General features: G+C 41.3%; 6 protein-coding genes and 1 long non-coding RNA gene across 15 annotated transcripts; 2 read left to right on the top strand and 5 right to left on the bottom strand.

Moving 5' to 3' along the window:
- Nucleotides 1–11037: 11037 nt before the first annotated feature.
- Nucleotides 11038–15319, bottom strand: ZBTB38 (zinc finger and BTB domain containing 38). Its single transcript, XM_053390145.1, has one exon. It carries the CDS (start codon nucleotides 15172–15174, stop codon nucleotides 11533–11535), a length of 3642 nt encoding a protein of 1213 aa, XP_053246120.1. The 5' UTR covers nucleotides 15175–15319; the 3' UTR covers nucleotides 11038–11532.
- Nucleotides 15320–20691: 5372 nt separating this feature from the next.
- Nucleotides 20692–34294, bottom strand: LOC128414604 (uncharacterized). Its single transcript, XR_008330690.1, has 3 exons — nucleotides 31528–34294; nucleotides 25960–26015; nucleotides 20692–20775 (listed from the first exon to the last, which is right to left on the bottom strand). It is a non-coding gene; the product is annotated as an uncharacterized LOC128414604 (long non-coding RNA).
- A 16156-nt stretch (nucleotides 34295–50450) lies between these two features.
- Nucleotides 50451–55007, bottom strand: LOC128414603 (uncharacterized). Of its 2 annotated transcripts, XM_053390144.1 has the most exons (3): nucleotides 54272–55007; nucleotides 53702–54002; nucleotides 50451–52590 (listed from the first exon to the last, which is right to left on the bottom strand). In XM_053390144.1, the coding sequence occupies exon 3, from the start codon at nucleotides 52565–52567 to the stop codon at nucleotides 51578–51580; it is 990 nt and encodes a 329-aa protein (XP_053246119.1). In that variant the 5' UTR covers nucleotides 52568–52590; nucleotides 53702–54002; nucleotides 54272–55007; the 3' UTR covers nucleotides 50451–51577. The 2 variants fall into 2 exon arrangements, with proteins under 2 accessions (XP_053246119.1, XP_053246118.1); XM_053390143.1 differs by having other exon boundaries at nucleotides 53702–55007.
- Nucleotides 55008–57790: 2783 nt separating this feature from the next.
- Nucleotides 57791–84590, bottom strand: LOC128414602 (uncharacterized). The gene is made up of 2 exons (XM_053390142.1): nucleotides 83766–84590; nucleotides 57791–58078 (listed from the first exon to the last, which is right to left on the bottom strand). The coding sequence occupies exon 1, from the start codon at nucleotides 84537–84539 to the stop codon at nucleotides 83790–83792; it is 750 nt and encodes a 249-aa protein (XP_053246117.1). The 5' UTR covers nucleotides 84540–84590; the 3' UTR covers nucleotides 57791–58078; nucleotides 83766–83789.
- SLC16A14 (solute carrier family 16 member 14) lies at nucleotides 67987–81935 on the top strand. Of its 4 annotated transcripts, none has more exons than XM_053390140.1 (6): nucleotides 67987–68621; nucleotides 69364–69500; nucleotides 73468–73744; nucleotides 74107–74250; nucleotides 78114–79100; nucleotides 79958–81935. In XM_053390140.1, the coding sequence occupies exons 3-6, from the start codon at nucleotides 73483–73485 to the stop codon at nucleotides 80107–80109; spliced, it is 1545 nt and encodes a 514-aa protein (XP_053246115.1). In that variant the 5' UTR covers nucleotides 67987–68621; nucleotides 69364–69500; nucleotides 73468–73482; the 3' UTR covers nucleotides 80110–81935. The 4 variants fall into 4 exon arrangements, with proteins under 4 accessions (XP_053246115.1, XP_053246114.1, XP_053246116.1 ...); XM_053390139.1 differs by having other exon boundaries at nucleotides 69360–69500; XM_053390141.1 differs by lacking the exon at nucleotides 69364–69500 and having other exon boundaries at nucleotides 67987–68600.
- Nucleotides 84591–85566: 976 nt separating the features above from the next.
- Nucleotides 85567–120335, bottom strand: FBXO36 (F-box protein 36). 2 transcript variants are annotated; one of them, XM_053390135.1, is made up of 5 exons: nucleotides 119951–120335; nucleotides 118238–118318; nucleotides 103715–103823; nucleotides 89161–89333; nucleotides 85567–87623 (listed from the first exon to the last, which is right to left on the bottom strand). In XM_053390135.1, exons 1-5 carry the CDS (start codon nucleotides 120044–120046, stop codon nucleotides 87432–87434), a joined length of 651 nt encoding a protein of 216 aa, XP_053246110.1. In that variant the 5' UTR covers nucleotides 120047–120335; the 3' UTR covers nucleotides 85567–87431. The 2 variants fall into 2 exon arrangements, with proteins under 2 accessions (XP_053246110.1, XP_053246111.1); XM_053390136.1 differs by lacking the exon at nucleotides 118238–118318.
- Nucleotides 120336–120588: 253 nt separating this feature from the next.
- On the top strand, nucleotides 120589–190254 carry TRIP12 (thyroid hormone receptor interactor 12). 4 transcript variants are annotated; one of them, XM_053390134.1, is made up of 42 exons: nucleotides 120589–120714; nucleotides 143857–144003; nucleotides 146350–146475; nucleotides 147061–147869; nucleotides 152369–152474; nucleotides 153133–153269; nucleotides 154828–154911; nucleotides 155949–156044; nucleotides 158640–158788; nucleotides 159307–159342; nucleotides 159667–159762; nucleotides 161155–161247; nucleotides 161404–161565; nucleotides 161906–161974; nucleotides 162061–162226; nucleotides 163782–163899; nucleotides 164037–164193; nucleotides 164794–164866; nucleotides 166167–166395; nucleotides 167053–167171; nucleotides 167506–167713; nucleotides 167990–168090; nucleotides 169001–169175; nucleotides 170358–170499; nucleotides 172299–172490; nucleotides 172971–173122; nucleotides 174918–175075; nucleotides 176394–176467; nucleotides 176548–176747; nucleotides 178089–178216; nucleotides 178376–178527; nucleotides 179193–179335; nucleotides 180064–180220; nucleotides 181683–181781; nucleotides 182903–183017; nucleotides 183388–183542; nucleotides 183989–184153; nucleotides 185376–185540; nucleotides 186202–186315; nucleotides 187268–187362; nucleotides 187534–187637; nucleotides 188763–190254. In XM_053390134.1, exons 2-42 carry the CDS (start codon nucleotides 143906–143908, stop codon nucleotides 188957–188959), a joined length of 6114 nt encoding a protein of 2037 aa, XP_053246109.1. In that variant the 5' UTR covers nucleotides 120589–120714; nucleotides 143857–143905; the 3' UTR covers nucleotides 188960–190254. The 4 variants fall into 4 exon arrangements, with proteins under 4 accessions (XP_053246109.1, XP_053246108.1, XP_053246107.1 ...); XM_053390133.1 differs by having other exon boundaries at nucleotides 174903–175075; XM_053390132.1 differs by having other exon boundaries at nucleotides 164713–164866.
- The last annotated feature ends 13197 nt before the right edge of the window (nucleotides 190255–203451 follow it).

Genomic DNA, 203451 nt, shown 5'->3' with positions numbered 1-203451 from the left:
GGAAGGCTTGATCGAAGCAAGCATTATGTAGTTTATGTAATTTGGACTATATACAATTTTTAATTGGATAATGTTTGATTACAAATCAGGTTACAGGCAGTATATATAATTTTAATGGAAATCAGGCTCATGCAGAGGAAGTTTTAACAAAACAGTTTTAAGAAGTTTTAGAAAACAGCATAGAACAAGGGACACAACTCCTTTCCAGGGAAGGTAGTTGGCAGGTCAAAGTCGAAGTGAATATTCAGAAAGGGAGAGCTGGGCAAAGCTGCTCTCATACTAAATTTATAAATTATTGTATTATTCCTTGCTGTATCTTTACAAAAGCTCTACATCTCTTTCATATGAATATATATGCTTTGTGTGGGTTGAGGCTGCTTTGGTTAAATAATTATTTTTTAAAATATTAATAATTAAATTTATATTCTGCCCTTCCTCCCACAGGAGCCCAGGGTGACAAAAACAGAAATGCTAAAACAAGTAAAACATCTCAGAACAATTCCTTTTTTTAAAAAAAGATATTTATTGAGTTTTTCCACCTTTATACATTAAAAAAGAAAAAAAAGAAAAAAGAAAAAAGTTAAAAACACATAAAGTTTACAATCCTTATTTTCAATAACATATTTCCCTGACTTCCCCACACCTCCCCTTCTTATATTCCAATTCAAATTGTTAATTCAACAAGTTCTTGTCCCCAATTTTTGACCTTTTTATATTTAATTCATTTTAGAAAAACCAATTTTAACTTATAAACATCAGTATTTATACATCAGTGCTCATTCTTAAAACTTTTTTCTAAAGTCGACCTAAATTCCCTTCCACGAATTCCCCAATTTTCATACTAATAACAAAACAGAATAAAAAAAACAGGTTATAATTATACACCCTTTGGATTCCCAAACCCCACCCCACCCTTTCCCGGTTTCAATCCCCAACAAATGTTCATCAGTCTTAATCTACTTTCAGCCTGGAGACCTCACGTCCGAGGCTCTTAATTCTCTCTCAATTCCTCTCTGCCGGTTTTTTGGGTAGTCCTTAATATTAAACACCAGATCTCGGAGAAGCTCTGTCCCAATAGGGTCCATATTTCTTCCAGCCAGACCTCCATACTTAAAAGTGGAGCCCGAATCTTGTTTCTTACTCCTTTTAAGTCCAAATGTCCCAAAAGCTCCAACTTCCACCTTAATCAAATTTGTAATCCATAGGTCTTCAGATCTCCACATAAGGAGATCTCGCCATTCTTCAATCTTCAATTCAAAACAGATTTTCATCATCCAGTACTTATTTTCCTTTGTAGCCATCATGTCAGGCCTCTGGCTCTCCTTTGTCATCTGCAACATTACATCTCCTCCTTCCTTTTCCTCAGAAACAACATATATCTCTTTCTCCACACTCTCAAATCTTTCAAGTTTCTCTTCTTGTCCAGCTGCATGAACTTCATGAGTCAAGTCCTTATCAAATTCAATGAATTTGTTTACTGTTAAGTCCAGAGTTGCAACATTTGTAGCCAAAACATCAATTTGGCCTTGTAACTTTCCCAAGAGAAGAAACACTCTGTCCAATTTAGCTTGAATTTTTCCTCCTTCAGCCATTCTTGTAATGTCCCAAAATCCCCTCTAGAGGGATTTTGGTTACTTTATCTTCCTTCCAGTTCAAATCCAAAAATCAAGTTAGTTTGTATCAGTTCTTCCTTGTTTTCAACAAAATATAACCAAATTGTAGCAAATATATCCAGCAGAGATAGCAGAAACAAAGTTCTCTTTTTCCTTCTTGACAGCTAATTTGACAGCTGTCAAACTCTTCTATATCTCCTCAACAGGCTCTCTCGCGGATCACTCCCGGGTCCGGGGGGGTGGCACTTCAGCTCTCAAAATTAGCTCTTATCCTCCAGTGAAATTACTTATACTGCCAAATCGTGAAATTAATGTCTTTTACCCAATAAAGAAGAAGAAATTCTCTCGACCTTAGTTAGCTAGTCCTTGCTTTAGATTATTTATAAGACGGGGAGACGGACTTCCTGTTTGCGCCTTCCCCGATTGTGCCTAATTCAAAATTTTTTTTTCTTTACAAATCCAATTTCCGTATTACTCACGGGTTGTTGCTTTTAGAGTCCAATTGTTCACAAGAAGTCAGCGCTCTCCGACCATGGCATGCGGCTTCACTCCGCAGGAGAAGCAGTCGACTCTCAGCACCGCGCCGCTCACCCCGTCCCCCGTTCCGAAGCCTTTAAAAAGGCTCCTTCGCGGGTCGGGGGGGCGCAAATGGTGCCCGCCGAGTCACCAGGTTCACAGGCTTCAGTGCCTGTGATTTCTGAGGGCCCCCGCGTCGCCGCAGCGGCAAGACCCGGATCCTGCGGAGCCGATTCCCTCCGGAGCTCGGAGGGAATCCGCCATTAGCCGATGGCGCTAACCCGGAAGTCCTCAGAACAATTCCAATGCTGATGCAGACTGACCTTCCCAAAGAGGTTTGCCAGTTACCAACATTGCTATTGTTTATTTTTGAAACATTTTCTTTAATTTCCCAGGTATTTCAACTGATCCAATAAGAGCAAATCAGTTTTAATCTGCTCATTTGATCTGTGTGGATAGTGTCATTATATCATTTAGTTACTAGGTGGCACTGTAATTAATTGTGTCTGGGTGGAGGCAGACGTTTCCTGTGTCTGTCTCTCTTAAGCAAGAAGAGAACTATCAAGTTCTAGCTTCCAGATTGGTGTGGCCTATGAGCTTCATGGGACGTGGGTGGTGCTGTGGTCTAAACCACTGAACCTAGGGCTTGCCGATCGGAAGGTTGGCGGTTCACATCCCTGCGACAGGGTGAGCTCCTGTTGCTCGGTCCCAGCTCCTGCCAACCTAGCAGTTCGAAAGCACATCAAAGTGCAAGTAGATAAATAGGTACCACTCTGGCAGGAAGGTAAACGGTGTTTCTGTGTGCTGCTCTGGTTTCGGTGTTCAGTTGCACCAGAAGCAGCTTAGTCATGCTGGCCACATGTCCTGGAAAAACTGTCTGCAGACAAACGTTGGCTCCCTCAGCCAGTAAAGCGAGATGAGCATTGCAACTCCAGAGTCGTTTGCGAATGGACTTAACTGTCAGGGGTCCTTTACCTTCACCTTTTTATGAGCTTCATAGGATGTTATCATTCTTTTATGTTTATTGAATAGATTTTATGTTGTGCCATGCCCTGGAGTCTAATATAATGAAGCGTAGTATATAAACACAATAAATACATAACAAATAGATTTAATATCAAAAATAATGAAACTTAAAATGGTCTTTAACTATGGTTAAATCGCTCACTTATTATTTATCCCTCTTAAACATCAGCTTGCAGCTGGTCCTGAATCTTTCAGGTTCACATCCATCCTTAGTTTCTCTGTGATCTATACCGACCAGCCTGATTCAGTTTCTTTTCTTTAAAGTGGTGCCATGCTGCTGCCCTCTAGGCAGCAGTGTTGCTGCTTAGTGCATAGGGCAACAACAAGGCCAGAACTTCATGGTTGCACCAGTGGGAACTTTGGATTGACTCTGCCATTGTGCCATGCTGCAACCATTCTTGCCACCCCACTATGCATGCATTGCCCTAGTAAGCAGCTGCAGATCTGCCTCCTTCTCCCCCAATCTCTCATGCCCGCTCCCATCTCTGGTAACAGAAGAAAAAAGGCCATAATTTGTGATATGTAGAAAGGTGAAGCATCATTTGAGTGAATAGGCTGAGGACCATCCATTTATGCCATTTAAATTCAGCACAAGATGATCTTACTGCATTAGTACAACTGCCACTAAATGGTCTCTGCAACCATTTTTCTTACTGAGCAATTTTTAGTTGTATTTTATTAATTAGCCAACTGTCAGAAGATCAGAAACAGCTGCTATCCTATGACACCATGTACTGCTCCTCCTCTGCAGTATCTGTCCCGTTCTTCAAAATGTCAGATGTCTTTAAAAATAAGTTTATAGCTTTCACGAGAACAGAGGGAATCCGATTGCCACATTTGTACTCAATGGAACGGTTTCTTTTAAAAATCATTGTTCCTGTGCAGAGATAAGCAGGAAGACTTGTCACACATTTACAAATCATGTACATATGTTTAAGGTAGGGATGCTTAATAGTTGTCTTTGGTTATTTTGTACTACCATATAGATCATATGTAGCTTTCCTGCAGTTTTTGCACTAATTTGAATTTTGCATTATAGTTCTTGGCTAAAGAAAAGAACACCAACATCTGTATTGAAAATTGTTTAGGATAAAATATGTACAAAATCCAGTATTTCCATATTCTATGGAAAAAAGATATTGAATTGTTGTGTGGGTTTTTAAAATATGCAGATTGATGCAGATACAGAGTAGAACAAACTTATGAATGAACACATGAAAAACTGACACAGATCAGAAATAAATTTGTTTGTCCATCCCTAGTTTAAGGTAAAAAGGGTAAAGGGACTCCTGACCGTTAGGTCCAGTCGTGGATGACTCTGGGGTTGCGGCTCTCATCTCGCTTTACTGGCCAAGGGAGCCGGCGTACAGTTTCCAGGTCATGTGGCCAGCATGGCTAAGCCACTTCTGGCGAACCAGACCAGCGCACAGAAACGCCGTTTACCTTCCCGCTGGAGCAGTGCCTATTTATCTACTTGCACTTTTTTTTGTGTGCTTTCGAACTGCTAGGTTGGCAGGAGCAGGGAACCAAGCAATGGGAGCTCACCCCATCACGGGGATTTAAACCACAGACTTTCTGATCAGCAAGCCCTAGGCTCAGTGGTTTAGACGACAGCACCACCCGCAACCCTAGTTTAAGGTACACTAATATTATTTAAGGCTGTTAGAACACATAGACTGCCTATATTAATCCTCAGGTCTAAATGAAGATTGGTGAAATATTCTTAATGTCAACTGGCAGTTATTTTTCCTCCTTTTTTATTTTGCAGGGGAAGGGAGGATAGATGAGTGCTTCCCGATCACGGAAATGTTCACCTCCTAGCTGCAATCTTTAGTCCACTTACCTGGGAGTAAACCCCATAGAACTTCTTTGTCTTATTAGATATGGCTTAGATTGCCCTGCAAAGCATTCTTAAAACTGCTACATGCTTAAATAGTGGCCAAAGGTCAAAATAGACTTAAACAACTTTAGCCTCCTCTGGCATGCACTCTCAGATTTTGGTGAGAAATATGCTGTGTCTTTTCAGTGTTTTACTTTGCCCCAGACCTCCTTCCCCAAAGTTCCTGCAGAGGCGTATGATGTCTAACGCACCATTGCGTTGATTTTGTGAAGTCAGTTTCAATTACTGATTCTGAGAATGAGGACAATGTAGTTTTAGGTGTGCAGCCTACAACACATTCTCTCAATCCATGCCTGCCCCAGTTGGCTTTGAAGGAGATGGTGGAGAGCTGGAACCTTTCTGCTCTCACCAGCATCCTTATGGGACTCAATAGCACCACCTGCTGCTAGAAAACAATAACACATCCAACACAGCCACAAAATGGCTTTGTGGGTTTTTGGTGACGTGAGGTCAAACACAGGCTGCAAGTTACCGTATTTTTCGCTCTATAACACGCACCCGACCATAACACGCACGTAGTTTTTAGAGGAGGAAAATCCGTAGGCATGCCACCCGTAGGCATTCCCTCCATAACACGCACAGACATTTCCCCTTACTTTCTAGGAGGAAAAAAGTGAGTGTTATGGTGCAAAAAATACGGTACCTTCTCCTGCCTTAGGAAATGAGTACTATAGGGCTGCACTATAGGTACCAACTCCCTGGGGCCCTGGGTGCCCCAGCACCCACAATATTCCCTATGAAGGGTTGGGCACCCATAAATTTTGGTGTCAGGGCCATTCACGTTGCATGGCACCCACAGCCTCAGGCATCCATGGTCACCGGGCCAAGCTGGCACTCCTGTGCTGCACCCTTAAATACTTTTGTGTTCTCTGCTGTTGAAGTCAACATTGTTTTTAACATTTCCACCAATCTTTCCTGAGCTAAACAATGTTTGCCTGTTTTGGTTTGTGAATGTGCATGCAACTGGCAAAAGCCCTTTCCCCTGAAGGTAATAATTGCTAAAACTAATATCTAAGTTCTTTGGAGCACTATTCAAACCATGCTTTCAGACCTCAATTGGGTATACTCTTTGCCAGGAGCCATCTATACTCCCTCCACTGCAGGATTGATTTGGAACTGAAGCCCTTATCATACACATCTTTTCTGGCCTTGGGCGGGGTCTGACAGGCCTCATAAGGGCTGCGGTTGCAGCTGCTGCCTAGCAAGGACTGGGGTATTTGGGGGGAAGTTTGGTTGGGAGTTTTTGCTGTTGTTACTGATATTACCAATATTAACTCTTTGTATCTTTATTTTTATGTGGAAATTGTTCAGTTTGGTTATGTAGTTTTTAATGTGTTTTATTTATTTTTATGACTATTTTGCTATATTTGCAATTATGTAAATCTTTTCATATTGTAAGCCGCCTTGAGCCTTGTTTTAACTGTGGAAAGGCGGCATACAAATAAAATGATGATGATAAGTTTATTTAAACAGAATTCATCTTCCCTTAACCTATGTCCATCTAATTATCTACCCTTTCTTTATTCCAGGAATTGGGAACCCCCAGATGGCTGGAGTAGATGGAAGTTGGAGTTCAACATCTGGAGGACCACAGGTTCCTCATCTCTCGTTTATTTGTTCAGTAAGGCAAGCCTTGGCTGTAACCTTATTTCTGGCATTTGTGATGAGAGCATTTGATGGGCAATGCTGCTGGCCCCCAGGTCAGCAATCAGCCATGTTTAGGGGTCCCAGGAGTTCACCGTTGGTCTCTATTTATATGGCAGGAAAGTGATGCCACTCTCAATGTCTCCATTTTGATGCAAACTGCCTAGTACAGAGACTAATAGACATTAGATTTCAAACATTATGCCCACTATGTGTGATAAAGGTAAAGGTAAAGGGACCCCTGACCATTAGGTCCAGTCTTGACTGACTCTGGGGTTGCGGCACTCATCTCACTTTACTGGCCAAGGGAGCCGGCGTACAGCTTCCAGGTCATGTGGCCAGCATGACTAAGCCGCTTCTGGCGATCCAGAGCAGCACATGGAAATGCCGTTTACCTTCCTGCCGGAGCAGTACCTATTTATCTACTTGCACTTTGACATGCTTTCGAACTGCTAGGTGGGCAGGAGCAGGGACCGAGCAACAGGAGCTCACCCCGTCATGGGGATTCGAACTGCCAACCTTCTGATTGGCAAGTCCTAGGCTCTGTGGTTTAACCCACAGCGCCACCCACGTCCCTCTACTATGTGTGACGCTCCCATGCAAAACCTGGTAGTGTCTTCCAAGGTAAGGTTCATACCCATTATTGTAGCAGGGTTGGATGGATGTAGGTGTGACTCTCTTAAACCCAATTAGTAGGGGTTAATCTAAACCCCTAATTTTTAACAGTGACACATTTCAGCTGAGATATACTGGCTCTAGCACAGGGGTAGAGGCACAGGAAATGTGTGTGTTTTTAACTTCCTTTCCCTCAGTATGAACAGCCACAAAAGCTTTCTCATAACCCTTCTTGATGTACCTCAGCTGCTGACATTGATCTTGTTCTGTGTGTGACTGCCTTATGTAATAATCAGAGGGCTCTGCCAAAGGTGAGCTCCACACCATATATTAAAAACACTTTTATTTCACTTTAAGCCAGGCATAGGCAAACTTGGCCCTCAATATGTTTTGGGACAACTCCCATCATCCCTGGCTAACAGGACCAGTGGTCAGGGATGATGGGAATTGTAGTCCCAAAAAACATTTGGAGGGCCGAGTTTGCCTATGCCTGCTTTAAGCAGTCATTGCTTCCCCCAAGAATCCTGGGAACAAGAGTTTATTTATCCCAGAGCTACAGTTTCCAGCACCCCTTTGCTGTTCACACTGCTGGAGAGGAATTTAAAGACCCCTTTGCCAAGATCTGCACTTGGGGGGAAATGACTAATATGTATTTGGAATTCAGTGGGATCAGAAGCTATGCTGGAGGAGACCAGACAGAATGTTCCTGGAGGCTGGATTTGGCTGTCTACCTGGCTATCCACACTCCAAACCCTAAACCTACTCTAAACATTTCCCATTAAAACCACCTTATGTTCCACCCACCCATATTTGTCAAGTTTTCACCAGACATCCTACACTCACTCTGACGCTCTGCCTCAGATACAGTAGCACTGTCCTTACACAGCTATGCAAATGATTAAATGAGTCTTCTTATGCATATTCAGTAGTCACTATTTGGTTAGCATTAATTCCCCCCCCCCCAAATATTTGGAATTAAAAGATGGTTTTATCACACCAAAAGGTGTGTGAAGTTTTCATATTAAATTAGCATATACAAATTAATAAGGGATAAGGCACTTTCAAATTACTTTCTCCATAATAAATCACTAGCTTGATTCCAGTTCCCTCAGATTGACCAGTTTGAGGATAACTGGCTAAGTATGTTATACAAAGAAGGTTAAAATAATTATGGGGGGAGGGGGAGAGAAGACACACACACAATAAATACCGGTTATTTTAATGAAAGAAACCTATTATCATCAGCATCAATCTTGCAAAAAATAAACTGGATTCTTTTCATAGTTCTGAACACCAGATTTTAATAGTTTTTTAAACAAAAATACAGAGACCATTATGTAGCAAACCACTGTCCTTAACAATATGTAACATCATTCCTACCTTGTTTTAATTCTAGTTTGTCAGTAATACTTTACTCATTATTTTTACATGATTCCAGTAATTATAAACACAACGCTGCCATCTTAAAACTGCTTTTCTATAAATTGTAGAGAACATACAGAATTACAAAGTTATTGTGTTTTATCAAAATATACAAAGCCCTCAAACATAACAGAAGCTATTATTTCCCATATTAATTGCACAATTATAGAAAATTAGAAAATTATCACTATGTATAAATATTACACATTATTGGCTTTGGTTTAGAATCATTCGCATACATGTCATTTGAGAAAATGTCATAATTTACTTATTTGAAATACCTCATGAAAATTATATTTCCTAATTGCAACCGTCTCAAACCAAAGCAGCTGTAGAACAACCCAGGGCACAATTAACTTCCTTCAATACTGGTTTCAGTTGTGTGAAATAGTTACTTCCTGTGTATTGTCCCCTAAAACAAGCAGGTAAGTGTATTAGTAGCTCTCTATGCTAGGTGGAGCTGAGAATCTAAATACTAATATACAAGGTCAGTGTCAGGTGTGGTACAATGGATATTCTTTAGAACATTCCTGTTCTATGAAATGTAGACTATAAGGTTGTATCACTAAGCAGCTTGTGCGATTGCACAAGGAGTTTTCCTTGTGCAATGGAACCACCTCTTATATCCTCCAACACCCCCCCCCCTAAATCTGTTCTAGGTTTCCCTCCAACCCTCCAGAGGCAGCATGGGGCACATATAGCTGTGGGGAACCCCTTAGCACTAGTGTTAATGCTTAAAGGTAAAGGACCCTGTAGTTGCATACAGCCCTGTGGGCTTCTACTGTCTGAGAATCTGAAATGTATTTATTCCCCTTTTTGTATCCCTGCAGGACAATCCTAAAGCTGGCCAGAAGCCAGTGGAGGGGCTGTTGGAAGCTGAGCAAGTGCCACTCTGCTTTCAGATTTGCCTGTTAGCAGGTGGTACTTATGCTCCTAAAGGCCACCCATATGCCTAGGGAAAATGCTACGGGTATGGATGACCTGTCAGCAGTGTATGTGGGGGGGGGGAGTGTAGGGGAAAACAGAATGTTTCAGGGGTGTGTCAAGGGTACCTCCAGCTGTTTTGGGACTACAATTCCCATCATCCCTGACCACTGGTCCTGTTAGCTAGGGATGATGGGACTTGTAATCCCAAAACAGCTGGAGGGCCCAGTTTGGCCATGCCTTCCCTAGCCTGTGGAACCTGAGACATGTGTTTTCAAGGCCCATCCTATTCCTGCGATTGCAATCTGTTTTAACTTTTTAATTTTAAATTGTTGTAACCTGCTGGTGAAGGATGGGTAATAAATTTGATGATGATATGTTTGCAGAGGCTGTGGAGGCCCTAAGCCCCCTCATTTCCCTGGCATGTCCTTGAAAAGGACCCAAAACTACACCAGCTCTGGTGCTGACATAGCAATTTCCCTCCATTAGCATCAATGGGGAGGAATAGCAATTTAAAATGGAATAATAAAAAGAGAGAATAAACATTGCTCGCCCCAGCATGGTCACAGCTAGCTGGCTGGGCTTCAGATGTAGCTCTACCACAGAATCTCTTCACCACCATAGGATTGTTCTCTTAAAGGTCTGTCATTCTTTTTCCTGACATAATATATTTCATAAAATTATTGTCTTCCTGAATATTTCTCTTGAGACCTCGGCTCCTTTTTATTTATTTCCCTATCAACCCTATTATTAATTTGTAGCCCTAGAGGCCTTACCAGTGATTGTGAGGAAAACACAACCCATCTCCCCCAAACAAGATATTTCTACTATTCTTAAGACAGCCTCCCTTCCCCTTCATATTATCTAATATGCAGTGCCATCAAGCCTGATCAAATTAAATAAAAGTGCATAACTAATGGAAAAACATTTTCTTAATAGGATGCATGTTAATTGTCTGCTGAAGAATCTTCCCAGACTTGTTCCCTCTGTTTCTAAAGTTCTGAGGCAAATACTGATCCTTTAGTAGCCTATTTGGCCCCAACCATGCCAAGATGGAGGTATCAGCATGGATAGGGGAGCTCCAATGCTTGCAGAAGTACAAAACAAAGCAGAATCAGAGGGGGAAACCAAAACAGCCAGTTGAGGAATTGAGTGCACCCAGTGGCCATGGAATGTTAAATGACAATTATGACACACAAAAACTGGGTGGTAGCAGAAATGGAATATGGTATCTTAGAGGAGGACATCTGATTGAACTCTAAGCAGGGAAACATTTTGTTGCAGGGCTTTTGCCAGGTCATTGGGGAAGAAAGGAATAGCTGTATATAGGAGATGTGCATGGATTTTCACATGAAAGTTATGGACTGACTGCTGGTCAGGGATGAGAGTGGGAGGGAGGGAAGAGGGTTCAGCCCTATGGACTGTCTGCTTTCTCTAGCTGTGTGATCAAGCTATCCACCTGATAGCACTAATATATAACAAGCCTGTGACACACTTGCAGTACACTCTTAATAACATAGTGATTTATTAGAATCCATCCTCACATATATAAGAATGAATGAATGGTTCAGACTCTTAATAAACTAGTCATAATCCACCTCAATGGGAAATCATTTAAAATATACTAACATGTTTAAATTAGGCATATTTTTTCTTCTATGAGACATAAGTGTCTACTTCTATAAAATTCTCATTTTAGCTTTTTCTGGCACATTTTTTCATGTAATATATTAAATATATTTAAATGCAATACCTCAAGTTTTAGAACTTCCATAAGTCTAGACTATTATTATTGTCTATTAATTAATTAAGTACTTGTACTTCTGGTCTCTCTTCTTTCTGTTTTCTTTGCCTGTTGTGTGTTTTTCTTACTCAAAGTCCAACATCTGATGCATCATTCTGAATGCTAGTTGCCTCATGCCCATCTGCATCAATTGCATTTTGACTTAGTAAAGGTTTAGCTGTTTCCTGCCCATCTGAGTCAATGAAGTGTTGACTTGCAAATGGCTTAGTGCTTTCATGAAATGGATAATCTTTTCTATCCTCTTGCTTGGAGCTTTTGAACAGATGTTTCTTCTGGTGCATTCCAAGGGCTGCAGCTGTCTTGCAAACTTTTGGGCACTGAAAACAGGCATATCCCTTCCCGCTATGCTCACGTTTATGCTTTTGCTCATGATTCTTTTTGGTAGAAAGGTACAAGAAGCTCTGGAAGCAAAACTGACAGTGGTAGCGCTTTTCACCTGTGTGGATTCGCTCATGTATTTTGAGTGTTTCATTTAGAGTGAATGCCTTGTTGCAGTACTGACAGACAAACTCCTTGACCTTTGAGTGGGTGTGTTCATGCTTCTGCAAGTTTCCTGCTACTGAAAACCTCTTCCCACAGGTTTTGCAAGGGTAGGGCTTCTCTCCTGTATGACATCGCATATGCATCCTTAGAGCAGATGGGCTCTGGAACCCCTTTTGGCATACCTCACAAATATAGGACCCAGAAGTAGTTCTCTCCCAGTGTAAATGCTCCTTTGCTCCTTCAGGAGAAGAGCTCTCTCTTTTACAGAGTTCACAGGGAAGACTCGGCATTCCGCCATCATCTTCCTGATTAGGGACCTTTTCTTCAGGAATGTTCCTAAGTGCATAACTTGTGACGCATGGCTTTTCACTTTCTCTGAAGGAATTTCTGCTTTTGTACTTCTCTCTCCATTTTGCCTTTCTCATTTTCCTTAGTTGTTTAGATTTCTTTTTTGGTTTGTAATTGTAATATGGGCGCCACGGTTTATCATTGGAGTCATGGTCGCTTACATCATCACACATTTCATTGAGTTCAATGTAGTCTGGTCGACAAACTCGAGGCGTACTTCTCTCTCTCTTTTCTCGTTCTGCAGCCTGAGTAGCATGATCTTCTCTGGATTCATATTTAGGTCTCCTTCCTTTTTTGTAAAACAATTTTGACCCTAAAATTTGTCTTTTCACAATGGCTTCATTCCCAATTTTAACTGTTATTTGACACAGAGGAGCCACATTGCTATCGGCAGATGTCCCTGGCAATGCAGGTTTTGCAATGTAGGTTTCAGTCTTACTCGAAGGTTCAAAGATACCAGTGGGTCTGTCCGAGATTTCTGTATTTGTCATATATTTTAATTCCTCTGATGTCTCTTCTTTGTCATACACTGCTACTTTTTTCTTTTCCTTATTGCTTCTTGTCCTACCATTGCTTTTGAGATCATCTGACCCATGTATGTGGTCATTGCTTGCCCCTTGGCTGGCCGTAATATCAGGGGTTGCTATAATGCTGCTTCCTATTGCATTGACAGAGTTACTGTGCATTATTACAGATGAAACTCTACCCTGGTGCACTATTACAGGGGATGCTGAATTACTGTAGTTAATAACAGAGGTTGGATTTTCATTGGCATTGCTACTACTAAACGTTTGAAGAGAGGGATCATATTCCTGAGGACCAGAGTTAAGTTCTGTGAAATGCAATGGCCTTTCTGTAGTATATGTATTATTTTTAAGGTCTGATTCTGATGTACCACATTCCCAGGAAGAACTATTTGGAGGGTTCATGGGTGCTGCCCTTGCATCACTACATGAAGATGTTTCCAAGGAGACACTTGTGTTTGAAAAATTCAATTCAGAAGTGACAGTATTCTGAACAATGCAGGTACTAGAAGGTATTTCATTAACTTGCACATTTGCTTGCACGCTTTCATATGGTGAGTTTCCGTAACTTTTATACGGCGCTCTTTTGCATTTCATAGGCAAAAGCCTATAAAGTTTGTAAGGATAGACACTTGGCTTCAAGCCGCCATTAGCCGTTTTCTTATTAACTCCAAGCCGATGGTCAATTGCATGGAAAGATTTCTGGTGGTTTTTGAGTATGTAATACGTCATAAAGGTCTCAAGGCAGAAGATACACTGATATCGCCTTTCTCCTGTGTGCCAGATTTCGTGTCTGGTACGGTATTCTGCCAATGCAAATACTTTGTTGCAGTAATGGCAAGGGTAAGTTCTTCTCCACGAATGGACATTTGAATGTCTTCGGAGGCTAGACAAGGTGACATAGGTCCGTTTGCAGACATTGCAAGTATAAAGTATTTGTCCATCAACGACGTTAACAAAGTGGTCCGTTTCTGGCATTGCGGAGTTTGTGACAGCATAATCGGGAAGATTATTTTCTGTCATTGCAGGCTCTAGGTTCACAAATGAGGTGCCAGTTTTTCCATTAGAAGTTGCAAAATTATCTAAACAACTCTGTTCATTTTCACTTGGAGCACACAAGCTGCCCAATTCCCTGCATACTTGCTCATGTGTCTCTAGTCCGGCAGCACTTTCAAATTGTTTGCTGCAGTACCTGCAGACTAAAGGTTCTGGGGGCTGTGTGTGAAGTTGAAGATGAGTGCAGAACTGAGTCCCATTATTAAGTGGTTTGGTGCAACAGTTATAGACATGTGGAATGACTGTGACTACTGATCCAGAAATGTGATCCGATTTATTTTCATCTTCCTTCGAAGTGAGGACGGTATTTGGGTGGGATTTATCGAAAGAAATTGTGTGATCATTTACTGCTTTGTGGTGACCGTCCGCACTGGCTCCTTTGTGGTTTGATCCCTTTGCTGCAGGTACTTCACTGTCATGGGAGTTATAAGTAGCCTTTGGCATACTATATGTTTGAATTACGGATTCAGCCAGAGGCATTGACTGGACAGCTTCAGGTTCTTCTTCACCCATTTTACAAGCGGCACTATTTTCATTGTTATAAAAGGAATTTCGTTGAAAAGAATCAAAACCTGTAGTAACAGCATAGGAATGTTCCGCCAATGTGCTGGCTGGCTCCACATCTTTGCAAGCCCCATTCCTATCCTGACCAGTGCTGGGTGCTTTATTTGCTTCTGGAATTTTTTTAAAACTTGCTCTCAGATCAAGAGGAGAAAACAAATTATTACTATTTTCTGTCTCAAAAATTGAGTATGCATTTGTGATTCTTGGTCCATTTGTGAGAGCTGAATCGTCTTGTCTTTTTTCTTCTTTTACTTCGCCCTTTTCACTATTGCAAAATGAGTATGGGCAAGGAGAATTTGAAGGCCCTTTTTCCATAAGATCTTCTAGAAAGGATATTCCCAGTTTTTTCCCTGCAGCTGCAAGGTCTAGGACAGTCTCCTGCTTTTTAACAACTACAGTGGAACTGTAGATATAATTGAGTATTTCTGTGAACACTTCAGCCTTGAGGTCGTTTAGCTCTAGTACATGTCCAGAAATACATGCTGCACGACTCAAAAATATATTTTTGAAATAAAGGCTTGAAGCAGCCAAGACGTTGCTGTGGGCTTTAAATTTGGTGTCTTCCACAATTATAGTAACATCACATAAAACACCCCGATTGCGTTGTTCATTTAGGATGAAAAGGACTGTGTCACTGTGGAAGTTGTCTTTGAGATCCTTTAAGTGGGACATGATGGTCAGCTGTATAAAATAAAGAGAGACACAAAAGTTAACTGGATCAAAAAGCAGTATCATGTGCTGTTCAGCGACATCTCAATGCTTTATCTGACAACATTGCTCTTTCAAAAGACTATTGCACTATTCAATCTATAAGGTTAATAAAATCATTTTCTCTAATAAAGAACTTGGTGGTTCTATATGCTAACCAGCAGGTCAGTGAAAATGTAGACAGAACAAGAGTTTCTGCATACTCGCATGACTCCTCAGTTTTGCAGGAAAAAATATTTTTATTTTTTATTATTTAAAGACACTTCTATGGGGAGGATTGGAGAGGAAATGCTTCTTCCATTCTTAATTTACTACCCCTCCAATATCTCTCCAAAGGGGCAGGCAGAGTCCCTAATAGCTTAAAGTAGTCTTTGACAACCCGATGGAGCAATCTAAAAATGAAAGTGAAGGCAAATAAATTTAAAAGGGGAATAAATGGATTTTAAGCTCCCCCTAATGGATACTGTACACAGTATTTTCTTAATTTTTTTATATCATTATTACAGGTGTGCCCCCCCCTTTACGTGCACACACAACCATGTATACACACAGCACCAGTAAATAAGTAATTCAAACTGGAAATGGCGGGGGAGAGCTGGAGAGTCCCTGTGGCTCATGAGGAGTACCTCCCTAGAGCCCGAAGAGGATGTAAATGAGGGTGAAGGAACCCCTAAGAGACCAGAGGTGTAGCGGGGCTTTGTTTATGCTGCTAAGCCTCTCCACCTAACAGCCACCGCCGCCTTTCAATGCATCCTCCGGTCTCCGGCTAGTCCCAGAGCTTCAGTTCTAGTAGTGGATAATTTTGGGTGCAGTATTTTTTGGTACGGATTGAAGAGAGAACAGTAGAAAGGGTATCAAGGGTGCTTAGAAGGTGCTCCTCACTTCACGTGATTTCACTTACGTGCACAGGGGCTTGGAACGTAGCCCCCGCGTAAGTGGGGGGGACACCTGTAGTAATTTCATTTATGAATCACTTTATGTGAAGCCTCTCAAAGCAATTTCAGCAATGCAATAAAACATATATAAACAGTTGCATATATAAAAACCATTACAGATATGAAAACGGTTAAAACAATTTACGTATATAAAAATTTCAGATCCAGTACAGATATTGACTGCGGGGCAAGCAGAACGTCTGCTTCGAAGGCTTTCCCCCTCTTGTGTTGTAGTAGTACTGTACAGTTTTCTCTTCCGACTTGTGAAGGTTGTGCTCAGCACATCATTGCCAACTTGTTCAGTTTAAATATTTTGATAATCTCAGGGTTATGGGTTTGAGCCCCATGTTGGACAAAGGATTCCTGCATTGCAGGGGATTGGACTAGATTACCCTCATGGTTGCTTCCAACTGTACAATTCTGTGATTCCATGATCACTGTACAATGACAACACCGGGCAGAATGGAAGGAGGCACAGAAGAGGCAAAGTGCATTGGGGAGGCAAGCACATGAAAAAGTACCTTTCCTTCCAGTAATCACAGGGGTCCAGCTGTGGTCAGGAGGTGGGGGTAATATATCTACCAGAGAGGAGGGAGGGTTTCCTTCTTATTCTCCCTTTGACATCAACTAGGTCACTAAGGATGACTCTCAGCGCAAACCTAGGCACATTTACTCTGAAATAAGTCTTACTGAATTAAATGAGACACACTCCCAGCTAAATGTGTATGAACGTACCCTAAACTATTCAGGTTTCTTCCCAGGTAAGTGGGTATAGAATTACAGTTTACCATCCTTTGCAGCAAAGAGCAAATATCTTGTTCCCCCACTGCAAACATTCCCTCTGAATGCACCCCTTCACTCCCGTAACCTCTTCTAGAAAGACATATTTCATATGCAACAAAGGGAGTAAATACAGATAAACTGAGTTTTCTTCCACAGTGATTTGATGGTCCATTTTCATTATGGTTAATAATAATAATAATTTATTATTTGTATCCTCTCTATCTGGCTGGCTTGAATCTTGTGCACCAAATTCTTTAAAAAAACCCCACCATGGTTCCAAGTTTTTATGGATACAAAGCTTATCTTAACCATCTCTGTCAGAGACTGAGAAGCCAAATTATCACAAGACAGTGTAATAAGCTTTAAACAGGCCTGATCTCTAATTGCCCTGTTCCAATTAAAGGCCTAGAAGTCCTGGTGAGGAAACTGAAACAGCTGAGCAATCAAAATCCATAGGATTGTTAGAGCCTGTGAAAACAAAAACTGCACTAAATGAGACGGTTTCAATTAACCCAGAGACAGAGAGGGAAACACTTGTGTATTAGGACTTGCAGTAGAGGAGCATTCAGACTGAATGTTTGCAATTGAAAGACAGGTTATTTGCTTTTGCTGCAAAAGATGGCACACTGAGGCTACAATCCTTTACCCACTTACCTGAGAGTAAAACTGTTGAACTCAATTGGGCTTACTTTTGAATATTCATGCATAGGCCTGCACTGTGAAAGACTTAAATTCTATTTTGTGTAGGCAAAAGCAGTCAGGGAGTGGTAATGGAAGATGTAAGTTAAGAACTTTTATGCCCAATCCTGGAAAACAAGACAAGTATTAAATGGCAATTTCGAAAGGAAAGAAGCTGTGTATATACTTAGATAAAAAAGACAATTGGAGTTTAAATATAAGGGTTAAATTTTTGGCACTACCTATAAAGTATTGTTACATGTTGTTTATAAAACTATATTAAGATGCTAGCTTTAAAATATAAAACTCTTTTGAAATGCATTTGGGAAAGATCAGCAGTAAAATCAGTGGCACCCCCCCAAGACACATATAGCTTAAGAGGAACTGTGAAATACAGTCTTATCCGAACTGCAAATAGACAAATTTCATAGCATTTTGAAAGTACAGTTTACAAGGTGCATAACTCAATCATTTATGTCATCTTTATTGGATAATTAATTTAGGGCCATATTCTGAAATTTGAAGAAAAAAACATCATCCACACATATAAAACCAACTGGACTACTTTTTGTAGAAAACTGTATCTGCGCCATTACGTTGGCCATTCAAAATAATAAATCAAAACTCAGTGGATGTATCCCGATATATGCCGACGCTAAAGTTGTTCCTCCTCTTTCATATCCATAGATCTCAAATATTAACACAGAAAAGGAAATGTTAGTTCACAGTAATCAGAAAGTTACTGACCTGAAATTTGCATTAGTTAACATAGCTCTGGTTGGTCCCATATATGGAAACTTACATAATTATGGAGCTGGATGTACAAGAAAAGATCTAGAACATAAAAAGTACTGACAAGACTCCTGCTTCAGGCAAGCAGCCACAACCCTACAGATAACACTGTATTAGCAACTGTTCTTCCTGTAGACAAGGTCTGAGATTACGTCAGCTTTGCTCATGTGATACGGAATTAGAAGCACAAGCTTCTGACGTCTAAAGTAGATTTCACAACTGAAGCTATTGATAGGGGTTATTTTTCAAGTCCAGAAATACATGTTGTCAACTTTTCCTCCGGATGTTCATATTGACAAAACATTACTGGGCTGATCTCCTGCCCACTCACTCCTGTGGACGATCCAGCACAGCCATCATGCTTTTCAAAGGAAATATGGCATAACATGTTGGGAACCCAATTGAGTTAGGAGGAGGAGTTTGGAGCAATGATGTAGTGGAGCAGGGATGGACAGGGATGAAGTAATGCTATTTATTTCACAGCTGAGATTATGGGGTCATCTCCTGGGGTGCTATTTACGAGTCCTCTGCATGACAACTAAATAAGGATTTTCCCAGAGAGAAACCCAACTAAAAAATATGAAGCCCTCCATATTTTTATGCTACTTTTAAAACCACTCTGTACACCGGTTATGAGCCATAGACACTGTAGTAATAACTGAACTGAAAGCAGTAATCATTTTTGTTGTAGCTACTGTTGACACAAGAACCAGTCAATCAGCTGTACGTTCAACATTTCAGAAAAATAGCTTTCCCCTCCTTCAGATCTGGAGAAGGTTGTAACGTACTTCTGACCAAAATGTGTTGAGCATACTTCCATTGCAGCCTAACCCCTAGAAGGATGTATGTTTTGAATTCTCCTCAATTCCATGAAACTCTATATGAAATCCCACCCCACCCCCCACTCGCCAATTATTCAGCATATCTTCTGTTTGTCTGTGTCTCATAACATATTCTCTGTCTCCTGCATACATAACCACAAGATGGAGCTAGGTACAAAGAAGAATTGCAGCAAACTAGTGGAAAGAAAAATTCCTGACGTAATTTCAATAATGTGAATGAGCTATTCATAAATAAGCTGTTAGCTTTTAGCGGCTTATGATTAATAAACAACACTTTTTATTTTACCCTTAGCATCAGCATCTTTTATTTACTGAATTTTTTGTGCAACTAGAAATTATCTTCACATTTCTTTAACATGGTGTCAAGCAATAATTTAGACCCAAGGCTGTGTGTCTGTTTCAATACAGCTATTTCCCAAAATTATCCTCAAATCATTATCAATATCCCATTCTGCGTCTAATATGGCTAAAATAATCTTTTTGTTTTTGTTTTAATTGGAAAAAAATAGTCCTAGACTGAAAGAAGTCATGGTCGCCATGTTTGTTGTGGGCATGTGGGCTGACAGAATAGTAGCAAATCAAAGTGTAGGGATTAGCATATTGCACACGTCATGACAACAATCATGGGGCTGTGTGTCAGTAACCATATAATATCTGTTGTTCTGCAATTGGCTGAGACATCGTTGTTATCTCTTTAAATGTGAAACAGCTTTAGAAATTGTGGGAGGCAATGGTATATCACATCTCACTTCTTCTGCAATAGGGCGCAAGGATTGAGCACCAGTCTAGTCCCTTAAAAGAGGCTAGCTTTTGATCTGTTTATATTTCTCTAATAGTACAGCCCTGACAAGAACCCAAACCACAATTAACACCACTGGGTATTTAATGTGCATACAAAAGAACACAGCCAAGCTTAGAATAACACAAGGTCTTGGAAAAGTAGGGTTTTGTCTTATAATTTGAAATGTATTTGTTTGCTGCCTGCATGCGTTTGCTTAGAAAGGTATTTGCTGCTATTTGGGGCATGATCCAGTTAAACACTTTGAAGTCCCTTGTTTTCAAGCACATGCTTAATCTCTTCTGCTGAAATCCATGTGATTCAAAAGAGCTTTTGACTGGATCATGTCCTATGTTAGTTTTCTTGCACTTAAAAAAAGGATATTGGCTAAGCATTTACAGGCTTAATTATTATTATAATGCACACAGAGAATTTACACACACACACACACACAGAGAGAGAGAGAGAGAGAGAGAGAGAGAGAGAGAGAGAGAGATGAACTATGACCTGGGAGACCAGGGTTCAAATCTCCGCTCAGCTATGAAGCCGACTGGGTGACCTTGGGCCAGTCACTGCCTCTCAGCCGAACCTACCTCACAGGATAAATCCTCACAGGATTTAAGGATAAAATGGGGAGGAGAACCATGTGCAACACCTTGAGCTCCTTGGGAGAAAAGGCGGTATATAATTAATTAATTAATTAATTAATTAAATAATAAACATCTATACATACCTATACACACACACACAAAATGTAATTTGCATGCCTGCAAATGATGCTGCAAAGAAAATGAAGCGCTCCCAAAGACAGAGATAATATCTGTAAAAGAAATACGTACATTACGAAATGCGATATAATTGAAAAGGTGCTACAATTAAAATGTCAGTGATGCATACTGAGTTTGCAAATGACAGGCACAAAATCAAGGGCACACGTGCCACTATTTCCTGAAACACTCTACAAATGATACCTATTTTGAACTGCTGTCCTGCCTTTGTGCCTGAATGGTCAGCATTCATCAGCTGAAGCTGCCGAGGCCTGCAGTCGCTGTTGGCACATGCTCAGAACTTGATTACTTTAATCACTTACTAGGATTCGGCCAGGGAGACCCAGGTTCAAATATTTTCTCAGGCATTAAGCTAAACTAGGTGTCTGTGGATCAGTCACTACGCCTCAGCCTAACCTCATTTCCGATACCCTCAGATGTGCAGGGAATGGTGGCCCAGGAGAGTGCTTTTTCGGTGGCAGCCCCTAAATTGTGGTTTCAAAAGAATACAGGTCTACTTCTCTGCTGAGTCATTTCCCTTTCTACTTCTGTCTTCTTGCAGCAGCTCTTCTTGCAAAGGACCAGAGCTGCAATTGCAAGCTTTGCACTACATCAAAGCTCTTTCCCCTCTCAACTGAGCAGGCAATCAGGGCTAGGTCCCTGGGACTTGTTCTGCTGCTGCCTGCGCTACAGTTGTCAAGAGACACTGTAAGCATGCACATGCACAAAATAAGAACTTTGAAAAAAGAATCCTAAATTGTGTTTCTCTCTGTTAATTATAGAGAAAAAGTCATATTTAGTGGCCCAAAGACTTCTTGAGTTGATGGAGGCTTGCACATCATAAAGTTGGTTTGTAGTTCGAAATATACTAGTACATCTCTTACAAAAACTCAGAACAATTAAGGGAATTAAGGAGCTAAAAATAAATAAATCTAAATGTTGACTGATTCCGTATACCTTCGGCAGTCTTACAGTTATGCGTTAACTGTAGTACAGTGGTACCCCAGGTTAAGTACTTAATTCGTTCCGGAGGTCCGTTCTTAACCTGAAACTGTTCTTAACCTGAAGCACCACTTTAGCTAATGGGGCCTCCTGCTGCTGCCACGCCGCCAGAGCACAATTTCTGTTCTTATCCTGAAGCAAAGTTCTTAACCTGAAGCACTATTTCTGGGTTAGTGGAGTGTGTAACCTGAAGCGTATGTAACCTGCAGCGTATGTAACCCGAGGTACCACTGTATACGGTATGGCATACTTCCTAAAGCAAGAGTGAGAAATGTGGGTCAAATGGTTTTGGGGACTCTCACCAAGCCATACATCCCCCTGAACCACACACACTCCACCCAGGACACACCCCTCACCCGTCCTCCTTTGCACCCTCCTTGCCTCTGGCCCCACCCACCACTGGCATGTGACCTCCAGGAGATTCCCCCAAAGGGAATGTGACTCTTGGGCTGAATCCTCCATCACACCTGAGGACCTCAAGCTAGCTTAGGGAGTGCCGGAAAGACCATGTGGCACACATAGCTCTGTCATCCAACAGATGGGATTGCTTGAGAGCTGCCACCCTCCGCAACACTCCATCAGCTGTTGCCTGAGGCAGTCACCTGACTCTAGCTAATAGGAGGGCCGGCTCTGTTAGTGGTAGAGCACATGCAGAAGGTCCTATGTTCAGCATCCACTTAAAGGATCAGGCAGAAGTAGACCTGTGCCGTGCAGCTTCATGTGAGAATAACCAAGAGCAACCGAAGCTTCACACCACAAATGCGCATCAAATGCATAAAAATCAAACTTATTCAAGGCAATGAAGGAGTGGCTGACTGCATGGGTATTCTTTTGAGATTAATTCTGATTTTTCTGATTGCTGGGGTCACGCAACAGGCCATGAGCACAGTGGGCCAGCGCAAGACATTCTTGCTGGACAAGTAGGTGCCTCCCTCCATTCCACATATAGATGTGGACCAGACTGCCAGTTACTTCAAAACTGGTGACAGGACAGCCTCTTCCACTGCAACTGGGGGCAGTTTAGGGGGCACGGACAGGCTGCACACACAGATCTGTCTTCCAATACTTCATTGCTGCTTGCTAACTGCTCCACTAGGCAGTTGGCAAATGCTGCAGTGCAGCAGCAGTGGCGCCAACATGTACAATGTGAGCAGAGCAACACATTCACACGTGCAATGGCTGCTGGGTGTGTGGAGCTTGTACTGGTAGCCTCACAGTCTGCTTGCTCAGTCTGGGCTTTTTTCAAGTCACTGGAAGAAGGTGATACAGCCAGATAGCTGAAGAAGCCAGAACAAGCAAGCAGAATCACCACCAGCTCATGGGAATTAGGGTGGCTGCTGCCATATCGCCCAGCCCAGTATCTACCACCTGAGGCAGCCGCCTCCCTTTGCCTAATGGTAGGGTTGACCGTGTGAGCTTCCCAAAGCATCTTGCAGGCCATGGCTGGAGGCAAAAAGCTGGTATTGATGGGCTCTTGTTTGTTACAGCTATGTAAATTTCAATGTTCTTTTCCTTCTGAGTCTGCTGATTATAGTAAGAAAATTGCTTGGAAAATTACACAAAAATGTGATAGTTCCCCTAATCAATGGTTTTTATGTTTAACACTGAGCAAGGGAATTTCTTACTTATTTATTTCTTAATTTCTTAAATTTACACACTGCCCTTCATCTGAAGAGCACAGAGTGGTTTGCAGCAAGTAAAGGTTAAGCAGGCTCAAATATAAACAAGATTTTCTGTGTCCGTCCATCCCGCCCACCCTCCTGCATTCGCATTATGGAGAAGGAAGTTAAAACAGCTGCATGTAGCCATGTGCAAGGCAAACAAATTAATCCACATGGTTTAAGTCTGTGGTTCCACGGTTGAAAACACCATTTGCTGTTTCTGCTGAAGAGGTTTCAATATTATATCCATCTTTGCAGTGTGATTTTTCCAGCTGACAGTAACTACTGTTATGAGGTTGTGAACCAGAACTGAAGGTCCCCATTCTCTTTTGCTGTACATTTTCTTGTGTTTAGCTGTTGCCTCAGCTGGTAAGCTTCACACAAAAGCACCAAGTAAGAGCCACAACCCAACACTAGTCACACTAGACCAGGGGTCAGCAAACTTTTTCAGCAGGGGGCTGGTCCACTGTCCCACAGACCTTGTGGGGGGCTGGAATATATATATTTGGGGGGGAGAGAACAAATTCCTATGCCCCACAAATAACCCAGAGGTGCATTTTAAATAAAAGCACACATTCTTCTCACCAGGCAGGCCCACCCCACAAATAACCCAGAGATGCATTTTAAATACAGTGGTACCTCGGGTTACATACGCTTCAGGTTACAGACTCCGCTAACCCAGAAATAGTACCTCGGGTTAAGAACTTTGCTTCAGCATGAGAACAGAAATCGTGCTCCAGCAGTGCGGCAGCAGCAGGAAGCCCCATTAGCTAAAATGGTGCTTCAGGTTAAGAACAGTTTCAGGTTAAGAACGGACCTCCGGAACGAATTAAGTACTTAACCCGAGGTACCACTGTAAAAGGACACATTCTACTTGTGTAAAAACACTCTGATTCCCGGACTGTACATGGGCCGGATTTAGAAGTCTATTGGGCCGGATCCGGCCCCCAGGCCTTAGTTTGCCTACCCATGCACTAGACCATGTTTTATTGTGACGGAAACAAGCTCACAGTGTGGGCAAAGCTGCTGTGCCAGCTTCCAGGAAGGTCGGTCACTGTTGCTTATGGGGAGAAGTTGGCATGGAACAATCCAGCATAGCTGAAAGTGGTTTGGGAAAACAACCTGCAGGCCAAACTGGGATCCATGCCAGGCTTAATTGAGTCTGTGGGCTGCAGGCTCTCCACCCCTGCTGTATCATATCAAGATATAAACAGGTGTGAGGTAGCAGCACCCTGATGTCCACTGATATCCCTAAGGTATATAGCAAAGCATCCTGACAAAGCTTCGTAAGTGGTAGCAATGTGTTCAGGGATGTGAACGACAAGAGATTTGGGAATTCAACTCTTTCCATGATCGGGGCCTTGAGCGAGCTTCTGCAGATCTGTTTTCTTCAATAACTGCAGTACCAATCCTTTGAGAATGGAAAATTCTCTCCCAGGTACTCTCTTCCTAAGCGCAGCTCTGAGCAATTTCCCCTCCCCTAACCATGGATTAATTATTACGAGCCCATGCTATAGGAGTGCGCATGCACCAGCGCACCTCTGCAGCTTTGTTCGTTTCCCCTTTATTGCTATGTGGTTGTCAGGAAATGGGTGACGGCACACATTAATCCTGGATAAAAGCTTGAGTAGCCGCTTAGGGCCACTGCCTATACAAAATTCATTTATTTCTTATTTTTTAATTAAAATTCTATACCGCTCTTTGTCCAAAGATCACAGGGCAGTTTACAATATAAAAGCACAAAAAAATCATGCCACAGTAACAAACAAAACAGTTAGGTAGCCGTGTTGGTCTGACGCAGTCGAAATAAATAAATAATAATAGGCCAGTAGACCAACTAAGTTTGTTCTGGGTATAAGCTTTTGTGTATCTGAAGAAGTGTGCATGCACACGAAAACTAATACCTAGAACAAACTTAGCTGGTCTCTAAGGTGCTACTGGCCTATTTTTATTTTTTATTTAAACAAAACAGTAATAATAATAATAATTTATTATTTGTACCCCGCACATCTGACTAACACACCATAGATAGTTTAATTAGCCAAAGTTGTGGGAGAAGAGGAATATTTTTGCCAGGTGCCTAAAGATACATAAAGAAGGTGCCAGTCAAGTCTCCCTGGGATTTGTCACCAATCTATAGCTGCTCCACCATACCCTCAATGATATATCTTGCTATAGGGTCATGATAATATAGCAATCATAGATTAATCTAAGAATGGTGCTGTTTTACTACAGCAACATGGTTAGTTGCTCACTTTATTTACACACTGGGCCAAGCTGTCTAGTAAAACAGTGTTTTCTATACAGAAATTATAGACTTAAAGGCTATTTTCTAAAACATACATTTCCCCCACATCTTTTGAATGTTGTTTTTATGTTGCTGCTTTAAATCAACTTCATCAAAAAAATAAATTGCTGTAGTAATCAAGTAGAAAAGTATACTCCAACAAGGATTTGTTTCAGACCAATACATATGCCCATTTCCTATCACTGTCTAGTTGTAGGCGGATCATAGCTGAGTTGTCAAAGTCAAGTGGATATAAATTGGTCATGTGGCAACGTTATCTCACTTACCAACAACTGTATCCGAAACAGCCGGCAACCATAGGGCTGGAGCCTGAAGAAGAAATCTAGGCGAAAAAAGGATGGAGTTGCCCAAATCAGAACTTGAATCAGGATGACACATTAACAGCACAATCCTATGCATGTTTTCCCATAAGTAAGCCCCACTATGCTCAGTACTCCTTACTCCCAGGAAAGTGGGTACAGGATTGCAGCCTAACTGCCCAGACTGCCCAAGGTTTATAGGTCAATGTCAGCAACCTAAATTTCATACAAAAATAAAATAAAATACTGGAAGTCAATACAGATCCAGACTCGGGCATAATAGAAAAGGAGAGCTTCTTGCTAAGAGAACAAGCTGCAGCAGTCCTCATGATTACATGCTCCATAATACATTTCTATTATGATTTGCGGCACTTACGATAGCGGCAGTTTTATTTTCAATGTCTTTCCTAGTGATTCCTAGTATGGAATTTTCCTGTAGCAAGTAAATTTCCTGTAGCAAGTTAATTGCTGGGGGCGCAAAAACCTTGTGTGTCATTGCCATCTGCTGTGGCACTCAGTCAGGAGGAGAAGGGTTAAGAAGGCACGGGTGGATGCAAAAGAGGCAATAGGGTGCGATCCTATGAGGCATGTGCTTCCATGCATCTTCAACATGTTGCCTGGGCCTCTCTGGAGAAGCACAGGATTAAAATCTAACTAAAAATAGCAGTTGCCTGCATTTGTTTAGAGGGATTTGGTTTTTCTCGCATACAAATTTATGCAGATTAATCAATCAATGGAGGATATGATGGGCGGGGAAGGGCTTGCTGATGGTTCCCAGGTTTCAGGAAGGGTAGTGAGAGCCAGACTAACCACCCACCCCCATTTAAAACCATATGGTCTGCATCTGTGACAAAATAATTTTTGGAAATGGCAAGTAATTCCAGCATGAACGTTTGCTTAACTTGCTAAAGAAAGGAAGAAGAAATGTACCACCAAAAAGGGGGCGTGTAAAAAAAATATGTGTATGGTTATTTAGATACATGGGTGGTCGTGTGCCCTACTTTGCAGAGGACAGTCCTCTATTTGAAGAGCTGCCAGGGGACAGTGGTCTAGCTGAAGGATAGGACCCTTATCTTAAAGGCTGGCAAATCTAAATCCTGTTTATGAAACAATAAGAAGGGATAGCAGAAACCTAGAAGTTATCCACCAGCAGTTAGGACCTGGACAGCAGACACAGGCCATCTAGTTTCCCCCATTGTGGAGATATGCATTTCTGTTTCTTATTTAGAGCTCTCCAAGTGGTGCACAAATATGTTAAAATTCACAAACAAATAAAACACATACACAAATATCCATAAAATGCATCATCATTAAAACAGAGATAGAAACCAAGCAAAAATCAATTTTAAATTATTCTTTCTAAATTTCTATCTATGCAGATAAATGTACACACACCCATTTTAAAATGCCCCCCCCCTTAAGGTGATACATTTCTTCTTACTTTTTTAGCAATGCAATAAATAGACAACCTAATTTGATCTTGAATATATGCATCCACTGTGGTCTTGTTTTCATGAGAGCAGAAGAGACAGGAACATGCAAAACATTTTAGAGACAGAATTATACGTGAACAGGATTTTCCAGACCTGCAGAGAACAGCTATAGAACCCAGGCAAACATGCTCTTCAAATTTACATTGTTTATATCCTTTCTTACACACTTTCTGCCTCTGTAGTTTTCGACTTGGAACCAACCGTTAGCAAACGTCCTTTTCCCAACCTTCCAGAAAGTAGACACGTCATTCATTTTCCTGCCCTCTGCCTCTTCCGTTGCCCAAACATGAGTTCCTTCCCCGTCGTTTCATATGCATGGCTCCCTGTGCTTTACTCTTTCCTACAGAGTATCACAGGTTCATGTTTTCCCACTGAGCTCAAAATGATTCTATGATCCACTCCCATCCAGATTTCGCTTCCCCTCAGCAATTTATTCAATCCAAAACAAGGCATGTATGGCAGGAGCTGAACCAGACAAAACTGTGTCCTTTTCCTGAAACCTGACTTAGGGTTGATATTACTATCTTTAAAAGCATTTAACCAAACATTGGAGAGCATATATTAGAGATCTGAATGGCTTTTGAAGTGCATTGAGGGTGGAGATACTGAAAAAGCACCTGCAGGAAACACCTTTACAAATACATGAGAATGTATTGGAACATTTTATTGACATGCCAGGCACCAAAGCCTACAGGGAATTTAGCAGGAGCCAAAGCAATCCTGAATGTACTGCTATGGTGATTCAGAAACGCTGTGGATTTTTAAGGAGGTGAGGGATATGGGATACAAAATACAGATTGCACAATATACTAAACATCATGATCACCACCAGCCCATCCCACTTCATTTCAAAAGCCATTTGGAAGAACACGTATTTGCATTGTTTATGTTCTGAGAACTATGAAGCACTTGCTGGATTGCAAGTAACCCACTATAGCTATATGGGTGAAATGATCTAACATCAGGCAAGAGCATGTCTCCTTAATCTCCTCCCCATTGCAGCAGCACCACCCCAACTTGCTCCAGAGGGTCCCCAACCCTCCTGAGCATTTGGGGGGCAGGGGCGGGATATGGGGAGCTGCCAGGAAGAAGACAGAAAAGTAAAGTTCTGCAAGTCCATTCCACTCATAGATGGACCCAGTTGGCTGTCTCCCATAGATAGATATGGGAAGTTCAAGGACTGCAAGCTGAACTAATGACTTCATGCAAGACATCTCTCTCAACCTCAGCCTTCCCACTACCCACCTGAAATCTGTACTGCTGGAAAACAATGCTGGGCATGGACTACTAAGATAATACCTGTGACACCCAAGTGCTATATGAATTCTTAGTACCTTACTGATTATAGAAGAAAGGGAGATAGCTGTAAGCACACATACACACACGTTCTTTGTGGAAACTGATGGGGGTCTGTCTGATGTTTCGTACAGATGGTGGTTCAGTCTCCCACAGTCATCTCAATTTATTTCAGCGGCCATTTGGAAGGGCACTGCTTTTCTGTTTAGCCATTTGAGGTTGATCCCTAAAGACCACTGTGTAAACAGCCAGTCCACAATTGCTGTAATACATTTCCATGGCCATTTGGAAATCCAGTGTACTCCCCATGGCCATTTAGAGGAAAACAATGCATTCCTATAGCCCATGCAGCGTTGTTCATTTTTGTGTGCCAAAATGGCTGAAACGGAGGAAAGGATAGCTGGTAAGTCTTTTGGGTACGTGTTGGTATGTTCCAAATCTCATAGCAAAAGATAGCATTTTCCTCACTGTAACAGCCAGTCAGCATTCATGCTAAATATTCAAACGAGGGAGCACTTTTATCATTAAACAAAACACAAGGCACCACCACTACCATGCAAATAACCCAACTCTTTTGGCATAGGAATTGCTGGCCAAAAACTTCTGATTATTTTCCTCAAAAAGGCAGTGTGAATTTAGCCTTCATAAAATGAGTGAGTGAGTGAGTCAGGGTGAGTGAGAACGAGAGAGAAAATACTCCTTTGATGCAAGAGAGGAATCAAAACCCACCATCCTGAAACATATTAGACTGAAGCAAGAGGGAATTCCAAGAGCAATACTTTGTAAACCATCATTCACATCCTCTCCTGTGCAAAAGCTTAAAATAAATGGACATATAATAATATGCTTGGCAGTAAATTACTTTTTAAAAGTCCATGCATGAAATAAATTATGTTAATGCAAGCATTAAAGAACTGGTGTGTAAAAGTTATCCCCAAAAATAAGTAATCAAAATTAATCACTTACAGATAATGAAATCATGAACCCCTGTACTGAAAAATACCGTTCAAATGAATTTGTTTTAGAAGCAACTTAATCAAAACAGAATGGGAAAATCTAGCTTTAGGAAATTTATCAAATATCGTTATTTTGGATTTAATGTTGTTCTATTATGTCGTTCTAAAACAGCTGTTATCAGCCATCCTCTAGAATAGATGTATTATATTTTTCTTTAGTGAATTGGTAATCTTCAGAAAGAAGAGAAAATTAACATTGTACCTTTAAGATTGCTTTGCAATTTGCAGTAATGTAAACGTCCAATAGAATTATACTTTTAGTATTTCTTTTAACCCAGTGAATCTGTTGTTGTTGATCGCGATCGATACATCAGCTTTAGTAGTATCGAAGTCAAGGACATGAAAAGAAAATGGCTACCATGCAGAAAAATAGCTTTGCAGTGAGATATGCTTCAGTTAGAAGGGAAGAATCCATGTTTTCAAGAAGCTATATTAAATGTGTAGCAACGATTAACAATACCTTTTATCCTAGGTTTGGTTTTTACAGCTCCTATTATACGTGAGCTGCTTTTCATGAAATATTATAAATTTGAACTTGCATTAGTGTTACAGAAAATCACATATTAAATTATCCCCTCTCCCCTCTCCTTCTTTGTCATCTCACAACGTTGGTTAAACTGATTGATTCTTTTAGGTTCTGTCTACTAAAAAGTCTCTAATTACTGCTGAATGTAACGATGGAGAAAAGAGATTTAAACATAATTACAATTTTCAGCTGCTTGCAATTTCAGCCATGTTCGTTCAATACTGAGATGAAATTAACTATTTTAAGAAGACATACATGTCCTGCGTGTGTCTCACTAAGATGTAGTACTTCATACTGTGTGGTTGTTTTTGTGAGAAAGACGGTTGCATTGCTTGAAACAGTCAATTCAAGATGAGAGAAAGGTTACTGTTACATGCAAACCTCCTATCATTTAATGCATTATAGCTACCCAGAAATGCAGTATGAGATCATAATTTGCATTGTGGAATTAAACAATAATAACTGTCTTTGCATCTCTGCTACCGCATCCTTTAACAGGATTTGGTTGCCAAGGAAACTGGTTTTGGCCCAATGTTAACATGAAATACCTATGTCCCAAAATATATCCAGTGTCACACCATGATGATTTAAAAATTAACTCACAGGTTAGCATATCTATACATGGCTGGTTTTAATTTGTTAACCCTTTGAAATAAGCCAGACTCAACAATTAATATTGAGTTCCAGATGAAAAGGACATCTTTAGGTGTTTCTCTCTTTTGACATAGCCAGCATCTTAAAAGAAAATAAAGACTATAATGAAATACGTCCTTACTTTATTTCCGCAATATTTATAAGATAAACGATAAGACAAATGTTTATAGCAAACGTTGACAGACCGCTTCCTAAGGCAAAATTAAAATATTTTTAAAAAAATTTCACAGCTCTGTCCACAACTTACAGTTTTGTATCTTAGCAAACAGCTTAATCATGTTCATAACCGGGATCAAAATCCTTTGGACGATGAGCTTTTAAAAACCGCCTTTGCTGCATAAGCGGTGCCACGCCCTGATTATCTAGTAGACGGGGTATTTCTAATTTCAAAATAGATGTATACTTTTAAATAGGGAAACCCATGCAAAGTCACAACATTTAGAACTAGATCCTTTGGGGGGGGATAAACTGGTTTAATAGATCTCTGTTCTATTTCATTTCCTTGCATCATGGAACGAGAATAGGTAAAAGCATGCAAATCTCCACCTACCTGTGTATATGTCTTAATGAAGTCTTAGCACGCCATTGCACCCAGCCATTTGTATACAAAGTGAGGGAGAGACGCTGAAATCTTAGACGTCTCAAAAAAATAAAATAAATAGCTCTTTTCAAAAAGCAGCTTGCTTGAATGGACTGTGATCAAGATAGCTGAACTTATCAATGGGAAGGACAGAAGTGTGTGCGTCTGTCAGGGAGGGAGGAGATGCCCTCATCCAAGGTGGTGGGTGTTTTTTTTTTAATAAGCTGCAGCAAAGGGCTTCCTGCTCACCCCCCCTTTCCCTTTTGAGGGTTCAAAGCTGACCACTGCAAAGGCCACTTGTCACATTTGTTGAAAATCAGCCCAGTGCTATCCCTGTTGAAAAGGAAAAACTCAGCAGCCAAAGCCCACTGCACAACACACGCAGACTGCGTAAGAGTTAAAAATAGATTGGACGTGCCTGCATAATAAATATGTCACTTCCAAGGGCTTTAAATTTGATATTGCCATTAATTAACAATACAACATCTATTATTTAAATAGCAGTAAAGGCAAGAGGAATAAGACTGACCCCACCTGGAAGCAGAGTTCGCTAAAAAAAAAAATAAATCCAATTTTTTAAAAAATAAAATAGAGCTAATGCTGGTTTAGAATGCGACGATAAACTAACAGCCCACTGCACTGAAAATGAAATTGAATGCTAAAGGTGGCTGTTTAAATAGCTATGCCCATCAGGAAGCCCAAGTCTTCACTACGACATGATATGGCACACAGACCATTTACATACTCCCATTAGAAATACTAGGCATGGCATAATGAATTCTGTATCCACAGCATGCAGACAGCACAAGCAACATTAATCCTGCCTGCCATTTTAGGCTCGCAGCAGCAGCATGATGCACACACTACAGCAGCACAGATCTGGTTAAACGGGAGGCAAGGAACCGCTCACCTTAAATGCAGTATCTGATTAATGTTGTTTAAGTGATATTGCAAATCGGCTGCTGAATCTTAGAGCAACTGGGTGGGAGGGAACAAAGAAAAAAATGTCATCAATTGATGATGCAAGACGAATCGTTACTCTGCACTGCTCAGTCAAGCTCCATGTTCTTCAATGATACAATCTCAAGTATTTCAGATTCTGTAGCAAAAAAAACACCCAAAACCTGTCTGCAGAGTGGCTGTCTCCATCTACCGAGAAAAGCAGAAGATTCCTTTCACTCGCTGGAGGGAGGGATGGAAAGAATATCTGCAGAAATATCTTATTGACGGAAGAAGATTTCATATAGTACGTATTAGGTCCTAGATATGTATCCCTATTGCTGTCTTTTTCTTAACCCGTGTAATTTGCTTTTTGTTGTTGTTAAGCACGTAATTGCCAAGCATGTAACAGACGAAATCATCATTGCTTAAACTCTCATTCTGCACCGGATTATCGAAAAGCTGAGCGTATTGACAAAATCGCAAGCGCGCAGAGGGTCTGGCTGCAGAATCAGCTGTCTGCTTCTGTGTTGCTGCCTGCTTAACCACAAGCAAGGTTAGAGCTAAATATATCTGCAAGGCATAAACGGAAGCTATTTTGCTGTACAGATTACGTTACAAAATGCTCCATCCTTAAGAGCTCATAAGATGAGTGCCTATTAGAAAATGTTTTGCTGCTACCCTGCATCGCTCTACACATCAGGCAGTGAAAGACTATGGAGACTGCTCTTAAATCTAGTGACCTAAATAATGCTAAGATGGCTTAAGTAATATACATACATACTCAGCACCAAAGGAAGGAAATGAAACAAGGAGTGTCTCATCAGAATGCAAGTACAGTACCAATTCTAAATAAAATGCAGTGCCCTGTATATGCACATCTTATGCTAAGATGGAGAGGATGGGATGCTTATTCCTTTCATTTTTTGTTATTGTCAGGATAGGTTTTTTGTTTTTATCCTCAGAGGCTTTCCTTAGCTACGGCATCTGTGACATCTTGATTCCTGGCATCATGGAGGTTAACACAGGCACATCTTAACGGTCCAATTTTTAATTCTGCAAATCCAAATAAGCTTTTAAAGCAACAACATTGAATTAAATTAAAAACACTATACTTCAACACCTCTAAACAGGCACTGATGCTTTTGGTCTTGGTTCTTGAGTTTTGTTGTTAAGATCAATAACACGTTTCACTGCATGAATAAGACTGGTATTATTCTAGACCGAGTCTGTGAGAATTAGTGGGGTTTTTTTTAATGAAATGAAATAGAAAATTTTGAAACAAGGGAAGCTTAAACTGCATTAAATATGTAAGATGGAAGGAGAGAAAGAATAAAAAAGGTGGATTGGTTCACTTTTTTTCTTTTTCGGTGCCTAGAATGTGAGAGGGTCTTCTGCTTCGTATTCAATGCCAGCATCTCCCCAAGGGGGAAAATTAGGGAGGGATAGAACAGCTGGCTACGGCCAGTGCTGCAGTCCCTTAAGGCTGAAGTGTTAGTTAAAAGGAAAAACAAACATCTGAAACGTACCTGCCTGGCTATATAAGGACAAGATCCTTTCTTTCTACAACATGCCACTTTTCTTTTAAGCAGGTCTTAACTACATCCTCTCCCTCTCTTCTGTGTGACACACAAAATTGAGAGCTGCTGAAATCTGGAAAAAACAGTTGAATATATTTCTGACCTTATTGGGAAATTCTCCTTGAATGTTATAGATCTGTTTAATGCTACATTAGCTCCTGATGCATCCATACTATTTATGGGAGATTAATTCAATAGGCACACATGGTTTGGGTACATATTTCTGTAACCCCAAAAGAAATGCTTAACAATAAATGCAGCCGCATCCTCAACACATTTATTCATGAGCTAGTCACAAGAGGTCATTGCTTGCAATCTATATTGTCAATTACGAACAATTGCCACTTAAATAACTGAAGACTGCCATGCAAATAAATATTTCATACAATTCCAGTCAAAATGGTCCCACCTTCTCAGAACATCATTCCCATTGTTTATGGCTCTTTTATAAAAGGAATAAATTTCTCTGCCTTTTTAATCCCCCTTAAGACTTTTTTTCCAGATTTTGTACATTATGTCGCTGGGTTTATTGCTTGAGATTCAAAAGACCTAAAAGCTGGCATTTGAAAAATGTGCTTCTCAAATGTATGACATCAGTCAAGCAGCGGCAGAAGCAACCCAGAGACAACAGAGGCCAGGCTCACGAACACACGTGACACAAACAGGCTATTACAAACTGTGTTCTTTCCCCCTTCACAGGCTTATTGCAGTATATTCAGCTAACATTTCAAAACTAGGGACTATATGCAAGGGCAGATTTTGCATCTAGAGAAGAAAAATAATGGCTGGCATATGGCTATGCTAATGTACGGTTTTACGCTATTGTCTGCTAGTAGCAGCAGCAGAATTCACATATTCACAGACTATGTATAATTACAATACCGGTTTTCATTTAAAGGACTCTTTCCCTGCTTTTTTATTTTAATGAAAAGCCCTCTTGTACTATTGTGTGTAACGCCAAGGACAATTCAGTCAGTCTCTAGGTGATCAAGGCCCGTATGAAACATCTGATGTTGTTCTGTATCAGACCCGTGCAAGAATTCTTAAGTGCGAGAATTCATCATAACAATCCTCATATCCATACCCCCATACTAAGATCATTAAAAAAAAAATTAAAACCCAGTTATTAATGGGGATGAATTAGTGAAGAGGGAGGGAGGGAAAGCATTGTGTAGTGTTTAGAGTTTTGGACTGGGGCTGGGGAGCTCTGGGTTCAAATCTGCATTTAGCCATGAAGCCCACTGAATGACTTTGGGCTGATTGTTATTTCTCAGTCTAATCGATGCACACATTTTTTTCTGAGGAGCGGAGGGGGGTGGAGAGCACTATGGGAAGGAGGCTGGATAGGAGGAAGGAAAAGAGAAACCCTGGAGGGACAGAGAGATTTGCAGGGAGCCAAGCACCCGTACTTACCTAGGGGATAGATAACTAGGCGCAATGGCTGTAGTTCTCAAGGTGCACGCTGTAGCCGTGACTCTTTTCCAACCAACTCAGGCAGGCAGGGGGGGATGAAAGAATCCTGGAAAAGACATATGCAAAGGCCAGATTGGTAAGGCATAAGTCTTATAGCAAAGGGCTATTGTTGGTTGATTCTGGAAGCCAAGAAGGGGATCATGCCCCTAGTTTACACTTCTGTTGATTCATTACATACCGAGTACTATTTTCATTAGTGCTGTAAACCAAAGGGAAATAAAACATGTACTGTTTTACGGGTCCATCCTGTGTCGTTTGTGGTCATTGCTGGGAATATGGATGCTATGGGATCTGAGGTGCTCCTCCCCCCATCCCAGAACCCATGACATTATGCATTATCAAATCTGCCTCCTAATCAAATATTTCAGTTCATCTTTTCTTTTTGCTATACAGCACATAAAATTAACATGGTGGTATTATTATTTTTAAAAGTTTATTTACACAAAACAATATTATTTTTATTTCATAAAGATTATATGCCACTTGATTTTAAATAAAGCAGTTTACAGAAAGAATATGTCAAGCATGCTAAAACAGCAAAGAAGATGCCTTTCTTTGTCTGGTCCTGGTTTGAGGTTGACAGGGGAAAGATGACATCAGCAGAAGCATTTCTTGGTAATGGTAGATCACATTCAGCTAGGAAGGGCCACATCCCACAAGGCAAAGCCTGTCAGGACCCTAGACAGAACACTCTGGTGAGGACCACCTAAACTGAGAGCTCTTGCAGGTGCCTTTCCAAAGCTGGCTGGTTTGGTCCTGCCGTTGGTGGTGACGAGGTGGCTGTGTTTTTAAAGCAGGGTTTCTCAAACTTGGGTCCGTGGATGTTGTTGGACTACAACTCCCACCACCCCTGAACACTGGTCTTGCTAGCTAGGGATGATGGGAGCTGTAGTCCAACAACAGCTGGGGAACCAAAGCTGTCAACGTTTCCCTTTTTTTAAAGGAAATTCCCTTATTCCGAATTGATTCCTCACAAGAAAAGGGAAAAGCTGACAGCTATGCTGGGGACCCAAGTTTGAGGAACTGAACTTCCGATTCTGCAGAAGTTGGCTCCTACTGTGTGGGGGTGATGGGGAATGCAATAGAAACCTGGTGAGTTTGGAAAGCCAACTTATCTTCTGACCAAGAAGGTCCTGCAGTGTGGAATGTCAACTCTCTGAGGGGCACCTTCTCCTGATCATCGTCATCCTCAAAGTTCAAGGGAGGACTGAGGTCAGAGAACACGGCACTGCCAAAACCAGCCCCTGCCCTAGAAGTGAGCTGTCATTGGCACCAACACACCAGGCTCCACTTCCACGCCCCTACATAGGCCACAAACCAGATCTTTCCCCAATTGTAGGAACCGCCTGTCCTACTTTTGACCCATTTGTCTCATGAAAGGATATTAAACTTCTAAGTTTTGTTGCACACCTTACGCAACCTTACCGGAAGATGAAGGACACTACCAAAGAGATGTTTACCACGTGCAGGCTCACTGATTTCCTCAGAGCAACACCAGATTTGCAATGCTTTACAGAGGAAAACACCAGTAGCCACTTATATCTCAGTACTGGCAATGAAGTGAATGAGACTGTGGATAAAGAGAGCTGATGGAACATCTTCAAAATTCATGGGTGCTTCCAGACGTTCTGTTTATGCTAGATGACGTTGCGTCAAAGCAAGTGTTACCCAGCCCTTACCATTGCATATTTCCATCACTTTCCATCTCTTGAAAAGCCCAGTCTTTGGGGGAAGAGAGCATGTTGTGCAACGCCTCCCAGTCAACTATCATTGAACAAACTTAAACTTTCTGATTTTTGAGGCGCAAAAGGACTGTAGGGGAGACTGACAAAATCACACACCCTCTTCCACTGGTAGAATTTTGTGACCAGAACTTCACATTGGTAAAATTCCTGCTGGTAGAAGCTTATTTGGGATTTAAGCCATTAGCCTTATTCAGCTTTTTTCTTGGCTCCATTGTTGAACAGTTAAGGAGGAGATAGGCCATGCAGAATACCCTATTCCAACACTGCAAACTCTTCCCTCGACATCTGTGCACACAACACAAATATCTGAAGCATGTGGGCCTTCACACATTTAGTTACACACATGATGGCATCCCCTAGAATCATAGAATAGTAGAGTTGGAAGGGATCAGTAGGATCATCAAGTCCAATCCCCGGCAATGCAGGATTTTTTTTGCCCAACGTGGCTCTCGAACCCACAACCCTGAGATTAAGAGTTTCATGCTCTACCAACTGAGCCATCCCTCAGGAATTAAATATAACCTGATTGTTCAGGGGTGAGATTCCAGGGAAGCCTCCATATGTACGTGAGCACAAAAGCCCATCACTACAGATGTTCATGCTGTATGAGCGAATGTCAGGTAAGGATTGGGCAACACTAGGGGTGAGAATTCTCAGCGTAGCCCACCTTCTTGTTGCTATATTGTTCAATGCAGGAATGAAGAAGACCCATACATAGCTAACATATTTTAGGAAGATGCATCCTTGGGCAAAATGAGTACAGCACCTTCTTCTCACGCTGCCACTTTCCGCAAGGGTGAAAACAATGTTTAGTTTGGGCCTAACCATCACACCCCCAGTTGCTTGCACCCTAGGCAGAAAGGTGAGGTGGTAGCTTTCCGCTTTTTTCCTCCTCCTCCTCTTTTGCTTTGCCTTTTCAAAGCAATCTAATAAAATATTATAATCCAGCCTGATTTCTCCTAGGTATTAACATACTCATTAAAATAAACCTCACGCTTCTTGGGAGGTTCTGCCACACAGAATATGCTGCTGTGAGTAGAGCAGATGTACTGAAACTCATGCGGCAGGCCTGGAGGTTGACAGCTACAGAAAAGACATTCGACGCACCTGTCAAGATACGTGGGTTTTCAGAACACAAGTCGCAGACGGAAGGTCCCAGCAGCATCTTGTTCAAAACGATACTTGGCAGCTTAAATTACCTTTTAAAAGACAGAACTGAAATTCACACGTGAAGATTTCCAATTCTCTGACACATAGATACTTTCGTATACCGTAGGTCTTCCAGCAACATTACCAACATAACACCGCCAAGAACAAATCCATCTCTTGGGCTAGCAGAAGTAGTTTGCACTTTGAAATCTGTTTTAGCTGTTGATCAGTGCAATAGCTGTTCCTTTTTAAGGCTCCTTGCATGCTCAATTAATGTGTGTACAGGTGTGTGCATGTGTGGCCGGGGGGGGGGGGGAGAGACCAGGCCTCCCTCCAGCCTATGCACATTCATAAGAAAGTCTACAGAGGAAAGTTCCACGTATGGAGAGGGGGGCTTCTTCAAGGGTTCATTTGAACTTGTGTGGGTTGTGGCAGAACCTGATGCTGTGCTGCACTCACATGTTCAATGAATGCATGAACAATGCCTGCAAGGATCAAGTGCCGAATGGTCTGGAGACAATTGCACCATGAGAGACAAAAGTCGGAGGACAGATTTCAGCCCAACACTAGTCCAAACAGCAGCAAATTAAAACCCCAAGAAGCACAGCTTATCAGAAACGAAACATTGCAGCCCAGCAACAAATCCTAAGGTCGGTCCAGGCCCACCCTCACAGACCCAGAAGGAATGAGCCAAAAAGACAGATGGGGGGGGGCTTTGCAGCACTCACAACTAAATCGTCCCCACATAATTTACATCACTTCTCCCGTATCTCATTCATACAATGCCTGCTCGCTATTTCTTCTGAATGTGTATCCTGTACAATAGTACACATACACCCTGTATAATCAACCTTTCTTAAAAAGCCTAGTATTTACTATGAGCTTGAGCAAACCGTTTCGGCACAGCTCTTCCCACGCTGACCTGTCCCTGCAGAAGCAAGAGCAGCAGGCAAGGCGACTGTGGGCGTCATTCTGAGGCCTAAGGCCCAGCTGTTCTGCATCCGGTGCACAAACTCTGCTCACAACCTCCTCTCATCGCTGCTGTACAGTGTTTCTGAGCCTCCTGGTGTTCAAACAGGGGACTTGCAGTTTCTACAGCAAGCATGTAAAAAGCCCAGATGAGCTGGAGGGCCAGATTCTTAAGAAATAGTTGCTCTGGAATCTCGCCCATATTTTTTTCCCAATTCCGCCTTCATTTTATGAATGTTGTTCCTTTTAGGAACATCAGCTGGCTACATAACACACACCGCTCACTGCAAGTGTTTCACTTCCTCAGATAAACCTCACGCATGGAAAACACACACTGGGAGCAGAGGGGAAACACTAGGACTTGCTGCAAGATTGCTTTGGCACGTGAAGTAGTATGAATGACAAGCTGGGGCCATTTCAGCTGTGGATTTACATATGAGTAAGTATGCGAGCTTCTCCTTCTCTCTACTTCTCTACTTCTCTCTACTTCTTGAGAAGTAGAGACATCACCTTGCCAACAAAGATTCGTATAGTTAAAGCTATGGTTTTCCCAGTAGTGATGTATGGAAGTGAGAGCTGGACCATAAAGAAGGCTGATCGCCGAAGAATTGATGCTTTTGAATTATGGTGCTGGAGGAGACTCTTGAGAGTCCCATGGACTGCAAGAAGATCAAACCTCTCCATTCTGAAGGAAATCAGCCCTGAGTGCTCACTGGAAGGACAGATTGTGAAGCTGAGGCTCCAGTACTTTGGCCACCTCATGAGAAGAGAAGACTCCCTGGAGAAGACCCTGATGTTGGGAAAGATGGGGGGCACAAGGAGAAGGGGGCGACAGAGGACGAGATGGTTGGATAGTGTTTTCGAGGTTACCAGCATGAGTTTGACCAAACTGCGGGAGGCAGTGGAGGACAGAGGTGCCTGGTGTTCTCTGGTCCATGGGGTCACGAAGAGTCGGACACGACTAAACGACTAAACAACAACAACAAGTATGCCAGCTTACCCCTCATGCCTCCTTGGCCCTCAAAATTATAGAACAGTGTGGATTGCTGTGGGCTGTGTCCAGGGGCCATGGAAGCCTGAGGGCCTTATGCTTGAGATCCCAGAAGTACAGGAGCCTTGAAACTGCCTAATGGTACCAGCTGATAGGGCATCCCACCACTGTGTTGCCACAGCAGTGGTGGACTTTGGCTCTCAAACCTCAGTGCCAACCTGGTTGATGCTAAAATTCAGCGCTCCCCCCCCCCGCCTCTCATGCTCCATTCCACAGTGTTCTAAGGCCTCAAATATAAAATAAATGTTCATAAATGTACAAGGCAAACACATACATAACTATATAAACATGTCTGAAATATTACAGGAGAGCAATCCTGAAGCCATTTTGACTCTCCCAGTGACCCCAGATAATCCTCTGCAGTAAGGGGGTGGGGGTGGGGAAAGCCCTCCCATTGTCTTTTTGCTTACAAATCCCGTCTTAAAGGGCGTATTTGTGTGTATGAATAGAGTGAGCCTGTGACCTGGATTCAGAAAGTGATTTACCATCACAAAAGAATAGCCAAGCTGCCCAGGCAAAGCAATCAGTGACCATTATGAGGTATCCTGGCAGACAGGATTTCTGCTGTAGACTGCCTCCTGTGATGTATTTCTGCTGTAGACCGCCTCCTTTTGTGATGTATGATGTCTTGTGGGGTGGGCCACAGGGTGGGCAATTTCAAAAGTCTATGTAAGGGCTTGCACACTATCGTTCTGGCTTCTCTCCTCCCTCCTGCGTGTGGGGAGTGGGGACCCTCCCAAATAAAGATCAGGCTTGCTAGCTGCTTTGCTTCTCGATATACCCTGGTTGGCCTCTGCTATTTTCTCCTCCCAATAGGGAATCCACTTAAGGACTCTATACAGGCTCTTAGATACCCCATAAGGGAAAAGAAGCAGGATTTTCTTATAACAACAGCATTGTTTGGGCGGTCCCTGCAGCGTGGCACCCGGTGCGACCATACTGGTCACACCACCCTAAAAACACCTCTGCCAACAGTTCATCAAGACACTATAGTCACTTCTCATTCTGTAATGAACATTATTTCAATAAGCATCTGACCGGGTTGCAGATCTAGGAAAAGGGTGTGGAACTTGTGTGGCCCTCCTAATGTTGTGGGACTCCCATCAAGCCCCAGCCAGCAGGGCCAATGGCCAGGGAAGATAGGAATTGTTACCCAACAGCCAGTAGTGGTCAGTGGGGCAGAGCAGCCAAGCATCACCACCAGTAACCAACAGTATCCAAAGCTGCGGATGCCTCTGGGCGGGCGGCGGCGCTGGCGTGGCTTCGGATTCGCCACAGGAAGCTCCTTCAGCCAATCCGAAGCCGTGGACGCCTCTGGGCGACTCCCCTTCCTTCCTGCTAAGCGGCCACGTATGGCCAAGAGCCGAGCGGGAGGAGGTGGCGGGAAAGTGCCTCCGTTGCCCAGGCCAGTGCTATGGGCTCTGAGCCCCCGCGGACCCCTGGTTGAGGCAGAGGACGATGACTACGCTGCCAAAGATGGCAGCAAGCCCCTAATGAGCGCATTTATTTCTTTATGGGAAAAAACCTATTTACTGCCCATTAATACAATATAACAGCGGAGTATAGAATAAAATGTAAGGCATCGTAAAAAAACAGATCAAAAATATTGAAATGACTGGCTGATAAAATTGTAAACAGTTACATGGCTTGTCTGCATAAAAAGGTTTTCAAGATACACCTGAAAGTAAAAAGCAAGGATGCCTGTTCTGAACCGCAGGCCCAAATGAGGGCTTGTGGGAGTGGTTGGGTGCAGGAAAACGAAAGGCTATCAAGAACACCCAGAGTGATCAGTTCTACTGCTTTATAAAATAAAGGTGCAGACTTAACAGCAAAGCAGCCTGCCTGGTCTCCCAGCCTTTGCAGAAGCGGGATGGACACCACAGCACAGAGAAGGCTTGTCTGCGCCCAAGCAAACATTCATATATTCTTTATATGCAAAACAGTATATGTCACTTTGGCCAGGACTTCCCATCACTTCACTTGACCAGATGAGGGCATAGGTGGCAAATATCCAAATCTTACAGATAGTTCCCCTTTCTGGGCTTAGAGCCCAGCACCCCAAGCCCACAGATAAGGATGACATCAAAGCAAGCCAATTAGCTTATATCAAAGCATGTGAATATAAACATATATCAACTATCAGTTAACAACTATTAATTAATGGTGGGGTTATCTTTTAATTAACTATCAATTAATTAACTATCAATTAATGGTGGGTTATCTTCACTACCAAGATGGTGTTTGCAGAGCTTCTGGTTCAATACAATGCCTACCAAATTCCTGCTGGAAGAGTGCTCCGTAGCACAGGACCAAAGCACATCCATTCAAAGCACATTACTTGCCTCAAAGCGTCCTGGGAAGTACAATTTGTCAAGGATGCTGGGAATTGTAGTACTAAGAAACTTTTGGGGTGCAAGTGTGTGCTTTCATTGCAGGGTGTGTATCTGTCCTTCTAGCAGAGGCCAGTTGGGCCTCTGTAACATGGGGAACTGCTAACAGCACCTGTCCAGATGATCTCGCTTTGAATATACATGTGGCGAACCTCACGCCCAGAGGCCAAACGCAGCCCTCCAGTGTCTTTATCTGTTTGGAATATGCCAATGAACCGTGAATGGCTCTTGCTGAAGATGTAGATGTGAAAGCATATGAAACCTTATTTCTTCATGGGTGGAATGTAGCTGACTGTAGAAAGAGAAGCGTTACAGCCATTGCTCCAGCCACTTTTGGCTGTGGCCCCTCCCACCACAGGCATGTGGTCACCAGAAGGTTCCCCACAAGAGAATGTGCCCTTCAGGCTGAAAAAAGTTCCCCACCCCTGTTTTAATGCATGAGGGAAAGGTAGTTCCAGACAGCCGAAAGACCACCTCACCAGAAAGACTGTCTCACCTCTTCTATAGCCAGTCCATCAGTGTGCCCTGCAGGTGAGGGCCTCCTGCAGATAACATCTTCTCAGGAGGTCAGTTCTGCACCATATAGGAATTGGGCCTTTATTGTCATGGCATCTGTTATGTACTAAGCTTAGATCCTAGAACAATAGGCAAGTAGGATCCTAGAATGAAACAACTGATTGGCTTGCAGGAAAAGATCAATCAGGCTCCAGGAGGGAAGCAGAATCAGCCAATCAGACGGGACTCACTGTGTAAATAATGTATATAATAGCCTGAGTTTTGGGGGGCAACTCATTCACTGTTTTACAAGCTGCAATAAAGAGCATGAAATCACTACAGGACTCCCGAGTATATTTCAGCATCTAACCCTTTGGAACCCCCTTCTCTTAAATATTACACAAACCCCCATCTCTGTTTTCCTTTGGCACCTGCTGACGACCTTCCTCTTCTAACAAGCCTTTTTCAGTAGAGCTATTTCATAGATTTATTGTTTGTTTTTTGATAGCCTGGGTTCCTTTGGAAGGAAAGGTGGGGTATAAAATTAAGAAAGAAGAAACCTAGGGAACAGGGGGTTAGCCTTCAGACTAGGTACATCCTAACGTGGAAGAGTTTGCAGGTGTATAATGCATTGTTTTGCTTTGAATTGTATTTCATTAGTTTTTGAAATACAAAGAGAAGTCAGAAAAGGCATCCTATTAATGTATTAGCGGGTCTACCTAATGCCCATCTCACCCTTTATCTCTAACCCACCATGTTTACAAATGACCATTTAGCTCCTCCTAAGGGAAGAATGTGGGCAGGGCAGGGAGAGAGAGAAAATGATCAGAAGAAAGAAAGAAATAGGAAGATGAGTGAATAGGAGGGAGGCTGGTTGTCAGGGCCATTTGAGGTATTTGAGCCGCTCTATCCCTGTTTGTACACAACAAAGCACTGACGTCACACCAGCTTGCGGGTGTTTGGTTGTACCACACCTATTCAGCTTTCGTACCCTTTAATTAAAATTTCCCTGTACTTGTCCTCCTTTATTTAAAAGCTCCATATTAGGAGGGTTCTCATAATGATATCAACACTAACCTGTTCAGAATTGCTCACAGTCTAGTCAATAGGATGGCAACAAATTGCTTCAGGCAAACCTACTGTGTTTCCCAGATACAACACCCACAAACCTTCTCTTTAGAGGTTCCTCTGGGCGCTGTTCTCTGTGCATGTGCAATCACCCAATTCTCTTATTCCTTTCCCGCCGCCCTGGCCAACCCCATTTGTACAGGGATACTGTACTGTTTTATGCTTAGGGCTATTATAATTTGAATTTGCACTTTTCAAACTTCTGCTTCGCTTCCTTACTATTTGAGTTTGCCAGGTGGATTTCACTAGTGAAATATGTCAGCTGTTGTTGTGCGTCAGCAGCCTGTATTACAGAAAGAAAACCTGCTCAGCAAATATTCTTCAGCCTCAAGCATTTTTGGCCAGTTTCCAGGATCCCTGCACTGTTCAAACATGGTGCTAGCCCTGAAACCACAAAAATTTGCAACAGGATTTTACTGAGAAGTGAACTCCTTTTGCACTACAGTATATACGCGATTTTCAGGCATTTCTTGACGATCAGAATCTCAAAGCCATACACTCTTTCCTGCCTCACACCTATTTTATACGTCCTTGAACATACCGAAGCATTCTGTCAATCTTCTGGTCTCTGGCCAATCAGCTCTCAGTACCACCCAGTCAATCCTAATCCAAAAGCATAGCTGTGGCAAAGGGCTCCCTCCCATGTCCCTCTGAGCAGAAAAAACATGTACTGGAACTGATAGGGCTGCCCAAAAATCAGCCCTAGTAGCAGAGATCTTCCTCCATCACTTGTTAGGAGGCCTACAGCTGCTGTAGCAGATATGGGAGTAGACTGAGGTGCTTCGAAAACAGCCCTGTGTGGCAGCTATGGGAATAGTTTGTTGCCTCTTTAAGAAGTCTCAGAGCAAATGTTGCATTCACCATAAACTGGTTGCAACCAGTTGGTGGATCTTGGTGACCGGGAAGAAAAGAAGCAGCTCCTAAATTTGTAGGCTTGTGTTCTGAAGAGTTCTGCCTTTCTGAAATATAATTTTGTTTGGAATCAGAAGGCCAGTACAGTGGCACCTCGGGTTAAGTACTTAATTTGTTCCAGAGGTCCGTTCTTAACCTGAAACTGTTCTTAACCTGAAGCACCACTTTAGCTAATGGGGCCTCCTACTGCTGCTGCACCGCTGGAGCACAATTTCTGTTCTCATCCTGAAGCAAAGTTCTTAACCCGAGGTACTATTTCTGGGTTAGCAGAGTCTGTAACCTGAAGCGTATGTAACCTGAAGCATATGTAACCCGAGGTACCACTGTATAAAACAAAACAACACAGTTAGCTTATATCAGAACCATACATTGGTTCCGAGGGTGCTCAGATCCATTTGTTGTAGCCTGTCTGAGTTCTGTTGCTGAGAATCAGGAGCTAGGAGTCTCTGAGGAACCTTTGCCTGAGAGCAGAATCCACATGTGAAGTCCGACAGTCCAGAGGTCAGGGAATCCAGATGATTACAGAGCTAAGGGTCTAGTCCAGATGATGTAGAGTCAAGGGTCCAGCAGGAAATAGCAAAGTGGGGCCAAGAACAACAGACACTTCCAGCATCTGACTGCTGCTGAGAGCTCTGTTTAAGAAGGCCAGAATCAGCTGGTTCTCATCAGTGCCTTCTCCTCTTGTGAAGGCTAATCTGCTGCAGGTGGGGTCACTCTGCCTTATCACTCTTCAGGCTGCTGTTCAGCAGGCGAAGCTGACTTCTGGCCCATGACACCAATACCCTGAAGGCCAGAGAGGCAACTCTGGAGTGTTTCCTCCTGTGAGGAGCTTATTGTTTATTTGGTCTGTGACAGAGAGAGGCAGAGAAAGGGAGAGCAAGCAACAGAGAGTCTCTTTCTATAATAAACATCTTATTTTTTTACTGAATTATTTTGTGTTTCTTTTTTCTTTTTTTTAAATTGGGCAATTTGGAGGAGTAGAGGATGGTTTTTGTATGTGTTGCAACAAATTCTGTATTAACCGTTTACCTACATTCACTCATTAAAAGCTGCAGTAGCCACTAAATGAGGCCGAGCAGGTAAGGTAGATACTACACTTCATGAGTCATGTGTAATTACATTAAAGGTGTGTGGATCTTAGCAGAGGATATATACTTAACGCACAGGTATGGAGGATAATGCTGTCACTATTCTTTCGACCTTGTTCTTTTGTGGGTTTGTCAGTGAAATTCTAAAATGAGAAGCTTGTTCGGAGAAGATGACCTGGTCACTGAGATCTTCTGGGATTTATTTATTTTATTCATTATTATTATGCTACAAGGCGCATCTTATTTTCTTAAAGCGCATATCACATTTTGGTCCAATGTCATACCCTCCAACATTTATCTGATGAAAATAGAGACGTTCTGTTCCATAATGATAATTTTACTATTTATACCCCACACATCTTACTGGGTTGCCCCAGTCACTCTGGGCAGCTTCCAACATATATAAAAACATAATAAAACATTAAACATTGACAAAACTTCCCTATACAGGATTGCCTTCAGACGGCTCAGAGGTCAGATAACTCCATACCCTCCAATGAAAATAGGGACATCCTAAGGAAAAGTGGGACATTCCAGGATCAAATCAGAAACCGAGAAGACTTCTCTAAATCAGAGACATCCTGGGAAAATAGGGACACTTGGAGGGTCTGCAATGTGCATAAAACAAGTTGTGAAATTTATCAAATGCCTTGTCAGTTGCAAGGGGCTCTTCAGCACACCACCTGATGTAGAAATAATCCCGAGTGCAGGAAAACTGGAAAACGCTGCTGTGTCTGAATATCATGACATCTCTTGGATGTAATTCTAGGATCAAGTTTTCATAGCCTTGTCCTTCCTTACTACAATCAAGGAGTGGCTTTACAGTGGTACCTCAGGTTAAGTACTTAATTCGTTCCGGAGGTCCGTACTTAACCTGAAACTGTTCTTAACCTGAAGCACCACTTTAGCTAATGGGGGCTCCCACTGCTGCCGCGCCGCCGGAGCACGATTTCTGTTCTCATCCTGAAGCAAAGTTCTTAACCTGAAGCACTATTTCTGGGTTAGCGGAGTCTGTAACCTGAAGCGTATGTAACCTGAGGTACCACTGTACTTTGCTTCCTTTTTGCAGAGAGTCATAATAAACTTTTCCAGACAACAGTTCCGTCTCTCTGGTTTATGCATCCTGCTTTTATTTCTAAACCGCTATCAGAACAATGGCTAAACGCTTCATGTTTATTACAGCTGCTGTTGCTCGCTGACAAATGTGTCGGATGTAAAGCATAATTTCACTCTAATCTGCGCCGGTCTTCATTACTTTCCCTCGTCAATCTAATTTCCACCTGTTCCCATGCTATCTCTTTCTTTCTTCTCTGCTCCAGTTGCAATTACAGCTAACATAATTCTCTGAGGTGGCGCCTGATAGATACCAAAGGTCCTGCAAAGCTCTGCTGAGTCATCCTAGTGTCAGAGGCTGAGGCCTAGGAAATGAACACGTAAGCGATTTCCCCCCCCCAAGTGACACATTAAACATAATGGTTGGTGTCACTCAGGGCAGACTGTTGCTTTTTTCCTTAGCCATAATTACAGAAAGGCCCTGCGCAGGAGATACAAAAATGTTGGGGGTCGAGGAGGCTCAGTTGTGAAGGAGTGAGAAATGTCCCTATTTTCATCTGAGGAACATTGGAGGTTATGCTATTGCTCAGTGGTAGAGAGCAAGCTTTGCATACAGGAAGTCAAAAGTTTCAATTCCTGGTATCTCCAGGTAGGGAGAAAGTCTCCTGTACAAAACCCAGGTGCAGTCAGTGCAGTGAGGAGTTGCTGTCCTGCCCCTAGTATCACTGCAGCCTACATGGGTGGTGGTTTGGGGTAGGGTAGTGGCAAGGGCCGATCAGAAGGTCGGCGGTTTGAATCCCTGCAACGGGGTGAGCTCCCGTTGCTGGGTCCCTGCTCCTGCCAACCTAGCAGTTCGAAAGCACATCAAAGTGCAAGTAGATAAATAGGTACCGCTCCGGTGGGAAGGTAAATGGCATTTCCGTGCGCTGCTCTGGTTCGCCAGAAGCGGCTTAGTCATGCTGGCCACATGACCCGGAAGCTGTACGCCGGCTCCCTCGGCCAATAAAGCGAGATGAGCGCTTCAGCCCCAGAGTCAGCCACGACTGGACCTAATGGTCAGGGGTCCCTTTACCTTTAACTTTAGTGGCAAGGGCAATCAGCAGCGGTGGATTGGCCTCACTAATGCACCTATGTAGCCCAGCCCTCAATGCTCCCCCGTCCTGCCCCATCCCAAGCATCGGCCCACCACACTGCAGAAACCCTGGAGAGCACCTGCCAGTCACTGTAGACAAGAGCAAAGTAGGTGGACAGTCTGACCCCGTATGGGGCTGCTTTATATATTCACATTTACATAAGAAACGTGACATGTTCCTAGCCAAACTTCGCTTTTACGCATACAGTGGTACCTCAGGTTACATACGCTTCAGGTTACAGACGCTTCAGGTTACAGACTATGCTAACCCAGAAATATTACCTCGGGTTAAGAGCTTTGCTTCAGGATGAGAACAGAAATCGTGCAGCGGCGGTGCAGCGGCAGTAGGAGGCCCCATTAGCTAAAGTGGTGCTTCAGGTTAAGAACAGTTTCAGGTTAAGAACAGACCTCCAGAATGAATTAAGTTCTTAACCCGAGGTAAAAGGTAAAGGTAAAGGGACCCCTGACCATTAGGTCCAGTCGTGGCCGACTCTGGGGTTGTGGCGCTCATCTCGCTTTATTGGCCGAGGGAGCTGGCGTACAGCTTCCGGGTCATGTGGCCAGCATGACTAAGCCGCTTCTGGCGAACCAGAGCAGTGCACGGAAACACCATTTACCTTCCCGCCGGAGCGGTATCTATTTATCTACTTGCACTTTGACGTGCTTTCGAACTGCTAGGTTGGCAGGAGCAGGGACCGAGCAACGGGAGCTCACCCAGTCACAGGGATTCGAACCGCTGACCTTCTGATCGGCAAGTCCTAGGCTCTGTGGTTTAACCCACAGTGCCACCTGCGTCCCTAACCGGAGGTACCACTGTATTATTGAAATCGCATGAAATGGTACGGTTCGTGGACCAAGCACCCATCACAAGAGGAATGTGCAGGGTTTTTTAAAATTATTGCTCCAAGTTTATTGACTTGGAATGTTTCAACCATGTAAAAAGCGCAGTTTCTTTGATATGAGGTCATGAAGTTTATCAAGAATGGAGGTCTGCTAAGCCCAGGCTTCCTCAACCTCGGCCCTCCAGATGTTTTTGGCTTACAACTCCCATGATCTCTAGCTAGCAGGACCAGTAGTCAGGGATGCAGGGAATTGTAGTCTCAAAACATCTGGAGGGCCGAGGTTGAGGAAGCCTGTGCTAGCCTAACAACAGACTTTGCATTGTCATATTTTTATGCGAGGGAAATGGTGTCACATAGAGACAATGATACCTGGGTAACTGTGTCAGAATCAGTTGTCCCAAGCTGGAAAACTAATGGCCCCACTAGATTATTTTTTTTTAAGAACAACTTTTATATACGCTCCCTTTTTCAAGGAGGTCAAAGTAGCAGTTTAACCTCAGGAGAGCACCATTAGGTTGTTTGGCTGTGGGCTAAATAAGAAACAGACTATATTATCATTGTTACCATTATTGTTATTTTATTTATTTCCTGTCTCATATTTCTCAAGGCAATTTACAAATATACAACAAAAACAACAAAAAGTAGTTTAAAAACTACTAAATATAGACTTTGAAACAGTACAAAATTATCTAAGACAGAGATTTTTTCGTGTAGCTGGAAAAGCTTGTTGAAAAAACAGGTGTTAAATTGTTTCTGGAAAGTAAATGAGGGACAGCCACACTGAAAGACTGCTCTGAGTTACTGTGGAGTGGGCTTCTGATGTCTTTGGCCCTTGAAGGAGAAACCCTCTTGCAGAATGCAAAATGACCTTGCAAAATGTAAAAACCAGTTGCACAAACTTTATGGTATCAAAACCCATGATTAAAATACACAGTGAAACAGTGCTATTAAAATATAAATATCTATAATTAAAACACACAATAGAACAATCTGATTAAAACATTGCTGCCATTAATACAGGAGACTGAGGTGAAGAAAACAGGAACTGCCTGTGCAAACAGGTGAGTCTTCAAAAGCGAGCAGAATGCCAGTAAAGAAGGGACCTGTTGCATTTCAGCATTGAGTGCATTTCACAACACCAGTGCTACCAGTGAAAAAACTTATTTCTGCATTATCACAAGTCAGTGATCATCAGGCTGGGGCAAAACTAGCTGCATTCCATTTTCAATCAGGCCCTAAAACATTTTTAAGAATGTTTCACACATCTGAATCATACTAGCACCAAAGCAAGCCTCTGAATAACTCTCATAGTTTATCATGGTTAATAAATATATATGAAATATCAAATCAATGCACAGAGCATATGTAGAAAATCTGTCAAAAGGTGGCGGAAGCTGTAGTATGTGCTGGCTGCATCCTTCGGAAGCTCCCTAGCTGCAAGAAATCTGACTTGATGTTTTTGAAATTTGTTCCTATGCCATTGGCTGAACTGCTGAAATTTTCATGAACATGCTGATTTTCAAACCTGTTAGTGCTCAGGTGGGGTTACAGGCTGCCAAGGGAAAGAGATACAAAGCAGCATTAATACTACCCTGGTGGGCAACTATTGGGATTATGATGAGGAAGTGTCTTCTACTGCATCCTCTCCTTCCACAAACCTCAGAGTGTGTGTTATGGTTTTTGAACGTTCTTTTGGAAGCCGAACGTCCGATGGGGCTTCTGTGGCTTCCAATTGGCTGCAGGAGCTTCCTGCAGCCAATCAAGAAGCCATGCTTTGGTTTCCGAACATTTGGGAAGTCAAATGGACTTCCAAGGTACGACTGTACTAGAGATTCCAGAGTGTACCATTTCTAGTAGCCTGTCTGGCAGAGCCTTGCCCTCTCTTTTTCCATGGTTTCCTTTACTTCTTGTGCTGTGTCTTTTCCACAAGTTACCCTTTAAACTTTAAAGCAAAAATATAGCACTCAAGGCTTCTAGCTTTGGGGCTGAAAATCTGGTTTTAAAAATAATGGGTTGGTATATGCAGTTGTGTGAGTTGAATTATTCCTTGATGTGTGATATGGTTTAATGAAGGCTAATGCTGACTTGAAAGTGCTTTTGCACTACACTGAGAAATGGTCCACCCATTTGCTGAACCTTCTACCATCTGAAGTTGGGGTGGGTAATTGTTGTACTTTACCAAGTAGTTACTGTATTGATTTCTTTCTCGTCTGACACATATCTTGTCCAGAAGTTCTTTGTTCCGCAGCCCATAAACCACAGGGCTGAAGCTTTGTGCAAGTATGAAAACAACAAAAGCTCCAAATTTTATCAGAACATGTTCTGATCCTTTTCCGATGGCTGTAAAGATTAAGGATGGAAGAATATGGAAGCTCATTTGTACACCATGAATAATGACTGTTTTTCTGGCCTTCTTATTTGAACAGTTAAAATGACCGCTGAACTTTCCTTCTCTCCACAGGAGAAAATAAGCAGTTACCATGACGGCTGCAAGAAGCAAAATGAAAATACTTCCGGTTATTTTGGCAAAATCACTACCCAGGATAGTTGGGCAAGAGAGCTCTGCTTCATATATGTACCTCGGATCTCCTTCTGTACGTTCCACAATGATCAAGCATGCAGATTTGAGGATTGTTCCGACCCAAACACAAGCTATAGCTTTGCGTTTCACCAAGTGTACAAAGGCCAGGTATCTCAAAGGCCAGCAAACTGCTAAGCAAGTGTTAATTGCCATCAAAGCCAGCGTTACCAGCACTGCTTCTGCAACTGCTGTTTGTACTCCAAAGGTGATCCAGATCCAGAATTGTTGCACTTTAAATGTTTGTATCGCGTTGGACACCATGCCAGAGCAACAGAATAAAGAGCAACAGAGAAGATGATGGCATAGGAGGAAGTATCTCACTTCCTTCACCATTTTAGAGTTCTGTCTCACAGTCTTGATTATTAATATATTCAATGCAGTTATGAATATGAAGTTAGCCAAATAAAGGCTTCCCTTTACAACCACTAGCGTTTGTATTAAATCTGATTTGTTTGCTTGAGTTTCAGTCATGGACACATTCATAATAGCCAAGTGTAGTTCTTGCCCTGGAAATAAACAAGCGATACATTTATAACAGTATTATAACAATATATTTCCAGCTATTTAATCTGATGGGGAAACCCAGCCAGATGGACGGGGTAGAAATAATATATTATTATTATTTACATGAACAGGATTATAATCTAAATGCACTGGAGTTTTGAGCCACTGTGGTGTCATTGGTTACATTGCTGGAGTAGAATCTAGAAGACCAGTGTTCAAAACCTAACTCAGCACTAGGGATGGAGAAATTTTATTCAGGATGCATTTGAAGCTGACTTTTTCCAGTCCATACTTTCTGAAGGAACTAATCCTTTGAAATTTGCACCTATCCGAATTTTGCAGTGCCATTCGCCAACCAAACGCTGTTTACAAAATGGCATATATTAGGGGAAGTTTGCCTAAAAATGAAGGTATTGGGGGGGGGGGGACAGCTTGCAAAAACTGTATATAGCCAAAACTGTATATTAAAAATGTGTTTATGAGGAGAAATTTGCCCTAAAATGTGATGAACTTTTAAGAGGATTTTAAACGAAAAATATCTCTGAGCCACGAAGCTCATCACTTGACTTCCTTATTTAATTTTTCAGAAAGGGTCAATGTCCATACTTTCTGTTTCCACTGAACAACTGAATCTTTTAAACTGATATTTATTGAGCATTTGTTCCGATTGGTTTGCGGGGAGGTTATACGACAATGAACGTTCATCCTGATTGGCTTGCCCATCTCCAGCAAATCACCCAGAGATCCTGCATTCTCTTCTTTCCATCCCTGGTTTATTAACAATAGTCAGTGTGAGAAATGGAGAGGTGTCTGGCAATACTCTCTACTACCCTGATGAATAGCATGTAATCTGAAACTAGGAGGTGGGTATACTAACTTCCCCAAATAGCACATCTTTTTCTCTTCTACTAGAAAGTGTTGAGAATAGCACAATTAAATTAAAACAACAGCAACAACAACCAGTAGTGTATGAGTGTTCATCATGCTAAATTAAACTGAGTGAAAGCGATGTCATGACAAGAGATTAGAAAACAGTTCTATACCATAGCAAATTTATAAATCCCAAGAGTTGGAATACATCACTTATTCAACTTCATACATCCCATATCTTACCTTTTCATGTTCTCCCTCTCCCAAGAGTAGATTCTAAATTTGAAGATTATGACTTCTCAAGCTATAGTACCACATCCATCTAAGCATGATGACATCTTCAGAATGCAGACTCTTCATGGACCTTGATGTTTAATCCTAGTTTAGATGTTTAGCCGATCTTTAAAACCGTGCTTTTAATAGTACGCCGATTGCAATAGTTTACACTGATCTGGAAATGCACTGAAAATTTAGACGTACCTTTCTTTGCTCTGTGCTAGCTCACACTGCTTCTTTTTGTTCCACCGCATCTTACTGAAATGCCCTAGCAGAAAAAGAAGAAGGAAAACTAACTCTGAGATTATTAATTGTGAAACTAGAGGGAGGAAATAAAACCAAAAACCCCAAAGAAAACCTTCTCATATCTTCCACCAGATATTTTGCATTTGCTGAGCAAGACCAGTCTCTAAATTTCTATTTATTGCCTGGATCAATGCCTACATCATCTACCTCAACCCAAAATGCACCAAATTCATGGAATATTAATTGAATGCAAGTTGATGATGCGTTCATAAAATAAAACATGAGACTTACTTTAGTTTCTGAGCTATGTGGACATAAGAGGCTGCCTTATACTGAGCCAGGCCACTGATTTTTTCCAGCTGCTGGTGCATTGCATCTCTCCAGGGTTCCTGTGAGGGATTTTCCCAAGCCCTTCCTCAAGTTGCTGGAGGCTGAACCCATGATTTTCTACATATTTTCCACCACTGGCTCATGGTCTTTCCCTACCTGTGAATTTAGATGGGTTTATGTTCTTGATCCTCAGAAAAGAAAGGTAAAGGTAAAGGGACCCCTGACCATTAGGTCCAGTCGTGACCAACTCTGGGGTTGCGGAACTCATCTCGCTTTATTGGCCGAGGGAGCCGGCGTACAGCTTCCGGGTCATGTGGCCAGCATGACAAAGCCGCTTCTGGCAAACCAGAGCAGCGCACATAAACGCTGTTTACCTTCCCGCCAGAGTGGTACCTATTTATCTACTTGCACTTTTTGGTGTGCTTTCGAACTGCTAGGTTGGCAGGAGCTGGGACCGAGCAACGGGAGCTCACCCCGTCACGGGGATTCGAACTGCCAACCTTCTGATTGGCAAGTCCTAGGCTCTGTGGTTTAACCCACAGCGCCACCAGCGTCCCTGTCAGAAAAGAAGGCACTACCAAAAGCATGCATATTTCACAATCAGGGCCGGCTCATCCATTAGGCAAGGTTAGGCGGCGACCTCAGACAGCAGGATCCACAGGGGCAGCAGATCCCAATGTAAACCTTTATTGCCCTCTTGTTCCCTGGTGTGGAGGGAGGCTAAAGTCATTCAGAAATACCCCCAAGCTGTGAACCCCTTTGTACTTCTGGATCCTTTGTTGTTGCTTGAGGCTCAGGCAGCCTTGGAGGCATGGAGTGAGTGCCTTCCATCAGCTTCTGTCATCTCTGCTCTGGTCACCTCGGTCATATTATTGTAACATGCTAATCTAACCTCTGAAGACCAAAATCTGCCTCTGAAGACAGTTTGGAAACTTCAGGTGGTGCAGAATTCAGTGGCCAGGTTGCTAACCGGGGCAAGACAGTTTGAGCATATAACACCGATCTTGGCCCAACTACACTGGCTGCCAATTAAGTTTCCAGGCCCAATTGAATGTGCCGCTTTTGACCTATAAGGCCTTAAATGGCTCAGGGCTGCAATACCTCAAGGACCACCTCCTCTTCCTATATGAAACGACCTTGACTTTGCAATCACCATCTGAGGTCCTTCTAGATGTGCCTCCCCCACAAGAGGTCCACAGGGTGACAACATAAGAATGGGACTTTTCTGTGGTGACTCCCTGCTTATGGAATGCTCTCCCCATATCTTCCATATCTTTAAGCATCAGGCAGAAACATTCCCTTTCTCCTAGGCTAATTAAATCTTCTACGGCCTTTTAAACCAGAGAGGTTGGAACTATTGTTTTTGTTTGTTATTATGGTACGTATTTTTGTGTTTCTATACTGTATTGTAAACCACCCTGTGATCTTTGGGTGAAGGGCAATTAATAATAATAATAATAATAATAATAATAATAATAATAATAATAAATCCACATCTGAAATGTGTTCCATATTCAGTTATCCAGTTTCTTCTCTCCCCCCCTTTTATAACAGTGCCCCTATGATTTTACCAGCAGAATTAAAGGAAAACAAGGCAGAAGTTCAACAGGAGACACTTTCTTTCTGTTTGCATTTTCGTTATTGGGCATCTGCTAGGAGGTGAGGAGAGAGAATTCTTACCCTATTGAATTTCTACCCATCACAAAAAGCTTTTAAAGGCTCAGGCTCACCGAAGAAGACAGCCCTTATTCACATTATAGTTTTGGCCTGCAGTATATACTTCCAGCTTCTTTACATTTAACCTACTCTTGGTCTGAAGGAGTTAAAGAAATTACTCCTTCACGGTTCAAAGCAATTTTCATGAATTCTGCAGCAACCTGCTGTTCCCGTTGATAAGGAGTAAGATTTGCAATTAGTAGCTTTCCACCTATCAATGTCAAAGGCTGGAGGGCACTGAAGAGCATTGCCTCAGCACCGTGCAATTAGTTTCTCCCAACATCTGTCAAGCTCTTGCCTGGTCAAAAGAGAAGCAAGCTTTTGTTGTAGGAACAGCCACTAGTAATACGAGAGGTAGTGATGAATAAGAAGTTCCATTATTTTTCTCATTATGGCAGAAAGATGCAACAGCTTATGCTAAGGATTCCCCATCCCCAACAATTCTATGAATGTTAATTGGTAAATGGAATTTGCACCCTAGCTGAGCCCTCCTCTTTCAAGGAAAAACCTACCAACATGTTTTGACAGCATATGTCCTGATTTTTTGTCATCCACTAGGGGGCAGCAGAGGGCAACTTGTTGCTAGGCAAATTACAGCACTAACCAGGCTGAAGTGGTTTTAAAAGGTGGTTAACGTGCCCACGCGGGTGGCGCTGTGGGTAAAAGCCTCAGCGCCTAGGGCTTGCCGATCGAAAGGTCGGTGGTTCAAATCCCCGCGGCGGGGTGCGCTCCCGTCGTCTGGTCCCAGCGCCTGCCAACCTAGCAGTTCGAAAGCACCCTCGGGTGCAAGTAGATAAATAGGGACCGCTTACCAGCGGGAAGGTAAACGGCGTTCCGTGTGCTGCGCTGGCTCGCCAGATGCAGCTTGTCACGCTGGCCACGTGACCCGGAAGTGTCTCCGGACAGCGCTGGCCCCCGGCCTCTTGAGTGAGATGGGCGCACAACCCCAGAGTCTGTCAAGACTGGCCCGTACGGGCAGGGGTACCTTTACCTTAACATGCCCACCTTTTTTTAAAAAAAAGAAGTTCATTTGTTATGCACTTTATTTTTGTTGCAAAGAGCATCTGCTTAGATTCAAGACAAAAGATAGCTGTGGTCACCAGACCTGATTCACACACGCCACAGGCTGCAGGTGGCAATCTCCTTTTTGAATACTTAATAATAATAATAATAATAATAATAATAATAATAATATATTTATATTCCGCCCTGCCCAGCCAAAGCTGGGCTCAGAGTGGCTAACAACAGTAAAATAATACAGCATTATGTTACAAAACTCCCCGAAAGTAGAAAAGCAGCACAACAGGCACGGAGGTGGGTATCAGAATCTTTCTCCCTGGTGTGCTACTTTTCTGTTTGCAGGGAGGCCTTTAAAAAACCCCACAACCAACCACAAGAACAACACACTGTGGAGCAGGAGTCAGCAACCTTTTTCAGCCGTGGGCTGGTGCACCGTCCCTCAGACCATGTGGTGGGCAGGACTATATTTTTTTTTGGGGGGGGGGAATGAACAAATTCCTATGCCCCACAAATAACCCAGAGATGCATTTTAAATAAAAGCACACATTCTGCTCATGTAAAAACACGCTGATTCCAGGACCATCTGCGGGCCGGATTGAGGTGATTGGGTTGCATCTGGCCCCTGGGCCTTTGGTTGCCTACCCCTGCTGTGGAGCATTCAAAATGGCACACCTCAGCTGCAGTCCAAAATAGCACACCTCATACCTGTTGCATGCATATAGATGAGGCTTCAGCTACAGGGCTGGGGTTGTGCTTCTATGAGATGTAAGGGGAAGGCAAGTGAGGGGACTGCATAAATGTCCCTGCCACCCACACCACCCTGGGGATAAAGCAGGTCTAAGGCAGGAAGCCTGGCTGTATGGGCATAGCTTCCCTGAACAATCTTGAACCCTGACTTTGCAGGTTGGGAGTCCTTGGATGCTGAGCCAGGATCCCCACTTCCGAGGTCCTGCTCCACCTTTCGTATGATCGGATGGAGGGCAAATGACTGGAGGTCAGTGGGATGCAACTACTGATTACTCCGCTTGAAAGCTTAATATAGTGGAAGCCAAGACCTCCTCCACTGAATGTACATTTCCTGTTTCCTATCGGGCACTTAAACTTGGCAACAGCAGGCCCCAACTTGCAAGACAGCAGTTCTGCTAGTCAGACTGCCGGGTGTTCCTGGAGACAAAAACATATGCAGAGCCAGCTCTCCCACAAAGGCAGGCTAGACAGCAGAAATTAAAGCGCCCCTGCCTGCAGTGCTGGAAGCAGCACGTAAACCTATATTGTTTCTGGAATGGCTGGCCTGCCCTGTCAATTGAGAACATGTCCCAGAACCTTAATAAGCACCAGACCAAGACAAATCACTGACTGAGGCAAAGGGCAAGATTGTGGGTCGCTGGTAGTGCGCTGCCTTGGACTGCAAGCCCTCAATGCAGTGCAAAGTCCACTTTATGACAATACTGAACATAAGGAATTTCTGGTGTCTTGAGCCTGCCTGTCCTAGCCCTTAACCTTTGCCTTAGAGGGAGAAAGCATCAGCTTAAAGCCTGTGGCCTAACTTGGCTTTTTCTGCCAGCATTACTGTCTGCAAAGAATCAGGCGATGACTACAATCCTCTGCAAGCTTAATTTGGATTCAGTCACGGTGGGATTTACTTTCAAGTAATAAGTAGGGTCATCTGCTTCTGCGTGTTTAGAATTGAGAGCTGAGTTTGTCCTGGAATCTTATCTTAACCTTCTATTTCCAACCATGATTGCTGTGATTTATTTTACAAACTTCTCTGTTGAAAGATTATTCTCTCAAGTAAGTACGCACAGGATCAGAGTTTTAGATCTTTTTCTTCTTCTTTTCTATTGATGATATTGAGGTCAATTTCGGTCCAGTTGCTCTTTTTCCTGTGGATTTGCAAAAATATCAACTCGCATCAACTTCAGTACATTAAAAGAGGTCGCAATGTCTGACTCTGAGCACTTCCTGAAGAACGGTATGCTTCTGGCAAAGATGACAACTGTTACTGGTCCTTTTTAAAATTAACAGAACTGGTGTGTGCGCAATACAGCAGTAAATTGGATGCGGAAAAACACACGCCGCCGCCGCCACCAGGGATTTGAAAAATAAAAGCTGAATCTTGCGTTAATTTGACATTACAAAAATCAAATCTGAATAACACAAATTCAGACAACTATAGAGAAGAAATATGGGATTAGTTTGTATTAAAGGGGGGAAAACTACACTGTAAATTTTGAGATCTATTGCAAAATGGAGTCCCCTACAAAATGCCACCAAAACTGGAATCTATGGGCATTTACACTGCCTCAGTTCAGGATTCGCTGTTATACAAACTGATATGTTTCTCCTGGAGACAGGTGTGAGTAACTGATGGATTTTATAAAAACTGGGGAATCGGTCGTTATTTGCTTCTTTGTCTCAGCAGCCTTTAGGTATCGTCCTATTATCTGCAGGCCACTTTGTAAAGTCTAACCTAAGTTGTAGCACCCTGCTTGTGGTTAACGCTTAGCTGGAATGAAATATTCAACGCAGCAATAGAGAAATTAAAATAATAATTTATTTGTCAGACAAATAAATGATAGGCACAGCGGCATATGGTTACCAAAGCTCTGCCTATGCTCCAGCCCTGATGGCCAGCACTTATATTTCCTCAGCCCAGCCCCCTTGCTCCTCCTTTGGCTGCCTCTGTCCAATCAGCCTGGTTGAAATTCCTATTGGCTGTTTGCTAGAACCAATCATAAAAGATACATCCATTTCCTATTACCTTTTATGGGAGACAAAGAGCTATATTTCCTTCTATCCATAAATGGCAGACAAGTAGCCATATATCTTACATTTGCCTCGACAAGGCACCTTAATTAACATTTCACCTTTTGCCCTATTCACTGCAAAACAGATGGCTAAAACAGATGGTGCATGGTTTTTTAATTTCATTTTAAAGAGATCTTGGGTTCACCTTCTCACACACCATCTATGAAATAAGAATCTAACATAAGAATCTAACATTTCTTCCTTTCTAAATCCTTTGCATAATTACATTAAGCCAACAAATCTCATACATAACATAGATAGCTTTTTAGAAGAAAAGGCCTTTGCAAAGTAAAAAAGGAACTCAGTAAAAACAGCTTCAAAAGAAGCCTCTTCAGTTTACACCCCCCTTTCCCAGCCAGCTTGCTTTTCCCATTAACTCTTCCCAAAATTTATTGCCCTTTAACTCTCTCAGTATACCTTAAACCTTAGGAAAATATGGCTAGAGTCTGATGGGAGGCACATGGTATTATTTTCTGTTAAACAATAAATCTTACTATTTACCAACTCTTAATTAGTGTTTTTGCAGCTTGATTGTATTCTGTAATATGTAGGGTCAGTGTAACATTTGCTCCCAGCCTGTAATTTCCTTTTACTACTTTGAGAAACTTGTCTCCTGCTACTGCTATAAATCAGGGGGGCCCTTGTTCAGGAGAGCAGGAAGATAAACAACTGCCAAAGTACTTAGCCAGCTGGTTTCTGCCTGGCATGAAACATACAAACATTTGCAAATATATCTTTAAGCTCATTTTAAAATACAGACCTTGATCAGATGCCTCAAAGTGAGTCTGCAATCTCCTTCTCCACTCTAAAATGTACAAATGACACTATTGGAAGGAACAGAAGCAACCGCTGATTGCAAACTCTAAAGAGTTGACAGAGCACTTTAGCTCCTGATCAGATTGGAAAGCAAAGCTGCAGGGCTGATGGACCACTTCCTGTAGGTTACCAAGCTGGGTGTGGTCTGTGGTCACCCCTGCTCTAAAGTGGGTTCAGCATGACTTATCACATAGCTGACTTATCACATAGATAGAACTACAGAAAGAAATGGAAGATTAAAAACAGACATATGAACAATATATATATATATATTTAAAAGCCCTGAAAGAAGGCCCTAGACAGCTCTTAGGAATGGCTTTGGTTGCTCTAAGGAACAGCTATGGTTTAAGATCAGTTCAGCCAACAAATGCATGGATAAATTATGTGATTGCCCATGAATAAAGATTAGACACGAGCTGAATGAAAACTATAATTTCCCACCGCATGATTGCAGAGAAAAGTCCTAAACTGTCACATTTATCAGGCTTCAAAAATTTGAATTATTCTAACAGAAAGGACAATGAAAATAGAAATAATATACTTTTATATTTGGATGTATACTGGTACCTGGGCAAAGATGCAACTGACAATTAAAAACCTAACTAAAACATGTCCATTTGCATACAAAATACCTTTAAATGAAAAAATATCTTATGACTTCTTACTTGGCATATGTGAAAACCTTTAACATTACTGGAATAAACAAGCAATTACACACATAACTTAGCAAATTGGAGAAGCAATACACCATGCACTGGGCGTGTGATCTGCACATGTCATTGAATTTAAAACTCTTTCAATATTTTTCTTGTAATATTTTTTTTCTAGTTAAAGGCCCCTCATAATCTGAGACCTTAAACTATAGCTTACTTAGCTTGTGTGCAAATCTAGCACTGTGAAGATTCTTGTGGCACTATAAAGATGAACAAGCTTATGACATAGCTTTCATGTTAGTCTACTTAACCAGATGCATTATTTTTTTCCCTGTTTCTTTTCTGAAAGACAAGACAGCACAATCCTATGCATAACTACTCAGAAGTAGGCTGGGCCCTACTGGGTTTATTTTGCATTGATAATGTTCTTGTTTCCTAGTGAAAATAGACCTTACACAACCTTTTCTTTTTTTTTTTAAGAAACCCACGCCAAGATTAAAATGTTTTAAGTTTCTAAGAAAACTATTTACACCTTGCTCAAACATGCAGAAGCGACTGTTTCAGGCATAACCTGTACTGTCTCTTCAGTTTCCTCAATATTTCCTAGAAATATTTAGGCAGGAGTTCATAACTGCTGGAGCAATAAGTGGCCTTTTCTACTTACCATCTGCACTTCATCCGACTACCTGCACTGGTAGAAGGACACTCTCCGTAGGGAGAAGGCAGCTCTGCTTTCCACCTGCACTGGATCTTCCCTTTCTCCATTTCTTTATCAGAAAGATTAATCCCTGGACAAACGGAGTCTCTTTACTGCCCCCATTCTTAACAGCTGGCCTGTTCTGCCTCTCTCAAGTAGTACAACTGATGCTCTGGGAGACCAGGGAAATTAAGAAGCGACAGTAGTACTGCCCCCTCTGGGATTCTGTATTCATGCTAATCAAGAATAAAGGAAAATGCTGCCTTTCCTGTTGACTTCCTTTCAATCTTTTAAAATAGAAAAGGCTACAAAAGATAAAATGCATTGATATGTACAATTAACACGTTCACACATTTACCCAATGTCTGCTGGAACAGTGATGCCATTGAGTGCAAATGCCATCCATGGCTGCATCACGGTCTTCTCTGTGCTCCTCCTCCAAGTCTTTCCAGCCTTCTTCTCCAGTCCCTGTTGCCTCTTGAATATTATCTGCTTGGTTTGCAGTAGGGATCGGGTAGGGTTGCCATATTTCAAAAAGTAAAAACCAGGACCAAAAACCAAAAAAGGTGATTTTCCTATTGACTTGCCTAAAATCCAGGATTAAGTGCCGCCTTTCGGAAATCTCTCCCCCCACCCACCGTCAATTTCACCTTTGAAATCCCGGTAATGTCCGGGAAAATCTGGACATATGGCAGGCCTAGAATTGGGCACAAATCTGCTTCAGATCACATATAAGATGTTGTTGTTTAGTCGTTTAGTCGTGTCCGACTCTTCGTGACCCCATGGACCAGAGCACGCCAGGCACTCCTGTCTTCCACTGCCTCCTGCAGTTTGGTCAAACTCATGCTGGTAGCTTCGAGAACACTGTCCAACCATCTCGTCCTCTGTCGTCCCCTTCTCCTTGTGCCCTCCATCTTTCCAGGGAGTCTTCTCTTCTCATGAGGTGGCCAAAGTATTGCAGCCTCAGCTTCAGGATCTGTCCTTCTAGTGAGCACTCAGGGCTGATTTCCTTCAGAATGGATAGGTTTGATCTTCTTGCAGTCCATGGGACTCTCAAGAGTCTCCTCCAGCACCATAATTCAAAAGCATCAATTCTTCGGCAATCAGCCTTTTTTATGGTCCAGCTCTCACTTCCATACATCACTACTGGGAAAACCATAGCTTTAACTATACGGACCTTTGTTGGCAAGGTGATGTCTCTGCTTTTTAAGATGAGCCTGCCTAATTCACACTTTCTGAAACAATATGTGAAATGAACAACAATCTGCCTTACTAAATCCACACCTCTCTGAATTTTGCTGTGCACGGCTCCAGCCAAGTAATGTCTGTAAAAATGCACATTAAGGTAAAGGGTGCATAAGAATGCACATATTAGTGATAATCGCTTACAAAATACATTATAGTGTTGCACACCACCGTAGTCTCTGAGTGGTGCGAGATTCTAGGTGTTCCAGGCATTCACCCATGATTTGTGTTTCCTTTGGGGATTGAGGCATAGTAGTGATATCTTTGTGATATATGTTTTAATTAAACATAAATACAACCCAAGCCTACGATGGAGGGGTTCACAGCATTAACATTCCAAGAGGGTCCTGTTTCTCCCATAGACACAGCCTTGGATTCAAATAGACATCAAACATCACACTGTGCCTTTCTGGCTTTCCAGGCTGCAGCTTTACCTCTAGGTCACATTGCACATACTTTCAGTTCTAAACTTTGGCTTTTCTCAGTATCTGCAAGTTGGGGGGGGGGGGTATGGGCCTCACCCATTTGCTGTCTCACACAGAGCCTTCTCTCACTTGCTTTCTTAATGGCTCATCACCTTTCCTTTGTTCTCTTAATGGCCCATCACCTAGGTGATTTCCTGAACACAGGAAGCTAGCCTGGCTTGATCAGCTTTTAACATTTACTGGGACTAGGGTGTCTGGCACCCAGTTTAACACCCCAAGCCTTGTTTAAATTCTAACACTTACTAGATCCAGGAATTTATAGTGGCCTGGCACCCACAAGACCATAGCAACATTAAGGAAAACTGCTTTCTGAAAAAAACATGTTAAGGGAAATCTACGCAAAAATATGTACATTAAGATAAATTTGTACTAAAACGAGAACTTAAAATAATAATAATCTGGAGACTGATGTGGAAATCTGGAGAGCTGAGTTTAAGATTAGAAGAATGAGAAACTGAGAGAAGCCGCAATCAACAGATTCACATGCCTCTAGTTTGTGGGTGTCATATTGTCTTCCATTTAAACCAGGGGTCACCAATGCAAAGCCTGTGAGCACCATTGTGTCTTGGCTGAAATGGCGTTGTGGGCTGAATGGGGAGACCTGGCAAGCCTAATTATCCCTATGGGCTGTAGGTTTCCCACTGCTGCTACATATTTCTATTTAATTTTAACAGCTCTTGTAAACTGCTTAGAGGTTTTGTTACAATCCAGTGGTATATGCCTTTCGATAGATAGATCGATGAGGGACCCCACATACCAACAAATGCCACATTTATTTGAAAGCAGAATCTTCCATTTTGGTGGTGGGCAAGAAGAAGCAGTCAAGGGATTTCCTAAAATCAAGGCCTGTCCCATAGTTTTTCCTTTGGGCCAAGTAATAACTGAATGGAGCATTGGCAAGTCACACTCTTTCAACTACCCACCTAAAATTAGAACAATAGTGAGTTACCTCACAGGGTTGCTGTAATATGCTTCCCATTTTAAGGCCATTTTATGCCCTTCCTTGAAGGAGGTGTGAGACTCTGGCATGGTCTTAAGAGCCCTCTCCAGCCTCCTTGCAAAAGCTGGAAGAGCTTGCCCAGCTTTGGGAAGGAGACAGGAGGACTCTAGGACCCTGACAGAGCACCTTCCCACCTCCTTTCCGAAGCTTTGGCTGCGCACACTGCCCCAAATCCGCCTCTGATGAGTAGTAGCTTTGAGAGTAAGTGAATCAAACAGGAAACACTGGATTTTGTAGCCCTCTATGCAGAAGATAGGTCACAACTACAACACTGTCATGTGTACAGAACTCCAAAGTTCTCAAAATATTCTGTTTTTGCAGCAACATTTCACTAAAGATTAGCTCCGTTACTACCTTGGTATACAGTGTTTTGAGATATCTAACAGCAGAATAAAAACCACATCCTGCATCCAGGAGAGGCAGAACGGGTTTAGGTGAAACAAGCACAGCTCTAACAGGCTTTGTCGGTGGTATTCACTGAAGTGTTTTCGTTTTGTTGAATGATAATGGTTAAATAACCACAAAACTCATTCTCCCAGTGCCAATCTGCGCACGAGGAAAAGATCGACAATAGAAGTTCCAAGGTTTGTACAAGTACAATTTAAAAACAAGCAAACACTCCAGTGAACACTGAAAATGATTAGTGGCCACAGAATGCGGAATGTGTGTTGAGAGAAAAACAGAAGTGGATGAAATGGAGTATGCCATAAAAGGGCACAGCTGGCTTGTCAGGCAATGCTTTGTTAAAAGTCCCACTTGTTCTCTCTAATATTAAACTGGCATGTGTGGGTGAGGTAAAACCCTAAACACATCCAATGAAGATGTAGTTGGTTTTTCAAAAAACAACAACAACCAGCTGGTATCTGAATTTATTATAAATTCTTTTTATACTTGGAATTGCCTTGTAAAACCATGTGAAGATACTTCATGGGAAGTGATTCATATGTCCTGCTGAAAGAGATCCTTATCTTTTTACTGTCTCATGTTCCAGTGAAAAATGAAAGGTACCAAACTGACCACAGAAGGCAGGAAACACTCAGTTTTGTGCTTCCTTTGGTTTTGGTGTTCCATGATATTCATCCTCATGTTCTACCTTGTATTTCCTTGCTTTTGACGTTCAAATAACCTAACCATATTCCTTCATTTGACATTTACAGGGGATCCTTTTGTCATCGTTGTCACTGGACCCTTTCTGAGGACAGGAATTTGATTCTCCTTAATGCTATAATTTGGAAAATTCACATATTGCTGGGTACTTTTCTTCCGTAGCTCTGGGTCCTCTTTGGGGTGACAAGATGAGTGGGGAGAGGACATGGTCTCCTTTGACCAGATAGAAAAATTTGGATGGTACAGGAAATTATCTCAAGACAATAGTCTGAATCTGTACTGGAACTTTTTTTAAAAAAAACTGTTCTTATATTTGGAATTGTTTTTTAATGTTTGTGTTGTATCTAAATGTGGAATTTTTAATTGTTTTATATAATGAACTGTTTTTAAAAATATTTTACAGTTTTCTTGCTTTATGGTTTACACTGCTTTGTTTTATGATTGCATACTTTATTGTGTGCAACCTGCTTTGGGACCTTATGGTAAAGGGCAGGAAAGAAATATATTAAACAAATACAATAAATGTAACTTTTCAATTTACTAATTTCAGTGTGTTTTTAACACACACACACTGGGAGGAGTTCTCATACACCAGTGTTTCTCAAACTTGGGTCTCCAGCTTTTTGGACTACAACTACCACCATCCCTAGCTAGCAAGACACGTGGTCAGGGATGATGGGAACTGTAGTCCGAAAAACAGCTGGAGACCCAGGTTTGGGAAAGCTGTTATACACAACACAATTGAAAGAACACCTGCAGTGTCTGAAGCTTAGCACCATTGAGAGTCTATTTTAAATAGGGGAAGGAGCTAATCAGAATCTGGAGAGTGGGAGGTGTTTTTTGGGGGTTGTTTTTTTAAAAGCCTTTTACTCAAGCAGCACAATCCTACAAAAAATAAAATAAAAATAAAAATAAAAACACTCTCCTCCCTCGAACAGCTGCTATAGAAGTGGAAAAATTAAAACACATTCATACACTTAAAACACACCACACCACACCACTATAAAACCACACACAAAATATTAACACACACACACATAATCACAGAATCACAGAGGGGAGACTTTCATCCTCATCTTGACATATTGGGCGGGGGGGGGTTAACTCACCCTTCCATATACATGCCACACTGGATCCATGGGGATCAGCTGGGGAGCAGGGAAGTGCTGCTTTTCTTCCTGTTTGTGTTATGCTAGGTAAAGGGATCCCTGACTGTTAGGTCCAGTCGTGGACGACTCTGGGGTTGCGGTGCTCATCTCGCTTTACTGGCTGAGGGAGCCAGTGTTTGTCCGCAGACAGCTTCCGAGTCATGTGGCCAGCATGACTAAGCCGCTTCTGGTGAAACCAGAGCAGCGCACGGAAACGCCATTTACCTTCCCGCCGGAGTGGTACCTATTTATCTACTTGCACTTTGACGTGCTTTCGACCAGCTAGGTTGGCAGGAGCTGGGACCAAGCAACGGGAGCTCACCCTATCGGCTCAGTGGTTTAGACCACAGCGCCACCCACTGGGTAGGGAAAGTTAAATATCACCCCCTCTTGCACTAGGATGGGGGTGAAAATTGGTCCATCCCGGCTTCTTGGTGGGGAGATTGTCAGGGTCTGGCTCATGGAACTGGTGGGCCACATTAGGCCCAGAGCCGCCGAGGTTTCCTCATGCTTGATCTAGTCCATGAAAGGGTGTGCCACAACAGATCTGTTAACAGGCTAACCTATGCATGGGCATTCAGCAGTTAAGTCCCAATGAGCTCCAAGGGGCTTACTCCCAGGTAAGCATGCATACTAGTGCGGCCTTACTCCTTCAGAAGGTGGTGGACTCTCCTTCCTTGGAGCTTTTAAAACAGAGGTTGGATGGCCATCTGCTGTGGTCACTTTAGATTCCTGCATTGTAGGGGGTTGGACTAGATGACCCTTGAGGTCCCACCCACCACTACTATGATTCTATGATACAAGACAAAACTCGGCAGCGTTTCACGATTTCAAGGCTGTCCTCATCTGAAAACTAAGAAACTAGTCCCTGGCGTGTTACTACTTAGAAAAGACGCCAGGGGTCTGAGCTGCTACGTGGGGGTGGGGAAAGGCCAGGGTAAGTGGTGAGAAGATTTCTGGAACGGGAAGCCAAAAGCCTTTCGGAAACAGGAGTGTAAATCTCTTAATCTTCCCTGGGGCTGTTTTTGGTCCTCAGGATTTCCACACGCGGGAGAGGCCTGTCTACGAACAACAACATCAATGCACCGCTCGCTCCTTCTGCCGCGCTCTTCTCCCCGATGGCTCGCTGGGCTGGAAGGGGGCTTTTCCTGCCCTAAGCCGGGCTGCGCAGCAGTTGCCCCTAGCCAAACTTCACCCAGCGATCGCCAGAGGCCCCGGCAGCCCGCCAGGTGCTTCCAAATCTCCCTTGCGCAAAACCAGAATCAGCCGGTGCCTCGCACACATGGGCAGAGCGCGCCGACTTGCAAGCGGCCAGAGATGGGCCGGCGGTGCAGGGAGTTGGTGGAGGAAGATCACGCCGAGGCGAAGTGCCCTGGGGACGAAAGGGCAACGCTCGGGGGTCGAGGCCGGCGGGGGAATTAAGCCCCCACCCACTCCCGACCTCGCTTCCCTGCGTCCCTCCCCCGACACGGGCGAGGAGAGCTCCGGGCGGGCGCCTTGCTGAAGATGCCACTCCAGACTGCAGCAGTCCCGGGGACTCCGCCGCGGGAAGCAGCAGCAGCAGCGGATCCGCCGCGCTCGAGAGGCGCCCGGGAGTAAGCGCGGCTCCCTCCGGGGTGAGTGGGTGGGTGTGCCAGCCAGGCCTGCCCTCGAGGCTGGGCACCGGAGCCTGGGCGGCCTCGGGCAAGCGGGGAGGCATGCATGGCGCGCCAGGCAGGCGGGCAGGCTCCGCACGCAGCGGCCGCGAAGCTTTGTCTGCTCCCGGCAGGAAGGTTTCCCGCTGCTCCCGCAGCCGCTGTGAGGTAACTCGCGGTCAGTCGCCTTGTGGCCCCGCCGCCGCGCGCGGTTCCGCCGCCGCTGTCCTTCCCTGCTCCGCGCAGGGCTCCTTATTTCGCGCTTTTTACGCGGCCCGCTCCCCACAACTCCGGCCAGGCTTCTGCTCGCGGGGAGCCACTGAGGAAGGCGCCAGAGGCGAGAGCCGCCACCTGAACGAGCCATTGACTACCATGAAGCCACTGACTACCCCCTCGCCTTACGCTTGGTTAAATACTGTCCCCCCCAAACGTGTTCTTATTGTGCCTGAGGCGGAAACCAGGGGAGGGTTTTCTCATCTCTTTTTTATCATTTAGCACTGCCTGTCTCCGCCTGGGTGCGGAACTTTTTTTTCTGTCGAGGGCCACAATCCTTGTGTTCGGGGTCGGAGGCGCATGTTTTTTGGAGGGCAGCGGAGAAGTTAGCGCTGTGGGCGTGGCTAGGGCAAAAAATGGGATTGCCTTTCAATCCCACCATTTCCCCTTGTGTCTGTGACACCCCATTTCTCTCCCTCCCTCTCCCTCCATGCCTGGTTCCGCCAGATAGCCTTAACTTGGAAAGAGCTTTCGAAATTAGCGGGGGCTGCATGCCGTGGAAGTGTACAACCTGATCATTAACTCTGCAGTCCTAAACCTGGCTACTCAGATGTAAGATCCATCGAGTTGCGTGGGACTTTCTCCCAGGTAAGCAGGTGTAGGTGCCTTAAGGCACCATGCAGGACACAGCCTGCCATTTCACATGCTGCAGCCTGTGGTTTATTTTGAGATATTAAGCATGATAATCTGTTACGAGACTGGCTGTTGCCAAGTAAATGAACACAAGAGTACCTCTTGCAGACAAGAGACTTCAGTGGTGCGTAGCCTTGGAGTGAAGAGGCGCTTGCCAAGTATTTATTTTGAAATTTTATATGCCTCTTTTCAGGGCTAAGTGCTCTGGAGAAGATTTATATAAGCCATAACATCAACGACAACTGCAGTATAAAACTACAATTTTAAAAGTAACTTGGCATAAGTAACCTTATTTCTACCTCTGAATGTTGGAGGACATGCAGTACTTTTTCATTTAAGGCAGCTAACAGGCGGCAATACTGATACAGGCCAGTATCCACATTTACACAAAACATCCCTGAGGGTTCAATGTGGTTTTTTACTTAATAAATGTGTTTAGCATATACACATATACCTGGGAGTCAGTCCACTTGAACTCAATTAGTAGACATGCATAGGATTGCATGACTGGAGAGCAAAACCCCTTGAATTCGGTGGGATTTTCTTCTGAGTAGACGTGCTTGGGCAAGGCAAAAATAAATGGGTTGAGAACCAAGCAGGACTTTTGCAGGTGGGATGGAGAGAGAATCCTGCCTGTTCCTAAATAATTTCCCTTTATAAAGCAAAAACTTACGTCCAAGAAAGCATGCTTAGGGTCACAGTCCAGTCTTCATTCACGATGACCGGTCACCAGATTTTATAAAACGAAGTTTGATCATAGTAGTTTAAATGAAACAAACCCCATGGCGATCATGTATGTGATACATTGGATTTAGTAGGAAGGTGCTCAGCAGGACCATTTTACACATGATCTATGACCCCCATATTAGCTGTGCCCATGTGAGAAGCAGAGGGAAAGAAGTAGAGGGAAGAGGCACATTTCAGCATTCTCCTGAGGATAATGCTTTGATATCGGCTTATTCTTATGCGGAAGGCAATTTTGTAGGAATTACTATAACACACATGGGGAAGATGGTAGGAGTGGGGCTTCTGCTGCGCCTACCCATGCATAAACATACTGTACAGCAAAGCAGGTCTGCAAAATATTAACAGCCTATGAGCGGATTGCTTATTTCTGTCCATACCAGAAATGCCTTTGGCACAGGAAATTAGTTATGTTTTAAGAGATAGGAAAAATCACGGAACACAATGCCCCTGAGTTCTGAGTTACACACGTACCAATATTCAGCGGCCCAGAGTTGATGGAAACACTTCTACTATTTTTTGCTACTGATATGGCAGTAACCAGGAACTACCACATAAATTATGTCTTTGTTACTTAAGTCTCATATATATATGTGTGGGTGTGTGGGTGTGTGGAGAGAGAGAGAGAAGAAGCCCTAGCCATTTTGCTTTGTTGTGCTGTTTAAAAAGTGTATTGGTCAAATACTGCAATTATGCTTTAATTGTTGCTCCTTTTTCTTTTTTTAAGAAAGTATCTCAGGACGTGTCTTATGTTTTCAAAAACAGAAATCAAAATTTTCGTGTTTTTATGTAAGGGTTGCGACTGCAGACTTTTATAAATGGGCAGGCTTGCAAACACATTAGAAGTGATTTTCTCAGATTTGATATTTGGCCTAAACCATCAAGACAGAATACTGGATGGAAGATCATCTGGGAGAGCCAGTGTGGTGTAGTGGTTAAGAGCGGTAGTCTCGTAATCTGGGGAACCGGGTTCGCGTCTCCGCTCCTCCACATGCAGCTGCTGGGTGACCTTGGGTCAGTCACACTTCTCTGAAGTCTCTCAGCCCCACTCACCTCACGGAGTGTTTGTTGTGGGGGAGGAAGGGAAAGGAGAATGTTAGCCGCTTTGAGACTCCTTAAAGGGAGTGAAAGGCGGGATATCAAATCCAAACTCTTCTTCTTCTGGGAGGGGAGGGTGGGGAGCTGGAATAATTAATATCATTCATGTGACAAACACGAGGACAGTAGTGGCCTGTAGAGCTCTGGCCAGTTTGCCTCTCTGACACAGCTCTCTTGTGCAGCCTTAGGAAAATCCTTTAAACTGCTTCTTCTTCTTTTCAAAGCACCATGTATTGAATATATGCAACTTAATATAGCTTTCAAAGGGCCCAGATTTACAGACATTCTGAGCATTTTATGCTCCATGGGTATCTAGCCAAATCAAGAACTGCTGTTTATTTGCTGGTTAAATACATTTTTATTTCACCCAGGAGCTCAGGATGCCACACGTGCCCTCCTCCTTTTATCCCCACAACAATCCTGTGAATCAGATTAGGATGCAACATAGTGATTGACCAAGATGACCCAGTGAATGAACCTCATATCTAAGCAGGGACATAACAAATTTTTAAATGGCAGTAGGAGACCTTCCTATGCAGTAAGTCTGAGAGTAGGTCTAACTCTGGGTGGTCCTACACGTGGCCCAAGGGCCCCATGCGGTCCTCAAGTTCTTTTTTGGTGGCTTCTGCAACCAAGCATGTGGCCCGCAGATTCTGTGTCAAAATGCTTTTGCCACCCACTTGATATGAAAAGTTGGCCTGCCCTGGTCTAGCTGAACTGTGGGACTTATCAACAAACATGCATTAAATCACACTGTTAGCGAGTTGGGCCCTAAAATGTAAATAATCTAAACAGAGTTGCAGCTAATAAAACATTGGGCTTATCATCACTTTACTTCAATCTCCCCATCTGCGAAACTGGCACATTCCTGTTGTGATTTTAGTAAGGAATAAACTACACGTTATGTGTAGTTGTGTTATTCCTTTATACAACGAAGCTGCAGGTGCTTCAATTTGAAGTGAAACACCAATAAGGAAGGAAGAAGTGTGTGTGGAGGGGGATAGAACCGCCCTTTTACCTCGTGCTGTTTTTCTACTGAAAATTGCAAGCCTCTGAACTGTGAATAATAATAATAATAATAATAATAATAATAATAATAATAATAATTTATTGTTTATACCCCGCCCATCTGGCTGAGTTTCCCCAGCCACTCTGGGCAGCTCCCAATCTTAACCCCACTAGGAAAAAGGTATTTTGGACAAAATTTGTGGGAGGAAATAATGTCTTTCCCAGAGCAAAGATGACCTAACAGGGTTATTAGGAAGACAGTATCAGTTATGGAAAGAACTTTTTACACTAGAAGAACAAATGCTAATGTATTCAGGAATCCCAGTTATTATGTCAGTGTAGCATTTCGGACTTGCTGGCCTTGTTTGATTAAGAGCAAACAGCAGTCACTGATGTTTGGCGTTGCTGCTCTAAGGATGGTCTGCGGCTTTTCTGGCAGCCAGCTTGTTGCATGACACTTAGTTGTGTGGAGTAATCTGTGAGTGAATGGAAGAGACAAGGCTGGGTCAAGGCTGCTCTGAGTCAGCAGTGAGGTGAGGGCCAGTGTCCTATCCTAGTTCTGGGCAGCTGATGGCGTGTGCAGAGTTTTGACAAACAACCTTTCCTTTTTCTGAGTGTGTTTGCAGTGCAGATATCCAAAGATAAAAATACATTTCGGGTAACAGTGTGAAAACATTTTGCGGCCAAAATATCTGTCCCTACAAGGGCACGGTTAAGTATTTCAAATCCTACAGCTGTGGCTGGGTGTTGAAAATCTGCTTCCGATTCATGTCACTTTGGCTGCCTACAGGTGATTGGAGAGGAGCTGAAATTTCTCAGAGTACATTTTCCCGATATTTTTCTTTTTCTCATCCTCCCTCTAGGAAAAATGGAGGCCATTTTTTTCGTGGGTGGCGGTGGCGGCGGCGGCTGCCATTTCCACCCTCATGAAGTCCCGGGGTGTTGTGGAGGATGCAAAATGGCGGCCGAGCTGTCAACAAACCAGTTTTATTTGAGTTGATGAATAAAGCACCAAAGAAACTAAAATAAAAGACAACCCTGAGCCTGTGAAAACATTTTCTGTTTGTTTCAGGATACTTAGTGGAAAATGTACACCAGTCGCGAAGATGTTGGCTATGATTTTGAAGAGGATTCCAAAGACAGGGAGAAGAAGCTTGTGGCAAATCCAGATGTTGATGGTGGATGGGCTTGGATGATTGTCCTTTCTTCTTTCCTGGTGCACATTCTCATCATGGGATCACAAATGGCCCTTGGTGTTCTCAACATGGAATGGCTTGACGAATTCAGCCAAAGTCGAGGCCTGACAGCGTGGGTCAGCTCCCTTAGTATGGGTATAACCTTGATTGTAGGTAGGTTCATAAGCCACTCTAGAAGAAATGAATATGCCCAAGATCAGTTCCTGCAGAGATAGATACATTTATGGATCAAAATATTTAGCAACAGTCCCTTATAAAATATGATACTGTTTGCCTGTTTCCATTTTTCTGTAATCTCTGCTTGTCATGAGTCATATTGTCTCAGTTTCATATATTGATTAGAAATAAGTGCCTAGATCTTTGAGAACCGATGTTTAGCACTTAACAGTTTTGAACAGGTGGCCTAATATTTACTGATCTTATTGCTGGTAATCAGTGGTTTCAGTGTGGTTATCCTCGTGAAGAGAATAAACAAAGCTTTAGGAAAACAATCCATTCTTCGTGTTTTGGCACAGGTCCTTTTATTGGTTTGTTCATTAACACCTGCGGTTGCCGGAAGACAGCAATAGCTGGAGGGATCTTGACTGCTGTAGGATGGATACTGAGTTCCTATGCCTCAAATGTATATTACCTCTTTATAACGTTTGGGGTTACAGCTGGTAAGCATGCTTTAGTTTTGGAATATGCATTCAGATTTTCATTGTAGTAACTGATCTGTAAGAACACAGAATGCTAAAATAAGCAAGCCTGAGTTTGCAAAGAGGCAGTCACCCTGACCTACAGTTCCTTCTGAGCACAGTAACTCTACCACAAACATGTTCCTTAGCCTGTAAGAGTTTCTTCATGCATGTCAATGGAGGAGGGTTGGTTTGTGCACACAAAACAGTGCACATGAGAAGATACATCACATGTTGGAGGTCAAAAGTGACACGTATGCAGCATCTACATAAGCACTTTAGATCACCTGCATAGATACCTTAATTCAGGTGATGCATGGTAATTCAGATTAGCTGGAAAGCCACAACCAACCTAAATATTGAATGTCTGTATTTTGTTTCACAGCAAATCATACACCCCTGTCACACTTCTTGGGCAGATTCCCAAGTTGCACTTGTTGCTGCTGATGTGAAATAGCAAGTTTCACATGTTTGTTTGTTTGTGTGCCTCCCACATAAAACATTTCCAGGGTTTGCAAAATATTTAAGAGCAGAAGATGCAATTACAATAACATATAACAATAAAACATGCAGTTTACCCATAGCTCTTGGACATGCTTTAAGATTCCAACGTTCCCCTTTGTCCTTCCAAACTAAAAGTACAATGGTAATTTGAAGGTGTGATGCAAGCATGTTGCCCCCCTCCATTGTCCTTTTTTCAACAATGCAGGCAAGGCAGCACTAAGATTAATAGTTAAATAAGACCAGTATAACTTAATGGCTGCATTTGCATGCCACAATAAGCTATAAACCATCTGTTATTGTGCACCAGCAAATCACTCCCACTTCTATCCTCTCTACTACTTCCAGCTAGTGCGCAGAGGGGAAAAACGACAATCCCTAGCTGAGCATTGTGTCTGAAACAGGGATCATGATTTGTTTCACCCCAACCACAAAGATCAACCAAGATTTCTTCTTGGCTTACCAATTGTGGTTTGCTTGAATGCTGGTTTGGACATAATACTAAGCCGGGGATCATGGTTTCTTTTCTTTGCACACTAAGAGCATGATTTGCTCACGCACAGTAAGTCATGGATCATGGTTTGCCATGATGTGCAAATGTGTTGAGCATTTGACAAAATCCCTTTGCTGGAAACATACACCAGTTATTTCGCGTACAGAATGCCATAGGAAGAATACAGCACTGTGGAACATAAAACGCTTGGTGTTCCTTTCAGAAGCATTGGAGTGAATGTACTCAGCTTAGTGCATCGCTCTAAAGCAGGGGTTCCCAAACTGGTCTGCAGGCTACCACTGGTCCGCAAGCTTTACTGGTGGTCCATGGCACGTCTGGGAAGAATGGTAGAAGCAGTGGCTGTGAATGGCAGGCACAATTATTATTATTATTATTATTATTACTTACTAAATTTCAACCAAAGATCCTATTTGCTGCTCCATCGCTCTAAGATCCCAGCAATCTGCCCACAGGGTGAGTGGGATGGACCAGGATAGAAGGTGACTAGTGATGTGATAAGATAAGATACAGCACCTAGCACAGCATGTTACAGTTGCTTACAACAGGCAGAAAAATCATTAAGTGTCAAGACCCTTGGCAATTTCCAAGTGGTCCATGGAGGGAAAAGTTTGGGAGTCCCTGGTCTAAAGGAACTAGATAGATATTGGGGTCACCTAAAGTATTGTGTCATTTCAGGACAACTTCTTCCTCTTTCACATTGCTGATCCTTGTGAGCAATATTCACTGGGGTTGATTTGGCACACTGCATCTTAATCATATTTTATTTGCTCTTTCTCAGAGTGGATTTATGGTTTTGATATTGATAATCTTTAAATAACCTTTCCTCTGAAGGTGGCATGACAGTCTGGTTAAACAGACTGGCCCGGGCCAATTCAAAAGTTTCATAGAATCATAGAATGTTAGAGTTGGAAGGAACCCCAAGTGATAAACTCACTTGGCATATAAAACTTGGCAGGAACTCATACAAAGTTGCTTAAAGCAATATATTTGAGTGTGTGCCATAGGTAGAGAGCTTATGATCTTGATGAGGCTTATTACCAAGTAAGCTACCAGACATGGAATACTGTGTACTGTTCTGGCTGCCACAACAAAAAAAGAGAGGATATTTTAGAGCTGAAGAACCAAATTGATCAGCAGGTTGGAAGAACTGCCCTACAAGGAAAGGTTTGGATTTGGGGTTTTTTATTTCAGAAGGGAAATGAACAATATGATACATGGTAGAGGTTTATAATTATCACGTGCGGCATTTGACAAAGCTTTACATTAAATTAATTTAGATAGGCCTTGAACTGGCCTATGCTCATTGTGTTAAGACAGATAAAACTGTAGATGTTTGCTATCCCTTTATGGAAGTGGGCAGGCAGCCTTCTGCACTCAGCTGTCTTACTATGAGTGTGAGAGTATAAATAGAAGGGCAAAAAAGGGGACAGTAAACTTTGTTGTTTATAGATGAGAAAATTGATTTTGAGCTTGAAACACCACAAGGCTGTTAATCACCACAAGAGATATCTGAAGTGGAAAAATCCAAAAGACACCCCCTGCAGTATGAAAATACAATGATAAGAGAAAACAAAACATTATGACCCCATTTAATGGCATACGGAAGCTGAGTTGGACTTCTCTTATGTCTCCTGGTAGGGTTATCCTGTTCAGTAGAATAAATATTAGTCTTCTCTCTTTCTAAGGCCATAGCAGACCCCATTAGAATAAGAGGAGAAATTCCACATTCATTCTCAGCCTGGAATGAGGGGCCGGTGGCAGGTGGAGAAGAAACCTTAGGAATAAACTTCTTGTAAACTGACAACATAAGCACATTAGGTGCTTAGAGACAGCAAAAACATATTCAGGCAGAAAGTATATGGTCCATTAGTCTGCAAATATTTTCTTCTTTTCACAGATGATGCCACAGTGTTGACATAAGAGCAGATTGTCTATTCTGGGACACCCACTTAAACCAATTAACTTGCTAGGAATTGTTTGAGCATCAGTGAAAGCAGAACTCAGAGCAGTTTCAGCTGTTATCTCAGAAAAGGAACAATTTTAAATATAGTAAATAAACCTTTAAAGTATATGGCTGTGGTGGTTGTGGAATGGAAGCCACAAACTCAATCCCTAGTTATTAGTCCTGCATGTGAGGTAGCTTCTACCTTTAAGGGAAACCATGTGTCTAATAAATCTGTGGCTTTTACCTGAAACACTGATGATAGATCCCATTCCAGCATGCATAATACTATTTCTGGAATCAGGCTTTGGTGTTAGTTGAAGAGTCATTCTGGCTTTGGAGGTTGATACGACTTGAGTTTGAGATTATGTATGGTCTTTCTAGTGATGGAGATAATTCGTTTATTAAGCCCAGGTGACTATATTTAGGTCTGATCTTACAGGTGTCGGGAATTCATGGCTTATACTACTACAGTATCAGCTCTGGGATACACAGCTACGCCTCAGTAGGCTGATTTAAACTTTGATTTGTGGTGCTCAGAATCATCTGAGTGTGATCTGTTATTCCCAGTCTTTATCACGACACATTTCTACAACACATAAAAGCTTTACAAAATACTGCCAAAGCATACTCCCATGTCTGATAGCAGCATACAGTCACGCCTTGTCATCATTTCTCAGCATTTGAAACCATACTGGAAGCTGCTTAGCTTTGCAAATGTGCTAGCAGTTTTAGTGCTGCCCCACTAGTATGCTTGTGGAAGCCTATCCTTAATCCTTAGGTGAAGCCATACTGGATAATAACGTTTGGGCCTTGTGTCAATTTGCCTGCATGTGTTATGACTGCAGTGAAAGTTCTCCAGCCGATTCAGGAATCTCTCTTTTTCAGGTGTTGGGAGTGGGATGGTATACCTGCCTGCTGTGGTCATGGTAGGCGAATACTTTGAGAAGAGAAGAGCACTTGCCCAGGGACTCAGCACAACTGGGACGGGGTTCGGTGCTTTCCTGATGACAGTTCTGCTGAAATACCTTTGCATGGAGTTTGGCTGGAGGAATGCAATGTTCATCCAGGGAGCGGTCTGTCTGAACCTGTGTGTTTGTGGAGCGCTCATGAGACCAGTTTATTACAAAGAGGAAGCCGCTGAAAAAAGCGGAGAGGGAAACGTCAGCAAGAGCCATGCAAAAGCTCTCTCTTGCTCTGCAGAAACACTGGCATCCAATGGCATCTTACAGGAAGAGGCAAAAGAAGGGCAAGGTAAGAAGGAAAAGTCTGACATTTTTTCAGACTTGGAAAACAAAGATGTAACCAGACACTGGAAGAATATCTATGCTCTTTGCGTGCTGAAGAGGGTGAGTCAGCTGACTCTTACAATCCAGAAAGGCTTTCGGACCTGGTATTCTAGTTACTTTGGCGCTGCATCCCTCTTCACCAACAGAAAGTTTGCAGCCTTTGTGTTTTGGGCCTTATTTGCATACAGCACTTTTGTTATCCCTTTTATCCATCTTCCGGAAATAGTGAAGCAATATGGCCTATCTGCACAGAACGATGTATTCCCTTTGACCTCAATTATTGCCATTGTCCACATTCTTGGCAAGGTCATCCTTGGCATCATTTCTGATTCACCCTGCGTCAGTGCTTGGAATGTCTTCATGGCAGCCAACTTCACTCTTGTCTTCTGCATTTTCGTTTTACCACTAATGCACACATATGCTGGGCTCGCTGTGGTCTGTGCCCTAATAGGATTTTCCAGTGGGTATTTTTCACTCATGCCTGTTGTTACTGAAGATTTAGTTGGGATTAAGCACCTCGCAAATGCCTATGGAATCATCATTTGTGCTAATGGGATTTCAGCACTCCTGGGACCACCTTTTGCAGGTAAATGCAAAGTTTTGTTTGTCCAACTTTACATTCCATGCGTGCTTTATAGCCCCTAGAGTTCATAGTGAGAGCCAGGGTGATGTAGTAGTTAAGAGTGTTGGACTAGGACCTGGGAGACACGAGTTAAGATCCTCACATGGCCATGAAGCTTGCTGGGTGGTCTTTGGCCAGTCACTGCCTCTCAGCCTAACCTACTTTACAGGGTTGTTGTGGGCATTAAATGAGGGGGGACCATGTGTGCTGCCTTGAGTCCCTTGGAGGAAAAGGTGGGATATAAACACAATAAATAAAATAGTGAATCATTGCACGTACAATTACCATTCATTCTCACCCACTCCACGCCCTTCATGGGCCACATTCCGTGTCAACAAATATACCTTGGTACATTCTTGATTTTAAAGAAAGGAGCTCCTAGTGTGGTAGAAGTTGTTTGACAAGATAACACAATGCTCACAGGGCAAGTTTGAAGATGGAAGTTCACCAACATCTGCTTTCTCACAGATGTCTAATCTTATTGGCTACCAGCCACTACCTCTGACCCTTTGTTGGCTGACTCTACCAGACCCTCTGGCTTATAGCATACTTCTTTTCTTGGGGGAGTTTTGTGCAGATGCAGACTAGAGTAAATCAGATACCAGTTAGTGTAAGGCAGAGCAACCGCAAAGCCATACAATGCATTGCAGAATGGTTTCTATGAAAGTTAAGATGGATGAAAGACAAATGGAGGTGGGGAAAGAGACTGAGCATAGTATGATACCAAAAACTATGCTATGATTAGAATAAATAATGTTCTCTATTCTTCACTGATTTATTGATCATAGCCTATAGATAACTGCCTTGCTCTTGTTTTCCAGGCTGGATTTACGACCTGACACAAAAATATGACTTTTCTTTCTACATATGTGGCTTGCTTTACATGGTGGGAATCCTCACTTTGCTCATACAGCCTTGTATTGGAAAGATAAAGCCATCACCGGCAAAAAACAGAGAAGGTGGAAAAGTATAGCACAATGTACTGAGAGCTTTTTTAAACAGAACGTCATTTCATCATTTGTTTTTCCGGAAATGGTACCAAACAGAACATCTAATGGGACCAACTGGACTGAAAGTCACCGTCTTTGGACAGTAAATAAAGTTCACACTGCCACTATCAACGGACTAGTGGAAACAAGACTACAGCTGGTAGTTTTATTGGCACCTTTTCAAAAGCTGAACATCCTACTGACATAATGGTGCAGCTTTGATCAGTAGCTGAAAATAAGTTCTCTCTTTTGTTATTCACAGAGGTTTGACACAAGCACAATTCAGCAGACTGGAATGCAGTTACTCCTTATTTACCGGTACACTAACAGGAAAAAGAGGGGGAAAATAATTAGCCCCATTAGGAATCACACATATGAGAATCATTTCTATTGGTTATTCCAACTGTTGATAAATTAGTTGTTGAACATCAGCCAGACGCCAACCTGCAACATGTTACTACACAAATTAATGCGAGTTTCTGGGGAACCTTTGGCCCTCTGGATGCTATTAGACTCCACTGCCCATGAACCTCAGCCAGCTTGGCCAGTGGTCAGGGATGATGGGAGTTGTAGTTCAGCAACATTTGAAGGGCAGTATGTTCCCAACTCTTGTTTTAAGGACTCAAGATAATGAAAATGGTGTGTTTATTATTATTATGAGATAAATGATTTGTGTCTGCAGACCACGGAGCAATTTATTCTATTTGCGCTAGCTTAAATAACCTTGAGATAGCAACATGGGAAAGAAGGAACAATGGCAACAAAAGCCCAAAGCTTTAAGTGGTTTACTAGTGGGGAGCTACATCATGGTTCTTAGAATTAAAGGATCAGTAGCGAGGCTACTGCTGCTGATTTCTTGTTTACATATTTAGCCAAAAGGTGCCAGTCGGAGTGACCTGACAGTGTCTGTGGATCCGAGGTCAACTGTAGCAGTTACTAATAGTCCTAGCTGCGGAGGTACAGTGGTGCCTTTTCCTCTGCAGAGTTCAATTCCAGTTTTTCTTGCAGCAGTATTATCAGGATAACAGAATAGGTGGGAAATAATGATTGTTTATTTAATTTCACAAAGAGTTGATAGGGGCAGGTCAGAATTGCCTTCCGTGGCTTTGGTTAAATTAGCCCAGCCAGAGCATGCCATGCCTCATATGTCAGATCTTTTTCCCCCCATGTAATTGCTATGTCACATGCCTCTGCTAAACAAGCAAGGCTGGAACATACAGCCTGCTGATGTTAAGGGGCACCAATCATGGCCTCTGCAAATGCAACACTAAGGATTCTGGCACTCTTCACCATCTCATTCTCCTTCCCTAAGATTAAATAGCTTCTTGTGTAGTGACCCCCTGCCATACAGCAAGCTGCCCCTGCTTGTGCATGGGAAACAGCTTCTGAAGCTCTGCAACCAAGGGACAAAGCTAGTTCCCAAAATTACTGCAAAGGAGTTAAAGTCTACCATTGTCCTAGCTCTTGGAAGTCCAGTGTATGATTTCCCCCCTTGCTGCATTATGCCTCAAAAGCAGGATCGGATTGTAATAACAAAATAATTTAGATGTGGAAGTGTTTCTGTCTAATTGTAAAATACAGTAAGGACTATGTTGCACATCAAAATGCAAACATGCAAAAAAAAATTCTAGACACAGCAGCTTTAGTTCAGGGTATTTTTTGGGGGGCGGGGTGGAGAAGTGGATGATTAATTCTTTTCAGGCTGACTGCTTTTAGAGCTGGAACTTCTTTCCCTAAGATACTTTTCTAGGTTTCCAGATGGTGTTTATCTTGCAGTACATGACTTTAGAATTGCAGGGACCTTCTGAAGAGGCTTAGAAAACATTTAGCCTTTGGTGTACTGCCTTCCACTACTGTGGAGAACCGTCTTATCTCCCTGTGATTTTTGCCAAAGACAATCTCGTATGTCAGCTAGAAAGAATCTTTAGTGTTCACTTTACTACCTCCCAAAACGTTGCAGTTTAACATTCCCTCAGAGGGTTTTAGTCTGGAAAAAAAAAAGTTTCCAAATGCATACAGAAATCCCTGGCTGCCTTATTGTTTGTGTAATTTACTGTACTGTTTTTAATTTTATTGTGTAACCTCAAGGAGCCACTTTCTCAGGGTGAAATTTATCAAGGGTATATATTTTGTCTGAGAAGGAACTCCTTAGAATATAACACAGAATGTTCCATTATATATACAGAGAACAAAATATATACATTGTAAACCTGAATACGGCTTTTCCAAACTGTGTTTGTATGGGTTTTTGTTTTTGGTAGGGAGCACAACAAAACCTTTAAGTGCATTACATTTTTAAAAATTATGAGAACATGGTGGGGCAGTATAGAATTGGCTGGTTCACACATTTACCCAGTTAGTGATCCCCTCCATGTGGCAGCAGAGGAAGTGCTTTTATCTAAAGCAGTGTTTCCCCAACTTTTTGAACTCAAGTCACTTCTCCAGAATTTACTCTACCCTCTGCTGTTGACAACCCTGCACCAGTCTCTTGGGCTGTTCCATATGTAAACAATAGAGATCCTTGTACACGTGTATACCTTTCCCTATATAGGGATCTTGCTACTGAAAACCTGGCATTAGAAGAGGAACAGAACATCTGTTTTCCTCATAAAGTCATGCACCGCAAAACATCAGAAGAAAGCAGCGTTCTGAACTCTTCATTCCAAATTGCACCCAGACGATGATGCACCAGTCATCTTCTGCCAGGGGGCATTTAATGCACCCATTTCTTCAGAATTCAGCCCCTCTTTGGAACATTGCCTCCCTGCTTTACCAAGCCTTTCATGAGCCAAAGGAAGTCTGTGCTACATTCTTGAGAATCCCGACCTAAGGTGACGTATAGCATGGGCACTACACATGGAGATGGAATTTGCACTATTCTTCCCTTTCAAAATGAGGAAAGGGAACACAAACCACAGAGCAATCATAATGGGGGGGTTGGAGGAACTGAGCAGCTAATTCTCCATTGGCTTTTGGATCCAGCCTTTTAGGGTAGGGGAGTGGATCTGGCACCATAATGCCCTACTTTTGGAGCTTTCTGCTGGCTACTGCTGATGGTAGCTTACTGCCTACTGGGCTGGAGGTGGGTATTCCACTGCAGCATAGCTTACTGCCTACTGGGCTGGAGGTGGGTATTCCACTGCAGCAGAGCCACCTCCATTAGGGACATTCTCCACTGGTGGGAGACTGGTGCATCCTAACCCGAGCCATCAATGTTGGGGGATTTAGGATTGCCCCATCAGGATACAGGTATATGGGTCTCCTAAAGAACATGTTCTTTTGGATGTGGTGAAGAGGGATGATTTCTGGCACAAAAGGCTATTTCTGGCCAGGGACGTATGTGAAGCAGCCTAATGTTTGGTGCTTTGCAATCATTTATCTTTCAACTATTTTATTAAGGGTGCTTATTTTTGTGTGTAAATTAAATTCTTGTTTAAATATGTAAGTGCAACGCTGGAATCTTAAGAAAATGTAGTACTGTAAAAGGAAAATGTATAATGATAAGATGTACTTCAATGACAGCTTTTGCTTTGTTGTTGGAATGCTACTGGTAATTTTATGGAGACTTCTCACAAATTTAATTATATGAAATGCGGATGTTTATTGCTTTGAACTGTAATTCATTTTTCTATTTATTCACATTATTGTTAGTTGTTGTTGTTGTTTAGTCGTTTAGTCGTGTCCGACTCTTCGTGACCCCATGGACCAGAGCACGCCAGGCACCTCTGTCCTCCACTACCTCCCGCAGTTTGGTCAGACTCATGTTTGTGGCTTCGAGAACACTATCCAACCATCTCATCCTCTGTCGCCCCCTTCTCCTTGTGCCCTCCATCTTTCCCAGCATCAGTGTCTTCTCCAGGGAGTCTTCTCTTCTCATGAGGTGGCCAAAGTACTGGAGCCTCAGCTTCACGATCTGTCCTTCCAGTGAGCACTCAGGGCTGATTTCATTAAGAACGGATGCGTTTGATCTTCTTGCAGTCCATGGGACTCTCAAGAGTCTTCTCCAGCACCATAATTCAAAAGCATCAATTCTTCGGCGATCAGCCTTCTTTATGGTCCAGCTCTCACTTCCATACATCACTACTGGGAAAACCATGGCTTTAACTATACGGACCTTTGTTGGCAAGGTGACGTCTCTACTTCTCAAGATGCTGTCTAGGCCTGTCATTGCCCTTCTCCCAAGAAGCAGGCGTCTTTTAATTTCGTGGCTGCTGTCACCATCTGCAGTGATCATGGAGCCCAAGAAAGTAAAATCTCTCACTGCCTCCATTTCTTCCCCTTCTATTTGCCAGGAGGTGATGGGACCAGTGGCCATGATCTTCGTTTTTTTGATGTTGAGCCTCAGACCATATTTTGCGCTCTCCTCTTTCACCCTCATTAAAAGGTTCTTTAATTCCTCCTCACTTTCTGCCATCAAGGTTGTGTCATCTGCATATCTGAGGTTGTTGATATTTCTTCCGGCAATCTTAATTCCAGTTTGGGATTCATCCAGCCCAGCCTTTCGCATGATGTATTCTGCGTATAAATTAAATAAGCAGGGAGACAAAATACAGCCTTGTCGTACGCCTTTCCCAATTTTGAACCAATCAGTTGTTCCATATCCAGTTCTAACTGTAGCTTCTTGTCCCACATAGAGATTTCTCAGGAGACAGATGAGGTGATCAGGCACTCCCATTTCTTTAAGAACTTGCCATAGTTTGCTGTGGTCGACACAGTCAAAGGCTTTTGCATAGTCGATGAAGCAGAAGTAGATGTCTTTCTGGAACTCTCTAGCTTTCTCCATAATCCAGCGCATGTTTGCAATTTGGTCTCTGGTTCCTCTGCCTCTTCTAAATCCAGCTTGCACTTCTGGGAGTTCTCGATCCACATACTGTTTGAGCCTTCCTTGTAGAATTTTAAGCATAACCTTGCTTATTGTTAGTAGCATTTTACTATACTTACTAAAATGTATCCTCTGTGTCATATACATTTATATGACACATTTATATGATAATGAAATTTTTTAGTAACTTGCAGCACAATCCTCAACCCCACAGCGCTGCAAAAGAAGAGTTTGGATTTGATATCCCGCTTTATCACTACCCTAAGGAGTCTCAAAGCGGCTAACAATCTCCTTTCCCTTCCTCCCCCACAACAAGCACTCTGTGAGGTGAGTGGGGCTGAGAGACTTCAGAGAAGTGTGACTAGCCCAAGGTCATCCAGCTGTATGTGGAGGAACAGAGACACGAACCCGGTTCACCAGATCATAATCTGTCCACTGCTCTTAACCACTACAGCACACTGGCTCCCTATCATGCAGTCGCACCCTACTAGGGACAACTATAGAGATAATCCAGTTTGCATTAGAAACAAGAATGGATAACTGGTTCAACTTTAGATCAGAAGTGTGATTAAGGACTGAAGAAGGATCACGATGGTCTGTAACTCTAGCCTTTTTTAAAAAAACCCTCTTTGACACCAACAGCTGAATATTAGTAAATCTCAGACATGTCTAAAATGGAAGTCAGTTGCATCATTCATTAGCCACTGGTTGGAGCAGTCACAGCAGTTGCTAGCAAGGCTTGTCCCTTGTTTTCAGAGGGAAAAGGTGCTGGAAGTGTTGTGACTGGCCAGACTGGCTGCAGTAGTTTCAGTGGTACCAGCACAACTAGGCGATAGGGCGGGGGCCTGGGCTCTTAAGTGAATGGCATATGCCAGAGCTTGGCTTCCTGCGCTGTCACTAGGGGAGAGTTGCACCCTTTAGGCTTCAATCCCAAAAGTTTATGCATACATACTTATGATAATACTTGAATTACATAAGAACCCTTCAGTTTACGTCAAGCAATAATGAAAATCTGTGGTGTAACATTAGCAGAGTCCAAATTAAAATACAGTTCAGAAAAAAATAATCAGTAGTTTCAGAACACTAAGCACAGGAAAACGTTTTCACATTATTTATACATTTATTTAAAAGTATTGTTCATTCAAGACACAATTTGGACTGTAAGTGTTCTATAATAATACTTAATAGTTTCACAGTATTTTAAAATGTACTGTAAAAAACCCTTACTGATCATTTAAGACAAGATTTAGACTCTAATACTTTTCAACTTTCTAAAATCAAGGAAATCAAGTCATTAAGCATACCCTAAGCAAATTATGTTTAAGGACATAAGCAAACCTGAACATTATTGAAAGAAAGTTAATTATTTCTCTGCTAAACTGAAGGTGAAATACTTGTAAGGCCTAAATTTTGAGTGGCACATTTTATAAAATATGGCAAAACAGAAAATGTACTATATATCATTTTGAACTGTATCATAAACACTGGAGCAGAAGGCAGATCTCAGATGAAGAAAGTCACCAAACCATATTAATCTTGTTTTCAGTTGAATATTAGGATAGTCTTAAAAGTATTACAACTCCAAGTAACAACATTGCATGTCCTTTGTAAACATTAGTGTTAGTTTGAAAGCTGTAGCCATGGTTGGAGCAAATAATACTTTTCTGGACTTGCAAGTGGATATTCCTGTTTTAGGATGGAAATTGGGGGAGCAGTGTCATTGTTCCAGACCATGCAGTTCTTTATGCTTTTGTTAAAAAGTGGGTTTAACATTTGGCTATTAAAAATATAATAGCCTTCAGAAATATTTACACAGTATTTAACCTTTTTTTTAAAAAAAGGTCATTGTAGTTAATCAGGTCCCTCAAACTATGTATAGATATTTCATATCTTACAAAATGAAAGGGAATTGTTTCTTTGTGAATTAAGTTGCAGCTACAGGAAACATCAGTTGCTTTCAGCAGCTTCTCCTGGTAGCTGCCATTTTATTTCCCCAGAATACCCTGGATGTTGTGTCATTTCAATGCATTTTTAAAGGAAAATTGCACCCAGGCCGGGGGGGGGGGGCGGCGCCTTATCGTTTTTGTGGCAGCTAATACTACCCTTACCACCATCAAATTCCCTGGGTTAACACTATGCCTAGGTCTTTCTGGAAAAATAAATTGCAGGCTACAAAGAAGTGGCCTCCATGACCAGCCCCTAAGAAAAAGCAAAATAAAGACAATGCAAAAACAGGGGAGTGATGAAAACAAATGTGCTGTAAATGAACGAACCTCACGAAGTTTTTTACCCAATGAAAACAAATGAAATAATGAAACAAAAAAGTTGTTCTTGCACACCTTCATAATGAGTGTTCATCAAGGCAGGACCCACATTAATTTTATACCTGCAGCTCAATTTCTTTTTTCCAGAAAACAAAGCAAGACATTTATGGAACAAATGCACACATCAGAGTTGTTACCGCCAGCTAGGAAAAGCACTCCTTTAATCTGACAGGCTATCTGATGATTCAGTTTTCATCTGTCTTCTTCTTCTTAGTTGGAGCTGCAGTTGAATCTTGTTAGTGAAGAAGAACTGCTTCCAGCCCACCTCGTGTGCCAGGGATCTCATTTCTGAGGTAATTCTGCCCGATAAATTTTGTACAATCATTTCCCATAGTTTATCAGAGTTGCATAACTATTTGCAAAAGAAACAAAAAGGTATTAGCCTTAAACATTAGCCAAGTGTCATTTTAAAAAATACAGTTATTTGAAGGATAACAAATATTTGAATTACTGCTGGCTGTTTGATTTACAGTAATGATGGGAGCTTTTCCAAAGAAATGAATGCCTGGATATTGCATTACCTTAACTTTCTATAGTGTTGTTAATTACAGTATATAGTATTTCCTACTTTGGATTGAACCATCTACAGATTCTTTCAAGCTAGAAATGCATTTTAAAACACATAATTATTGCATGGGAATATTCTGCTACTTTACTCAATGCATTTTTTCTTTTCTTTTCTTTGCTGTGCTGCCACCACAGATGGATTGAATCACCTTTGTCTATGCTTCAGTGCTAGCATTTGCCACTTCCTGACTTCAGAGTAGGCATATACAAAGTAAATCTCACTTTTTCATTTAACCAAATTATGGATTTGAATTGCACTTTGTAAATGAAATATGACATATTAAAATAATCTACAGAAAGAACTACTCTGCCATCATGTCCCGCACCACAAATCTGCTGTAATGCTTTCAGATTGCAGAATGGAATGTAGAATCCCAGATACTTGGGGCTGCCCAATATTTTCTTATTTAAACATGCATACATGAGGTAATTAATCTGCTGAAAGATTATATGGCTGCCAAACGATACAAGAAAACTATGCCCTTGCTTGAATTTCTCTTTTGCATTAGGCATTAGCTCCCTCTGGTGGTGTTTTGTTTAAGTCAGTCATGTGCAAGCATTTAAAACCAGAGAGCAGTCGTTTTCATGAAATTGTCACGTGCTGTGAAAAATAACTGAGGGAGGCAATAAATTTCTGATTATGTATTACATCTCATCAAGCAGAATAACAAAATCTTATGACAGCTAGAGATACAATGAAGTTTGTCTTCAAGAGATGGATGTTTAAGGCACAGAGGTCTAATGCAGGAAGGGTGCAGGAACGGGTGTCTAGAAAAGGGTCAAGCATAAATATTAAGATAAAGTCGAAATAAATTAAAAAAAAATAAAAAATTGTCCAGTAGCACCTTAGAGACCAACTAAGTTTGTTCTGGGTATAAGCTTTTGTGTGCATGTATCTGAAGAAGTGTGCATGCACACAAAAGCTTATACCCAGAACAAACTTAGTTGGTTTCTAAGATTCTACTGGACATTTTTTTAACTTTTTAATTCATTTTGACTGAGTCAGACCAACATGGCTACCTAACTGTATTAAGATAAAGAATACTGTATAGCAATGCACTTTCCTGGATGAACTCAGTTTAATAAAGCTGACCACATCATGAGTTAGCTTTTTCACCCTAGGAGCCCAGAGAATCTATATCCCCAGTCCCTGAAAATGTTTCTTTGCATGCTCATGCAATAACTAGCACTCCTTGGTACTTTTTGGTAATTCATCATGACTGGACAATCATTAGACAGACACTAACTGAAGGCACTCATCTTTGTTGAAGCTAAACTGCAATTGAACACATTTCAAATATTGCTTTTTCTTCTTTTTTTACCGTTTCAAATCTGTGAGATACTTGAGAAAGTCTGGCAATATCTTCAAGATCCAAATAGGACATGATGTACAAAAGCAATGGATCAGGAAGTCGCACTAGGAAATCGTAATTCCCCCGGCACATGTTGAAGATATGATCCAGAGTATCTCCTCCAAACACGATGGCTATTTGAACTGTGTTAAAAAACAAAAACCAAGATTTATACTATGTTCCAAAGGATCAGCCATTCTTCTAAATGTAATGCTAAATATAATATGTTTTACCATGCTAGAAACCATAAAGGTTAGGAAGTATGTATTAAACCGCACATCATAAAACCCACCAATTTTCAGTATGGAAAGAATACATTTGAAGTTGTTAGTTCCAACCTTGAAAAACTGAATTAAACTACTATCTGAGATTAATAGTAAACACCAAATGGGAATGTTTCAGTGTGGTGCAACCCTTCAAATCATCGTTGCATGGTAGGCTACTGGAATGATTTGAGCTGCTGAACTTACATGAGAATTAAAATACACATATTAGTGTATTTTATTCACTTAAATCTCACAGTTCAAGTTTGCTAATAAGTGAAGCTGCACAACTCAACCTGGCATCAATTTTATAGTTGAAAAGAATGGATAAGACAGTTTAATATCCATTAACCACACATTCTGGTCTTCCTCCTTAGACTGGAAATATGCTTCCTGTAAATTCCGAGAGTGAAAGACTGTATTTCAGGGCAAGTGCATTGAAATCCTGACTGGCTGTATTACAGAACAGATTATTGCAAGTGGTTACCAGATGAGTATGCAATTGCATTCATATTCAACACCAGTTTTGGGTAACTAGATGACACTGTAAACCTATAATGTATAAGAATTATTACTGTAATATGTAATAAAACAATTAAAATACTACTTGGCATTTTTATTCCACTGCATAGTCTCCAAGTGCTTCACAAACATTATCTCACATAGACAATCTATGTTCATCTTTGTACGTGAAAGGCAAGTTTTCCATTGTGTCCTGGAATGTAATAAACTGGAACCAAATTATACTTGCTACTGTGTACCGCTACAATTGTGCAAAAATGATAGCTTGCTTGCTTTTTTGATACAGCGATATTTCCCCTCAATAATAGATGGCAACAAGGACAAAGAGATGGAAGGGCTCTGAATTTCATTTGTTGGCACTAACTAATAAATGAAATCTTTAGTTGCTGATCTCTGTTCTCAAGTCATAGTCACCAGTGCAATTACTGGCAACAAATTCAGGACTCTCAAAAGAAAGCTGTCACAGGACAGCTACCTGCATAGACAACTGTAAAAAACAGGTAGACAAATACTACAAACAGCTATTAGCCATGAAACATCACGCTCAGTTAATCAGATTTTTCGATAATCATGATAAAAATATATAAACCCTAAGTATTACCATATAGTGGGCTTTGCAGGGGTATCTGGTTGTCTTTGTCAAGAGCTAGTGATCAATTAGATCAAAGGTAAGAGACCCTTTTTTGGCTGAGAGCCACCTATCTTTGGGTAATCTATTGGGAGCAGCATGCTGGCAAGAACTGGGGGCAGAGCCAGTGGTAGGCGGAATCAAAGTCCATATTGGGCAGGACTAAAATAAAAAATGGGTGCGGCGTCCCTCTGTCTCTCTTACCCACCCACCTTTTCCTGTTTTGTACTGTCTTTGCCAGCGCGGGGGCGGGGGCATTATTATTATACGATATAATACACAGAAACAGGGAATCGTTTGTAGACTGAAGGCCAATTTTCTCATTCCCAACACTGTTACACAGATACCATAAACCACGGTAAAGGTGAAGAAGGAAGCTGCTGCCCCAATGAAGTCTCCTTTGTTGTGTGGCAGCACCTGCAAAGTGGCAGCAGCAGGTTGTGGTGAGATCTCATGAGATCTTGCAGAGAACTCACAGAATGTGTGAGATCTCGCCGGAAGCTGCCACTGCTGCCGCTGGCACTTCTCTGCTGCTGGCAGAGGCAGCAGGGTGGGCCTTTGAGGGTGCATCCTCTTGGCATTCCACCACCCAAGGTGGCTGCCTCAGCCTCCCTCATGGATGGGCCAACCCATGCACACAAATTCACATGTACACACTTGTTGTTGTTTAGTCCTGTCCAACTCTTCGTGACCCCATGGACCAGAGCATGCCAGGCCCTCCTGTCCTCCACTGCCTCCCGCAGTTTGGTCAAACTCATGCTGGTAGCTTTGAGAACACTGTCCAACCATCTCGTCCTCTGTCGTCCCCTTCTCCTTGTGCCCTCAAGCTTTCCCAACATCAGGGTCTTTTCCAGGGAGTCTTCTCTTCTCATGAGGTGGCCAAAGTATTGCAGCCTCAGCTTCAGGATCTGTCCTTCCAGATCCTGGACTCTGGGCTGATTTCCTTCAGAATGGATAGGTTTGATCTTCTTGCAGTCCATAGGACTCTCAAGAGTCTCCTCCAGCACCACAATTCAAAAGCATCAATTCTTCGCCGATCAGACTTCTTTATGGTCCAGCTCTCACTTCCATACATCACTACTGGGAAAACCATAGCTTTAGCTATACAGGCCTTTGTTGGCAAGGTGATGTCTCTGCTTTTTAAGATGCTGTCTAGTACACACACAGCAATTATTTTTTGAAAAAAGCCTTCTATGGAGCCAAAAGCCTCCTATTGGACGGAAAAGCCCATGGGTTGAATCCAGCTAAGATAATATCCATTCAGATATCCAGCCCAGTTTGTGATTCAAGGATACAGTGCACCTCACAGAGTTTAATCCACCAGTAGCATATCTTTCTTATGCATAGGATTGTACTCTATGGTACAAAATTTGTTCATATGATCAATTTTTCCAAGATTATCTTTATTATAAATAGTTTAATCATCTGGTTGCTATCTTAAAGCTGCCATCATAAGATACCTGGATGAACAGCAATTTGTCAGGCTGAAGGTTCCCTTCTTCTGATGGAAGGACTCCTTCTGCTGAGGAGGAAGGATGCACCCCTTTTAAAATATATTTTGCACTAACTTACTGAAAACACACCAGTATATCAAATTAAAACCACAAACAAAACACACAGCTGCCTAAATGTTACTAGAATGCTGACGTGTAGAGAATCACAAATTTCCCAAGGCTTGTAGGCAGATTATCAAATGCAAAATCAAATTAAATAGCATGACAATGCCCTGAAACCAGGCATAAATTGGCAAGTGCATGACTGCTGCTGAACTTGGTTGCTTCTCTCTGTGTGATGTTTAAATGCTATTATGAGCATTTAAAAACCATTATCAGTTCCTGATTATTTAAAATGGTTTGTATCATAAGCTTTCTACTAACAGCTGGAAGTACCTACGTAGGATAATGACTGGCTTAATGTTTTACTGACAAAATTAATTTATTTTATTTTATCTTTCCTTGAGGAACAAACATTTTACAACAGCGCATTTGGGAACGTCTTCTTGCATTATAAGACACATAAAAACTATATCATGTATACCAACTACTGAGAAGCAAGTCAAATGTTAATTAATAACTTTAAAAACTAGAGATAAAATTAGCTAAATGGTTATGGAATGTTGTATATTCAGTACTTTGTGTCATAGAGTTGGAATAAAATCTTCATCTATCAACAGCTCATGTAAATACTATCTCCAGCTCCATTTATTAACCCTGTCATAACCTTGTTCACAAATCCATAAATTCCCTTCTCGGTTTCCACAGATATTTAGACATAAAGCTTCCTAAGCTGGGAGAGATTCAAAAGAAATAGAAAAAAGCAGGGCTGGTTAATTTTTTATTCAGAACCCTAATTCATGGCCGTGGCCTTCTGTCAACTGTACAACATGGACAAGGAGGTAATTCTATGGCAGGATCTGATGGGATGCAGTGAATTTCTGGCTGAGCTGGGAGCTTCCCACCACAGTTGGGTTCAGCCAAAAATATGCCAGTATAACTTGCCCATCCTGGATCAGCTGGGGCTCAGCCATCTGAGCCAAGGCCAGTGTAAATCCCCAAGAAGGGGTGGGGGCTTAAGCTGGATCCTAACTGTCAGCTCAGTCATGTGACTTGACAAAAAGGGTAGTTTAAGTCAAACTCTATACTGTAATCTTATTTTCCTTCTGACGGGCTACAGCTGGCTCACCTGGCCGTAGTCTTGCTCCTGAAAGGAGTTTGGTTCCGGTGTAAACTTACACCAGATTGATTTATGCCTGCTTCTTGAGCATACAATTGCTCCCTAAGGCACTGCTTGCAAGGAACGGTATTTTCTGAAGAGGCCTCCTGTCAGACTGGCTGCAGAAAAGCCTTCGGACCTCACTACTCCCTGTTGCCTTGTGCCTTCTGCTCTTTCCAGTCTAGTCTATTTCCTGGACTACTACTCCTGGTGGCTATACAGTGGTACCTCAGATTAAGTACTTAATTATTTCCGGAGGTCCGTTCTTAACCTGAAACTGTTCTTAACCTGAAGCATGACTTTAGCTAATGGGGCCTCCTGCTGCTGCTGCACGATTTCTGTTCTCATCCTGAAGCAAAGTTCTTAACCCAAGGTACTATTTCTGGGTTAGCGGAGTCTGTAACCGGAAGTGTATGTAACCTTAAGTGTATGTAACCCGAGGTACCATTGTATATCCATATCCCAATCCATTTTCTGAACCCATCATACATGTCTCAGTTCTGCTGGAGAAATCTTTTGGCAGTTGACTCCAGATAGATCCCCACAGAAGCCTCTCTGTCAAGCTGTGTGGAATGATCATGCTGACTATGATCATTTCTCCCTAAACTTTGTCTGGACTGAATTTCTGTTAGATTTTCTGCCTGTAGTTCATTACTGCAAGGAGGCAACACAGAAAAAAACATGTCTAATTATTTGCGGTTTCAAGATATATATTTTCAAGCTAAGGCCTGATTTGTCACAGGATAGTTGTGCTACAGATTCCTGAAACCAAACCAAGTCCCTGCTCTCTTCTGCTGCCTTCCAGAACCCAAATTCCTGCCTTGCTGTACAGGATGAGGCCACCTGCGTCATTGCTGCCTTTGGAACCTGCCCTAGCCTACACTTCCTACTTCTGGCTGGTGACCTGTGCCTGTCTTGGACTGCTCTACTGCCCTTAGCTTCCTCAGTTGGCAACCAATACTTCCACAGAGCCTGAAAGCTGATGGCTTTGGGAGTGGGGTCTTACCCCATTAGGCTCTAAAATACTCCTTCCCCACCAGTGAGTTTCTGTTGCCTGCTCATGACTTAATACACATCAAGCAAGACTACCCTAAAGCACAGGACACGGGGGAGTGGATTATGAGGCTGCCTTACACTGAACCAGACTGTCTTCAACACAGCACTGTCTATTCCAATCAGCAGCAGAAAGCCAAGGGCTCACATAAGAAGCCTGTTTTAGCCCTGCTACCTGATCCTTTCAGCTGAAGATGCCAGGATTTAAACCGGGAATCTTTTGCATGCAAAGCACACTCTCTAGTGCTCTAAGTGCTACCCGAAGAATTATTCTGTATGGCACAAATGCCCCAAAGGTTGGTCCATAATGATCTATTTATCCCAATTACTTGAATAGCTGTCAGATATTTAGTTATCTAAAACATTTATATGTTCGCCTTAACCAATGACTGCAACACAGTTTACAAAAATGAAAAGCAAATGGCAGGAATAAAGCGCAATTAATAGCGAAACAATTTAAAGTTAATAAAAATGTTTTAAAATGACTGAAATAATAATTGTTTTCCTGGTACTGAAAGAATATACAAGTTGATGCCAGGTATATCTCCCCAGGGAGGGAAGTCTGTAACTACCCTCTCCCTTGTAGATATAAGCCTCGCTTCTGTTGGAGGCGGTATTCGTAGGTCACTGTCTGATGACCTTAGTGTAAAAACAGGTGAAGTTCTATGTGCAGACTCACCACACATATGGTAGAACTATTCCAAAATTATTCATTACAGTGGAAGGGTAAATCTGATATGATTTTGAATATAATGCTGGATTGCAACACACAGTTAACTCCCTTAGTAGCGACTACTGGTTTTATCAGTAATTTTAACACTGAGGGTTAAAAATATAAAATTAAAAACAACACTAAACTCACTTTCCTAAACCAAAAGTATAGTGCTAACTTGAACACACATAACGTTCAAATGCAGTATACAAACTGGTCTGGTTCCTAAGTAACACTAAGCCATCATTTGCTGAACAAGTCGGGATTTGGCTCATATATGTTCAAACGACAACTTGTCTTGTGTGGTTTTTAGTTTGCTGCCCCACCCTCCTTTGCATATGAAAGAACAGGCTTGTAGCATGTTACTGGATCTATCTCTCTCACTAGAGGTCTGGGTGACATCAGTTGCTAGGATTGCTTTTTACCAGCTTCAGCTGGTAAGGTAATCAATGGCTGTTTCTGGATGGGGATAGCTTGATCACTGCCATCCACACACTTGTAACAACCGGATTGGATGACTGCAAAGTGCTCTATGTGAGCTTAATCTGGAAGCTACTAGTGCAGAATGTAGCAGCTCATCTGCTCACTGGGATAGAATATTGCCATCATGGTATGCTACTATTGACAGAATTGTACTGGCTGCCCATTCAAGGTTTTGGTATTGGATTGCAAACCCTATTTGGCTTGGGACCAGGAGACCATTTTGGCTGTGAGTCCTGGAAGACCTGCTCCTTGCCTTGCAAGCCTTTTTTCACCTGGTCAGAGAGGGTGGGGCCCTCACTGACTCCAGCTACAAAAGATGAGGCTGTTGAAGAGAGCAGATACCATCTTGGCTGTCTCTTAGTGCAGGCCAAGGTTATTGAGCCTGAGCTTCCACAACCGCCATCCACCATGAACTGCCATCCACCATTAGTGGCAGCAACAGCAGGTTTGTACTATGCTTATGATAATATGCTATTTTCTTGTTAATTATGCAATTTTAAATGTGCATTTTATATTTGACTTCTTTTAGTACCGTCTTCTTTTGAAATGTTGAAAATATTATTTTTGTTTCCTGTTAATTATGTTGCTTTGATTGTATACTTTATATTTGACTTTCTTTAGTAATGTTTTATTCTGGATTGTTTTATTCGGTGTTTTTGATATATTGAATGGGGAGTTGTAGTCACCGGCGTTTCCGAGGGGCACAAACCAATCACATGCTCTTCCTCTTTCTCCTTGTAATGGTCGATTCCAGGAAGTAGGTGTTGTCGAAGACAACTGCCAGTTTCCCAAGATCCCAGCGCCACCCACTCCAGGAAATACCCTAAATACACAGGCTGTTACCCCGCTAAGCCTTTGGTTCAGGATCATCGGATCAACAATGATGGGGAACATGGGTGCAACAGGGAATGCTTCCCAGCTCTTCTTAGTGTTTTTATCACTCCTGATTGGGCTCCCTGTTGTGGTAGCTATGGATACGGGCAATGCATCCTGATTCTGTTTCTCAGTTGCATTGGATTATGTTCCTGCCTGGGCTTATATGTAAGAAAAGGCAATGGAAAGCTATGATGGAAGAAAAAGATGTCTCTGTCAAGCGTAGCAACCTTGTTTGATGAGTTTCTGGCTGTTTCCAGTACTGGAGCACAACTCATCAAATCCTTATTGCCATGCCGTGTTCAGGAGTAAGGACTGTGCTGGACTGGAAGATTTTGGAGAATTGCGCCCCACACTCATAGGAAGACAAATATTTAATATTTCTTGGGGTTAAGATGCTGCCTTAAGTGGGGTGGGGGAGTCTTGTTTTGATTGAATAGGGAAAATTAACATGTTACACAAGCTTTGTTGAAGCACAATTATGGCTTTTTTTCTGGTATGCTTCCTTTTCTTAATTTCAAGGTGAAGGGTCACTGATAACTCAACCACATGATGGATGTAACTAAATCAATAAACTCTGCAAGTTGTATGGTTTAAATGGCAGCATGCAAGCTTCCTTAGTTTGTGTGCTTAATTCTTCAGGGCTTGAGGAGAAAGTCTGTCTGAATTTAGTCATACCCTGACTGAATCCAGTGTGAAAGAAAGAAAGAAAGAAAGAAAGAAAGAAAGGTGCTGTAAACCACTTTGAGATTTTTTCTTTAAAATATAAACCGGTACAGAAATGAAATGAGTAGACTTCCGGAGGCGGCGCAAAACCGTGATGGCGGACCTCTTCGAGCTCTGAAGAGGGGCACCGCAGAAAAGGGTTGCTCGCGACGGCGCAGCGGCAACCCATCAAGATAAACCACGGGCAGAGTGAGTCCGTGGCCGTGGGACCCGGCGGGCACCTGGAGCGACCCCGAAATCACGAAAGGAACCCCGTAAGGGGCTCCGGAGTGAAGGAGGGGGAGCGGTGCTGTGGGTTCATCGCTCTTTCTGCGGAGGCGAAGCCGCGCGGCTGTCACGGATGAGCGCTGACCTTTCTTCCAAGAAACATCGGGCTGAAACATCAAACCCGTGAGTAAGGACTTAAGACTTTACAAATTAAATCGGAAAATTTGGCTAAAAACGGGAGACGAGAAAGAGGAAGTCCGTCTTCCGACACTGCTTTCAAGATCAAAGCAGACGGTCTAAAGAGCGGAAAGCGCTGTGAACAGGGAAGCTTTGAAGCTTTAAATCGGGACTTTCGTGCACATTTGAATTTCACTTTTAAAGAATAAATACAGCATAAAATTGACCTGGAGCGGACACCCCAAGGGCAAGGGAAGACTCTAACCCCAAATTCCCGGGTGGCCGGGTAAAGTTGTTTAAACTGCGGAACTGTTGCAAGTTTCCAGATACTTTTGTAACTTTTGAGCTCATCTAGCTGAAGTGGATACAATTGCAGGCACCTTGCTGGAACTTTGTTATATGTTGAAAAGGGCTCTGCAGGACTTTCTTTTTTTAGCGTGCTGGAACTAATTTGCTTTTAAAATTGTTTTTAAAGTTGGAACAAAGAGACTTTAATTGTGGAAAGTTACCTTCTTCTTACTAAAACTTTGGTGGCACTCCCCCTAGAGGACATTGGGAATACAGAGGCCTGGGAAAGTTTTTTTTGTTTACCTTCTCTCAATAGACTGTTTTTAATTCTGGACTTGCCTTTCCCATGGGATTACAACACTTGACCTTGAACGTTGACTGATGAGTGGCACAGGAAAGACAAGAGCAGCCAAAGCTAAGGAAGCTAAGGAGAAAGAGAAAGCAAAAAAGCAAGCACAGCTTTTGCAAACAACTTTAACTCAGGGACGTAGATTATCAGTTCCAGCTGTGCTTGCGACACAAAAAGTAGAAACCGAAAAGCCTGAAAAATCTGAAGAGGAAGATATGGCAGCAGGAGGAGCGGAGGCAGTACTGAAACAAGTTTTGGAACAACTGTCAGCAATAAATCAAAAAATTGATAATCAATCAACAAAAATTGACCAAGCAACATCCTCGATTCAGAAATTGACAGATCAGGTTTCCCAACATACTCAAGCAATTGAAAAATTGCAAGGAGCAACAGAAGAGAATCGTAAACTGGCAGGGGAAGCCGTTCAAATTGCAACATCAGCTAAAAAAGAAGTCGAGGAAGTTAAAGCGGAAGTCAAGCCTCTTCATAAACAGATAGGGGACCAACAAACCTATCTCTCGTTGGTGGAATTGAAAAATCGCGAGACCAACCTTAGACTAAGGGCAGTCCCAGAAATTGAACAAGAAGATTTGAAAGGACTTTTGACAACAGAGTTTACAAAGTTCTGGGACTTAAAAGAAGAAATTGATTTTAAAATTGTATCGGCTTTTCGGTTGGGAAGATTAGTAAGAAAAGATAGATCCAGAGATTGCCTAATAGCTTTGAGATCAAGGGAGGAGAGAGACAAAATACTAGGCCTACACTTTAAAAACTCAATTGTGATACAAGAGAAAAGGGTGGAAATTTATCGAGATATTCCTAAACAGTTATTGGACTTGAGAGCCACCTACTCAGATTTGGCTAAGTTACTGAGACTCAACACAATTCCTTATAGGTGGGAGTTCCCACAAGGGCTATCATTCACTTACAAACAGAAGAAGGTTAAAATAAGATCACCAGAGGACTTACAAAAGTTCCAGCACGACCACGGAGAAGACCTCCAAAAAGAAGCAGCAGCTAATTGGCCTATACCCAACCCAGGTGGAGCAATACCTGCACCTTCGGAACCAGAAGAGAAAGAAGATACACCGCTCTAGGTGTAGCAGAATAGTTCAGGATGTCTCTGCGGCTACTCAGTTGGAATATAAATGGCGGAAATTCCCCGGAGAAAAGAAGGAAGTTATTTTACATATTGAAGAAAGAACAATTGGACATTATTTGCCTACAAGAAACCCATGTGACCAGGCTCCACAGGAAGGTTTTGGTAAATAAAAGATTAGGCCAAGAATTTATTTCGTCTGACAAAGTAAAGAAAAGAGGAGTGGTGATCTATGCTAAGGAGAGCCTGATACCTAAATTTCTATTTAAGGATGAACAAGGAAGAATTTTGGCAATTGAAATTCAAACCCAAGGAGAAAAAATATTGATATTAGGAATTTATGCCCCAAATGACGGGAAATCAGAATTTTTCAAGAAGCTGCATGAGACGTTGCTGGACTATCTGGACTATGCTAACATCATAATGATGGGAGATATGAATGGAGTGGTGTCTACACATATGGATAAGTCTTACAACCAAAACTTAACATCTGATGGCAGACTGCCCAAAACTTTTTTCGAACTGACTGACAATCTGGATTTGATCGACATATGGAGGACAAAGAACCCCCTAGGTAAAGAAGGAACTTTTTTTTCTGAGGCCCACCTGTCTTGGTCAAGGATCGACCAAATCTGGACCTCCAGGGGGCTGGCACCCAAGACTAAAAAGGTGGAAATCTGCCCAAAAACATGCTCCGACCACAATGCCTTGAAAATAGAACTTAGATTAACTCAACCCGGTTCCTTCAGATGGAGAATGAATGACACACTACTAAGAGATCAAGAGATTGTGAAAAAGGCCCAAAAAACATTAAAGGACTATTTTGAGATAAATCTGAATACTACAGTTGAAAAAAGAACGATCTGGGACGCAAGTAAAGCTGTTATGAGAGGGTTTCTGATACAACAGAATTCAATCAAGAAAAAACTCTGGAACGGAAAGAAGGACAAAATATTGGAGAAAATACACCAAGGAGAAAAAAAACTGAGAACCAAACCAAAGTCCAAGGAGGTGCTGAGAGAAATTAAATTCCACCAAGCAGAATACTCAAAATTGATCAATCAGGAGATTGAATGGAAAATAAAACAGATGAAGCAAAGATCTTTTGAATCAGCAAATAAATGTGGAAAGCTGCTAGCTTGGCAGCTGAAAAAAAGACAAAAGCTAAACACGATAACAAATCTAGAGATTGATGGAAGGACCGTACAGAAACCAGAAGAAATTAGGAGGTGCTTCCTCAGATACTTTAAAGAACTGTATGCACAGGGGCCCCAGAAAGAATCAGAGATAGATCAATTTTTAAAGATAAATGGACTATCAAAAATAACTCAAGATAAAAGATCAATCTTGAACTCTATAATAACCACACAGGAAATTGAAGGTGCCATTCAGAATATGCAACTAGGCAAATCTCCAGGCCCGGATGGACTTACCTCCAAATATTACAAGGTTCTGAAGGACTATTTGATACAACCTTTGTTGGAGGTATGTAACCAGATTATGGATGGGAAGAGGGCACCAGAAACGTGGAAAGAAGCCTTCATCACATTGATACCTAAGTCAGAATCTGAAAAGACTCAGCTTAAAAACTACCGTCCCATTTCACTCCTAAATGTGGATTACAAAATATTTGCAGACATTTTGGCAAATAGACTTAAAAAAGTCTTAAATGAAGTAATTCATAAAGACCAAGCTGGCTTTCTCCCTGGTAGACATTTATATGAGAACACTAGAAACATCATTGACATTTTAGAACTTTTGCAGACTAACAGGAACACAAGGGCGGTGTTAATCTTTATTGATGCGGAGAAAGCATTTGACAATATATCTTGGATGTTTATGAAGAAGAACTTGGAGGGGATGGGAGTGGGACGGGGGTTTGAGAATGGATTATATGCAATCTATTCAGAACAAAAAGCTAAATTAATAGTGAACAATGTGGTGACGGAGGAATTTAAAATTGAAAAAGGGACACGACAAGGGTGCCCTCTATCCCCTCTGTTATTTATTTCAGTCCTGGAGGTGCTATTGAATATGATCAGAGAGGACCGGTTGGTACAAGGGATAGAGGTCGGAGTGAAACAATATAAACTGAAAGCTTTTGCAGATGATCTAGTTTTGACACTGCAGGAGCCAGAATCCAGTACAAAAAGAGTTCTCGAACTTATATCTGAATTTGGTCGGGTGGCGGGATTTAGGTTGAATAAACAAAAAACTAAGGTTCTGACCAAAAATTTAACAATTACAGAAACAGAGGGGTTTCAGAGAGAAACAGAACTGAATGTGGTTAAAAAAGTGAAATACCTTGGGATCTATTTGTCCTCGAAGAATTTGAATTTATTTAAGGATAACTATGAGAAATGTTGGTTGGAAGTTAAAAAGGATTTAGAAATTTGGTCAAGATTGAAACTTTCCTTGTTGGGAAGAATTGCAGCTATAAAAATGAATGTGTTGCCGAAAATGTTATTTTTGTTTCAAACCTTACAGATCGTGGACAGAGTGGATTGCTTTGGAAAATGGCAGAAGGATATATCTAGATTTATCTGGCAGGGCAAAAAGCCCCGAATAAAGTTTAAAATATTAACAGATTCGAAAGAAAGAGGGGGGTTTGCCCTGCCGGACTTGAGGTTGTATTATGAAGCTGCAGCCTTCTGCTGGCTGAAAGATTGGTTTTTGTTGGAAAACACCGATGTCCTAGATCTGGAAGGTTTTAATAATGCTTTTGGATGGCACGCATACCTATGGTACGACAAGGTTAAAGTACATAAATTGTTTAAAAGCCACATTGTCAGAAAAGCAATTTTTGCAGTCTGGATGAAATATAAAGACTTACTAGAGAGTAAAACTCCGAGGTGGCTATCACCAGTGGAGGCCAAGGCCCGAAAAAGACCCAATATGGAGGCCTATTGGCCGAAATATTGGGAATTGACTGAAAAAATTGGAGACAATTGGAAGTTGCAGAGCCAGGATAAACTAAAAAATAAGGTGCGAGATTGGCTACATTATGCTCAAATTCAAGAGGTTTTCAAAATGGACAAAAAAGTTGGTTTCCAGGTGGAGAAGTCGAAACTAGAGACAGAATTGTTAGAACCAAAGACAAAGCTGTTATCTAGAATGTATAACTTGCTGCTTATGTGGAATTTACAGGATGAGACAGTTAAATCTGCTATGATTAAATGGGCACAGGATGTTGGACACAACATTATGTTTGAAGACTGGGAAAGGTTATGGAACACCGGAATGAAATTCACGGCCAGTACGGCCTTGAAGGAAAACATTATGAAAATGATATACCGGTGGTACATGACCCCAGTCAAGTTAGCTAAGATACATCACCTGTCTGACAATAAATGTTGGAAGTGTAAGGAAGCAGAGGGGACTTTCTTTCACCTCTGGTGGACATGCCCAAAGGTTAAGGCTTTCTGGGAAATGATTTACAATGAGTTGAAAAAGGTATTTAGGTATACCTTTCCCAAGAAACCAGAGGCCTTCCTGTTGGGCATGGCAGACCAGAAAGTGTTAAAGAAGGACAGAACTTTGTTTATGTATGCCAGTACAGCAGCAAGAATACTCATCGCAAAGAACTGGAAGACACAAGATTTACCCACGCTGGAGGAATGGCAGATGCAGCTGATGGACTACATGGAGATAGCTGAACTGACCGGCAGAATCCGAGATTTGGATGTAGAAACAATTGAGGTGGACTGGAAAAAGTTTAAAGACTACTTGCAAAAGTATTACAAACTGTATGAATCTTAAGACGGTGCATGATTTGGAAATGATACGCTTTAGCAATTATGATTAAGTAAATAGTAAACTAAGTGATAAAAGAGAAAAGGAGATAATATGAAATTGAACATGTTACGTTTATTTTAAAGGTATAAAAATTGTGACATAATACATTGAATATAGATACATAACATGTAAAAGTTACAATAAGGTATGACATAAGGTAACAAATTGCTGACATTGTTAATATAAAGAACGCAGAATCGGAAGGGGTGGGGAAGTCCAAGTTGGGATTTTTGTTAAAAAAAAAAAAAATGGTTTCTTGTAAACTCCTTATTTGTTTGTAATGTATAAAATTTGGAAAGAAACGTAATAAAAAAATATTATAAAAAAAAAAAAAAAAAAAAAAAGAAATGAAATGAGTAGTACATAATACCTAAAAGAATGTCTCATCACATACATACGCAACTGAACATTGTACTCTGCAGGAATCATAGGGCTGTAGGGTTAGAAGGGACGCCCAAGGGGAAACTGAACTTTTAAAAAACTAGGGATATGCAACTAGTGCAGTTTCCATCATCTGAAATGTTGCCATCACAGATCACCTTTTAAATATGCTATTAATCTAGGTCTCCTGCAAACATGAATATAGATGATGGATTGGAACATCCATGAGACTAAAGCTATACTTTTAGTATCTTACTTTGGAGAGAAGGGTCATCCAAGAAGTCTTCATGAGTTTCTCTAAGTTCTCCAGGTCTTGCTTCACGAAATTCACTCCGAAGAGAAATTTTCCACCACCTGAAAATTACCTATAAATGAGAATTTTGAGAAATCTTAGCTGGTGTTTATTTTGGTTATTAATGTTGTACAGCCGCTTTGATTTTTTGTGTGAAATCACAGTGTATAATGGTATTATAATAAATAAAATAAGTAAGCGGCCTCTGTGGCAAAAAAAGCTTGCACCAACTATGAATCTTGCTGGAGAGATACCATAGCCTCAAGTCATCAATGCTCTGCTAACTTCTAGAGGAGACAAGGTTGCGTTTGAAAATGGTTCAGAAATTGCAGTAAACATGCTCACAGGTGTCTTTATGCACTAATGGGAACAAAGTATTGGGGACACATCATGCCAGTGCTAAACTGCCTGTATTAGCTCCCAGTATGTTTCAGAACCTAATTCAAATTGCTCGTGTTTACCTTGAAGCTCTTCACCATTTAGGACAAGGGTACTTGACAAATCACTTTTCTGCATATGAGCCTACCTGTGTGCTGAAATCATCTTCAGGTGCCTCTTCCTGGTCTGTCAGCTGCCAGTTATAGTGAACGGCAATGAGGTAAATTACCATTTTAGTGAGAGAGAGGCTAATCTAACACTTATTTTGAATCCAGGTGAACCAAATGCATCCAAATATTTTCTCAGGCATTTTAACATTAATCTTCTGTGGTGATTTTTATGCTGCTCTGCCATCTGCTGTTTCAGATCTCATTGCTGTTTTCTTGGATATATTTTATGTTTTCTACTATAATTTTTCTATTTTTAGTGTAACGTCTGCCTGGAAAAGTTTGCTTGAACTGGAACTTCTAGCAAGCAACTAAAAAAAATGAACAAAAAAGAAGAAAGAAATCAAAATTTACTCTAGTGAAGATAAAAGTAAAAAAAGAGAGCAGCTAACACCAGAACCAGAAAGAAGCAAGAAAAAAGTATTACAAACCGAGGGTACTAAAGATATCTTCACCTATTGCTAACAATGAAGTTTGTGCAGACTGAGTAATCTAGGGGAAAGCATCCTCAAAACAGGACACCATCAGTTCCAATGCCAAAAATTGTGGTACTGTCCCCATATTTAGAACATCCCTATTGTGGAAAAAGGTTATCAAGCTTTCTATCTATTCCTCAGCTACATGGAGAGCCAGAAATTCTAGAAATGTAGCCGTAAGCTAATTTATGAAAAGGATCATGATGGAGAAATAGAAGATTGCTTGTCCTTCACCCACATATGCACCTCTTTGGTAAAAATTAGAACCACAAAAGCCTTTTAAGAGAATGTAAATCAATTTACTAGAGGATGAGCATGTATTTACAGTATTTTTCTTTCTCTTTTTATTGTTATTATCAAAGGAACTTTCACTGCAGAGACGAACATATAATAATAAATTTCATACCTCCCAAAATATGTAAACACTGGCATGTTTACTTTTTCAGTTAAATTGTACTTTTTGGGACAGAATAGCTCGCTCATTAATGCAACAAAATTACGGTAGTTCCTGGGATACCAGCACTTATGCATCAATTATTTTTCCTGAAGCATAAGCTAGGAATAAACCACAAAGGGCATTGTTTATTTCCTTCTCAACATCCATAATGAAAAATACAGAGGGGTCTGGTGGTACCTTAAGAGCCAACAACTTTACGGCTCACCATATGCTTTTACACGCCAGAGTCCACTTGATAAGATTTGTAAATTGTTACTCTCAGATGGTGGACGGAGATGACTAATTAGATGCTTATTATGGGACTGACTGAAAAAGATCCCCTCCCCTCAGGATTACTAAAGTGGCTTGTGCTGTTTTGGCATAGGTCTGTGTAATGCCATGTGGGGACTGTAGTGCAGGGTCTAGTGGTCAAACAGCAGCATGTGTCCTGGTACCCAGGCCCTTGGTTGGTTGGTGGAATGTGGTGGTAAAGGAAACATCAGCACCTCTAGCTACATCAGTGGTAGCAGTCTTGCTTGCCATATGATAAAGGTAAAGGTACCCCTGTTAGGTCCAGTCGCGAATGACTCTGGGGTTGCGGCGCTCATCTCACTTTACTGGCCGAGGGAGCCGGTGTTGATCCGCAGACAGCTTCCGGGTCATGTGGCCAGCATGACTAAGCCGCTTCTGGCAAAACCAGAACAGCGCGCAGAAACGCTGTTTACCTTCCCTCCAGAGCGGTACCTATTTATCTACTTGCACTTTGACGTGCTTTCGAACTGCTAGGTGGTCAGGAGCTGGGACCAAACAACGGGAGCTCACCTCATCACGAGGATTCGAACCGTTGACCTTCTGATTGGCAAACGCTAGGCTCTGTGGTTTAGACCACAGCACCATATGGTAGGCAGCTGTATTGTGTTTCAATACCACACATTCTCCACTTCTGCTCAGGTTTTCCTTGATATGTGGAAGTAGAGTCTGATGTTGGACAGTGACAGCACAGGTTCCTGATAGAAACAGGAGTTGCAGGGACACATCTTTATGACTCATAGGCTGGGAAACCTGCCACCTCCCACAGTTGGGATTACTATCAGTGTACACAGCTGTCAGGAAGAATGGACAATTTCTAACTGAGAATGAATAAGGGGTTAAATTGATCAGGTTGTTCTTCCTAATGTCTCAACAAATGAAACTGATTTGTAAAAAAAAAAAAAGTGTTACGTTGGGGGGGAAATACGAGAGAGAGACATTGCACATACCTTTGTAAATCAAGAAAATCTTTAATAAAAATACATTTTTTAAAAAACTGATCAAGTTGTTGGCAGGTGCCAGCAACAGCTACTGGTCTTGCTGGCCTGGTCTGAGGAATGCTGAACATGCAGGCACAAAAGCAGAATATCAGTTTGAAACACATCATACAAAATATGGCCAGAGCATTCCACTCACATAAAAATTAAATGCATTATTTTGATTTTTGCTGAATTTTATTAACCTTATTATTAATATCAAAACTTACAAATATAATCAAAGGAAAATATTAATCATAACACAACCTTTTTTGCAGATGCAATATTCAAAATAGCATTCTTTCTAATAGTTCTTCCGTAACTCTTTATATGGTTTTCTTTTCTTTTGGTCCTTCTTAAAAGTTAACTCCTAGTGCTATCAAATCTGTATCTTCTCTTAAACAGGATTTTCCTTACCATATTTTTTTAAAATCTCAGAACAATTCATTTTGTACTGTTTTCATCCCTCCCTAGTTTTTTTTAATCCAGTAAATTAGTTTCACAGATTTAATCAATATCCAGCACTTTATTTCCCTGTCCATTATTCCAGGTACTTCATTTCTCTTCAAATACTGAACGCCACAAAGTCTTTGCTGCTGTCAATAAATAATAAATTAATTCCATTTCTTCTTCTGAACTTTTTCCTTCCATGCAACCCTCTAACAGGGTATAATACAACTTCCGCATTCATTACATCTTTAGTCTTTGTTAATATCCATGCCCAAAATTTCTGTATGCTCAGATAACTCCACCATATATGGAACATATCTGTTTTATAATATCTGAATCCCCAGCATTTAGTTTTTTCTTTGGGATTAATTTTTTAAAATCTACCTAGTTTTATGTCTTCTCAGTGATTTTCTGTGAGACAATTGAGAAACACGATCCAATTACAGTTTAATGTGAGTAATTGAAGAGATGGCTCACATTTCAGGTCTATGAGGAAAAACAATTGTTCAGAAAATGAAATCACCATTACAGTGTGGAAAGGCTTCCATCTTTATTCAAAGCAACAATCTGTCTTCCCTCAAGGAGCCACAATAGGTGTTTGGAGCTTACCCAGGGGCATATCATTTGTAGTGTTCTTTGTTTTGTTTTGCTTTTCGTTACACTGGGGGAAATCTCCAAGGGAATGGGAAAACCAAAATGGAAAATGGAAATGTATTTCTTATCTATAGCTGTTCAATCCTGAACATGGAAAGCCTACACTTTTTAGGACAAATACATTTTTTAGTCTGACCCTTATTATTTCTTGTTCTTGTGACTATTACTCTTTTTGGATCTAGAAGTCACGCTGGTAGACAACGTAAGCAGCATGATCCTTCCAAGAGTGGTTGTATGGCCTTCAGATTGTGAGAATTATGTACATCCTATAGCTAGGACTGATTTTATTAGGGTAATTAAGATTGTACTTGTAAGGATGCTAACGACTTACTTCTCAGTAAGCATGCCTTGGATTGCACTGTGTAACATTCAGGCTTTGACAAGCAATCTGAAAAGTTTCTTAAAGTGTTATTTCAGTGCAGATAGAATATGAAAAAGCTTGACTGACATGTTAAAAATAATTTATTTGCATATTTAACTACAGTAGAACGCCATCAGTTAACACCAGAAGTTTGCATGTCATATGGTCAAATGTTTGCATTTAATTAGTTACAAGGAACTGTCTAAGGAGCACATGATAAATGAAGCAATTATACCAAAAACTGAAATCAAGAACATGCAATAATCTTTTTATACAGTTACTAACTCATTAGCAGAAAAATAACAGGCTGTTTGGAAACTGAGATATTGAAATGAGCCACATCATTTTGATTTGCAAGAAAATTAATATTAAGAGCAGATTAACAGAATAATAAGGGAAAGTACCGTATGTATTCCTACAATACTTTTTTGGATACTATGCTCAGATTGTTGTTAGAAATAATGCCATTTAAAATCACATTCCTGTTTAGAGAATTGAAAGAATTTCCATGTATCTTATATGAAGGGGTTTCTCATAACAAATCAAGATACAACTAATTTACATTCTTTTTTTGCATCTTAATGGCCCTCACAATTACTTACAAGGAAAGAAGAAATAATTACAATAAAAGCAAATATCACAGGCTGAATAAAAAAAGCAACAACATAGCAGTAAAAGCAAAACTGTTCCAACTTGCCATCTAGATATAAGGGGACTAATCCAAAAGCATCCCTCTTTCAAGTATTCCATAAATAAGACATCACAACAGAAAAGGCCATCTTTCCAATTGCCCCTCACCCAGTCTTTGGGAGCAGGGCTATCTGGACTAAAGTCTCCAATAAAGATTCTAATGATCTTGGGATGAAGGCAGACGGCATTTCCATCAAAATGATGGGGTGGTTTTATGCTGCCATTGTTATTTGCAATACAAATGTACATTCTTTTGTCCCACTGTATGCTTTGGTTAAACTGGTTTTTCAGATTTTCGCCTTGCCTCAAGGTGAAGCTGGAAAGCCCCTGTTCCTCTTCTTAGAAAGGAACATTCAGTATATATGCAAACAGCTGTTTGGGGCTACTATTGGCTAATGCCATTGACATCAACATCACATCACACATTTTTAGAGCAGTTTGCTACAATTTTCCATCACATTTTTGTTCTGATCCCCATTCCAAAGTAAAGGATAAACACACTGCTTGTTAACACATACAACTTTGTAGTGCAAAAATGATTTTGTAATACTGTGCTTCACTCTCATGAAAATGTGCACCAGAGAGTATGGAGAATACAGAACAAAAGTGGTCCTCAGAGAACTGTGACAATTTGCAAAATAAAACTGAGTCTTAACACTGCTTTGAGGTTTTTTCTGCAATCAAGCAGTATATACATTTTATGAAATAAATAAAAATAAATACACTACACTTTTGGGAAAAAAAACTAAGTGTGTGTAAATATTGCAATAAACAAACAACTGCCGTATATACACAAGAAGCGGACAGGAATTGTTGCACTGTTTAATATGCTAATTCATATGCAGCAGAGGCAATGATGCCTTCTCTGCTGTTCTCAGTCTCCCTGCCCACCCACAAGATGGTCCAACAACTACTACTGCTGCCTTGTCCTGAGGAACAACTGAAGTCAATTAGATAACCATGCCCTAGAAAACTGAGAAAGAAGGGAAATTGTGAAGTATTATTAGTATCTATTTATATCCCACATTTTCCCCTCATGGGACTCAAGGTGGCTTACAGATAAAAACAATCGCTTAAAACATAGGAAAAATAATAATTATAAACAATTAAACATTAAGAGAATTAAAATTTTATGTGTTTATAAATCTGTTTAAAACTTACAAATGATTACAATAAAAACAAAAGTACTTTGTATCAACCTAAAACAAGATGCTTAGAATAGTATGCACAGAATTGTGATGTTCCCCCAGTATTATTAGTGTAGGGTAGATTAGATACCTCTACAGAGAAGGAAGCTTTGTCTATACTTGTTTTTCAAAAATGTTTATCTATGGTCATTTGCAGCTACTGGTACCATCCTACATTACTTTAGCAAAACTTGTTAGCAGTGTCCATTAAGTCATTAAGTTCAAGTAATAAGTAGCAGTGTAGACAGAATCATACTTTGGAATAAGGTGCCAGAGTTTGTCAAATTTGCATTTTTAGTAAAGAAAATATTGGTTTAAAGTGTAGAGATCTTTCCTATTCTAATTTATTCTAATTTATTCAAGAAGGTTCTAGAGGCTTCTCTGTGTGGTACAAGCTGGTGCAAGCTAGAAATTTTTAGCTGACAAGTAAGATTCTATTCTGCCTGGAAACAAGCAAAAGGTTCCTGATGTTTGGGTTATTCCTTCAGAGAAGCTGAACAGCTGGTTTAAACTGATTCTGTTATCTCTTTCTCTCAAGGTCATATAACAGGCCAGAAGAAGCTTGGGTTTCACTTTCTGTCTCCCTTTCCTTCTGGTGTGGTGGTCTGTATGATCCTTAGGGTCCCTTCTAATTCTACAATTCTATGATTCTAAATAATAGGAAATATACCAGTTTAGTTACAATTCACTATTAACGGGGATCAGTTATGTTATAAAACAAACCATTCACTATTATCAGCACACTGAGTGAATTATTAGTTCTATAACCACATATGTAAAGGAAATGATACAAACATTTTGTTAGATCAGACATACAATACCCCATATATGTGAAATCTGCTAATATACAGTCTGTTTAAATTAGTTGTTCATTTGTTAGGTGACTCACTAAGCACAAGAAAAATGAGCACAAAGGAGCTAACTACAGAACAGATTGCAATTCATGAACCTTGACTCATTTGTCTGACAAATTTTAAATTAGCATACACACACAAAATATTAAAATATTGGATATGTTGGAAACTTGGTCAAAACAAACCTTTACATTAATTATGCCAGGGAGCAGATATATTGCTCCCACACTAGTGGAACCAGTGCGTTTTTTCTTGGGGTACACAGGGGTATGCATACCCCAAAACATTTTGTGAATCTGGCCACATTGAGGGGCAGTATTTCAATATAAATAGAAAAATGAGAGTACCCCTAAACATTTTTTTAGAAAAAACACACTGAGTGGAACTATATGAACTACATAAAGGCTTATTATTGCCTACTGGCCCTAGGAAGGTGAATTTGCTGTGACATGCTTGCTAAGCATTTTGAGGATAAAGCTACTTCCATCCTCTAGGATTTGGGCTCAGCTGATGATCCTGCTGAAGAAAAGTGCTTTCTTGTCTTGGATGAGTTTTAGTTGCTGCGGCCTGAGGATATGGACAAGGTATTTGGCTAGGTTTGTGCAACCACTTGTGTTTTGTACCCTTGCACCTCATGGCTTATAAAATCTGCTAGAAAGGGGGCAGCTGAATGGGCCAGGAAGGTGATTAATGCTTCAAGAAGGTGTGGTCCGAGGTGCCTTGCCAAATGCAAGGTGGTTCTTTTAAAAGAGATTCAGAAGCGATACAAAACACAAGCGAGTGAGAAGGTTTTATTTCTAAACAGCAAGCAATATATACATACCAAGCATGCCCTTCCCTCTGCCACTTGGAAGCCCTCAAGAACCCACGAAGTGACTCCTCCAGGTAGTCTCAGTTTGCATAGGCCAGTCTGTGCATACGCTTCTGAAAGACTCTGCCCAAACCAACCAATTTTATAAATAGCCACCTCCTCCCAATGTCTCACTTTAATAATTTTCAACATAAAAGAAGGTTTCCAGCACTATCCTCTCAGACAGATTAAGGCAGCTGGGGGGAGGGGTTCAACTCCTCCCAACTGATTAGGACACCAAAGACTGTTCTCAAACCTTCAAAAACTAAAGGCTGGAAGGGAGGGGGGAGAAACAGAAGCAGGAAGGGTAACCATGTTAGAATCATGTGACCTCCCGGTATAGGGCGGTATATAAATTCAACAAATCATCATCATCATCATCATCACCAACTCCTTGATATACATTTTGTCTTCCAGATGGATTTCCCATACACCAGGCTGCCTGAAGGAGGCGGTTGCAAGACCACTGATGAAGAAGCCTTCCCTAGACCTTGAAGTTCTTAATAATTTTAGATTAGAACCTTGCCCAGAAAGGAGACATTTGCTACTTGAGTGGTTTGGTACCAACCAGATCCAGGTTGTTTTGGAGGAGACAGATTTTCTAGATCCATTTCAACTGAGATTCAGGCCTGGTTTCAGTGTGGAAAATGCCTTGCTCATAATGTATGATCCTGTGCCAAGGGAGAGAAATGGGACAGGCATGACAGTTGATTCTTATTAGATCTCTCAATGGGTTTTGATATCATCAATCATGGTATTATTCTGAGTCAGGTTGGGGAGCACTGCACTGCAGTGGTGCTGTTCCTATTTGGATGGCTAGTTCCAGGTGGGACCTGACTGCTCCATGGATTCTCTAGTATGAATTCCTGTGGGGTCATTTCTAAATTGAATTACACTTCCTCTGAATGACTGGGTTTGTTGTTTGGGGGTTCTGGATTCACTGCTGTCACTTGAGGCACAGGTGGTCTTGTCGCACAGAGTGCCTTCCATCATCTTAAGCTCATGGCACAACCACAGCTGTAGCTGGGCAGGGTTGCAGTAGTCCAGGCATAGGCAAACTCTGGTCCTCCAGATGTTTTGAGACTACAATTCCCATCATCACTGACCACTGGTCCTGTTAGCTAGGGATGATGGGAATTGTAGTTCCAAAACATCTGGAGGGCCAGAGATTGCCTATGCCTGCAAGTCTCAAGTCCAGCAGTCAGGATATAGTCCAGAGTCAAACCTGAAGTGCACTTCCATAGAGGTCCAGGAACATTAAAGCCAAGGTCCATCAACATGGGCAGTTGAGCAGGCATAGCACTTCAGCTCTGTTGCCCTTTGGAACTTGGCATGCTGATTGCAGCATCTGGGCTTGATGAGGCATATGATCCTCACCTGTTCCAAGCCTACTCCAGCTGAGGAATCACACACCTCCTCCCAGAGCTAGCGAGCCCTACCTGGCTAGCTAGGGAGCTGGGCTGTGGGCCCTTGCCTGCCTTAGCCTTCTTGAGTCCCCCTTCCATTGCTCCCTACCTCTCAGTGCCCACCATGTTCATGGAGACAGGCCCATCCCCCGGCTCTGGTGATGGGTCTTGCTGCTGTGGTTCCTGCGCACTGATCCTCATTCCCTCATCATCCTCTGTAACCCTGTGAGTACTTCCTTACCCATCCCCTGCATGCCCCAGTGTGTCCTGGCTACACTCCTCACAGGGATCCTCTTTCACCTCTCCCTTCTCGCTGTCATCTTGCCAGTTCATGGCATACAGCTTCCCTAGTGAGGGGAAAGGGTTCAGTGGAAGAGAGTCAGCCAGGATCCCAGAAGTTATTTTGGGGGGAAAGGTATGCATGTATGTGCATGAGTGAACAAATCTGAAAGCACTTCTTACCTATGACTGCTCAGAAAAATAATGTGCCATTCCTGTGTTTCCTAATGGAACTATTGGGTAAATCTGTCTGTCATTAAAGCTGCATATGTAATCCTGAACAGTATGTCCTAGTACATGCATATTAGCAGAGAATTCAGAGCAGCTTTGCTAAAGGAAAACAGTGATAGGTGTGGCAAAACCACAGGCTGGGATAGGCTGATTTGGCACACAATCTGAAGAAAAATAATTTATATTCAGCATCCAGAATCCTTAGGTTGCCCTGAGGTGGAGGTTGGTTAAAGCAGGTACTAAAAGTCTGGAACTCTCAGCAGTCTTCTACTAAAATCTTTACTGAAAGCTGAGAATTGGTAACATGACATAAAGGGTTAAAAATACTTTGATGAGCATTAATCATAACAGTAAAGAACAGTAGCATAGTAACTTTGTTATAATTTAATGCAGGCACCCCAAACTTGGCCCTCCAGCTGTTTTGGGACTACAATTCCCATCATCCCTGACCACTGGTCCTGTTAGCTAGGGATGATGGGAGTTGTAGTCCCAAAACAGCTGGAGGGCCAAGTTTGGGGATGCCTGATTTAATGTCTCTCTTCCTGTACAATTAAACATTCTGAAGAACCTGAATAGCAGCAGATGGCCACATAGATTATTAATTTTAAAATGTACTCTGTACTATGAGGCATATCTGTTAACACATCTGAAAGATTGGCAAGTCTTATTTTCTATGAATACCCCAGCATGGGCAATTTTAAAAATTGTTTACCTAGTAGCTTTCTGGATGGCTGAATAAAAAAAGGACCAAATACCATCTTCAATCTAGAGAAACTATAGAAGTATACTTTCTATAAACACCAACTTCACTAAATTAAATAGCTGACATTTGGAAGGCCTATATTGATCTCTACGTGTAAACTAAGATGGATGTATTGATGATGTATAAATGTATTGTTAATGTGAACTGACAATGTTTTTTCCTCCTTCTTGTATTGCCCGCCCCCATTTTTGTTTTTTTCCTTGATTTTTTATTGCAATTGACTTTAATTAAAATATTTGGGTACACAAAGGTATTAGAATACCGTAAGTCACATGAGGCTAGCTCATAAACTTCTGTAGGAAGGGAAGGGAAACACTTATGAAATTTTGATCTAGTTTTTAAGACTTAGGGAGACAGGGCTGGGCTTATCCAGTATTTAAGATGAAGAGTGTATAAGTTTTGGCACATCACAAGTTCTGTGAATGTTGTTATCTATGAGGTTTCCTGCTGGACCAGTCAGTAAAGAACAGCAGCCACATCCAAAATATGAGCTGTCCCTTTATTATTTGTAAACCTGTTATGTATAAGATATAGTAGGATTAATCCTCCAAAGTTAGCACCTCTGTCATGTGGACATCAGTGCTCAATTAACCATGCACATGCTTTTATTCTACTGAAATAAACAAAACTTTGAAATGCACAACTTTGGAGGGCTTATGCCCATTCTTTTTTAAGGAGCAGGGTGAATGCGCTACATCACTGTGAATATCTGTAGCAGGGTGGGGAAACTGACCACTGGGAAAGCTGGCTAGGGCTGATGAGAGTTATAGTCCAACAACATCTGGAGTGTAGAAAACCCTAGTCTATAAGACATAGGCCTTGATATATGCTTACATTTATCTATCCTTCCCACAATAGAATTACCACTTACTAGGACAAGATTACAAGGCATGTGATGAAGCCACCTCGTTGAAGCTAAGCAGGTCAATGCTGGGATAGTAAACCACCTAGGAATCCCATGTAACACATTTTAACTTCTGGGATGCAAGGAAGGCAGGATATAAATATACTAAATAGCAAGTTCTACTGAAGCAAGAAAATTGTTTAAAAAACCTCCAAGAAGGGAAAGCATCACTCCTGAGCAGTGATTTACATATAAGCTAAACAAGCTATAGCTTAGGGCCCCATTCTCTTGGGGACCCCCCAAAAAATTAAAGAAAAAACAACTGGATGTACATTTCCAAAATATAAGATAAAAAACAAATAAAATAAAACTTACATACAGAAATAGTGTTTTGTGTTGTATAGGCTCCATTATGTAAGTAATGGGCCCCGCCTGCTAGCCTGCTCCCTAAAATATAACTTGTTTGCTCATTTCTATATCAATTACTTCGATAAAATACATATTTTGTTATTTGCAAATTGCTTTAGATACCTATCAGGTCCATAAATTACCATACAGCATATATTCAACACAAAAAAACAGTGACAATTTGTTGTTGACAAAAGACAGCTGGACATATAAAGGGCCCCATTACCTTCAGTAGCTTAGGGGCTCATCAAACCTAAATCCGGCCCTGCTCCTGAGCAAGTAGTGGGCTGGCCTCAATGAAATCTAATGCAGCCTGTGGAAAAGAAGGCCAAGCACAATACAAAGCGTTGAAATGATTAATTTAATGGAGGAGGTAGATATGAATGCAAACTCTGCGAAAACTAGGTGTTCGGAGGATAGAACTTGTGGATTTCAGTGTTGTTAATATACTTAAAATCAGCTGTAACTCTCATCCTTGCTGTAGAGAAAAAAATCCCTGGAGGGTGGGGGGGGGGAAGGAGACACAGATGCCTACATTCCTGTCATATCATCAATCCTCTCTGAAATGGTTTCATGTCCACACCTCCCACATTAACAGCAGTGCCTTTTCCTGCAATTTTATCTTACCCATTTCTGGTTTAATCTAATCTTTCCAGCTGTCTGCATTCTTATAAAATACTTACTCTTCATACACTTCCCGATATAATACTAAACTACACTGTTATTCTCAAAGTTGTATCTCCATTTAGAGTCTTTCTTAAGAATGTTTTGGGAAGCGTCCATGAATCACTCATATGCCTGCACTTTTCAAGGACATTTGGGTCTGGATAGATTAAAAGAAATAGCTTCAATGGTATAGTTTTCTGTTGGAAGAAGTGGGCGGTTGAGAAACACTTTGGTTAACTAGGTCTGAATGCTTGAGCTGTCATAAAAATGACTATTTTGCAAATGGAGAAAAAAAATTAATGTTGTAGTTAACCAGGTTTCTGAGCACTTCAGAATTTTGCTACAAAGTATAAGCTCATCTCTTCTCCAGATGAAAAATTTCCCTCAGAAGTAGCCCTGTAGATCTCTCAAAGATCATTTATCTATTATGCCCCTCCCACCATTTTATCTCTAGCTTGTCCATGTACAACCACAGTGAAATCTAGTCTGAAGGGAAGACAAAGGAACAATAAAAGGAAGCAGCAAATTCACTTATTTGCAACCAAACTGTTAAAACTAGATGTTTTTATCAGTGGAACTTATGAAGTGCTTTTTTCTGTAAGAGGACTTAATGAAATCTTATACGCAAGTATTTATGTTAAAATTGGGGCTTTTTTTCACTCAGAGGTCACTGGAGCTCAGTTCTGCCACCTCTCACCACTGACATTCTAAGGGAACAAATGAGAAGTTCATGGTGAGCTCTGACACTTATTTTTCTAGAAAAATAGACTGGTTAAAATATATAGGAAAATACAACTTGGACCTTTATGGAAAGAAATAAGGTGTTCCATAGAAATCAATGCATTTGTCTTATATAATTATTTCATGTATTACAGTAATTAACCAGCCTGGTCAAATCAAATTGATGACAGATGTAATATTACTTACACATTCAGAATATTCACTAGTTACATTTCTATTATCAACCCTATCTTATGAGTTCACTGCTTAAGAAGCTTAAGTGCCAGATTTCTTTGTCTCTTTCTTGTCATAATGATCCTACTCTTTTAACTTTACCATCTAGAACAACTTCCTTGCATTAGCAGACTTCCATCTTTTACCCACCTAGTCTCTTTGATTCATGACTCACTACTGATTATTAAACTTTTTTTTAAAAAACCCAAATCTTAGAAGTTCAACTGTTACCTTGCTTTTATTAGTGTTTCTGGATTGTTGGTCATTATGTCCTTCTGTGTACCCTTGTATGATCTGCTGTTAGCCTCCCTTCACCACCCAATCTCCAATACATTTTAAAAAGAAATGCCAACATTCAACCAGGGTTTGGCAATTATTTGACTATAGAGATAAAATCCAGAGAATACCCCCCTCGCATGAAGATTAATTCTCAAATGAAAATCTCTTCTTCCTTTGTTGTCTTGCTTGCATTGCTTTATAGATTGTAAATCTCCTGGGACGAGGATCTGTTCTGTTATACTTTGTGAAGTGCAATACACATAGATAGTGCTATATTTATCAACATCATCAACATGATTATCATCATTCTTTATTTCATGCTGCTGTTATAGGGGGAGAGCAATTCCTAAAAGATTCTTTCCCTCACAACTAACCAAACAACATTTATTTTACAGTTATTTAGGTTGTATATTTATGACTAGAATATTGGGCTTACTAATTTCCACTTCTTTTTATAATCTAAACAAAGAAGTTATACTGTATTCTACATTTAGAATCTTTTTATTACATGACAATAACTTGCAGTTGGAATGTTAACTGGGTACTCTTCCATTTCTGTGCACCCTCAGGAAACTTCTTTCCTAAACAGAAAGGTGGCAAATTGTTTGCAGGCACCAGATTTGGTGTAATTAAAAGAGAATCTCAATCCCTGTATATTACGTATATGCATTAGTTTGGGGATATACTGTGTCTCACATACACAGAGTGGAAATGTATATCTTCTCCTCTGAAACTGTTGGGAGTTTACAGTAAGAAAAACCAAAATGTTGTTCTTTGCTTCCCCTTCCATACTTCCAGAAACTTTTCATTTTTGAGGAAGTTGTTCCAGGAAATCACATGGCTTCTTAACACTGAAAGTTTCACTCACGTAATGCTTCCACAGAAGCAGTTGCTTTGATGCAGCCATAACAGTCACTGTGCCAGAGAGATCAACGTGGCAGAAAAGCAACTTAATGGATAAAGGAAAAAAGCGAAATAAAGCTCAATTTCCCCTTCTGAGCTGCCAGAACAGGTCACCAACTAGAGACAGAACCGTCATGATTCTGGATCCCATGGAATCAAAGCAGTTAGGAGATGTGTCAGTTATACTACAGAAAAAACAACAGAACTAGTAGGTAAACCTCTATATTAAAAGCATACTGACAGTATTCTCAATTCTTTGGATTCTAGAGTGATGTCGCAGCAGTATCAGGTCAAAGAAGGGCAATGATATGGGATACTGTCTCCCCCTGAACAGACAGCCACTTTGATTTACATATACACCCACTAAAAATAATTTTGCAGTACCAGGTATAGTATTTCTGCATACGGCTATCTCACAAATGCTGAGAGGCTAAAAACAAAATACTGTAACTTGCCATAACACTCTCTCTGGAGGAGCAATATTACTTTTACTAGAGATTAAACCTTATTTCTCAAACAGTGGATCAAACCCACCTGGGAATGAGCAAAAGATGCTTGGAATGTGCATGCAAAGTTCCAAGAAGAGAAAGGATCTGAATTTCAAAGGTAATATTGTTAGCTATAATAGCATCGTGACAACATTTTACTGAATTACTGAGTAAGTAACACTATTAGGATTTGATGTTGGAAAAAGTATTTGCAAATGTTGCAGAATGCAGAGTACCTTTGGGTATTTGGTGCAGAAATGCAATCTGGGAATTTGCCAAGTATACAGCCCTGCAACATATTGGAGTCCAATTGCCTCATATTTTTCAGGTGAAAGAACGGAGGAATGTTTGAAACACACACACACACAGTCAAAATCATGGTCAGAGGCAAAAGTAAGCAATAAATGTGAATTTTGTCACTGTATCTTATAGGGTAGGTTTTTTCACAATTGCATCCCTCTCTGTTCTCCATCCAAGCAGAAATGAAAGACTCAAAGATGGTGCAAAGTGGTCCAAGGAGGGGCTGAGAAGGGTGTGTGGCCTGAGGAGAGCACTGAGGGCCAAAAAGAGTCCTGGAGGGCTGCATTTGGCCCTTGGGCCCCAGTCTCCCCATCCCTGTCACTGATGGAGCAGGATGTGTGACATAGAAATAAGAACTTTCATCTATTTAGAATTCACCCAATATAACTCCTGTTGGAAAACCCACCTTCATGGGAGATGTCTAGGACTATAGAATCTCCCTGTAGATGAGAAAGCTCAAAATGGGGACACACATACAGAAAGGTGTACATTTAACCAGGTACAATGTGCCTTAAATAAAGGCAGCATCTAGGGTTAGGGGACAGGACTACCAAATCGCAGATTTAGAGAATGAATGTTCTAGTAGGGAGGTTTGGCATGGCAATTTAATTATCAGCGAAATGTTTTGCTTAAATTCTAGTAGACCCCATTTCCTTTCCTGAATGAGAAGCAAGGCGAGCGCGCGGAGAATTTCCCTTACACTTTTCTAGGATGCACCTGTTCAGTCCTGGGAAGAAGTAACGAATAGCATTAAATTCAAGTGAGGCAACTTCCATTACTTTTTTCGCTATCACGTCAGGCCGTCGCCACTCACCCCGTAACAACAGCGAGGAAGGAGGAGGAGAAGAAATCTGTGGAGGACCCCCTGAGAGGGGAGGAAATTCACTCACCTCCGTCTTGGTGACAAGGAGCTGGTAGAAGTCTTTGCTGGGCGCCGGGGCCTGCCCTCGCGCCTCGAACAAAGTGTCTGTGAGGAGCGACGCCATTTTAGGACGCCAGCGGCCAATCGCTATGGCAACCAGGAAGGGGCGGCCGCACGGAGAGGTCACGGGAAGCCCAGCCTCCCCTCTTAAAGGAGACGGGCAAGCTCCTCCGTGCTGGAAGTCGGCGGGTCTTACACCACCCGCGAACGTACGGGGAAAGAAAGCGGGGGGGAAGTCTCTAAATCGGGGCGAAACCGCCAACAGGGAGGCCGCCGCCGCCAGCGGCTTCGCTGACCCTGTGGGGGATAAACGCCTGCGCGCACCCCGGGGGTGACGACCCCAGCGGAGGGATACCTCTTTTTCAGCCAAGGAACGTCTGAGACGAGCGGAGGGGGACGGCAAGGATAGAACCGCCGCCGATCCTTGACGTGTGGGAGGAGAGGGGGGGGCTGCCGGCTCCGCGGCAGGGAGCGCCAAGGCGGGCAGGAGGAGAACACCCGCTGCTGGCGAGTGGGGGGGGGGAGAACGGGGGCCCCCGGGCCCCTTTGGGGGTAAAGTAGTCCCCGGCCTCCCCCTACGCCGCTGGAGGGGGTACGGTGCGGAGGCAGACGGCGCACTGATCGGTGCTGCGGCTTCAGCTGATAATTGAAGGGAAGAGGCGCCGGGCAGGACAGAAAAGGAGCCGGAGAGCCACAGAGCGCTTTTGCAGAGGCCGCGTCGGGATAAATTAGGTACTGTGGCTCGAGGCGGACCAGGCCTGTTTTTCAACGCCGGGGGTTTCTGTGGGAGGGAAAGCGACTCTTCGGCTCCCCCCTCCCTTCCGCCTGTTCTTCGCCGGGGGGCCGGAGTCGGGGAATGTGGGGCGGCGTTGGGTTAGAACATGACAGGGGGAGCTTGGTGGTGAGGTAGTCCCGGGCCCGACGGGGGCGGGTGGGAGAGAAAGGGGAAGGTTGGTGGTATGTGTGTGTGTGTGGTGGCTTGAGGCCTTGAATAGGTTTTCAGGAAGTCCTCGCCATAAAGAGGTCTCCTAATATGTACCTAATATACAAGGTGTTGGGGGAGGCGGAGGAGGAGGAGGAGGAAATACTAAAACGTAAAAGGTTGGCTTCTTTCTCCACGACCCCCTCGCTCCGTTCCTAAGAAAAGGAATAGTGAAGAGGAGAAGAAGCAGCCAGGGTGGCAGAAATGGGAGCTGACAAAATGGCCAAACGGCTGCCTGAAGCTTTATCGTCATTCAGCCCTTCCCTTCTTTTCTTCGCCTTCCACGCTCCCGTGTAAGCGGCTCCCTGTTAATGGGATGAATCTGGACCCCACCTTTTATGCCTGGGTTCACAGGAGCGCAGGATGCCCCATATCGCAGCCCTGCTCCTCTTTGCGGGCCTACCTTTAAACCTTCCCTCCCCCCCCACGGTTAAGATTGGCGTTCTGGCTTGTGTGTGATTAAATACAAAAGGACAATGTCAGTGTTGACACTACGCCCGGGTTTGTATTCGGCCCTGCTTCACAAACTCCCCCCAACCTCTTTGCTAGCCCGTGTCCTCCCCAGGAAGGCCCCTTTTTATTTTGTTTTCTTGAAGTGAGCTACTGAGTCCCACTGAATTAGGCGTAGGGGAGGGTGGAAAGCAGCCCCCTTTTAGCCCAACGGCGTCGTCGGCGTCGACAATAAAAAAAAGAGAAATGCTAAATGATCTGCTGACTCCATATTGGCCTGGCTTTGGGGGCTGGGGAAGGGGGAAATCGTACTCTGCTAAGCGGAAAAGGGTGTTTGTTTATCCAGTCCCTTTCGGCACTTGGTCCCATTACCGGAGCAGATTCCTTTCACCCCTATAATTTTAGAGTTGGTTTGTGTTCCTGACGCCTTCGAGAAGAAACTAGCGTGAGGCTTGTTTGCATAACGCGTCGTATTTGGATATTTACATTCTTTTTTTCTCCTCCTCCACGCCTCGCTTTTGCGTATCTGCCGACTACTACCGGGCTAGCATTCAAACTGATACCGGGGCTTTTGCCAGCCGTACAGGCCCAGCTGCCTGCTGTACAACTTTTATTGTTCCTCCTAATGGCCAGTCCTGTCGGGGTGGGGTGTTCTTCGCAGTAGGGTTTTTAAAGGCATCAGGAATTCGAAAAAGTTTAGATTAGGAACAAGGAAACATTAGGGCGGGGTGAGTGGAAAGTTTTATCGGAGGCTTTAGGGAAAAACAACGATGTATGGAACAAAGGTCCTGCCTGTATCAGAGGCCTACATACTAGGCCTGACTATGTCGCATTTACACAGAGGAAAGAAATGAGATCTTGGCATTGATCTATGGATTCAGTGCCTGCCATGCATTTGAGAAACGTTTCTAGAATTCGTGTAGCTGGATTTCAGGATTGTTTTCATACTGCAACCAAGATGTAATAGTTCTGCTGTGGATTTTTTTTTTAATGAAAGTAGTTCTCATAACCCTTTTCATCAGGAGAATTGATTTGATACAGATTTAAGGCAAGATCCCATTTTTTAAAAAAACAAAGTGATTTTCCTAACTGTGACTTAATGATACTGTTAGGCCTGTCCAACATTTTTTTTCAAAAAAATATTAAGGGGGGATTCAAGGAAAATGGGGCAAGATTCTTTGCAGTGAAAAGGAGAAACCTTTCATAGCAACCCAAAATGAAGTTTTCTTCAAAACGTGTATACATAAATGTGAACAGAAATGTTGCCCTTTTGGGGGTGGGTGGGATAGTTTTTATTGCTTTTATTGCTTTCAACTTATTCTGAAGAAAGGCAACCAATAACTTTGAGACTGTTTAAAAATACTGAGATAAAATAAAGCTCTTTTAAATTTAAAGATTTATCCACAGTTACACATTCAGTCCATGGGAACCTTCAACTAACTTTACCTTTTAAAAAGGTAAACATTATTACCTTATATTATTTAAGTGCAGCTTTTAAATTACTTCTTGCCTTTCTCTAAAATTTAAGAAACCTGATGTATTGGAAGTGGTCTATAAGATAAAAGGTGATGCATGTATGGAAACTAATCTCCAGCACCATCACTTATGTATCAGCAGGTGTTGTGTTGCTTCTGTTTCTGTGTTTTGATAATTTTTTTATGCCTTTCTTTCAGGTACCTCTGACTTTCCTCTATCTTTGTGTTGCATACATGCATACAGTTAAATCAGGGGTAGGCAACCTAAGGCTCGTGGGCCAGATGCGGCCCAATTGCCTTCTCAGTCCGGCCTGCGGATGGTTCAGGAATCAGCATGTTTTTACATGAGTAGAATGTGTGCTTTTATTTAAAATGCATCTCTGGGTTATTTGTGGGGCATAGGAATTCATTCATCCCCCCCCCCCAAAAAAAAATAGTCCGGCCCCCCACATGGTCTGAGAGATGGTGGACCGGCCCATGACTGGAAAAGATGGCTGACTCCTGAGTTAAATGCTATACAAAATAAGAATGGCCACCAGATAGAAGGCTGTGTTTGATGCCACTTTAGATTGATTGCTAGGAATTACATCCTCTCTTCTGTAAGAGATGAAAGGCTGTGAAGGAAGCTGTAGAAGATCAAGGCCCTGGGGTTGTATTACAAGATAATACAAGAGAAAGATAATATGAAATAAGAAGTTAGGTAGATATGGGGTGGCTTGAAAAACATGGGAAGGGTACCAAAGTTATGTTGTTCATTTACAGTAAACAATTTTAATATTTTGGAATCTAATCAATGGGGTCAACGTTATCTGCTATAGTTTTGCAGCTCTGATACTCCTGAGGGTCTTGTTACCTTGGTGTGTAAGTGATGCTGGCACCCAGGAACTAAACAATAGTTCAAGTGAGAATGAATATTTATCTACCATATGCTTTGGACTGGTAGGGAGCTACATCTAACAAGAACCAGATTGTAACACGGAGCAAGGAGGAGGTTGTAAAAAGGCCCAAATGACTTGCTTGCACCTGTAATTAATATAAAAAGACACCCTGAAATTGATAGCTTCCGATAAGGCTGTTAAATATCAAATACATTTTTAAAAAGACAATTTTCATAAATAATTTTCTTTCTTTAGCTTAGAAGAAGCTATTTTAAATTAGAATTGGCAAATTTCAAGATATCTAACCTTCAGGAACCGTTGAATATATCTGGACAGCTGTGGTAGAGCAGGAACTCTGAAACTATTTAAAATGTTGTAGGGCAGGCAACAATTGAGTTATGAGAATAAAAGCATCTCTTTTCCACACACCTGAACAAGTTTCATAGCTTATTTTCTCTCCCTACAAAACCCTGGTAGAGTGATTCTGTTTGTGGGGGGATTGGGATATCACACAGAATTCTTTATGCCCTTTCCATACTAAAGCATTCATTGGAGAAAGGCATGGCACTTAAAATTGCTATAAAAACCAATGTCTCCAGTGAACATAATTTGGACATTTTACATATTGGCCACTATTGAAATTTAAGTGAGTAGCTGAGTTGCCTGCAAGTGTTGTGGAGTTAATAATTCAATAGGCTCAGATAAGCCTGGATGCAAGGACCTCTAACTAAATGTGAATAAAGTGTAAACCTCAAATGCCACATTTCTAGAAGAAGTTAACCTGGCTTAGAATCTGGGCCTTCAATAATGCTCTGTGCGAAAGATAAGCTGGTACCTGTGACTTGGATCTGAATTCCAAAGCAGCATTATCTAGTCCCTGGTTAGCCCTACCAGCTTCTAATCAAGGCTCAGTAAGAATTTTTACTGAGCGTTCCGCTTGAATGAGAATTACTTATATATGTTAAGATTGCCTTTCCATAGTAGGCAAGAAATAGTGAAGAACTGCTGCTGGACAATTAGCTGCTATTTAATACCTCAGTCACTTAATCACTGACTTCCTGGCAATTGAGTATATGCTGCATACCTGTGAAGCTATTAATACAAAATGATGCCGATTAGGATTCAATATCTGTCCAATCAAAAACATTGTCAGTATTGTCGATCCTTTAATACTATAACAACAAAAAAGATAATCAGGTTCAATAGAGTAAGAAGAAAGTTGTTTTGTGACCCTATGGCTAGCTTTCAAAAATTGCCATCATTTTTATTCCATGTTTATGCATCTCTTTCCCAAGGACCTCAGCGTGCTGTACAGTATCTCCTCCATTACCCTTGCCACATCCCTGGGAAGTAGGTTAGGCTGAGTAGGAGTGGTCTAATGTTGAAGTGATCATGAATGAATATTAGAACCAGAGTCTTCCTTATCCAGTGCAACACTCTACATAACAAGGCAAAGACCTTTGCCACTGCCTACTTGTATTCGGAGATGACTGCAGCTGTAAATGGGTAACTAGTACTCGATTTAGCCCCCTGGCTACTACAGAGGAAGGGACAACCTGTTTTTCCTCTTGCTGATAAATGTTTCTGTAATTAAATAAAAATGGTAGGCTGGCATCTACCCAGTGGCATGCTTGGAATATATGACAATGAGTAAATAGGCAGTCAGTTAACCTGTTTCAGAACTTGCATGCCTGTCGTAATGCCACTTATTCTGATCATCTGTAAGTGGTTGGATTGTTTGAGCCCTTGAGCAAGGACCTGGAGAACAGAATAGCTCCTGAAAATAAATCATCTGGCATATATTTTAATTGGTGCTCAGTGAGTTCTTCACTTGCAGAATTTCTGTTGCTGGAAATTCTACTGAAATCACTTCTTACCAAGTCGACTCCAGTAATTAAGGTTTAATAATTTTTGTTCTTGTTTTAAGGTGCCATAGACTTTTGTTTTTGCTGCAAAAGGCAAACTGCTTGGCAGAGGTATTTGGAGCTAGTCTTCGATTTGGCTGAAAGTGAGTTTCCCTGAGCTTCCTTAAATCACCTAGTTGGCCTTTTCTACTCCAACAGTACTATTAGGTCTGCCTAGGAATGTTTACTTTAGTAATAATAATAATTTATTCAGTTTACATACTGCCCTTTATCAAAAGATCAAAGGTTGATGGACAACATTAAAAACATATTTTACGGAGCATAATAATAAAAACATAAAACAAAGTATAATCATAGACAGCACAGTAATAAAAATAATCATCATTACATTCCCCCCACCTTGAACAAGCCATAGATTATTTAATGGCTGAAGGCCTGGGTAAAGAGGAATGTTTTTGCCTGGTGCCTAAAGATATGTAATGATAGTGCCAGGTGAGTCTCTCTGGGGAGAGAATCCACAGATGGGGAGCCACCACAGAAAAGGCCTGTCTTCTTGTTGTCACCCTCTGAACCTCTCAGAGAAGGGAACATAGGGAAGAGTCTCGGATGACAAGCACAGTGTCCAGGTCAGTTCATATAAGGAGAGGTGGTTCTTAAGGTATTGAGGTCCTAAGCCATGTTGGGCATTTTGAATTGGGCCCGGAAACTAATCGGTAGCCAGTGCAGTCTGGCCTGGATTGGCATTATATTCTAAAACTGGTGAGCAATTTGGCCATTGAATTTTGCACCTACCTGCTGAAGTTTTAGAACCCGTTTAGACTTCATAATACCAATACATTGAGGCCCTAGGTTGTTTACTGGAGCTGTTGTGTATATAGTTTGGAAAAAAAGAAAGTGTGCATTTCCAATCAATATTATTTCTTCATCTGCTGGGCTCATAGCTAGTTTTCAGTTAACTTAGCATACTGTCTTGGTGAATAAAACAAAGTATAAATCAAGTTTAACTAATATTTGGTCTTCAGCTTTTATGGTGTGTGTAGTTGCTTGCACTCCAAGCACCTCCAGCTACAAAGTAGCAAATATCCTGGGATATGAAGTGGCACTCCAACATTAAACACAGGGGTGTATCTAGGATAAGAAGTTTATTGTTAAGTTTATGCCCTAATGGCTGTAGATTTTGTCCAACTGTTTGCCTGCTCAGTCACCTGGTAGTTAGTTATTGGTTCAAAGGGATGTGCTTGAGCAGGGGTAGTCAACCTTTTTATACCTACCGCCTATTAGCGCGTTGGTCTTTGACCGTAATAAATTATCTATCTACCGCCCACTAATGCATCTTTCTTGATGGTAAAATTTCCTTACCACCCATCAGTGATCGATGGAAGTAGGATTCAGCTTGTGTCGTACAACCCCCTACTGCCCACCTAGAATCCTGAAACACCCCACTAGTGGGCGGTAGGGACAGGTTGACAACCCCTGTGCTAGGGGCTAGAGTGGGAGTAGAAGGGGTAAGGGGAGTAGAAGTGGGTAAGGGGCGGTGGGAAGCTTGCAGTTGTGATGGTCAGGAGAAAATGTAGTGGAAAAGCAAATACAGATATGGACACAAACCAGGGTAGCTGGGCCTCTGAACCCAAGCAACCTGAAATAGGATACAACAATTAGTGGTAATACAACTTTAATTATATATAATTCTGGATGTGATATGAGGAGTACAACTGTATATGTACCTTTTAACTCGGATAGAATCAGCTGAGCTGTTGATAGGATTTCAGTAAATGATTAGGAGACTGATGGTGATGTACAGATATCTTGGTTCTTGAAAGATGTATCTTGCTTAACTTGTCTCATGTGTTAGACCAAGACCAGAGATCAGCTAAAGGCTCTAAAAGTGCACCGTCCACCCAACTGCTGGCTTTCTGGATGATACTATTTTTGGACATTATGTTGAGATGACCCAGGCTTATTCTTAGCTATTTCTATCAGGACAGCAAGTCTAGCTTCTTGGGGCTGGTGTGAATCCTTGGTCCTCCATTGCATTTACTTTTGTATTAAATAATATTGAGCCTTTTACATGTTCAGTCTGGGAGCTGGGGAGATAGCATGCTCTGAACAGAGTTGCTTTCCTTTAGCTTGGGAATGTTCATGGATCCAATGCTATCACTGGAGGTTCAGGTAGCTTCAGTGACTAGGAGTGTCTTTTTCTAGCTCTGGCTGGTTCACTAGCCGTGGCCCCTCTTGGGCAGAGATGACTTGGCCTCAGTTTCCATGCTGTGGTAACATCCAGATTGAACTATTACCATGTGCTCTTCATGAGATTGCCCTTGAAGACTATTTGGAAATTTAAACGGCAACAAATGTGCAGCTCATCTAATACCTGCTTTAATATAGCTGTACTGGTTGCCAGTTTGTTTCTGGGTCCCATTCAAAGTGCTTATGTTAGTGTTTCTAGCCCTAAATGACTTTCGCTTCAAATATTTGAAATGCTATATATGGTATTGCTACCATATACTCTCTAACATTGGTGTCAGATGAAGTTTGGTGCTCAAACTGTGCTTACAAAGTCCAAGGTTTCTCTCCTTTTCCCCATCCAATCTTCAGACATGGTGTATCTGCCAAACATACATCTTGTCACTGCTGAATCTAGATTAAGCAGCTTTGCTGAGGAGAAGGGGACTTGATTGGAAGGAAGTAAATTTAGTACATACATGAGGTAAATACTGGAATAGGTCAGCTTGTTCAACTTTAGCATATTTGCTTCAGTATGTGCAAAGTAGAACTATGGCACAATGCCCTTTGAGAGCTGCAGATGTTAAGTATTAAGAAGTTGGGAAATACAGTAAAGTAGAGCAGTGATTCCCAAACTTTTTTCTCATAGCCACTTGAAAATTGCTCAGGGTGTTAATGGACCACCTAATGATTTTTCTGTCCATTGCAGAAGTTGTAATGCACTGTGCTGTATGATTTTTAATTGTATTTTTGTGGTTCTTTCCCCCCTCTTTGATTGTATTTTATTACATTCCAGTTTGAATTCTAATACAATCAAGAACAATAAGCCACAATTAAAATCAATTTGAATATTTAATGTGTACACACCACAGACCAGCTTCATGAAACAAGTGTACAACTAGTGGTCCAGGGACCACAGTTTGGGAACCCTTGAGGTAGAGAAATAAATGTGTGTTTTGGTCTAGGAATATAGGACTGAAAACACTGACTGCGTATTTGAACAAAACTTGGATTACAGCTTGTGGGTTGTCAGGGATGAGACATAGGTTGAATTTGTGGGACTTGGCTCCCAGTGGGTACAGTAGGACTAGAGGAGGACAATATACTGGTAATCTCCTCTCTGGGAGCCTGCACACCAGTGTGGACTGGCCAAAGTATATCTTAGCGTTATGTGCAAACCAAGTCATGCCAAAGGAATTTCTCTTAAGGTACCGTATTTTTCGCTCTATAACACGCACCCGACCATAACACGCACGTAGTTTTTAGAGGAGGAAAATCTGTAGGCATGCCACCCGTAGGCATTTCCTCCATAACACGCACAGACATTTCCCCTTACTTTCTAGGAGGAAAAAAGTGAGTGTTATGGTGCAAAAAATACGGTATTTGCTAACAAGATTATTTTAGTTAGAGAGATGTGCTGATTATCCATTAAACATGTGAGATTTGTTACCTATTATTATTTTTTAATTTATGAATCACCTCTTACATATGTGTTAGGGTGATTCAGAAATATCATAAACACAGCTGAAATAGTTTTTAAAACAGTACAGAAATAACTGAAGAGGGATGATCATTGTGTACTGTTTTTAAACCTAAGGCAGATAACTTTTCATCCAGTTGGAAAAGCCTGTCAAAACAAGAAGGTATTCAGTTGACTCTGGAAAGTACTGATAGTGGGCGTCTGTCTTATCCTGACAGGAATGCTGTGCCACAGAACAGGGGCAGCCACACTGAAAGCCCTGCTCTTGCCACTATGAAGTGGTCTTCTGATATATTTGGGACTTGGATGAGAAACAGTCCTACAGAATGTAGTGTAACCCTCTGGGTACATAAAAGTCAGTCTTCTCAAGTAACCTGGTCCTGAACTTTGTGACCTTATATGTTAGTGCCAAAACATGGAATTTGGACCACTAGCAGATTGACAGCCTGTAAAAAAAAATCTCCCAAGCATGATGCTGGTGGTTGTTTGCCACCACAAGAATCCTAGTCACTACCTTCTGCAACTAGCAGCAGCTTTCTGGACCAACCTCAAGGGTAGCCCTCATATAGAGCATGTTACAATAATTCAGCCTTGAGGTTAATCGGGTTCACAGTATCCCAGTCCAGCAATGGCCATAATAGTCTGACCTGCTGAAACTGATAAAAGGCAGTCCTAGACACTGAGGACACTTGCACCTCCTCCAGGGAGTATTCAACCCCATCCAGATGGGCAACATATTAACTTCCCAGATCTGGGAACCACTCACTAATGGAGCCTCCATCTTGCCAGGATTGAGACTCAGTTTATTAGGTTTCATCCAAGCTAACACTGCATACAGATACCAGTCCAGGGCCTTCTTAACCATTCCAGATTCATTTGCTACAGAGACATAGAGATGTACGTATTGTTGACATCTTGCTCCATTTTTCCTAATCATGGCAACCAAAGGCTTAGCATAGCAGTAGAGACTGCATGGTGCTCTGTGGCACCCCAGAGTTTAAGAGCCAAGAAACAATCATCCAGTTCAAGATGGTTTGAGCATATAATGCCAATCTTCATCTGACTGCATGGACTGCCACTTAGTTTCTGGGCCCAATTTAAAGTGCTGGTTTTGACCTATAAAGCCTTAAATGTTTCAGGACTGTAATAACTCAAGGACTCTGTCTCCTGTATGATCCGCCCCAGACCCTGTGATCATAATCTTAGGCCCTTCTCCGTGTGCCTCCTCAGTGAGAGGTCTGGAGAGCAGAAACACAAGAACAGGGCTTTCTGCTGTGGCTTCCCACTTGTGGAATGCTCTCCCCAGGGAGTGTCTACTGGTGCCTTCATTACATATCTTTAAGCATCAGGCAAAAACATTCCTCTTCTTCCAGGCCTTTAATTAGCCAATCTATGACCTTTTAAACTTTTCAGTAATAATCTAGATCAGGAGTTGTCAACCTGGTCCCTACCGCCCACCAGTGGGCATTTCAGGATTCTAGGTGGGCGGTAGGGGGTTCTACAGTACAAGCTGAATCCTCCTTCCATCGAGCACTGGTGGGCGGTAAGAAAATTTTACCATCAAGAAAGATGCATTAGTGGGCAGTAGGTATAAAAAGGTTGACTACCCCTGATCTAGAACCATCCCTTAAGGCAGTGTTTCTCAGACTTGCACCCCAGCTGTTGTCGGACTATAACTCCCATCATCCCTGACCACTGGTCCTGCTAGTTAGGGATGATGGGAGTTGAATTCGAACAGTAGCTGGAGACCCAAGTTTGAGAAACAGTGCCTTAAGGTTAAACCATAATCATTGCAGGATAGATTCCCCATCTCATAGACTGTCTGAGGATACCATGGTCAATTGTATCAAATTACTCCCCTCCCTCTAAAGGCTGATCCAGTCCTGAGCCCAGATCATAACCCAGATAATTTGCTTCCTACAATAATGTCTAAAATTGCGCTCAGTACCTTACCCTTAGGTCAGGGGTCCCTTTACCTTTACCTTACCCTTAAAGTGGGTATTTTCAACTGTTAAATGCCATCAGGTCCAAGGTGCGGTTTAAGAGTGGCCACACAGCTGCCTCCTTCAAGGTGCCAGGCACACCCCTCTCATACAAAGGCACATTCACCACACCCTGAACCCACCCAGGCTTTAATTAGCCATGACGGACAAGGGTTGTGAGGGGGAAATAGTTGAATGCATGTTCACAAACACGTTGCCAGCATCATCAGGCTGCAAAAACTGAATCTGCTTCTAATAGTCAGTGGTCCTGGAATCTCAATTACATAGTTAAAAACAAATGCAGTGCTATGACATGTATCCTTAAAGGCATATGACTTTAGGAATATTATCAATTGTTGAACCTTACTGCTTTATGAAGGTAGCAAAAGCTGATCATAGAATCATAGAATCATAGAGTTGGAAGAGACCACAAGGGCCATCGAGTCCAACCCCCTGCCAAGCAGGAAACACCATCAGAGCACTCCTGACATATGGTTGTCAAGCCTCTGCTTAAAGACCTCCAAAGAAGGAGACTCCACCACACTCCTTGGCAGCAAATTCCACTGTCGAACAGCTCGACAGTGTTTGATGTTTGATCACATATGCCCAACCTAGGCCTAAAGTTTGTGTGTGTGTGTGTAGGTAGGTAGGTAGGTAGATAGATAGATAGATAGATACATAGATAGATATTACTCTTTGAGGCTGGTTACCAAGACAAGTTTTTGTGATTTCAGTCTTCTTAGAATGTTGGCAGCTCAACCTTGGCGTATATATGTAGAAGAGCAAATATACCCAACTTAGCTTCATCGTCTCACTTTGACGGCTTTCATGAGCAGAAGGTCAATATTAGCATGGAATCCTTTAGGAATTGGATCTTTGTGAATTCCTGTGCAAAGTGACCTGAATCATTCAGACTATTGTCTGCATCAGAACTGAGCAATCCGCTACTTTCTCCCCTTCTCCAAGTATTGTGATGCAATATCTTTAAAGGGCAGAGCTATATGGACATGCATAGACTTGGTGCTTTCACTTTCTTAGTATAAAGTCTTAATGGTGCACGCATGTTCATTCTACCAATGCAGTGACCAACCTAATGTAAACTCTTAATCAGCTAGGCCTGTGTCATTGTGAAAAGTGCAGGTGCATCGTGCTTGCAATTGAGTGCTTGTGAACAGAGATAACAGTTGGATAAGTTGAGACTGTGTGATATAATGAAGGGCAGCTATTTTCTTAAGAGAGTTATGGGAGCAAGTGCTTATATTAGTTTGGCACTGTGTGTCTAACAGCAGGATAGGCCCGCATTCCTGCTATTGATACTGGAAGATAATATATAATCAAATAGACTACCACTTAGAAAAGGATTTTATTTTTTAAAACCGTCAATTTAATATTTGACCAATAAATTGAGTGGTGTCACAGTCTACATTTTAATAATGACATAACAGCAGGTTAGAGGAAGAAACAGGTGGTGTGTCATCCAGACTTCCTGTTGAAAATGGTCAAGTATGCATGTAAAATTTAAACCATAAATGTCAGTTCAACATTAACATGTAGGAGTGTATTGCTGCCTGCTGCTGAAAAGTTTATGCTGCATTCCTTTCCTGCTCTTGCTGCTGCTGCACTGCAGACAAATCAAACTACAGAAGGACTTGTCATATCCCTCCAAACCCAGGTTCATGGTTTGCTTCCCCCAAGAGCAAGCCTTGGTTACCCATGGCTTGTTTGGAGAGAAACAAACCATGAGCTTTGGTTCAAGCATCCTCACAAGTCAGACTCTGATTTGTTCCCCGGCAGTATGGCAGCAGTAGGAACAGGGCAGGCTTATAAACTAATAAGACAAATAATAAAATAAGATTAACTTTTCACAGCACCAGCTTCTCTCCAAGCAGTGGAGCCCATGAAGGGTAATCCAGATAGGGTGCCATGGTTCTTAGTATCTGCTACAGAATTCTGTAAGACAAATGGATGTGCTCAAATGGGTTAAGTGGCCTGCCCACATACCTGTTTTTGGGGTTGGCTGCCATCTATGGAAGGTAGGAAGGCACTGTTGGGAACAGAAGCTTTGCAACTTCCCTTCCTATGACGTTTCTGCAATATACAGGCTGTCCTTCAACACATCCTTCCTGTTATAATGGCACGCAGTTTGTTAGTCATGTGTTTAAGAAAATTAATTAGCAACACTCTTCTTAAAAAACAGTACTTACAGAGACTATGGAGACAGCACTGGCTGCTGATGTCAGTAAGTTCAATGTGGCAAAGTCAGTGTTTTTTTCTGGGGGGATGCGGGGGTACACATACCCCCAAACATTTTGTGAATCTAAGTTTGGCCTCATTGAGGGGCAGTATTTCAATATGAGTAGGAATATGAGAGTACCCCTAAACCTTTTTTCTAGAAAAACAACAACACTGGTTAAAGTAAACGGGTTGTGATCTCAAATACAGTTGATAAGGGGCAAAAGAAGCTTCTTACTTCAGCTCTAGGAGTCAGAAGGGGCAGGTTGCTGCTTTAGTCACTTGACCATGTTTCTTCCCTCTAGGGCTGTGGCAGACTAAACATCTTCCCATTGTGTCTCTTCTCATAACCCAACTCTGCCAGGAGCAGTGATTGGGAAGTGAAGGGCAGTTCACTACGTAACAAGTGGAAAAATTACCACTGTTGGTTCATTCTTTTGAAACTCTTTTTTCTGAGCATGTTTTGTTTCATAAAACTTCAGTTTTATAAATGAAAATTTTCCTTTGGATTATGTCTTTTTGCTTTACAGTAGTACCCATGCTACTCCAATTTAGTAACAGGAAGGGGATGAATGTATATGAACACATGTATGGACATGACACTTACTAGATGATCATGGACTGTTCAGTCTCTGTCTAGTGAAGCAGCTATTGATTAATGTCTGATGTTTCCATTTAATAAGGGAAAGATTAACCAAATGTAGTTATGGACTGGGGTATAAATAATGAGATAGGTATGTTGTGCACATGTTAGTCTCTCTAAGTAGTGAGAGATTTCAAGAGTGCCAGCATACAACTCAGGCTTAGATGAAGGACATTCTGTGTGGTTTTTGTGTGATAGATGTTTTTATTTACACACAAATAATATTGCTACCCTATTGGATCTCTCATTGTCCCCTTGCCCTGCAAGCCGGAACTTTGGATTCAGCACACAGAGCAAGTCAAGCCTGAGTCTGTTTCCAGCCCAGTTTTCTTCTTATACTTGCCCCATTGCATTCCCTCCAGACAGACAGGAGAGAAGCCCCCCCTTTATTCTGCTTCTGAAAGCATCAGTTAGTAGTTTCTGTGGCAACCAGTCAGCTGAATTCTTAAGTCATGCAGAGAAATACTTAACACATAGCTAGAACTATTAACTTAACAAAGAAGCTTGTTTGATCACTTTAGCAGTTTGTCTTTCTATCCCAACCTTGAGCTTTGAGGAGACCAGAAGATACCAACTAGGCTACCTGCCCCCCAAAAACCCCACAACCCTCTAAAGCAGGAAAAGAAAACTCAGAAGCAGATAAATGCTGATCACAAAAAAATCCTATATATATACTACCATGAACATCCTAATTCCAAAAAGCATATGAGAGTAAATATTGTACAATAAAAATGTTAATGTGAATTATCAGACTTGATATTGAAGCCACAATTGATGGTGTGTCCAGACTGAATTGAGATGTAGAAGCAAGTATTTATATATATTTGAATATTGCTTTCAGTGAGCATGACCATGCTTTATCTCCAAATCCTGAATAATCTCATTGTTTATGTGATCTGTAGTGAACAAAGGCAGCTCTTTTTCTTATCCTTCAGTGGTGAGCTGAGTGGTGGCTTATAGAATAGGGAGAAAGGGTTAGCTCTGGTATAAAGTGCACATAGATTGAATCATAGAACTGTAGAGTTGGAAAGGGACCACGGAGATTATCTGGTCCAACCCCCTGCAATGCAGGAATCTTTTGCCCAACATGCGGCTTGAACCCACGCCCCTGAGATTAAGTGTCTCATGCCTTACCGACTGAGCTATTGGCGTCTGAATAGGATCCATGACAATCCCCAGCACTGGCATGGTGTCATTAACGCTGCTGTCGGCAGTTAAGGGCAAAAGTTTGATCTGACTCATTAACTGGGGCATTTTTTGGTTTGTTCGCTTTTTAAAAACAACTGGCCAGCTGCTTAAATCTTGGCTGCCTCAAAAATGCATAAATGTTAACATTTTGCATAGTGTAATATATGTAGTCAAAAATAAAAAAGTGGGGTAGTTACATAGGTCTCAGAAGAAGTGACATACTGGATATAGTAACAGAACAACACAATTATATCTAGAAAGAAATATTTTGTTGTTTTGAGCACATACGTTATTTTACTAATAGAAGAAGCATTTTCTTCCTTAATTTTCTAGAGAGTAAATCCCTAGAGATTCTACTCTGTTCAATTAACTGAAAGAAAGCTGCAGTAATTTTCATCTTAACTAAAACACAGAACCGAACTGTTTTGGCGAGAGGAGGTGCAGAGGAGAGTGGTGGAAAGCCCCATTGTGTTAGCGAGACTTGTTGAGCTGGCCCTGCCAGAGCAACTGTTCAGTTGAATCTGGCCCAAAATCTTTGTTCCTCTGGAGCTACCTGATGTGAAAATGAAACTATAAGATAAAAATGGATTTTAGCAATTTTTTCTTTCTTCCAACTCTTTGTACAATCTTCCCTTGATTCATATTTCTTAACTGAAATAATAATTTGGGTCCTGGTTCTGTCTTGTGCTTTCATGCACAATTGACTCGGAAGGGAGTCAAACTGAGCTCAATGGTACTGACACCTAAAGTATGTAATTGAATTGCTGTTTTAATGTGGGTAGCTGATTTACCTTCAGCATAGTAAAGTTAAAGGGACCCCTGACCATTAGGTCCAGTCATGGCCGACTCTGGGGTTGTGGCGCTCATCTCGCTTTATTGGCTAAGGGAGCTGGCGTACAGCTTTCGGGTCATGTGGCCAGCATGACTAAGCCGCTTCTGGCGAACCAGAGCAGCGCATGGAAACGCCATTTACCTTCCCACCGGAGCGGTACCTATTTATCTACTTGCACTTTGACGTGCTTTCGAACTGCTAGGTTGACAGGAGCAGGGACCGAGCAACGGGAGCTCACCCCGTCGCGGGGATTACCAACCTTCTGATTGGCAAGTCCTAGGCTCTGTAGTTTAACCCGCAGCGCCACGCGCGTCCCTTCAGCATGGTAAGTAGTACCTTTTAGATAATGGGTACTAATAGTGCTCCTAGGAAGGGGCACTCTGAGGTGGCCTTTCTACTAAAATAGAGAGAGGCCTACATTTAACTTCCCATAGTTCTAACTTACATTACCTCCAAAGTACCATATTTTTCTCTCTATAGGATGCACTTTTCCCCCTTCAAAAATGAAGGGGAAATGGCAGGAGCCTCTATAGCCGCGCATCACCTCTCCAGCTGGGAGAGCGCTCGCGCGGGGCTAAAGCAGCCCCCGCGACCCTCTCCCGGCTGGAGAGGTGACGCGCTGCTATGGCAGGAGCCTCCATAGCCACGCGTCACCTCTCCAGCCGAGAGAGCGCGCGCGCGGGGCTAAAGCAGCCCCCCGCGACCCTCTCCCGGCTGGAGAGGTGACACGCGGCTATGGCAGGACCCTCCATAGCCACGCGCCACCTCTCCAGCCGGGAGAGCGCGCGCAGGGCTAAAGAACACCCCCCCCCCGCGAGCCTCTCCCAGCTGGAGAGGTGACGCGCGGCTATGGCAGGAGCCTCTATAGCCGCGCGCCACCTCTCCAGCCGGGAGAGCGCGCGTGGGGCTAAAGAAGCCCGGCTTACTCTTTCCCGGCTGGAGAGGTGACGCGCGGCTATGGCAGCAGCCTCTCCGCTGCGCCTTTCCGCTGCTCCCTGACCTGCTCTTTGGGGCTGGTGGTGGGCTTCCCCCCGCCAGCCCCAAAGAGCAGGTCGAAAGGAACCTGAAGTCTGGAGAGTGAGAGGGGTCGGTGCGCACCAACCCCTCTCACTCTCCAGGCTTCCAAGGTAGCCACCTGAACGCACCTTAAACAGCACCTTGTTTTAGAGCGGGAAAACAAGAGGGGGGAAATTCTCCCACTCTCTGTGCAGCGCCTCCTGCTGCTTCGCTGAAGGGGCGCTGGGCAGAGAGCGGAAGAATTTTTTCCCCTTGTTCTCCCCCCTCTAAAACAAGGTGCGTCCTATTGTCTGGTGCGTCCTATGGTGCGAAAAATACGGTATATAGACATTTCTAAGGGAATTTTAATTTCTACTGTACTGCGGATCTCAGCAGTTGATCATTGGTTTACTACACTGTCCAGTTTCCCCCCTCCCTTTTCTTCTCTTGTCTCATGTTTTGGTAACTCTGGCCTCTGTTGTAATTTCTGTAACTGAGATCAGAATTAAAACAAAAACTACATCTTGCTTAGCATAGTAACAAAGCATAGGATTGATCAACTGTAGCATCCCTGATGCAAATCTCTTCTGCTGCAAACTGTCTTTTTCCGCACATTCAGTGAGTGCCTTAGGCAAGTCATAATTCTTTCAGCCCGCCTATCTGACCTGTTGTCCTGGTTCATGTGTAATGCTAAGCCCAAACTATGAACAAGCAATCATGTTTGCTTTGCTTTGTAACTCTAAGCCAAACATGGCTTAGCTCCCAGCAGCACAATAGCATCTGCACTGTGTGGGGGAGCAAAGTGGCTGCCGTTTTCGAAATGTGCCCTCAATATGCTTGCTCATTCATGGTTGGCCGTAGTTTGGTTTAGTGTCCTCTGTGAGCAGAACTTTGTACTTGTAAATATTACTAAAAATAGCTGAAATAGAATATAGGAAACAGTTTGAACACTTTAAATGAGATAAATTAAGAATTAAGTAGGCAAATGGTGACACAGAGTGTGGAATTACAGGGTGGCAATGTAGCCTTGCAAATAAGCCCAAAAGGCTAATAGCCCACTTTTTTCTAACTCTATTTTTTAACATGCATTATTTTTTTAAGCCAATTAAAAATGAAATTATTCTCAAACCCTTAAACTTTTTAAATTGCCCTCTAAGGTTGATGTGGTACATGGATTGTTTAGAAGCAATAGAATAAGGTTTACTGTTCTGTGTTTATAAAGGATCCTGAATAGATGGAAGATAATGAAGGGAGGAGGAGTTACAAGTATTTCAGTCTTGTAGTAACTTCGAATAAATAGGTGCCTTTCCTTCCTCCCAAAGACCAGAAAATGTTTCTAGTCAAACTGAGTTGTGTAGCCTGTCCTTAGGTATACTTACCTAGAAATATATATATATATATTAAAGGGTGTAACATCATGTGATCTTGACAGGTTGGTCATGTGGGAATCCGCCTTAATCTTGACAAGCAGTTCTTGTCCAAAAATAGACCTTGTCATTTCTGCCTTCTGCCTCAAAAAATCTTAGTTGAGATATCAGACATGTGCATATGTTCATAAGTATTGCATGTACTGTTGTGCTTTAAGATAAGTACAGTGGTATTTCAGGTTACAGACTCCGCTAACCCAGAAATAGTGCTTCAGGTTAAGAAATTTGCTTCAGGATGAGAACAGAAATCGTGCTACGGGGCAGCAGGAGGCCCCATTAGCTAAAGTGGTGCTTCAGGTTAAGAACAGTTTCAGGTTAAGTACAGACCTCTGGAACTAATTAAGTACTTAACCTGAGGTACCACTGTACTCATCTGAATTTTTTTGTTGCAGCATGCATGGAATCTAGTAACAGTTGCAGAATCTAGTAACTAGCATTTCAGATTCTTCTAAAAATCAAGTTTCTGGCTGTCATTCCATAGAGACATTAAATAAATAGTAGTGTTTGCAAAAGGCTTCTGTACTGCAGGGGACTAAAAGATGACTCTGCCCTTGGCACTGACAAAAAACATTCAAACTAGCATTGTATAACTAATGAGTTGCATATGCACAAACCATGCAAACACAATAAATCAAACAGGTAAACAATGTAGTTTAATCCACCTAAGGATATAAGAGCAGAAATCTAGCTTGAGTTTCAGATAGTGATTTTGCAGGACTGGCAGTAACTTTTAAAACAAGTCAGTTTACCTAGCTAAGACAATAATGGGTGCTCACATTATAATTACCATATTTTTCGCCCTATAGGACGCACTTTTTCCCCTCCAAAAATGAAGGGGAAATGTGTGTGCATCCTATGGGGCGAATGCAGGCTTTTGCTGAAGCCTGGAGAACGAGAGGGGTCGGTGTGCATCTCTCCAGGCTTCAGATAGCTCTCCGCAAGCCTCTTGCGAAGAGCTGCCTGCACCCAGAAGCCTGGGGCGTGCTGAGCTCAGCACGCCCCAGGCTTCGAGCTTCACGCAGCTCTCCGCAAGCTGTTCTGGGGGATGGGGTTGGGGGAAGCTCAGGCTTCCCCAGCCCCGCGCCTGGGGGGGGGAAATAATTTTTTCCCCTTTATTCCCCCCCCCAAAAAAACTAGGTGCGCCCTATGGGCCGGTGTACCCTATGGGGCGAAAAACACAGTAAATAGCTTGTGGCCTAAACATGGTTCTCTTTTTAAGAATGGTTCAGACCTTTTTAGAAAATTAAGATTATAAAGCAAGTATAAATTAACAAAAAAAACCTCCACTGTGAGTTTAACATGTTTTGTTAAGGGCTTTCCATGTTCACGGAAACTCCAAAAATGCCAGGAAACTTTATTTAGGCAATATGTGTATGGTGTATTGTGATGTGCTATATTGTGTTTGGTTCAAGCTTCATCGCTAACTTGGAGCAGGATGTATGTCGGTGATGGAGAAGTGGAGCAAAACCCCAAATACATTTGGTTAGTGGAGCTGAAACATGGAGTTCATGCAACTAAAAATATTGTGTTAGGGGGTTGGACTAGATGACTTCTAAGGTTCCACCCAACTCCGTCATTCTGTGTGGGTGGTATTGCTTGCCAGTTGGGTACTTGTAATGTGGAAGAGTAAGGTCAGTTGCATAGATTCCATGTGTCTGTTCAACTAAACCGACAAATCTGGATTTAGGTATACCACATGTAATTAATAATTTTTAAAATTCTTTTTTGGTTGGTTCTCTTGCCATTAGACTGAAAATTTGGGGTAATTGGAAATGGATTTGTATACATTTTAATGCCTTAAGCATTCATGCCAGGTGACTGATGGATCCTTTAGTCCTGTCCTATCCAAAAATATTAAAAGCTCTACAAAAGAAGGCTTAAGCAGAACCTATTTAGTACAATGAAGCTTCTGTGTCAAACCACCCCAAAGCCATACATGTTTTATAACATTTTGGCAAGCTTATGAACAAATGAAACAGAACCTTTTGTGTGCACATTAAATACTTGAACTGCATTACTGCTACACTTAATAAAATGTGACCAAACGGACATGGCTATGGTGTACTCACAATAGGGTAGAACTGAGGAAACTTGAAAGAAACTGGAAGAAAGGAAGAAGAATCTTGTTCAGATGGCATCTTGCTCCTGCAAGAGAGGATAAATAAGCACAAATCATTCAGATAACGGTTGGAGTGTTTTGGACAGAACATTCTTAAGATAAGGCACTAACTTCTGTTCAAACGTGTTACACCCTATAATTTGCTGTTCTATCTCACAATACTTAAATCTGTTACTGAGGGCTAATACTGGTATAACAGCTGTTTCGGCCCAGAATGCTACTATATTTGTAATAATGATGCTAAATATTGATTAGTTGTAACACCTAGCCACGAGGTCTCTTTCTTTCACACACACACACACACACACACACACACACACACGGTTACAGCTTCCTATTCTTTAAACTTCAGAGCTAAAATAGTTTTGTCTTTGCACAGAGTCTGTATATAACTGACTGTAAAGAAATGGCACAATCTGATTCATCAGCAAAACTGGCAATTACTAAACATTAGAAAAATACTAAAAGGTGACTTTAGAGGAATATATGATTAAATTAAAGCTAACCTTGTAGTTGTGAACTGAAAGGTGAAATTACATGAAACCACAATAAAGGTTTAAGTAAGAATTGTGGTATTCCATATTACAAACCAATATATTGATATTGCTTGCATAGCATGATAGGCCAATCTATGGCTCATCAGTTAAGTTTGGCTTAACATGTTGTCTAAAATCACACTTGCAATTAAGGTCTCTTTTCACTAACCACAGTTGAATGCCAAGGCTTGTTTTTGGCTACAGCTTGTGGTTAGTGAGGCAATACCTTAATCATGAGCCTGAGTTGGGATGATACGCTAAGTCAAGCGTTGGCTTAGCTCAGCTTGCTGCCAGAGCAAAAAGGATGAGTAAGGATCAAAGTGCTTTTAAGAAGAAGAGTTTTTACTTGATATCCCGCCTTTCACTCCCCTTAAGGAGTCTCAAAGCGGCTAACAATCTCCTTTCCCTTCCTCCCCCACAACAAACACTCTGTGAGGTGAGGTAAGTGAGGCTGAGAGACTTCAGAGAAGTGTGACTAGCTCAAGGTCACCCAGCAGCTGCATGTGGAGGAGCGGGGAAGCGAACCTGGTTCACCAGATTACAAGTCTTAACCACTACACCATGCTGGCTTAAGCCTTTTTCTGAGAGCCCACACATTTGCATGTTCCCAGTAAGCCATAGTTCACCTTACTGTGTCGTGTGTGAAAGTTTGTGCTTTTATAAGTACAAATATTTTTGAAATCAGTAAATAAAGCATGGTTTTATATAAAACTAAGCATAAGCCCATGCACTACCATAAAATGTGTACTGGAATAAGGAAGACCTTGTCATGCACCTGTTCAGCAAGGATGATGCCTGTAATCTCAGTTGGGAGTGAATTCACAGACTTGGGCTTGTAACACTGAATTGATAATTTTGTCTTTTCTCCCAGAACTTTTGGCAATACAGTACCTTGTCTTTCAAAAACCACCTCACATTTAACACTCACCTCTCATTAGCAGCTGAAACAAAGCCTGTATATGTAGAATAGCATTTGCCCCCATTCATCTTACTCATCTGCCCTCCTGTACTATTGAAACCAAGCTGGCAGGATCCTCTGCTCTGTCTCTGTGCTTCTGTGTTTATTGTAAAGCACTATGATCTTGTACTTCAGGGGTGGGAAATCTGTGGCCCTCCAAATATTGTTGGATTACAAAAAAGGGCATTCCTGGCAATTGGCCATGTCAGCTGGGGCTGATGGAAGGTATATTCTCAACAAGATTGCTTACCTGGAAGTGATTTCCAGTGAATTCAATTGGGGCTACTTCTGAGTGTGTAAATGACTGCAACATAAGCAAAAGGTATTTTCCTACCTGTTTTCTAGATAATTGTTTCCATGCTAAGTCTAAAGAACGGGTGGAGGGTGAAATACTGTGAATGGTTTAAGTATAAAATGTCATTGTCAACACACTTCTGGGACTAGCTGCTGTACTTGGAAATGGTGCAAACGTTAGATTTTTTTTATCACCAAGGACATTGGCATCGCAGTGTGGAGCTTTACTTCTGAGGTCATTAGCAAAGTAATATGTTTTCAAGCCTCACAGCCATCGTATGCATTTTTGCTCTTCATAAACCCTTAAAATGCAGTGCTGCAAAGTAGTTGCTGTAACATTCCCAAAGTCATTATTTATCTTTAAACATTGGACAAATTTAAATGCTATTTATTGACAGTGTATGCTGAAATCATGCCTTTGGTAAGCTCTTCCTTCCTTGCAGATTAGCCATCTTTGAGCTTCTCCTTGGCTAAGAGTGGCATATTCATCTATGGCCTTTTAAACTCGGGGGGTGGGGGGTGGCTAGTGGTATTGTTTTTGTTTGCTTCTATGTTATATATTTCTCAGTTTTTATAATGTAAACCGCCCTGTGATTTTGGGATGAAGGTTGTATAGAAATTTAATAAACCAATAAACTAGTATTACAGTCTGAGCAATCTGTGCTCGTTTATACAAACATTTGTTGAGGAACCTTGTTGAAGGGACTGTCACAAAATTAAAGTAGTGATGTTTGTGCATTGGAGAGCAGCACATGTAAGAACTGATATATGTGATGCTCTCACAGTTCTCCCATTCCCTTAACTATGAGGGAATACTCAACAACTCTCATTTTTCTGCATGAATTAATCAGCCTATTACTGATTAAGGCTTATATTGGAACTGACTTTAACTATTCTTGGCACTAACTAGGGTTTTGGCCAGGATTTGAAGCTAGTTCCAACTGTCTAGTAATGACTCTAGTTGGCATCAATGGTGGTTGAAGCTGGGTGTTTTTCTGAAAAAGAGAATACTATGTTTCTGCAACCTAGTGATGGCCAAAGGGATATTGTGTACATAAGCCCTTTCTGATTTGGTTTAAATCTGTTGATTATTATTTTTTAAATCACTGATTGTGTTCTCTTTCTCTTTCTATCTGCTAATGTATCCTAGCAAGCAATGCTTTAGAAACTTTAATAAGTGATAGTTGGTCATTGTTTGAAATGTTCATTGGTATATAATTCTGTTTTCTCTAAAATATTGTATTATTATCATAAGATGTAAACATTGCAACAGAGGCCAGATAATCTCATTGGGACTCTTTTTTTGTCTTTCAGTGAATGGTAGTGTCTAGAAAGGGTATGTCCCTTCAGGAGAGAGGTGCCAATGTCCAACCGGCCTAGTAACAGTCCAGGGGGCTCACTGCGACGTTCACAAAGGAACACTGTCGGGGCCCAACCGCAAGACGACGCAGTAGGAGGAAGGTATGACTCGTTACCTACAAGCTTCTGATCATCAGAGGTTTAACACTTGAGGGGAGATAACCCAATAAATCTTTTTCTTTATTTAGGCCAGATAACTGTACTTCCCTTGCATTTATTAGTATCTCTGAAATGTCTCCTTTTGGTTCAGGTTTTTAGTACAGATTTCTTTGGAAAAGAGACTAAAATGGCCTGTTGTACATTTGGCTTTATTTTGCAGCAAGAATGTAAAAATAATTTTACATCTGAGTGTTGATTTATGCACCAGCCTCTCAGCATGGCTTTACCTTGACGCAGCAGACATAACATATGTACATAGCTATATGGTGTTGGCATCCATATGTCTTCAAAGACAGTGGAGTGCGCCTCCAGGGGTAAAGTCAAACCGCTCCATTAGCAGCACTGTAGTGACCTCTCCTTTCCTTCTATGTGTATAGGAGCAGGACTTTGGAAGTTTTAATTTCAGTTTAAGCTGGTCATGGCTTCCTCTCATGTCTGAAACTAGGAGTCATGGTTGGACAGTAAATATGGCCAGCCTCAAAACAAGCCAATTTCAGACCATGGGTTCTGAAGTTGACGGTTTTTTAAACTACGTAAATTGGAGTCCTTAATGTCTTGAAAGACCAAATCCCTCTCCACTGCCCAGTAACATCATTAAGATAAACAAATGGAACCTGGTTAGACTTCCATGGCCTAATCATTGTTGCTTTGTAGTAACACTGATATGGGCTTTCTCAGTGGTAGCACTGGTTTTATGGAATGTACTTCCAACCAAAATACTCGGGGCAGGGGCATCTATATTAGCTTTCCACTGGCTTTTGAAGCACTTGTTTACGCAAATATATTGACCTGGATATTTATCTTTTAATAGCTTGTTTAACTGGTTTTTAATGCTTTGTAAACCATTTAGAAACATATTTTGACATTCAGGGATGCATAATAAATTTTAAATAAATTACTCTAAATCCAGAGATAGAACAGCATCTTTTTAATAATTACTGTATGCCCTGTATTCTCCACACAAAAGTTGGTGAATCTGACTTGACAGGATGTGGTATGACTGACTAGATTTATGTTTAAACAGATGCAGCTTAATTTTCAGATATTTAATTCAAATGCTATTAACTTTAGAAATATTGAGTAACTGAACTCTCAAGTGGCCAAGATATATCAAGCAATTGGTCTGCATAATTAAGAAGGAGATGGACTCTGGTGGCTGATCATATTACTTAACCGTGCCTGGGCACATCTCCCTCAGCATTACGTCAGTAGTGCATGTGGCAGCTTGTGCTTCACCTTCTCTTCACTTATTTCTAATTTATGTATAACACAGGAACAGTGATTCTTCTCCCCCCCCCCCCCATTTCAAAGGATAATGGTAAACTGTTGCCAACCACTAGCATTTCTTTATTCATAGACTGAATTGCTTAGTGCTGACTCTTCCTTCTGATTATTCCGTGTCAATTCTAAGATAGCAACCCCCTGCCAAAACACCCATAGCTTCTACTTTGCTTTTTTAAAAGCTTTTTGTAAAAGTTAACTTTCTACCTGGAAGTAAAAGTCCAGTAGTGCCTCTTACTGTTGAATGATAATGAATTATGAGTGTTAACAATTAAGAAATGGAGATGTTTGTAGTCCTCCTTTTCCAATTATAGCACTATATGCTAAATTAATAGTAATAGTAATAAATTACTTATACCCCGCCCATCTGGCTGGGTTTCCCCAGCCACTCTGGGAGGCTTCCAACAGGAGATTAAAAATACATTAAAACATCAGTCATTAAAAAACTTCCCTAAACAGGGCTGCCTTCAGATGTCTTATAAATGTCAGATAGTTGTTTATTTCATTGACATCTAATTTATTTTGGTAAATAAAAATGCTAAATGTATATTTGGTGAATAATTACAAATAATTACAAATAATCAAGTTACAAATAATTTAATGGAGCTGCAGGATTTATCAACTACAGAATCATTGTGCAAATGTTCATCATTTGTGTAGAGGGAAAGTCAGAAGTTTGGAGCATTTCTTAGTTGCCCGTATGCATATTGTTAGTAAGAGGAAATGCAAATGAATATAGGAAACTACAAACTTCCAAATAGGTTCATGATTCCAAATCTCTGCTTAATGTCAATGATTGAAAGACTGAAAAGGCCAGGAAATATAAAGAATACTAATTTGGGATATAATTTCATTTGAGAGAGTTGATGTCTTGATATACCTAACTTTTCTCCCTAGAACATCTTTGTATAGGATTAGTAGAAAACTATACTGCAAATATACTCCAGGTATACATTTGTCTTTGTATGCCAGTTTTCCTGATAGCTTTCTGTTCTTATTTGCTGACAGGTCACATTTAGGGCAGGCAAAACATAAGGCACATAGCCCTTCTGAAAGTAGAAAATCAGTATCAAAGGCACCCAAAGTGCAGTCCAATACTACTTCTGAACAGTCCAAGGGACAAGTTTCTAAAAGGTAACTTGTATTTTTCTGAATTTACAAATATAACTTCAGTATATATTGTAATCTTCATTGTCGTATCTGTTGTAAGCAATAACAATTTTATTTATGGATGCTATATAGTTATATGTGCTATGTAAAGAAGTGCTTCCTTTTGTCTACCCTGAACCACCACCACGTCATTTGATGACCCCAGTTTCTGTTATATCTGCTATTTCTTGAACTGCAGCCTGGAAACTTTTCCCCAGCTATACTGCATTTTTGAATATCCATTACCTTTTTGGTGAAAATTCTAAAATGGAAAAAGGAAAAAAAAGAATGCAATACTGAAGTGGTCGCTTCTCATTATTAATTGTTTAGTATGTTAGAGACACACATGTTGACAATACAAATTTCTGTAAAGCTTTCAGCACTACTGCTTCAATCAAAGTTGCTTACTAAAATCAGAATTAAAAGTTTCATGTAGATTTTTGCATTTTAGATAGTAAAAAAAGTAACTATTACAATTTCCTTTCCTTGGAATACCACAAATTAAACAGCTGGATGACTTTATAGATGATGATGATGATGATTATACTGCTTTTTTCTCCCCCTCAACAGAGGCTGTACCTCATCTGCTATTATAATTCCACAACAAGAGGCTCTGGACACAGACAATACTTTGGAGCGGCAAAAACCAGGGCAGGTGCCTAAAAAGGACAGTCCTCGAGGAGTGAAACGCAGTGCTAGCCCAGATTACAACCAGACAAATTCTCCTAGCCCTGCCAAAAAAACCAAAGCACTTCAGCACGCTGATTCTTCCTCAGATTTGGAAACAAACAAGCCACAGACTAAGTCTAAGAAAAGACACTTGCATCAAGAGCAGGAGTCAAAGTCTTCACAATTGCCATCAACAAGCAAGGCTCATACCAGAAAGGGTGGAGCTGCCAGTGGCTCCCGAAGCCAGAAACGGAAAAGGACAGAGACCTCATCCATTGTAAAGAGTCGTCCACCAGCTGAATCGACTGGCAGTGAAGAGAGACCAGCAAAACCCACCAAGCTGGCTTCAAAATCAGCGAGCTCAGCCAAAGCTGGGTGTAGCACCATCACAGATTCTTCCTCTTCAGCCTCCACATCCTCCTCTTCTTCTGTTGTTGCTTCTGCCTCTTCTGCTGTTCCTCAGGGTGCCAGAGTGAAACAGGGGAAAGACCAGAGTAAGGCCAGGCGTTCCAGATCTGCATCCAGCCCCAGCCCACGGAGAAGTAGCCGTGATAAAGAACAGAATAAAATAAGTGGCTCTTCAAAGTTTGATTGGGCTGCTCGTTTCAGCCCCAAGGTTAGCCTGCCTAAAACAAAACTGACTCTGCCAGGCTCTTCTAAGCCAGAGGCATCAAAACCCGGGCCTTCAGGATTGCAGGCTAAACTAGCAAGTAAGTTGAAAATGTTTTTACTTATGTGAGGGCTTGAAATTTGACCACCTTATGTAACATGCTTATTGTGCAGGATTTGCATTAAATAGTGTAAAAAGTAATTTGCAGGTGAGAATCATGGGGAGGGGAAGTCTGTACAGCTGTTATAGCCAAGGAGAAGCTACTGTAATACTTCAGCTATAGATGCAGAGGTGTATATTTGAATACTTCCCCATAGGGGGGACAACTCCATGTTGAAGAAGAGAGGGTTTGACCTGATCTATTCAGGTTGCTAGTTTTCTGGATGCAAAGATTTAATCCAAAATATGAACTGGTCCTTAGTCTCTATTCCAAGTTGCTTGTCTTATTGTACAATAACTTAACATTGGGTATGCTTTTTAATATGGACCCTGAAATATTTTCATCCCCTGACATCACCATGTTTATATATAATTTCCCAAGGTTTTATGGTCTTTCTCTGCTATGCCTTAGAACTATGTGTGTTTAGTAAAACTACCCAGGAGCACAGTCCATAACCTCCGATTAAGTAGCCCAGAGGTGTTTTGCAGCACCAAATCTCTTTTTTCAGCCTGTGGAAACTGGTGTGCGACCCAGACTGCTGTTGAATTGGTTTGATATTTTGGAGAGAGGGAGGTTGTTCAGATGTGTAGCTTTTTTGATGTCTGTTTCATACATTAGTGACATCATCATCCCTATTATTATTATTGTTGTTGTTGTTGTTGTTGTTGTTATTTACTCCACCCAGCATATATCAAAACATAATAAACATCAAACATTAAAAACTTCCCAATACAGGGCTGCCTTCAGATGTCTTCTAAAAGTTATGTAGTTCTTTATCTCCTTGACATCTGAAGGGTGTTCCACAGGGAGGGCGACACTACTGAGAAGGCCCTCTGCCTGGTTCCCTGTAATTTTGCTTCTCACAGTGAAGGAAACAGCAGAAGACCCTCAGAGGAGGACCTCAGTGTCTGTGCTGAGCAATGGGAGTGGAGATGTTCCTTCAGGTATACTGGGCCGAGGCCATTTAGGGCTTTAAAGGTCAGCAGCAACACTTTGAATTTTGCTCAGAAACGCACTGGGAACCAATAAAGATCCTTCAGGACCAGTGTTTATGGTTTTGGCGGCCACTCCCAGTCACCGGTCTAGCTGCCGCATTCTGGATTAGTTGTAGTTTCCGAGTTACCTTCAAAGGTAGCCTCAGGTTGAGCACATTGCAGTAGTCCAAGCAGGAGATAACCAGAGCATGCAACCACTCTAGCAAGACGGTCCACAGACAGGTAGGGTCTCAGCCGGCATACCTTTAGGCTGAAGGGTGGAATACAAATTTAATAAATAAAATCTAACCAAGGCATAGCAGATAAAACACAATCTTCCAGTAAAAAAAGGAGATTTAGTCTGCTGGCAGGAAAAAGTCTTCGCAAACTAAGAGAAGACAGTTGGGATGTTATGACCATTGACCCCACCAGTTGTGCTTCCACCATAGTTGAAACACAGAAGAGCCTCACACTTAACTTCATGAGCTGGCTGGCTAGTACAGGATCAAGTTCTGGTTACTGTAAATCAGTACAATCAGAAGACCAAATGCTTAACAGTAGAGAATAGGGTTTGTTTGTTTTTTACATTGTCCATATAGTTTAGATTTCATAGGTTGAAATAACAGGGAAGAAAGAAAGCACTGGTACAACTGACTAATATTCACCAATTAATCCCAAAGGTTAGTTCCAAGCTGTTATCAAGTAAAAATATGGGAAAAGTCAATTGTGTAACTCAGCTGTCCCTTGCATGCAAAAGGGCCTGGGTTTGATCCCTGACACTTCAACAATGGGTATCTTGTAATAAGGCTAAGAAAAAACCTCTAATTTAGGCCTTACAAAGCTGCTACTAGTCAGAGTAGGCCACAATGTGTTATCATAAGTGGAGGGGTGCTAAGAGTGGCAGAAGGGTCATTCTTGGTAGTTCCTCCACCATCAGGGCCTGAGAGAGGGTATTCTCTGTGGCAGCCCCCAAGTTGTGAAACTCCCTCATCACAGAGGTGCTTCTGGCACCTTCATTTTACAACTTCTTGCAGATTCTGAAGACACCTCTTTACCCTGGCTTTTGGCACCTGAGGTGTATATTTTTTAGCGCCCACCCTATTTTTGTGATTTTAAGTTGTTCTAAGTCATTTTTATGTTGTATTTTGGTGTTGTAACCTGCCCTGGGACCTTGGGAAAGGAGGACAGGTACATAATAATAGTAATAATTTCCAGTTTGAAAGATCAAGTAGGAGTTGATGAGAAAGTCCTTTGCTAAGACTCTGGAGAGCTTGTGCTTATGTCCTAGATGTATAGGTAGTAGTCTCATCTTAAGGTTATGATACATAAATGATCTTAGGAAGGCTTATGCTGGTAAAATAAATTTGCAGCTTGCTATCCGATGATGGGAAATGGTTGTTTTTGCAACCTGTGGCCTGAATTCAGGCGCATGCAAGGTTTCAGAATCCTTCTGAGCCTTGAGGTGGATAGGCGTGATATAAGGAAATTTATCTCTCAGGTAGTTAATAACTCAGCTACTTCTGGTAACTGAGCAGCTAAAGCATTTTCAAGTCAGCTTTGCAACAGGTTGCTTGGATGCTCTTAGGCATACACCCTGGTCTGATGGTAGATTAAACCACATAACATGGTGTGGGACAGAAGCTACTAGTCTAAACATTGTTCAGCTAAGTTGCTCCAGCTCCCAGATCAAGAACAGTTCCGAGCTCTTATTTAAAAATTGGTGTTAAGTCTCTAAGATGATCGGAATATATTTCCTTTTCTACATAGAGTTCCTCATTCCTTGGAAAAGGGATAGGGTCCGCTTCTGAATGCATATTGTAGACACAACCTTTCATAACCTCTAACCTCTCTTGGTTTTATCACGTATGCTAGCTATTATTACCAAAATACAGTGGAACCTTGTGTTACGGACAGGATCCGTTCCGGAGGCCCATCCGTAACACGGAACTAATGCAAGCCGAAGTGCCATGTCTGTGCACGTGCGCAGCGCGATTTAGCAGTTCTACGCACGTGCAAGTGGCGAAATCCGGAAGTAATCCGTTCCGGTACTACTGGGTTGCCGCAGGAGGCAACACGAAAACATGTATACTGAAGCGGAAGCAACATGAGGTATGACTGTGTGACTTCAGTAGTTTTCCATGCATTCATATCCCATAGCCTTTGTTCTAAACTTCTGAAAAGGAATAACCTTCCTTTGTTTAAACAATGCTATTGTTTTGGATATCTTTTGCATTCTTACTGTTAGAACATAGATTTCAAACTCTTGCATGTTTAAAAATAAAAATTCACTGCTCAGTCACATTTCATAGCTCTTCTGTAGGTTCAGCTTCCCTCTAAAATGGAAATTCGCCCCAGAGTACTGCTTGAAATCTGTGTTCAAAGTTCTATCACAAACTGGTACTCCTAAATACAACTTTGAAATATGCAACTGCTAGTTTCCTTCAAAAGAAGCTTAAGGAAAAATGCATTGCACTTGAAATGACCCCAGTGGCAATGTCTGTATTTCTAGCTTTAGTTCAGATTGTGCCTTGTGAGACCTTGAGGTCCTTTTGAGATGTAGACCAAGGACACCACTCTGTTCACGCATAGTACTTAATCTAGGACTTTGGCCTTCAACAAGAGGATCTTTCACAATGTTGCTTATACTTCCTTCACAGGACTAGCAAGGATTTTGTCTTACGTTTCCCATTATTTTATATATGATTTTTTTTTAAAGTGACTGCCCTGTTAAGACCCTAGCTTTAAGGAGAAAGGAACTTGTTCAGCTGCAGTTGCTGAGCTTGATTGGATAGAAATCCACATTTGACATTCTTCCATCCATGCATACTCTTTGAATACCTGTCCTTCAGCTAATAATACAAACAAGTACTGACTAGCTTAGTTCTGGTAACCTTGGCTTACTGCTTGTGATTTGTTTTGGGGAGACTCAGGAAGCCAAGACTGGTTCCCATGTAACACTAAGCCAAACAGAGTAAAGGTAGAAAATTCTTCAGTATGCTCCAACAAACTGTTTGTGGTAAGTCATGGTTTACTGTGATATGCAAATTAGCCCAGAGACTTCAGATGGATTCTGATGCATGCTTCAATAAGTTTTCTTTCTTTAAAAAGGCTTTGCAATTCAGGGTGGAAGAAAATCTTGAAATTTGTCATCTATTTTATGGTTCAAGTATTGGAATACAAGTCCACCACCATACAATGTGGACCTTTCCCCCATCTTTTTTTTAAAGAGGGGCATAGCCGGGCAAGGTTATTGCATATAATGTGATGTTGTTGTTAACCACATAAATACATGCAATACAGGAGGTGTTGTATCTGATAGAGAATAAACACAATTTGTGTTTTCCCTTGAATCCATCATTTGGTCAAGAGGAGGAAGAATGTGCAGCTTCGTTTCATTTTCTGAAGCACAGTCTTCGTAAAGAAACTAGAATTGTCTTTGTTTCAGCTGTCTTTTTCTCTCTTTAGGCTTAAGAAAATCAACAAAAAAGCGCAGTGAATCACCACCTGCGGAGCTCCCCAGTTTAAGGCGGAGCACACGGCAAAAGACCACGGGCTCCTGTGCTAGTACCAGGTATTTTCAAACTTTAAAAATTACATGTATGTTAAGGTTGTGAAGATGAATTTGTGTTTGAGGGAATCTCCCCGAAGAGTTTAGAAACCACATTCTTATTGACAACCTATATTTGTGTCGTGGTGGCTACAGGATAATATGCAATAAACCACCCAAGAGACAGGATAATTTAATACAGGGGCCCAATTTCTCAGCGCTGAAATGGACACTACAAAATAACCTAACTTATTGCAAGAGAAGTACGGCCCAATTCAGATAATCTAATTACAGTGCTGTTAACTAGCCTGGTGTGAGGTCTTGAAGATGTGTTATTACTCACCAGCTGTTTTGAACAATACAGAAATTCTGTTTTTCAATAGAAATTAGGAAAATAGAAGGAAATTTCTTTGTAGGCATATCTGAACAAGTAGTTATTGAAGTCAGCGAAGCATGGATGTGATAATGTTGATAATGCATCTCTTTTTCTCAACATGCCTCTCATCTGCTTCATCTGCAGATGTGACTGTTTGAACTTCCCTTTTAAAAACTTTTTGCATATAGTTTAACTGTTCTGTTATGACTCCATGTCTGCATGGTTTAATTTTGAGTGCTGATAGTACCAGCACTGTAGACCACATAGCGTAATCTCGATGGCTTCTGATGATAATTCTGTTTTCAGTCGGCGAGGCTCTGGCCTGGGCAAAAGAGGAGCAGCTGAAGCTCGCCGACAGGAGAAAATGGCTGATCCTGATAACAACCAGGATGGCGTTAATTCTTCAGCTGCACGAGCTGATGAGGCTCCACAAGGAGCAGCAGGTATGGCTAACTAGTGTCACTCAACACTGGCACAGAAAAAGCAGTTATTGTCCATAAATTGTTTGTATTTGCTCTGCCTAGAAATGTCCATACTAGTACACTTAAGTAGCTGAGGTTACATGCTTTATTCAGTGCTCCGTTTTGGCCAGATTTAAAAAAGGAGAAAATGCTCAAAGGGTCTTTGGACTTGAGTTACTTGAAATGTTTCCGCTTTGTGATCTGTTATACTCCATTTGAGACTTTGGAAGACAATTTATAATATAGCATAGAGGCTTGTTCAAAGAGGACCCATTTAGCATTCCCAAACCATGTACCTAAAGTAGTTCTTTAGCTTCAAAGCATATTCTGCCAACAGTTTCCTCTTAAGAACCTCTGGATGGGACTGCTATTTCTATTTTTTCTTGCACCAGCTACACTTAGTGATACCTATGTTTCTATTCAAGTCAGTTGAAGATAAATTTTGATCTCACCTTCTAAAAATATGTAGTCTCTTACTGAGGTTTCAAGTTTGGCTGAGATTCTTGTTAAAACAAGGAATCCTAGCTAGTATTAACTGTGGTTTAATGTTGATGTTTTCCTTTAAATATATTTGTCAAGGGACAGTGAGGGCAGGGTGTGTGTATGTGACTCCTGATACCTCTCCTGTGGTTAAAAAGGAGTGAGCCTTCATTTGCCTTGGCTCCTGTCCAATATACCATGTGCTTAATAGGATCATAGATCTACTGACTTCATTTTGGTAAGAAGTGTTGCTGAATATAAGTAAAGCCATTTTCTCACTGGCTGTTTTTGCATGTTTTAATTTGCTTAGTTTTGTTTATACTTCTATTAACAGGTAATAGAAGCATCTTAACACCCTTCACTTTTCATTGTTATGGGCAGACATATGCACTCTTTCTAGGGAGTAAATCCCACTGAAATCTATGGAATTTAGTTCTGAGTAAACGTGCATAGATTTTTGCTGTTAGCAACTTACCTTGCAAGCAAGCAAACTAATAGTACCCTGAACAAATGTTTGTCTGTTCCACAAGTCTGTGGGAAGTGTTTCCTCTGCCTCTTTCACCTCTGTGGTTTTGTGAAAGCTACAAAGCTGCTACACTAGTCTAATCCTACAAACTGTATTAGTGCATATCTGCTTGGCAGCCTTGTTGCAGGGTGCAAAGCACACCAAGTTCTGATTATAGCTCATAATTCTGAATATTCCTGTCAGTTTTCTGTTTAAGCAAATATGTTTGAACTGTTATTGTTTTATATGGTATAATGCCATTGCCCCATGTTTTAAATTGCTTATTTACTAAAGAAAAAGAAGCCCCAAAGTTTCAACCATATTGCATGGCTGAAAGTTTAAACTGACCTTGTGTGTTCAAGTGCAGTCATTCCATACTATGTGGGTCAAGACTAAAAATAAACCTGCTTTTTTTGTATGCCCATTCCTATTCCTACTGGAGTCATTAAAGGTTTTCTTTGACTACTTTGGAAGGAGGATTTCAGGAAGAGTTAACAAGTATGTATACTGTGTGACTTATTAATATAGTGCCACTAATTTTTTCCCCTCCTGTAGCTTCTAGTTCTGTTGCTGGGGCTGTGGGCATGACTACCTCTGGTGAAAGTGAATCGGATGATTCTGAGATGGGGAGATTGCAAGGTACAAACTAAGAGGCTTATGTTACACTCATGACTACAGTAAATAAATATTAACACAGCTTTTAGATTTGTTCTAAAATGTTAAGGATTTTTAATGCTGCACTTTTATATTCTTTGGGAAGGAAATGTAGATCAGTCAGCATTAATTTCCCTGGACTTGTATGTCTTTTTTCACTCCTTCTACTCCAGTTTCTACTCTGATTATTGATGGCATATCACTTAAGTGAAATCTTCATGGTTAAAATAAAAAAATAAAACTTTTGAGGTGAGAAGGTTGGAAATGGCATTGGGTGATATCCAGCTAAATTGTTCTTTTGAGTAGACAGAACTAAGTTAGAATAGATTGATTGAAATAAATGTACATAGATTACAATGGGTCTGCTTATCACTGGATGTTGCCCATTCTGATTTCTGGAACTGCATTTGCCGTCATACACTGTAAAGTCAAAGTTTCATTGTTGGAAGGAACAGCTTTTATGGTGATTATAAAATGTTTTATCTTTTTGTTTGGTCTAGCGCTGCATCCTCTAAAGACTGGCTTCGTTATCTTCTAGGTGGTAGTTGGCAGTCCTTGCTCTTAATTTTTTTTTCTTTTTAGAAGAGCAAAGAGGATTCAACTGCTTTTTGTCCTTAATAGAAACCTTTAGCTGTCTTAAGTAGTACCATTAATAGGTATTGGAACTTTCATTTTCAATCAGAATAAATAGGTTTTCTAAGTTTTCGTTGTTTTAAGTAGGTGTTCAAGTGGGATGTATGCTAGTAATTATTTTAAACTCGTACTGCTTTCAAGGCTTGGGGCCGTTACATGCATAAATGCATGTAAAATATTGCTTCTAAGTTAGCAGTTCTAGCTCGGCCCATATTAATATTCTTCACTGCACTCAGATCTTGATTAGAATTGGCTCACTATTGTTATGGTGTAGGGTTTAATCATACTAATAATCTGTGCTACAACATTGAAAGTCTGTGATATGAATTATAAATTATGGTGCTGTTTCATGAGTTTCAAATAAGTTATATGTATATTTTTGTCTCTAGCCCTGTTGGAAGCTAGAGGTCTTCCTCCACATCTGTTTGGTCCTCTTGGTCCTCGAATGTCGCAACTTTTTCATCGGACAATTGGAAGTGGAGCTAGTAAGTAAGCAAGCTGCTTCATCCAGGAAGTTTCTGGAATTACTACTCTTGGGAAGTTTGTCCCTCCTCAGCCTCATAGCTTCTTGAAGACTACTTCTAAGACTAAATTCTCAGAATACTTAGATCTTGTACTGTAACTTTTATTAACAAGTAAAAAAACAAAAACATCCTATTAACTGGCTTTTGTCAAACCTCCACATTTGTGGATTTCTTCATAATCACTTGAATTATATTTATTGCAGCCGAAGGGAAACATATTTAAAGCAACCTGTTTAAACAACTACTTCTTTCTAGACTTGAATCACAGGGTCTGGATGATCCTTTCTCTGTCTCTTAAGCCAAGTGAAATCTGGGGTTTTTGTCTACATGCACAGCACTTTCACCATGATTCAACCATTAATCCTTTTCCAGCTTCACAATGTGACTTAGGATTTTGACTTGTTCCATATGTGGTGGGCATCATTTTATGATTTGGACAAAGGGGGAAACTTTAGTGCAGTAAAAACAAGGTTGACCTTTAACATTCCTGCCAAATAATGTTTTATCATCCCAAGTAGTTGGATTGAAAAGTAATAACCACTGCTTACGAGGGGTCCAAAGGACACACACCCTGCCCCATCTCCAAATTAGCTTTTGGGTAACATTTTGGCTGCTATTGGCATGGGGGCACCATGCTTGACAGTGTCTTGTGCTCAAACTAAGCACTGAGATGGACACAATGCTGTAATGTCATTGTATGATTTAGAGTGGCTGAAAACCTATTAGGACACACAGACACAACACACACCTGATACTTTGTTCATTCTGCATACATTGGCTATGGTTGGCGTGGGATGGTGTATTGCACATGATTATTTCTCTGGATTGGATGCCAGTTCTGTGCCATCTTACATGGAAGCTTGTCTTTGATTGTACAAGGCTTTTTTTAGGTATATGATTTGTGGTGGCTCAGAGCTTGGGGTGTACACCCCCAGTTCTTCATTTCTAAACACTTTGGCGCTTATTGGAATTGGAGTGCCACGCTTGACACTTTCTTGTGCCAGAAAGAATCATTGGGATGTACCTAATTCAGTACTGTCTTCTAGCAAACACTTCCTGGAGTTGTGGGTGGGTGATTGGAGACATGGGTGCACATTCCCAATTTCACTGGCTATTGTTGACTAAGGGGTGCCATGTTTGACAGTGTCCAAGAGTCACTTCCTATTTGGTTGGACCATGGCCCCTTCTAAGGAATCTGAACAACCACATGGACCCACAGGGAGGGCCTGCAATGCTAGGAACAGTTGTCCCCATCTGTCCTGTAGTAAGGTCAGCCTGACAGCTGGGAATGAAAAGTACCCATCTTCAACCTTTAGTATGTTGTTTTTTTTATGCTTATCTGGTTGTTCGCTCAAATAATTGCTTTTGCAGGAATCCTAAAGTTTAAATGTGTTTTTCACTATTTTTATTGTACTTGATGGTTAATTAGAGGCTTTCTGGTTTAATAGTGGTTCACAGTGCAGTGGTTCACAGTTAAATCCCCATTTAATAAACCAACATTCTCCAAACACAGCCTCTGCATAGGTAATTAAATATTTCTACAGTGATTCAGTCCATTGACCAAGGTGGTTTACATTTTCTAAGCTTTCCTAAATTAGGAAGATGTATCTACTTACCTTGCTGTTAGAAGTTTCATCAGTAGCTCTGTATTTTAAGTAAATGATGCATATGTTAACAGAAACACTAGCCTATGACATATCCAGACTTAGATGTACGCCCAGTCTATTGACACTGTGAAACTTTGACTGGTGAGATGCAGTTCAGAAACACATTGTTCTCTAATCTCTCATGATTGATTAAAACTGCATATTTTGACTAAAGGTTTTTTGTTGTTGGTTCTTCACTGTGGAGGGTGTACCATGAAGAAGAAAAGTTTTTGAATGTTTAAAACAGAATCGGGATCCTCTCAAAGTTTTGCCACTGTAATTATTCAAGTATAATGACACAACAGTACAGCATAACAGCCTAATTCTCTACAGTTAGGCAATTCTCTACAGTTGGCATAGGAAGACAATATACAATTCAGCTTAATGTCCTCCGGGGAGGCATCTGTCATTTGGCATCAGTTCATCACTAGAAAGCCTGAAGTACAGAAAGCTACAAGTGCAGTATTAGCAGGAGTGAGAAGAGGCTTAACTGTGTGTGTCTCAATTGCAGGTGAATTTGGAACTTAATTTTGAATAGTGATTCAGAACTATGTGCCCATAGATCTACCAGGTTTTGATCAGGTTGAGAACTCTGCTAGCTAAAAAAATGATCTTAAATTGTCTTTCTATTTCTGTTCCTATCTTATCAGGATGGATTCAGTTTGCACTATCTCTTGAATATTATAGTGCATTTCGGTAGCTTAAAGCACATACTGTTGGTTTATTTGGTAGCTGTAATCTAATAACATTTAAATATCAACAAAGATGCATATAAATGCAGCATTACTGACTTCCTGCTTTCATATTTATGATAGGCAGCTAATGAAAATGCCTTGTCTCTCCTAATCAAGTATGATAATATATTGTGGAAGTGGAAGATTTAAGCTTTCAAAATCCCCAATTTTTCTAGGTTCTAAAGCTCAGCAACTTCTACAGGGGCTCCAGGCTACTGATGAAAGCCAGCAATTACAGTCTGTGATTGAAATGTGTCAGTTGTTGGTCATGGGGAATGAAGAAACTTTGGGAGGATTTCCAGTCAAGAGTGTTGTGCCAGCTCTGGTAAGGACCAGTCTTCACTCATTCATTTGAACATGTAATGTATTATCCACTGTGTTTTCATGAAGAAGTAAATGCTTCAATTCTCTCTAAATGTTTTAGAGCAGTATGTTTCACCAATGGCATTGGCAAAAAGTGACATTTTTAAAGAAACAGCAAATTACTGATTGTGTTTCAGACAACTAGGGAATAAATGTGCATCTTGTCTAGCCATTCTGAGATCCAGTGTAGGGGGTAGGGGTTTGTATTTGAACTGGATAGACATGGGTTCAAATTTTTGCTCAGGCATGAAGCTGTGTGGGTGGTCTTGAGCAAGTCTCTCTCAGCTTAACCTATCTCATAAGGCAGGCATAGGCAAACTCCAGCCCTCCAGATGTTTGGGACTACATTTCCAAGCATCCCTGCCCACTGGTCCTGTTAGCTAGGAATGATGGGAATTGTAGATTCAGCACACTTATAAATTACTAGAATTTAGAGAAATTGTTCTTGCAAGCTGACTCATCCTTTCGTATTGTTTGCAGATAACATTGCTGCAGATGGAGCACAATTTTGACATTGTAAGTATTTCATGCACACTTTGTTAAATGCAGCTTCAGGTAAATCTCAAAGCAGGCTTTGCTAGTTTGCACATTCTAGATAGCATTGTTAGATCAATAGCTGCTGGTCATGGTGGCTATATGCTAGGTCCAGTACAAGAGGCAGAATGCCTTGTGATAACCACTTCCTAGGGAACAACAGTAGGGAAGACCTATTACTTTTATCCTCTACTTTTGTAGGCTTCTTATATGCATCTGGTAGGTTATGGTGGGAAACAAAATTCTAGACTAGATAGGTTTTGAACTGCTCTAGCAGGGCTCTTACGTTCTTATATCTTTTAATAGATGAATCATGCTTGTCGAGCCTTAACCTATATGATGGAAGCACTTCCCAGATCATCTGCTGTTGTAGTAGATGCAATTCCGGTTTTTTTGGAAAAGGTAATGCTGTTAACTAACTTTATGAACTTAACATTTGTTGTAACATAATGTCTTATGAAGCAGTACAAAGAGTAATTTTTCTCAACCTGGTATAAAGTTTTAAGATGGACTCCAACACCTGAAAAAAAAGAGGATTTACTTGTTTCTTTTAGCTGCTTTTAGTTCCCTAACATTTCTAGCCGTCTGATTGTATTTATGAACAAATATGATAGCATAGCAGGTATGTATATATGTTATACATGAGCGATGCATGACCTTCAGATATCGTTCCCTGTCCCTGGAATCTAGTGCCAGTTCTAAAACCATTCTAGAGATGAAAGGCCTAGCTTTATATTGTTTATGCATGTTCTGGGGCCTGTAAATCCTATTGGCAGCACTGGTGTCTCCTGTCCCTGGGGTCTCAAAAGTCCATGATTATGGGACTTGTTCTCTCCCCTGTCCCAGTTGCTGGATGGCTGCCACACCCTGCTGGCAGCTCTTGCCTTTGCATAAAATTTGCCAGCGGAAACTAAAAGAACTGGGACTTGTAGTTCTTGACAGAGCATTTAATGTAGTGTGGTACATTGTCACTTAAAACAAAGTCCGCAAACGCACACACTCTTCTAGGGGGCCTTGGGCCAGAAGCACCTCACTGTTTAGGATGTTGCTTCTGTTCATGTTTCTGGTTGGCTCTAGCAATATCTGGACACTGTATAGAGAACATAGGTTTCTTCTTGGTAACAGGCTTGCAAGCCTGGACTAATGGGCCTGGGTAAAGTGTTTGCTTCTGTCCTACCCATAGCCCTGTAAGCTGAATACATCAAAGCCAGAAGTTAGGCTGAGTTTACAGAACATTCATTTGAGTAGTCAAATGTATTTGGCAAAGTGTAAATTTAAAGACACAGCCAGTTCCAGTAATCCTGAATTTTCTGTTCAGTCTGCTCTGGAGGATTCAAGAACACTGTAAATTTCAGTGCTGTGGTTGAGTTAAATCAGATATAATAATAATAATATAAAAAAATGAAATAAAGATAGGTAGTAGTAGTAGTATGGGGTAAAATGTTACAATTTGGAAATGGTTTGTATAATACTGTACACAAATACTGGACAATCCCATTTTCTTTCCATGTGATTAAGTAAGGAATCGGAATGAAGCACACCGTTGTTGTATAAAATAAATGTATATCTATAGTGTAGGGTACATAACGAGCAATTTAATTACTGTTATATAATACTTAAGCTTTTGAGTGAATATAAAGTTATATTATAAAGTGTGCATGTTTAAAGGTAATGGAAACTATTAAAGTATGGTTCAAAATTTGAGCATTGGGAAATGATTGACAGCATAGATCAATTTCTAATCTTGTTTCATATCACTTTAAAAACTAAATAAATTGCTTTTATTTGTTCTAGCTGCAAGTTATTCAGTGTATTGATGTGGCAGAGCAGGCACTCACTGCCTTGGAGATGTTATCACGCAGACATAGTAAAGCTATTCTGCAGGCAGTAAGTATTTCTTCTGATTAAAAAAAGGGGGCTATTTTTAATCTTCATTGTTACCAGAGTTTTAAAGAGCACTTGCTCCAAGAAACTTCTGTATCTCTCCTGATGATCTAAAGTCCTCTCTTTGCTTGAACTAGTTTTGTGTGTTTTGTATTATAGGGAGGCTTAGCAGACTGTCTGCTGTATCTGGAATTTTTCAGCATAAATGCCCAGAGGAATGCACTAGCTATTGCTGCCAACTGCTGCCAGAGCATCACTCCTGATGAGTTTCACTTTGTTGCAGATTCTCTGCCATTGCTTACACAAAGACTAACCCACCAGGTCAGAAACTGTCTGGGTCAGCTATCTTCTAATTGTTCTGATATGTGAATCTTAGATTGATCTACATGTGCTGTGGAGAAATTTCACCGGACCTTAATGGTAGTACAGCCCCCTAAAGGAGATAATATCAATATATTTCCATAGCCAAAATTAAGTAGTTTGTCCCAGTTCTTGGGTTGTGATTCTTGGTTGTGTATTAGCTTGACTAGGTCCTTTTTTATGCTTTCTCAGTTAACTCTGCCGAACACTGTAATAGGACAATTCCAGGATTGCAATTCTTGATGTACCTGCATGCCAAATCTTGTATATTGAAATGTAATACTTGTTTTCAATTTCTTAGGACAAAAAGTCAGTAGAAAGCACTTGCCTCTGTTTTGCACGCCTAGTGGACAACTTCCAACACGAGGAGGTAGCATCTATTTTCTGTCTTCAGCATAATGTTGAAAAAAGGTTTTGACCAAATGATACTTAAAACCCTCTTTCTTTCCTTTGAAGAATCTCCTCCAGCAAGTTGCCTCTAAGGATTTGCTCACAAATATTCAGCAGCTCCTAGTAGTGACTCCTCCAATTCTGAGCTCAGGGATGTTCATCATGGTGGTGCGCATGTTTTCCCTTATGTGCTCCAACTGTCCTACACTAGCAGTTCAACTTATGAAGCAAAGTAAGTGCATGCATATGTTCTTAGCGTTCTGTTTACTAGATGTCATAGTGTCTGTAGGACTGGCAAATAGTTAAATGCCTGCTGCTGCTGCAGCTTCATTAACATATAGCACACTCTCCATTTCTCTCCAAGAAAATGTCATTCCACAGGGCAACCAAAGCTGTTTCATTGCAAAATCTAGGCATGAAAGCTGAGTGAGATGAATTGAGAACACAAAATTGAGTAAAGCTTTTCCCTTGAATAGCAACTGCCACTGGGTAATTTCTAGTAATTCTACAAAACTCAAAAGATAGCAAGCTACTGGATCTTTAAAAAATAGATAAATAGTGGGATCCTGCAATGAGCAGCTTCTGTTCTGCTTGTACAGCAAATATTTCTCAGATTTTCATTTCAGCTCTAACTTTTTAGTAACAAAACATGTTTTCAAGTCTGCAACGTGACAACATACATTTGTAGTTGAAGGCTTAAACAAGATAGCTGAACCAGAATTTCAGAATTTTGGTTCACATGTTGTTTCTAATGAGAAAAATGTCTCTATCTTGTCATTTAGTAAAATTACACATTGCTTTCCAAATCTGGTGCTTGTGACTATCCTTGGTGTACTCTTGACACAGTAAACTGAGATGCATCACTTAGAAGTGTGTGTGTGTGTGTGTGTTCACCATATGAAAAGGGCAAAACAAGCACATGGAGACAAAGAAGCATGCTTAGAGAAATGTGGAGCTCTGGCACAGATCAGCAGCAGATGGCGTGGTCAGGAGGTGGCACTTACGACTGCCTAGTAGCAGAGTTGTGGTTGCTTGCGTGGATGGAGAATGGGAGGGGCAAAGCAGGAGGGAAGTTGCTGCTGTGTGAACACACTGGTAGAGCTGCTTCTGTTGGTGCATTGGCACAATGCCAACCTCGCTCATGGTAAGCAGCAGTAACTCTCCTGCCCAAAGATGGGCAGGTGCGCTCGCCTCCCCTCCCCATCTCATACTGATTTAGATGCAACTCTGTCTTGACAGTAGATCTGACAGATTTCACACTGTACAGAACTATATTTTCTATACTATTTGCAATCCTAGTCAACAGTGGGGTGGGGAGAGGGAATGAGCTGTAGGCTCCAATTACAGCCAATCAATTCCGTTGTGCTAATTAATGCACTGGTTTCTCTTTCCCTCACCCTAACAAATGCCTGTAATGTTCACTAGGGACCCTGGGCTCCTGGTGACCCCCAAAGTCGTTGCTAAGGACCCAATATCAGTTTTACTTTGTGTAAAGTTGCCAGCATCAACCTATAGTATAAAGAGTCAGAAGATTTTTCCATTTCCCCCCCAGGGTGAAATATACCTCCCCAGGCACACACACTTGAAGGCTTATGCTTTAGAGAGGATCATGTGTGCAGTATGGTTTTGGGTTGCTTTCAGTTACTGTTACTGTGTACACTTAATTCTTGCAATAGAAATACACACTAAGTGCATTCTTCTTGGGATTGCTCCATTCTGAGAGCATTCTTTAATGCTTACTACAGACATGGCAGAGTAACATTGTGATTGATTGTTTATGCTTAAAGATATTGCAGAAACTCTTCACTTTCTTCTTTGTGGAGCCTCCAATGGAAGTTGTCAGGAACAAATTGACCTTGTTCCAAGAAGCCCTCAAGAACTGTACGAGCTTACATCACTTATCTGGTAAGGCTCTTTTTTTGGGGGGGGGGGTGAGTTTTTCTTTCAGGAATGAGATCCCATTTCGTAATACACTGGCATGAAGCCTAGCATTACACAAAAATCTGCTGTTAATTTTTTTTGTTTGTTTTTGCTCTTTTCAGTGAATTGATGCCTTGCTTACCGAAAGAAGGAATTTTTGCTGTTGACACCATGCTAAAGAAAGGAAACGCACAGAACACAGATGGTGCAATATGGCAATGGCGAGATGACAGAGGTCTTTGGCATCCCTATAACAGAATTGATAGCCGGATAATTGAGGTAGTAACCCACACACCCCTGTATAAGGAAAGACATTGCTTACTGTTCACTCTTGTAAATGTATACATTGGTTAACAATTATTAATCAAATTTTAGCTATGAAATGGAAATCATCTCCTCAGGCTAGGTTAATTTTGAAGCTTATGTATAGTCATTTTCATGAAATGGTGGATATTTTTTTCCGACTTAGCTGAATATATCCATTAAAATAGTTTCCTTGCTGATACTGTATAGTACAGGGTGAAAACTTTGGAATGTTAATTTTAAACTTGTAGTCCACAAAAAATAAATTCAAGCAAGTGTTTAGGGTAGCTTGCAATATGAAATCAGGACAATTAAACCATAAAGCAGGCAAAAAACCATTTTTAAAACCTTATTTGTGGCATGGCCCATATATGAGGCTGTTACCAACGCTTTCATTTTGTGCCCATTTTATCCCTCAGCAGCGGGGAACACGGTATCTTCATTTATGTAAACTCAAAACTCATACAGAGTTTAAACTTACATATTTGTCTTCAGGCAGCTCATCAGGTTGGTGAAGATGAAATAAGTCTGTCTACGCTGGGGCGTGTTTATACAATTGACTTTAATTCTATGCAGCAGATCAATGAGGATACTGGAACAGCACGTGCCATTCAGAGAAAACCTAACCCTCTAGCCAATACCAACACTAGTAAGTACTATTTTAAAAATAGTTCCCACATTTTGCTTTTGTAATTAAGGCATGTCTCCTGTATAAAGTTTAGTGTCATTCAGATACCTATCATAAGGAACAAGATCCTATTTAGGGCCACATGCTTTCTAATATGTAACGATGAGAATTTAATGTGTGCCCAGTTTCCACTCTGTCCCTTTAAGAGTGTGAAAATTAGGTAAATGAATTTAAATTCAGATTCTCGTTGATTTCTCTGCACCTTTCAATACCATCAATAATGGTATTCCTTTGAAGTGACTTTGTGGGTTGTTGGTGGGAGGTACTGTTTTGCAGTGGTTCCACTTCTCCCCGCAAGCCTGCTACCAGACAGTAGCAATGGGCAATTTTTGTTGCACCCTGTGGGATCTGTACTGTCCCTCCTGCTATATGAAGCTGCAGGGAACTGTCACGAGAGGATTTTGAGGATGACACCTAGCTTTCTCTCCCCATAGCATCTGAATCAGGAGAGGCTATGCCAGTGCTGGACTGGTGCTGGATAAAGGTCAATAAACTGAAATTTGAATGCTAATAAAATGGAGCCCACAGTGGGTTGGTGTTCATGCATTGGTTTCTCCTAGACTGGATTGACGCAATGCACTCTTTGTGGGGTTTCCCTTGGGCTTGATCCAGAAGCTGCAGTTAGCGCAGAATGCTGCAGCATGACTGCTGACAGGAGTGAGTCCTTGTCAACATATAGCACCTCTGCTCAGAGATCTGCACTGGTTGTCAATTTGCTTGTTGGATCAAGTTCAAGCTGTTACTGTTATCATAATAAAGCCCTTAACAACTTGGGACTGGTTTACCTACGAGAAGGCCTTGCCCTACATGTGCCCACTCAACCATTTCAATCTGTGGAATTGGCACTACTACATTTGTAGTAGTAATACATTTGCATTTGTAAGAACTTGATCATTTGGTGTGGTAGCATGTTCACTTCAGAACTCCTTGCCTATTGAGATCAAAGCAAGCTCCTTCACTGTACTCTTTTCAGTGCCTGCTAAAAACATCCTTGTTTAGACAAGCCTACCCAGCTGTTTTTAAACATGATAGTGATTTTTTTTCTTGGTTGTATTGTTTCATCTTTTTGTAAACCACTTTGAGGTTTCTTCACAACCAAGTGGTGTGTATAAATTTTATGAAATAAATAAATAGTACTTCCTGGTACATTTTTTTTGTGTGTAAATTTTATGCTAGTATGTTACCTTGAGGGGTTTAGGCTGGATAAAATTAAACAACGTACCATTCCTTGATATTTAATGGTCAAGTTATTTTCCTGTAGGTGGACATCCAGAATCAAAGAAGGATGATGCTCGAGCACAGTTAATGAAAGAAGACCCAGAACTGGCTAAATCTTTCATTAAAACCTTATTTGGTGTTCTCTATGAAGTGTACAGTTCTTCAGCTGGACCTGCAGTAAGACACAAGTGCCTTAGAGCAATTCTTAGGATAATTTATTTTGCTGATGCTGAACTTCTGAAGGATGTGCTGAAAAATCATGCAGTATCAAGGTAATTGTTATGCGCACTTTGATGCAAAACCTATTCTGAATGATATTGTGATGAGTCAGATTCTTAACCTAGCAGTTCACTTGACTAAAACAAGAGTCTCAAAATGCAAACTGCCTCTTAAGATATCTGGTTACCACTTGAGGCTTCTGTGTTTAGCTGTGATTGCCATTGTGTTCTCTAAGAAATGAAAGGCACAGCGTTTTTAATTAATGAATATCCATTGTTCATTAACTATAACTGCTTTCTAAATTGCGTATATGCAATGGATGTGTGTGCTTTTTTTTCTTTTTTACAGTGACAAAATCCCAAAATGCTCATTATATGGCAATTGGTCTTCAAATGAGCTATTGACTGATTTGCTTGTTGACCAAGGAGAAAAAGTAGATACCAGACAAAATAATTTTAAAAACCTATTCGTAAACAGAAAACTTAAACCCCAGGATTTGTTGCACATCGTGGTTGTCTGTGTGAAAGCAACAAGTCAGGCGTGTTGCCATGCAGTGTGTGAAATTGATCTCACGGTACCAGGAATATAACATTCCTTCCCACTTTCAGCAACCTGCCCAGTACTGAAAATGTCCTCATTTGTGTATGCAAAATGTAAATGAAGCTGCTTTCATCTTGCTGAATTTTGTTTGTCTTCATTTTCTCTTGCAGTCATATAGCCTCTATGCTGTCAAGTCAAGACCTTAAGATAGTAGTTGGAGCCCTTCAAATGGCAGAGATCTTAATGCAAAAGTTACCTGATATTTTCAGTGTTTACTTCAGAAGAGAAGGTAATGGCAGAAGTTAGATTCATGTGTAGCTCTTCATGTGCCTTGTTGTATTGTTAAAAATATGTGCATAGGAGCCAACTCCTAGGGGCCGAGGACCCTTTGCCCCTCCCCAATAAAATATTGGATTGGGCAGCCCCCCCAAAAAAGTTAATGAGTGTTTCTATTCAAATGGTGTGCACGTTCAAGGTCTTGTGATAGATTATGCAAGGCGGGACATATCCCCCCCCTCAAATTTCATTCAAGTTGGCACCCCTGGTCATGTGTTTTGAACAAGCAAACCACATTGAAATATGTGTGTCTTTGTCACTGAAGGTTATCTTTCTTTTTTAAAAAGGTGTAATGCACCAGGTGAAAAATCTTGCAGAATCGGAGGCTTTGCTGACAAGTCCCCCCAAAGCATGCACTAATGGCTCAGGAACGCTGGGTGCTACTACAACAATAAGCACTGGAACAGCCACTGCTGCTAGCAATGCAGCCGCAGACTTAGGCTCTCCAAGCTTACAGCACAGCAGGGAAGACTCTCTGGACCTGAGTCCACAGGGGTGAGTGTGTTTGACTTGGTCTGTGAACAAAACGCTACTAATGGCATTGCTGAGAAATAGGTTGAGGTCCCACATTAGAATGCTTTCTTTGACAGACATATTAAAATAATCTGAGGCGTCTGCTAAATTGGAAGAAAAATGCTAACATACCAGTTTATTAGTTGAGATTATTATAATTTAAAATCCAGGTTGGTTCAAATATATTACAGTTTGGTTCAAATGTATTGTATCAGGCCTGATATATGTATGACATGTGCATTTTTTAACATTTGACAGTCGATTAAGTGATGTTCTGAAGAGAAAAAGATTGCCAAAACGTGGGCCCCGGCGGCCAAAGTATTCACCTCCCAGAGATGATGACAAAGTAGACAATCAAGGTAAGTGTCTGTTGAAATTGCATAACGGGTATAATAAATCAAATATTGTGGCTACTTAAGAAGCAGTGCTGTACAGTCCTCAGAAAAGAAAGTTTTCTAGTTCTGAACATGCCCTAAATGCCTAGATGTTGGCAGACTTGTAAAATTAATATTTCCAAATCAAAGCAATGACATTGCATTTTGAGCAACTGAATGAACTGATATATTTTTGACCGGAAGCTTCTTGTTTTGGCACAAATGTTTGAAGTGGCTTTGATTAGATTATTAGAATATGCAAATAGAAGTAAATTTTTGTTGTTTCTGGAAATCAAAGTTTTCATTAAATGCAGAAGAAGCTATCTGCTTAAAGTGAAGGCTGCTGCTGATTCCTACCCCCAAGCAACCCCCCCCCCCCTTTATAGGTAGGTGATGATACCTCCTGGCTGTCACTGAAGTTCAGTTTCCTTGATTTTATTTGCTTCCTTTGGCTGTGTCTTTGTGTGTAATGTTCTTTTTCTGCTTCTGCTGTGACCATTCTTTCTGTAAAAAGAAAGGTGGAGAATATTAAGCTTTTTTAAAATTTGAGATGAATCCATTAAAAACAGTGCTGGTGACCTTTTAGTAGTGTGTGGACACATAATAAAATAGATGCACATAGCAGCTTTAGAATTGATGTATGTATGTGTACACATTTGATCTCTAAACATTTAAGTGTCTTTAAATCACTTTGAAGATGCACCTGATAATATTTTATTCCACAATTGGGAGCTGTAATTGCTTATCTCATAGCTTTGCTTAGGAGGAAAACATGACATGCATTAAAAGGGAGCAGAACTCTGAATGTTGGTGACTTTTAATGCCAATTGGTAAAGCTTAAGACTTTTTAAAGCTTAAACTTGAAACTTTCTCTCCCATTCTCTTTTTCCAAAAGCTAAAAGCCCTACAGCTACTCAATCTCCTAAATCTTCCTTCTTGGCAAGTTTGAATCCTAAAACCTGGGGAAGATTAAGCACACAGTCCAATAGCAACAACATTGAACCAGCACGTACAGCAGGTGTGAGTGGTCTGGCAAGAGCTGCCTCAAAGGACACAATATCCAACAACAGGTATAATCATACTTCACTACACAAAACTCCATTCAGTGAAGCCTATAGTGGCCCAGTTCACATGCCATGGTAAACCAGAGTTAATGGTTTACTATGAACATTGATCTTGGTCACATTCTCCTGCAGAACAGGCCATGATTCCTGGCTTAGCATTGTGTTCAAACCAATGTTTGTTTTTAATCAAACTGCAATCTTGTAACCAAGGTTTGTTCTTGGCAACAGATCAAACACCCACAGTAAGCCCAGGCACCATGACCTGTTTCTCCAGCTTGCTGGTGGGGAGGACCAAAGTGATCCAGATCAGCATGTTCACAGTAAACTGTTAACTATAGTAAGCCCAGGCACCATGACCTGTTTCTCCAGCTTGCTGGTGGGGAGGACCAAAGTGATCCAGATCAGCATGTTCACAGTAAACTGTTAACTATAGTAAGCCCAGGCACCATGACCTGTTTCTCCAGCTTGCTGGTGGGGAGGACCAAAGTGATCCAGATCAGCATGTTCACAGTAAACTGTTAACTATAGTAAGCCCAGGCACCATGACCTGTTTCTCCAGCTTGCTGGTGGGGAGGACCAAAGTGATCCAGATCAGCATGTTCACAGTAAACTGTTAACTATAGTAAGCCCAGGCACCATGACCTGTTTCTCCAGCTTGCTGGTGGGGAGGACCAAAGTGATCCAGATCAGCATGTTCACAGTAAACTGTTAACTATAGTTTACTATGACATGCAAAAAAAGTTTAATATAGATTACCCGTGTTGTCTGTGGCAGCTTAGTCTTGGTTTTAATAGAAAATTTTGGTAGGAGAGGATGATGAAGAACTTCAAGCTGGGACAGAACGTGCCAAAATGAAGTTTACAGAATAGGGAGTAAAAGTATATGTATGGAAGGCAGAGGATAAATTCTTAAAATCATAGGACAAGCAGAGTAGAGGGAGATGAGTTTACAGGGACAATGAAGTTATACTCATGAGCGATCTGGATAAAGTAACTGTCTATATTTAACAAACCTGGACTAAAGTGCAATGGGAGTTCTTTTTGGTGGGAAGAAAATTCTTGGCCTTGCAGCTTTTCCTACCTCCGAGACTTCTTTGCACTATGAAAATGTACTCAAATTGTGCAGGGCAGTTGTGCTTAGTATGCCAATGTTAAGTGTTCAATATATTAAACTGTACATTTCTTGTAGAGAGAAAATTAAGGGTTGGATTAAAGAGCAAGCCCACAAATTTGTGGAGCGTTATTTTAGCTCTGAGAACATGGATGGAAGCAACCCTGCACTAAATGTGTTACAGAGACTTTGCACTGCAACTGAACAACTCAACCTTCAGGTTAGAATATCTTTTTAATCTATATTGGAATGAGAGGACAAACTTTTCACAGGAAGAACAAATAGTTTAATACTACTTAGAATGTACACATGGATAAGCCCAAGCCTTTTCTGCCTTTATTTATTTATTAAAATAGCGAGGTCATCAGTGCTTATTGCATCCAGCTTTCTAAGCTTCAGAAGTTGTCTGTTTAAAAGCCATTGGTGTCACTAACTTTTCCATTTTGTAGTTCTTCTATGTTGGAGCGTATATTGGTATGTTGTCACTGCCAATTTATGTATGTCCAGTGCCTTATGATACAATAAGAACCACTACATTTTTGTTACAAAAACAATTTCATAACTGAAGTAAGCCCAGTAATCTTCAAATAGTGCTCCCTGAGCATTGTAACTATATGAATATTGGGACACAATCCTTAGAGTGGGTGATGGATGCAGTTTTACACACAGAGGATTCAATAGATGTTTATGTAACTTGGTGGGGAGGGGAGAGGGTATAATAGATTTGGACATCTAATATGGTGGATTGCAACTCCCATTATCCTGTATAGCCACGCTGTCTGGGGCTGATGGCAGTTGGGCAACATCTGAAGGACACCACTTTAGCTACCCCGTGGTAAATTCGTGGTGGTGATCTAGCATGCTGCCATGTGCATGTGTAGAAGGTCAGTGAGCAGGGGACTCTTAAAAGTGTGCCCAGCTCTGCTTTTAGGATGGATGATGTCCTAAATCTTAAAGATTGCTGGAATTTTAAAAGGCGATGAACGTGCAGCCAGCAAGTTGTACAATACAGTCAAGCAGTGTGCTAGTGCATGCAGCTTGCGCTCTCTTCAGATATAGCAGGTACAACAAATGAAGAAGGAATAGTTCAGCGTGATGCCCAAATGCGGAATTCTAGTTGGTTGGTTTGACTTCCAAACAAGCCATGATTTGTTGTTCAACAAATTTAGGACCAACAGACCAGAATCCTGCATTTAGACATTATGCTAAGCTATCACAACCTGATTTTTGTTCTGCCTGCTTATGTGAAGAGAAGCGGAGTGGGCTTCATGCAGTAGCTCACTGCTTGATCATATCATAGTTCAAGTTATTTGGGATTCCTGGCTTACCGTTATGTGCAGAGTCAGTATTTCACTGTTTTAAAAGGCCCTCCTTACATAATTTTCTCACACAGCTACATAGTCAGTGTTCCTGCATGGTGGTATTGGCATAAAACTAGCATTTTCAAACATCAGCTAGTTTTAAAAGTTCTTTGGCGCTCATTTAGCGATGATCATATCCTGTTTGGTAAGCAGATATCAAGCCACAGTTTCGTGATTTAGATGTATTGGGGAAATTGTGACATAAACCATGAGAGAAACGCTGAAGCTGGCACACAAAGGGGCGGGGGAACATGTGGGCACATTTATTCTTAGCTCAGTAAACATTGAACCAACTTGTAGAAAATATTTCTGAATAGATTTCCCATTCAAGCCTCTCCAGGAATGCTTTGTGAGGGGAAAACATCCTGGATAACATTACTTAGGCACCCAGTTTCAGTGTAATGTGAATAGTTACGTTCTCATAAGGCTGCTACATATAGGCTGCCTTTTAGTGGTGTATTGGCATGAACTTTTCTGCACATGCTCACTTAAGTTGTGTAAAGTAAGTAAGGCAGTGCAGAGTATGTGTAAAAATATCTGGGATATGTATTCCTCTGGATTTGAGTTTTTATTTTTAAATATGCTGGTTCTTGTTCCATTTGTGGAACAGTTCCTGGACTACTAAGCCTCATTCTCATACAGAGACTGTTTATTTCAGGTGGATGGTGGAGTTGAGTGCCTTGTAGAAATCCGTAGTATAGTCTCTGAGTCTGATGTATCTTCATTTGAGATCCAGCATAGTGGGTTTATGAAACAGCTGCTGCTTTACTTGACGTCTAAGAGTGAAAAAGATGCTGTAAGCAGGGATGTGAGATTGAAAAGGTTCCTTCATGTGTTTTTCTCTTCTCCAGTAAGTACTTACAGCTCCAGTATTAAAGGGGTCGCTTCATTCTTGTGTTCATTATTTACTCTTTCAAGAATCTAGGGGAGGGGTATTAAAAGGCATAACTGACTGGTAGCCATATATGGCTTTCCTCTTTCTCCAGAGAGAACTTGATAGGCAAATGACTAAAACATGCTTTGAAGATAACATTTTATCTCACACACAAAAATTGACTGCCATGTGTTTTTATGTACTTTTTTTTCTTAATTGGGTTAAACCATAGTTTTGGATAAACAGGCGCATTTTGTTTTGTGGAAGTCAAATGCTTGCCTATGTTCCTGGTGAAATATAATCATTGGGTTTGGGTTGCCCATAGCATGTGGAATATAAGCTTGCATTTGCCTGTAGCCTGCCTGCTTTGTCAGTATTTGGTCAGAGAGTTACTCAGTGACCACTTGTCAAAAACTATTTTAAAAATTAAATAATTAAGCAAAACTTTAATTTCAGCTTCCTGGAGAAGAACCCCTTGGAAGATTAGAGCCATTAGAAAATGCACCTTTGTTGGCTTTGGTCCACAAAATGAACAACTGTCTTAGTCAGATGGAGCAATTTCCAGTTAAAGTCCATGACTTTCCAAGCGGAAATGGAACAGGGAGCAGGTAAGGATTAATTCTCAGGTAAACGTGTCGCATTTCCAGAATATTCCTGGAATCATGAATTCTGCATGGCTAAGTGGCCCATTGTGTTGTGTTTGCTGTCCATTTTACCATTTATGGTCATAGCAGTTCAAAAACCTGTAGAAAAAACAGTGCTTTGCTTCTAATGATAGTGCTAAATTCAAATAATGAGTATGTATTTTCAAACTCCTAAAGACCATATTTACAGCTTCAACATCATTAGCATAAGCATCTTTAATGAACTCCCATAAAGGTTGTTCTTACTTAACATTTTAATATAAAATTCCAGCTTCCAAATGTTGTTTGGAACCAGAAGGGGAGAGTATGACTTACATCTTTGTTGAATAGTGGTAGTGGGGACATGGCATACAACTAGTAAGACCAAAACTATATTAATCAATTTTAGCAGAATACTACGGCTAAATTCATTGCTCTCTACACACCATTTAAAAGCTATAATTGAAACAGTATTCCTCTTGGATACTTGGCAGTGGCGTAGCGTGGGTTGTCAGCACCCGGGGCAAGGCAAGTAATTTGTGCCCCCTAACCCGTGGATTTGCGCCCCCTAACCCCCAGATGTTGCGCCCGGTGCGGCCGGCCCCCCCTGCACTCCCCACGCTACGCCACTGATACTTGGTGAATAGGTAGTTCAGATTTAGAACTAGTTAGAGACTCAGGATTTTTCTGGTTTCAAGATGAGCACTTTCCTTGGTTGGTTTTCCAAATGAGTCTTTTTGCTCAGCTGATTTATGAAATTCCATATTGGATATAAGGAAAACACATTGAAGTACCTCTTTCAGATATTTGACCAAAACTCTAGAATGAGAGAATAGTTGAAGCCGTATTCCAAATCCATGTGTAAGTCAAGCAAGTCTGTGTCTTTTTGTTCCTTATAACTTTTTGCTGTCCGTGTCTTAAACAAATTCAGTATTTTTAGTCTAAGCAATACAGCCAACACTTTATGTGTGTGCATGTGTGGTTGTAATATTTGCTATTGTATTCATTTCTGTTTTTATCAGTAGTTTAGCAAGTAAGAAATGTACAGCAATAACAATAAGAACTGCTAATTTTAAAATAAGTTTGTGGGTCTGTTTCATTAAAATGTTAGATCCTATGGGTGATATCCATTGTTAGTATAATACCCACTGAAATTAGTGGACAAGTAAATTGCTTTCCGTAGGTCTGTTCTGAGTATGACTTAGCTGGATATCACCCTGTTTTTTCTGTTTTTCATTGGATTTGTTGAACTGGGAGATATTTGATGACTGTTTCCACACTATAGTGACAGAAAATATTGTGAATATAATAACTGCAGAACTAGAACTGTTCTATAACCTGAACAAGCAAACAAAAACGAATCTAAATCTCTTACAAATTGATATACATGAACATCTAAAGCAGCAAGTTACACTGAAATAGCAGTCCAATATCTAATTACTGTTTTCTTATCAACACTGAAGTGCAATCCTCTGCATGTTTACTCGGAAGTAAGTCCCACTGTGTTCAGGTGGGCTTATCCCAGGTAAGTGTGCATAGGATTGTCACCTTGCTCAGCTTAAACTGGCCTGAGCCACATCTTCTGTAATAGTTTTGATTAGGTTTCAGTCTATGCCATTAGGTGATGGCAAATTAAAATGCATGCAGTTTTAATAATTTAATTGTAAAGCCAAAAGCAGAAACTATTTTAATTGCTGTAATGTATTAAATGTCCACAAGTGAAAATAGAATAACTGTAGCAACGTTTTTCATAAATTATCTTGAGTTTTTCTCTTAACAGAGGATCGCAAGCTTTAAAATTTTTCAACACCCATCAGTTAAAATGCCAGTTGCAAAGACATCCAGACTGTGCTAATGTGAAACAGTGGAAAGGTGGACCTGTGAAGATAGATCCCCTGGCGTTGGTACAAGCCATTGAAAGATATCTTGTAGTTAGAGGTACCTCTTTTCCTTACGATACACTGTAAAAGTATGGTGGTTGCCTTGTGTGTCAGTTATTGCTGTATGTGTCATAAAGGGTCTCATTGTACAGCTTGTAAATTCTTGAAGTTGTAAATTGACAGTAAAATCTGAACCTTTTTATTGCCTGATTATAGTTCAATAATCTTTGTATAGATTTTCAGGTTGATTGAGACTGCCTGTCAATCTCCAATTAAAATGCCCCCCCCCCCGGTGTATTCAAGAAAGCAATCTGCACAGCCCAAATGGTCTCTCTGGTTCACTTTATCACTTGTTGCACCAGAATTGCTGTGTTTGCTTGTATGTAAATAGCAGATAGGTATCATCAAAAACTTGGGAAAACTTCAAGATCCCACATGTTAAAAGTTTCATACTACTAGTGGGAGATCTTTACAAGATAGTATTTTGGAGAGCTAATACCAAAATGCTTCGCTCTCCGTCACCATTGACTGCTCAAACATGTTTCCACAGATGCTAGACATCTATGTTATTTCCCCTGGGGCAAGAATAGGGAGAAACAGATGGCACATAGGTGTGGATTGTTCAAAAGTGGACTTTTACCCTAGTTTATAGAGCTACATAACAATCATAATTATTGTCAATTTTGAAGCAGGGTATCTTTGTTGTTTGAGGTGCTAGGTCAAAAGGACAGTAGATTGCTTCTCGTATCTCCAAACTAACCCCAAAGGTCATTAGCAGACCAAGCAGCAATGGAACTTTCTGTATATTTTTTCTCAAAGTTCTTTGAAAGTGTTTTCAAATAACGAATTCTATTTGAATAAAAGAGGGAGGATCTTCACTTCTCTAATCTAGCCCAGTCTAATCTAGTTCACATCTCAAGTCTACTCCACAGCAACCAGCAAGATGTCTTTTGGGAATCCCACAAACCGGAATGAGAGCAATAGTTCTCTTCCTCAATTGTTCACCTACAACTGTTGTCCATAGGAATTCTGCCTCTGATGCTAGAGGTAGTGTGCTGCCATCATGACTAAGCTATTGCCAGTCTATCCATGTATTCTTCTAATCCCCTTATAAAACTATCAGAGTTGGTGACCATTGTGTCTCGTGGTAGCAAATTCCATAGTTTATGTCCTCAGTGCAGAGGTCTGGTTACTCTGCAGTTCTGCACATATGATGCTACTAAAGCTGCATATTGGCAAGCTGTACTGTTGTGATCCATTTTTAATATTTCTTAGATAGTGACTTATTTGCGTCTGGGAATAGAATAGTATGAGAGGTGTTTCTTGCAGCCTCTGTAAAACACTTTACAAGTTGCACTGCTGTTGTCCGTTTTTAGGTTATGGCAGAGTGAGAGAAGATGATGAAGATAGTGATGATGATGGATCAGATGAGGAAATAGATGAATCTCTGGTAAGGCTTTGTTCAATTTTGATCTTCTTTGTTCACAGCTGGAAGGTTGATTTTTAACTTCTATCCTTTCCTTCACATAGGCTGCTCAGTTCTTAAATTCAGGGAATGTGAGGCACAGGCTTCAGTTCTACATTGGAGATCATCTCCTGCCATATAACATGACAGTGTATCAAGCAGTTAGACAGTTCAGTTTGCAAGCTGAAGAGGAAAGGGAATCAACAGATGATGAAAGCAACCCTTTAGGAAGAGCTGGCATATGGACAAAGACTCATACCATTTGGTAAGTCAATCAGAAGAAGGGGAACAGTCACTGTTGTCACTGAGTTACAGATGCAGATTTGTGTTTGTAGCCCTCATGTGTTAAACTTGTTGAATAATTGTGTAAAATATCATTTTCACTCTTCATTATATTAATATGAAGTAAGAATCTGTTAGGACAGTAAGATTATGGACAGCACAAATTAATCTGGATTGCTTTACTGTGAAGTAAAGTAAAACACCCTGTTCAAGCAGCAGATTCCAAAGAGGTTCCATTATTGCTATCTCTATTATTATTTTTACTACATGTGCTGATATCTGGTTGCAGAGGCTTGTATTCAAGTAAATATAGGATCTCCCTGTTTTTCTCCATAGGTTAAGGGGAGCAGGGGAGGTAAAATCCCAAGGCCCAAAGTATTGCTTGAACCAGACTTACTTAGCAGTGGTTTGCATATAAATGCTAACCCATGGTTTAGCACTATGCAGATGAGCCTGAACCGCAACGTTAAGCTCTTCTTCCTCTTCCCCTTCCCCTTCCTCTGTAGTGAGGAGGAGGCCTTCTTCTGAGTTTACTTCAAGTTTAAAAGAATATTTTGGGTACAAACCAGAATGCCTAGTTTAAGACAAAGACTAGCTGCTAAGAAGACCAACATAAACCAGATTATAACCCATTTTTAATTAACCACTATTTTAAACCAGGATTCCTGGTTTGTATGTAATGCTAAACCAGGATTATTTTGAATTGGAAAGCAATATTTGCAAAAGTTGCCATCCTTATGTGTAGGAGGAGGAGTGGGGAGTGTGTGAGCCCAGTGTTTTGCTCATGTGCTCTGAGGCTTGTCCACATAGCACTCAATGATTTACTGGTAGGTGTGAAGCAGCCCAATATTTAGGAAATCTGCAATTGATCTTCAGGTTGTTTTTTTTAATTAATTGTACTTGTTATGGCCTGGTAGCTGCCCTGCCCATTCCCTGCTTTGGAAGCTTGCTGATGAAAATTGTTGTCTCCCGCTGCTGGTCACCCATGGCAGTGGAGAATATAGGAACTTATACTCCACTTCCGTAGGGCTTGGAGCAGTTTTCAAGGGGATATGGTTAACCCTTCTGCTGCTGCTCCACATAAATTGACAGTCCTCCATAGTTGCACTTCCATGTAGGGAAATATTGGGAGAGCAATTATGAATCTCTTGTGTAATGAGTAGATTGGTTCTCAGTCTGGCACTAAAAGATAGACTTTTAATAATTCTAATTTTATAGGTATATAGTATTGGATTGGCATGCTCTTTTCGCACAGGAAATTACTGTTCCTGTACTAGATTTCATTATCGGGTCAGGTAGTCAATAACATAATGCTTTTTTTTAGGTACAAGCCAGTGCGAGAAGATGATGATAGTAATAAAGACTGTGTTGGTGGTAAAAGAGGAAGGGCACAAACTGCTCCTACGAAAACATCCCCTAGAAATGCAAAGAAGCATGATGAATTGTGGCATGGTAAGCATTTGGATCACCTGCAAGCATAGAGGGAAGGTTGCATAATGTTTTATTTGAAGCACAGTTTAATTAAGATCCTGTTGCTGACTGTTACATAAAGAAAGTAAAAATATATGAAAACCTTTCTCCACTGATTAATAGAATCTGTCCCTTTTTCAGATGGGGTATGTCCTTTGGTCTCAAATCCTTTGGAAGTTTATCTTATATCTTCGCCACCTGAAAATATAACTTTTGAAGATCCTTCATTAGATGTTGTTATTCTTCTGAGAGTTTTACATGCTATCAGTCGTTATTGGTATTACCTGTATGATGTGAGTACACTTGTTGCTGTTGTGTTTGAATTTTTTTCTGATCTTTGGTTAGATTTGTCTGCTTAGGAACTTCTGTGACTGTATTGTATCTTTGTAAACAACTTAGAGACTCTTGTAGTAAGCAGTATATGAATTGTTTATATAAATAAAATAAAGAAATAAAGAAAGCTGGCCAAGCATTCTGGCTTCTCCAGCAGATTGCAATTCTCCAGGTTCAGGTTCAGCAGAAAAGGGCTCACAAGGTTAAAACTACCACCCACCACAAAGCCGGCAATAGTCCTGTTAATGTCACCTGCCTCCACAATAGTACAAAGCAAGCTATGCCTCTCTTGTAACCCTAGTGTGCAAACACACTTCAAGCCACAGTTTCAGTGCCTGGTTTTAGCAGAAACCATTGTTTGGGTTGACCATGGTATGTGGCAACACCAGATTACATGTGCATCATGGTTAATGCTGAATAGCGGGGAAATGTAATCCAAAGTTGAGGAGAAAGTGAAGGAGCATGTGTTCATTTGGCTAGTTTCTGACTTGCAAGATGTGGTTTGCAGGGAGCCCATGTTAGGCTAAAGGCACAGTCACTGCGTTCCCGTGTTTTGTAAAAATGAACAGTCTTGGTAGTGAATGAGTTTTTCTAAATAGAAGCAACTTTCTTTTTGCTATTGTAGAATGCAAGCTGTAAAGAGATTATTCCAACATCAGAATTTATCAACAGTAAACTCACAGCAAAGGCAAACAGACAGCTTCAAGATCCTTTGGTGATAATGACAGGAAACATACCAACATGGCTGACAGAGCTTGGGAAATCATGGTATGGAATTTAACTATAAACCATTATTGTACTGTGGAGATTTTGAGCAGACTCTTCACAACACTAGAATTTTTATAAAGGAATGAAGGAGTGAGGGAGATGATGCAGAACTTTGAAATTTCATATTGAGCAGGTCAGGAGGAATTCTGAAGTTTATAGGCCTGCAACAAAACCATTTAAACAGGATAGGTGACTTTTAAGAAGAGGCATCAAGTTTTAAACATGAATATATATTTCATGATATCTAAATTTCTCAAGTGGAGTCAGGTTGCCATATGCTGTTTCCCTGCGCAATGGTTTATTCAAGCTTGAGGAAGGCTTAGTTGAAACCAACTTTAAGGCTTTTTTCTTCGTTCCAAAAATAATATTCACAAACTTCAAGGACTAAGTAAAGAATGTTAACAAGATCCAGGTACTGCCCACATGGCAGGTCTTTTTTTTTTCTCTTAAGAGGCTTCGTCTGCATCCAGCATGGAAACATAATTTGTTATCAAGCTAGTCTTTTTTGTAGGCTTTTTTGCAAGGTTTTTTTTAAAAAAAATAATGCATTGTTTTAATTGGTATTGTAAGCTGCCTTGAATTTATATATAGAGATAAATATTTTTAATAAAATATTTTTAAATAAATAAAATGTTTTAAATCAAACATTTTCAACTGTTGTCATATATAGCCTTGCTTAACTTCCAAATAATAAAGTTGCAGTGTAAAACTAATCTCTCTTTTTACAGTCCTTTTTTCTTTCCGTTTGACACACGGCAAATGTTATTTTATGTAACTGCCTTTGACCGAGATCGAGCCATGCAGAGACTGCTGGACACCAATCCAGAAATCAACCAGTCCGATTCTCAGGATAGCAGAGTGGCACCACGACTAGACAGGAAGAAGGTAACTTTATTATTGAGGGTGGGGGCCTGGCAGGAAAGAAATGATCTCATTGAACCCCTCAGAGGTTTAGAATAAGCTTCTTTTCTATAACTGAATTGCATTAGTTATAGGAAGAAGTTGGGGAAGTCTGCAGTTCTTCCAGATGATCACATTGAGGTCTTTTCAAAGCTACTGTGAGGCAGTAAATATGATTGTTGTCATGGTTTATAAATGATGCTCACTTACTATTTTTTATGTATTCTAGAACACCTAAATCCTCTGATCTGTAACATGAAATGAATTCTTGCTTCAATAATGATTATTTTTTTCTTCAAATACAATTGCAAATTCAAGGTGTAGGGAGATCCAATATCAAATACAGCAGAATAGTTATGGAGGGTGCATTTGGCTTGGGCAAGTGGGCACTAGGACAATAACAAGCAATCCTGTTGCTTGAAGGCAGGAAAACGTCAGCTTTCCAAAGGAATCTTTTGACTCAACCCTTCCCTTGGAGTGATAGTTCATTTTGCTGCCTTGCTTGAAGAGAGCTTATGTCTTGCTTGGGCTCTTGTGGGTTTGTTTTACTGTTAGGAAGTTTGGTGGTTTGTGAGTGGGATGAATGTGTAGTTGGTCAGGTGAGGACAATGACGATGGGAGTGGGATTTTTTTACTGATTCCCCATTCCCTGTGCAACGCCCCCTCCCCAAATACGCTATAGGACCCTTTGGAACAATGTGGGAAGCAGTGGTGGTCAGAGGACTGCATTTGGGTTGTCTCTTAGTGCAGACCCAGGTCATTAGGCCTGAGCTTCTGCAGCCGCCACTCACCACAAACCACCATTGGCAGAATTGGCAGCTTTAAATGTGCATTGTATATTGGGCTTCCTTCCATAATGTTTCCCTTTGAAAAGTTTAAGATAACCTTTTTTTGTTAAATGTGCATCCTGTACTTGATCTCCTTTTATAATGTTTTATTTTGAAATCTTTTAGTTTCCTGATGATTATGTTGGTTTGAATTTATACTTTATATTTGATATTCTGGATTGATTTCTTTGATGTTTTAATGTAGGTTGTAAACTACTTTGAGATTCCCCCCCTTAAAAATATAAAGTAGTATAGAAATGAAATTAATATATAACAACAAATAAATACAAAGAAACAAACAAATGAGAGAAGAAAACCCTACACACCTCTCTCCACTGGATCAAAAAGTCTTCCATCAACGGAAGAACACAATTTAATGCAAACCAACCCTAAAAACCAAGGCTTCCTGTAATTAATGCAATGAGAAAGGGATTTTTACTAGTTTTAGGGAAATACTTCAGTATCTAATGCAAGTACTACACTACATAAAATGCCCTCTAAATATATACCGGTAATTTAGAGGGCATTTTGGCTCGGGCTGTTATCTGTGATCTTTGCTTTCAATACTACAATTGGCTTGTGAAGACTAAAAATAATCCCTGCCTTTCGTTGACACACAGCGCACTGTGAACAGAGAGGAACTGTTGAAACAAGCTGAATCGGTGATGCAGGATCTGGGCAGTTCAAGAGCAATGTTGGAAATCCAGTATGAGAATGAAGTAAGTAATGACTATAGCTGCCTGTCCCTGCATGCATGGGTAATTGTTTATTTTCCAGTTACAAGGAAGTTCAGTAGTCTAGAGTGATCCCGTTGGCACATCAGTCTAAGTCATGGTTTGCCTAGCTTGCCGTGGTTTTTCTGAACATCTGAAGTCAGCTAACAGATCATATTTTGCTTTCTGTTAGTATGGCAAGCTCACAGCAGCATAGCCACCTTGACAACTATGGGGCTGTCTCAGTACACTGTGGGCCTGACACATGCTGCAGATCATTTCCTCAACCTGGTTTTTGCTGCAGTTCGGCCTGAAGATGGTGCCATAGAATTGTAGGGTTGAAAGAGACCCTGAAGGTCATCTGGTCCAATCCCTTGCAGTGCAGGCTTGGTAATCAGGGGTCTTAGAGTCACATTTTTGTTCGGGTTGTTGAAGCATAGCTTGTTTTAATTATGGTTTGGTGTAACATGTGAGCTCAACATTTTATTAGGCCACCTCAGATGTTTGTCAAGCTACATAGCAGCTAAAAAGCAAACCAAGCTTTGGAAGAACAAGTTGTGGTTTATTTGTTTGGTTTAGGCATGTGTGTAAGGGCTCTCCAAACCCTTCTGTTCAGAGTGTTAGAAGCATGAGGTTTTCTGTCTACAAATAGGACTGATGCCCTCTGATAAGACAGAATATGGTGCCAAAATATTTCTGAAAGGATTGCTTGCAGTTTGCCCTTCATTCTTTTGAAGCAAATCAAAATCCCAGCACTGTCTTGGTACTCTCATACTATAGTTGTAGCATGCAACTCTGAAACCAATATCAAGTGTCCAGTTGTGATACAATGATGCTTTTTCCAGTACAGTGCTTACACAACTATTTTCTATTCCTGCTCCATCTTTCAAAGCATCTTTCAGAGTCCCCTGCAGCTGTATCAATATGCAAATGTTTTAAGTTCTGAATTAAACAATTTGTCTAAAAAAACCCTGAGTTTAACATAATTAAGCCGCTTCTGTTGACATTTCTGCCAACAATTTCTCCTCTACCTTCATTCCTGCAATTAGCATTTCTTGTTGCAGAAAACATGTTTGGACTGTTTGGATGTTACAGACATCTCTAAATTACTATTCTTTTCTCAAAAGGTTGGCACTGGTCTTGGACCCACACTGGAGTTTTATGCACTTGTATCTCAGGAACTACAGAGAGCAGACTTGGGCTTGTGGAGGGGTGAAGAAGTTACTCTTGCTAATCCTAAAGGTAACTATAATGATCATCTTGATATTTTCAGAGGGTGGAATTTTCAAAGCTTATACTGCATTGTTGCAGGAGATAAAATTGTATCCTTTATGTGTAGCTTTAAAGTATTGAAAGGAGCTCCATAAACCGTCCTTTAACAGAAACGTAAATATTGTCCATGGATTATACTTGCTTTGACATACTACTAACCTTTTGCTCTATTTTGGAGCAAGATAATGCAGTTGCTGTTGTAACCCTATGTTGTAAGCTAACTGTATATCTAAATGCAGTTCATCCGATTGAGTTAGTGTTTTAAAACTAGACCATTAGTTTGAGCCAATTTATAACTTTGACTTGTGTATAATTCTACTGTTTGTGTTTCTTTAAACAGGAAGCCAAGAAGGGACCAAATATATTCATAATCTTCAAGGTCTGTTTGCACTTCCCTTTGGCAGAACAGCTAAACCTGCTCATATTGCTAAAGTTAAAATGAAGTTCCGTTTTCTGGGAAAACTGATGGCAAAAGCAATCATGGATTTTAGATTGGTAAGAGTGGAACTGGTTTTAAATTTAAAGTAGCCTCTGCTATACAATATAGCCTTCAAGCCGAAATTGCAATTCTAAAAGCCTGGCTTCAAGGTTCTACAGTAGTTGTGAAAAACATACTGTTGGAAGTAGCAGCTTCTGAATTTAGATGGCTAATACATATTAATGATCCCCAAATGATTAGCTACATACAGCAATGGCTCTCTTGTGCATGAAAGTAGTCTTCAGCTTAAGTATGTTAAGTAGTGCAGTAATAGAGTAATTGGAAACTTAATACTTAAACATCATCCATGGCATTTATACAAATAGCATTTACTAGATTTATAGCAGGCAATTGCAATTTAGCCTTTTTCAGTTGTTACTTGGTGGCGTGCGGGTACATAGAGGTTTACCCGTCCCTTTAAGTTTTGTTTTCAGATAAAGTGAAACGGTTTATTTCCTTCTAGGTGGACCTTCCCCTTGGCCTTCCTTTTTACAAATGGATGCTGCGACAGGAGACGTCGCTAACATCTCATGACTTGTTTAACATTGATCCTGTAGTAGCCAGATCAGTATACCATCTTGAAGAAATTGTGCGGCAAAAGAAAAGACTTGAACAGGATAAATCGCAGGTAGGTATAATTACAGAACAGAAGATGCCAAATTTATCCATCTGTCTTTCTTACTTGGTAGCTAGAACGGTGGCAAATAGTAGTCCATTTGATGGATGCCTTGGCCATGTCTTAAGTGGTAGACAGATTGCATACTGGCAAGAAGTGATTTTCGTACTGTATTTTCAAAGTTTACGTCTATATTCAAAATTGTAAGCTGGTTAATCTAAACTACAGTAAACTTATGAAGCTGGTTTGAGTCAACTATCATTTGAAGTTGACTTGTTTCAGCTAACCATAGTTAAGATTAACCACAGCGTGCTCAGGGTTTGGATGACATTTCCAAGCTTCTCCTTGTGGCTGCAGCAGAGAGCATGTAAACCTGAGGCTCTCTGTGGCCTGTTTTCATAAGATCAAATTGTGGTTTAGCATTTAACATTTTATCCAACACAATCAGTGTTTTACATAAACATGCCTTCACAAATCTTGGATTCATGCCTCGCCCCTCTCCATTGTGTGAATATTTAAAAGCAATGAAGTGCTTTCAAGTAATGAAAATAGTGCTTTCAAATATCCAGCCATAGTTACCTCTGACATCTGACCACAGGAACTGGTTGAGAACAAGCAGAGTTTAAACTCTATTTGAAAAACATGGTTTTAACAAACCACAGTTCCCAAGCTTTAATGTCTTGGAGAACCGTGATAACTTTAAAATGGCCTTTGCACGAGGGTGCAGCATGTTTTATTGTTGTACTTGGCCATACTTACATTCTGTGAATGCTGTTGGTCAGTTTCCTGGTAATCTTGTGACCTATATGCATAGCTAAGGCTAAGTTGAATGTTAATGGCATCTTACTTTCTTGGATTTTTACTTTACATTGTGTTGAAGCACTTGGGCCTGCTGATACCACGTAAACAACTTTTAATACAAGTGCAAACAACTCAGTGTTGCGCTTATCCAATCCTTCCATCAGAACACACCTTTTTTCTTCCTTGATGAAATTCTCCCCCCTATCCTTCCCCCATGCACTGTTCTAGGGGTTGTTCTGACACCCCTCCCCCAGCAGATTTCAGAGAGATGCAGGGGCATGCAATGGGGAGGAAGGGTCTGTTGTGACAGCAGGAGCCCTTCTGCTGGCTTCCACAATCGTGGAGTTAAATGAATGTTAGCCACTTTATGAATATTACACTATAGAAGGCTATACCTAAAATTTCTAAGTTGTCACTTACATTTTATCTTTAGACCAAAGAAAGTCTACAGTATGCGTTGGAAACACTGACCATGAATGGCTGCTCAGTAGAAGATCTAGGGTTGGACTTCACCCTCCCAGGCTTTCCAAACATAGAGCTGAAAAAAGGAGGGAAAGATATACCTGTCACCATCCACAATTTAGAAGAATATCTCAGAGTAAGTAACAAGAATGTTGGAAGGGTCTGCTGGGTCCAGAAGTCTCCCCCCCCTTTTTTACTAGACTATTAACTCCAAACAACAATGACTGGTCTATATGCATTACCCTAAGGTATTGAGTCGCATTGTGTTGAAGTTAGTAACCAAAGGGCTCCCCAAGAGATGTGACTATTTGAACAGTGTAAATGCAGACCAAATAATTAGCATTTCCCCCCTAACTAGTAACTGTGTAGACATGTGTGCTAGTACAATGAGTTAATACATTTTTCGAGAGAGCTATCTATAGTTGAAGTGTTGTTTACCTAGCTCTCTAGTACCAGCTTAATTTTAATTTGACACCCAGTAAGACGAATGTACCAACTTAGCCACAATTAGAATTGTTGTTGTTCTTCTTCACTAGACCAGCTTTGCTCTCTTGGTGACTAGCCAATCCTGAAAATATTGCTGGCCTCTTACTTTACTATTTTCAGTAACTGGGAAATAAAGGGTGTTGACTTGAAGGACAGTTCTCAACCTTGCTTTCTTTTTCCATGCTATGGTTTAGGTACACGGCTGTACTTTAGTTTCCTCTCCCCGGATCATCATCTTTCTTAATACAAATACATTATTTAAAATTGCTGTAATTTTACAGTTATGTGTTTCTCTGTGTGTGTTTTTGCAGCTGGTTATCTTCTGGGCACTAAATGAAGGCGTTTCCAGACAATTTGATTCCTTCAGAGATGGATTTGAATCGGTCTTCCCCCTCAGTCATCTTCAGTACTTCTATCCTGAGGAGGTTAGTACCCTTATGCCAAGTGCAACAACTTGGTTCATCTGACCTGCTTGCTCAGCTTTTGATGGTGTGCATGTCGGCTCCCTCAGCCAATAAAGCAAGATGAGCGCCGCAACCCCAGAGTCAGTCACGACTGGACCTAATGGTCAGGAGTCCCTTTACCTTTACCTTATGTGAGGAGCTGGAGTACTGTAGGAGGGTCCAGGAGTCTCTTAATACAATTTTCTCAGCACCCTCATAAATACAGACATACCTTTGAATTCGAATGGAATCTGTTCCGGATGTCTGTTCAACTTCCAGAACGTTTGGAAACCAAAGCGCTGCTTCTGATTGGCTGCAGGAAACTCCTGCAGCCAATCAGAAGCCGCTGAAGTCCCGTTGGACGTTCAGCTTCCAAAAATAGTTCGCAAACCGGAACAGTCACTTCTGGGTTTGTGGCGTTCAGGAGCCACAATGTTCAAAAACTAAGCTGTTCGAAAACCAAGGTACGACTGTATACTGTTTCCAGACTTACTGTGGTAGTCATGAAATTCAAATCATTTCTAACTTTTCTAGCATCTTGTACTTAAATATTCAAATGTACATAGAAAAGAAGTACATAAAAGGACTGTAACTCTCACAAAATACTTAATTCTATATATCATAGTTCGGTCCTGAATATTTTATATTAAAAATTCAGTAATTATCCAAAGAGATTTGGCTTACTGTGTTTGAAACAAAGTTGATTTTAAGTTTTGGAAGAAATGAAAGGAGTTGAGAGGAAGGACTCCTTCAAAAATTTGGATTCTGAGAGTTAGCATGAAGCTTCATCTCTGAAGTTTGGTTAGGTGGTAATACTTTTAGCCTGTGTGCAGGGAATTGTATTAATCATGTGATAATTCAACAACAAATTGATGATCTCTCTTCTCTCCCCCCCCCCCCCCCGGTTCCATTCTGGCATTCTATGTTGTTATAGCTGGATCAACTTCTGTGTGGTAGCAAAACAGATACTTGGGATGCAAAGACATTGATGGAATGTTGCAGGCCAGATCATGGTTATACACATGACAGGTAATCACAAAGTAATATAATTTGTTGCTAGTTGGCAGTGATCTAATGTGTGGAATGTCTCAAACAGCTTTTTGTGTTGTAGCTTTATTAAGTTAGCCACTTGTTGATTCCTCAGTGGATGTTCTGTTTAATAATCTCTATTTCTCCCCCCCCTTTTTTTTTTAATTCTAGTCGTGCTGTGAAGTTCCTGTTTGAAATTCTCAGTAGTTTTGATAGTGAGCAGCAAAGATTATTTCTCCAGTTTGTGACTGGTAGCCCTAGACTGCCAGTAGGAGGTGAGTGTTTTTATAATATTGGCTAAAAGCAACTGCAAATGCAATAGCTATATTCATATGTTGAAAACCATATTTACTATGTTGAATCCTCCAAAGTAAAAACTCTGTTGTGCTATAAGCTAGTAGAAGGCTATCCTTTTGAACTGTGTACTAATACAACGGCTTTGATTTAAAAGAGGGATGGGGAACCTGTGACCTTCAAACTCCCACCATTCTGTTTGTGGGCTGTGCTGGCCAGAGCCGATGGTAGTTGGAGTCCAAAAACATTTAGAGGGGCCACTGGTTTCCCTTCCCTGATTTCAAAATAAAGTCATTGACAATCAATTTGCACATGTACACAAAGCCCACTGGGTTCAATAGGACTTAACTCCCCTTTAAGTATGAATTGGGCTGCAGCCTTACTTAGCCCAGTGCATAAGAACCTATAATAAAAGCTGAGCATCCCTGTGTTTTGCTAATAGACAAAAAGGTGAGTGTTAACCTTATGTTCTACTTGTCTAGGATGAGTTGCTAATGTCTCTAGGCAAAGACTCAATTTGTCGCACTGGTAGAACTGCATATGGAATGACTGTACCAGTATGATATATGACTAATTGTGGCATTTGCTTTGTTAGAGCCTAAGTTCTTGGCTACTGGGAGAGGAGCAGAAATGATGCATATGCAAACTTGGTTGGAGCCCCACCATGGTTGCTGCCTGTCCCTTTGTTGTTAAAACATCTGCTTCCTCTTTAATGTTAGAGGCCATCTGTGTGCAGCTTCCAGAATTGCTCCGTGAAAGAAAAGCTATGACAACCACAGTCATGATTCCTCTTCTAGAGTTAGGATCCTTTATATTAGACAAGGGCGTACCACATGCACAACTGACATTGCAGTGCTACAGAGGCAGGCTACATAAGAACCTTTTCACACATTGGAGCCCATAAGCCTTTTAATGCTAGAAGAGTGAGTGAGCAGGTGATTTTGCAGGAGCGAGGGATTCCGTTTTCACACGGCTGAGTTAATCCACCTAAGTAATACAGAAAGCAGCAGGAAGAATGCAGTCTTTTTCTGAGACCAATAGCTTAATGCTCTTAAACTTTCTTAATATTAAATCTGTCGTGAACTTCATTGTTTTTTTCTTCTTAGGCTTTCGGAGTTTGAATCCTCCACTTACAATTGTACGCAAGACGTTTGAGTCTACAGAAAATCCAGATGACTTCTTACCCTCAGTAATGACTTGTGTAAACTATCTCAAGTTGCCAGACTATTCAAGTATTGAGATAATGCGTGAAAAACTCTTGATAGCTGCAAGAGAAGGGCAGCAGTCATTCCATCTTTCCTGATCACAATGAAAAATGCAATGTCTGCCTGTTACAGCAAAAAGAGAATCATGATTCTTTTCTAAATGTATCATCTGAGTCGAGGAAACGTAACGCCTCCTTGTAGAAAACGGCTTGCAGATTATAAACAAAGACACTAGGTTGATACTCATTAAAGGCCCCATGGACTTAAAAGTGATCAGGCCCTAAAGTTGTTGTGACAAGGTTTCTTTAGCAAGTTCTTGTTTTAAATTATCATTTATCGATGAGTGAAGTTTAACTTGCTTTGCTGTGTGAAATTTAAAAAGGGATGTTTTTTCAGGCTGGAACAATAAATGTTGCTGTGCAGTTTAATACTGGGCTGTGTGTATCCATCTAGCCAAGTCTGCAGTTTTTTCCTCCCAAAGACAACTTTGTACATAAGTACAGAAATTGAAAAACATGTATTGGCACATCTAGTTAAGTAGACTAGTTCTGTGTACCATCACTTGCCCCTGATTTCCCTCCCTCATGTATTGTCTGATGTGCAATCCACATGGCTCTCTGTGTACTCCACTCGCAACAATTGTTACATTTTGGACATGGGCATTTACTGGTCCATGTTTTCTCAAATTAAGAAATAATTTAATTTTATTAAATATATTGTCAATAATTCCGCCTTTGTAAGTAGGTAGAATCTTTCTTATAGCTTAGTTTAATGTAGTAGTAGGATATATTGGCTACAATCTTTACCAGAAAATACTCTAGAACCATTCACACAGTGATTTAGGCAACAGCCTCTTACTGGTGGGCTAGGATGAAATTGATTTTTCTTGTGTAGTTGAAAAACTCAACAACCGATTGGTCTGGCCAATATTTATGGTGTGGCCAGAGCATTTTGAATTGATGTAAAGTTTTTTATAAAGTCGAATTAGTATTTTCCTTCCCTGTTCAATCCTTTCCCCTTGATTTAAGTTTTTTTCCCCCTGTACATCCTCTTCCATCCCCTAAGCCCTCCCCTAGCACCTTGCCCCCCAGCACTGGTGTGGATCAAAACAGTTCAGCATTTCTTTTGACACAGATAAAACACATGTAAGCAATGCTCTGTCCAATTGTTTTCTGTGCTGATTTCTCAAATCTGCAATAATTTACTTCATCAGGTTAATGTTTTTACCTGAATATAAATAAAGTTTGCTTCACCTTTTTGTTCATAGTTCTGTACTGTATGCATAAGTTCAATTGTGTAAATTATTCCAATGCAAGTAAATCATCTTAATTCTCCTTGGCTAGCTAGCCACCTTGTCATGGATGATTTACCATTAAAACAAGAGTTTGCAAGATCTGGTATTCTTTTATTTTTATATGAGTTCAAAAACAAGACTATTCCAAAACATTCCCGAGATGTACATCCTGTATAGTTCATCTCTTAAATGATAATCTGACAGAGATTACTTTATTCAACTTTGAGAAATCAAAATAAAACACTTGAGTGCTGTTAATTTGGTTGGATGATCAGGGTAGAATATCTATGAAACATCAGCAAGTTTCCTTTTCAGACGAAGAACCTGTAACCACACAATGTACTTCAGTACATGCAACTGACATTCTCTTTTAAGTTAATGTTCACTGAATTAAATGGGACTGGCCATACTGTGCACCACTGAACTGTGATGGGAAGCTGAATGTGAAATCCTTGCGCAAAGACTCTGAGCAGTCTGTCAGATTAGAACTGAATGGAAGTGCGTCACAGTGGACATAACAATTGGTCATGCAGAACATGGCTAGCATTTCGTAGAAACCGAAAGGCAGTGTTAAAAAGTATGGACTGGTATTTAAAAACTGTTCTGATAACGCTATCAAAACTTGGCACAAAAGACTCGTGTTTATAGTGTGTTGATAGCAACTTGTTCTTTTTTTTAAGGTTCTATATTTTAAAAAGACTGACTTATGTAAAAATATTTTGTATTAAAATATCATCTGTATTGATATTTTTTTACCCATGTTGTCTCCCTACAGAACCTGGCTTTCATTGACTTGTAGTTCTTAAATTTAAATAGTTTATACTAGCAATCCAGTGCCTGAAAGTCCATGTGGCTTGGGGGGCTGCCATTTGAGAAAAGCATGTCTGTACACTTAGATATGGGGCTGGTGGCAGCTAAAGATTGTATTAAATGCAACAAACACATGTATCTAACGGAATGGCTCGTGATGAAGCCTAACTCTGGCATTCTGGATGTTTGTAGAAAATGCTTGCAAACTCTGGTTTCCCAGAGCATAATGTGGGGCACTGATTGGTGTCCTGAATGACATATCTCTGCAGTTAATAAAAGGATTGACAATAACCGCTTTGAAGAGATCAGTAATGCTACAGAAACAGTCTTTTATGGGTTGCTATATTACCAATTTTCTGTAGGTTATCACTGTTACCAGGAATAAAATACTCATCTCAAACCAGACTAATTGATGAACTGTAGTGCTTGAAAGCAACTACTGAAGTTCAGTGAAGATGGATTCCTTGACTCCTACTTCAGCGTTCTCTTGTGCAAAGCTGTGTGTAATCTAAAGAAATAACTGAAATTCTGCCTAAGCAAAATGAATTTAGCAATAACTACTAGGCAAATCAAGCAGATTTATGAATTGGTAACTGGTGAAAGCAGAGCTTTCCAAACTCTTCATGTTGGTGACACACTCTTTAGACAGGCATCATTTCGTGACACAGTAATTCAGTCTTACTGGAGAACCAGAGATTAAACAAGCCCCTTTTCCAACCCTGGGAGGAGTGGGTAGCATTCGCACGACACTGCGGTTGATGCACTAACGTTGCAACACACAGTTTGGGCTAAAGAAGAGGAAGCGGTGAATGGGCAGTTCTCACAATGGAATAATGTAAGAAGTTGTGTCCTCTAATGTTTTGTATTGGGTCTGTGACTTGCTCATCAATGATCTGGTGAGAAGGGAGTAGCAATGTTTGATGATAATACCAAGTTATTTAGAAAAACAAAAATAGCTGATGAAGAGCTCCAAAAGGATATTTCTAAACTAGACAAAGAGGCAGTATAATGGCAAATTCAATTTAATGCAAGCAAGTGTAAAGTGATGTACAACGTGGCAGATTCCTAACTTTTAGACTCAAATGGGGCCTGAGCTGGCAGTTAAGTGAGCAGGAAAGGGATCTTGGGGTTGTGATGGGTAGCTCAATAAAAGTGACAACACAATGTTGGAACATTGGGAGAGGTCAAAAATAAAATGGCCAATAATAGCTGCCCATTATACCTTTATAGAAGTCTGGTGTGACTTCACTTGAAATATTGTGCACAGTTCTGGTTATGGTACCTCCAAAGGGTATCTTGGGCAAAAGGTACAGAACCAGCTGCCTTTTGCAGATAGCCTGCAACATTTGAGATGACTATAGTTTTAGGGGGAAAGGGAAATAAGAGTAGATAGGAGAGAAATTCATAAAATTATACACAGTACTGAAAGAAGACAGAATCTTCTTCCCACATAATACTAGAACCAGAAGCCATCCAGTGAAACTGTCCATGTATGTTGAGAAGTACTTATTTTTGTCTGTCTTGAATCTGCGCCCAGAATGGAGTTTGGTAGTGCCTATCACTACATCTCATGTTATATTTTAAAATGCCCCATGATCTTTGGATGAAGGGTGGTATAGAAATTCAATAATGATGATGATGATAATTATGGAAGGGAAGGGCTTGGTAGTTCTACTGTTCTCAGGATTTGGGGGGCAGCAACTTGGAAGAGGGCTTCATCTGTAGCAGCCTCCAACTTGTGGAATTCCCTCCCTGAAGTTGCCAGATGCAACTTCACTATACAGGTTTCTGGGTCTGATGAAGACAAATCTCTTCACCCTGGCCTCTTGACACTTGAGATGTGCACTTTCAGGAGCAGCCCTATTCCTGTGACTTAATCTGACTTTTTATTTCTGAACTTTAAATAATTGTAGCCTACCCTGGGACCTGCTGGTTTAATAGCAATAGCAGATACCAGTTGGCCACTGTGAGAACAGAATTGGGCCTTTTGTCTGATTTAGCAGGGCTACACCTGTGAGAACATTTTTCTTAAGTTTGCACAACTGATTCTGTAAGACGAATCTGCGGAATGCAAAATACTTTATATTGGCATTGCTAAATTTGGTTGCTGCTAATAATGGCCAAAGGATACAACGTCGGAAACTGCTCCTTCCAACTGAAAGCATTTTGACAACCCCACTGGTTTTGAAGTTTCAGACTTTGACAGTACACTTTAAAGCATATCTGTGAAACTGCAGTGGTAGGAACCGAGGTTTGTTACTTTTTTAAAAAGCTGGTTCTATACAAAAGCTGAACTGTGTCCAGTATCTCACTTTCTGTATAATACAGCTGCATGATTCATGCTACTTCCACAGCTGAAAATCATCCCTACTTCATGTGATGCAACTTCATTAATACATCTTGGCTGGGGTGGAAATTAACTTCCACGATGCCATTTTTGTAGGTTTTCCAGACACTGCTCATTTCCAACTTTTGAAAACTAGGATTGGGCTGTACCAACCTTTTAGTCTGATCAGATAGCAGGGTTCTTATGCGGAAATAAACATTCCTGTATGGGTTTACTTCTGTATCTGCAATCATTCATCCATTTTTACTGAACAAATAGCTGTTGCTTCTGCCCTTTGAGTTTGTGGCAGCAATAAATATTTCCTCATTCCCTTTTTGTCAAACACATGTGAACAGTGTAGAATAAGTACTTGAAACTAAGCTGCTATACATAATCCTTGTCTGTGTGTCCCTTAGCATTAACCATGAAAATAGTGTCAACACTTCTCTACTTATCTAAGCTACTGTTCTAGTCATTTGTGACCTCTCCTTCCTTGGGTCTTTCCCCAAAAGAATCCCAGATTCTTGAGTTGGTGTTCCTAAATGTGTGATCCTGTTTTGAGAACTGGGTCATTTTAAGATAATGTCTAGTACGTTTCCGAGCACAATTCAAAGTGTTGGTGCTGACCTTTAAAGCCCTAAACGGCCTCGGTCCAGTATATCTGAAGGAGCGTCTCCTCCCCCATCGTTCTGCCCAGACACTGAGGTCCAGCGCCGAGGGCCTTCTGGTGGTTCCCTCACTGCGAGAGGCCAAGTTACAGGGAACCAGGCAGAGGGCCTTCTCGGTAGTGGCGCCCGCCCTGTGGAACGCCCTCCCATCAGATGTCAAAGCGATAAACAACTACCTGACATTCAGAAGACATCTGAAGGCAGCCCTGTTCAGGGAAGTTTTTAATATGTGACATTTTAGTGTATTTTTCATCTTTGTTGGAAGCCGCCCAGAGTGGCTGGGGAAACCCAGCCAGATGGGCGGGGTACAAATAATAAATTATTATTATTATTATTATTATTATTATTATTATTATTATTAATGTTAAAAGCTAAGGAAAAGCAACCCTTTGTTCATGCAGAGGGAAGAATTCTCATCCTGGTTTTGCATATAGACGTATTTTTTTGTCTTCTAAAGGTATAATTCAGCAGCCTAAGTAGCTTACACTGTACCACCTTTCAAACATCAAAGTGGACAAATCCATAAAAATCACCTAGGCTACCCACTTTTGATTACTCCAGGGGTGGCGAACCTTTTTCCAGCCAAGGGCTGCATTGATCATGGTCAACCACCTGGGGTCCATATGTCAACATGAGTATGGATGAATTGTTTAAAGTGGGTGTTACCGTCCTTTTTGTTTTTGAGGACACATTTGGAGGGGGTCACAAAAACCTCTTGACATCACAGAATTGCAGCAGTCATCATTTTTAACAATCATAAGAATTGGAAGGGTCAACAAGGGTCATCTAAGTCCAACTTGCAGGAATCTTTTGCCCAAAATGGAGCAAAATGTTTTGCTTTATTTATTTTTAATATTTTGGAGTCCTGAAAAAAACTAGGGCATATGCAGCCCATGGCCCACAGGTTAGACCGTGAAGAACCACCTGCAGCTGAAAGTATTAGGGTCAGTCAGTACCCATGTGGTTTGAAGAAGAGGATTTGGAAATCTTGATGTTGCCCATCTTCTAATGGAAGTAACTTCTCGTATAGCAGTGCTCCGTAACGGCCAGGAAAATGGGCCTCATAGGTAAGAGAAACAGTTTTCTGTTGTGCTGCTGTTTTCCCATTGAAGATTTGTTTATTTTACAAGCTGCATAACATTACTTCCTGTGTTCAAACTTTTCTGAGGTTTTAATTACTGTGCAGCCTTTCTCATAATACTTCCTTTCTTCCCTAATGCTTTGGAATCGAGGTGACCTTGAGGACACATTGAGAAATGGTGCTTTATATAATATGTCCACGTTCTTTTATTAATTGCCAGTGGGCTTTCTGAACAGCTGCTGTGTGTTCCTTCAATCAACGATCCACATTTCTAAGGCCTCTTTCTTCTCCGCGAATCCTTTAATTTTAGAGTGTACTGTCTTGTCTAACGTACATGACAGAAACATGAGAGACACTTAGTTTGTAAAATAATTCTGAAATGGAATGATAGCAGAACAGAAGGGAAAGCACTATTTTCTAAATTTTAAAAGTTCATTGAATCTAGAAGGAACCCAAGAGTCATCTAGTCCAACCCCCTGCAATGCAGGAATCTCAGTTGTATCCAATATAGAGCTAAATTAGGGACACTCAGTGGTAATCTTGTTTCGCTGGCAAAACACTTTACAGCAGCAGAACCTTAATTGTGTAAGAGATTGCAGGTTTCTGGTAACTGTTGCACACCAGATTTGTGCAATCTGTTGCACAATGAGCACAAATGTTTCAGTGGAATCCTCCGTTGTCCAACATTAAAATTCATCCGTCTGCTAGTACAGTACATGTCATGGACTGGTTGGACACAGAGGAATGGTGGGAGGAACCAGTTGGGGAACCCCCAGGGGAAGAAGGCTCAAAGCCAGGGGAACGGTGGTGAGACAACATAGAGAGAGAAGGCTGAAAGGAGGAGGGCAGAGGAACCTTCAGTCTCAGCAACTGGTTCATGGGGGCAAGACCTAGCGGAGCTGAGTTGCTGTGCTCATTAGGCCTGACACTCCTGTGCTGATCATGTTTTTGCTAATAGTTAACTCCAATTGCAACAGTGTGATTTACTGCTGGCTTGCTCCTGACATTGCAAGAGCCCTTATTCTAGCTGCAAGAGACCACCAGATACAGCCGCAAAGTTGCAAAGCAATTTTTTAACAAACCCACTTTACAAGGTGATCGCTCTTTCATGTTCATGATGAACAGTGCAATCCTCTGCATGTCTACCTATAAGCAAATCCTATTGAGTTCAGTGGAACTTAACTGTTGCGCAGTGGAAGTTGTTCCATTTGCACAAAGGGCTACATTGACTGCAACCCATTGTTTCCTACTTGGCCCAGACTGCTTGTTAAATCTTACTGGCAGATAGTTCCACTTCACTATACTATAGGCCTGAAATTATAACCCCTTGATTGTCATTCAACACACATACAACGTACCACTCATTTTTTGTGAAGGATGTGTCATTCTGTGTTTTACTGGAAACGGGGCTATAAGGTCTGAGATGATTACTGTAAGTCTATCAGAACAGAATGCTTTGTTGTTTCTGTGAACTGAGAACATTGGGGATCTTCCCTACAGAAAATGGGGGAAAGCAATGAGGAAAAAGAAGGATTTAAGCACTTGATAGAAAATAAATACTGTGATGTGTACGTGTTCATGCATACTAGTGAACTATTATTTGGTTTATTAAAAATGACCACGCTTGATAGCTTCAATTGACTATAGGAACACAGAAGTTATGTTTAAGCTGCTGAACAGCATGAAACAAATCTTACAAAGTCAACAGTTCCACATGTGCACGGGCACCTGTTTGGGGCAGGGATGTCAACATTTATCAGAGACCATTCTAGGCCAGGGAGGGATGGAGAGCCTGTGGCCATCCATACATTATTGGACTCCAGCTCCCATAAATCCCTGGCATCGTGGTCCAAGGTCAGGGATGATGTGAGTTGTAGTCCAGCATCAAATGGGAGATTTTAGGTTCCCTGCTATAGGGTAACAAAGTAAAATGTATTAAATGCCAACTTGTCAATAGCTCCTATGTTTCTTTCCTTTTACTTTGTATCCTCAGCAGTATTTAACTGAATTTCCACTTGGAAGATTGAGTCTTAAGTAGAATATCTCTTTAATAGTGGGTATACATAAATGATATTTTAGCCAATTACCCGTGAACATATTATTCATCCTATATGCAACAGGGAGTCAAGTTTTTCCCTTTATTTACCCTTGCTTGGGTTTGAAATGCATCGTTAGCCTAATAGCTTATTAGTGCAGCTTGAATCAACGACAGTCTTACTCAACCTTATATCTGAGGATTATCCATATCCGAGTAGCTGAAAGAATTAGAGGAGATCATTCTGTTTTGGATAAATAGCAAATAAAGATATTTTAAAATCCCCTGGATTTCCCTGTTCACGAAACATGCACACGCGCATACCTAATCACAGATTGCTTCCCATAATAACTCCACATTGGGATATAAAGAGTAGTGCAAGGCATATATAACTCCTTTGAGAGAACTCTGTGATTTAAATATGGATTCCAAATATGCACAGCAGAGCATAACTCTGGGCTCCTGGGGAATCGTAGAATGTGCTCACTGCAAATATTACAGCTTTACAGTTAGTGCCATTTCTAAATCGAAATTATTAATAATATTGGTCAGGCACGAGATACATTAAAGGGACTGCTCTAGCACAATCAGAACAATTAAGCCATGTTTTCCTCAGTGTTTATTTTCCTCAATAGCTGCCAGTATTGGGCCGTGTATGTTGCTAACAAATTAACTGATTACAGCAAAAGAATGCAAAAGCACTCACTTGCATCTGGTTCCTTATTTCCGCTTTATGTGCTGATTTAAAATGTTTGCGGGTCTATAAAAACAACAGCAGAAAATGCAGCCAAATTGTTCCCTGAGGTGAGGAGCCATATATTAATGTGTGTATGTGTGCGCGCATCTTTTGCTCAAGTAATGAGAACTCTGGGAAATAAAAACAAAGCACTCAATGTAAAGATATATATGTATAATTTTATCTCAGTATCCAGAAAAGGTACGTTGCCTCTTTGTCATGTGACCTTGTCAATCAGAACAGCATTGTCGATAGGATGTGATGCAGCTTGGAAAGCCAATAGCCTTTTTTGCCAGAAGACGGATTGGCCGTGGCTTTGTTACAAGTGATCCCAAGAGTGCTTTATGTGGCTTTGTCCTGTGCATGTTTTTACACTGTGTGTAAGATGTGTTGAAGCCAATGGCACTTCCACCCACATGAATGGGGAGACGGTCCAGTGAGTCCTTTTTTTTGTAAGTCCTAAATTTTAAAAAAGTTAATATCAGCAGATAATAATTAAACAGAAATTCACTCTCAACCATCACAATAAATCATTCCTAAATTATAATCAATAAAAATAGCAGCAAAGTTACAGTACATAAAATACCACAATACATTAAAAAAAACAACCATGTGGGAAGATTGAATTGAGCAACAAGATCACATAACTTATGAAATTATTAAAAGATTCTGCCTCCTCAAGCCCTCTTCTCTCTTCCCAGAAGCTTTTGCTGTTCTTAAAGCTATGGTCTGGGAGAGGCTGTTGCTCAGCTGTACTTGACTGAGGGTGGGAAGGTAAGGCTCTTTCACCCTTCCCAAGCTGGCAAGACAGTGAGGCAGAGTAACAAGGTGTTACAGCTACACACATTTCTGTGCTTCTCTCTCTAGTTACCCCATCCCACTCTGCCCCTTGAACCCTCCTCAATATTCAACATTTCTGTTGGTTGTGGGATGGGGATGGGGCTGAAAAGGCCTGGTGCTTGTGCAGGAGGCTCATCATGCAAATGTTTGAATCCAGACCTTATCCTGAAATGAATTATTTGTGAATGCTGTTAATGTGGGACAGAAAACAGCAGATAGAAGTAAACCGACTGTACATTCTAGCCAATGTAGGTGTTAATTCATGTTACGTGTGTGTGTGTTTTCTTTGTGAAACAGCCCTGATTATCAGGTGCAAAACAAATTTCCTCCTGGAATGATGACTTCATGCATTGCAGTTATATTCATGTTTACTCAGAAGTAAGGTCCACTAAAATGGGATGCGGGTGGTGCTGTGGTCTTAACCACAGAGCCTAGGGCTGGCTGATCAGAAGGTCGGCGGTTCAAATCCCCGCAACGGGGTGAGCTCCTGTTGCTCGGTCCCAACTCCTGCCAACCTAGCAGTTTGAAAGCACGTCAAAGTGCAAGTAGATAAATAGGTACCGCTTTGGTGGGAAGGTAAACGGTGTTTCCGTGCACTGCTCTGGTTCTCCAGAAGCAGCTTAATTATGCTGGCCACATGACCCGGAAGCTGTCTGTGGACAAACGCCAGCTCCCTCGGCCTATAGAGCGAGATGAGCGCTGCAACCCCAGAGTCGTCCACAATAATGGTCAGGGGTACCTTTACCTTTAAGTTCCACTAAGTTCAATGGGGCCTACATGCTAGTAAGTGGGCATAAGGTTGCTGTTCAAGTGATGCAGAACATTTTGTTCAAAGCCCCTTTGCTTAAGAGAATTGAGGCATTCAGGCTACATCCATACTCACTAGATAACTTCTAGTGTCCACCTTTCAAAGAAAGATGAAACAATTATAGGAAGTGAAGGGACACAGCTGAAATTGTTTTCTGGGACTGGAAGTTACAGCTATGTTACATCCCATTTTTTCTACTAAGAGATCATGTGTCATACAGGGTTCTTCTCCCCAATTTATATTCACAATGACCCTGTGATGTTTGTTACATGGATCAATAGTCCAAGATCGCCCAGGGAGTGTTTTGAACCCAGGTCCTAGGTCCAACACTTTAACCACTACATCACATGGGCTCTCTGTGAAGTACTCCTTCACATCTTGAAATGACACATGTATGCTCACCTGTAATATTACAGATTGGAGGCATGTTCAGATCATATTTACTTCTTGATAAACAATGCAGGCAGAAATTCAATACACACTTTCCTTGCAGTGAGATGCGGTTCCATGTTTCAAGGTTACGGCTGCCATATAGCTTTCAAGGACACTCAATAGTCTCTACATTGAAAAGTTTGAGGAGATGACTGGTGTCCTGTTCTCACTATGCCTTTTTAAACCAGTAACTCTGTAATAGTTGTGAAGGCATAGTTTCATGTGGACTCTTAGTCTGTAATGCATCACACTGGCCTGCTGAGGGCTGTGAAATAGCAATTCATGACAAATAGAGGATTTGTTCCCCTGAGGGTTTTGTTGAGTTCATTTATCTCCCACTAAAAAATAAAGTAGATCAGGCAAGCCTGAAGTCTGCCTGACACTGCTGCAGAGGAAGGCTGGAAGGATCGACTTAATTTTTATTTTTACATTACTAGAACCAGAAAACTAAAAGCAGAGTGAGCTGCAAAATAGTGGCTAGCATGTGAGCAGGGACCTGCTCTAAGAGTTAAAGAATAGGGTGCCTCTGAGCATATGCACAGCCCAGGAATTTGTTTTCAGCATCAGAACTGAATTCATAGTCCTGTCGCACACAAATCCAGTCCTGATTTTCCTCCTAAATTTTATTAATTTCATGCAGCCCTGGGCTCCTTTGGGAAGAAGGATGACATATACATTTAATCAATGAATGAATAAACAGACAAATTTAGAAGGGGAGGAATTCATCCCTTTTTTTGGAGCTACTATTGTCAAAGGGTTGGGAGGCAAGATCTACTGTGAATCACTCAGAGATCTACCAGTATATCCCAGTATATCTTCTATTGCTCATATTTATTCGTACCCACAAATTAATATATTTATTAGAAGTATGTGTGTGAAAGCACATTTGGGTGTTTGTGGTTGCTTGGGGTTCCGCTTGGCATAAACAAATGTGTCTTCGAGAGCCTGGGAAGACAGGAGAGAACAATTCTCCTTTCCATCAAATGTGGTTTAGTGGGCAGAGGACCTGGATTGGGGAAGTCTGGACCTGGATTCAGATTTCACTTTTGCCATGGAGTGATAATGTGGTTTTGGCAAGCCTCTCACCCTCTCCATTTCCTTCTCCCTCCCTCTCTCTCTGCTTTCCTTCTCTAGATGAAAAAAGAAAGCAACATTGTTCTGATGGTGAATGCTGTTAAGAGAAACGGGAAGCCCTTGTGGAAATCAGAAGTTGTACCTAAATAGTAGTAGTAAAACAAAACAAAACCTCTGTTGTTTTAATTGTTCTATTTTGAGGCTACCTCCATATAGAATTTCACCCTCAGCGTTCTACATTTAAGACTTCATGTCCAGTAGGGAGACTGTGTCTTTGGGAACCTGTGTGTCTGTACATATTGATATCATAACATTGCCAGAAATTGTGATGGTACTCAGTAGCACAGAGGAAGAGGCTTGGGGTTCATGGGCATGTGAATACAAAGCTGAAAACTGAGTAACTTGATTTTTCTGCCTCCCTGTAATATTTTGTATGGAATTATTATTTTGGAATTATGGGCAGGATACTTTTTAAGTGTTTAATTGCATTGCTTTTTATACTCTGTAAGCTGCCCTGGAACCTTCTGGTGAAGGGCAGGTAAAGAACAAAATAAATACTACTACTACTACAGTACTACTATTATTACTAATAATAATATTAACTGTAAGGCCAGTAGAGGGAGTCAGTGTGGCACCAAGTGTATAACATGAAAACTCGGCATACAAGGACTGGAAGACTTTGAGAAGTACTGTAATGGAAAAATGCATTGCCCTTCACATCAACTTGATTAGACTAGACTGTGATTAGTCTAGTAACAAATTCAATCTGAGCAATCAGTTTGGCTTAATTCAGGCTACACTTTCAGTTGCCGTCACACACAATACTGGGAAGTTGCTATTTTATATAAGAGCTGGCAATATGAAGCTGCCTTAGATCACTGCACTCAGTATTGTCTAACCAGTAGTGGTTCACCAAAATTTCAGGCAGAGGTCTTGACCAGCACCTGCTACCTAATTATTCTGCGTTGCCAGGCAGGTGCTCTATCATTGAGCTACAGCTCCTCCCTATACATACTTAAATGCCCATTACATTTTGCAGAGGGCTGACCTCTCTTCCATGCCACCTACCATATGTCAACTACTCCAGTTCTCGCCATCTATTTCCACCACCCACTTACTGCCAGTTTCTCCATCCTGGTGAGCAGGAGGCCAATATTTGATCTGGAGAAACAGTGCCAGCCCTCCTTTCACAGTGGCAGAATGAATGCTGGCTGGGGAGGTCACCAACTCTTCTCCCGCCTAAGTTCCCATCCCCATTGCAGATGTTGTTTCCATAAGCAAAGCAGCAGTTGTGGGTACATGCTAGCTTATGTAGGTTTGTTCTTGCGCCAGGTTTAGTGCAAAATGATACATGTGCGCAATTGTGCTTTTGCTGGTTCAGTAGGGCTAATGGGGCACTGCCCCACCAATCACAGGATGATCCACCACTTCTACCTGTGAGGCAGCAGAAGTGTATGGCCTTCACTGCCACAGCCTTGGAGTTGCCCACTTCCAAAGCCACTTCCTGAAGAGGGCGGGATGCATTAGAAAACTGCAATCACTACCCAATTCCTTCCCTATTCAAAGATGGATGTTTTCCTGGGGTGGGATGGGAGAGGAAGCAATGCGTTGCCTGTGTTTGGCTACCCTACTGGTGCAACTCAACTGATGTCCAGCTTCGTTTTATTTTGACTTGTTTCGAGAGTGACAAGGAGACATAGTGTTGGCAATTGGCGATTACGCAGATAACCAGTGGGTCAAAACGATGGCGTGTGGAATGCATTCTGGTTGGGGTTCCAGCCGGCCACACTCCTTTTCAAGACACTCCAGTTTTCAACCAGCAATAATCGCGCCTCGAATTAACTTCATTACTCCTTTCACCCCCTACAACAGTCAGTATTCTGTTCACTGAGCATAACTAATCTTCTGAAATCTGTTTGGGGGTCCATCTCCACTCCCCCCACCCCGAGGGAGATTATTATGTACTTCTGCAAATCACTGAAGTTCCCCAAACCCCGCAACAACTTTCCTTTCGAAGATGTATGGTGTCGACTTTTTAGCTACAGGACGATCCACGGTCTGAGAACTGAAGTGTGCTACGTTTTCTTTCTTAAACCCTGAGTGATTGAGAATGCGAACCAGTCACACCTTTTCAAATTCACTGGGGACAAGGACACCATATTCCGTGAGGCATAAATCCCGCTGCTGTTAAGGGACAGGGAAACGTCCACGCGTGTGTGTTTGCGTGTTTCACGGCCGCTTTAGGATGGGCTGCAACTCAGAAGCAGGCGCCGGATGTCCTCAGGAAGAAGCCTCCGGGCTCCCCCTTTCCTGCCTCTTCTCTAGGCGCACCAGCTGGTTCCTACGTGCGCCAACCTGAAGCCCACGAGGCCCACAGAGCTCCTCGCACTTCCGACGAAAGAGGCACAGCAGCCAAGGACAGCCAGAAGGAATGGAGCCTGCCTTGCAAATCACACTCTCGTACTCATGGAGAGGAGTTGTTGTTG

Source organism: Podarcis raffonei, chromosome 5 (assembly GCF_027172205.1).
Source record: "Podarcis raffonei isolate rPodRaf1 chromosome 5, rPodRaf1.pri, whole genome shotgun sequence".
Lineage (NCBI taxonomy): Eukaryota > Metazoa > Chordata > Lepidosauria > Squamata > Lacertidae > Podarcis > Podarcis raffonei.
The sequence above is the reverse complement of the archived record's forward strand: the minus strand, read 5'-3'. Positions and strand labels throughout refer to the sequence as shown.

Excerpts from the sequence above, each read along its gene's own strand:
- ZBTB38 (XM_053390145.1), bottom strand. The coding sequence starts at position 15,174 with ATGATACTGCTTTTTGATCCAGTTAACTTTTGTGTCTCTCTTTATTTT.
- LOC128414603 (XM_053390143.1), bottom strand. The coding sequence starts at position 52,567 with ATGAATGTGTCCATGACTGAAACTCAAGCAAACAAATCAGATTTAATA.
- SLC16A14 (XM_053390141.1), top strand. The coding sequence starts at position 73,483 with ATGTACACCAGTCGCGAAGATGTTGGCTATGATTTTGAAGAGGATTCC. Across the intron at positions 73,745-74,106 it reads GGGTATAACCTTGATTGTAG|GTCCTTTTATTGGTTTGTTC; the intron begins GTAGGTTCATAA and ends GTTTTGGCACAG. Across the intron at positions 79,101-79,957 it reads CCTGGGACCACCTTTTGCAG|GCTGGATTTACGACCTGACA; the intron begins GTAAATGCAAAG and ends CTTGTTTTCCAG.
- LOC128414602 (XM_053390142.1), bottom strand. The coding sequence starts at position 84,539 with ATGGCAGAAAGTGAGGAGGAATTAAAGAACCTTTTAATGAGGGTGAAA.
- FBXO36 (XM_053390135.1), bottom strand. The coding sequence starts at position 120,046 with ATGGCGTCGCTCCTCACAGACACTTTGTTCGAGGCGCGAGGGCAGGCC. Across the intron at positions 103,824-118,237 it reads TGCTTCTGTGGAAGCATTAC|GTAATTTTCAGGTGGTGGAA; the intron begins GTGAGTGAAACT and ends TCTCATTTATAG. Across the intron at positions 87,624-89,160 it reads TATCTCACAGATTTGAAACG|TTATGCAACTCTGATAAACT; the intron begins GTAAAAAAAGAA and ends TTTTGCAAATAG.
- TRIP12 (XM_053390131.1), top strand. The coding sequence starts at position 143,906 with ATGTCCAACCGGCCTAGTAACAGTCCAGGGGGCTCACTGCGACGTTCA. Across the intron at positions 172,491-172,970 it reads ATGTGTTTTTCTCTTCTCCA|CTTCCTGGAGAAGAACCCCT; the intron begins GTAAGTACTTAC and ends CTTTAATTTCAG. Across the intron at positions 183,018-183,387 it reads TACTCTTGCTAATCCTAAAG|GAAGCCAAGAAGGGACCAAA; the intron begins GTAACTATAATG and ends TTCTTTAAACAG.